This window comes from Chamaea fasciata, unplaced genomic scaffold (genome assembly GCF_029207755.1).
Source record: "Chamaea fasciata isolate MVZ Bird 193981 ecotype frontalis unplaced genomic scaffold, bChaFas1.0.hap1 SCAF_4, whole genome shotgun sequence".
NCBI lineage: Eukaryota > Metazoa > Chordata > Aves > Passeriformes > Sylviidae > Chamaea > Chamaea fasciata.
The window spans coordinates 56,321,178-56,592,563 of NW_027094089.1; the positions used below are offsets into that span (position 1 = coordinate 56,321,178).

A 271,386-nucleotide genomic window follows, 5' to 3' on the forward strand; every position below is an offset into this window, starting at 1 on the left:
CTGACTTGCCTCAGCTTTCCTCTTCAAACCTCTCTCTAAGGTCTTCCCTGAGGTGTCTGGTCTTTGCTCTAACATTTCAAGGTAAACGCAAAGACCTCTTGTCTTGGTTTGGGAAGACAGGTATCTGCCAGGTAAAAGCTGGAGTTTCCTTTGGAATGGAGAGTGTAAACCACTCCCATCCCCTTTTTTCCCCATTTATAAATTTACAATCAGAGGCTCTTAGGCAAAGATTTGGGAAATAGGAATAGCAGTTCTTTACTAGTATGTATTACAAAGCAAACAAACACAAAAAAAACACCAAACAACTACAGCATTAATAACAAACGAAAACAGTACCAAGAACCTTGAGGGCTTTGTTTCACAAAACCCAGGGCAGTCTGGTTTCAGTGTCCCTGCAGGATCCTCAGAGCACCAAGCTGAAACAGTGGAAAAGTCCTGGGCTGGTAGGTGGGATGGCAGAGTGTCCCAGAAGGCAGGGGCAGGGTGTCCCGGCAGGGCAGGGGGTGCAGGGTCACGCTGTAGCAAGAGGAGCAATGCCGAAGAAGCCGAAGGCGAGGCAGGGCCGGCCCAGCTCCCGCGGGTGGCAGAGAAAACTCAGGATTCAGGCTGAACCGGTGATAGTAGATCTCCCAGGACCAGATCCCCCTGGCCACAGTGAAACTCTTCCAGCCAGCAACAGCCCAGCCGTTCTCTCTCCCCAAACGCTGAAAAATGAACAGCCCGCAGCTGCCTCAAGCTTTGTCTTTTACCTGCATTACCTCCCCCTTCCAACTTTGTCCACCTCTTTGTTTTGGTTAAGTACTCTCAAGTATCCAACACTTGGTCTCCTAGGTAACTTATGGGGAAAAAAATCTTTAGAGAAAGAAGGAACAAACCTAACCCCCAACACCTCTCCAATGCTCTTCTGTTAAGCCTGTCACTCAGACCCTTCTTCCTATCTACATCATTGGCCCCTCTGTACACTCTTGATTTCCACATCCTCCATACTCCACTCCATGGAAGAAGACAGATACTGTGGTCATTTGTCTTACCCACCACATAACATCATGCTCTTCTCCTATTTTATAAAGCTCCTATTATCCATCCATGACCTCCACTCTTCTACTAATAAAAGTCTAATTCTGTGGTTTTTTCCTGGCAGCTGAGGCTATCCCTGTCCCTTCTCCATCTCTGGCTGTGAACCCTCTTGTGGGAACAGTACCCGTCACCATCCACACACTAGTTTTGAGTTCACTGCAGGAAAGGAAGGCTCAGGAACACTAAACAATAGGAGGGAGATGTCTGTAATGTCAAGATGATTATTTGCCTTTTCTTTTATATACATTTTATACAACTTTTATGTATCTTCAGTATTCTTAGCATGCATACTTGCAATTCCCTAAGTCTGATAAGTTCGCACAGTCCTAGTATTTTGTTAGGCCAGGAAACCTAACCATAGTAGGGGGCCGGAAAACCCTGTGCTATCTTGGGAAACGAAGAAATCTCTCTAGAACATATCCTGTAAACTAGAGATTTGGCCCATCCAGGGGGGAATTCCACAGAGGCGGGGATATCACACCATTCATCCAGGCCTCCCATTGGGACACCCTTGTTAGGTATGCTAATTTGTAAGGTCTATAAATTGCATATGTGACCTATTGTGTGTGTGCGTTGCGCCACATTCCACCTTGGCAGCATAGTGCACCATAAGGATCCTTGTTAAAATACCAAGGTAAAACCCCTTATCCTACAACTTTTTCTGGCTCTCAGTTTTTTAGGACCAAGGAAAAGCCATCATCTACATTGTTCATATTAGACATGGAAAGGTCTTCTTGTTTGTTTATGTTCACTGCTGCTCCACTAGCACTGCATGCATTTGCTTTTCAACCAATATCTCTGCCTTTGCCACTGTCCTGACATGGGTAAGCCTACTATGTCTCACTAATACTCCTTCTTGCAGCTCCTATTCCCAAGCCTCTCTTCAGTTTTCTCTGTGGCTAAACAAGAAGTGTTTGGAAGCTGTATCTTTACACAGAACACATTCTGTTTTACAATTAGACCAAGCTTTTAGTTTCTGACTCACAGCTCTGAGCAGAAACAAATGCAACCCTGATCAGACTGCTGCCTTTTAGGTCCTGCTGCCCTCAGTCATGGCACTTGCAAAAAAGGAGGCTCAAGCACTCATGCCCCCTACACGGGGCAGATATTCACTCATCCCAGGACTCAGCCTTGGGCCAGAAAAAAATCTATGGTGTCCCAGTTTCATTGCAATTGATCCTTCCCTTCAGTGAACCAGAAGCTAAAAATTCTTTCCCCTACCTGTGGCAGGATTCAGCTCCGTTTGTCAGTAAATCTGAGCACACACAAGATCCTGTGATACCCTGACAGCAGGGATTGCACTACTTCAAGGATGACTCACACACATTGACACAGCCAGAGAGGAGCTCCAGCTACACGGGTTTGGTACAAGCATGAACCTTTACCTAGTTTCTGTCCTGTCTTCTGAAAGTGACTAAGAAAGTCCTGTCTTCTGAAAGTGACTAAGAAAAACAGTGTGCTAACAGGTCTTCTCCTACCCATCCCAGAACACGGCACTCCTATGGAAAGCATTAACACTAATCTGGAACCTCAATACAGCCTGGTGAGGATTTGTGCTTCTGGCATTGAAAGAGGACTACACCTGACCTAAAAAGCAGCACATCTTTCAGTTGTAGAAAACAAGTGGGGAGGAAAACATCAGTTTGCTGACTGCCAACAAGGAGCAGGCTTGACCCCACACCTAGTTAGAGCAGAGACCTCAGTTTCTGATGTGCACAAATTAATGAGATTTTGCTTATGACCCCAGGAACAGAAAATGCTGCGGTGTCAGAAGCTGCTGTACAAGGGCCCCAAGTTTGCTTGTCCCCACTGGATTAGACAGGGTGCGATATGCTACAAACACAGCTAATGCAACTCCTGCTGGAGAGCACCACCCAACAAACCTCTACCACTCAGAGGCCTGGGGCTCTGCAGAGCTACCTTGCTCAACTAGACAGAGCAATCGCTGAGCAGGACTTTCAAGTTCATGGAAAAGTATTTGGAGTAACTGAAGAAAGGTCATGCTGAGCTGCTGAAGGAAATGTTGGTATGACTCTAGAGAAAAAAAAGGAATTCCCAGATATGTAGAGTCATTCATTCCTAAAACAAGGATTTCTGGCATTCAGTCAAAGTTGGCTAAATTGTTTGTAATGGTAATTAATGATAAGTCATTGCTCGTGTTGTTTTAGGGCAAAATATATTTATGTGGTTGTATTCAGATAATGTGCAATTTCTGTACTTGACATTCCCTGAGCTTTACCAAACATAGGCATGCAAGCTCCCTTCCCCATCACCAGTTTTTTCATTTTTTTTTCTTCCACTTCTCCAGGGTGTATACAGCCACCACGACAGAACCTCAGAGTAGGTGTTCCCCCTCTCCTCACAACAGCTTGTGCTACCCTTCCTTCCTCCTATGCTCCAGCTATGACTGCCAGCACGGCCCCAGGGCTGCAGGCTGAAGCATTCCTGCAGAGCAGAGGTGTAAGCTACCGCACACTGGAGGCAAAGGGCATTCAGGAGAGCTCTGCTGGATTGGAGCCATGGAGGCAGTGCAGCAGCACAGGAGGATTCTTGAGGGTCAGGGGAGTGTCCATAATCACTTTCGCCTGTCTTTCTTCTTTCTGCCCAGTTGCAGGCACCACCACACTAAATGCACACACACTCTGCCTGCACACACGCAGACACACACATTAGGAACACAAAAGCCAGCATTGATAGTCACACTGCACCAGGGTGACACATGAGAAGAGGGAAGAGACAAAACTGTTCCTGGCCCACAAACTGAAATGCAGCCAACACACTTGGTCACCAGGCCTGCTGCAAACAGCAGGATGATCAGTAGCAAATCAAAACTGTCCATGCCAGAGTTTGTGTCTTTTCTTCTGCACTCATCTCCACTTTTCCTCTCCTTCACTTAACCCACAGTTCATGCAGTAGTGAACAGCTTCTCACAGTTATGCTTAAGCTTCTGCAGGGAAAAAATATGAGAAGATGTAAAAACATTGCAGCAGATTTGGGATAAAAGTTTTTTTCTGACAAAAGCCAGCAAGGAGAGAAATTTTATTCCAAGCATTGTGTAAGTTGAGAGAGTTTTTTACCCTTTTTGTTTGTTTGTTTGTTTGTTTTTGTTTTGTTTTGTTTTGTTTTGTTTTGGACGCTGGATTCTGGAGAGATGAGGCCAAAATTTCAGAAAGAAAACACTTAATTTTTATGCTTATAAAGACATTACCAATATTTCCTTTTAGAAAGTGTTGAAATTGACCTGGGACAGGGATTGAGGGAAGAGATCAGGATATGCACATGTGCATGTATTTATTAGGTCATGCACTCATGGAAAACAAAGTCAGAATATCCAGGGCAAAATCCCGGCAGTACCCAGGCAGGGGGTTGTGTCTTCCCACACGAAGTCCTTTTAGCCCATGTCAAGTGTTCAGGCTCACCCAGGGAGTCGTATTTAACTCAGGACAGAGTAAGGATTTTCAAGCAGCTATATGTGGAGCCAACTGAGTTGCCTGACACAGCACACACTGTTCACCTGAGGCCTCATCTTCTTCAACTCACAAGAGTAGGGATCTCCATACCTTTCAGAGAGTGCAGAGAATGTCAGCCACACCATTTCCCTTTCCCAGCATGAAGGAGTGATGAGAAACAGTTGTTTGGTATTTCCTAGTACATTTCATCCACCTTTGAGAGCTGGGGATTAAACACTTCTTTCCTTATCCCAACTGTAAACTTCTTTTTTTCTTGCCTGCTCGTTTCTTCTTTCCCTTATTCAAAAACTTAGCAGTGCAGCCCATTGGTGTGTCTCACATACAATGTTTTAGGTGTGTAAAAGTCAACACAAATTTTCAACAGAGACACAAATTTTCCTAAAATTTCTGGTAAATTCACCTGAGAGAAAACTTGTTATTTGAGTCACAATTAGAATTCTATCACCAAAGATAAGTTTTTTAAATCAGATCATAGAGCCACCACATTATCTTGTCGCAATCCAGTAGGCTGAGGACATGATACTGCTGTACAATAATTGCAGGATGATAGGTCTTATTTTCACAGTGCCATAAAACACATAAACTGGTTTTATGTAATCCAGAATCAGAAAATTCAGTTCTTTAGACCTTAATATTGACTACAGGGGTGTTTTTTTCTTTTTATCCCCACCAGGGCCATAGAGTAACTGTGGGGTTTCTTGCGGGGAAACTCACGGAAACCTCAATGCATGCCTCACCCGAGATGATTTATCACTTCCGCAAACAGTAGCTCTGCATATGTTATAACTGGCATCTGGTTTTTACAGGATGAGTACTGGGTTTTCTCTCTGGGGGATCTTTTCCCCTTATCCGTGACTAAATAGAGGTGGGTAGTTGTGCCTGTAGCAAGTTCAAACAGGTACCATACTCATAAAGATGCTTGTCATAGTCGCAACAGTTTGTTAGATAGTTTCCACTGAAACTGAGTCATCAGAGCTCCACCAGAGTCACTGGAAAAGTATTACAGAGAGTGGGTGTTCCAAGCACAGAATATGGGACTGCACAGTCAGAAGCACTTGAGTAAGTGTGCAGCTTACGCTGCAGCAGGTGAGCACAGAACCTGGTCTGTCCTGGGCCATCCCTTGTTCTCTGCCTTCTGCTGCCCTGGGAACCAAGTCCCAGTGAGCAGCATCGTGGCCTCCAGACTGGTTTGCTTTAGTCACAGACCAAGTTCTGGCTTTTGGACATTTAAAGAAAGAAGCTACTGGTGTGAAAATGCACAGTGACATTTGAAGTCAGATAACATATATGTTCTCAGCATCCAGTAGACTCAGCATGAGTGGAATGTGCTCACCTGGTCCCAGGGTCCCCACTCACCTTTCCACAGAAGAACAGAAGAATGCACTCTTTCATCTTGTCTGTGCTGGGAAAGGTGGCATCAGGCTAGATTTGCTGTAAGGTTGGTATTTTCTGTTCAGCAGTTTGTTTTGAGCATTCACTGCCCTCTTGTCCCAAGGACAACCACTGCTGTACAACATGCTATCCCACACGTGCATAAATCCATCTGGAAAACAGAATAATTTTCACTGCCAAAACCACACACATTTCAACTTGCTTTCCTCCTTTCTGACTTTTCATGTTATCCTCAAGCTGAAAAGAACAAAAGTAGTGTGCAAGAAGCTTCACCGATGCGGCCATTATAACTACCCACACAGTACCAGGCAAAGTCCACATGACAATGAACTCTGTCACATCATGTGACATTTATTAAGAGCAAAAAAAAAAGCTAGGGAAGACCACACATTAAGAAATTCTCACTGCCTTGGCAGCCACCACTGAAGGTTATAGTGTCTAGAGCCCTAGCCTTAACAAATGCTCGATCCATGGCTGCAAACACTTTCACGTATGAATAATGTGAAACACTGAGACATCCCTGAAAGGTCTGTACCTGGGTGTGCAACTGTTTTTCACAGCTCTCCAGAGCTTGTAGCTAAGATGTAGGCGAATTCCCTTTGGGCAATGCTTGCCCAAATTAGCAGGACAAACAAGTTCATTGCTCCTCAGCTCAGTGGGTTGTGCCTCCCAGAAGACCAGCCTGGAGACTGAGCAGATTGAGCCAGCTGATATTCACCTGCTCCCCAAACGAGACAGCAAGAGACAGCGAGAAAAACAAATGGGACCTCATCTCTGCTGAGCTGATGTTATCTGCAGGCAGCTGTGCCTTTTGTGCAAAGAGCACACAGTGCCACAATTTGCAAATGTCTCTGATTAATTGCTGCTGTCTCTGCAGCGCATTGTAAAGAACTGTCTGCTCTTAATTTCCAGGACTGCTTTTGAAGCAGTAATGCAGTAATGTCATCTACTAATGAGTTAACCTAGTCCACAGGAAAATTAACTTCATGTTAAACAAAGCCTTCTCTACATTTTTCATGTAGTAGCATATGGAGGAAATACTCCATGGTGATTGCAGTTTTTACCTCAGGCTCCTTAAATCTGAAGCTGTTATGTGTGGTGTGTGAGTATCATTAGAAGGGGGAAAGTAAAAGTACGGACATACAGTATGTTTGAACACATCAGAACAGAGGTTCTGTTGCAAATCATCTCAGTTAATGGTTAGCCCTGGGAACAAAGCAAAGAAGTGATTTGGGGACTTGAGGCTTGTACTTCAAAGAGAGCTGAGTAGTTGAAATCACTTCTGGAGACATGACACAAAACCCAGCTGTGTACAATGGATACATCAGTTCCAGTCCCCAATTTGAACACTCTCATCCAGACACAGTTCTTCTAAAAAGAACACCTAATAGTAATTCTAAAGCATTAATGAATTTGTTACCATTTTTCACTTCTCACCTTCTTTTCTGGCTGAACATGGACTGCTGGTACTGAGGGCTTAACTTGATCTGTTGTATAAAGATAGCAGTAAGCACAGTGAGACCCCTCATTCCTTTTTCAAAAACTAATTGCTCCAAAGGTTTCAGTTTTGGGCTTGCATTTTATGCCCCTTCACACTGTACAAGGTGAACAGTTTCAAGTTGTGCATTATGAATGATCCACTGTCATAAAATCCAGTAAGCAAGCAATTAAAAGATGATGCCTTATGAACTGACATTGCCACTTACTTTTGTTTAGAAACAGTTGTATTACCACTTTTTTTTCCCTATAAATGGCAAAAGGGAGTCCTCATAACTGCCAGCAATGTTTTTTGTTCTCCATATTTTTCTTAGTGAATTCTTCATTTATGTTGTTTTTGGGTTGGGTTTTTCAGGGTTATCTTTTTGAGAGGGTGTGGGCTGTGGGTGGTTATTGTAGCGACCAAATAAAAGCAATGTAACTGGTACACAAGGTGCCAGGAGTCCCTTGCTAGATCAGGACAAGACATTAGGCTAACTGCATTTTTCACATTTACTACTGGATCAGATCATTTTTGCAAGGCACCGTGTCCTAAATTCTCCGTCCTTTCTGCAGCTTGTGTTATTTAAACAGGTCTTTTTCTCTTCCTAATGTTTTGCAGAAGACTGGCTCGTGCTTTAGCTGTTGAGAAGTTGCCTGTGTGTACTTTGAGCAGGACAACACAAAAACACTGTGCAAGCTCCCAGGATGGCAGAGTACACTCTCAGCCCTTGCTAGCTAGACAGGACACTAGGACAACTAGTATTTCCCCAGGTTAACATCATAAAGATTAACCTCTTAATTCTTGAACTATTTTCTTTGCTTGTTTGAAACTATAGATCATGTCCCCTATGACAAAAATCTGACATAGCTGTGCTTCTGGCAAGCTGCCAAGGATTAGCTTGACACCTGTGTTGTGTGCCCAAGAGTGATTCAATTTTTACTACACAGTGACTATGGCCCAGACTATCATCTTACACCTGTTTTATATTGGGTTGTTTCCACTGCCATCACTGCCGTCTCACCAGCTGTAATTTTTTGGCTGAAGAGAAGCCTGTGCTATATAATTATCAAAGGACATTCTTGCATTTCTAGTTCAAACAAGATCAAAATGTATATCCTTACATTACAGTGTTTCCCTGTGCTTTCTTTTCATCCTTACCCCATTTTTTCTGTACTTTCTATTCCATTTTTTTCAGACATGGTCTGATACTGTTTTATCATCTAAAATTCTGTCCTTCTTTTCTGGGGAGAAGAGTATAATGCTTAGGTAGAATATGGTTTCTATGATATTTTAGCACCAATCCCACTTTTTTAAACTTTGAACAAGTTGAAAATCGCTCAGGGAAAAAAAAAAAAAGCATAATCCAAGTGAAAAAAATGCATGTGTTTTTATTGGGTTCATCATTTTACAGAACACTGGGAAAAGTCTAAAGTGCAACTGAAGGGCTTGAATGTATGCTATAAATAAAATAATTGCTTATACTTAATAACAAAAAGGTAATCCAATGAAACAAAAAAAAAAAATCTTTTCCTGATATATAGGTTTTGTCAACATGATACATGGAATTCTTACACTTACGCCAGTACTTTCTACACATTTCAGGGAGGACCATAATCCTGTTCTACACGGTGACTACAAAAATGTCTGCCCTGATGGTGTCACACTATATCACACCGATAACAATCCAACATCTGCTCTTAAAGGGAGCCTTTTATATCAGTGTGATCTAACCAGTTCAAACCAGTCTACATCTTTCCCAGTGTTCTCCCCTGCCCCCAAAGAAAGAAAATTAATTTTGGGGAAGAATGGGCTGTCCGGTGAGCCACACCTTTCTCTGTGTGTTTTGGTTTGGGAAGACAGGTATCTGCCAGGTAATAAAAAAAAAAAACCAACTCAAGTTTCTTTGGAATGGAGAGTGTAAACCCCCGCCACACACACACTCTTTTTTTTCTTTTTCAATTATAAATTTACAATCAGAGGCTCTTAGGCAAAGATTTGGGAAATAGGAATAGCAGTTCTTTACTAGTATGTATTACAAAGCAAACAAACACAAAAAAACACCAAACAACTACAGCATTAATAACAAACGAAAACAGTACCAAGAACCTTGAAGGCTTTGTTTCACAAAACTCAGGGCAGTTTGGTTTCGGTGTCCCTGCAGGATCCTCAGAGCACCAAGCTGGAACAGTGGAAAAGTCCCGGGCTGGTAGCTGGGATGGCAGAGTGTCCCGGCAGGCAGGGGCAGGATGTCCCGGCAGGGCAGGGGGTGCAGGGCCACGCTGTAGCAAGAGAAGCAGTGCCAAAGAAGCCGAAGGCGAGGCAATGCCTGGCCCAGCTCCCACGGGTGGCAGAGAAAACTCAGGATTCAGGCCGAACCGGTGATAGTAGATTTCCCAGGACTGGATCCCTTTGGCCACAGTGAAACTCTTCCAGCCAGCAACAGCCGTTCTCTCTCTCCCATAACGCAGATAAAAGAGCCTGCAGTTGCCTCAAGCTCTGTCTTTTACCTGCGTTATTTCTCCTTTCCAGCTTTGTCCACCTCTTTGTTTCGGTTAAGTACTCTCAAGTATCCAACACTTGGTCTCCTTGGTAACTTATGGGGAAAAAATTCTTTAGAGAAAGAAGGAACAAACCTAACCCCCAACATTATCCACCCCGAATTTTTTTCCCATACTAACCAATTACATTGAGTTTAAACTGTATATACATATATATATATATATATATATATATATATATATATATATATATATATATATATATTTATATATATACACACACACATGCAAATATGGATACAGTCATATTGTCATGGGTACTTCACCCTAAAACAAGGTCTCCTTGAGGTATGCATCGGGTCTCTCTATTCTTCTGCATCACTCACCAGGTGCAACCTGGTTCCTGAGCAAAGACAACCCCATGGATGGGATTGTCTTTGCTGGAGGCAGGATTAATCCAAACAGTTTTTCTCAGCATACCTCTCATGTGTACTGCTGGAACCTTATATTTTTCTGTCCTTTGCAAGGGTTCAGATTGGGCAGGACCTGCTCGGTTGGTGGAACCTTGAGTGTTCACCAACCATGTGGCCTTTGCTAAATTAATATTCCAGTTCTTGAAGGTTCTCCCACTCAGTGCCTTCAAGGTAGTTTTAAGCAGGCCATTGCACTGTTTAATTTTCCTGGCCGCTGGTGCATGATAAGGAATATGGTACACCCACTCAGTGCCATGTTCTCTAGCCCAGGTGCTTATAAGACCATTTTTGAAATGGGTCCCATTGTTCGACTTGATTCTCTCAGGGGTGCCATGTCTCCACAGGACTTGTTTTTCCAGGCCCAGGATGGTGTTCTGGGCAGTATCATGAGGCACAGGGTAGGTCTCCAACCATCCAGTGGTGGCTTCTACTATGGTTAGCACATAGCACTTGCCCTGGTGGGTTTGGGGAAGGGTGATGTAGTCAATCTGCCAGGCTTCTCCATATTTATATTTGGACCACCGCTTACCATACCATAAGGGCTTCACCCGCTTGGCTTGCTTGATTGCAACACACGTCTCACAGTCATGGATAACCTGAGAAATACTGTTCATGGTTAAACCTACCCTTCGGTTTCGGGCCCACTTATAGGTGGCATTTTTGCCCTGATGACCCGAGGCATCATGAGCCTATTGAGTCAGGAACAACTCTCTCTTGTGTTGCTAATCTAAATCTATCTTTGACACTTCTATCTTGGCAGCCTGATCTACCTGCTTGTTGTTTCGGTGTTCTTCATTTGCCCAGCTCTTGGGAACATGGGCATCTACATGGCGGACTTTCCCAGGTAGCTTCTCTACACGAGTGGCAACGTCTTTATATTTATCAGCAGCCCAGATTGGTTTTCTCTTACGCTGCCAGTTGGCCTTTTTCCACCTTTCCAGCCAGCCTCACCGAGCATTGGCTGCCATCCACGAATCAGTGTAGAGGTAGAGCTTTGGCCACTTCTCTCTTTCAGCAATGTCAAGGGCTAATTGAACAGCTTTGAGTTTAGCAAGTTGATTTGATTTTTCTTCTTCTTCAGTGGCTTCTGCAACTTGTTGTGTGGGGCTCCATACGGCTGCTTTCCACTTACAGTTCATTCTTACGATGCAACAGGAACCGTCAGTAAAAAGAGCGTAGTGTGTTTCTTCTGCTGGCAGCTGGTTGTACAGAGGAGCTTCTTCAGCCCATGTCACTTGTTCTTGCTCCTTTTCGTCTGTGAGACCAAAGTTTTCTCCTTCCAGCCAGTTTGTAATTACTTCCAAAATCCCAGGGCGATTTGGGTTTCCAATACGGGCACGCTGTGTGATGAGGGCAGTCCATTTGCTCCATGTGGCATCAGTGGCATGGTGGGTGGAGGGAGCTTTTTTTTTAAACATCCACCACAGCACTGGTAGTTGGGGTGCCAAGAGGAGTTGTGCTTCTGTGTCAATCACTTCTGAGGCGGCTTGAACTCCTTCATAGGTGGCCAAGATCTCCTTCTCTGCGGGAGTGTAGTTGGCTTCAGATCTTCTGTAACTTTGACTCCAGAATCCCAGTGGTCGGCCTCGGGTCTCTTCAGGCACCTTCTGCCAAAGGCTTCAGGACAAACCGTTATTTTCCACTGCGGAGTAAAGCACATTTTTCACATTTGGTCTCGTCCTGACTGGGCCAAGGGCTACTGCATGAGCAATCTCCTGCTTGATCTGGGCAAAGGCGTGTTGCTGTTCAGGGCCCCAGTGGAAATTGTTCTTGCGGGTAACCAGGTAGAGAGGCCTCACGATCTGACTGTATTCAGAAATGTGCATCCTCCAAAAACCTATGGCTCCTAGGAAAGCTTGTGTTTCCTTTTTGCTGGTCGGTGGAGACATTGCTGGGATCTTATCAATGACCTCAGTGGGGATCTGCCGCCGTCCATCTTGCCACTTTATTCCCAGGAACTGGATCTCTCTGGCAGGTCTCTTGACTTTGCTCTTCTTGATGGCAAAGCCAGCTTTCAGCAGAATCTGGATGATCCTCTCTCCTTTCTCGAACACTTCAGCTGCAATCTCCCCCACACAATGATGTTATTGATGTACAGTAGATGTTCCGGAGCCTCACCCTTCTCCAGTGCAGCCTGGATCAGCCCATGGCAGATGGTGAGGCTGTGTTTCCACCCCTGGGGCAGTCGGTTCCAGGTGTACTGCACGCCCCTCCAGGTGAAAGCAAACTGAGGCCTGCATTCTGCAGCCAGAGGAATGGAGAAAAATGCATTGGCAATGTCAATAGTGGCATACCACCTCGCTGCCTTGGACTCCAGCTCGTACTGAAGTTCCAGCATGTCCGGCACAGCAATGCTCAGCGGTGGAGTCACTTCATTCAATGCACGATAGTCCACAATCAATCTCCATTCTCCGTCAGACTTGCACACAGGCCAGATGGGGCTATTGAAAGGTGAGTAGGTTTTGCTGACCACTCTTTGGCTCTCCAGCTCACGGATCATCTTGTGGATGGGGATCACGGCGTCCCGATTTGTCTGATACTGCTGGCGGTGCACCGTTGAAGCGGCAACAGGTACTTGTTGTTCTTCTACTTTCAGGAGTCCCACTGCAGATGGGTTCTCTGATAGTCCCGGCAAGGTGTTCAATTGCTTAATGCTCTTTGCCTCTACAGCAGCTATCCAAATGCCCATCTGAGTCCCTTAGGGTCTTTATAATAGCCATTCCTGAGGAAGTCTATGCCCAGAATACACAGAGCCTCTGGGCTGGTCACAGTCAGATGTTTCTGCCATTCCTTCCCGGTCAGGCTCACCTCAGCTTCAATCAGAGTCAATTCCTGTGATCCCCCCGTCACCCGGCAATGGAAATCGGTTCTGCCCCCACATGTCCCGATGGCATTAGAGTACACTGTGATCCAGTATTTACCAAACTTCATATTTCTGTGGCTCTGATGTGCCAGGCCATCGAATCCACGCAGTCCAAAAGACCCGGTTTTCCTGTGCCTCTTCCTGGCTAGAGGCAGGGCCCCTCTAGCACTGGTTATTATTCTCGTCTTCGACACACATATTAGAGGTTCCTTCAAGGGGATCCGACATATCGTCCTCACTTCTATAATACCTGGTGGCTCGGTCATGGGAGGCTGAGGCTACCTTCATTTTAGTGTAAACCCCTCGGTGAGTGTTTCTCTCCTTGAGCTCACACACCCTTGCTGCCAGGACTGAAGTGGGCTTCCCATCCCACCTTCCCATGTCTTCCCCATGGTTGGGCAGGAAGGACCACAGTTCAGCTCATGGGGGGTACCCTCTCTCTCTAGCTGGGGGACGTTGGGCTCTGGGACCTGGCACTCGCACCGGTGCCACATGGGAATGGTTCCTCCTCATCTCCTCTCTCACCTCCTTTATCTCCTCTTTGAGTTCCTTCACCATGGCAGAGACATGAGCCTGCATTGGGCAATTCATCATACTTTCATAACTCCTGAGCTTGTTGGCTACAGAACCCACTGTCTCTTGGTTGGCATCAGGATTGATTGTGGCAATGAATACGGCATAGTCACGTGGTCCATGAGTTGCCAGCGTCCACAACATGTGCCCTGTGCATCTAACCTTGTCAGGGTCACTATCATGCTGTCCGCTCCTCCCAAAGAGTACCTCTAATACTGTCACTTCTCTCAGCCTTTGGATCCCCTCTTCAAGGGTCTTCCAGTCCGTGTTATGATGGTGCTGCGACACTTTGTCTCTGTGGACAAACCTCTCCCTTATACTCATTAAAAGCCGCCCCTAGAGGGAAAGGGGGCCTGGCTCTCTTACAAATACCTGATTTATGCCTGAGTCTTGGGTCAAGGGTCCCAAATTCCTTGCCTCGCTACCATCCAGTTCTACACCTGTACCCACAAGGTCCCAGACCCCAAGCAGCCAGGCTGTATAAGCCTCACGTCCCCGTCGTGCAATATCTTTGTGTAGGTTACGGAGACTTTCATACGACAGAGACTCGGTGATGATCTCAACCTCTGTTTCCCGGGTTGTGAGGGCCCTCCTTTCTTATCCTTATTACCTGGGGGCTCTGATTTTATCTTAGACTTCCTTGTTTCCACAGGGGCGACTGCTGCTGGCTGTGGCTGCCCCTGTGGTTCAGCTAGAACCTGGACGGTTGTAATGTCTGTGGGTTCTATTGCTGCACCATCAGACTGCCCCTTTACAGGGCAGGGGGAGGGTTTTCCACCAGCTGGGGAAGTGTATTCCTTCAGCACCTGGCCCATCTCACGTATCTCCTTCACCAGAATCCCCACCCAATCTGGGTGGTTCATTTCTGAGGTGGGCTGTGGGGCAGGGTCAGATGCCATGACAGTATTTCCAGTCTGTGGGACAGGATCAGACTGCATGGCAGTATCCCTAGTCTCTGGAGTAGGTGCCTGTGCGGTGATCCAAGTCGGCCTCACCTTATCTCTGAAAAGTATTGAATAGGCTATGACTATTAGCAACACTTGTATTAGCAACACTTGGGTAGTATCTAGAGAGAACTTAAACCCTTCAAAAGCTGGTGGGGTAGGCACAAAGAACTGATTGAAGGGCTGGGAGAAAACTTCCCCTGCTGTCATTTCCTCACAGAAAGTACCATTCTTAAAGTAACCCCAAAAGCATACACTTGGTGTGTGATAGCCATGTATCCATGTGCCTGCCTTCCAGAGGAAGTTAAAAATCCATGAATGCCTCACCTTATCCACCTATAAAACAAACTGGATCACAGCACCGTAGCCTTAGTTATGGGGCCCATGTTTAGATAAGGGCCTGCAAATGGAAGAAGCACGGCCACAACCACATGCCATCCAAACCAGGGTTAGACCACCTAACCTAGATGCTGCCTAATGAGGTTTTTATATCCAACGCACACCAAAGAAAGTACTAGGTTAGTTAAGAACTGCTATTTCTCTTCCCTTTTCTTTTCTCAGTGCCCTCAAGCCCCACACTTGGGCACCAAAATCTGTCTTGGTTTGGGAAGACAGGTATCTGCCAGGTAATAAAAAAAAAACAACTCAAGTTTCTTTGGAATGGAGAGTGTAAACCCCCCCCTCCCCACACACACACACCTTTTTCAATTATAAATTTACAATCAGAGGCTCTTAGGCAAAGATTTGGGGAATAGGAATAGCAGTTCTTTACTAGTATGTATTACAAAGCAAACAAACACAAAAAAAACACCAAACAACTACAGCATTAATAACAAACGAAAACAGTACCAAGAACCTTGAGGGCTTTGTTTCACAAAACTCAGGGCAGTTTGGTTTCGGTGTCCCTGCAGGATCCTCAGAGCACCAAGCTGAAACAGTGGAAAAGTCCTGGGCTGGTAGCTGGGATGGCAGGGCGTCCCGGCAGGCAGGGGCAGGATGTCCTGGCAGCGCAGGGGGTGCAGGGTCACACTGTAGCAAGAGAAGCAGCACCAAAGAAGCCGAAGGCGAGGCAATGCCTGGCCCAGCTCCCACGGGTGGCAGAGAAAACTCAGGATTCAGGCCGAACCGGTGATAGTAGATTTCCCAGGACTGGATCCCTTTGGTCACAGTGAAACTCTTCCAGCCAGCAGCAGCCGTTCTCTCTCTCCCGTAAAGCAGAAAAAAGAAGAGCCTGCAGTTGCCTCAAGCTCTGTCTTTTACCTGCATTATTTCTCCTTTCCAGCTTTGTCCACCTCTTTGTTTCGGTTAAGTACTCTCAAGTATCCAACACTTGGTCCCCTTGGTAACTTATGGGGAAAAAATTCTTTAGAGAAAGAAGGAACAAACCTAACCCCCAACACTGTGCAAGGAACAAAACAGAGCCAAGGAGCTGTCTCAGCAACCAGACTATGAACAATGCCCCAAATACTAGCATCCCACTCTTTCAGCCACTCTTATGCATTCAAAGCACCACAGATTTCAAGTAAATTACCTTAGCTACCTGGAGGTGCATTATTGACTAAAGGGCCATCATCAGCCAGCTGTCTTTTTTTCCTTTGGCTTTTGTCAATTGCAAAGTCACCTTTAAAGTATGAAGCACTCACAAACTCCCTACCACTTTTGTTCTTTTGCTGGCTAACCCATATTCTTCAAATTACAATTGCTAATGCATAACATAATCTCCTTCAGCTACTTCCTTCTTTGACCATAACATGATCCATCACGAAGTCAACCATATAAAAACTTGCCACTGAATTGCGCAAAGGCTGTTGACTCTGTTGCAAAAAGCTTTAGTGCCATGGCAGAGGCTGACCTTAAAAATCTGCCCCACTGTCCCCATGAGTTCAGTAAACACAGATTTCAGAGATATTCAAGAACCACACTGCCAAAAAGCAACGTGGGGAAGGAGGGAAATCGTAAACCTCACTGCACATGTTCCTGCCAACTTTACTAACTAGCTGGAACTGTCTGGAAATGGGCTACACTTATATTTATTTGTCATTTATTAAAGCTAATATCTAGCACAGAGAGCCCATATCCTGACCTTGAGCAGCAATAAGGGTGATGTTCTGAGAGACCTTTCTTGTGTGAATTAATTTCTACTCCCTGTGCAAGGGTTCGTTTCATTTTCTTCCAACACAGAATTATTAATAAAGTTATGAGTTGCCCCTTCTGGCAGGAATTTTCACGAGTAGTATCTGGGGCAGTGATCAGACAGGGAGGCAAATCGCCACCACTCTCAGTGCAGCTCTGCTGTCTTCTGATGTGAGTGGTCCTGTCATTTCTCAAGCAGGTGCAGGTCATAGTAATTTCAAACAAACTGCTCCAACTATACCAACAAACTAGATTCCAGCTCAAGGCCAGCAGCCTGGCAAAATGCCATGGTTGATATATACATAGTCATATACGTACATGGATGCTTTCCTCCATAATGCCTATTGTGGAGCATAGCTGTTGTATAAACTTTTAATAGCAGGGCAGGGATTTACTTCCCCCTCAGGTCTGCGGCACACTTTTCTGCTGTTCTGTGATGTACTTTGACTAATCATTTCTTAGTCGTCTAGATGCAGACCTTTAAAAACACTAGGAGCTCTCAGTCCCGCTTTTCAATTGCAAACGATTCATTTTTGGTGAAGTGTGGCCTCCCTATTCTTCTGCCAGCCGTTGTGTTTGTGAAAGGACCGTCTCAAATTTCTTGTGTGGGAGCAGCTGTTGCTGGACCAAGGCAGCCTTTTCAGAGCCCTGCCGCAGCCGCTTTTCACTTCTCCTCCTCCTCCTCTCCTTCCTCCCTTCTTTTGTCTCCCGCAAAGCAAGAGCCCCCTCCGACCCTTCGCCTCCCTCCTTTGTCGGCCGTTGCAGACAAGTTCCACCCTAAATCAAGCATTGTCTCCATCTCCAGAAGCCAGCACGTGCCCACATCCCCCTAATCTTTTAATTTCCCCCCAGGAAAAGGCAGCTGTTAGCGATACATGCAATGCACAGCTGTCAGCTGGGGCCTGCCGCCTGCCCGCACGGAATAAGGAGGAAGGCAGCGCCGGGGCCGAGGAGAAGTAATATCCACATATATGTGCCTTTGGCAACAGTTGGCAGCACGTGCTCTGAAATGCTGCATTGTCAGAAAACCCTCCACTGCCTCCCCCCACCGCGGCTCTGCACACGTATGAGCTTGAACTTTGGCTGATTTCAGAACAAAACACCCGGCTTCAAAGGGCAGGACTCCCCGGATAGCTGCATTATACCTTCGCTGCTGAAACAATCCCCTGCAAAATCACAGGGTATGAAAAGGACAGGCCTCCAGTAGCATGGCACGTGGTTCACCCATTCTCCTCTTTTATACACCAGTCGTTTGAGAGTTTTGTCCTGGAGAGAGAGCAGTGTAAACAATCTGGAGGGGCAAAAAAGACCTATACATCATGATTTTACCTTTTTCCTTGGGTGGTGAGGAAGGCCCATATTTCTAAGTAAAGCAGGGACGTATGTGTGTAAAGTGCGTTAAAGTGCATGTAGCTGAACTGGTGATCTCACTACCCTAGTGAGCAAGGGACAGTCACTTCATATCAAGATGAAGAAAAAGATGGTGCTTTAGTACCATAAAAAGGCAAGGCATAATTGTGTCTGCACAAACATAAGCACAGTTGCATGCCAAATTTCTGCCTGGAATGACAACAAGTACGCACACAAATGATAAACTGCACACTGCAGTCATTTGCCAGTGCAATTGCCACAAGTGAACTTGCAAGCACAGTCGTTACCAATCCCAATTGGTCCTGTAAATATGCTTGCCTCTTCCCATTTACCATGGTGCATGTAACTTTATAAAAATCGCATCTCTGTGTTTTACATTAGCTCCTGTCAAAACACAGCATTTCTTAAGGAAATTCATTTTGCAAACGTATGTGTTGTGGAGAGGATATACAAAAACCTCAAACACTTAAAACTGTTTCATTTCCTTTTCCCGTGCAGATTGCTTTAAAGTTTGCATGTATTTCTGTCACTAGCCTTCTGGCTAATCATTAAATGGGAATTTGATTGATTTCTACACGCTATTTGGGTGGCTCCCTAAGGCTAAGCGTTTATAAAGGAACTGTCTCATCTGTTGCTTTTGCAGAGATCTCTTGCACAGTTTCCTCTCTAAGCAAAGGAACAAACAAGCCTCACTTCCAAACCTTTCATCACCATAACCTTTTTGAAGTCAAGTGGACAATTCTGGGTTTACTTCACTACTCTCAGTCATTTCACATGGTAAGGAATAACTTCTGTGTTACTGGTGCGTATTCCCCAGCCTGCTCTGTACACGTGTTTTTACTTGCTTTATCTTACCTGGCCTGTAATTTAAAGAACTTAAAAGATACACTGTGCTAAGCAGGCCATATGGCATATGGTACACATGACCCACGCTTAGCACCTGCTGAGCACACTGTGAACGTCACAGGCTGTTTGATACAGCACTCCTGGCCAGAGGACAAAAACATATCCATGCATTTGCATGCTGGATGGAGGCCACGGTGATCTGACACAGTATCCTGACAGTTCTTCCAAGATCAGCAAATCTGTAGAAAGCAATGGGCTTAACCAACAAAGGAGACACCCCATCATGGAGACCAACACAAATACAGACACCTCAGGATCCTAATAGCCTTGCCCTGGTGAACAAGGATCTTCAACAAATGCAAATGTGCTTTGAGTGGGGAATGTCAGCATTAATCATTGGGATGCAGTCAGGGTTTTCCTAAAGTACTCAGAGAAAGCACAAAGAGATGTGTTTCGATATCACTTGGGCAAATGTAAGTGCCATCCTGACTTATCCCCATGTAGACCAATAAGGGCAGGAAGGAACATGCAGTCAAGAATAGATACCTCGAAATAAAAATAGTAGACAACAAGTAGAAAGAGAATGCATGAAACTTTAATACTCATAAGGGTTTAGTAAGCATAGCCTAAGGAGTGGCCTGCAAGATCCAACCTTTCATTCATTACTGATTCTGCTAGGCCATGACTCACATTCTCTATATGAAAACTCATTCATTAAGTCTGTATTTTCAGTGGAAAGTTCTGTGAGATTTATACAGCAGGAATAGCATGCAGAAGTATCAGGAGATGCTACCACTAAGTAGTTTGCATAGCAAAATCCCATAGCAGCAACAGCAGCCTTTGTCAAAGCAGTCCAGGTATTCAACAAAGGCAGAAGTCTTCTTGTTGGTCCATATGGGAGTTTTAGCAAACAAAGAATGGAGCAGCCAAAAGGATTTTTCTCTTACACTGCTCAGGGAGAAAAATTTATCATGCATGTGATCAGCAAGGGGACATTTGTGGCTGGTAGGATGGCAGAGCCCTGGCAGTATCCTCAGCAGTGGCTGGCAGGCTATGGAGGAGCTCAGTCTTGCATCAAGGACAGAACTAAACTTTGTGCAGAGTTAGTGCTAGCTGCAATGACACGGACATCAGTGGGGACATTGAAGGGTTTCTCTTTTCCAGGATTTCTCTAGGCACAGACTTTGGAATTGCCCAGTTTAGATGATTTCCACTTTACGCTGTGATACTTCTCAGCAATATGCCTTGATTAATCTATTTGAAATAAATTTGGCAGTAATCTTTCTGTCTTCACGTTAGAATGGTATCGAACAAAAAAATAGAGCTATTATCTTCTTTCATTTGTAGCTCTCTCTCCTGTCACTGGAATAAAAATTCTCTGGCTGGAAAGAGGTTGTCAGGCTGGAACTGCCTTTACGTTCAAGGCCAGAAGAATCTTATGATTGCATAGGCCTGATGCCGACGACCCTCTAATAGGGTCATGTTTTTCCTTACATATCTGCAAATCTACCCCTCACAGCAGAGGAAAACCTCACCCTCACAGGCTCTTTCTTCACTCACTGCACCACTGAGGCTCACTGTCGGGGGTTTCAAATCAGGCCACAGAGTAGATTCTGTCAGGATCTGCCCATGTGTGGGGCTGGGATACAGGTGGGCTCTCCTGCCCAGTGCAGGGAGCCCAGCTGGGAGGTGCTTCTCCTGTCTTGTTGCTCCGTAATGTAAATCTGTGGCGGATCGAGCCATGAGTGAGAGCTCAAGGTTCCAGTCTAGCCTCGAACTACCCCGGCTCCATCTGTCACCCTATCTGGGGCATCTTTGCTGCATGATTGGCACAGGGCTTGAAAAGGCAGCACAAGACAGGCCATGTGGCAACCCTGCCGATGGGGAGGGAGCAGCGGGGGAGCAGGATGAAATATTGTGACAGGACACTTCAAGCCCCAGCTAATCACAGCTGCTGAGGGCTGAAGAGTGCTATACATCCCCTCGTATCAGGCAGTGCATTCCTGGCAACATTATTAATTCAGAGGAGTCCCTTTAATTTGAAGCAAGAGATTAAGACTTTCCCCGGTTGGCCTCACTGCTGCTGTAAAGGCAACAGGCAGGGCTATTGTAAGGCCATTAGGGAAGAACAATAGGACGCTGAAAGGAGGATGCGGGTGAATAGGGGAGCGAGGGCTGGCTTGTGCCAGAGGCCGGCTCGCCTCATTACGGAAGCGGCAGATGGAGCGTGGCCGGGTTGCTGGGCAGAGTCGGGGCTGGCAGCTGGCGGCGGCTCCCCCGCACGGCAGCGCATCCCCGCCGCGCCCCGCCCCGCCCTGCGCTCAGACACGGCACAACAGGTGGATGGAGACTGCCGCCCTCACCAGCAAATCGCAAAACCTTAAAAAAAAATGAAAAGGCTTCCATTTTTCTCGTTTCTACCTCTTCCTGCTGCGTTTGCTCGGACATTCCCGAACTCTGCAGAACAGACACCAGGATGGTGTATGGAAACACACCCTCTTGTCCTATTCATGGTCATGCCAATCTGTGTAGGCATGGCTTCCTTCTCAACAGGGATAAATGACAGCAGAGACCTCGTGGCTGTACAGGCCATGGTGTTATGCATCCAGGTCATTAGACAGGGTCAGCCACCTAACTGATTCATCTAAACCCACACTGGGTTTTTAAAAGTGCTCGTTGGCTTTACTGGCTTCAGAGGAAATTCCCTACCTTATGCCAGCCAAGGTTTTTCTTTATCTTGATGTGCTTGAACTCATAGACATGTCATACCTGAGAGGAGTGGATAGGACACTGATGGAAGTCCAGCCTTGCAGTCTGCCGGGTGCTGTGGCATGTGCCAGCCCCAGCAAACCAACCTCTGCAGCTCCCTAACAGCCCCTACCACCAAACCCATGCTGCTCTCTCCAGCTGGGGAGCAGGGACAAAAGTTCTGCTAGAAAGAAGCCCTAGAAAGCATCACAGAGGCAGTGGTATATTTTTTCTATACTAAGTTCGTGAAAAAAAATCACATTTTTCTTCCAGTTTTGCCATACTTCAACCCCCAGAGCTTGTGAAGTTATGATTCTGGCAATCAGGACTCCTGACTGGGGATCTGACAATTACCAGGAGAGACAATATTTTCCCCTCTCCCCAGATTTGGCCCAGGGACAAGTGTATGGAGAAACCTGTTTTAATTTGACAGTCCCCTGACAGTCTGGGGAAGGTCATCCTAAAGATACTATTGAACATCACAACAAAAGTAATTTTACAAGCATCCATTGTTGTATGGCTGGATCTCTCATAGTTGTTTACAATGCTTTCGGGCAGTTTTAAGTTCTTCTCTCTACAGAGGAGAAACTCCCACTGATGCCTTGGATAGCTGACCTGAAGCAGAGCCTGGACAAAGCTAGACAATAAAGTAGGTATTTATTGAAAGGCCTCCAGTATCCACCCTGGGCAGGACAGGAGTCTGACCAGGGCTGCACCCAGGGTCCCCTATGAATAGTCATAAAAATGGCTGACCAGTCACAAGACCTTACATTTTTATAAGTTTTGGTCCATTTGTATATTGCAGTTTAATTGTCCAGTTACAGCTTCAGGTTGTGAGGTCACATCCTTCTTGTTCCTCCCTTCAGTCCACTGTTTATGCTTTTGGGCCTGAAAGTTGTCCTTGGTCCTCAGCAGGAAAAAGACTTGTTTTGTCTACCTACTCTGTGAAGAGAGCTTACTGGCACTTAATATGACCCTTAGAACTACACCCCTAGACAGCACAGAGCCTGCAAATATGAAAACTAAAGCTCAAGGCATCACCACAACCTGAGCTAAGCTTATGGCTGAGCAACCTGGCATGGTCCCAGGTTACTGCAGGACACATGGGCCAGGCACTCTGGCTTTAACAAACTGTTGTCCTCTGATCTTTATGGTCTATGTTCCCTTCCAGTTCGTGGCCATGCCTGTAATTTTTGATCAAAGAGCAACTGCAATTTCATCCATGGAAAAATAATTTTAGGAATCTGTGGAGAGTATTTTTAGTTACAAAGGTAGAAACAAGGAGAAGGAACCAGCACCCTGTTAGCAAGTCACTTTATGCAGGCCATCATCAGGCACACTTTGGGCCACTCACACTGCACACAATGATCTTTGACAGCAGTAAGGTTATTAAAAGTGACACCTGCAATGCAGCATACAGAAAGAGGCCACAATATTCAAAGCAATACTGTTTAGACCTTCTACAATCTTTTCCTTCTCTACGGCATAGAACACTCACCTTAGTCTCTCCTATTTTACCTGAACAGTTTACTTATTTCACACTATATGGCCTTTGGTTTATCCAGGGTGCAACTCTGTTTTCGTAAAAAAAGAATGCATCAGAAGTGATTATGAAAATTTGATTCCTTTTATTTTTTACTACTGCTGAGTTGTGGTTTTTGTCTTGATTTCCTATAGAGCCAATGAAGACTAATCCAATCCTGCAGCAAAATGTTCACTCCCATGTAGCTGCTGCTGCTGGTAGGGAGCTGCTAAGTGTGGTACAAGGTGTTCAGTGGCAAAAACAGAGGGTAGGGACTAGTGTCTGCTTACACTGATTTTGCCATTGAAGAGAACACAGTTGAATGAGGCACACTGGCAGGGTAAGTCATGAACACTGTCCTAAGTCTGAACTCAGACCCAGCCATGAAGAACATTTCTGAGTCAGATTCATTTGTACAGATATAGAGATGGTCAGCTCTAACTTTTCAATTGCAAACACGACTATTCTACACCCACAGAAACAGACAGAAGAACCTAATGCTCAGATAAAACCTTCTGAGAGCTAAGTCACCTGATCTGTATGAATTGGTTGACAGCCATGGTACCTTCTCGAAGGAAAGACAAAAAATCTTTTCTAGTCATTTAGGCAGAAGTAAACGATTATACAACTCATCCTCGGGTATCACAGTAATTAAAAAAAAATAGTAAACAATTGAACAAACAGGTAGATTTTGTTCCAGAAACAGATTCAAAGTGGGAAAGCAAAGCTTTCATATGTGCATCTGCAAAGGTTTTCTCCTGTGCCAAGATCAGCATTATTTGCCCGTCTTAGTTTTGAAACGTGATGCTTATCATTTGCAAAGCCTGTCAGAAAACTGAGAGAAAAATAGGAGGAGCTTTAAGAAGCCATGCTCTACAACCAGCTGATGCTCTGGACATGTGGACTACCATATCCTGCATAAAAAAAAAAAAGTTTGTGCAAGGGAGTTAAACCTGCTGCAGAAAGTTGGATAGTTCAACAAGTAGAGAATCAGAAACTGTTGCAGTCTTTTCACAGAAGACTTTTTAACTCCATGTTTGCAGCAGTCCATTTGCTTGGTTTCAAGCACATTTGAGACAGGTCCCTGATGGTCCTTCTACTTTTCTGTTGTGAAACCAGGATGTTTATTGCTGTTCATAACAACTCAGGGATTCAAACCATCACTGCCAGGAGCTCTAGGCTGCCATTTAGTAACAGCCTTGTACTTACATTCCCCATCTTATAATTTCATGTAAACATTAATTGCCTGAATAGAGAGATTGGAGGGCTTGAAGAGCAAACACTTTGATTGCCACTGGAAACTCATGGTATATGGGGAATAGTGAAAAATAGCCATCTGGCTCTGACACTGTGTTCCCAGCACAGGGCTCTCTGTCGGTCACTGTGGGTGAGTTCATGCCTCCAATGACAGCAGCTTTGCTCTCTGACCCTACAGCAGATTCCCAAATGCCAGAAAACACAAGAGGTAAGGCAAAGTCAACACACACACTAGCAGTGTCAATAGAGAGCATCTTTCTGAGGAGGAGGCATGGGCCGTAGGGTTTTGCTGCTCTTTTGCTGATGTCTTTTGGCCTGGGAGCTCTGACAGTAGTGGTAGCTGCCAGGGGGCAATGCTGTGACTGCGCATACACCCTGTGCAGCACCTCTCTTGAGAGCAAAGGGAAAAAATGCTGAAGACAGAGGAGATGAGCCACATCTCACAACTCTGCAGTCTCTTTAAAAGCATGGAGGAAGGCCTAGAACTGCATGTGGATGTGTTTGTTCAAAGATGTGCAGCCTACCTTAAAAATCCTGAGAAGCGTTTAGGTAATCCTGTTGTTCTCACAATCTGAAAAGCTTAAATCGAGCATTTATGGTTTGATTCACTAAAACTAAGATATACAGAGAACTTCTGACCAAAGTAGCCACAGTCCCGTGTGCCACTTAAATGTTTCTACAGACAAATCCCTGTTTGCAGCCTTCATTTGTGCACAAAAATTGTTTACACTTTTAGCTCTGGAAGCAGCGACTGCAAACCAAGGCATGCCTTTCACATGTGCTCTTGTTTATGGGACGTGGTGTTCACTTTTTTAAAATACATTCCTAGGTCAGTGGACTGAAGGAAATCGGTCACTGCCAAGGGTTTTAGAATGTGTTTTGTCAATAAAGGTTACATTGACCCAATGTGTCCTCTAACACGGCAATAAGATCAACATAACTGTCCGTCCTGTAATGCTTTTTCATGAGGCTGCTCAGGGTGAAATAAGGTGCAATTAATTTCTACTTGTGGTAAGCAGACTGTAAAGCCAGAAAAACAATCTTATTATGTAAAACCCCATTTGAGAGAGTGTTTGCCATGTTCTTGTGTTTCAGCCTAATTACGTGAGACTAAAGGAGATACATTTATTCTGGCCCTAGTTTCCAAATGTCAGACTGTGCTCCTACCATTTTTTTGGAGCAAATGTCATAAGTCCCTTCAATCCATTTCCAGTATGAGTAGACTACTCATCTTCAAGAAAAAAATTTCCTAAGAATCACAGTTTGTAGAAATAAAGCCATTTTCTGAAGGATATCTGTTTAGCAACCTGGACAAAAATGAGAAGTGGGCCCACAAGAACCTCACAAAGTTCCACAAGTCCAGGTACAAGGTGCTGCATGTGCGTGAGGATCATCTTAGACATGAGAGCAGACTGGGAGAGCAACCCATCAATAGCAGCTCTGCAGAGCAGGACTTGAGGTTTATCATGGATGAAAAGCTGGACATGAGCCAACACTGTGAGGTCACAACCCAGAAAGCCAATTGTGTCCTGGGCTGCTTCCAAAGCAGTCTGGGCAGCAGGGCAAGGGAGGGGATTCTGCCCCTCTGCTCTCTCCTGGTGGGACCCCACCTGGAACCCTGCATCCATCTCAACACAAGAAGGACTTGGACTTGTAAGGGTGGATCCAAAGGACACCATAAAGATGATCAGAGGGGTCGAGCAGCTCCCCTACTAAGACAAGCTGGGGGAAATGGGGCTGTTCAGTCTGAAGAAAGACAAGACTTCAATGAGACTAAACCATGGCCTTCCAGTACCTAAAGGGGGCTTATAAAATAGATAAAGAGGGTTTTTTTATAAGGCCAGATAGTGACAAGGCAAGGGCTAATGGTTTTAAACTAAAGAAGAGCAGGTTTAGATTAGCTGTTAGTTTTTACTCAGAGGGTAGTGTAGAACAAGAACAGGCTGCCCAGAGAAACTCTGGGTGCCCCATCCCCGGAAGTGGTTGAACGTGGTTTAAGTCCAGGTTGAATGGGGCTCTGATGAACCTGGTCTAGTGATGAGTGTCTCTGCCTGTGGCAGAGAGATTGGAACTAGATGTTTTTTAAGGTGCCTTGCAACCCAAACCATTCAGTGTTGGTTCTGTAATTCTAGGCAATCCCGGATTTTCTAGATTGTAATTCTAGCCAGTTCTAGTTCTGTAATTCTACTTGCACTTGGTCTGCAGGACAGTCTGTGGGTCTCAACAAGAAGTACTATGCATTTATTCTTCCATTCCACTCTGAGAACAGATACACCATAATGCTAGTGAAATTCGCATGTAACAGTACATTTGTAAAAAAGGTTTCCACATACAGTTTTAAAGAAATCACTGCATGCGTACTTGTGCCTCTTTACAAATTGTGCACATTCCTGCAGGTGATCTTTCAATAATCTACATCTCTAAATAAATGCATGTGTGTGTCCATAAAATCAGCTCATACACCTGTACTCTAGTGAAGGTCACGACAGAGCTAATGAAGATTCCTTGCAAAACCCATCTTGTGAAGATGAAAAATTCATACTGGAAAGGCCCTGAGAAGTTGATTGATCACCTATTGTGGTTTTTTAGAAAACACTGGCTAAATTGAGTGTGAGACTACAATTCACATCCCTATTTTTTTTGTATATTTGGTTAATTCAAGATCTGTATGAGTATACTCAAGTGGACAAGATTTTTGCCTAACCAAAGCTCCTTGAAAACAATTTTGTTTTTCCCCTGGCTGCTGTCCCCAAGCAGGGGTGAGCCATGGGTGCCTCCTCTGTCCATTTGATAAGCCTTGAGTGGGCATGAGGACCATGTCCAGACTTGTGCACTTCAACAGGAAGTTAGACAGACCTTCACAGTGGGCAGAGTGGCAGCCTTCACAGTTAATGCTGCAGAACTTCAAAGGGTGTTAGTGTAGCTAACACGAGAGAGACTGACCTCTAAATTCACATTTACAAACAGCTTCCAAACACGTGGCAATCATGCAGCTTACACAGTAGGTTCAGAACCTACTGCCCAATGCCAGGGTGCTACACTGGGAAGGCTTTAATGAAGAAAACGAGGAAAGAGTCCTTTATATTTTGGATTCCCACTCTTGCAGTGTATTTTGTGCCTGAAAAGCAGTACTGGAAACAATTATTGGGATAGGAATGATGATGGCCCCAGTGCCCCTGTACCCTGAGCAGCACACTGTCTGTGGCCAGTGCCTTCTGTAATTGCAGAGAGTTATTTTGCAGTATGTTACTAATTAAGTGACAGCTCCCTTGTGAAAGGAAGCCAAGATTTGTTTTCTTCCTTTCATGATCATCAGCAGGAGTTGTTTTCACAGAGATCTCGAGGAAAGGAACAAACAACTGTGTAAATTGTGCAATTTTCACAGTATTGCTTGTGCCGTTTCCCTCAGCTGTCTGAGACCTCTTTTGATCTAAAGAGAAAGCAATAATGCAGGACAGTTTGTACATAAACAAGGCTGTGTAGCGTTTGATGAGCAAAAGCCAAGCTGAATATAATAACTAGATCAGTTACTGTGGGAGGCAGGAAGCTGTTTTCACTCTGCAAGCATTGCTGCTGTTGAGGGTTTATTTATCAGTACTTTGTATCCAGGAATAAGAAACTGCACACAGAAAGAGATGTTACTCTTTTCTAGCTGTCAGGACACTTCCCTAACTTATTCCCACCCTCCATCCCCCTTTCTGCCCTTTTTCCCCCACTATGCCCCTCCCACCAGCACACTACCCTCATTTCTTGGACACAGCATTTTGCCTGGATAAAGTTTTGTCATTGGCCCATGGAGACTAAGACTTCATCAGAGTACAAGAGTAGAAGGGAATGGTATCGTTCTCTCACATCAATAAGGAAAGTCAGGTTCAAGTACTTTCCGAATTAGTGGAAACTAATAAATATAAATGTGATTTCTTAGGGCCTTTCACAAATGCTGAATGTACTCAGTATGATTAAATTATAAACAACAATGCTGGCAAGTTTGCATTTGGTCTGCTGTAGCAATAACATGGTGTCCTGCCAGCAACAGCACAGAATGCAATGCTGGGAGAGCAGGAAACTAGTGGGAAAGAAAAAAAAATGCAAGCCTTGCCCTTTATGCTTTGCTGATGAGGAAAAATAAATAAAGAGCACAACCTTTCACAAAGGGCTGACTCTGGGATCACTCTGAAGGGCTGGACTGTGCATGAATCAGTAGAGCAAGAGGTGAAGGCTCAACTGCTGCACAGAAAATAGTCCTTCAGCAAAATGGGCACTGGTGCTTGATCTCTTCATTACTAATCCTGCCACACAGATCTGATATCATAATCCCTTTCCTTCTTTTATGTCTTAATCTCTTCCCCATCTTCCAGTTTGTAGTAAAAGTACATTGGCCAAAAGGATGGGAAACTGGATTTGGCCTAAGGAGACCAGTAGCTAAATAAGCAGGCTCTGATTTCCTGAAGGGTATAGCAGCCTTCTCCTCTGTAAAGTTGTTTCTGCTTTAAATCAGTAAAAGCAAGAGTGGAAGCATGACAGTCAGTATTGAGCATGGGCATCTATTTTAAACAATGGCTCTCAAGAGACTGACCAGTTTGTGGCTAACTCTTTGCTCCCAGAGGTCAAGGACAAGTGAAAAATGTCACTACACATCTTGAATGAGTCTATGGGCTGCAGGACAAGGAGGAGAGGTAGAAAGTGTATGGCAGGAGAGCATCAGCACCACTGGGCTTCCAGTGTGCAAAGTGTTTCACAGTTGTACTCCTGCATGCCCTGGGCAGCCTCACAGGGAACATGAGGATCCTGGGGCGGAGAGCTGCCAGCATCAGTTTCACACTTCCCTGCAGGCCATCAGTGCAGTGGTTGAATCAGTACTTTTTAAAGCCGTGGCAGGAGGGAGGGTTCTCTCTGGGGTCATGCCAAAGTAGTGGTGCTTTTTCTCAATACAGCTCTCAAGATATTGGGAAATTCATCTTGTGAATTTTTCATAGCCATGCACTCACTGCATTTGAATAAACATTGTTCATTTCTTACTTGGATTAACTCTGCTCACTGAAACTACATCCACTTTTTATGCTGGCTGCCTGTCCTGTAAATTAACACAGAGATGTCTGAAAAAAACCTCAGGGGTCCTTTAGTGAGTAGCCTGCTAGTTACTTTCTTCTTCCCCATTCCTATACGAGTAGACAATAATATGCTGTGAGGAACTAGTACAGAGCTCTCATTTTCATTTTTGCCTTTCTTCTCTTTCTTCAGTTCACAGCATCTCTCTCTGTTTATACCTCCTACCATGTTACTGTAGCATTCAGCTATCTCCTCCCCTCAAAATAGCCATAACATCTCTTCCTTCCTTTTCTACTAACAGTATTCATGCTGCACTCTAACATCATTGCTGTAGTGTGTACCTCTTTGTGTGTGGTGAGCCATCTGAAAACACACACGCTATCACCACTTCTCCTACTTGTGGAGTTGTAACTGCTGAAGCTTGCCATGGCAACTGCACGCACAGAAGCCCTAATGCTTCCTTGCAAGCTGACAGACAGGGTCTCTGTCTCCATACTCCATGGACTGCCACTCACACTCATAAGAAGTGAGTTACACATCACAACCACACTCACTTCCTGATAAAGTCCCAGATTTGTGTCCCATAAACAACATACAAGGGAGAAGTCCAGCACTCAGAGATGGTAGATAGGTGGGAACAGTCAGTGAGACTTTGTTTCCAGAAATGCCATCAGATTTGTGGTCTTCCTTGCAAAGAAATATCAACCTAACTTTGCTATGCATCAGGGCTTACATGACCTCATAAGAAGACTTTTGTGTTAATGGCAAATATTCTTGCACCTCTTCAGATGGGCATGGCTAAGTGAGTCTTTCTTGGCCCAGAGAGCCGGTGAACTGGCCTACTATTCTGTCCCTCAAAAACACACCTCAAGTGTACAGGATGTAAGTCATAATAATGATCTCTTCATCAGCAACAATCAAAAAGGCCTGAAAAGAAAAATACTGTCAGCAGAAGTTGTCATATAGCTATTTACCAGACATACCAAAAAACAAGCTGTACACATAGCAAATGCAATACTGCGTCATAAATAGTCAACAAACAGCTATGGAGACCACAGGAATGGCTGAAAGGAGCCTTTGTCTCAAGCTGTGATGAGCAGAACTTAATAATGTCTTTTTGCATGTACCCATGGAATTCATATGCAGACAAGATGGGTAAGGCATCTGTGTAGCCGGTTATGTGGCAAAGACTTTTTTAACAAACTCTGCCCTAGGTCATTTGTAAAGGTAGATATTTGAGGTAGTAGTTAGTAACCAAGAGTAGGTGACAGGGTGTATGTTGGTATTTCTCTCTAATTAACGGGCTTTTACATACAGGTTAAAAGAAGAGTTGCTCTTGGAACCAACTCAGTAGGAAATGGAGGCTAGATTGAATGAGACAGCAGTGTGTCTTGCTGCCTACCCTGCAAATATTGCCACTCAATCTACACCAGAAAATCATACACCAGACTCCAGTGCCTTGATATTCTCCTTGCTCCAGCAGTTTTTTGTTTCCTGTGCAGTAATGGGATTTAAGAAAAATCACTACCTCCCCCAGCACTTTTAAGACCCCTTTCCAAAGGCCCCTCACTTTCTCTTCCAAGTGCTTTTACAGACTTTCACGTTGCTCAAAGCTTGCATTGTTCAAGGTGTCACAGGTAGAGTGGGAGCTTCAGGCAAAGTTTGTGAGAGAAGCCTTGCTGCTGAGCCACAAGTGCCCCCTTGCATTCTAAACTCCTGCTCAGTCCTGCTCTGGGACTGTTAGGCTCAGTCTTAACCCTAAACTTCGTCACAGTTTAAGAAACTTTGTCCAGCAGGATTTAAAGATGGCAAATCCGATGTATTTGTCTACTACAAATTATTTATGATTAGAAAAAAGATCTTCATCAGAATTATTTATTACACAATACAAGAGCTAGAACTGCTAGAAAGATAGGATAGAATAGTGAGCTATATCAATGTAGTTGTATTAAATTAATTATATTAAAGCTGACAAAAAGAAACAATCATTAAATAGAGATTGATGTAACTAACCTCTATCAACACTTTTGAGCATGTCTCTTTCTCCTTGCCTTGAAGAGCATCTTTGGTCGGCCTCTCCTTATCCAAGGGAGGAAACTTCATAAATACACTCCAAGAAGAAATACATTAGAGGAACCTAACTGTACAAAAGTGGACTGGATTTTTATAGTGTAAAGTAATATGACTCCCAGTCATATGTCTTTAAATCATCTTAGCAGATTATCTGCCAGATCTTTGTCTCACTATCAGAATGCTAATTCAGAGTCAGTTAGTCAGACTGCTTTTAGCATAATTCACCAAAATAACACATGGCAAAGACACCACATCAACAGTTTTCAATGCTCCACCTGCAACACTATGTAAAATAACCAGAAATCCTGAAGATGCAAACTGGGAAACAGACATTATTTCCACATAAAACATGGCTTCTGTCACATATATACAGAAATGTTTCAGCTTGTACATCTTCTACAAGATTTTTGGCTTGCCATGATATTTAGGGAACCTCAACAGTTGCCCCAAAACACAGTCAAATGATCTTAAAGTCAACATGGTCATTGCAGTACCATGGCCTCTTCAGGACTGACAGACTCCTGCCGAAATATGCTGTGAATTTCCAGAGATACTAGATACTAAGATAGTTGTGAGATGCTTTTTTTAGAACTTATAACTATTTAAGTTAGCCTTTGCCCCCCCCCTTTGCTTCAGAAAATAAAATTGCAAAAGCAACAATTACAGTGCTAAGAAGAAGGAAGGAAAATAAAGCTAATAAATCATACCTAGTCTGAATATTCGGACAATTGTCAGACATGCACAAATGAAACCACTCCATGTTAGATTTGGACAAGTGTTGTCACTACAAAATTAGAGCTATCACATTATTGTATTTACTTTGGTTCACAAAAGGGTGCTTATAGTGGAATACTAGTTCCATGTATTTGGGTATTCTTCTCAAATATATTTGGGCAAATGCTCTTGTATAATAGTGAACTTTATCCAATGGGATATGTGCTGCCCTGTGAATGTCCCAGAATAACCAGCCTAACTTCCATATATGTGTGATAAAGGCTGCATATTCACTGAAAGCATTGCCTTTTTCTGGGGGCTGAGATGTGAGAGGAAAGAAGGATCTGATTGTTTTAATCAAAGATATTTATAAGGAAATTAATTAATGTGCATAATCTGACTGACTTGCAGGGATCTTTCTGTGCTGGAACTAGGTGAAATTTAAAATATCTTAGTTAACTGCAAGACTGAAGGGATGGTCCAGCCTCAGGCAACAGATGATTGCCCCAACATATTCACCTATCTCTAAAGTGAACAGAAAATGTTCGGCAGCTTATGACAGGTATTGAACTAAGACCTGAGATGCACTGAGGAAATGTGTTTCACTTCAGCTGGCAGCTAAAGAAGGAGCTCAGAGTGGCTGAGATAAAACACCCTCCCTGGGTCTATCCTGTGAGCTGGAGGGTGTCAAGCTGTGGTGGGATATAGTGAGCCAAACAAACCTTGCAGCAAGGCCAGAGTGGAAAATATTTAATGATCCAGCCCTTGTTTTGTCTCTAAAAAGACTAGAAAACATGAATTGGGATGCTGATATCAGTTTGTACAGAAGCTGGGCAGCAACTCCCAAGAGTGCCCACACCACCCACTCAAGCAAGGGAATGAATTCCCTCTTCTTTGCACCTTGTTTCTCAGGACCATGCCAGCAAACTACTTGGCTGAGACATCTTGGACATTTTCAGAATCTGTGCATTTTATGAAGTACTTATTAGCAAAACACACATTGAGGGATTATAAAGACAACCATTTAGACTGAAAACCACATATTAAGTTACTGCAGCTCTCTTGATAGAAAGAGGCATTATCTCAATCAAAACCAGACAACACTGCTAGTGTTTTAAAAGAGATCAGCTCTTTATGAAATACAGAATACAACACACATCTCACTTCAAACAGTTTACAAAGAAAAGCTTTGACCTGTCAGTGAGTGGATATTTAACCTCACTCACTCTGAGCAATGAGACCTGCTAGGGTTTGTGACACTGCCTGATATAAATACGTATTGTGTTAAGACTGACGTTTAAAATCCTAGTCTGGTATGTGAAAACTTGGTGAAACCAGTGACACCCCTCATGTTCCCCGAGCTGAAGAGAAAAATAAAAAACTATGCTTTTGCTGCATTCCAGGAAAGATAAGTACTCTCTAGGTTGACCACATGTAGCTGCTGACAGACTTTTGCTGTGCTGATTGAGCTCACTTACTGAAAATTTGGGTACCTACACCTCGCATGTTTCTCAGCTTTGCAGACTGACCTGTACATTTCCAAGTGGCTGCAATAACATCAGTCTTTCAGTATACCATCTTCCTACAACCTTTCAATAATCACTGGTAGAAATGGATAACCAAAAGTACACAGCATGTGGCGACTGCTGATTTTTAACCAGCCCTATGTTGTGATCATGAAACACACTGTACCTTAGGAACTAGGGCTTTGATTTTCTAGCAAGTGAAACACACGTACGAGCTGCATGCAGGAGAAATTAAGTTTGACTGAAGAGACTGAGACAGCCTGATGAAGAGCAGTGAATAATAACACTGAATAGAGTATTCACTGGAGATATGAGAAACGTAAGTCCATGCTCTTTTGTGAATAACAGACATTCGTGCGGTCTCATTAGAAGTACTCCAGGTGGGGATGATACCCTTATCTTGTGTCAGAAATTGGTTTTTGCATGACCTAGAAGAGACAGGTCTTGGATTATAATTTCTGCAAGGAAAGTAAAATGAAACTTCACTTTGGATCAGTCTTGAATTTCTCTGAAAGTTTTATAACCAAATTAGGAAATCAAATGTTCAGACACATCCTTCTACTAGAATACTACTGGTCTCCAGCAGACAGAAGATAAGTGGTAAATATAACTGCTTTAAGAAAGTTTACTGAATGTCTACTTAGATGCCATTATGTTCCCATAAGATATGTGATTCATCTCCTTTTTATGTTCCCTCAGAATATGTAAAATTGGGATGCTTGCTGTTCCCACCAGCACAAAGTCTCAAGTCCAGGGTACAAACAGTTAAGCTTCTCCAACATAAAATCTGAATAACCACATAGGTATCATATTAACTTATGAACTCTCTCACTCGTGCTTCTTCTTCATACTCTAATGAAAGTAAGACCCATTTTATCCACTCTTTTCTTTCCCCCTGCCTCTGTTCCATTTACTTCTACCAAAATCCGACTTTCAAAGATCACCTTTCCCTACTCATGGCTGAACTGACTTTCTGTAAATGGACTGATTTGCACACTAGTGGAGTTGCACCCACTCCCTGCTCTGCCCAATAGACAAAATGCAGGAAAGGAAGCCTGGACTACTAACACACTCCTAACTCCATTGGTTAGCTAGGGTTTTGTCCCTGGTACTTGCTTTTGCAAACAGATTATTAAGGTTCTCTTCAAGCTCAAACAGATTATGAAGGTTCCCTTCAGCAGGCTTTCAGCATGGTCAAGATGTCTGGAAAAGGAGATGATTTGTAGGTATGACTCAATGCCTGCTAAGAGTCATCAGGAGCTTCAAGCATCACCAAATTGGCTTCTATGGGGATTATGCTTTAAGACTATTGTCCAGACAGTATATCCTCAGTAAGCCACAACAAGTGAATCTAGATGGGTCCACAGGCTCCAAAGCTAAGTGGTGGGCAATTTCCATTGACTTAGAAGGTGAAAACCCACAAATAGGCATCAAGCACTGCCAGGCTCCTCCTCACACCTCACCAGACCTCCTCAAGGCAATATTCCTGGAGGTTTTGCCTGTGTCCCCTGGGCCTGCTGGTGCACCAGCAGTGCAGAGATGATGGCTCTGAATTCTCCACAAGAGCAGCCAGGCAAGCAGCAGTCCTGTTGCCCCTGGAGTGTGCATGCAGCAGCAGGGTTGGCTGGTGGAAAGGACAGCCTTCCCCCCTCCTCCAGCAGTGTGCTCCAGCCACTCTGCTGTGGTTATGAAGAGCTGGAAAGAGGTCAGGTACATCATGCTCTGTGATTGCAAATAAAGTAATGTTTGGGATATGTACAAGATCTTGAATTTAGCAGAAGGCACACTTATAGTAGAACAGGAAAGTCTGTGCCCTGGCAGACAGACTCTAAAGAAAAGCAATAGTGTGCCTGTTGGTGAAGTTCTTGGTGGACATCTCGTTGGCCTCATCCTCAAGATACTTCTGTAGCACCATGACACTGTTTGCACAGTGGAGAAGTGCTGCCCTTGCATGTGCTGGGAAGGGCAATGCTGTGCATTCATGAAGGATGATGAGAGGCTTTCTAGATTACCTGTAGACAGTGACACCATGAGGAGCTGACAGTAGAAAAGAGAAATACATGAAAGGGTCTGTCTGAAGCTTGCCTGGCACTGCCTCCCACACTGTTGTGGTGTCCTGACAACCTCGTGTTGGTGCAGTCATGGCTCAGGGATGGAGCAGAGCACACTCAGGGTGCCCTGACACCAGCAGCTGCACAGGGACCTAAGACCTTGTGCACACAGAGTAGTAATCCCATCACACTGAGCCTTTGCTTGCCTTGTTTTCTGTCCTCAGTCGATATAAACCTTTTGCAACCCCTTTCCAAAATATGCTGAATAGACATTCTTAGAAACGAGCAAACTTGGGGCTCTTTAAGGAGTGTGCAGTGCCAAACCTGAGGGCCTTGAGGTGGCTGGAAGCAACCAGGGACCCTGGGTAAGCCTTGGTGGGAGGGCCAGTGGTGTGGGGCAGCCAGCTCTCTTTACTGGATTCAGCTTTGACCCCACACGGATGACCACGGCTCGGCTCCATGTCACCCACAGCCTTTGGCCCAGCTGGTATACCATCATGCCTGGGTCCCTGGGCCAGCCCATCCCCAGAATTGCCATCTGCCTGCACAATGCTTCCAAAATCTGTTTGCTCCACTGTCCTATTGAGTAATGTTTCACAGCCACAAGCTTGATTGCAATGCACATACTGACTGCTGTGCACACAGTGACACAGTGCTCTGGATAAATTTCAAATGGGGTGAGAAAAGGATTTGGGACATTAAAAAAAAAGCAACTTTCTTTTTGCAAAATAAGATGATCTCAGTGAAATCTAGGCAACAAGAGTATCCCTTCTGGAAATACCAGATTACACTCTGGTTTCTGGTGGATGCTTTTTAAAACATAAATTTTTGAAATTCAAGCTACGGGAGGTGTTGCTTACGAAGGCCAAGAAAATCACAAAAAAAGATAAAACAAATAGGACATATGGTTACCTTGCTCATGAAAACAAATTTATCAATGAGAAGAGAAAAAATTGTGTAATGACAATTCTAATACAAGCCCCAAAAGGTTGTGAAACAACTACTGCACATCTCTGACTCAAATACTACACATGTATATGTGCTTTATTGTTGATACATTTAGTCATCACATCTCAGATACTCATTTGAAGGGAAAGTTCCTTAGGAAAAGTAGCTGGGGCTGAAATAACAACATCAAGGAGGAGAAACTGGCAGCTCTCCATAAAGCTTGCTTCAGCTAACCACTTGTTTCAAGATGCTGTCCTGATGACTGATCACAGGAATGCTGAGGGCACATGATCCAAATGGAGCCACTGCAGACTCTTTGGCCAAAGGATGGAAAAATAACTGAGCTACCAGTCTGGCTTTGCTCTAATATGTATTTATGCTCAGCTTTGGGGAAGGGAGTCAGCTAAGTAATTGCAGACCTTGTTTATGCATTGTCCTGTTCACGTGACTGCCTGGATCCAGCCTTTTTACTCCTCAACCACTATGCTCTCACTGTGGTGGCGACTGCTGAGATGCATGCCTGTCTGTGAAAGACACTGCTGCTGCTGCTGCTGCTGCTGCTACTGCTCCTTCTGCTGCATGGAGAGAGGCCCTTGGCTGGGTTGCCCTTGTGGCAGCTCTCCTCGGGAAATGAAGCAGTTCTGCACTTCCCAGCAGCCTGCGTACTCAGAGAAGTCAGCCTGAATTTGGAAACGTGCACCTACTTTTCCCACAGAAAATCCCAGCAGGAAAATGGAGGGAGCCTACTCCAGAGTATCACTTTCCACACCCCACATTTTTTCACCTTTGACCCAAAGATGGGACAGGAATGACACAATAGCGAGACAGAAAAGCCAATTCAACATTACACCAGAAGTCTTTCCTTTGCCCCTCCCCTTCTTCATACTTAAAACATTCAGAGGATTAGCTTCATGTCTGTGCACCACTGTAAATGCAATTAAAAATTTTTTCAAGTGTTTGAGCAGAATATTTATCACAAATAGGTTTCTACTGTAAACCTGAACAGAGTAAATCTCACTTTTAAGATGCAATCCTTTATTAAGTTATAAACCTCCCAGCCCCAGCAGTGCAATATTACTCATATTCCTGCATAGGTTCAAGCTGTATAAGTAGAATGAAGAGAGAATAGGCCAGACCTGTAAACAGACCTGTTTTCTTGATCCTCTTACCAGCAGAGAATTTTTCACTGGTAGCATGGAAGCACTGTCACATTGTACTTCTCTGTGTGTAATTCTGACTCAGAAGTCTATGAGCAGGGACAGATAAAAAGACCCCAAACAGCACTGCAGAACTGAAGATCAAATATGCAGAGTTTCCATCATGACATGCTACTCTAGAAACCTGAAAGATTTTTTGATAACAAGGAAATGGGGTCATACTTGGAAATGTGGGAAAGATGGATTACAGGAGGGTATAACTTGAACTTCCATCACTTATTGTAGAGGAAAAGGCAAATGAATCCGTAGACACACAGTAGCAGTGAGCAAAATTCAGTGATCTGCCGCATAGGAAAAATATTAAATCCATGATTTTGCTGTGTTTTTTTTCTCCCCTACAGACATCTTCTTCACCGAGCTTGCACTTTACCCTCCGTAAAACATATTTCAAGCTTAGCAGTGTGCCCTGCTTAAGAATTGAACTTATCTTCTGGCTACACCTTAGTAATTCACGAGTATAAGGTAAATTGTTCACATGGCAAAGCCCTAGTATTTAATTGATTCACAGAGCATTTACATCAACAATTTAGCAATTGCAAACAATAGCAATTGTTTGCACCATTAAACATGTGGGCTTTGTTCTGTGATTACATGACTGCCAATTTTTAAAGAAGAGGAACACAGCCATACAGAGTGATCCAGCACCTGACCAAGAATCACTGGCTCAGGTAGAACACTGCAAGAAACTTCTGCATCTGACTGACATTTGAGAACTACAGAGGTTTTTTGAACTATGTCAAAATGCTGAATTTGTGAGTTTATTCCCAAAAACAAAATTACAAACCACTTTTTGTGATTTGTCCTGGGCATGCTTTGCTGCTGAAAAAGTCAACAACCTGAGCTAATCTGCTACCAATAAATAAGTGTAGATCAGTGCAATTTGTCTAGCATTGTAATGAGTCAAATAAAAACTGGTGTAATGGACCAGTACGGCTCAAGAAAGGCAACATGTGTTTTCCTACAGAAACAGTACACACAGCAACTCTTTGAGCACATTTTGGGAACTCCAGAACATCATTGCACTGTCTGGGACTGACAGCATCCACGGAAATGTAAAATGATTTAAGAGTAAGGCATGCAAGAGGAGAAAGAGAAAGAAGGATGGGGTAGGGGCTTTGCAAAAGCTCCATGTGTGCATTTGCAGGGGTTCTGCCGAGTGAAGTAGGTCCTGGAGTCAGACAAGCGTTGGCAGGAGCCAGCATCAGAGGACAATGTCAAGGAAGAGAGGAGCAAGCACTAATCAAAACAGAGTAGAGTGCATGTGGGTTTCATGTGAGGCCAAGAAGTCTTTAACCAGGCGGGAATGCTTAGGGCACAAAAGACTTTTAATGTTTTTTGCACATGCAGACCCACCCACTGATTGCAGCAGGAGACAAGCACAGTGTGGAATGCTCTCTGAACATCTGCAGACCAGTTACTGCTCTTCACCAGAAACACTGCTGTTGGGGGTTAGGTTTGTTCCTTCTTTCTCTAAAGAATTTTTTCCATGTAAGTTACCAAGGAGACCAAGTGTTGGATACTTGAGAGTACTTAACCGAAACAAAGAGGTAGACAAAGGTGGAAGGGGGAGATAATGCAGGTAAAAGACAGAGCTTAAAGCAGCTGCGGGCTTTTCTTTGAGCTTTTCTTTTTCCAGCGTCTGGGGAGGGAAAGAACAGCTGTTGCTGGCTAGAAAAGTTTCACTGTGGCCAAAAGGATCCAGTCCTAGGAAATCTACTATCACCGGTTCGGCCTGAATCCTGAGTTTTCTCTGCCACCCGCGGGAGCTGGGCCGACTCTGCCTCGCCTTCGGCTTCTTCGGCGCTGCTCCCCTTGCTACAGTGTGACCCTGCACCCCCTGCGCTGCCAGGACATCCTGCCCCTGCCTTCTGAGACAGCCTGCCATCCCAGCTACCAGCCTGGGACTTTCCCACTGTTTCAGCTTGGTACTCTAAAGATTCTGCAGGGACACCAAAATCAAACCGCCCTGAGTTTTGTGAAACAATGCCCTCAAGGTTCTTGGTACTGTTTTCGTTTGTTATTAATGCTGTAGTTGTTTAGTAAGAGGTTTTTTTGTGTTTGTTTGCTTTGTAATACATACTAGTAAAGAACTGCTATTCCTATTTCCCAAATCTTTGCCAAAGAGCCTCTGATTGTAATTTATAATTGAAAAAAAAAAAAAAAAAAGGGGGGGGGGGAAGTTCACACTCTCCATCCCAAAAAAACCTGCAGCTGTTTTTTTTTTTTATTACCTAGCAGATACCTGTCTTCCCAAACCAAGACAACTGCCCAGTCACCCAGTGGGTGGGAGCAACATAAGCCAAGAGAAGTGAATCCTTCATGGGTATACACCTGAAATAAATTTTAAAATGCTAGGCCAGCTCCTTCTATTAGCAAGCTCTGGTACCTGATCCTCAATGACACTGAGAGGTGATTTGTGTCTCTCTGGCCTTAAATCGGTCTTTACAAGCCATTTGGGAGCTAAGATGAAAGGGCAAATTAACTCATGGCAGCTCCAGGAGATTGGTAAAGGAGGATGTGATCTAACAAGGCTTTCTTCCTCTGTCCATTCTGAGAAGTGATCAAGCAGCTGAATTTCCCCTGTGTATCAAGGTCCAGAAACAAGTATGTCCTGAGAGCACCTGCAAAGTAGGAAGGCTAATGAGTAATTTATGGGTAAAAAGATGGGGTAAAATTTAGATTTGAAAAGTCTACTGGAAGGCATCCAGTCAACCATTCTACTCAAAGCAGGGCTAATAAACTCTGAAGTGAGACCAAGACCATTTTTTGTCTGAATATCTCCTGGCAGGGGTATGCCCAGCCTGCCCAGTGTTCAACACCCACCAGGAAAATACTGGTTTTCCTTATAGCTTCCTCCAATTTCCCTTTGCTGAAATTTGAGGCAGTTTGCTTCTCATCTTCCTGCTGTGCAGGGCCCAGCAGAGACTGGCTCCCATCTTCTCTACAGACACCCATTAGGGAGTAGAGAGCAGCAATTGATCAAGCACTTCAGTCCCTTCATTGCCTGGACTTGCTCCAAGTTATTGGTATCTTCCGTGTGCAGGATGCAGGACTAGAGCTGCAGCCTCACCAGTGCTGAGAAGAGAGGAAAAAAACACCTGCCCTGAAGCAGACCAGGGTGCAATTTGCTTGCTGGATGGCCCATTCAGTGTGCCAGCCAGCAGGACCCTCACCACCCTTTCTGCACAGGAACTACCCTGGACTATCAGCCCCCTGGTCAAAGTGTTGCATGGGGTCATAGCATCCTCACTGGCAGGTTTAATGTTTATTCCCATCGAGGGTTGCCATGAGCTCCAGCGTGGTGAGGTGACCCTGCATGGCAGTACTGACCTCCTTGCCTTGACACTGTATCCTCAGACTCAGGGTGCTCTCACCCCAGCATGCTGCACATTGCCAATTCTGGGACAAATGTCCAAAGCTTTGGATGGTGGAAATGAGATACACCACACTTCTCCCACTGACTTCATATGTCCCTTCAACACATGGTAACTGGACCAGTCCCTCCTCCAAAGGGAAAGGACAGGGAAGTTTTATGCACAATAATGCCACTTTTGTTACAAGAAATGCTTGATGGAGTCTTTTCCTAAGCAGGACAGGGGGAAGTATGGGAATGGGGGAGTAGGGACATGTCCCAGGTGAACATTTTCAGTTCCATTACTGGTAAGTTCGCAATGTTTCAACTGTCAATGTAAGTAGTTTTTTAAATTATTATTTATGCATTCTTACAAGTAAAAGATTCCTACAAAATATTTGTAGTCAGTTTTAGAAATTTACTTCATATTGCCTGAGGATTTTTGTTATACACAGAATTAAAATCATCCTTTTCAAAAATTCCTCCTTATTAAAATGCATATTAGCTGTACATAGCTCTCCTTTCATTTGAGGCACAGCATCCTTTGAGCAGAAGTTGTTTTCTGCTGGCTGATTTCCTTCAGTGTTGCAGTTAGATTAATCATTTCTCTCTTTTTTTTTTTTTTTTTTAGCAATTAGTTTCCCTTTAGCAGTCCCCTCACAGTTTCAATATATTTTTACAATTAAAATTTAAATAAAAATTATAGAAACTGTAGGCCTGTGATATTTGAGAGAAGTGTTTTGGATCTCAATTTGACTTTCTTTCTAAGGTGAAATAATACATAGGCAAAACTAATTTCTAAACAGAACCAGTAGAGATATTTTCCCCTCACAAACTTTACTTTAAAAACGTAAGATGACATGCATCTCACTGCATCAAAAGAAAGAACACAAAGAAGATACTTTCCTCATTTCTCCTTTCTTAAGATAAGATAATGAACCAGGGCCATAGTAAAAATATCTGTGGACCCACTACTCTCTTCTTTAGGTCAAGAGTTTAATTCCTGTTCATGGAATGTAGTTGCAGAAGGATGTCAGAATCTGCAAGTATGCTTTTGCTCTGAAATGCTGTCTCCAGTTTACCTGATGGGAGTCTTCAAAATCAGAGATGAAAAAATTATCACGAGCTCCAGACCTTAACCTGCAGGCATCATCCACTGAGCAGTTGATTTAAGACCTTTTAAGAAAGGTCGTTTTGTCTTTGCCTTCAGTTTACCCTAAAGACAATATGGCTGGTGGTTTTGGCTCACAGAGCTCTTTTTCTGCAGAAAGATTGTAGTCACTCACGATTTTGTTTAGGAATCTCAAAAAGTCAAAGTCAACCTGGACACAGTTCTCTTCACAGCATCCACGTTCTTAGGGCAAGCTATATACAAGTGTCATCCAATACAGTTTTCTTCCAAGGCACTAGAGAAAGATATATCCAACACTTCACAGGGAAAAAAAAAAAAAAAAAAAAAAAGTGCAGCAATATCCTTAGGAAAGCACAGTGGTGGAAACAAAATTATATATGTTTTACCAAGGCTTTGTCCCCTTGCTAGGTCCTCCAAAACTTTTGTGGAAAAATGCCATTTCATTGTGGGTAAAATATCCCTCTATACACAGCTAGTAAGTAACAAAAGGGTCAGATTCTGGGCAGGGATATAATAATAGTAATAAAAAAAAATAACCACAATAACAGCAACAACCACAACCAGCTCTGCTAAACTTTTGACCACGCTCCAGTTTAAAGAGTTCTAAACAAAGAAGCATCACTTTAGAGCCAAGTGACTTACCCTGGCTGCTAGTCTCCTCTGACCACCCATAGCACCCATTGCAATCCTAGACTAGACTAGTTCTAGATGAGTGTTCCTGTACATGTAAAATGATAAAATTATCAAAATAACATTGCCTCTTTTGTATGATTTGGGTGGGAGGAAAAAAAACCCACCACATTTATCTAGCTTTATTTCACATCATTTTGTCAGCTCTTGGCTCCTCAAGGTGGCATTCCTGACCATTCGGGGTTCCCTGCTTACTTACCAAGTTACAGCCTCTGCCCATCTTCACCCCTCAGATGTCTCATTGCATGCAGCACATGGAGCAGGTCTGATCTACACTTTTCTTTTGTGAAGGGTAAACGGTCCCTAAATTTATAAATAAATAACTTCCCAACTCCCTGTTTGGTTTTTTCTTGAAGGGGGTCATCTCTGTCAAAGACCTTGTAGGCTCTTTGAAGAAAATTGTGAATCACAATCACATGCGCAACGGCTACATTTCAGTTTTATGTTTCTTCTCTGTTTCATTTTTAATTTTGACTGCATTACTGCCATGCCAGGAAAACATGCCTTTGTCTTTTTCAGCCTGCATGACTGTGAGTGTGGGTGAGTGTGCATAGTTGGAGTGACAACCCACATGCTTACAAGATAGACTTGTTGGCTAATCATCCTGGCTGGGGGGAGAGAGAGAGAGAGAGGGAGAGCAAGAGAACAGCAGCTGAGGTAACTGTGCAGGAATGCAGATTACCCAGAGCTGATGCCATGCTGAGTTTCAGTCCCCCACGTACACTCAGAAAGCTAAAACTGCATATTAAAAACATCATTAAGGTAGAAAAGGTAGACCAAAATTCTTGGAAGAGCAGTATTCCCTTTCTTACAAAAAGACATGTTCAGGTTCAGCTGCAGAATCCAAAACCCACTTCCCTATTTCCTCTTTCACACACTGGGGAAAAATCAGTAGGTGCCTTTGAAGGCGAGTTTTCTTGTGTTGCTCTTCTTTCTGAAGGGAGCTGCATACAACTCCATAAAGGAATCTAATATTTCAACATGAAGAGCTAGGTGCTGCCTCTAATTAAAAGTACATACCAAAAGTAAACACAGAAGCATTTTCCAGAAGCTAAGCAAAGCTGAAGACTGTTAAACCATAAGGGAGATGTTGTCATCCTACCCAACAAAGAGGGATGTATCTTGGCTACACCATGCCCACACCTTCCAAAGGGTATCCAGCATACCTACTGCGTGTTTCAGATCCTTCAGCAACAGGAGCTACACTGGCATGATGCTCACAAAGTCTCGAGATCACAGTTCTCATTATCATGCAAATACCAGGGTAAGTCAAGGGTGAGATAAATCCCAAAGGACTCCAAAGCATTTGTGCAGCCTCCCATGGGAGACAGTCACAAAGTGACAAATTCAGTTCTCATCAATTGGACAGAGCTACCACCACAGCAGTTTGGTCCAATGTTTGTCCTTTCTTACTAAAGGTAAGCACAACATCACTCCTTTTCCAGCAGCAGCACAATATCTGTGAATTATGTAAGGGTGGCAGTTTGCAAAACTGCTTCAGTGGCTCTTTCTCTCCGACTTTCTACTCTGTAACAATATCCTACTACATAAACACATTCACAAACAGTTCCTTAAGCTTCTAAAAAAACTGATATTTCTCCAGTGTTATTGCATGTTCCAGATGCAATAACATGAGATGCAGAAGAGAGGTTCTCCTACCCCTGCCGGGTTTTCTGGTTCCCTCAGGGGGATGCAAAATTCAGTGGTTTCAAATATCCACACCTGTTCTGCTTATGCCTGAAAAATGACGGTCAAGCAATGAAAAGTTCCTAGAGAATGGGCAAGAGTTTTTCTGTCTGAGGGAATTTGTGACAACAGACTGATACTCCTCACAAAAGGGGCAGCTTAGAGTTAACTCTTGTGCAGTTTCATTCACGTCTCGCTTCAAGCCACGCAGCAATGAATAATATGACTAGTGCTCCTGTACTATCATATAAAGTGGTAGGACCCAAACCAACATTGCTTCTGTTGTATGATTTGAGTGGGAGGAAAAAACCCTTGAGGTTTACTCAGCTTTATTTGACAGAATTTTTTCAGCTGTTCCTAAGACTATGATTCCTGACTGCTCAGGGTTCCCTGCTTACTTAAAACACCAAGGGTCTATGAAATAATACTGTTTTACCCAAACACCAAAAGATGAAAGGGTTTCTTGAAAACTAATAGAGGTGACATTTTGCTGCAGGAAAAACCTAATTTTGGTTTCAGACAACAGCAGTCTTCCTGCATCTTTGCTCAAGTCCACAGGCTGAGTTCAGAATTCAGGAAACAAGTTGCAGTCTTTGTCTTTAAAGTCTCCTCTGACTTCTGTCCCACCACTACCAGAGAACCTAATGCCTGTCTGGATAGAGGCCTATATATTGAGACGGTTCAGTAGGCAAAGGAGGCTGAGAGCAGCTTGATCATCTTGCCAAAGTGACTTTTAGGTACTGTAAAGCCTGCATCCCTGAGGTCTCTTCAGCTTGTATGAGGTAGTATAACCATCTAGTTGGTGAAATGAGATGACACTGGAAAACACCGGGACTAGAACTGAATCTCAAGAGTTGACATTTGTATTTTTGTTAAACTCCTAGGTTGCAAGTTATTTATACCTCTTCTTTGAACACACCCACATCCTCATCTTGAATGCATCCAAGCATCCAGCTTTTCACAGAGAGAAGTCCCTGCCCAATTACAACAAAACTAACCTTTTTCTGACACACACATAGAATTTCACTTCCTATGTCGCTAAAAGATTTCTGTTTATAGTTTTTTTTTTCATTTCTCCAAATAAAGTTTGTCTCTTTTCCTGTAGTTTAAGTGTGTTTGCATTAATCAGATACCTCTTAACCTTATTACTCAAGTTCAGCATTAATAAGGTCGTCATGGTTGCTCTTTTGTCTTTCATGGCAATAGTAAGCATTTAATAATTATCAAAATACTACTATCAAAAGCATACATTGAACAGCAATAATTTTTCCTTCGTAGGCAGTATAGCCCTGCTTGAGTTCTAAAGTATAACTTAACTAGAATAAAAGGCCTTTCTTCCAGACTGAATTAATAGTGAAGGCTGCAATCCTCTTTTGGAAAAGTCATGCTCATTGACATGATTATTGGACTCTTCCAATGATACCTCTGCCTTTAAGAGCAAACAGAATATGTGTCTTCCCCTTTCTGCGCTACTGAGGAAGAAAGGATCTACAGAAGCAGATTGCAGGGAGCTGAGAAATTAATCTCCTTGTCAGACATCTTTATACACTCCACCTGGGAACTCTATTTTTCTGTATTTCTGGAATATTTTTACTATGATTTTGACCACACACTTGCTATGTACCTGTCTCCAGTACCTGAATTTTAAGCATTGAACTTCTAAATAAGTTATGTTGAAAGCATATATTGTTACTACTGTGCTAGACACAGAAGTTCCCAGGGCTACAAGTTTCTTAGGAGCTTCGCACTTGGGAAGGATCCCTGTGGGCCTGCCCTCTTCTGATACCCTTCTCTAGACATCTGCTCTTTGTCAACAACAGAAAATAAGGCAGGATAGACCTTTGTTTTGAACCTGTATGGTTATACGTTTTGCTGAACTTTGTCCAAAAATCAAGCTTTATTACTCATTGTTCAAAATGAGTGTAAATGCTGGAAAAGGTATTTATGAATGATCAAATACTGCTACCTGATTATCTGTAAGAAAGAAGACATAAACTTATCCATAAAAAAGAAAACACTGGCAACATCTAAATGAAACCAGGAAAGTCAGTAGTGACAAAAATATATTACCTCATCCATTCTGCCAATGTCCAGTATACCCTATGACTTTTTTTAGGGGTTTTTCTGGTTTACTTTTAAAACTTGTTGTAATGCAGCATAGCGGAATCCATCATTAGTACACCTCATCTAATTGGTATCTTACAAAAAGAATAAATACACCCTAAACAACTGCAAACAACTGGAAGGACAATTTGTCTTTCAGGAATAGGTCACACCTCAAAATTAACATTATCATTAATAATAATTTTTAAAAACAGTTTAGGCACCAATAACTGCATCAAAAAGGGGCATTAGATAATAAAAAACATACATTCCTAAATATTGTCTGTGCTTTCTTACTTTGTAAAGTAAATCTCTGCTACTTGGAAGCAGTAATTCAGTAAGGAGTGCAAAAAAGGAGAAGGGCTGGTATTAAGGCACTTCTAGCAGAGATGATTATTACAGGCAATTAGGCTACAAAATTGCCCCAGGAGAGGAAATCATCTGCTGCTAAGAAACAAAGAAACCTTAGTTTCTACTAAGAGCCCCTACCAGCTGATACGCTGCTGCTGTGAAAGGCTTTATCTAAGTATGTTTGGTAACCTCAATTTTGAGTTATATTCAGTTTTCATTTCAGTAAACCATATGCCTGTGACAGATTAGAATGTTACTGTGGATTAGAATGCTACAAGCTGAATCAAGTGGCTGCTTTCTTCTGCATTTATCATAAATGGAAATTTTATCTCCAGCTTGTGGAAGGAACTGCTGCTTCTGAAGTTTCCCACTGGTCTTCAGGTATTCGTCATAGCTTCAGGGAGTGATGGGGAACTTGTCCATGTTACACTTTTAGCAGACACGAAGTTGGCTCAGTGTAGATAAATCATTTGGGCAATGGGGAGCTTTGTGAGGCTGGGGAAGAGAGGAAGCCCATTCCCTTCCCTTGGGGCAGGAGAGTGGGTGGACTGGGTGGTTTGGGCACATCGGGATCCCTGGGGCTGAAACACTCCTGAGGCCACTACACCTTCAGCTTCTCAGAGAGTGACAGCAGTGACGTATTTCCTACCCCATCCTGCTTTAAATTCAGCTCCTGCCAAAGAGGCGCTGCAGAAACCTTAGAGAGGACAACCAAATCCTGCATGCAGGCCCTCAGAAAGCCTGGAGCAAACTGCTGCTGGACAGGGAACCTGCATGGATGTGTCTGAAGCTGTGGGCTCTGCAGAGGCAGCAATACAGGATATGGGCTTAAGGTGGAGAAATGCAGGTTTGGGAGGTGGGGAACGAGTTCTTGCAAAATGTCCTCAACCGGCCAAGGCTTGTGCAGTAATGTCAGCACTTCTGGGAGCAGAGCACGCTCCAGCATCTCCACAGGGTCCTCCTGGATCTGGCCTGCATGGGTTTATTATCATAATTATGCTGCAATTTTCTTCAATGACACACTACAGTAAGTTATTAGTAATTCAGGTGAAGGTACAGAAAGGCCAGTCAAATATTTACCTCGTAAGCAAAGCATCATGTTATTCCTCAGATCCATGTGGACGCTCTCATGCAACTTGCGTGATGCAGCAGGGCTATTATAACATCCACGAGCTCTGTGCCTGTTTTCTCCTGGATGCCTACCTTAAAAGCTGATTGTGCATTCTGCCAGATTCTGTTTCTGAAGCTGAATCATTCAGAAATCCTTTCTCCAAAGATGATTTTCTGGAGTATGTCATAAGTTATGAGCAGCAGCAGGCTTAGCACCAGACAGGACACTGAGCAGTTCTCATCTATCTGGACAACAGCTTCTATAGGATCTTGTATCCTGTAGGACTTGGTTATTTTCAAGAGTTCTGGTCCAGATGGTTCAAATATTCATTGTAGAGCCTCATATGAAGTACTCAGTCCTGCAATCACAAGCATAGGATGTGTCTTTTTGCCACCAAACTTCAGTGACCATTTCCATACCTGATGCCTCCCATTCAGCCATCTATCTACAGTTGTTCTTCCCTAAAAGGGAGTTTTACTGCTTCTGCATTCAAGCTAGGTAGAAACCCACTAAGCTCCTCTGGTAAGCCAGATACAGAGCAACATGTATTTCTTAGTGGTTAGATATGGAATAATTAGGATACCAAAACTTTATTTTACCATTGCTTTGAAAAGCTCCATGCCATGTTACTTTTACCTGTTTGGTAAGCTGCTCTTGCACAACTCTTTCCTTTCTTGCTCTAATAAATTCAATGCTACCTCGCTGACTCCCGCATGAGCCCTTGACACCAAGTGAACTGACAACTGTTGAAAACAAAACACAAGACAAATAGTTATTTGAAAATGCAGTCTAGAAGTATGCGTAGAGGAGGTACAAGGGTTGAGAAACCCTTTGCATAGTTTTCTGAGGGCTGCTATTGTTTTTCCACTAAGTGACCTGCCCCATGGGAACTGTGCAACACAGGCAGACCTTCATAGCACAGTATCGAGTTTGTTGGTTTGTTTCTTCTGTTGGAACAGGCAGGCTTGCTGAGAGAGGCAAACCAGGGAATTCCATTCTGCAGCAGAGTTCTAGTGGTAAATTTTCTTCTGACAAAAGATGGAGCAGAGCACACAGAGACAAAATACAAACCTATTTATATAGTGTCAGATTTGAATCATTCTGCATCTTCTTCCCATGTGTATATGAAGAAATGCTTATGGGTGAGAAGTTTTTGCATACACCCTACAAGGATATGTGTGCTATGTTTAGTTAAATGCAATGTTTCTCTTCTAGAAATATGTCTGAATTATTTTACCAGTACAACTACCATGATTCAGTGCTAGTGTTATTTATGTATTTTTTTATTTAGCCAACCAGTTTTCCAGTGCTTTTTAGGGCTTAGCTCTAAATAAGAAATTATTTTACATATTACACATATCTTGAAGAGAAGAAAAATATTATAAAATTCAATATATACCTTAGCATGGGGATAAAAACACAACGTATTTTGCAATTAAGCTATATTTTCACATGGTGTGTTACAGGCCATGGAGAATGGCTATATGCCTGAAAGCTGATTTAGATGTTATAAAAACAAACAAGCAGCACTTTTTAAAAGTTATTTTAACCAAGAAACCAGATTCAGAAATGGAAAACCTCTCTTTCCAGAGAACCATGCAATCTACCTTTGCTGTAAATTAGACTTGATAGCCAGATGGTTGGAGAGACCTGGAACAATTTCTGTCATCACATTTAATAGGCAGAAAGCATGCCTCTATTACCCGTGGCCCCATAACACAATCAAAGGCGCCTGTTTTTACACTTGTACAATACAGTCTGACTTTGTGAGGCAGTAACCTGTGCAAGGCTGAGCCTGGTATCAGTGGGAGTGAGTGATTTCAGTCCCAGACAAGATAGGTTGTGTACAGCCCTTCTATCATTCCTCTGCAGGAGGTGTAGCTTCCAGGTAAGAGAGTAATTTAGTACAAACCATGCAGTACTTGTTATTGCTTTCTTCATCCTAAATTTGCTTGAAGAAGTACAGAACATTTGTTTTTATAGCACTACAGAAACAGAGCAGAATGTGAAACAGAGAGAATCTCTGCATTGGCAAAAAATGCAACTGGTACTTCGGAAAAAGGGAAGTGCTTTACCATCCTTCCATTTTTAACCATATACAGCTTCATTACTTACATACCATAAACATGCCTTCAACAGCACAGAAGCACCTACTGACATCCTGCATTTTTTTTGTTGCATTAAGTCCTATATCTGGAAAAATAGCTTAGAGTAAGCAGGTTGCTTTAAAGATAGGCAGACATAAATCACAGAAATGTTCTACAAGAGCAAAGACAAGACCAATTGTGGCACTGGTGTCAGATCCCATATCTCTCACTTGGTAGCTACAATCTCCTACCATGCAATAAGAGGTACCACCTTGCATTTATTAAATTTTAAAAATTGTTTGTGACATTGCTACTACTTAATTCAGGGTTTCAGATCTTAATGTAAGGTTTTCTCTTGGGGTATGGTCCTATTCATCCTTATGTCTCTGGAAATCATCTGCAAGTATTTTGTACCACTGCACATTGTAGAAAGTCCAGCTGCATACTGAGGGGCAATTAGAGTGGATAGGTTCCACACAGGGGGCAGCCCCTGCTTTGGCCAGGAGAGGATTCATGCAGTGCCTGTCTGTCCTATGGGGTGGCAGAGCAGCAGGGCGGGAGCACCAGGCACAGCTCATGAAGCCACCTGCCCCTCAGGCACAAAGGCATCAGGCCAGGCAAAGCTGTCCTGACGCTGCCAGTTGGGCAGTGCTGGCCTATTACAAAAACTACCTTTGGCAACCACTTCTAGAAATAGTCCCATTCATCGTTCTTGCCTCAGAAACAATTAAATTCAGCAAGCTGCTGCCAAAGCAGATTTTTAACCCTGTTAATTCAAGAGCATGCAATTGTTTAAAACAAATTGGTATGTGTATTACACTAAAATCACTTCTTTTGTGAAAAGTAGGCCAATGTACTTCTCTTTTTTGACTGCCAAGACTTGCCTATTTACTCTTAATCAGAAAATAATTGCACTGTATGTACCTCAAGTGTGATCCCATGAACTGAATGCGCAATGGCAGCTGGAAAGCATTCGATGGTCCCTTAGAGTATGACTTCTGGCTTGGTTTCTTCCAAGAGAAATCCTGTTTGCATGGTCCAGCTCTGTTCTGCTGTGTGAACCAAAGCGGGCTAGGGGGAGAAGATCCACAGATTCATTCCAGCCACTTGACTGATCCGAGTTAAGCATTTAAAGCAGCTGTGCCCTTACAGTACACATGCTAAGCAGAGGAGCAAAGCCTCAATCTGGAGAGCAAGTTTGTGGCTATACAGCTAAATAAGTTGATTGACTAGAGAGTTTTGGCTGTGGGTTCACAGCTGAGCATATTGGTATCTAAATGCACTTAGTACATGTCTTGTTTCTGAAATACAAATTTGAAACTTTAGGCTTTAGCTCTTAATGCATTTAAATTGAAGTTACTAAGCACCATTGCTTCGTGCTGGCTTCAACAGGATGTGAACGCTAGGTTCCTACAGCTTAGATACCCCCAAAAAGAGAATAGGAAGCAAAACTCAATTTCCCCACTCTGAAAATTCTTTAATTCACAGTCTAGTGGGACAGAAATTCCTTGTGATATTAAAATTCATGTTACATGTTCTTTGTTAAATTTTATCACTATTCTGCAATGGATTATAATACATGGGACTTCCTATCAGGGTTGTAACAGCTTTTATCAAAATAATAATTTTAAAAGGTTGCCTTTGTCTTGTCAATTATAGCACAGAGGCAATATAAAACCAGAAACTAAGGTTCATATTATTTTCTATAGCTATCTCTCCAGTCCAGGGGGAAAAAAAAACAAGCAAGCAAGCAAACAACAACAACAAAAACACCAAAAAAAACCACCCCAAAATAAAACAAAACAAAAAACCAAACACAAACAAAGAAACAAAAAAACACCCCCAAAAAAACCCCCAAGAAAAATAGTTGAGTAAACTAATTTTGAATTAGGAGTGTGTGTTGATACTAACTCTGCAAAGTCATGATTTCAAAGTAAAGTCAGCTCCACAGAGAGGATTACCCACACAGAACGAAATAACTTTGTATTATTTTCAGGCATAAAAAGAAAATAAGCATGGCAAAATAATCATACACCAGTGTAGTAGAAGACTGGAGGGGATATCATAACCACTATAAGTGTGATGTATGGGATCTGATCATACTTCTAAAGATACCAATACATTCAAATCAATATTTCACATACATTCCAATGGTCAGAATGTTGTGTATAATGCTATCTTATTGCAAAACGAAGCAGAATAATACAAGTATTCACTCATTCAGTATGAAATAATTACACAAGAAATATTAACATAGCTTTTTCAATATCCTGTTGTTGCATGTTCAGACTTTACTAAGTGAGTAAATCATAGCTGTCATGATGAAAGGGATAACGAATAAGAAAGAATGCAAAGCAGTTATCATAGAAACCTATAGAAAGAAAGGCTCTGGTGCATGTCCTGTCTGTACAGCTCCATCCCTCCGCCAGCCTTGGATCCTGCCACTGCTGCTTTTGCAGTGAATGAAGTCTTGTGGATGCATAGTCATGAGCCCAGCTGTCCACAATGTGTGCCCCTACAAGGAAAACAATAGACACATATCCTTCTCCACGCATCCCTCTTGCACACACGTGATGGCATTTGCTTCCACTTGTAAGATACTGTCTGCATACTTGCCATGTTTTAACACGGGCACACAAGCTGTCATAAATAGATTTGTTGGGATGAGCCAGGTCTCCCTTATGTATCAGACAGCACTGCTATGGCAAGTTTCTGACACTAGCAATTTTGCAAAGATCTTCTCTTCACAGAACATACATTAATTTAAACAGCCTCCACCTATAACTAAAACTCCACCAGTCTGCAGAAATCTAAGCTCCTTCCCTGAGCAACCAGAGTTAAAAAGACTGTTTATATCATCCAGCATATGCACAGATTTTATGCAAACTTTATTTTGTGCAGTAGTTTGCCTTCCTCTTAATAATATTCCCTTTATTATCTTCCTTTTTTGTATTTTCTACTCCACAGGAAAAGAGGAAGCATTGTTTACAACAACTATGTGCCAGTATTCATACATATATCCTGATAAAGTAGTTCATATAGCACAAAATAAAACTGTCAAGCATCTTTAGAGATGATTATCTATAACTACAAAGAGAGAAAGGTAAAGTCATGCACAGAAGTGTAACAGGAAGAAAACACCATTAAGAGAAGGAAACCACATATGAAGGGAAATTCCTGTCAGTTGTTACCATTAGGTGGTGAAATAGACACACAAAAAAATGCAAAATTATTTCTCAAAAAAAAAAAATTATGCATCACTTCATTTAAAAATGTACCTAGAAACACAGTCGGCACAACATCAAAGCTGATCATGACAACATTGAAACACACAGTTTTTATCACCTAGTAGCACAGAAGTGAAGAGGCTAATGGAGAGCAAAGCCAGAAGCATCACCACTCTGTAACTCCACTCCATGTCCTGCACCTTGTGCCATGTCCCTCGGCTGGTCATGTCCTGAAGAGTCACCATGATTATTAACATCTATTAACTTATGTCTCCTCCCCAGAACCCCCTGATGTGGCCACCACGGCACAGTACAAGCAGCCTGTGCAGACTATGCAACACAGCCGGGGGGGGGGGGGGGGGGTGGGGGCACGTTGGCAGAGCTCCCGATGGCTCTGGAAACCCACAGTGCCTCTCTCCTGGGTGCTTCTATTTTCTGGGAAGGCAAAGTACTCAAGGCATATTGCTCACAGACACAAGAGACTAATGTCCCAACCTCCAGATCTCCCAGGTACTTGACAAAACATCCCGGACATCTGGTGAGCCAACCATCTCCCGACCAGCTGTCCCCACTACAGTCAATAATACCCGTCAACTCTCTATCTTTAACAAATGTATAGTTGCTCTTTGCAGTTATGTATCTGAGCATGTAAAGATGTAGATACCAGCTGCTGAATTTTTGCTACATTAAGTAGTGTTGATCATTACAGATACTTGCAGCAGCACATAACTTGCACGTCAGAGCTGCCTTTGGTTGCAGCACTGTATTAATAACATTTGCAGGCTAACCCAGTTTTGCACAGTTTGCATGACAGTGTATTTGCAGTGATCAAGAAGGGAATTTCAGAATTGTATAGGACAGAAAAACAAGAAATTGTGTAGCTCTCATGGGGAACAGTTTATAGTTTCTCAAGGCTGAAGGAAAAGCTCATCTTCTATGAGACTAGAGGAAACATTCTCAAGGGTATTTTGGTGTTGCCCCACTAATTTCATTGTTTGCTGAATAGTATACTCCTTTCATAAAAGCTAGAAAATTAAACTTCCCTCCAGTACCCCTACTGTCTCAGTCAACAGACCAGTTACACTTACACTCTGCTATACTTTAATGATTTATGTAATTGTATACATGCATGAAAACTTCAGCTGCTGAGTGCAGGTTAAGTAGAAAAACAGGCTGTGCAGAAACTCCTGTATCTTAAGTGCAAAACCAAATACTTAGAGAGTCTGAGGGTCCCGTAGTGTTTTCTTCGGTCTAAACTCTGGTTATGCTGCCAGCCTACAGCCTCTCATGACACAGTAACAAAGGCCAAAACAGTGCTAGATACATCCTGTACAAGGAAGGATATTCCAGGAATGCTGTAGCTGAATTTGTACTTCCCTTATCAGGAACAATGAAACTGAGAGCAACCAGCTTCCTTACTCAAGTGGAAATGACCACTTTTCAGCAAGTGCTACTGTCAATCACTGCAAGCCAGCCCAGAGGAAATGCAACTGTGATAACTGAGTGGTTTTAGTGCCTATATAGGAAGTGAGTAGTTTAACTTTCTTGCTCTGTGGAGAAGGGATTATTACTGTGCCATTTTAATGTCAGGTCCTGGAGCACATGCATAGTTTGTGCACAAAAAATGGGGTGATGTTCCCTTTTAACATAGGGCCAAATCAACCCACTCATATTAACTTTTTACGACAGGATCTCTGAAAAAGGCCACACCATCCTTAAATTGTTTTGGACTTAATTTGGTGTTGTCATGCAATTAGGTTTCACAAAATTGGCTTCTGGACTGACAGTTTCTATTGTTACAGCATATGGCAATCAGAGAGCAGCTTGTGGCAGATGTGATGTTTATTCATCATTTACTAGTTTTAGATTTAATGATGTCATTCTAATCAAAGCAAACGTTAGATGTGTTTGACATCTAAGGAGTTTTGCAGCCTCCCATCATGTTTAAGCTGCTTCTGTCAAGTGGAAACATGTCAGCTCTGAATGCATCTAAGTCATATTTAAGAATCAATGATGCAAGTTACTGGAGGTTTGTATTCCAAAAATCCATGTTTCTAACATGCATTGTGTTCCTCCACCAGACTACAAAGACCTCCTATTACAATAAGTGAGCTCATTAGGCATGCGACTCCTTAGTCTTGCAAGCTGTTGCGATAAGCAGCTGTTGCAAGAGGGTAAAAGGTTGAATTATCAGCTTGGACAGCACAGCACTTCATTCAGCCAGCCCAGGAAAGTATTTGAGCAATAACTCCATTACTGTGGAGCAGATCTTTGACTACAGCACACAATCAAAACATCAGTAGTATTTCAGTGACATGCTTCCCCGCACCCAGCAAGCAAGACACTCCCAGAAATTAATTGTCAAAAATTTATTATGAAAGCTTCAATAGCAGCAATTTCAATAAAAGTTATTGCAGTATTAAAACAGATCTGCAGAGTGACCCAAAAGGCCTGTTGAAGTCTGTCTGCTTTGGAATATCTGCATTTGTCTTAGAAACCAATCCCCAATACTCCATAAATATTGATACTTTCTCCTGCGTTTTGCAGACAGCACCAACAGTTCCTAGTTACAGTACTCTATCCAGTCCTCTGGAAAGTTTTGGCCCACTTCCCTCAAACTTTCTCTCTCCTTTCTGAAACAGCTCCACATAGCCAAACTTGCAATACTTCTTTTAGTTCCATGGTGTGTCAGCCTCTCCACGGTTGCAGCCTACTGAGGCTCACTGGTGAGATGAGCTGTTTTCCTCTTTCTCCTCTGTAACAGCCCACTGCATGCCAGTCTGAGGGACTTTAATCCAGTCTCTTGACCAGGCTAATCCATGGAATCAGCAGCTTGTTGCACATTTTGGTGAATGCACAGCACGTTGAGAATGCAACAAAGGTTTCAGCCTCCCCAGTGCCCCAGGTGAGCATCACTCAGGCAGGGTGATAGTTGGCACCCAGTCATTGACATTTCGGCTCTCTTCGCAAAACAAGTTCAGCTTCTCCAGAGCTGGGTCCTTCCAGCCTTCTTCATTCGGGTTCTGCAAGAAAGAAAGTTGCACACCATGAGTGCTGCCTGCCAGCTGAGATCATCATATTATTTACAGAAGCATTAGCTTAGCACTGGAGGCACTTCCAGACAGTTTCTGTTCTGACACAGACAAGACAGGAAGCAGAGATGTCCTTGTGGACAGCAAAGGAAATCCAGTTACGAGAAGTTCTGCCTCCTCCGTCTCCTACTACTACTACTCAGCTGATTTGCTGTGCGCCAAGCACTCTATCTGTGCCCAGCAGAGAACTCGACCACCCGCAGCGGGAGAAGGGGCCGCCCCGGGGAGGCTCTGGCACTGCGGGGAAGGGCCGGCAGCGCCAGGGGAACAGCGCCGGGGGGGACAGAGCCGGCAGCGCCGGCGGGACACCCACCGTGATGAGGATGCAGTGGAGATCCCGCGGCTCCCCGGAGTCCTCGCTGGGCCCCACGATGGCCGCCAGTTTGGCCACGTCGTTCACCCGCACGATATCGATGTCGTTCTCACAGCAAAAGGCTTGGATCAGAGTGAAGTGGATCTGCAGGGCGATGTCCCCCTCGTCCTCCTGGTCCGCGGCCAGCACGCAGAACGCGACGTTGTCGGGGTCGCTGCAAGAGGGGAGCAGCCTGATGAGTCCCGCGGTCGGCGCCGGCCGCCCCGAAGCCCCGCCGGGCTGACTTACACACTCCCCCTGCCCCCGCCGCCCTACTTACACATTCATCAGCTTGGCCGACTCGTAGACGCCGGCGGTGAGGCAGCCCCGGCGCTGCGCCGACACCAGCAGCTCGTGGAGGGCCGTGCCGGCGCCCTGGATCCTGCGGGCCGGGAGAGAGGACACAGGGTCAGCGCGGTGCCGCCACCACCACCGCCACCCCGAAACCGCCCTCGACCCGCTTTCCTCGGCTCCCCAGTGCCCACCCGCACGTACCAGTCGTTGCCCGCAGGCATGGGCTGCTGTCCGTGGATCTCCTCCAGAGTCATGGCAGTTACTCCGCACAGCCCGTCAGCGGCGGCCCCCACAGCCTTCCCTCCGCTTACCTCGTGAGCGTTCTGAAGCAACAGCCGGCACGCGCGCGCTACTTATAGCCCTCGCAGGCGGCTTCCGGCTTCCCATTGGCCGGCGGCGGAGAAAGGGGCGGCTGCGGCTTTATTATGCTAATCGGCGCGCGCCTGAGAGGAAGCTGGGCGCCGGCGCGGGGGGGGGGCGACAGGGAGCGGCTCGTGCCAGGAGGCCAAGAGGGGCGGGGGGGCTGGGGCGCAGGCACGCGCCGGCCGGAGCCGGCGGTGCCGGCGGTGGGCTTGCACGCACGACCAACTAACTCCCTGCACACCGCTGGCCGTTAGGCACTGGCAAGTAGTAGGGCGATTTGTGTCCAAAACTTGGAACGGAAAATCTGAACAGTGCAGGGGAAATAGATAGATAGATAGATAGATAGATAGATAGATAGATAGATAGATACATACATACATACATACATACATACATACATACATACATACATACATACATACATACATGGAAAAGGAAACGAAACGTTTTATCAACATGGTTACTGCAAATGTGAATGCCGCAAAGGGAGGGCCCCTGTAACCACCAGAGCTGAGGACAGCTCTACAGAGAAGGTCCTGGGGCTGTACTGGGCAGTCATCTGGTGACGTTCAGCAGCGGCCCGGCTGCAGCAAAGCCCCCCTGTGCCCTGGTGTGTATGAACAGGAGCATGGCCAGCCGGCCCAGGGAGGTGATAATCCCCCTCTGCTCAGCACTCACGGGACAACAGCAATGTAGTTTGTCCGGTTTGGGCACACCCAGCAGGGGAAACACATCGATAAACTGGAGCAAGTGCAAAGGAGGGCACCGAGGTGTCCAAAGCTGCGTCGTTGTCCTGCTCTGCAGGCTGAGGGACCAGGGCCAGTTCAGCCGGGGGAAGGCAAAGAGTTCGGGTGGCAAACTGCAGTCCCCAAAACCTGTGGAGCAATCATCGAGAAGAAAACACCAGGGTCTTCACAGCAATGCCAAGTGGCGAGGCAGAAGACAATGAGGTGGATAAAGAGGCTCAGATCGGATATAAGAAAAACCCTTTCTCCCTGAGAACGGTCAAGCAGCAGAGCAGGCTCCCTGTCCAGAGAGGCTGTCTAGATTTCATCCTTGCAGGACTGCAAGCCCCGATGCAGACCTGCTCTGAGGTCACTGATAATCTTTCTGTAGGCTGGCTGTATTGGCCTATGATCCTGGGGACGAGGGGGTGGTGTGAGTGAAGAGATTTTTTTTTCAGTCGGGCTTTATTAAAAGCAGCTGTAATTTGGACAGTGTATCCTTCATAATTAATTCAGACTGAAACGAGTGTAATTGTTGAAGTCAGATTTGAATGTGTTTGTCAGCAAACCAAGCAATAATAGAACACATTTTGCCGCTGTGAATGAGCACAGTCTAAACATTAAAAGGCAAATCACTTTTCACATCCCTTCAGCGTCTGACACGCTTAGGCTTAAGCTCACAGATAGCACTTGTCTCCACCGAGTCACCGCTTCCAAGCGGTTTCACAGAGGTTGTGGAGAGCCACCTTGAGGTAACCTGTGCTACTGCGACCTGTCCGGACCGATTCCAGAGGATTGCACAGACAGATCTCTCTAACCTGTCACCCTTGCTGTTCCCTAACCTGCAGCCGCATCGTCCGCGTTAGAATGTGTTGAAACCCGGGGATATCCTTTCCAGTACTTCACTGGGAGTCCTGGATGAAGCACATCTTATCAGTGACAGTATATGCTATAATCTGCTCAGTAGTTTCAGTCTCTTTGAGCACCAGAATTTCCAAAATGCCTCTCAAACTGAGCCACTTTAATGAGCTGTCGTGTTTCTAGTTCCAGTTGTTTCTAGTTGGTGCCCTGGTGACACTACAGGTGACAGCATTCGACCTGGCAATAAACACTTAGTGAGTCTCCATTTTAAACTAGTGACAACATAGGCATGATATCTGCCAGATACATCCAGCCCCTCCAAGAATATTTCTCTGATGTCTACAGAACTGTGAGTACTGGGGAGAAAATTCTTCATTGTAAACAAAAATTCTCAAGCCTAACAAACTTTTTTGCATGTCTACTAATACACAAAGGCATTCTTGACTTGGAAACCAAACCAGTCACCTGTCAGTCTGAATTTGCTTGAGAAGGGCATAAATTCTTAGTTTGCTTTCTTTAAAAAAGATGTGAGAAGTTTCCAGAATTTTATCTCCTGGCCTGTATTCAGGCAAGTGCAATTGTCTCCACTTGCTGGAATTAGCATTGTGTACATAGCATATACCACTCATTCTCAAAAGATAAAAACCCTTCATACATCTGCCTCTTTTCTTTTTTCCTTTTTTTTTTTTTCTCTAAGTATATAAATGGAGATGAATGCAGAAGAATAACTTGAATGGTATGACACATTAAATGGTAGGTCTCTTAGAAGTATTCAAGGGCCTAATTCTGATGAAATAGGTGGGAAATCCAGAACTGACTCACAGCTTTGAAAGATGCTGACATCAGCCATTACTTTGATGACTTTCTCATTGTAGTAGAAGTGCAAGTTACTTAAAATGGATCCAAATTAGTAAGCCAAAGTAACTCAGCTTGGAGAACAGTGCATATGTCATAGTAAAATAGATCTGTCTAGATAATAAAGTGATGTATGGAACCATATTAACATATGAATCCTTTGACATGCAAGCTTCCAGTTTCAGTTTAATGATGCAGCACTCTGGAATTAGGGCTTCTTGACATTATACTTTTCAGTTTGCCCCATTATTCCTGAGTCTCCTAGCACAGATGGTGCTGAAGGCCGTGAAGCATTCATTACTAGATACTTGATCCAGCTTATTTCAAACCGTAGTATCAACACCAGGCCTCTGACGCAGAAGAGGAGGTATAGAAATGAGGGCTGTGCAAGCCCAAGGTCCCGTCCCTGGTTTGAAGGCATCAGCCCTGCAGATGTGATACCTTTGATGCCTAATAAGCAAACTGAACTTTAGTGAAGGTCAGTGTCCACTGCTTGTTTTCTTGGTCTTTTCCTCCCATGTTTTTAATACATTTAACTGATGGGCAAAGACCTTTAGTGGATCAACTCTTGAGGGCTCGAAATCATCCTGTAGGTCAAGAGGGAGATGAGGGACGGTAGTAAATATCACATGGCAACAGCACTCAGCGTGAGTGAGCGGATTCCGCCGTCGTTGCTGCCGGACCTGGTGTAAAGTCAGCGCCACTTCCCCGTGGTCCCCACCGCGCGGCAAGGCTCGCTGCAGACCCTGCCTGTGAGGACCGGCCCCAGGTGCCGCCGCCGCCGGCGCTGCGCCCGCAGCAAAGCCTGCGCTGACCTCTCGTGGTCACCGGGCGGATGGCTGCTGCTGGCTCCCGGAGCGGCTCCCGAAGCGCCCGCGGAGGGCCCTCCTCTCCCCGGGTCCGGAACGTTTACAAAGGACACACAGAAAAACAGAAACAGAAACAAAAAACAACCACCAGCCAACCAAACAAATGAAAAAGTAGACCTTCATGAGTCCTACACAAAGAAATCCCCTGAAGTGTGTTAGTTGAACCATAGACATGCTTGAGGGTAGAAAGGTCCTACAGAGACCTGGACAGATTTAATAAGTGGACCAATGACAACTGCATGAGGCTCAGTAAGGCAAAGTGCTGAGTTCTGCATTTTAGTCTCAGCAAACCCATGCAGTGCTAAAGGCTGGGGGAGAATTGACTTAAGAGTTGCTCGACAAAAAGGGACTTGGGGGTGCACATTGAGGGCAAGCTCAGTGTCAGCCAGCATGTGCCCAGGTGGCCAGGAAGGCCAATGGCATCTTGGCCTAAACCAAGAATAGTGTGGCCAGCAGGACAAGGGGAGTGATCATCCTCCTGTACCTGGTATTGTTGAAGCTGCACCTCAAGTCCAGTTTTAACCCCCTCACCACTCCAGGACATTGAGGTGCTGGAGCTTTTCCAGTGAAAGTCAACAAGGCTCATGAAAGGACTAGAAAACATGTCTTATGGCTGAGGGAGTTGGGTTTGTTTAATCACAAGACGAGGATACTGCCTTCAGCTGAGACAGGAGAATCACATTAAATATTAGAAAAAAAAAATATCAGTGTTAGGGTGGTGAAGCATTGGAATAAGTTGCCCAGGGAGGTGGTGGAGTCACCATCCCTGGGTCCTTAGGAGACATCTGGATCTGGTGCTGGGTAATGTGGTTTAGTGATTTAGAGTTACAGTGGTAGTGCTGGGTTGGCTGTTCTACTGAATGATCTTAGAAGCCCCTTCCAGCCTTGATGGTTCTAAACAAGCCCCCTAATATAAAAAGTGAGCAACAGAGTAAGAGGGAAATAATAGTATATTCAATCCCAAAAAAAGGCAAGAAACCTGGCAGAATTTAACAAATAAAAGTGCAAAAGGATTACACACCTGTGTGGCTGATAACAAACATAAGTTTTGTCATTTCACAGAGAAAGTAACAGCATGTCTCCTGCTGATGTGCAGCAGTCACAGACATTACCTCTTGGCCCAAGTGAGAGGAGGTTCAAACCTTCCAATCAGAAAAGGCTTGCAAGCCATGGTAATAGACACCTTAGCCATGGGCCTCCTACGCTGCACACCAGCACTAGGAGCCTAGTGCCCCCCGGCTTTTGCTGCACATCCAGACTTCCCACCAGAAAGGCTCCCTTTAACAAGATAGACCAGTCCTTTCAGCTCAGATGGAGTACTTCCTCCTCAGTGTCTTTCCAAATCCATCACAGCTTCTCCCTCTCCCACTCCAGTCCTCCATCCTGTTCTCTTCTCTTGGAGACCTATTGTAATCACCCAGCAAGCTTCTTTCTCCAGGTGCAGTGTCTCACAAAATAAAAAAAAAATCAAAAACCTTTCTACGGAACAAAAGTTTTAGGAGGCTCCGCAAATCCTGTGGTTAAATTCAAGCTGATTTCATGTTTCCAGCAGATCAATAGGTCACCTACCCAGTCCTCATATAATTTCTTTCCACTGAACCTGATACAGATACTGCTGATCCCCACGCCTCATAAACCAGATAGCATCCTCTGTACATCAACTTTATTCTGTGACACTTTTGCCACAGAAGTGACACCAGCCAAGACCAAACATCCATAATCTGTAGGCAACAGGGATATTTCACTTACTGAGAAAGCAGTGAAGTAAGACTTCATCTTAAAAAGCAAAACAAAACAAAAACAGAAACAAAACAACAAATAACCCCACCAAACAAAACAAAGAAAAACAAAACAAAACCAAGACCAAACCAAACAAACAGAAAAATCCCTGCATGTCACAATTCTTGGTTTATAAAAAAGCTGTGGTAATAGAAGCAGCAGTCTTCTAGATGAAGTATTCTACTGTTTAATTAAAATTTTTTGATTATTCTAATAAATATAAGTGAAATGCTGAAGAATGGACAGCACTTAATTGTTTGTATAGGCCTGATAATTAGAGAATGTTGTGCAGATGAGAACAGAGCCCTCGTTTCTTCATCTTTTCAGGCTTTGCACCAAAAAGGGCAAAAGCACTTCTTGCACAAATTTTGAGTGTTTGAGTTTTTGTACCTCAAAACACAGTGCCATTTTCCCCAACAGGTTTGCTTTCATTGCAATACTTAAATGGAAATATTTAGCAAGCTGAAGCCTTTTTCCTCTATATAAATGATCCATTTACTGTTTAGATTCATTTACAGCATACATCTAGCTATGTGATCCCTCAGAAGTCACATATAGAACCATAGAATCATCTAGGTTGGAGAAGGCCTTTAAGATCATCAAGTTGAACTATTTTGCATGAACATAACACTGTCATGTTGATGACTAAACCATGTCCCTAAGTGCGACATCCAGACATCTTTTAAATATTTCCAGGGATGGTGACTCGACCACTTCCTTGGGCAGCCTATTCCAGTGCTTGGCAACCCTTCTGGTAAATAAATTTCTCCTAATAGCTCATCTAAACCTCCTTCGGCACAATTTGAGGCTGTTTCTTTTTGTCCTATCACTTGTTATCTGGGAGAAGAGACAGACCCCCACGTGGCTACAGCCTCCTTTTCAGCAGTCATATAGTAATAAGGTTTCACCTGAATCTCCTTTTCTCCAGGCTGAACACCCCCAGCTCCCTCATCTGCTCCTCATAGGACCTGTCCTCCAGACCTTACACCAGCTCCATTGCCCTTCCCTGGACACGCTCCAGCACCTCAATGTCATTCTTGCAGTAACACTGCATATTGGGGTTTCATATTTTAAAAAAGACCACCTCCACCAGGAGTGACTAATAGTTACAGACAGGAGATGTTTTTCTTTTCATGCTTATCTCCACTGTCACACTCCTGAGAGACCCATTCTAGTGTGCATTAAAAAGAAAAAAATAAAGACAAACAAACTGTGGTGAGCTGCAATTGTCTGGGACAGCTTCTTCCCCTGCCCTGTCCTAAAGTCTACATAATTCAATCCTACTGGAGCTGAGAAGGGCAGTCCAAAGCAGTAAAGCAGTTTGTGGGGAAGAGCTGATAACATGTCAGGGAACCTTCTGCAACACCCCAGCTCAGGAGTCTCTCAGAAACAAACACTGGGAGGCACACAATCTTTTTTTTTTTTTTTTTTTTTTTTTTTTTTTTTTTTTTTTTTTTTTTTCTTTTTTTTTTTTTTTCCATTAACAACTGCTGAAAGCCAATTTTCTTGGCAATGCTTGCTTTCTATCAGATCAGAATTCTATCATGGCAGATTTTTCAGGATTCTTTCCTAGGATTTCTGTTTCTCTGTAAGTCCAGCAACTGAAGCCTTATTGTGCATTCACAGCAGCTCTGATTGGCTGCTGTGTGACTGGTAATCCTAGACACATTCACAGCCCATATGCACTATGGCTGTGTAACACCCAGCTCAGTAAATCCTGTGTTTTCTGGCCAAATTGGACAGATTGTGCACGCATGTTCAATTGAAGCCTGTGTGCCAGGAAGTCTGCAGTGTCAGATTTACTATTCTTGAGTGCACACCTTGCCCAAGAATGCCTGGAAATCTTACTTAATAGGATGGCTTCAGATGGAAGGTTAGAAAATTACAAAAGTGACAGAAAAAATTATATTTGTTAATAATTCAAGCCAGAAGAAAGGGGGGCAAATCAAAAATCCCAGATTCTGTCTCTCCATTCACTCAGCATTGTCTTCCAGATGCTGCCAAGTCACAGTCTTCCAGATGCTGCCCAAAAAATCTCAAGTAAGGCTAAATTACAAATAAAAATGGGAATTTCTTATAATGTAGCTGTTTTTCATCCCCCCTTAATTTTTTTTCTGCCATATCTGCTAATACCTGCATATGGGCTCCTCTCCCCCTGCAGAATAAAACTGCAGAAGCACAGCCTTTTTTCGCTATCTCTCCAGTCCAAACAGATGACATTAAAGAGAGATTTGAATGATGATGTTGGTTTTCCCAGTGGACAGCTCCATACAATGCCAAAGTGAATTTTTTAACAGCTGAACATAACTTGATCAGCAATTTTTTTGTTGTGTACTGGTATTTTGTAGAGATGCCCAGAAAAGTTAAAAATCAAGTACTTAAGAAGATCACTGAAGAGCTGTCTGTTAAAAGGAAAGAAGAGCAAAATCTTCCCTTAGCCCACGTGCTGTCAGAATTATTCATTTCACTGGGTAATTCTGCAGCATGAAGAAATGTAATTCACAAAGAGGGCAGATCATAGAATCATAGAATGGTTTGGTTTGGAAGGGACCTCTGAGACCATCTAGTTCCATCCCCTCTGCCAATGGGCAGGGACATCTTCCATCAGACAAGTTTGTTGAAAGCTCCATCCAACCTGGCCTTGAGTTGGGCAACCTGTTCCAGTGCTTCACCACCCTCACAGTAAATCATTCCTTCCATATATCTAACAGAAGTTTCCAGTCTTTCAGTCTGAACCCATTACTGTCTGTCCTACCAGTACAGCTCCCAACAAAGGATCCCTTCTCCAGTGTTCCCCTTCATATACTGTGAGGTTCTAATGGGGTCTCCATACAACCTTCTCTTTTCCATGATGAACAGCCCCAACTTCCTTACCCAGTCTTCACAAGGGAGGCACTCCTGTCCTCTGATCAACTTGGTGGCCCTCCCTTGGACTCTTTCCAGCAGTTCCATGTCATTCATGTGCCAGGGACCCCAGAGTTGGATGCAGGGTTCCAGCTGGGGTCTCACCAGAGCGTAGCAGAGGGGCAGAATCCCCTCCCTCCCCTGCTGCCCACGCTGCTTTGGATGCAGCCCAGGACGTGTTTGGCTTTCTGGGCTGGGAGTGCCCATGGCTGGGTCATGTCCAGCCTCTCACCCACCAGCACCCCAAGTCCTCCCCAGGGCTGCCCTTAATCACTACTCTGCCCAACCTTTAGGGTGACTTTAGCCTGGAGAAAAGGAGTCTCATGGGAGACGTTATCACTCTCTACAACTGCCTGAAAGGAGGTGGTAGTAAGGGGGGGACCAGCTTCTTTGCAAGGCAACCATGAGAAGAAGTGACTTCAAGATGCATCAGGGAAAGTTCAGGTTGGATGTCAGGAGAAATTTCTTCACAGAATATTCTGACTTGGAAGGGACCCTCAAGGATCATCAATTCCAACTTTCAAGTGAATGGCCCATATTGGGATTGAACCCACAATCTTGGTCTTACTTGTATCATGCTTTAACCAGCTGAGCTAAACGACTCTTTCAGGGTAGAAAGCGTTGTTAAACATTGAAATTGGCTGCCCAGGGAGATGGTGGAATCACCATGGAGGTATTAAAGAAATTACTAGGTGTAGCACTTAGTGCTGTGGTCTAGTTGACAGGGTGGTGATCAGTAAAAGGTTAGATTCGATGGTCTTGGACATCTTTTCCAGTGTAATTGATTCTGTGTGATTCTGTAACTTGCAGATGTGTTGCCCAATGTCAAGAGCCTCTCATATCTCAGCAGAGATGTGCCTGTCTGAGCAAAATACTCTGATCCTTTGTTAATCCTTTGATGTCTTCTGTTGTTGCTGTAACAGGATGGGCAACTGGAGAATGAAAATTCAGATGGTCAGCCTAGACCCTTAAATGTGTAACTGAATTTTTCCACATGCTTTTTTTTGCCTTTAAAAAGAAAATCTATGAAACTGCCTTATATCTAAACAGGTAAGATATGAGATCTGATGAGGGTGGGGTTACCTCCCCTTCACCCTTTTCTTTAAAATAAATTAAATGTAAGAACATTCTGACCTCAGTTATTTGTTGAGACATCTCTTCACTGCCAATTTTCCTCACTCACAAGCAACATCAAATCAAAACATTTGCATCCAACAATCCTTGGGACGTTAAAAATAGAAAAAGCATAAAATTAGAAAATGTATAAATTTTCTTTTTCCTTTTCACCTACAAAGATGAGCAGAGGCATTTTCTACAGATAAAAAGAAACACATTAATTAAATGTAATGGTATCTAAAAGTTCAGACTTCCTCTTTGAAATCCTGTTAATCAAATGCTCCAAATATCATAGTGAGAAGTGAGCCATGAATGACCCCATAAAGAGAAATCCAGTTGCACTCTTTGATGGGTAGGGTTATAAAAAGCAGGTTGTGACAGTTGATGAATGTGCAGAAATATAACATAACATTTAGATGCAGTTTAACACTGTATAGGACAAAAGGCCAGTGGAGAGCTACTGAGTATGAAGTAACTGCAGGACGATTATTCCTCGCTATCACATTTTACTAGTTAATTGTCCATCTTGAAATTCACTGAGATAGCTCTAGCTAATTGAATTAAATTATGTGTATGCCACCTGGTTAAGCTGACACTGTTGCTCTGTTGCTTTTTACTTACTTGCCCATGTTGCTATGTTGAATTCCTTGTCATTTTCCCATATAGTCCAATACCTAATTTCCTGAGTATGGGATTTTAGTTCAAATCTAAATCACAGGTTTCCACCTAGACCTTAGTTGTTCATCTTGTGTGGGGAAAGTGTGGCAGGCAGGGGCACACATGGTGTACCTAAGAAGTGGGATGGCAGGTAGCCTACTCTTAAGGCATGTACTGCGATCAGTTACTGTCTGGGGCATGGGTATGACACTGTTTTCACAAGATGTGAACACCTAAAACTTCTCTGATTCCAGTCAGTTTGTATATGACCCTGGACATCAGGTAGACACTCTTACTAACAATTAAAAATTCAGTATCCACACCAACAGCATAAGCTCAATCAGCTGTGACTTATGCCTAGTCCCTGACATCCAACGTTGTTCATCATAGACAATCCTTAATTGAAAGATGCAGAGGTGCTCCATGTGAAACCAGAATGCAGCTTCCCCAGTCCCAGCTACCTCCCATAAGCAGTAGAAGGAGAATGTCTGTGCAGGACTCTCTCAAGTGCAACACATACTGGGGTTTGGTCAGGAGACAAGCTCCCTACTTTTAGTGGCTGAAGAGAGAGGGTGTCAAGCATGGCCTGTAGCAGTGGCATGTAGTTTCAACCAAAGATATGCCCAGAGAGAGTTTCTGACAGCCCTGGAAATGGAAACTGGGATGTAGTACAACACTGAGCAAAGTTTTTTCTGCTCGGCTGAATAAACAGGGGCAGAAGTAACAACTCTGCCCCTAGTCCAGGGTTTGCCCAGGCAGAACAGCTGCATTTGGTGCTCAGTCCAGTTTTAAAGATGCAGACTGTGCACTCTGGACTTTTAGGGCTTAGTTATGAGAAGAAGATTTGGCTGAGCTGTAGAAAAGTGGCATTGAAAGTCTGAGATTGCTCTGACACTCACACTGGCAAGAATTCAGTTTGGGGTACATGCCTAGTGGAAGCTGAGGCTTCCACATATGGACATGCTGCAGGAATAAGATCTTTGCCTTTCAGCTTGCACCCATCAAGCCCTACCCTTTTTACTCTTTCTGTAGTTGTGTACCCAAAGCCATGCACAACATCTTTGATTGGAAAGGCTTCTTCAAAGTCATGGACAAACTTATTGAATAGTGACTCCTCTCCTCACAGCTCTTAATTTGATAGTTAATTTTAGGGCACAGTGTTTCATTTCTCAGTATGGTGCTCTGTCTCTGTAATTTGTCTACTATAGATAAGAGGGACCATGAGCAAACTCCTTTGATTTGTGCCTCCAAACATTCTGAGAAAAAGATAAGGAGGCCAAAGTGGGCATTCATGACTTATCTTGCACACTGACTTCATCCTCCATATTTAGGAGTGAGAAATCAGTAAAATTACCAGCAGACACACACTAACGTATCTTCTTGTTTAGTATTCTTCAGTAATCTGCTGAATAGATGAGTGTTTAAAAGAAGAAAAAAAGATCTACCTATTACTGCAAGAAACACTACAAAAGCTAAAAATCCATGTTATCTTTTCAGGTGACATTCTCATACAAGTTGCTCAAAGCAAAACAGTTTAAATATCTGTTTAAATATTTGTTACAGCATGTGAGAGTTTAAAATTTTGATAGCAATACAGAATACTCTCTGTATTCTGAAAATTACTTGTGTGAAACGGACCTCTAGTGGTTTAAATGGGTATGTCTTCAAACCCTCAGCACTCCACGAGGTACCTTTCACCTTTCTGGGCAAATCCCCCATTCGGGATCCTGAAAGTATTTTTCAAAATCTAAGAATGACATTACTTTTTAAAAAATATAGTTTCCCTTAGCTCCAGTTTGTGTGGATACAATAGGAGGGGGATGTGAACCTCACCAGTTACTTAACTCTGTTTCTAGCCAGTGTTTATTTTAAGACACACGCATTTGGAGAAGTGGCCCACTCCCAGCTGATTAAGAAAGCCTGGGGACATTGGCAGTGACATTTATATAACAATTACAAGATTGAATTGGTTACAGAGATCATTTCCATTGTACAGCACTGTGCAACAAGCAGTTGTCATTCAGAACACAGAAGCAACTGTAATACAATAAGAAAATTATTGAAGAAAAGTCCAGAAATCAGACATATACTTTGGTGTTTGCTAGCAAGGATTAATGAGAGTGGTGGCCAAATAACCTTATATTGTGGTTTAAAATGGGGAATATGCTGTAAGAATTTAGTCATCTCTGTTTTTCAGAAGAGGAAGACTTGTTTAGTAATGTGGAAATCAGCATAGCTAACTCTGTTTAAAATTATATATAATCCTGGACAAAGTGGTAAATCTCTCTGTGCCTGGCCTAGTTCCACATGTGCAAAACAGGATTAGCAGACTGGTTGAAACCCTGCACATTTTCTGTAATTTTAAATCTCCCAGTTCTAGGATTCATGCTACTGGAGAGAAGCTTTTTGTATTTTTAATTACAGCTTTTTGACCCTCACAGTTTGAGAGATAAGCTGGAAATGAATGAAATATATAGACTGACAGTAAAAATTTCAAATAAATAAATAAATAAATAATCTCTAAATCAAACTTCTTTGTGTGTGTGTCTGTGTGTGTGTGTCTGTGTGTGTGTCTGTGTGTCTTTGGGCCTTGGTGTTCGGTGAAACAGCACAGAGCTGTCGTTGCCTACTGGCAGTTTTCAGCCTTGTAGGTGAAAACTTCCTTGAAGGGAGGGTGACGAGCGTCGTCACCGACTGGGCAAGACCACCCTGAAAAAAACCTGCCCTAACCCTAAACTGCCAGGCAACTCATCGGAAAAGCTGAGGATGACTGTAAGCAAAGACAGGCTCTTGGGTTTTCATCAGTGGGTACCACGGCCAGGCGGAGCGGTGCCGCAGGCTCTCCCTGCCGCTGTGTCCCACTGGGTGTCCCGTCAGCGTGTTCTTTCCGTCCGAGCGCCCACGGCACAGAGTCGGAGTGCACACGCCTTCATTTTCGCCAGTGCTGCTCTCCCCACACTCGTGGCGTGGTGGCAGATAAGAACAAGAGGCAGTCCTGCTCCCGCAAGGTTTGCTCCGCGCACCTGCAGTCCTGCTTGAGTAAGAAATATCGCAGCAGCGACTTCACCAGCTTTGCTCACAAGGTGTCACCCACGGGTTACACTCGTGCAGACTTGCTGAAAGCAGCTCCTCAAGTTACTTTTACAAAGCTGTGGAAAGACTTCCATTAGCGCTGGGTTTTCTCTTACAGCCATCGATGGGCAGGTCATCCGTGTCTCATGATGAAACCAGATTGAACATGTGCTTAATGGTAATTGCTACACTAAGCACACCTAAAAAGTTTCCACTGACATCACTTTTCGGAATTAATTGCAGAGCTTTCTCTTTTACTCATTAATTTATCCTCTGCATAAAAAGTGGTCAAAATGGGATAGATTTTGCATACCTGAGCCTAAACAATGCTTCGCAGAACCAGTAGGAAATAAGGAAACAGGTTTCTCCACTTCACCTATAAAGCTCCTGACTTTCAAAGAGCAAAGCCTGTACTGAGGATTACTCTGGCAGGCACCGACAGAAAGTACTACCATTGAAAGCTGAAAGTAGCCAGGACACTGGAAGAATGAAAGTGACCATGACTGGGAATGAAAGAACAAACAACTGTTATGGAAGCAAATCAGTCACCAAACAATGTCAGTCTGACTGACACAGTATCCTACTGTCACAATTTAGAATCAAATATAGTAGTATTTCAGTACCTGAAGCCTTCCATATATTGTCGTGAGGTGTATTAAGGTAATTGTTATTTTTCAGGATACTGCTCCTTCAACCATTTCTGTGCCTGGGTTAAGTTACACGCGAAAGGGTCTTGAAAGCACTGTTGCAACAGGGCTGTTGGCAAATGCATCGGCCTAAGTGTGGATTGAATTCTTGCTCGGTCAGGACCTAAGGGTTTGCTACATCACACAGATTTGGAATGTCTTTACACTGTCCTGACAATATTCTGACACATCCATAACAGACAGAAAGAGGTTAACAGCATCCCATCTGCAGTCAGACAGTCTCAGATCCCTGCAATTAGATGCTATCATTGCATTTGTGCTTGTAAAATGTCTGACGGATCCTATGATTTCACTAATTTGCAAACCCACAAGTCTGGTTAAAATTATACTAGAGTAAAAGCTGAATAAATATTTGCATTTTTTCACAACAGTTAGATGATTATGATGGTAATAATAATAGCAATAATTAATAAAGCTGAAGGTTTTACACATTGCTCTTTTTCTCAGCATCTAATCCCAGGAAAGGAACATTTGCAACACTTGAAGTGAAGGCAGAAAAAACAAGTTTCACACTTGTACACCCTCCCCCCTGCAAGACACTCACTTCCTTGGGTCACCCACTCTTCCTTCCGCCTCTGCTCGCACCAATTCTCCTGGCACGCACAGAGGCACCAGCCTCTTCCAGGGGTCATTACGTTCTCACTGGGGTCTCTCCACTCCCCAGGGAAACACTCTAATATCCTTCCCCCATGGCAATTTCCGTGGTAAACTCATCAGCTGCATGTCCCTATTCCTGCCTGCACAGCTGGCTGACACACTGTAAATGCACCATTTGCAAAGCACAGCATTCAGGAAATTGAGAATGAAGTTTGTGGCTTGATCAAAAGAAAAAAGGGGGGTGGGGGTGGAAATCACACTTGAAGTGAATAAGTAAATACTTCTGCTTTTTCATTCAGGGCTCTCAAGCGGCAAAATAGAAACAAAATATTTTAGGCTCTCTTTTTGCAAATTTGAGGCCATGCTTTGACAGCATGTTCATCTTGACAGAATATGGTCTGGGTCCCGTCATATATTTTAATGTTCAGTGTATCCCAGAGTCCACACAGCCCTGCTGGCTGCATGGCTGGTCCTATGGAAGATCTCTGGCACATGGCTTATGACCAAAAAATAATACCATTAACACACTAATATGCTTCAAAATGTCACACCATTGTTTCACAAAAAAACCTTCAGAAAGCTGTGAGAAATCTGCATTGATTCTTCAGATCAAGTTTGATGCCATGCCAAAAATTGTACTGTTTTTACACCCCATTTCTGGTGCAAAAGGAATAAACCCTCACAATTACTTGGGTGCTTTTCAAGAATATTTGTGACCTCAAAATGCCCAATGCATTGCCAAACTGCAAGAAGGAGTTAATCTGAATTCATTCCTCTTGCCACAGTCCCAGTCAATGCTGGCCACAAGAAAGACATTGGGGGAGAAGGCCAGGGCTGGCCATGCCCTAATCTATGTCCCTGTGACACATGGGCCCCACAGACCCTGCTCTGCAAGTACTGCAGAGTACACTGCTGGCAAACAAAGAGGGAGAGCCAACTCCTCAGTCACCCATCTAACATGAGGTCTGCTGCTGTATTGCACAAAATGGACACTGCATGCAAACAGACTGACTTTGTCTAGGGACAGAGGTGGGGGGTGCATTAGATGCTCACGCAGGGAATGTATGAGATGTTGAGTTTATTTTAGGAAACCTGAGCCTGGAAGTCAAGTCCCTTGTGTTACTTAACAAGGTGCACTGCTCTCTCAGATGTACAGCCTTCACAGAACATTAGAACCCATCTTCTTGTAATGAATTCAGATAATTTTGTTAAACTAGAATTGCAGACAGCCCAAGGACATACACTAAATAATTTGCAAGAGTCTGACTTCACCATTTTGTAGCTGTTTGGACCAGCTCAAACAAAGAAAGAGAGCTCATTGAGGAAGACATGTAACCAAACCACCTAGAACCCAAAGTCAGCACTATCCCTTGAAAGGAGTGTTCATCTTTTTATGCAATAGCAAAAGGCAAATAAAAAGCAAGTCACTAACAGCCTCAGTTGTACTCTGTCCGAGGCATAACAGGAAGGGCTGTTCAGCTTTGATTTTTAATTTGCCATAGGTCTTGAATTACAGCAGGAATAGCATGCATAATGGGAATAAACAAATTACTGTCTTAACCCAATTTAAAACAGTTTTGGCTGATTCATGCCATCTACAGAGTAGTGTTTAACACATAGTAACAGCTATCTTTTTCTAAAAATACATGACACACACTTTCATATGGAGCAGTGGGAGGCAGAACTCAACTGCACTAGTTTTCTACATTATGAGTGAGATCAGACAGATCCGTAAATTTAAGTATATTGCATTCTAACTCTGAGAAACATATTTGGTATCCCAAGCAGAGCACGACACAGGGAACCCGTGTTCAGTTGGGCATATTCATGGAGCACTCCTGCTCTCCACAGCACTCCATAATGATCAGCCTCCCTGTTGGCCTATATTTTTTATTTCAAGATCTGCCAGTTGGTGGCTTTGAAATATACATTTCAGTGACAGAAAAACAGCCTAGCTCAACATATTTAGCTAACCTGTTCATACCACTGCTTACTGTTACACCAAGTAGCAAAGTCAGTCCCACACTTGACTTGTGATAATTTCAGGGTTTTCTTTCAGAGAAACACTGTGTTGAAGGGTGCCATGTGTACAGATTTTTTAAGGATCAGCTGCAAATGGACAACAGTTTTCTACGTATGGTTGTCTTTGCACTCCACAGTTCCCTAGTTCTTAATTCATTCAGTAGGGGGCTGCAGTCATTTCGTATAGTACCAATTACTATTGGTTTATGATCAACCTGTGATGGAGGCTAGGACCCTTCACTTTGTCGATTGCATGCTGTATCAGCCACTCCATTCCCTCCTGTGATGGATGTCAGGTTCAGGAGCATTTACTGCCCCACTCATTCCATTTACTCTTTTAAGAGATTGGGGTTTTTTCCAGCCCTTTTCAATGTCTTCACTGTTCCATTTTTTATTTTTCATTGTGCCGACACTAATGGTTCAGAAAGCTCTTTGGCCAATTCCTGGAAGTTATCCAATCCTGCAGACATTTAAATGTTTAAGCTTAATATCTGCCATTTAATATCCTCCCTAATCACTCACTAATGGAACAGAAAGTAATCATCACTGTATCCTCATACCTTTCACACATCCATCAAAGACTAAAATGCCTCTTCCACAGAGAAGCCATTTCAAATCTCTTGCATTTGCTGGTGGCCCTCCCCATCACAGCCAGGTGCCTGAGGCAGCATAAAGGCAGGGCTGGGGCCATGCCAAACTGACACCTTGAAGTCCTGTAGGAGGGGAGCCCTTAAGCTCCAAACTGACTTATTTCATGGTTTCTTGTACTATTCCCTGGATCCCCTATCTTGCTCCAGGCCTTCCTTGTTATCTGAGGAGAGATGCATGCATCCCTCTATACAGCAGCACAGAAAGAAGCCCTGCCTGTGCTGTTACCACCAGGGAGCAAGCCAGTGCCCTCACAGATTTTCGCCCTTGCCTGGGATTTCCCCAATTTCCTTGCCATCTCCTCCAGTAGTCCACTTATAGATCCAGGAAGCATTGCACTAAGCCCTGGATTAGGAGGGGCATATGGACCCAGCCCCAGGGGAGAGCGGCAGATCCCGGCTGAGTCTAATTGAGCAGCGCCATTAACACGGTCCTCCACAGACAAGAGGAGCAATCCCAAGGAACTCCTCTAATCTCACCTTGCTGAAGGTACCTCAGATCTGAGAGCAGCAAAGTACAACACCAGGATGCTGCCAGAAAGGGGATGGTCAAAATCACATAGCACACAGGCAAGTGGTCTTTATAGACATTCTGAAGGTGTATTCAATACTTCCTCCTTTTATGCCTGTCTGAGGTCTCTTCTTCTTCTAAATGACCAATGCCCCAAACCAATGTTTTTTATAAAAAGTGAACTTGGATTAGACACTGGATTAAACTAGCTATGGCCTCAAATACATCCTGGCTTCTGTCAACAAGATGTAGACACATTTTGAAAAACAGTGTCATAAATAAGGGGATTTCTGCTTGAAAGCAATTCCCTAAATCTTCAAATATTCTGATTCTCCAAAGCTATGAAGAAATACGATTGCTTTCAGACAATAAGAATCAATTATCTCTAACTTTGGATACTGTTTTTCATCACTGGATCTAAAAGGCCTTTTACAAAGGAGACTATTATTATTATTATTATTATTATTGTTGTTGTTGTTGTTATCATTATCATTATTATCATCATCATCATTATCATCATCATCATCATCATTATTATTCCTATGTTACGAAGGGATGAACTACCCTACAGAAAGGTCAAGAGGCTATTGGTCACTCATTTGTTCACTGATGGAGGTAGATAGTCATTTGATTTCCACTCAGATCTTGTGGCCAGTAACCTGCCTACAGAAGTAGGCTATTTACAGAAACTTGTTCCTGTGTGACAGGTCACAACCACACGAATGGGTAACCAACAGACAGTGGAAATTACTACTTTATTTTTAAATGCAGTCTATTTCTGCCCTTCTCTCTCTGCAGAGTTCTGTGAGATCCATGTTTCTGAACTCAGACAGTCCAACAGAGAGGATTCAAGCAGCCATCAAAGAACCCCACAGAGATCTACGGATTTTCCAATAGTGCCTGACTATCCATTTAATTCAGCTTCCTTGTGAAAGAGAGATAAGCTTTTACTGATAGTTACACTAATTTCAGGCCTGCTGACACACATTTTCAATGCCGTAGCAGGCTGGTTCTGTTAAGAGAACAGAAGATTTTTAACATGCAGTATGAGGCAATGATGGTGGTAAAATGCATTGATTTCCACAGGGCAGCTTGAAGACTGCACATTGTCATTTGGGCACAAGAGCTGGTTAGGAAAGGGTGCTTGTTGCTGACTCTCCTGATGGTGGGACTTCCATCAGCATTGCACTATGCTTCTTCTCACAAAGCAGATGGAGTACTCCAGCTCTGCTTGCTATATATCTCTGCAGTCCCTAAGAATGGTAGTAGTGAACAGAACTAACCCTCCAGGTATGAAACTGTTAGTGAGTTGAACAGAAATCGGTCTCCTTGTTCCACAAACCTGGATTAAAGAAACCTTTCAATTCTACACAGAGCCCAGACTTTGCTAGAAAACACCTGAAATTAGGTAATGGAAAATAAGTTTCCTCCAAGTGCCGGAGACATTTAAGCAGGACACAGAATTACAAACACTTTAGGCGATGAGTATGTTGCTTTGAGGGCAAGTTCTCCATTTGATGTAAAATGAAAATTATATTCTAGGTATCAGTTCATGCTTCAGTGATGTAACTATAAGCAAACTTAGTCAACTATTAAGAATTGCACATCAGAATCTATAAACACAGGTTTTGGTTGAAAACATCTGAATAGACCATGTTCTTTTCCCTGTGGCATGTATGCAGAGCCCTGCACCCCAACAGAGCTGAAGGGCCCGTAACACACCTAAACTATGTGCTTTGTAGTTACCACATCTTATGAAAACTAGAAAACTGGCACCTATAGAAACATGAGAATTTTCCCAAGTGCATTTCAATTCAGGGTTGTTTACCCAATGACTGTAACTGTAGAAATCATTAATTGTTTTATTTAATAATTTACATAGCAGACAAAATCATTCTGTGAAGACTGTAAGTTTGCAAAGACAAGACTGTGGGCTAGATGCAGCAAAGACATGCAGAACTGAAGTGCTTCAATGATTTTTAAATACTCAATCCTTGAAAAAAGATCAGTAGCTTTATGTTATGTCCTTTGGCTGCTGAAACAGCACACTGGAAGTCCTCGGTGCCTCAGACTGGCAATGCAAAACACCCATTTCACAGAGGCACAAAAGCAAGCACTGAGCATTGAAATGTCACTCCACTGCAGAGGCTAAATCTGGGTCAGGTCAGGTCTGCCAGAATCCACCATCCTCAATCGTATTCTGAAAAACAGTTCAATTTAGTGCCTCTTGGTGCAATATTGAGACTAGTTACAGTACAGAAAGAAATGCAAGACTAAGCTTAGTAATAAAATCTGGGAGACCTGAGCTGCAGACCTCACTCTAGAAGATGTTTCTGTGTACGCTACAAGAGACATTAATCATAAGACCAGGATATGGAGCTGCGTGGTTCCCTTACAGGTAGGCCTGTATTTTGTCCCCTCCTGAATTCTCTACTTCTCATTTTTGCTCTGGATTAGATATTAATGTCAAAGGACTTTTAGTGAAGAAAATCGCTTTTTTATCCCAGACAAGTCAATTCCTTCCAAGAGCCAAAACTCAAGCAGAATGTGGAGGAAAACCACTCCCTGTAGAGAAACAACAGACCTGTGGCTGACCTGGACATGCTTATGGGAGGAGCTGCAGCCTGCTCTTGGCTCTGAAGCTGAAGACTCTGTTTCAGGTGTATGCAACTGCTGCTGTGCAGACACAAGGGATGCCTCAGAGAGCCAGGTAGCCTTGTCTGCCAACATATCCCCTGAAACACCCAGGATGGCAGCTGAACACAGAACTGTAATCAGAGGAGCTGATTTCACAGAAGCAGAGCATTCAGTAATTACAAATAATACAGAATTAGCCATGTATGTTTGCTTCAGAACATGTAAAAGACATCGTCTGGAGGTAAGAAGGAGAGGATAAATGAGATTTGACTAACAGACCCTGCATTTTACAAAGCAGCAAACAGCCCATTCATGGGACTCACCGTATTTAATGGGTAAAATCAGAAAGACCTGTTTAGCGAGACTTTTTACAGCACTCTCAAATAATTATGATGTGCTCCTGACAGCCAGAAAGATGTGTTTTAACACGTACTTTGGCCTCTCTCACATGGCATATTGCTGCACATTTGTCTTGACAAGCTCATTTGCTTCACCGTGTTGTAGCCAAACCAATGTGTAGTGCAAGCAGGTTCAATCCCAGATCAGCTATTGCAGTGAGGGATTTGGCATTCAACACCTGTAATTGTTCTTTTCTCAGGCCTGCTCTTGCACAGCCTTGAGCACTGACTTCTTTTAATGCAAACTGAAAATTCTCAGCCTTTTTTAGGATTGAACTTAGAATAATTAAGACAATCTTGAAACCACCAACATAAATTGATGGGTAGATTTCCTCCTGATTTCAGGCTTGGGTATGAACCTTTTGCTGATCAGATTATTGACTATGTTAGTAGGACTTTGCACAATACTGGGTATATAAATCAGTTACGCTTTTGGAGGATATAATTTAAGGTTGTCACAGCTGCTAAAAATCTTTCCATTTTAGACATAAATCAAATAAGTATATAATTTTTTTTTCTTATAGGTAATGTTATAGAAAAGGTTTAATTGTAGGAAAGTGATCCTGTAATAATGCAATTCTGAGTACAAACAACTTCTAGCTGTATTGTTTGTATTGATTCTCTAGTCTAAAATGTTTGAAACATGTGAACCTACTTACAGAATAAAAAATATCTGTAAGATTGTAGTAATGTCAAGCTGTCTTTCCCAATGTATTTGCTTTTTCCACTTTGGCTGCATGGAAGTGGTGGAATAATAATGTACCTGTGACAGAAACCAATATGCTTTGGCACATTTTGAGGATAACAACTTCCCTGAGAGGACTTCAGCTAACACAAAGCCAGGGAAAAAGCAAGTCTACTGATAAGTGCTTAGCTTTGGTGTAAAGACAATGTAATGGGGAGTAATAGAAATATTAAATGTATAATATTTTGTATTATGTAACATGATTTTCATGCAATGGTTTGGTGGTAACAACATAACTGAACAAATAGTTGGCCAATTACCTTTCTCTCTACTTGTCTGACAGTCTGAAGTTTCTGGGAGTAAACAGTACATCAAGCAAGCTGCAGCTGATGCCAACAGGACATTACTATAGGTATCAAGAGTAACAGAGGGTGGGAAAACGTGGCTGGGGTTCTTTTTTTATCCATATGAGGAATCTGAATAAATCAAAGTGAGATTTGCTGCAGGTTAATATACAGACAAATATGAAAAAAAAAAACCAAAACCAAACACAAATCAAAACTATTGCCCCCAATACTCCCCTCAAAAAAATCAACCAAAAAACCAAACGATCCACCCTTAACTGCAAAACAAACAGGAAAAAGGATGACTTTGCATTAGTCTCATGGTACTGGTAGCTTGGAAGGCTGCCATACAAGAAGCAGTGGGGAATTTCTGGGGAGTGTATGACTGGTACAACACTCTGTGCTACTCGCCTCTCTGGACTTTCTTCTGCTAGGGGGCACAGTAGAATAGGGAGGAGATTAGAGGAGGTATTTCCAGATTCCCAGGTGCATTTCATTATAGGCAGTTGACTTCTGTGAGAACTGAGTATTTCAAAGCACTGAAAGGAAGTGCCGGAGCATGATTATTTTACAGCATCCGCCGGGTTACCTCTAAACCAGAAAGCCCATTGGAGCAAACTGGAACCCACCATGCTGGAAGACTCCGGGTGGTTAGGACTGGCTTCCCTGCATTTACGGGTCAGACCTACACTGCCACAGTTCAGTTAAAGCTCACCCTAATGCAGGGGCTCACTTGCCTCATTACTCACACACTTAAATGTCAAGAGCACAAGTGGGCCACAACAGCAGGGCATTGCCTTACCCTGCAGGTGAAAGACCATAAAAAAGATGTAGCTGAGCACATCCAGACACTGGAGGCCCCAGTGAGGGGACAGAAAACGCTGGTGAAAGCATCAAGACGTGGAAAGCAGTACAGGATGGAAGACTGCCAGTGTGCAGGTGCCTGTAACCCAGGCTGGAGGCAGGCTGCCCTCCCAGGCTCTCACTGCCAGGCTGGCTGGGAGGTGCTGACTCAGACCACCAAGCCCCAACCTGCTGCAGCTGCCGTGCTGCCTGGCAGCCTCACCACCCTGTGCCCTGCAAAAGCAGGAACGCCACACAGGCCACAAAAAGCCCCAGTGACACAGAAGGGGAAGGACCTGCTGTCCCACCACACCGTTTTTGCCCATCTGCAGCAGGAACCAGATCCAGAGAGCAGCAATAACCACTGCATCAGCTTTAGCAGAGCAAATCCCACTCCTGCAAGACCACCAGGACAGAAAGAGCTGGAAAAACCACAGTGCAAAAGATGTCTGAAGGTTGTGTGAGCCCTGCACCCTTGGCACACTCTTCCCACAGGGAAAAAAGCAGGTTTTCTGTGGTGGTTAACCAAGCTGTAGATACCATGTATGTCTTTCAAAGTCATCATGATATTCCATTGCTTTAATCTCGATATTAACATGCGGGAGAACCATTGCATGTGAACAAAATCACACCCTTTCCCTGGCAGCTAAATACTCAAATACGTACTGTGCTCATATATAAATCTGCATGTCACTGTATGCCTAATGAGATGTCAAAAACTGGTTGGAATGTATGAGATCTTCCAGGGGTTTTTTCCTCTTTATAAGCTTTTAATGAAAGTTAATTCAGCACTGAAATCAAAATAAAGCTCACTTTTTTATTCATCAGTTACAAAATGAGAATACAGAAGGGTACAGACAGCAGTGTCTTGGTTTGGGAAGACAGATATCTGCCAGGTAATAAAAAAAAACAACTCAAGTTTCTTTGGAATGGAGAGTGTAACCCACACACCCCCCCCCCCCCCCCCCTTATTTTTCAATTATAAATTTACAATCAAGAGGCTCTTAGGCAAAGATTTGGGAAATAGGAATAGCAGTTCTTTACTAGTATGTATGACAAAGCAAACAAACACACAAAAAAAACACCAAACAACTACAGCATTAATAACAAACGAAAACAGTACCAAGAACCTTGAGGGCTTTGTTTCACAAAACCCAGGGCAGTTTGGTTTCAGTGTCTCTGCAGGATCCTCAGAGCACCAAGCTGTAACAGTGGAAAAGTCCCGGGCTGGTAGGTGGAATGGCAGAGTGTCCCGGCAGGCAGGGGCAGGATGTCCTGGCAGCGCAGGGGGTGCAGGGCCACGCTGTAGCAAGAGGAGCAGCGCCGAAGGAGCCGAAGGCAAGGCAGAGTCGGCCCAGCTCCCGCGGGTGGCAGAGAAAACTCAGGATTCAGGCCGAACCGGTGATAGTAGATTTCCCAGGACTGGATCCCTTTGGCCACAGTGAAACTCTTCCAGCCAGCAGCAGCCGTTCTCTCTCTCCCGTAAAGCAGAAAAAAGAAGAGCCTGCAGTTGCCTCAAGTTCTGTCTTTTACCTGCATTATTTCTCCTTTCCAGCTTTGTCCACCTCTTTGTTTTGGTTAAGTACTCTCAAGTATCCAACACTTGGTCCCCTTGGTAACTTATGGGGAAAAAATTCTTTAGAGAAAGAAGGAACAAACCTAACCCCCAACATTATCCACCCCGAATTTTTTTCCCATACTAACATATTACATTGAGTTTAAACTGTTTAATATATATATAAATATATATATATATATATACATGCAAATACGGATACAGCCACATTGTCATGGGTAGTTCACCCCAAAACAAGGTCCCCTCGAGGTATGCATCGGGTCTCTCCATCCTTTAGCATCACCCACCAGGTGCAACCTCGTCCCTGAGCGAAGACAGCCCAAGGATGGGATTGTCTTTGCTGGAGGCAGGATTAATCCAAACAGTTTTTCTCAGCACACCTCTCATGTGTACCACTGGAACCTTATCTCCCTCTGTCGTTTGCAAGGGCTCAGATTGGGCAGGACCTGCTCGGTTGGTGGAACGTTGAGTGTTCACCAACCAGGTGGCCTTTGATAAATTAATATCCCAATTCTTGAAGGTTCCCCCACCCAGTGCCTTCAAGGTAGTTTTAAGCAGGCCATTGCACCATTCAACTTTCCCGGCCGCTGGTGCATGATAAGGAATATGGTACACCCACTCAATGCCATGTTCTCTAGCCCAGGTGCTTATAAGATTACTCTTGAAATGGGTCCCATTGTCCGACTCAATTCTCTTAGGGGTGCCATGTCTCCACAGGACTGTTTTTCCAGGCTCAGGATGGTGTTCCGGGCAGTAGCATGAGGCACAGGGTAGGTCTCCAACTATCCAGTGGTGGCTTCCACTATGGTTAGCACATAGCACTTGCCCTGGTGGGTTTGGGGAAGGGTGATGTAGTCAATCTGCCAGGCTTCTCCATATTTATATTTGGACCACCGCCCACCATACCATAAGGGCTTCACCCACTTGGCTTGCTTGATTGCAGCACACGTCTCACAGTCATGGATAACCTGAGAAATACTGTCCATGGTTAAATCCACCCCTCGGTCTCGGGCCCACTTATAGGTGGCATCTCTGCCCTGATGACCCGAGGCATCATGGGCCCATTGAGCTAGGAACAACTCTCCCTTGTGTTGCCAATCTAAATCTATCTTTGACACTTCTATCTTGGCAGCCTGATCCACCTGCTTGTTGTTTCGGTGTTTTTCATTAGCCTGACTCTTGGGAACATGGGCATCTACATGGCGGACTTTCACAGGTAGCTTCTCTACACGAGTGGCAACGTCCTTCCATTCATCAGCAGCCCAGACTGGTTTTCCCCTACGCTGCCAGTTGGCCTTTTTCCACCTTTCCAGCCAGCCCCACAGAGCATTGGCTACCATCCACAAATCAGTGTAGAGGTAGAGCTTTGGCCACTTCTCTCTTTCAGCAATGTCAAGGGCTAATTGAACAGCTTTGAGTTCAGCAAGTTGACTTGATCCCCCTTCTCCTTCAGTGGCTTCTGCAATCGGTTGTGTGGGGCTCCATACGGCTGCTTTCCACTTACGGTTCATTCCCATGATGCGACAGGAACCGTCAGTGAAAAGAGCGTAGTGTGTTTCTCCTGCTGGCAGTTGGTTGTACAGAGGAGCTTCCTCAGCCCATGTCAGTTGTTCCTGCTCCTCTTCGTCCATGAGACCAAAGTTTTCTCCTTCTGGCCAGTTTGTAATTACTTCCAAAATCCCAGGGCGATTTGGGTTTCCAATACAGGCGCGCTGTGTGATGAGGGCAGTCCATTTGCTCCATGTGGCATCAGTGGCATGGTGGGTGGAGGGAGCCTTTCCTTTAAACATCCACCCCAGCACTGGTAGTCGGGGTGCCAAGAGGAGTTGTGCTTCTGTGTCAATCACTTCTGAGGCGGCTTGAACTCCTTCATAGGCGGCCAAGATCTCCTTCTCTGTGGGAGTGTAGTTGGCTTCAGATCCTCTGTAACTTTGACTCCAGAAACCCAGTGGTCGGTCTCGGGTCTCTCCAGGCACCTTCTGCCAAAGGCTCCAGGACAAACCGTTGTTCCTGGCTGCGGAGTAAAGCACATTCTTCATATCTGGTCCTGTCCTGACTGGGCCAAGGGCTACTGCATGAGCAATCTCCTGCTTGATCTGGGCAAAGGCGTGTTGCTGTTCAGGGCCCCAGTGGAAATTGTTCTTCTTGCGGGTAACCAGGTAGAGAGGCCTCACGATTTGACTGTACACAGGAATGTGCATCCTCCAAAAACTTATGGCACTTAGGAAAGCTTGTGTTTCCTTTTTGCTGGTCGGTGGAGACATTGCTGTGATCCTGTTGATGACCTCAGTGGGGATCTGCCGCCGTCCATCTTGCCACTTTATTCCCAGGAACTGGATCTCTCTGGCAGGTCCCTTGACTTTGCTCTTCTTGATGGCAAAGCTGGCTTTCAGCAGAATCTGGATGATCCTCTCTCCTTTCTCGAACACTTCAGCTGCAATCTCCCCCACACAATGATGTTATTGATGTACAGTAGATGTTCCGGAGCCTCACCCTTCTCCAGTGCAGCCTGGATCAGCCCATGGCAGATGGTGAGGCTGTGTTTCCACCCCTGGGGCAGTCGGTTCCAGGTGTACTGCACGCCCCTCCAGGTGAAAGCAAACTGAGGCCTGCATTCTGCAGCCAGAGGAATGGAGAAAAATGCATTGGCAATGTCAATAGTGGCATACCACCTTGCTGCCTTGGACTCCAGCTCGTACTGGAGCTCTAGCATGTCCGGCACAGCAATGCTCAGTGGTGGAGTCACGTCATTCAATACACAATAGTCCACAGTCAGGCTCCATTCTCCGTCAGACTTGCGCACAGGCCAGATGGGGCTGTTGAAGGGTGAGTGGGTTTTGCTGACCACCCCTTGGCTCTCCAGCTCACGGATCATCTTGTGGATGGGGATCACAGCGTCCCGATTTGTCCGATACTGCCGGCGGTGCACTGTTGAAGTGGCAACAGGTACTCGTTGTTGTTCTACCTTCAGGAGTCCCACTGCAGATGGGTTCTCTGATAGTCCCGGCAAGGTGTTCAATTGCTTAATGCCCTCTGCCTCCACAGCAGCTATCCAAATGCCCATCTGAGTCCCTTAGGGTCTTTGTAATAGCCATTCCTGAGGAAGTCTATGCCCAGAATACACAGAGCCTCTGGGCTGGTTTCAGTCAGATGTTTCTGCCATTCCTTCCCGGTCAGGCTCACCTCAGCTTCAATCAAGAGTCAATTCCTGTGATCCCCCCGTCACCCGGCAATGGAAATCGGTTCTGCCCCCACATGTCCCGATGGCATTAGAGTACACTGTGATCCAGTATTTACCAAACTTCATATTTCTGTGGCTCTGATGTGCCAGGCCATCGAATCCACGCAGTCCAAAAGACCCGGTTTTCCTGTGCCTCTTCCTGGCTAGAGGCAGGGCCCCTCTAGCACTGGTTATTATTCTCGTCTTCGACACACATATTAGAGGTTCCTTCAAGGGGATCCGACATATCGTCCTCACTTCTATAATACCTGGTGGCTCGGTCATGGGAGGCTGAGGCTACCTTCATTTTAGTGTAAACCCCTCGGTGAGTGTTTCTCTCCTTGAGCTCACACACCCTTGCTGCCAGGACTGAAATGGGCTTCCCAACCCACCTTCCCATGTCTTCCCCATGGTTGTGCAGGAAGGACAACAGTTCAGCTCGTGGGGGGTACCCTCTCTCTCTAGCTGGGGGACGTTGGGCTCTGGGACCTGGGACTCGCACTGGTGCCACATGGGAATGGTTCCTCCTCATCTCCTCTCTCACCTCCCTTATCTCCTCTTTGAGTCCCTTCACCATGGCAGAGACATGAGCCTGCATTGGGCAATTCATCATACTTTCATAACTCCTGAGCCTGTTGGCTACAGAACCCACTGTCTCTCGGTTGGCATCAGGATTGATTGTGGCAATGAATACGGCATAGTCACGTGGTCCATGAGTTGCCAGCGTCCACAACATGTGCCCTGTGCATCTAACCTTGTCAGGGTCACTATCATGCTGTCCGCTCCTCCCAAAGAGTACCTCTAATACTGTCACTTCTCTCAGCCTTTGGATCCCCTCTTCAAGGGTTTTCCAGTCCGTGTTATGATGGTGCTGCGGCACTTTGTCTCTGTGGACAAACCTCTCCCTTATATTCATTAAAAGCCGCCCCCAGAGGGAAAGGGGGCCTGGCTTTCTTACAAATACCTGATTTATGCCTGAGTCTTGGGTCAAGGGTCCCAAATTCCTTGCCTCGCTACCATCCAGTTCTACACCTGTACCCACAAGGTCCCAGACCCCAAGCAGCCAGGCTGTATAAGCCTCACGTCCCTGTCGTGCAATATCTTTGTGTAGGTTACGGAGACTTTCATACGACAGAGACTCGGTGATGATCTCAACCTCTGTTTCCCGGGTTGTGAGGGCCCTCCTTTCTTATCCTTATTACCTGGGGGCTCTGATTTTATCTTAGACTTCCTTGTTTCCACAGGGGTGACTGGTGTTGGCTGTGGCTACCCCTGTGGTTCAGCTGGAACCTGGACGGTTGTAACATCTGTGGGTTCTATTGCTGCACCATCAGACTGCCCCTTTACAGGGCAGGGGGAGGGTTTTCCACCAGCTGGGGAAATGTATTCCTTCAGCACCTGGCCCATCTCACGTATCTCCTTCACCAGAATCCCCACCCCATCTGGGTGGTTCATTTCTGAGGTGGGCTGTGGGGCAGGGTCAGATGCCATGACAGTATTTCCAGTCTGTGGGACAGGATCAGACTGCATGGCAGTATCCCTAGTCTCTGGAGTAGGTGCCTGTGCGGTGATCCAAGTCAGCCTCACCTTATCTCTGAAAACTATTGAATAGGCTATGACTATTAGCAACACTTGTATTAGCAACACTTGGGTAGTATCTAGAGAGAACTTAAACCCTTCAAAAGCTGGTGGGGTAGGCACAAAGAACTGATTGAAGGGCTGGGAGAAAACTTCCCCTGCTGTCATTTCCTCACAGAAAGTACCATTCTTAAAGTAACCCCAAAAGCATACACTTAGTGTGTGATAGCCATGTATCCATGTGCCTGCCTTCCAGAGGAAGTTAAAAATCCATGAATGCCTCACCTTATCCACCCATAAAACAAACTGGATCACAGCCACCGTAGCCTTAGTTATAGGCCCCATGTTTAGATAAGGGCCTGCAAATGGGAGGAGTACAGCCACAACCACGTGCCATCCAAACCAGGGTAAGTTAGACCACCTGATGCTGCCTAATGAGGTTTTTATATCCAACGCACACCAAAGAAAGTACTAGGTTAGTTAAGAACCGCTATTTCTCTTCCCCTTTCTTTTCTCATGCCCTTAAGCCCCGCACTTGGGCGCCAAAATCTGTCTTGGTTTGGGAAGACAGGTATCTGCCAGGTAATAAAAAAAAACCAAACTTGAGTTTCCTTTGGAATGGAGAGTGTAAAACCCCCCCCCCCCCACCCCTTTTTTTTCTTTTTCAATTATAAATTTACAATCAGAGGCTCTTAGGCAAAGATTTGGGAAATAGGAATAGCAGTTCTTTACTAGTATGTATGACAAAGCAAACAAACACAAAAAACCCACCAAACAACTACAGCAGTAATAACAAACGAAAACAGTACCAAGAACCTTGAGGGCTTTGTTTCACAAAACTCAGCGCAGTTTGGTTTCGGTGTCCCTGCAGGATCCTCAGAGCACCAAGCTGAAACAGTGGAAAAGTCTCGGGCTGGTAGCTGGGGTGGCAGGGTGTCCCGGCAGGCAGGGGCAGGATGTCCTGGCAGCGCAGGGGGTGCAGGGCCACGCTGTAGCAAGAGGAGCAGCGCCGAAGAAGCCGAAGGCAAGGCAGAGTTGGCCCAGTTCCCACGGGTGGCAGAGAAAATTCAGGATTCAGGCCGAACTCGTGATAGTAGATTTCCCAGGACTGGATCCCTTTGGCCACAGTGAAACTCTTCCAGCCAGCAGCAGCCGTTCTCTCTCTCCCCGAATGCCGAAAAAAGAAGAGCAGAAGAGCGCAGCTGCCTCAAGCTCTGTCTTTTACCTGCATTATTCCTCCTTTCCAGCTTTGTCCACCTCTTTGTTTCGGTTAAGTACTCTCAAGTATCCAACACTTGGTCTCCTTGGTAACTTATGGGGAAAAATTCTTTAGAGAAAGAAGGAACAAACTTAACCCCCAACAAGCAGGTAGACTTCTAGTTCTGAATTCCACTTATATTAACGCATATAACCATAGGAGAGAAAGCACAGGGTAATTCTTGCTCCTGTAACAGTCTCCTCTGGGATGCTGAATCATAGGCAGACATATACTCCTTTTAGGAAGCAAACCACTCATGACAGAGCTTCTTCTGTGTGGGTGAAGATGATAGATATCCCTTTAATTAGCCTCCTCAAGAAAGACAGATGTGCATCAGGCCTAGCTAAAACTGAGAGCATATTTTGTCCTGACAGACACCCCTCTGGCTGGGCCAGTCATCTCTGAAGTTACAAGAAGGACTGGGGACTGACTGGGGCTCCTGGTCTGGACCCTTTGATAGCAATGGCTCCATCACCATGAATGATCTAGGTCTCTGAGAGTTTTCAACACTTTCTTTAGCTGCTGGCATGAAGGCACAGTGGGTGGTCTACCCCTTGCCTTCTCCTTACCCTTCTGCTGCTCTTCCTGGGTATCTCAGGAGTGAGGATGCAGCTGGGCACTGTCCATCCGAGAACCAGGAAGAACTATCCTTCAAGAACCAAAATTCATCTTTGGGGTGGCAGCATCTGCCACCTTCCTGGATGCATTCTGGGAAGTGATCTGGCTGGCAGATCAGCACCACTGGTGCTTTGCAAACTCTTTTTATGCTCCTTATCTTTACACTTCTTCTATCTTCATAGACTGCCCTCTGCATGAGCAATCTTTTCAACTAGTGTTTCTGTCCTCTACAGGCACTTCTCAGGGGACCCTAGAGTCTTGACAGCCAGAGCTGAGCTGAAGCTCTACCCTGAAAGGAGGACAGCAGCAGGGAGAAGGGGAGAAAGAGAGAATGAGTGCAGTGGGCAATGGTGCCAGGAAGGAAGGATCAGAGGCAATGACCTGTGAAGGAGTGGGCAGCTAGCAAAAAAGCTGCTCTCTTGAGTGGGCAGCTACCAAAAAAGTCCTCATGTCCTTCCAATCAATGCCCTGAGCCTGCTCTGGGTCCTCTGACCCACTGCTCTGGGTTCCCTGTGCCTGCTCCTCAACTCTGCTTCTGGTCCTTCATCTGCAGCAGAATGGGTCCCACTGGCAAACACTGCTGTCAACTGATTTTTGGAGGCTGCGGCCCCTTTTACAGTGATTATGCAGCGCTGCAGCTAAGACTGCTGAACTTTTCACCCTTTTGGTCACTCATTTTTACAAATCATGACACCACCACACTTTTTTATATTGCACAACCAGAGTCCTGACCAAGGGGCTTGCTTGCAGCACCAGGGAAAATAAAAGGAGAAATCAATATTCTAGAGGTTGAAACAGTCCTCAAAGGCCAGACACCTAGCAGCTATAAATCAGTGTAGCAGGATGCACTATAGAAAAGCTTATATTCCTTTAGTATCTGACCTGAAAAGAATTCAAGTAATAAAACTGCAGCAACAAGATGGACAAGAATGATTAGATCATCTCCTCCATCCCTCAGGGCTGGGACATCAGGCTACACTGAGCACTTTGTGCTGTGGTCAGTAAAGCTGTAGTTGGTTCAGGCTCTGCTAAGGCTTTCCATTCCTGTTTTCCTTGTGCTTATTCTTTGACAAATGTATTTTGAGTGAATCATTAATGCTTGGGATATTTAAAGAACAGAAACCTAAATCCTCGGTTCGCTGAAGAGAAGCAGTGCTGGCCTAGAAGGAAACAGCTGCAATGCCTCATTTCCCACTGCCTCTTCTCTGCTGACCTGCTCAGGACCTTCAACCCAGCCCAGGAAAAGCATCCTCTCCAGAGGAAGCAGTTATTAGAAGAGCAGCCAAAAAAATTAATAAATGACCACGCTAAAAATGGTTTACTTAACATGCTACAATATGTTTTGGTTCCTTGCATATTCTATAACAAAGACGAAAGACATACCATGTCCACAAAAAAAAAAAAATCAGAACTGTTCCTGATAATTTCACATTAGCAATTCCTGCAGCTCTAGCCTTCCGTCTCTTTTGAGCACAGAATCCAAATTATGTTGTCTGATGCCATCTGGTGAATCCACAGGGGATGAGTAAACAATACCAAACCGATTTCCCTGTACCAAGGGAACTTGGCTTGCACTCACATTCCCTTGGAGATAAATCATTATTATTCTGATTGCTAAGGCAGATTCCACTAAGAGCAGAAGGAAAGGAAGGGAAGTGATAAAGAGACCTCCTTTTGCAGCAAGAATGCAATGGAGATCATGGAGACAAGCTGCAATAAGAAAAGCAACTGAAGTGATAGGGGCTGCTCTTTTGACGTTCTGGTGAATTGCAAGCCGTGATTTAAGCAAGTAGGCCTGCATCTGCTCTGCAGATAAGTAAGGGAAGAAAAGTGTGGGTGAAAAATCTACTGATTTTTAATAAGGGTAGGCAGTCTGAAGTACATTGTGTTCTCAGTCAAATTGTCACATAATAAAAAAATTAAAAAGAAATAAACCAGAGAAACTTATAAACTGGGTGCAGTAGATTTAGAAATGTATAATATAGAGGAGGGGGATTTCATTCAACACATATTAAAATTATTTCCTTTTGTAATTAGATCTCATTAGGTTGATGGTTTTCCATCTACCAAAACTGTGCAATAACTTTATGGTAAGAAAGTGATAGAGAGAATTTTGGCCCTGCAAAGACCTAGAAGTGCATGAAAACAGGCATGTCTATAGGTGTCCCATCATGTAATTGGGCAGCTGCAGAGTTTTCAGAAAGAAACACAGAGCACAGATTTTGAAGCAGAGTCTTACTAGAGGCAACAGATCAAAAATGAGTTCTTTGTACCTTACAAAGAATTTTTCAGGTGAGGTCACATCTGATTTTTACTCACACCTAGTTTAAGCCATTGGTGCAGTGCTCAGGAGTGAGGTTCCTTCCCAGTGCCTGTTGCAGACTTCCCAGCACTACTTGACTCATGAGCTTATTCCTGTCCTTACCAATTGCATCTCCCTGATAGATGCAACCTATGCTGGCCAAGTCTGAGGGCAGCCCAGTATGCCCCACGCCTGAACAGTTGCATCTCCCCAGCAAGGCCAGCACATCCCAGAGTGCTCAGAAACATGGGAATGCAGAAGAGCTCTCCACAGGACAAGCCCCATGTAGGATACATCCCAACAGTTGCACATCATTGTCCTTCCTCCCAGCATGTGCAAGAGCACTTCTTCAGGATAGCTGCCCGAAGCAGCAGATGACAGATTGCTGCTTAGCACAGTGATCTGCTGTCAGAAGGAGAAGTGTTGTCAGGAATGTCCTACTTAGGGGATGAAAAATGCACCTTTTATACTCAGGAGCTATATGAGTCATTATGGCAGCTGTAGAAGGAAAAAAAAATAGTGTCCCTTAAACTTATTACCCTATCATGGGGACAACCAGGAAAAAAAAAAAAAGGTAAGTCACAATGCCCTTTAGGGACAACGCAAGCATCTACAGGATGATTCTGGGGAGAAAGGACAGCTAAAATCCACAAGAGCAAACTCCAGTCAGTTTTGGGGGTAGCAACTAAACTGCTGGGAAAGGAATATTTCCTCAGGGTACAAAGAAAAAACAGGTTTTTTTATCTAACTCAGTGGATAATCATAATAACATGAAGAAGGAAAAAAAACATTTGCAAGTAGGAATGGAGAATATCCTATAGAGAACAGCAGGGTTAACATCCACTAGGGACCAAAAAAAGTGGATGTACTAAAACACCTAGGCAGCAGATACTAGGGAAAGAAAAAGGACCCCCAATCTTCCCTCTGGCACTCACTTGCATCTCAGGTGGTGGCAGAGAGGGAATCTTTGAAGACAGGCAGGGTGTCTGAGCTCCCACCTTGGAGAGGGATGGGGGAAAGAGCTGGGATCAGACTCCCATGGAGAGCTGCTGCAGGCAGGGATTTGGCAGCCTGTCCAGACAGGTCCTGTGAAGGAAGAGGAGAGTTTTTCTGTTTCACTCTGGTTTTTGTTTGTTTTTAAACACCAACAGTATTTCCCAGTGTTTATACTCATGTTTGCACTCATTAGCAGCAGCTAATACACCATCTTTGCCATGATATTTGTGGATTCACAAAGCATCGGTATAGCAGAAACTTCCTCAGCCGCAGGGTGTTTGGTTTGTGCAGTTCGTTTTAGGAAATCTCTCTGCCTTTTCCCAGGTTTTGTATAGAGTTAGTTTTATTGATGGTTGTGTCTGCAGTTCAAACCCCTCTTTGCTTTTGATACGTTCTCATGGCACTGCTCCATAACACTCAAAGGCCAGCTGGGAAACAAAAGGAACCTCTGAGATCAAAAAGCTTCCAGCTAGTATGTGACCTACACCTGTGACAGGCTTACCTTGAGAAAAAGTCCACTTCTGAAATTTTTTTTTAAGGATAATGTAGTGTTAAGGATGTATTATGTGTACATATATGTATATATGTATATATATATACAGATGTAGATGTATACATATAATTTTTTCCCTCACACATTGACAGCCTTATTCTTATTACAGCTCTTCCAAATAGAAGAACTCATGTGTTAGCTAGGTGCGATTAACTTTGGGCTTTGGGTCTCACGATGACCTGTTAACATCTTTTTAAGCATAACTATCTTTGGTAATTCTTGTGGATTCACGTCTGATTATCTTTTTCATATTTTCTTTTTAATTTTAGTCAAAACATAATTGATTTTGAGTCGATAGTTCCTGTAATACCGTGTTTCACCACCCCTCTCCCCCAACATGGCGTTCATATACTCAGGGATGTTTTTCAGTTAATTCTTCCAAAACGAGAATGAGCAAGGTCCACGCTTCTGCCAAGGTTTTGTCGGTGCGGTGTATCTGGCTGCACAACAGAGGCAGGCTGCAAGCTACTCTACAGAAATAAATTAGAGGCGAGCACGGCCCAAGCAGAGAAACGGCCCCCGGCCGCCCTCCCGGGTCCCGGCGGGCCGGGGCGGGCCGGGCACCGAGCGGCGGCGGCGGCGGGGACAGACGGGAGCCTCCCCCGGGGCCGCAGGCATGGGTGGGCATATCCGTCCCTGCTCTGCAACGGGTTCTGGGAATTCAGGCTGTAGCTGAGAATTCCTAATCTCAAAGGAAAGAATTCCGCGCAGAATATGCATAACCATTAACCTAAAGCGCCAGGGCAAACTGCCTGTTCTCATGCAAGCGGGCAGGTGACACAAGCTCCAGGGACATGCCAATGCCCTCCTAAAACGAGGACAATGTCACTGTTATCAGCCTCTCCTATTCTTTTTCATAGCTGAAGGCTAAGCCCTGGTGCTCACAAAAACGCTAGCCATAGTGGAAGATTATTTTTCCACCGGATCCCTCATAGCACTGTTGTCTAGTCTGAAAGCCTCATTAAAATTCAGACTTCCACTCCTACCTGATTATTCAAGCAGCGATCCGCAGGAAGTCTGACAAGACCCGAGCAGGTGGCAATCCCTGTCATATGCGATAGTTTCCACGCCGCCTTTTTGGAAAGTGGCCAAGACCAGCACTAGAAGCCCCAAAATTCAGAAATTAACAAAAGATATTTGGGGCGGGGCGGGAAGAGAATGTGGGGCAGAAGGGCCGACATTCAGACAACTCAGAAAGCGGTTCCGAGGGACCTTCTGGGCAATCCACAAACTGGAGGCGCCTCGGACCTCATTTATCCCTGCAGCTTGACCTCTTACACAGATTAAGTTCTTGAAAAGGAAAAAAGAAATCTTCCTACCTTTCTCCAGAGACTACGTACACCTCTGCAGGGCAGCCAGCCAACAACAGCACAACGTAGTGCACATCTGCCTTGGAGATCTTTCTCATTTTGGCTCCCAAAGAAACATGATTCACAAATGAAAGGACACTTTACCAGGTTTACAGCACATCTCGGAGGAAGTTCAAAGTTTTTATGTCAAACCAGTGCTTCAAAGAGAAGGGTTCCAAAACCAAAATGTTATACTATTTAAATGATAGCAAAAGCTACTTTTTGCCACATCCTTCCTTCATGAATTTGGCAAAGCCAAGAGCAGTATTTTCTGCATGCTGCAGTGCCTCCTTTTTTAATAGTCCAAGTTTCATGTAAAAAAGGTTTTCTCCTTCTGTAACTAACTCTGGACAAACTAAGCATGCAATACATTAAAATTACATTTATTAATGAATGATCATCTTCATTCACAAGAAACGCAGTTATGGACTGAAAGGGTTAAAGTGCTTTTTGGCTGCTTACCACTTACTATCAATTTGCGTAGTTAACCCACTGGGGACTGAGGAGTCAGGCTGGGAATAGCTGTGTTTCCAGTCTACATCAAGGGTGGAAGCCTGACCTTATGTAAACAAAGATGGAGTAGTTCAGAATACTTATTTTAAGTAAGGATTTCATCCCATTTGAGCAAAAAGGATCAAGAATATTTATAAATAAACCATTGAGTGCAAATACTTTAGACTCCACCTAACAGGATAGCAATAAACAAGAGGTTTCTGTAATATTCATTCTGGTTTGAGCAATAACTGTATGAATGCTGAGCAAAATTAAATTACACCAAATTACTTTGTGTGGGGACAAGTAATTTTTACCATTGTATGGTGCTGCAAAAATGGTAAATAATATAATAATGTAACAGCTTTCTACAAAACCTGATCACATGTAATTTCTCCCAATTTATCATGCTGGTTCATACCAATGAGTTCCCAAAGGAGCAGCTTTGTTAGGAGCAGGTATTGATTTCTTAGTTCAGACTGCATCTTCCTACTATTACATTTCACCTGAGAATTTAAAATGTTTCTGAAAACTGGCAGTGGGGCAACACACCACCTTCCTGGCAAGGGAACATTATAAGGCATTTACTGCTGTCAGCACCAATTCCATCTGCATGGTTGTAGTGCATTGGAAGCTTTTCTGCATTACTAATGAATAACAACTTCTGAAAGATGGGAAATTAATTTGATAAGAAGCCACCCAAACCCTTGCAGAGCAGGTTAAAGGCATCCAGGAGGAATTCATAAACAGGATGGCTGAGTCCTCAGGGTAAGGCAGGAGGGCTGTCAGAGCAACACTTTGACTTTCCTAGGAGATGCTCCTCAAGCAACAGCTTCCCCTGAATGCCACAGCAGCAGGGCACTGATTTCACACCCATTTTCACCTTCTGGCCTTCTCTGTATGGCCCTCTTCACTTCTCTACAGCAGTAGTAAGTCTGGCAAGAGCCAGGAAGGTACTGAGAGCTTCAGACCTCCCTAATTAACTCCTTAGTCATCGCAGCCCTTGATCTTTCTAGTATGGCCTGTCTTCCTTGTACTAATCCATGAAATCAAGAGAAGTGCTGACAAAAGTATAATTACTTGGGCTGCTGTTTTATGGTATGGAGCATTTGGTGGCAAGACTGCTGGAAGGTGTTCCTGTTCCCCTTGCCTGCCTACTGCTTGCTTCTGGTGGGGAGACCACTCCAGAAGCCTTGCTGCAAGCTGCTGGAGGAAATGCCCCAGCTTAAAAAAAAATGAAATATACAAACAAACAGACACCACACCTGAGACAGATCCATGCGTGTGCAGAGGAGAGATTAGGAATGAAAGCTGATTTCAGGGGAGAGACCCAGAAGCAGGGCTGCCTCAAGCTTGGATCATCACCAAACACTTGGTAGCCTTATACACATGAACGTTCAGGGAGATTTCTGATCCCAGAGGAACTCGCTGTATTTTGTATGCCAGGAGACAGCCATGGCCAGCAATAAAATTGCTACCAAATGTGATAATATTTCCATTAGGGAAGATGTGTTTGCATCTCTGTTCAGCTAGGATAGCTTTATGCCCAGAGAGTTATCAATCAGAGCTTCTTCCTTTTTATTCTGCACTCTCAAGTCTGATTGGTATTTTTGTCTCTTAGGTTAGAGACAAATTTATTGTTTCTCTTTCTAATACCATTAAAGCTTTGTCATTTTGGCGTTGTGAGATACTTTATTTAATAAAAAAGGAAAATAAGGGATTCTATTTCTACAAAGACTAGCAGGAGGCAAGAGCTGGTACGACCAAGCTTTGAGAACAGTTGCTATCAGGAAAATTATTCTCCAAATGGAGGCTGAGGGCACTGACCATGGTGAACTGAACTGCGACATGTAATTTCATTACTTTGGCTGGGCTAAGCCTGCCTAAGCTTATTGCTGCCTTCAGCCAGGGAGCAGGTTGGCTTGCAACCACAGTGAGGGATGTAAAAGGCTGAAGTGTTGCTACAATTTTCTGAAGTGCCTAAAAAGTGTCCAAGTGGTCATTAGCTGATCATCTCTTGGTTTAAACAGATCACACACTGCTTGATCTGAAAACACACTGGTTAGGCAGTGTTGTTGTTACATACTTGCTCTTGAAGAATCACAACGCTCACAGGAAATCTGTTTGATTCCCACATGTTTGGTTTTCAGACTTATAGGCTCCATGGTGGGGTAGGGGGAAAACCAACAACCAAACCATCATTAATTCCCTTGAGATCTGCACTGCATTATTTTACTATATGCAATCCTTTGTTCTTCATGAGGCTATATATACCAGTACAGCATTTCTTCTCCTTCGTGACTCTTTGAAAGTGAGCGAGTAGGATGAATAACAATCTTGCGTGGTGGGTATGCATATCTGTCTGTAAACATTTATATGTGACTTTCATGTCTGTGAATTGCGCTGGGCAGATAATCATGAAAACTTGACAGTCTCTCCTTCAAAGCAGAACTGTAAGAAGCAATTACATATGCTTTGAATACCAGCTGGACAAGCTTCCCACAGCATAAAACACCGTATTTAAATTTGAACCTGGAGGAGTTGCATCCTTCCATCTTTATTCTGTCTTCAAATAAGATTACTGCACTGTGCTCCAGGAAAAAACCATGATGCTTATCGTTTGCACTAGCTGCAGAAAACCCTGGCTGAATTCACTGACCTCTGTGATACACAGGGTAGGACTGAACAATCAATCATCTTTAATCCTTGAAATCTACCAAAAGAAAGAGGGAAGTGCACAGCTCCCTCCGATACGAGCTGTTCTGTTATCTGTGGCAGAATCCCTAGCACGTAAGGATCTGAGCTTTATAAACTGCCTCATAAAATCCTACATTTATCACGGGTGTCAGTACTGGGTGAAACTAAACCAGCATGGAGAGTGGTTTAACAACATGTATAAACATGACCAAGCAATGCAAATCACAGTTCCTGCAACTCATTTTGAGCTGTTCTTAGAACAGGAAGGAGCAATACACAATAAAGGGTGAAAATCATCGGTTTTCCCCTTTTTGAACTTTTACTTCTTGCTAATTAATTCATACTGTGAATTAGTTCTGGTTGGTGAATACAGTTAGGTGTTTTGTGAATCTGAGAGCATGTCCTACCTCCATTCACATTATGAAACAAGCACAACAAACATGCCTATTGACTGGGTGTCTCTACTGCATTTGGTCATTTGAGAAATGTGTCACCATTAAGGTCACTTGGATGCCTGAGGACAGGAGGAAGGAAGGTGTAAGTGTAGAGGTCCATACATTGCACAAGGGCTGTCAAGTGACAGGAACTGTGGACAGGCTCTTTTGCACCCCCATAAAACCTGCTACTCCACACACTACTGACAGCAATGTGTTTACTTTTTTTTTTTTAACTCAAGGCATATACATACCTGCACTCAGCCAGTTTCAAATTATCATTAATCAGCACTTCAAAACTACCCTGAAGTCTTCATGCACTCGTTGTTGAAAGCCAGTCAGCCAGACTCACTGCAGAACACAGGAAAAAAAACCTTGTGTGATTTAATTTCCTTGGTCTGAAACATCAAAAGGAGTGTTTACTATGTGGACAAAAGTCCTATTCTGATTTATCAGGACTTAAATACATGTTTTTAAATCACAATTTGCCTTTTTCCCCAAGTATATTTCCAGCTACCACTAGAAGAACAATTCCTGCTTGACTGCTGGCTACACCTGTTTATGATAAAGCGACTGGCCAAGAATTACCAGAAGAGCCCAGAATATGATAGAGGCAGAATTGGCAAAATTAAGGAAAACACTGTGAATATTCTAAATAATGGCATTTTCTTGTGTTATTTCCTTCTATGGGAAAGCTCCATGAAGAGGGCTGTGTCTGCAGTGATTTTCACAAATCCTGCTGAGAAGGGAGGTGTTACCTGGGAGAAACATGTTGTCCTCCACATTTGTACTTTTTGCTAGAGATGAAGCAATTTGCCCTGAAACTTTGTTCCAGTCTATCAGGTCAGGATTTTCCTCAACTTGCTCTGGTGCCTAGCTGAGCTGACAGCACACTGCTGACACTTGGGAAAAGGGGAGAGGGCCTGTGGTGCTATAAAACCCTGGGAGAAGGGGAGGGAGGTGATGACATAGAGGAGCAGCGACTCTCCCTTGCACCCACAACGTACAGCATGGCAGGGACAAGTTGTCTTGCCTCACCCCCTGATCAAATTCAGAGATGGTCAGAGAGCTGGGAACAGCTGAGACCATCCCACAGAAATTTTTGCCCAGGCTAAGGTTTGACAACTATGAAGAGGATGGTCTTTCACTTTTGAAGAGTGAAGAGATAAGCAAGGGCCATTAAAAGACCCAGAAAAAGACCTTGTGTAAATTCTACTATTTGCCTTCTCCATTTAATTGAAAACAAAGTAATTGGCAAGATTCAACAAGGCAATAATGCCTCACTACTAGGACATGGTATTAATAGACTTAAAATCCCTCAGAACTGTAGTTGCTTTTCCCATTTTTAAATGTGTGAAATAAGTACATTGCATGAAACTTTAATGATACATAGTACAAGTGCATGTTATGCCACCAGTCCATTGCATTGAGATTGGAGATAATGTGGCTTCTCAACTTGGCCTACTGTACCACTGGCACTGTTTTCCTCAGCTCCTACCACTGGTAATTTCCTGCACAAATGGGCAATCCCAGCCTGCATTTTGAATCTGTATTTAGACTTTGGAAGATCTATCACTTAGCATTTGTGAAAGTATCTGTTATTTTTGCAAAAATAGCAGGCAGCTTAACATGTTTGGATTTGGGCTTGGCTTACTTCTTTCTTTGCTTCACACAGAGACTCAAGAGCGGCTCTTTTGATGCCATTGGCTTTTTCGACATTACATACTATCTATTAATTTCGTACTACCAGACTTCCTTGGCTGTTTTGTATAAAGTGATTTCCAAGTGACTAACTGGCAGACAAACAAATGAGGTTGGGCTCTGGACCAGGTAAGGGAGGACCAGCCAGGGAGTCTGGTGCTCTGTTTGTCTTTGCCTTAAAATAATGGGACTTCATGCGGGAAGAAGGCAACAAGATCTGTATGAACTGTGACAGTGAGCAGAAGGTGCTGCTATGATTCTGATCCCTGAAATCTATTCAGTCAGTCTTTGACTGAGCTATTTGTGCAGCTGCAAGGTCAAAGAAAAAGTGGGCACAGAAAGAAGTAAATACCATTTCCTTATCCTTTGTTACAGGGTCATTTTTTGTTGTAGGGTATTTTTTTTTCCAATGAAGGTGTGTACACAATATATAGACTGAATACACAACGCAAGCAGACTTCCAGTGACTCTCAAAAGCATTGCTTTAAAATGTCTGCCCCTAGGCATACCACTCAATGAATCCCAGAAGCTGGAAACTCCAGACCTGCCCTAACACTGGAGACATATAACAACCAGAAACAACAGGCCTTGAAAGCAACTTCAAAACCCTAGGAATTCTGGGAGTGAACTTTCTTTGTTGCTCCTAATTACAGAATATTTCTTATCTTTCTTCTTATCTCAGTGGAAAAACATATTTTAAATGTAAGAAACATATAAATAACAGGACCAGCTGAGTCATTAAATTTTTCTGATATTTTTCTCTGATCTTTTTTTCTTTACCTCCTGTTTTTTTCTTTATCTTGGCTATTTCTTACTAAAGATGCTTCCTTTCTACTTGACTTTCCTTTCTCTGTTTTCAGCCGTAAAACCAAAACAAAGAACAGTGGCTGTCAGCTAAGGTCCTTCATAATTCCTTTACTGACACTTTTCTTACCCGCCTTCTTACCTCTCTTAACCTAAAATAGAAATTTTAAGCCTTAATCAAAGAAAAACGAAGGGTAAACATTATGTTCTCCCAGTTCTTCTAGTTTACTCCTAAGGTTAGTAGCTGTATCAGCTATACCTGATTGAATGTAGCAGAGTCGGGGTTCCTCAACAACATGGTATAAGGAAGAGGTTCCATTTTTACTGTACATAAGCCCAAATGTGCAGTACAGCCCTCCCATGCTCCTCCCTGCCGCCCCTATATGCCAGTGACCACACTGTGGCAGAGGGAAGAGAGACAGCTGTTTCGGTAACAAATCACGTTAATGTCACATAAAAGAATGCAGAACCAAAATCTGAGCTAATAGGTTTTACTTAGCAGTTCTGCCAAGCTCAGTACAGGTAAATTAGTTACCAGGGCCCAGCTTCAGGACGGCAGTGTGCACAGGTGACTGTAGCCTGCATCTCTGAGGTCATGAGATGTAAACCTGAGTGACCAACAGACCTCTCTGTCATTATCTCCCATCATCCCTATACCCTGAGGACTACCAAGAATTTTGGGCACCTTCTTTCTTGCCTTAGAATTTTCCATTATATTAAAGCATTGCAAATTTACACCAGAAAATCAATAGAGAAATTGTTCCCAGAGAAATGGTTAATCAAATTGTTTCATCTGTAATTGAATACATATATCTTTTAGTGTTAATCAACGAACATTGATTTTCAAAATGGGAAGACATTCAGGATAAAAACTTTTGGCTAATAGATAAAACTTTTGATCATCTAGATAATTTTAGTTATAAAATCAGTGTTTAATTACAGGAATTGAATCTCTTTCCTTGTAAGTAGTTTTTGTTAAATAATGGAGAATTTTCAGGATTATATAAAAATAATCCCAACTTTCTCTACTATAAAACTTTTGCTTCCACTTCTTCCCAAATTTCTTTACTTTTTTTTTTTTTTTAAATTTTCCTGTATAGTTGGGCAGTTTGGCAGAAACACAAATAAAGAATGTCTAAAGAAGGGACTTTTTTAGACAGATAAAAGACTACTTTTCATGATAGCTGAACCACGTGATGCATACTGAAGGCAGTAATCATCAGTCTTTGCATTTTTCTTTCCCTTTCAGGGAGGACAGCAAGACAGAGATGTGAATTCTGATTTTGTTTATATCTACTCACTTATATTGTTACACAAGTCTTAGAGAAGCTATAAAATGTTCCAGATTTCTGCATGCTTAAAATGACCTTTTAAAATTATCTCTGTGAGTGTCTTGTCAAAGACTAACCTTGGTCCCTTCCAACCTATCTTTTTTTTTTTCCTTTTGTTACTTGCTGAAACAGAGCTCTGTGTTCCCAAGAGGGTTTTGATAGTAGCAAATTGCTCATATTAGTTTAGAAAAACCCATCCTCTCCTGTACTATATGTCCTTTTTGTTTAATTTATAATAGTGAGGCAATTGGATCCTTTGCTTTGTTCTCCACATAAAGTAACAGAAACCTAATAGGAGCAACCGGTGGATAGGAAAACCTTACTCTAGGGCTGGAAAAAAATGTCAGTGACACACACCACACTGGAAAATCATGCCCTGGTTTATCTTCAGCCAAAGAGGTGGATATTAGGGCAACTTAGTTCAAGAAGCAAGTTACATCAGGTTTTTGCATTCTTTGGGAGTGAGAAGGACAAGGAATGCCAGCACTAAAAAGGAAAAAAAAAAAAAAAAAGGTTACACAAGGAGAGGAAGGCAGTCTACTTTCACCTTTTATTCACAGTATATTTCCACTGCTGACTTCTCATTTTACGGATTCATGGTTGTCTGTGTGTTGACAGGAATCAATTGGCTTGTCATTACTTCATCACTTAAGACAGATGCCCCATACAAGAACAGGAGCAACTATGAGATACATGGTTTACATTAATATTGCTTTTCTATCAAGGTTCAAAGTTGGGAGTCTACAGGTTTTAGCTGGGTAATTCAGCAGAAGTTACAGTCAAAGGCAGTTACAGACATTGGCACAAGTCAAAGAATCCCACTAATCTTGTGATCCTCTCCAAGTAAACTATGTGTATGGAAAGTAACGGAATTAAAATGCTATGCTGAATGATAAAAAGGCAGGCTCTTCACTCACTAGTGTGGTGATGGCAGTCCCCCATTCTCAGGCCACACTATGATCTGAGACATGCATACATAAAGGAGACAGGCCTGTGGTTACTATTTCTTACAATCAAGTTTGTCACCAGAAAAATCTCCTATAATTCCACTTTAATTTTTCGTAAAGCATCATTTAAAGTTATTAGTCTATAGAAAGAAGTAAGAAAAATAAGAAAATATCATAAAATATTGTAATAGTGCAGGCAATAAAAACATAGGCTTCATATAGGAATAATGCAAGCTTAGTATAAAGTTTATAAATGTCTCAATCCACTACTGTCAAACCCTACATATGCTTCTCCTGTATTAACAACAGAATACCCTTTTTACCTCTCTGGTTTCATGACTAGCACATTACCGCACACCAATAGTTTGATCTTGATATTATAGATTTGAAAAACATGTAAACAGAAATAGTTCCTGTGATTGGTGATGACTCCATTAAACAATTTTCATTACTTTGATCTTTTTGGAAATGTAATTACATTTTCAAAAAACATAGAAACAATATATTGAGTTCTAGTTTCTTCGTTATTCTCAATGTACTGCATTATTGATGTTGCCTCATTGACCTTGTCTCCTGAGGTAAGGACTGCTGACACCTTTTTTATTATTTTTCTCATTAATAAACATGTGCCTCCTTCACTAGCCCATGTACTTCTTCCACCATGTAGAGTGGATAAAGTGTCTTTTATCATTAATTTATTATTCATTGGCTGTTGATTCTAAGTATATCTATGCCATCTTCCTATGAAAAGACCACTGGAGTGGTTACTTTCTTAATTTTGTACCCATGCACATAACTTAGGTGTTTGTGTAAGATTTACAGGTTCTGTATTTGGACACTGCTAAGTGTGAACACAAAACATTTGTTGTTGCTGTTTTGCCCAGGAGCAAAGTATGTTATTAATGTAATTTGCTGGCAATATCTCATTTTAAAATACAAATGCTGACACAGCACCAGAATGAGGGGACTCCCAACCACTTTTGCCTACCACTTTCCTTCCCTAAATTCACTGTGTCCCTCATGCCTTTAGCCAACTTTCTAACAGGCTGTGCTGTGAGATTCAACAGAGACTAGATTACAGGTAACTCCATGGTTAGACACTAGCCTACAGTGTAGCTCCACTATTATTCCAGATTAGGAAATGAAAATATTGTCTGTGACCCTTCCAGTGTTAGCCACACAGATCCACCAAAGGCAGAGAAAAAGACCTTCTCCTGCCACATCATCTAAACATGCACTTCCCCTACACTACATCACCTAAATGCAGACGTCTGTGTAGCATTTACTTAGCTCCCTCTTCTTCTGTCTCAGGCATACAAACATGGTAAATACAGGGATGGTTTTAAAGTCTCTGAGTGTATCCTCTACATAATTGCCATGTTTATCCATAATGATATAGGAAGTGTTCAGTCCAAAAAAACCAAAAACCCCAAGGTTAGGAGATAAAACCCCTTGACTATTATAATTTAGTTTCACTGCCTCTGTAATTGCAAAAGTGAAGTCAATGCATTTTCTCTTCCTGATGGGGAAGATACAAAAGTAAAAGGTCAAGGCTTTATCCATCTGTGGTTCTGCCACTAACTTAGTGTATAATCTTGCACAAATCACTTTGAGCTGTTGTGTATCAAGTCCTAATTAGGATAGTTAAAGGCATCTTCCTGCTCTGCAAATAATTTTAGGTCTATGTCAATTCTAGTAGCTTAATAACATTAGTCAAGATTAATTTATTGGGCAATGCTTTTAAATGCCTTTTGTGTGCTTATTTTTCTGTATTGTTTCCAAAACTGTCATGACTGTAAAATATATTTAAAATCCTTATTTTTATTATGTTATTTTCCCACAACTGGTAGTGATAAGGGATTTCTTTTTCAGCAATGTGTGCTGTATTCCTTCAATGCTGGATTAAGTCAGTGACAAGTGATCTGAAAAGTCATGCCATCACAGCATTATAAAGGTACACCTTGCAACTTTGACTTTATTCAGAACTGTTCACAGCTGCATTCACTCAACCCAACTATTTATTCTTTTATTCTCTCATCCATTCACTCTCTCATGCACTCTGCTACTGACCTATTCCCTGCATTATATATTGGTTTGCAAACCTCTGGGCATGTTCACTGCCCTTTTCACTGACTTAGTAAAAACCTACCACCTGTTCACTCACTCACTCTTGGACAGATCTGTCTTCGGTCTCAGACCTGGCTTCTGAGACAGTTTTGATCTCCTCTCATTCTATCCCTACTCTGCTCCTGTATCTTCTAACCTGTAGCTTGTTTGTGAATTTAATTAAGGACTGCAGGTTTAAGAGCACTGTCAGTTGTTACAGCTTTCTTTACCCCTTTTTCTTGATTAATTGCTTATCTTTTTTCCTGACACAGATTTGATGCAGCTTGCCCAGACTTAAAATACTCGTGTGTATATTCAACCTCAACACATTATCTGAAGTAAATGTATTAGGACTGAGGCAGTCTTTACATATTATTACTTTGCAGAAAGCATTATGTCCTTTTGAAGATTAGACTTTATTATGCTTATAGTAGAAGCTTTTAAAAGCATGTTTCCTCCACGTCCTTGGGACACCCACTATGGAATTGATGTGGACGTGTACTAATAATTGTTCATTATATGATCTCATTGCCACAGCATGCAGTATTTGGAAGATTATTATCTTTTTTAGGAAAACAAAATCAGTTGTAATTACTGTGAGGACCAGTATCTTTAGCCGTACACCACTAGCTCCCATACAACCCAGATTAATATTACAGGCCTCTGAAAAACCTCTTAAATTTGCATCGGAGGCCATTTGCTTTTTAGTCCTGTGAAAGACATGACTTATAATTGGAACCAAAAGGAATTTTCAGTGGTGCAATTTATGGTACTAGCTGTATGATCCCAACACTGTTACTACTAGTGTTTTCTTTTTCTCATCAAATTCCATTTGGTAATATATTTTAGTTGAAAGAAGGTTCTAAATGTGACTGAGAATCTGCCATTTGACAGGGTACAAGTATCAATTCCTTGTTTGCCCTACAACCTTTAAGTCCGCAAGACTCTCCAGGTTTTGCTGACAACAGAGATTGAAAACTACATTATACAAATTAACAATATAATTCTTAAGAGGTCATGACATCTAATCTGCAAAGTCAGAAATAATGGAAATTTTATCTTGGTGCTAGCCTTTGCTCCAGTTCCCTTGAACCACTCTGGGTTTTTGGAAATTCGTGCAGACTGCAGGCTCCCTGGGGAAACCTGACAAAATCCCTGTGATTTTCCTACTCAGAGCTCAGAACTGCCCAAACCTAGATTTTGTAAAATGAGAGATTAAAAAAGCATCTTTGTTTCTTTCCTTGGAGTATCATTTCATAGTTGTATCCCTTAGGAGATGCTTAGTCTTGTCTACCCTAGAGGGTTTTGCTAGCATATTAATACCAGCAGTCAGTCCCAGTGGAGATGCAGGTAATCTTCTGGTGGTATAAATTACATCAATTGCCCAAATAAAATGTGATAAGGCTTTTCTATCATGCTACTGTATTTGCAGCAAGGATTTTCTGGCGTGGTTCATTTGACCCTTCTTTATGGCCCTGTAAGACTTAGGTTAATCATCAGAACTGGCTCTCCCTGTTCCTGGCAGACCATGGCCTCTCAGCCCCTCCTGCTCCCTGCTGCTGTTGTCCCCCAGAGCTGGGTATGACTACTTTCTTCTCTATGCTTCATATCCAGTGTTTTGATGGCATTATGACCCTACTTGATGTCAATCGCGTGATGAACACTAATTACCCAGTGTTAAGCTGGACTAAGTTAAATCACCATTTTGAAAACGTAATGCAGGAAAACTGATTCTCCACTGTTATCCACTGTTTGCTGGCTATGCTAATACCCTCTTTCAGACTCTACCATTTCCTAGACCCTGAAATATCAAGGTTGCTTTGTATCTAAACTTCCTTCATCTGAGGTTATCATGTCTCCATGCCTTTAAGAGGCTAGATTTCCTCAATTTCTTCTTGACAATATTTCTTACCTACAGCTAATGTGAATTACTAGAGATTGGCTAGCATGTTATCGCAAAAATATAATGTTGTGTAATGCTGGAATTTAAAGGTCAGCCAGTAAAGCAAGTGCCAATATCTGAAACTAAGTTTTTTGTTCAGTCTTGCTTCAATGGCTGTTGCTAAGCTATGGCAATCTCATGACACTGGTATCACCTGTTCCACAGCAATAAAAAACCCCAAACCAAACCCCAGTCCAAAACCAGACACCTATACGTTGGTCCATGTCACTCATCTGAACAGTCACACCAAGCGCGCACGGACACGATGGTAATCAATAACTCAGCAGTGACTCAGCAGAAGGATCGCGGGTGAGATCTCTGCATTTACTGACCTATTTTCTGTCCTCCTTTTACATACTGCCAAGCAGTCACCTAAGCGAACCTACGCCTTAAGGTGCAATAATTCCAGTAACATTTGCTTTCGATACGAGTTATTCCATTCCCATGGTGCCCAGAGGACGGATCCCAGGTGCGGTCTGCGGCGAGCGGATCCATCCTGCCCGAGACGTGGAGGAGGAGCAGCGGAATACAAGTGGCACTAGGTGAGACGAGCTACGGCGGCTCTTGCACGGCCCGGCTGACCTGCGGGACACCCCACCTGCTTTCGGCAGAGCCGCCTCGGTGCCTTGCCAAGCCCCGCAGCCTCGGGTGGCACAGGCGGAGCCGCTCCGCGGGCGCCGTGACCGGGCTCATGTCACGCGGCGCCGCTGCCGCTCCGGCCGCCCCGCCGGGCGCGGGGAAAGAGACGAGCAGCACCGAGGAGAGGTCGGCTCGCCCCCCCCCCCCGCCGGACCCCCGGGACCGAGGGCCGGGTCCGCCCCCAGCGCCGCTCGGCCGCCATACTGCGGGGCAACCCAAACTTCTTACACACGGGCACCAACTCCTCCTCCCGCTCCTACTCTTCTCGGCGCCTCCGCCCTGCCTCCGCCCTGCCTCCGCCGACGCGGGGAGGAGGGGGCTACGTAGGCCCAACCCCAGCCGCGGGGAAGGCGCCGAGGCGGGCGGGGGCCGTGCGAGGCGAGCGCCGCAGCCCCCCGCAGGTAGGAGCGCGCGGCGGGGCGGGCTCTGCGCCGGCCGGAGGAGGAGGAGACGGCGGCGAGGGGAGGGCGGAGGGGTCAGGAGGCGGCGGTGAGGGGGTGGTCGGCACTGGAGCAGCGACTGTTCGTGCCCGCCACGCCTTCTCCCGCTGAGGTGGGTGCGGGGGTGGGGGACTCGGCGTGGGGGGGAGGGGGGGCGGGCGGCGCGGCCGCTCTAAGGAGCGCAGTCGGTCCTGCCGCCTGACGGGGTCCGGGCCGCCGCCGGGTTCGGGCGGGGGGCGAGGGCGCTGGCAGCTGCCGCCTGCGACGCGGCCGTAGAGAGACGGAGAGGAGGAGCCTTCAGCAGCAGCAAATGAGCGAGGGCTGCCAGGTTTATAAATCTGCTTTTCCTCCCACCGTCCCCGAGCCCCGCTGAGTCCGGCGGGAGTAACCGCTCGACCGCCGGCTGCGGCTTCGCCAGGTGCGTGCCCGGGGCGGCGGTCAGGCCTCCGCCACCAGTGCTGGCCGCACCTGCCGCCGAGACGGGGCCGGGGGTTGCGCCCGAGGGTGGTGAGGACGGATGCGAGGCGTTTTCGCCCGGCTGAGAAGCGGTCGGTTTCCAAGGGCCAGCCGCCCAGGTTGCCAGGAGTGTCCGGACGTTTCGGGGAGGCCGCTGTCTGCTCGGAGCCGCCGTCCCTCATTCAGCGAAGAGCGGGACGCGGTACTGGGAGCTTGCTCTCGGGTAACCGGCTGCATGTGTTCTGAAGAGCTGATACGTGCTGTTTTATTTTTCAGCTGTCAGGAGAGTTTCGGTGAGATCTCCACAGAGGTGCCGAATTTGCAAGGTACTGGTGAAGAGAGTTTTCTGTCCTCAGTTGCCCCTCAGCTAATTCTGAGGGGATGCCTTCACTGCTTCCTGGAGGTGTGGGTTGGTGAGTGGTATTTTCCGCGTATACAGAACTACGCATCATGGGCGTTTAGTGGGGAAGGGTTGAGTGGATAAGTGCAGCCGTGATAACTTCATTGTTGCAGCTCTTTTCTATTACGTGACTGCCTTTAGCAGGGAGGGGAACAGTAGCTTGATCCTTCCCTGGTGTGGGAGGGAACCTGATGGATCTGTAGGTTGACGGGATTTTTCAAGTCTGCTTTTTGGTTTAATGCTGAAGCATTAAGCATTAATGTATCTAAGTTCATGTCTTTATTATCATGTGCCTTTTGTGGGGCGTTACTTCGGCTGAAAAATGTGAAACATCACCTCTAAGTTTATAGCACCCGGATATTTCTAGTAGCTCTGGAAATTAGTAATAAAGCCTGATTTTTAAAGAAAATTAAAATTCCTACAGTAATTAGCGCACGGCTGTTGACTGCTTTGTGCCCATCAGGCTCAGAAATAGCTACTGATCTCATACTCCCGTTTAGATACCTGTATGGAGGTTTTGTTAGTGAACTGTTTAATGGCTTCTTTTATTAGGAGTGTGAGCTCAGGCAGTTACGCAAGTGCGCCTAAAGGAAGCTATGCTGGCTGCATGGATGGTGAATGTGGAGGCCGAGGCGGAGTGGGAGTATCATTTACAAACTGAGTTTGAAAGGGGCATTGTCAGAGAGAACTGAGTGGCTGGCGTCAGGTGAAACACTGTATGTACCATGTTCCTTGCTGTGCAGAGAAGGGAGAGCGTTAGTACCGTCTGCTGCCTGGGTTGAGCAGGCTGTGTATGGATGGCCACTCATCATTCTTTCCGGTAGCAGAGATGAGGTATAGGTGACTTTCTTCCTGCTGAAAGCGAATGAGTGGCATGAGAATGTGTTACTGCATGTATATTCTTAAAGGAAAAAAAAAAAAAAGGCAAAAAAAAAAGCTTTGTAAATGGGGAGCTGGATTGACAGATGAAGTCTATCTTTACTATGATCTCTTAGATTGTAGAGGAAGTATTTCACCATCTCTCCCCCCTCCCCTGAAGTAGTTACTTTATATACCTTTTTCGGTGGTCAAGGATTGCTGTAGCATCTGCTGACAAAAGCTGCTTGCATTCATACCTGCAAAAATAGGTCTACAGCTGTTTTTGAAATGTCTCTCTCTCTTTTTTTTTTTTTTTTTTTAAGAAACAAAACCTATTGTAGCTAATGGGTAGGGCGGTAGCTACTTCCACAACGCATGGAGTGTTTGGTGTGAATGGTTCTATTTCAAAATTGTAACACTGATTCATAGGTTTTTCTGGACACTCTAAGTACAGGTGTGCCCACAAACTTAATTTAGTGTGCTGTGTTACTATCTCTTTGCTGGTATTTTGTTTCAGTCCCCTTTCCTCCCCCCACCTCCACTCCTGCATGAACAGCTATTACACTGAACACTCGATAACCTTTTTTGTTAAGCTTGCATGAATACAGCAAGGTTATCCCTGCCAAAATATCTGGATTTATACCACTAAGAGGTCCTACAAGAAGGAGAGAGGTTCTGGATGCCCTGGCGTATCCCATATTGGCCTGCCTCGTGAACGGCTAAGCTTGAGAGTTCCCTGCTTCGTGCAGCCTTCTGCTGGGGAGGAGCTGGAGAACTCGGGAGGAGCTGTCGTCTTCTGAAGGCCACTTGGGTAGAGTTGAAATCTGTGCTGTGCTTGCTCTGCTGTGCACTCTTGCCCTCTCACCCAACTGTCTTAGGGGGTGTGTGCCAAATGAATATTCTCGTTTTCAAATATATTTTCTTAGTTGTTTTTTTGCAGTGAAGCAAGTGGGAGGTCTCTTTCAGTCATGTCAAAATTAATTCTTGTTCTGGACTGCTGGTATAGATGTAATACTTGCATATGCCACCTAGTTTGTGAAAGAAGTTGGCTAAGTTGATAGGCGGTTGTGCCATAATGTGATTTTTAAGGATGACTTTTCAAAATGAGACTCTAGATCAGTAGAAATAAAATCTTGGAGCATTTCTATCATAGTTATGTTATCTTTGAACTCCACCAATTGTTTTGTTTTAGTTCTGGTTTTCTTCAGGAAAAAGGGAATCTCAAGCCAGTTGTTGCAGGGATTTTGTAGATAACAAGAATATAAAGTATTTCCCCTGAATGTTCAGAGGTGAAGTTTCTTATCCCAGGTTTTGCTGTGCAAAGGTAATGAAATAATTCCCAAAGTTGACTAACATGTCTTGTAAGCCTCCAGTGCTTCAAAGTGTTGGATCTTCTTGGATTCATATTCTGTGATTTAAATGAGTTGAAAAGTAGTTTGGAAGGTATATGACCATGAAAGCATTATTCATGAATGGGTGGTGATTTACTATGCTTCTTATTAAACTAAAAATCAAGTACTTGTAGACATGCCTGAGACAATATTTCATAGTGTTTTAAATTCTGGGTAGCATGTGAGAATAAGATTGGAGATTTAAAGATGACAACAAAAACAAGCGAAACAGATAGTAAACTTTCACTGCGGTAATATTAAACAATTTGGTGGGTAGTGTTCTCTTTTGTGCCCTATACTCTTTTGCTGTATACTGTGTTAATTAATTGAAGGAAGGTGTGCTCAGTTGGGAACCTGCATAATAAACGAGGAGTTGGGAACTGTTTTTGACTTTTTGTTTGGTTGCTCTTTCTCTGAAGTATTCAGCCTCCTTTTTTCTAACTAGTCATTTCTCTGATGGTAAAGCAGTGTTTTATAACGGTTTCTTCATCTGGCTTTGCATAGTAGTCCTGTGCTTGAGTGTCTAGGTAGATAGGAAAAAGAAGTGTACTGAAGAGAATGAGAAAAGTCCCACTTAACTTTGTGTCTTGATCTTGGAAGCTGAAGTTACTGGAGCATTGCTTTTCAGTGGAGCATACAACTGGTTGAATACGAAAAGGAGCTTGGGAATGCCAAAAGGCCCTGCTACAACTTCCATTTGCAGTTAACTTGTCTGTGTTGATACAGCTGTGCAGGCTAGATGTGGAAGCTGTTTTAATTGTTTCCCTTCTGATATGAAGGTTTTGTCCTCCTTTCTTGGATTAATTAATGAAAGGAACCAAAAATTACTTTTTCTGTTCCCACAGCTCTTCAGCTACAAAGAAAAAAGTAGAACCTCCTATTTCAGACTAATGTGTGCTGTCGTCCTGGATTGGGAAGTTACAGATCTTGCTGTTCAGAACTGGATTAATGACATCTTACATTTAATTGTATTCTGGAAAAAAAGCTTTTATATTATTTTATCTGCCTGTAAAGTTCCAGGAATGCAAAGGCCTATTTAGCTTCTGGAGGGGCTGCTGCAGCCTATCTTCACCATGAAGGAGAATATTGCCTTCAGTAAGAGGTTTGTTGAGCTCCACTTCCAGCCAAGGGTGTATGAGAGCTGTTCTGCTTCCTCCTGCTTCCTCCTGCTCCCTGTAACACGAAGTTGTGGGGTAGCAATCTTCTGGATATGTCAGCATTTCTGAAAATGAAATGAATAAATATGCCAGAACTTACTTTTAGTCCATGTAGTGCTTTCTCTTTTTTTATGGTGTGATGGAGGAGGAAAAAAAGGCTTATATTGAGTGAAGGGGCATGAATGTTGTTTTCAGAACTGTGACTCTGAGGCTTTTGACACATCAAGTCTTTTAAAGCACCAAACAACAGCCTTTACTTCAAGAGTATGTTGTGCACCGAGGGGGGCAGTTCTTGTGGCCTGGGGGGGAACAAAGCAGATGACAAAATAATAAAAAACTGTGAACAGGTGAAAAAAAATAATAAAAATCTGTAGATGTAAGCGGGTAAGGAACTTAAGAACTTTTGTAAAGACTATACATATAGTTAATTGAAGACCATATATGGAGTTTAGAACCAGGTTTGTTGGTACAAGAAGTAGTGGATGCACTTTTTTGTCTTTCTCTGCTCTTCCACCTATTTTTTTTTTTTGTCTCTGTTCATGTACAGCAGTGAACTCATAATCCACTAGGCATTTTCTGCATTGATCCTCTTAAAAAATTAGTATTAGCCTATATATGAGGCAGGCTAAAGAGGCTTGAACACTGCTGCAAAATTAGTACCTGTTGGCTGCATTGCAAGGACAGGCAGGTTGCCTGTTTCTTTCACAGAGCCTGTTTGTGTGCTCCTCTGCAATGTTGTGCAGGCTGAGCAGATGTGTAGATAACAGAGCACTGTAATGGAAGTGACTTGGAAATATATGGAATTAGCAGACTGGGAAATTGTGACGAGATTAGTGCATCTGATTACTTCTCTGGGAGACAGAAAGGAATATGCAAAGCAGGGGAAGGCTTATGGAGGTGACCAGTTCTACTGGGAAAGCTGGGAGGATAGGAAAAACTTTTACAGACTTGGTTAGCTCTTTGCTGGTGTGCAACAGAGAGACCAAAGGTTGTCTGGAAGCTAAAGCAGGTCTGACAGAACTACAGCAAGGCGAGACAGTGGTGAGGCTGGTGCTCCCCGTGCCTGAGTAAAACCTCCAGGTCCACACAGATTCACTTGTATTGCAAATGGCAGAGCCAAGGAGTAGGGGGAAAAAATGCATGAAACATGATTAGAGTTCTTGCTTTGTTGAAGAGTAGTTTTCACGGCCAGGCTTTAGCAGTATTTCTGAGTTTTCTTCCTTCTCACAATGTAAAGCAGGCATTCTTCTTGCCCCAAATAATTGATTTATAAGGATATGCTCAGTTGTGTGGGTTTTTTTTTTGATAAACAAATGATACTGTATGAACTTCGTCATTAAGTACACAAGGAGATGCACAGAAATGTGGAGGCTTTTTGTTTTTTACAGAATGTCTTTGTTCTCATTTCCAGAGAAAGAGGTAATGTGTTATGATTGTGTGTTACTAGAAAAACAATGCAGGATGTGGGGAAGAGACCTAGAGATGTGGAGGCTCTTGGTTTTGTGTTTGAATTCTCTCTCTGTAAATTTTATATGTTCTGGGGAGAATGGATCAATGAATACTTTTTAAAAAACAAAGTGCACATTAAACTTACATCTTAAATTGAGTCATTGAAGTTGTGCTTGTTGTTGGTTAGGTTTGTTTTAATTAAACTCATAACTCTGAAATACTTCAAAAGGAGCTGTTGTTTGTTTTGCTGAGTCAAAGTTTGTGTGAAGACATAGTTAATTCTGTAGTTATCTCCATAAAATGCATTACTTTTCTGGTTTGCAGATAATTTCTTGTGACAGTAGAAAAGACTAAACTAACAATTCCGTGTGGTGTTTGGGACTGTCATATGCACATGGATAACACTGGTTTGTTTGCTAGAATTACAGTAATTTGTAAGAATGTATGTTAATACAGTATTTTACAGATACTCTTCTCTGTGCTTTCACCTCATCTAGTAATGCTCGACTTTATTCAGAAGACATTCATTAAGTCACCTTTAAGAAATAAAATCCCAGCTGTTAATGCAAGCAGAACATTTGACTGTTCAGTAAAATCAGACGAGACTCCTTTTGTTTGTCTGAAGATGTAAGGAAGACAGTTTGTGGAAGGAGGAATCATTGGACCAACTGATACAATGACAGGCTTTGGGACAATCAATATTCTCTCAGCTTAATCTTATAAAATATTTATTGCCCTTCTTTCTGAGCCCCATCTTGGCTGTTCTCAGTAGACTGTAATTCATGCCAGGCGTTGCAGTGTAGGCCATGAGATATTGATGTGTCTAAATTTGTACTTGATTTGTATATGGTAAGAATTGTTTGCAAAGCATTTAAGAAGAGAAGAGTGGTCAGCGCACAGAAGTTAATAATCAGGGCCCTGGTCTTGCCATCAGGTTTGTGTGGGTGGAAGCTAGCTGAGGCTGGGCAAATGCCTGCAGAGGTTGCCATCTAATACAGGGACCTGCACAAGTATACTCTCCTGACCTGTCAAAAAAAAAATTATGACAAAAATCCAAACCAAACACCGCCCCCCCCCCCCCCCCCCCGACGGCAACAACAACAACAGAACTATCTAAACCAGCCAAAACCACTCGCACACAGCCCCCAGAAAACAAAAACCCCCAGAAACTAGCTTTAGTTGTCTGCAGACTTTAGGAGTCTGCTGGATGAATGCTATGCTCAGAGCTTTTCTTTTTTCATCATGTAAATCTGTCGTTTCTTTTCACAAAAAGTTCGTAAAATGGCCAGAGGCAAGAAATTCAGGCATTCCTGTTTCCACTCAGCAATTGCATGTAATTACTAAGGGTTTGCTAGAGGTGCGTATGTGCGTGCACACAGATCCCCATCTGTGTATGGTTGTAGATGTACCCCACCTGAAGTGTCCATTCCTCAGAAAGTTATTCATTGATCAGAGCTGTAAGTTTAAAGAAAGTAAGTACCTTTGATGGAATTAATACCCCTACCAAGAAAGCAAAAGAACAAAAACCCCTTGCAAAACCATTAAAAAGTGTCAGTATTTTGCTCAGTGGTAGGAATTTTGCTTTCCTGTTAAAATCTAGTCGTATTTAGATGAGAGAATGACTGCCTTTCTCTTCTCTTCTTTAAATTATTTGGATCATTGAAAATCTGCAATTATATGTTTAGATATGTTTAGAAATGTTTGGATGGAAATAGATTTACTGTTTAGTTGAATCTGACTTAGCTTTTACTTGGCATCAGTGAAATTGATAAACTGCTTTGAAAGGTCACTCTGATTATCTTCTAGGTGAGTGAGACTTAAAATGTCATTTAGCTTCTTTTGTATTGGAATTAATTGTGAAGGATTGTATGATGAATATGTGAGGCCTTTCCATAGACTTAAGAGCTTTTATCTCTACAATCTTCTCTCTCTAAAGAATTAAAAAGTAAAAGAACCATCCCATAGGTATACATTCACAGTATATTAGCTGTTTAAAATATTTGACTGGCTATTTTTAATGAGGGTGGATACTACTGAAAGCGTTTCTTTTTTCAAATATGTAGATAAATTTGTTCTAAATGTATGTTGAATCTTATCTTTTATGTGTCTAAGGGATTTATTACTGCAGTGTCAGAGGGTATGTGACACAAATCTCTAATACAAACACGTGACTGTGTAAATTAAATGTCTATATTGGCTCATGTGTGTATTAAGATGTTGATAAGAACACATTCTCAGATGGTTGAATTTGCGTCTTTGGAATTGATTTAAAATAGTAGTAATAAAGGCAAGTGTTTGCATTTGCCTTGAAGTGAGCCTCCTAAGTGCCTAAATTGATTGTGCATCAAATGGTACATGCCGATGTCCAGGAATTCCACTGAGGTTTTTAAGAACTTCTTTTTGTCTGTTTAGCACTGACGACCACCAGAGGTAAAAGTAACCATTTTTCAGAAGCTGTCTTCTGTTCTCTGATTTAGTTGTTGGCTTTTATTAGAGTTCTGTTCCTGTCGCTGCATGTCTCCCTCTGTTTTTCTTCACAGCTCTGCTTTCCATCTTCTGGAATAGGATGCTGATTTATTATGTGTCAGTTGCTTTGGAAAAAGAAATTTCTCAGCAGATTATGAAATGATGCTCTTGATCAGGTGAATCTGATGGCCTGTGCAACCTCTGTTTTCTGCTTAGTGTTTGCTGAGAAGGCAGTATACTTCGAAGATATATTTGCTGTAATGTGAGGAATGGTGCTGAAACAGGTTTGGGAGCATGTCCTGGGAGAATGGGCGAGTGCAGCAGAAAGTCAGTTGAGCCGGAGTAGGTGCTGTTTGTCTGTGGACGGTAAATGGAGTCAGCTGTGCTAATTTCTATGCAATAAATGGGCTTTAAGAGTCAAAGGTGCTAATGTGGCCCTGTCATTACAAGGTGGCCTACAGTGAAGGGAGCTTTGAGGTTCCCACAGAGAGATGTTGGCCTGCATATTTCCACGGCAACAGCCATCCCTTACACATTTTTAACCTTTGATTAAAGATACAGAAAGGAGGAGGAAACCTTTTAAAAATTACAAATGTATAGCTTTAACTAGATCTTTCCTTTTAACAATATCCCTTATTTACATTCCTTGGAGTGTGGAGATGTTATAAGAAATATAGCTGCCTGTCTTGGTTTGGGAAGACAGGTATTTGCCAGGTAAAATTACAATCAGAGGCTCTTTGGCAAAGATTTGGGAAATAGGAATAGCAGTTCTTTACTAGTATGTAATATAAAGTAAACAAACACAAAAAAACCTCCCCCCCCCACCAAACAACTACAGCATTAATGACAAACGACAACAGTACCAAGAACCTTGAGGGCTTTGTTTCACAAAACCCAGGGCAGTTTGGTTTCGGTGTCCCTGCAGGATTCTCGGAGCACCAAGCTGAAACAGTGGAAAAGTCCCGGGCTGGTAGCTGGGATGGCAGGGTGTCCCGGCAGGCAGGGGCAGGATGTCCTGGCAGCGCAGGGGGTGCAGGGTCACGCTGTAGCAAGAGGAGCAGCGCCGAAGAAAACCGAAGGAGAGGCAGGGCTTGGACTAGCTCCCCGCGGGTGGCCGGGAAAACTCCGGATTGAGGCCGAACCGGTGATAGTAGATTTCCCAGGACTGGATCTCTTTGGCCACAGTGAAACTCCTCCAGCCAGCAACAGCCGTTCTCCGCTCGGCGTGCTTTGCGGCGGCTGAGATCTTCGAGGAGCAGCAGACACGCGTCTCCCCGAACGCCGGAAAAAAAAAAAAAAAGCATGCAGCTGCCTCAAGCTTTGTCTTTTACCTGCGTTATCTCCCCCTTCCACCTTTGTCCACCTCTTTGTTTCAGTTAAGTACTCTCAAGTATCCAACACTTGGTTTCCTTGGTAACTTGTGGGGAAAAAATTCTTTAGAGAAAGAAGGAACAAACCTAACCCCCAACACTGCCCTTTCACCATTTGGTAGACCTCGAGATGACATTTGGGGGCATATGTGATGTTCTGGAGATGGCTGTTTAACTTTGATCATGGCTGTACTAACATTACTCCATCAATTTAGTTGTTATTTATTTACATTAGTGTATTTTGTATCAAAGTCACACTCAAAGTTTATTATGTAAGGGGATTTGTTACTCTGATAAAAGTGTTTGTGGAAAAAACACCTGATTCGCTGTTGAATAAGACTTATTTTCAAAGGGGAGGAACATGAGATAGCCTAAATTGTAGTTTCTTAAGCAGTTAGTTCTTAAGTTATAGTGGCTGTTGCACAAAAACCTTATGCTGGAGGGGAGAGCAAAGTATTCCTGCAGAAACTTCGGCTTGCTCTTGGCTTGAAAGCTATGTGGAAGGGCATATTTATGCTTGCTGCATCTTCACGTCTCTCCCTCCTTTACCCACCTCTGTGTTCTTGACAGTATTTTTCTTCATGCAGTGTTGGCCAGGTGTCAGGATTGTGAAAGGAGTATTTTCTGCCCAGGTTAGCTATTCTCACATATAATGCATCATGTTGCACTTCCTGGGAGTTTTTGTTACTGAAAAGCAGGAGAATTTTGCCACCCATCACTTTTCTTGGATCATCCTTGTGAGGAAATAGTGAATTACTTTCGTATTTCATGTTTATACTAGAAGAAGTTGAGCTGTAATACCAGAACTAATGCAGTGAGACTTTCAGAGAGGGATGAAACAAAACTCTTTCTTCTATGCCTTTACTTTGAGCAACTAGGCTTTCTCTTTGCTTTGGACTAATCAGTGCTGACTAGGTGAGGCCATTGCTGTCTTGGTGATGGAAAATGACAGGTGTTTTGTTGGGACTGCATGTAGAGTCTCTCCAGCATTTTGCCATCTTTTCTTTCAGAAGGAAGAGGTGTATAGATGCTACTAAACTTAGTGGTTGGTGATTGATAATTTAAATGGACAGAGTTGCCTAGGGTTGCCAAAACAGGGAGTTTCAGTGCTGCAGATGTATTGTTCCATCTGACTTGCTAAGGCTGAACAGACTCTGTGGTTACCAAGAGCCTCATGTACTGCTTCTGCCTTGATTGTGAAGCAAAGCACCCTTCATGCTGCTCTTGTACAGATCCCTAACGTTCCTTGAGAGAGCTTTTGGTACTGAAAGACCCTGTTGCTTACTGTGGAAAGTTCATAATGCTGGGATATTTAGAAGGATAGTTTCCATAAAAGAGATACGAAAAAGAAAACTTGAAGGAAAAGTTAGAAGGTATTGCAAACTACTTTTTTTCATTTTAGGCTGCAAAAAATATTGATACTGTTACTAATCCATGTAATTTTTTTATTAATTCTTGTGTATTGGGAATGATTTACAGTGACTATTGTGATATGTATAAGTATTTCTAATCACTCTGAAATAAGAGATAAGTGTTGTCTGCTTGGGATCTAAGTAAAAACAGAGAACAAGGGGTCTGTGTGACATCAGGACTGCATGTCACATGGACATAGTGGCATAGTTACAGCATTTCCATCCATTTCATGAATTAGAAAGGTGAGGTTTAGCACCTAGGTTTAGTCAGTGTGGATTTTTTTTTTAAGGAGACAGAGGATGAGGCATTGTTTTGGCAATTTTTGCTTTTAACCGGAGTTAAACAGATGCATTTTAAGGCCAAAGTAACATTTGGGTCAAGTTGCTTTACCACCTGAATGTAAGATGTTGTGCAAGTGAATATAGTTACATCCGTGCAAAGCTTGATGAATTGTCTTCTGAGAGAAGAGTGCTATCAGTAAAACACCAAAGTCACAACCCCCCCTCTCTGAAGATTTGTTCTGCCAGTTACCACCAGAGAAGAAAACTCTGCTGTTTTTGTCATCTTCTGCAGTGTGGCAGGAGAACATTCCTATAGCAGTTTTACAGTGCTGGTTAATTGGGGTAATGCTTGAGAGTAGAAAACATTATTTGTTAGCTAGCTTATCTGTCAATTACAGCTAAGATTCTAACCACTGTTTTAGGGTCCTGAAAACTTGTGTGCAAGCTTTGTAAGGGTTTGTGTCCTGTGTCACTAACAGAGTGTAAAACCGAGTAAGATCCAGACAAGTAACATTAGTTGTAACTGCCTAAAAGGAAGATAGAGATGCGTAGAGGTGGGAATCAAGTGGTCTAAAGGATACTGAAAGCATGTGTTGGAGTTTGAAGATGGGTACATAAAATGCAGAACAGACTCTGATGATCTGAACATGTGCTTCTGGTTGGAGAGGTGCTGTGGCAGCTCTGAGCCTGAGTGCTCAGACTGTGATGTTTGGGCAGTCTTTGGACAGTTCACCCTGATCCTGAAATGTCTGCCTGGAAAAGCTCAGCTGGAATAGATATGCATCTAAAAGATAATGCTGTAGCCTTTGTTCAGGATTTGCAGGTTTTTATGTTTGCTTCTGAAAAATGTTTAAATGATCTCACTAAGAAGAGCAGTGTGGATTTTTAATGTAGTACTTAGATTTCAGCCAGTAGTGCCATGAAAATGTTTGGTTAGATGTCCTTGCGGGATTGCTGCCGAGACTTCAAAATGTCTTTAGATGTCATCAAATGACTTCAGCAAGCTCTTTTGAGACCCTTCCTGAGGTGTTGAAAATCCTTTGTGGTTGCATGAGTTCAAGGTGTTCAAGCCTTGAGATTTAAGACTTTATAGAGTTGAAAATTGTAAATGTAGCTGAGATTCTGTATTTGGTTACTTAGGCAACATGCTATTAGTTCTTTTCTTTATACATTGCCACCTCTGTGAGTGCCCTTTGTTCAGACAGACGAACCTTTAGTTAGGGTCAAAATTAATCAAATATTAACAGTAAAGCCAAAAGCGTTTTTTTATAGGCCATACTATTTGAAGGTGGCTTATATTACGATTCTTGTGGGAAGCAAGAAAAAAATGAAGTTTTATTGCTGAGATATTAACAATAATAATGCAAATCAATTTTAGCATTCAAAGAGGGAAAGTAAAGTTTTGAGCCACTGTGTTTGTTTACGCAAGTCATTTTTTTTAAAATGCATTGATGGAACTGTTTGTACTGTCATGAGCCAGAACAATGTCAGGTGGGTACTGCATGTACTGGAACAAGCAACTTTAGTGTTTCCTGAATCGTTCTGAGTAGAGGAATGTGAAGGACAAAACTGTAATAAAAACAGATGATTATTGCTTTTCACTGAAAGAGAAAAGCTGTAGCTCAAATTCAGTTTAGTTTAACTTCTTGATGTTTCATTTCCTTTTTTCTCCAAAGGAGTTCATAAAAACATAGTTGATACATTGCTTTTGAAGACAAATATATTCCTTGGGACTTCAAAGTCAGGCTTCATTAAAATTAAAATCACTTTCATCTAAATTTTAATATCAGGCTGCTTAGAAATAGTTTTAATCTAAATCTTAGAGTGAAGCTGTGTAGATAGTTACAGTTGATTCAGTGTGTTTTTAGTGACTGGTGAATGTATCTTGTTATATAAATCAGGTTATTTATGTAGGTATTTCTAGTACCTAGGAAAAAGAAGTATTGCCTGTAAAGCTTGCTTTTCAGTTGCCTTAAATTCCTAATACTGTCATGTACAACAAATTACATGCATAGCTGTTTGTTCTTTTTGCATATTGGCACGGATTTTCCAGACTCATCGTGCCGAACCGGTAGTGGGATTCGTGCCAAAGGGTTAAGCGTATGGAGTAAGAGGCAAGGCATGCAATGTCCAGGACAGCAGCAGTAGTGTGATGATGGTCTTTTCTGGGGCTCTGTTATGATTTGTACAGTCTGTGTAGTAATTGTTTAAAACTTTGTATTAGTACTTTGAGTGCATGTGTTTGTGGCAGAGGCAGGAAGTGGGAAGATGGAAGCTGTTAACTTTTCATAAAATGCACAGCAAGCTGCAGAATTCATCAGAGGCTCTGTCGTGGCCCAGCTGTCAGCCAGTGAGTTACCCATAGGAGTAAAGTACTTGTGCTTGTTTTGGGGTTGAACTTTGTGGCAGGTGGAAATTGGAATTCACTAAAATAGCTGAGTGTTTACTGTGGTAATTGTGGTATGTGTCTGGACTTTGGCTGTAACCCCCTGCTCAGCTCTTTGGCAGGAGGACAGTGTGATCTGGTCCAAAGCCTGAGGTCAGCTGTTTAGGCTTTTACATCTCTGAGAGGCATGTGGAACAGCCTAGCTCTGAAACTGCTAAAGAAGAAACTGTGATAGCAGGAAGGATCAGTAATGAAGCTTCATGATTCTTCTTATGGCCATCTGCAGAGTTGAAAATATGTTGGTGAGATTCACTGTTCACTGAGTAATGGCTTTGTGGGGTCGTATAGACATCCATCATAGAGGAATACATTGATTTTTCAGGAAAGTGTTTCTAGTGTGAACAGGAAACACTTAAAAACCTGAGCTTTTCATTGGCACTTTGCTTCCAAGTCTAGCTCCTGTATGATGAAATACAGGAGTTTATTTACTTCTGAACTTGAATGTCTTAAACATTTGGCAAAACTTTCTTGTACTCAAGGTTTCTTTATCTGGTTACATTGCCACCATGTTTCTTCAAGTTTCTCAGGATGCCTTGATCATTTTCAGTATATAAAGCACTTAAGCTCTTCTTACTTTTGGATCTCCCAAAGCTAAGATTTCTTTCTCCATTTTCAGAACCTTTCTTTAATTCCTAATTGTATTTGTTTTTCAGAGTCTGTGTGAAAAGGTTGAAAGGTTTCTGTGTTACTGTGATGTGACATGAAGCAAGGTCAGTTTAATCTTTTGTAGTTGAGGAAAATGTGAACTTTAAAAAACATTCAGGAAACAGAGAAGAAATAAAGGTGATTTTTTGAGAGGTTGAGGAAGTGATTATGAAGGCTTCAGAAACTTTTCCAACAGTCAAACTGAGCCTGATAAAGTCAAATTAGGTAGTTCCCTTTATGTGGGAAAGAGGGACTTAGAGGTTGTGAAAGGATGGTGTTTGTTGCTTTCACAGTTAATGAGTTCCATTTTCTGCAAAAATCTAATGACTTTAGGCTCGAGTGTGATTGATGGCTTTATGGTAGTACTAGGGCTGTCATATTCCGGAGGCATTCGAGCACGTGTGTTAAGGGCTTATGGTATCTAAACACCAGTGGGAAACATGGTCAGTGTCAAATGAAGTTGACAGCATGGTTTGAAAGAAGAAAGTGAGCCTCATGGAAGGAGGAGAAGCAGTATTTTGAAAGGTAATTTGAGTTGTCTTGCTCCTTTGAGTCATTCAACTTTGCCTGTGGCTGTTTTATCCAAACGTACTTTCCAGGTAAGTCTTTCTGCAGAAGTGAATCCCAAGTGCTTGGCGGAGGGAAAGGTGGCAGTAGCAGTTAGTTTATTGAATATACAGCAAAATTAAAGGAGTGTGGGACAGGGGATATGAGCATCAGCCACATATCTGAGCTGTGTGGCACAGACATCAAGAGTGGATGGGTGGGAAGGGTGTGGAGTTGGGAAGGATGGAAAACTGGATAAAAAGAAAGAAGTATAGAATTTATGTGTTCTTACAGAAGGGGTGAATTTGGTGTCTCTTTGAGAAGGAGGATGAGAAGGATCATGTCCACATTTTCAAGCGGATGAGTCATGTGGAAGGAGAAGGCGACTTGCTCTGAAGAAATGCATCCATGCAATTTCTAGATGTTAATGTTTCATTGTGGAGTGTAACTGTAGTGTGTATTACTGACCTGATGAAAGTTGAAATATGTATTATTCTGATTCACATATTACCTTATTGGTATACCCACTGCAAGTATATTAACAAAGCCCATGGTCACATTTTTCTTCTCTATCCCTTCAATTTGCTGAGAAACAGGTAACTAGTTTAATTTTCTAAGGTATTTATGCAGAGAAGTAAATTCATCACGTTTTGTAAATCCAGTAGAGTTTTACTGGTATCCTCCCTGTGGCAGAGCATTAGAACTTGCAAACCTGCTGCTGCTAATTACCATGTTCACACTACGATAAAAATTTAGAGATAATGCAGTTGATTATTGCTTATGTTTTTGTATTTAGGTATACCAAACATTTTGGGAGTTCATTTCTACAGATGGATTTTCCCTGAGGTTTGTATTCAGGCTGCACGGATTGATCCTTGGCATAGCTGTATCAATAAGCTATGTCCTAATAGGCAGCTGATAACAGAACTGGGTTTTTAGAGGGCAGCCTTTCTGGCATATGGCTCTCATTATGGGAGAGTACCACATCCAAAGTCATTTTAGTTCTTGATGTTGCAGTAGTGCCTTGTAGAGATGGTGTGATTGCTCCAGGGAGAAGATGGAAATGCCTCACATCACTCAGCTGTCCTCCTGCTGATTAAGGAGTGACACTGTCCAAGATGCCTTTAGGAGGCAGGCAATTATTTTCAGACTGAGAGATGTTAACCAAGAACTGATGCCTCCTGGGAGCAAAGGATGAGCAGGGCTGGAGAGGGAGAGGCTATTCCAAAAACATTCATTTTACTGCTTCTTAGTACTAGTGTCTCTTTAAAATGGTTTTCTATTTACATGGTGAAGCATTTAGCGCTGTGAGCTGACTATGTGAAGAGCTAAGTGTTCTCTGTTTCATATTCTTTATCTTTGCACCTGCTCAGATGTAGAACAACATAGTGCTAATTTGCATCCTGTTAGTGAGACCAGCACTGATGCTCTTTTTTCTTTCTGCTCATTTCAGATGGTATTAGGAGACTTGTTTTTTTAATATTGATCCAAAGTCTGGTTTTAAGCAGCAAAGGGATTTATATCCAGCAGGCTGCTGCCATGTGGTCATTATTTTTGTGGCAGATTCATTACTTGATGACAAAATTCAGGGCGTCGCCTGCTGCTTAAGGCAACCTTTTGCTATGGTCCTTGTAATAGAGGACTGAGAACAACCATGCAGCTTCAATTGCAGGTAAGAAATTAATTTTTTAGCTATTTTTTTAGGCAGAGCAAATTGAAAGCTCATTTAAAGATTCTTCTAGTAAATGAGTGTCACAATAGGGAAAAATTGAATGGCAGTGGAAAAGAATTTTTTAACTTACAAAATTTTGTAATCTAGGCTCCAAATGGAAGAGGTTTATGTAGTGTTATCACTATGGACTCATCAATTTCCATTACATCATAACTAATAATGGTGCTGTTTGAATTGTGTAGCTGATTAAAGTTTCCTAAACTGACTCTGAGTCATGTTGCCCATGTGGAGATCAGTTGTAATTGTTCTTACGTTTATGTGTACATTGGGATCTCTTTTTGTTACTAATTCTCATCATTCCTGTAATAGCCTTGGTTCAGCTGGGGCCACATGTAGGTATATTTCCAAAGAACAGCAACTCCTGAGTAGGGCCTCAGTGTTGTCTAGTAGGACCTACTTGGAACCTGTTTTTTCTTTTTTTGTTCTTGTTCATATATACTGTGTGTTTTCTATTGCCATGCAGCTTGAATGTGAAGAAATCATTAAAAACACTGATGCCTACTTTGTGTAAATTGTAGCTGAACAATTGGCTGCTTTGTTTACACTATAAGTGTGGAAAACTGTAACTTGAATCTTGAGATTTGTTTTGAAGACATCAGGCTTTGATGTGAGTTGTAGAAATGTATACAGAATAATCTGTGTTTACAAAAGTGAATGGCAGTTGCATATCAGTATTTTTTGCCCAAAGACATGCTGAAGTTAGATGAATAAGTGGGGCTGGGATGACAGGCACAGACCTCAGTTGTGCTGGTACTCTAGAATGCATTATTGCTTTTTCTGGTTATTGCTTGTGAATCGTGCCAGTGCTTTTGGTTTTTTATTAAAACCTGTGGTATGTATTGCATAACTAGCATTTGCTTTTTCCGGTTTCGTGATCTTAAAAATTTAACTGTACCTTGATTATCTGCATCAGTGAAGCTCACTTGAGTAGATGAACAGAACACACACCACACAAATGCAAAATCAGTAGGGTGTTGTTTGGAAGTATGTGCAAAACAGAAGGCAAAGCAATAATAAAACCTACCTTTTAGAAGACATCAGAATAATCTTTTATGCTTCTAAAAGATCTCTTTTATTTAATATTAAGAATATATTAAATACTGAAAGGATGCTGTTACATTTTAATGACATTGATGCTTTAATAAAATAAAAATGTAGAGGTGAATCTGTGTGCACTTGAAGAAGCTAAGAATTCAGGAAGAAACCTACTTGGTGCTCACTTAACATGTATATTTTATTCAATATTTTTAATATGTTAATTTTTGCTTTAATATGTTTTAATACGACCTTTAGTCAAGGTCTCACTCAACCTATGAATCCCCATTTTTTTTTTAATTTGGTCAGAGAAAGAAGACCAAAATTGTAAAAATGACAGGAAAGGAGATTCAGAGAAATTAATGTCGCTAAGTTGTTTTGTGTTGGTTGGGTGTGCAGTGCTATCTGAAGTTTAATATCTTGAAATTTCTTTTTCTCTCTTACTATGACAAAAAAGGTGTGTGTATATATTATATATATATATATATATATATATATATATATATATATATATATATATGTTTATTTGTGGGGAGATCAGCAGATAGCAGACTAAGTAGAGATGACGAGGTAGTGGGCAAAATGGGGGAAGATTTTACAACAGGTGAGACGATTACACATGCAGAAAATTGGATACTTCTCCTAAGGAAGCCTGTCTTTGTTGGGAGGGGAGACTTTCCTGAAGAATGTGGCTGAGTAGATGGTATGCATAGATCGCTGGATGGCTGCAGGCGGGGGAGCAGAGATTGGTCTCGTGATGGTAGGTCCTTCAGGAAGAGTTTGCCACAGCAGGCTTTTCTTGGTTTTGGTTTGGTTTTGGAGGCTGCTGGGAGATGAGGATTGTTTTTGTGGGGGCAGATGGTTTTTCTTTGCAGTCGGAGTGAATTGAGAGGGTGGCCCCAATCTATCAGTGGCCATACAGATGTGTGCCATACAGACCTGTGTTACTCCTGGATGGCTGAAACCTGGCACAACTTTCTTTGGGGAATGGTAAGCTGATACTTCTGGTCTTCAGTACCTTATCATTGGTGTTTTGCTCTTGCCATTTTCTGTCTGGGTGTCTACTTTTTCCTATTTCTTTCCCTTTTAAAATTTTTTAAGCTAATGCCACATGACTGCTGTCTTGCATAAATCTCTACAGCTTTGTTTATTGACGTGCTTCAGTAGAGACTATTTTTGTGTCCTTTTGTTCATTTCACTTACATGGTAATTAGTTTTCCCCTGAGCTCTGCAGGTGCTGGCAGACGGGGCAGAGGTGCCAGTGGTGTGGGGCAGCTCGGAAAGTCCTCTGCTGACCTGGCAGCAGTGGCTGCTGCTCTGGGAGCCTCACTGGGGCTCCAGTGTGCCTGTTTGCCGTGGCCTCCCCTCCAGCCTTGCCACGGTCTGCCCTCTCCAGCAATAAAAGCGCTAGAACAGGCTGTTATGGAACTTCCACAGAGGGAGCCTTTGGGCTGCTCAAGGTGTCAGGGCATAAACCCCAGCCGGGGGTAGCAAGTGGAACTCAGAGTGTTCCTCTTGAAAGTTGTGTCCTTCTACACTGATTGTCTCATTTTACACAAATCATATTCTACTGTTGTTTCTTTGCTTTTTTTAACCCACAAAACCGTGAATTTGCCAATTAATTTTCATAGTGCTGTTTTTATTTTTGTGCTGAGAGTTACTGCGTCTTAGTTGCAGAATTGTGCTGTAAACATCAGCTGAAAAAGTAGTTGCAGATTAGAAGTGGAGCAATGTTCAGGTTTTCTTGCTCGTTATTTTTTCAAGAATGAAATGGTTAAAACAATGAGTGGTTTCCAGTTACCGTGTTTGTATCAACTGACTACATGTTTTTCTTATTAATGAAATGTAGCTGAGTAGTTGGCATCTGCTGTTAGGGAGGGTGAATAGGAGAAGGAAATTATCAACCATCAGTTTTGTGACTTTGCTTTGTAGACCAGCTATTTAGCATAGTGCAGTAAAATTTAGCAATTTTGGCAATTCAGAATGATGCTGGCAGTTTCATGTTGTATTCTGTGTGAGCGAAGTAGCTGTGGCTGTTCTGGTTGTTACTGTTCGTCTTCATCAGTGTAAAAAGAGGTGCTCAAAAACTGTGAAACTAATTCTTGAAAAAATTGCAAATGTTTGGGATTAATGCGGCTGCTTCAGCAGCGTGACCAAGGACCAGGCTGGGGGTATGTAGCGTAGCATGCCACAGCAGAAGCCGGTGGTGCATGCTGGCTTTTGCAGTTAAAATGGTTTGCAGAAATAGCGCTAACAAGGTCACCCCATTGCATGAGATACCAGAGATGCAAAAAATTGTTTGGGAAGGTTTGGGAAGAGCTGCAGTGACTGAGTTGCCATGCTTTGTTTGGCCTCTGGGAAAGTAACTGTATGAAATGTAACTGAACAAAGAAGTTTGTTTTAAAAAGTAGCTCATTCTAAAAAGTTTTAAGTGACTTTGGTGATAGCCTCATAATCTTGAAATTAGTTTTTGTGGGCAATATAAATTTTCTGTTTGAACTTTACAACTGGGAGTATTTCAAAAAGCTCAGTAAAGTAAGGTTTTTAAATTTGCTTGAAAGGCCAAAGTAAAATGAGTGTGTAGCCCAGTTTTCATGACTTTTTTTCTTAATATTAAATGTTTCTTTAAACTTTAAAGGCATCTGTCAATGAAAGAAGCCTGTACTTTTCAAAATTTTTCTAATAAAAATAAGTAATTATGTCACTGTGTTAATAGGTATTGTAGTACCTAACATATATATTATAAGTAATTATAGTAATTACATTATTAATCATGTAAATACAAATTTTCTTGTCTGGAAATCTAGTGCACATCAGGGTTCTGAAGGGCCCTGTTTATTTGAAGTTGAGTGTTATTCTGAGGATGGATGAGGAACTTCGGGAAGAAAAAAACAAGTTATACCTGTTTCTTTGATTTGAGAAGCTACTAGTTACAAGCTCAGGAGCGTTTACTGCTCTTATTATAGGATCCGCCTTCTTGATTGGGTTTATGGGTGACAGAAGCAGATGAAATAAATCAGGAGGTAGTCAGGAATGGAGAAGGGAGGCTGCTTGGGCTAGGTGTCAACTGGCTATGTTTTGTCTGTCTTTCTGGGTCATAGGGGGTTCATTACCTCCTGAAAGGACCACCCCTGCTTTCAGAGGCTCTGGATATACAGGGCTTCTGGGAAAGGGAGTATGTTTAACTCTGTGTCAAGAGTAGCACTTCAACACCAGGCTCTAAATCAGTGGTCTTCCTCTGCTTGAGAATTTGTAGTCTTGTGAGGGGAAAGACTGGTGTAGGAGGGAGGATCCTCAGTTGTGCTGGCACTTCGTATGGACTTCAGTTTGGCAGATGATATGCAGAGTAAGATGTTCTGCTAAAAACACTTTGGGCCATATGCCTTCTTCAGGGTAGTAACAGTACAAGCACAAATGCTTTGGTCAAATGATAATTTGGACAAGATGTCTGATACCGAGAGGGGTGATGGAGTTTCTCCAAACAGTGTTACTACCATAGGCAAAACATGACGTGATGCTGCTTTTCTTTTGCTCCAGATTGTCCCAGGCAGCTTCAGATCCCATGTCAGGTTTTCAGAGAGAGTTTCTTGGGGTCTGGCATGTATGCAGAATGTGCAATGTCTTGAGGCTGAAATTACTTTACCATTTTTTTGATTTTGCAGTCTATCACTTTCCAGTTGTACAATAAATTTTTTCTTCACATGGGATTTCTCGTGAAGGCTCTTAATTATCGTGTGCAATTTGGGGAGTTCTGTTTGCATTTTTGTATTTTATCTTGTGTTATAACTGCAGTTTATGAACTACACTGTGCTAGTTTATCTAGAAATGGAGAAATAAATGATGTAGCACTGTGTAAGCATAACATGTGAAATACTTGTGTACTGGGATATTTCCTTTGCATGGCATGAAATCTCTCAGTTAAATATGTAAAAATATGCAGAGAGAGCACTTTGCATGCTATGCAAAGTTGAAGGAGTTAATATGGGGAACTTGTATTGCAGTGATTCATGGCAAATGAGAACAGACTTTAAGAAGTGTGGCTTTGTGACAGAAATTTTTTAAAAATCTAGGTGGGATTTTTCAAAGCTATGTATACAGCCAAAGAGAAACGAGGAAGGCTTTTTCACAACAATTTTCAGATAGGTCTCTGAGTAGAACTTTGCTCTGTAATGACTAGACATTGTTTCCAAAGCACATATGTACTGATGCTAGGGTTTTGCTTCCAGCTTGACAATGGGTTGTGCAGATTCATAACGGAAAAAATCTGTGCTGAAATGACAAATTACTGTTTTTTGGTGTGTGGGTTTTTTGATTTTATGTTTTGTTTTTGTTTTGGGTGAAAGAATACAGAAATGTATTTAAAACAGCCGTAAGACTGATTGCTGCCTTGGTCTTCGTTGTCTCTCTTAGAGGTACACATATGAAGTCTTTCAGACCACTGCATGGGATGGTGAGGCAGCTTGCATGTATAGCAGCAGACTGCTGACTGGGTTTTGCCCTGAGAAGGGGCTGTGCTACAGAGCTGTGCATACAACTGCTGCAGCTGTGCTCCCTCCTTCACTGCTTCTGCAGCTTTGTGGCACAGCTGCCTTGTAGAACTAGGTAAAAAATGTGGAAAATAGTAAAATTCTTGATAGAGCCGCAAAATCAGTTTTCTTGTAGCACCCCAGAATTACAGCATTTGGTGTTCTTTCTATGCCTACCCTTTCAGTGCCCTATTGCCTGCGACAGGGTGGGGGCGTATAGGGTGGCGAGCTTCAGCTAAAAGTGGAAAGATTACTTGATGAAAAAATTGAGCCAGTTCTTCCCTGAAAAAAAGCAAATTAAAGGTGTTATCTTAGCCCCTGAGTAACACAGACGTTTGGAATGACTGAGTGAAATTTTGTAGCGAGCCTTGTCCACTACTCTCATGTTCCCCATGCAGAAAATGGATCTCTCCTCATTTTGATTCTAATGATTGCAAATCCCCCATGTCATCTTATTTTCAAGCATTAATTACTCTCCTCTGTGAGAGCCTGTGCATTTTGTTGTTGATCATCAGTTTCTGGCTGCTGGATCTTTTCATACCTCATTAAATGAAGGACCATGCTATTCAGTATCACCTTCTCCTATCACCATGATAAACTCTTAAATTGTTTGCACCTTGCTTAGACTGGTGTTTCATAGGCAAATGGGTTACTGGTGGAAGTGTTGATGTTTGTGGACACACAGTCTTTTCATTTGTAGTGTTAAAGTGCAGAATTCCAGAATACAGTTTTGCAAAAGTGGAAGCCTTCAAAAACTGTAAAATGAGGTCATAGAAAAGAAGTTACTGAGCAAAATCAGTACTGAATCTTGTTGGTTTTTTTTCCCCCATTGATTTACTAAATATTTTAAATACAGTGCTGAATAGTTCACCATCTAAAAGCACAGTCCTGGAACAATCAATCTGATAATTCAGTTTTAAGTAAATAAATAATTTGGCTGCTTTTGCTTTTCTGTGTCAGGGTGGAAGAGAAGGATGAGTGATGATGTTATTGAATGTTCTGGTTAAATATCCTAGGCTGTTTACACTGCAACTAATAAGGCTGATTAACTCTGGGAGTGAATTTGTTTTTACGTGGAGGAGACAGCTACAATAGTTGCGTGCTGTATTAAAGTGCAAACAGAATTAAATACAGGTGGAGTAGGAATTTTTGGACCAGCAAATGCAGTAAAACTTGAACTGAGGTTCTTGTTCAATTAGCTGTATGTTAGTCTGTTAACCTGAGTGGCATGGTCTTCTGCCTGTCTTCTCTGTAAAAATAAAAGCAGTATCTGCATTCAGCATATGTAGGCTATGTTTGCCTTAAACTCTACTTTTGCGAACAAGTGGAAGGGGGGTGTGTTTTAAAGAAAAAACAACCCTGAGGGGAGCAGCAGAGGCTTGGGGAACACTGCAGCAGACAGTGTACATGGTGGTTAGAGTCGCAGTTTGAGTCCTTGGAGGTGTGAGATGGGGCAAAAGCTGCTTTGTACATTGCCTATAGATATGTTTTGCCAATGAAATAGACTCAGCAGCCTGAGTCACAATCCTGGAGAAATAACTTTTTATTCCGTTTTCCTGTAATAGTTACTTTGGTATAGGGAACAGTTGCTCAGTTCCTGGTTGCTGCTTTTTTTTTTTTTTTTTTTTTTTTTTTTTTTTTTTTTTTTTTCTCTCAATCTTGGTGCATCTTTCTGAAGCTGGACGCAAATTTGGTAAATTCTTGAAAAGCTTTGTAGAGAAGTATGTACAAAATCAGTTTAGGAGGAGGAAACTGTTGCTAGCAATTACATTAAATTGTTCATGCAGATGATGCTGACTTGGACTGAAAATGTGCCCTCCGGAATTTGTGCCCTTAATTTCATGCTGCTGATGTGCTTCAGTGGTGATTCCCATGAGGTGTAAATATTCAGTCTCAAGTGTGCCCCTTTACAGTAGCCTTTTGTGTCGTAGTCTGTTTTTAAGCACAGTTTACTTTGACATTTACTTGAGTATGTTTTTCTGTTGAAAAGGGTATTTCAGATATCATATGGTAAGGTTTACAAAAGAGTTGCATCTAATTACGCAGACTGAAGTTCTCAACCCTCCCAGCTTGCACACAGGCTGCCCATGAAACATGTTAATCCCCTCCTGCCCTCCCCCCATTGAAGAAGACTGATACATTTCCTTTTGCATTAGTAGGGCCTTCTGGGAAATACATGCAGAAATAAAAGACTTTTCTATAGCCCTTTCTCCCTCAGGAATGCATAGAAACTACCTCCTTGGATCTGGTCCACAAACTTGAAACTTGATTGGGAGGTGGGGTGAGGGAAGGAAATCTATAATCCCATGCACATGTTACTCAGAGAGTCCTAATTACAAACTGAGGTAAAGGTATAGAAGCTCAGATGATCTCACGGTACTTTGCAAATAAGAGTATGTTTGATTGCATATTTTTTTTAAACCTGTGTTTTGCTGAGGTTTGCCTCCAAAGCAGGTATTTAAAACTCTCTTAGCTTTGTGACCTTTGTTTGTCCTTCATCTTCATTAGCAGTGTCTACCCAGACAGTCTGCATTGAAGAGGCTTGTTTTGTTTGCAAAGATTGGTCAGGTAGGGTAGTAGTTTCTCAACCAGTGGTGGTACTCAGATGTTTAACCTTAACTACAGCAAGAATTGGGCCCCTTAAATTGCTTGCATAAATAGTTATAGGATAATTATTTGTGTGTATTGGTTGCACATGTATGAAAACCCACAAGAAAGGTGACTGCAGGTTTTTACATGTTGATAGCTGTAGTGTAATTGATAGCTCTAGTGCACTACAGGCAGAAAGGCCATGCTGGGATTGGTGGAGTATTTTGTTGGATGGGAATGCCTGCAGCTTGGGATGAGCTGGCTGTCATGTTGCAAAGGACCCTGAGTTTTGAGCTGCCTGTGTTTGGCAGATTGGGGCATGTAGGTGCTGCGCCTTTACAAGAAAGTCCTTGTGAGGGGCTGACCTGGGGTTGCTTAGTTGTGGAGATACGGTGGTGCTGCCCGGGCATAGAGTATGGAGTGGTGTGGTTACCTATGTCCTTGGGCATGTGACAGTGTCCGTGCTGCCCTCTGCCTGCATGAAGGAGGAGTCAGTGTGATTTGAGATATGTGAAGCATGAATGCAAGCCCTTACGAGATGGACAGTGTGGTTGTTCCCAACATAGGCTTGCCTGTGGGTTCATCTTTACTAAGGGCAAGCCAAAGTTGCCTCTCCTCCATGATTATATTTATTGTTTTAATGTAGCCTGAAAGTTGCACAATAAAACTCTTTATTATGAATACATATGCAAATACCCAATATCTCCATTTGCTCATTAAGATCAACTGAAATATAGCAGCATTAATGGTGCTTCATGGATTTCTCATGGTCATGGCATTCATGGAGGCTTGTGCCTCTCTCTGTTGGTGCACCACTGTCATTACATATGCCAGAAAAGCCAGTCAGAGCTACTTTTGCCAGTTCCCGCTCTCTTCTCCTTGCTCCTATGCAGCTTCCTCAGAAGTGGTAGTGCCGCTGCTTAGAGGCCTGATGTAGCACCACATTAATGCTGCTTGCTGATGGTGTGTCCCCACCAGTGACAAAACAGCACCACTGTGGGGCCAGGACCTGCCTCAGCTGGTTTTGCCGGCAAGAGGAGTGTTAGTGAAACTGTGGTGTGAGCTGTGCTGTGGTGAGCTGGAGCATGAAAATGGGCATCAAAAAATTAAGAGTGAATTTGACTTGACTGAAGTGACAGTGTCTTTCAGCTGGCAAAAGTATTTCATAAGTTTTGGCTTTCTTTCACTTATTATTCAGTGTGGAATTGTAGGTCATGTTTGTTGGCAGCCACCAAAGGAGGGAATTCTTTCATTTCCACGTCTCTCCCTGATGCAAGAGATTATGATCTCTGTGATGATGGGTTGTCAGGCTGTCTCTTCTCCCCCCAGGTTTTAGGATGGAATTGCAGAGGATGGACCTGTTGCACAGTGTCCTCCTCTTTTGATGCTGATGTCTTTGCCTCATGTTTCAGTGCTCTCTACAACTTGACTGCTGCTATGGTTCAGTTTAATAAGAGCATCTGGCATTCTAATGTTGCCAGCTGACAGTTTCTTAGAGCAGGCTGCATTTTTTTTTTCACTTTTTTGTTTCAGGTTAGTAGTTGATCTTTGGGCAGGCACAGATTTTCACCATGTCGTTCACTCTCAGTAGGTGACATCTTGTTCTTTGGACTTAGTTTAAGCCCAGACCTTCAGTGTAGAGGGGGAGCTCTCCTTCAAGTATGTAAGGGTGGTGTAATTTGGCATTGTAGACTTTTGCAGACACTTTCTAACACTGACCAGCTCACTATGATTAATTACTTGGCTACTAGTGAATTGGGGGATGTTTTCTGCATTTTTGTTATTGTCAGTAGTTGGTGCTTTTTCACAGCTTGCATTCTATTTAAGTAGTTTCCCTAAGATTTAATATGCTGCTTTCAATCTGTATTTTTTAATTATGTTGAGCAAGTTGCTGATTTTAATGTGGAATTTTCATTTAGTAATGACTTCTCAGGCTGTAGGCGATGTTTTGCTACAAAACTGGTTCACTTGAGCTCACCCATAAGTGGCAGTTGACATGAAGTTTGCTGGTTTAGTTTTCTTAACAGCATACTACTTACTAGGTAAGAAGGCTGAAACCAGAAGTTTTCCCTTAATTTAGAAACTGGTAACTTTCTGTAGCTTGATACACTTTGCAGAGAATCACACAGTACATAAATACAACTTGTGGTTAATCTTTTATGGGAGTATTGTTTGCTTTTGAATGGTGGAAAGGTTCTGAGGAAAGTGTGTTGGAAAACACAGCTGTTTGATGGCAGGTCTTAATTCTTGATTTGATGTTTAAATTTTTAAGTATGCAGAAATCTTTCTGTATTAAAACTTGCATCATAGGGACAGTATGGTGTGCAGCTTCTTTTTAATTATCTTCCTGGAAGAATGGTTGCTAAAGACATGATGAATCTATTTGCTGAGGGGTGCCTGGAGAAAAAAGCGTACTTAGTCATGCTGTGTATGTTTATCTAGCACTTTAAACTCCTGATTTTCCATACTGTTTCAACTGCATTTATTTCAGATATCACATTTGACTCTGGAGTAGGGTTTAGGTGTAGGGAAGGTATTTGCTCCTTTTACAAGGGTGGTATGGTGGTGTTTTTTGCTCATGGGTTAGAAGACTATATGTCAGCAGAGTTTCTTCAAAGCAAGAACTAGGTAGAAGTTTAGTGGAGTTTAGTGTTGGGGATTTTTTAAAATGTCTAGTTAAAATACAGATCATTTGACAATCAGGTTCAAGTGAAAAACTTGGGCGAGAGTTTCAAGGTATAAAATGTGAACTGATGGGAGCTGTCTTTGTATGCCTTGGGAAAAGATGGTTGACTTGTAATGTGAAACAAACTGATCAGTTGATGTTTTTCAGCATGGATAAGATGCCTGTTAAGGGTCTGGTTAATCAGTTGTGTGGTTTAACACTGAATAAAGGCCTTTTTAAAAATAATAAAACTTATACTGTGTCTTAGGTTATTAGTGTTTGATGATTGCTGTAGACATCTTTCCTTCTTCTGCAAGGTATTTCATTGTCTGTTGTGTAGGGGCCCTCTGACTGTTGCAGCAGTGTTGGCCAGAAGCTGCTGCTGGCTTGGTGTGACCAGACTCTTTTGGGGCAGCCGAAGGCTGATTGGGAATGTGAGATGTGGTAGGGATCCAGGGAGGCTCTGACCCAAACTCTTCACCAAACAGAAACACCACTGGGCATCCATTAAGGAGGGATAGTTACTGCTGGGGTGGCAGGCTGTTCAAGTTTGTGTCATCTGAAGATGGTTATGAGTGCAGAGTTAATTTTCTTTCTATATTAGGTGTGGAGTTTACCTTTCTTGTGTTGAACAGTGACTCTTATTTTGAATGTCTTGATGTTAACTTTTTTGTTCCTCCTTTGTTGTAAGTATGTGGAGTCTTACATAGCAAGATCAGCCCTGGTATGAGCAGGGCTGTCCTCCGAGGCCTTTATGCCCTTCATGAAAGTATGGGGCAAGGATAGGGCGCAATGAGGAACAGCTGCCAAGCCCTTCCTTGCTTTCAGGCAGTGTGACAGGAGAGCCATCCCTGTCCAGCAGCAGACTCTGGGAAGGGCTGCTGGAGCTGAACAGGGCCAGGAGGAACCCGCTCTGAAGGATGGGAGGGAAGCACATTGTTTTGCTTTGCTCTCAGTTAATGACTGAGAAAATTGCAGTGCCACAGCTCCTTTCTGCAGCACTACAAAAATCGCCTGTGTCTAGTAATTTATGCCTATTACCAGGTTTTTACACTCACTGTTTTCTGTGGTGGTCGCTGCCTCTGTCAGCTTGCTGCTTAGCTATATCCCCATCTGCCTTCCAGTGCCTGCCAGAGAGAGGAAGCCCTGAGCCTCTGGGAAGTATATCCTCCATCTTTTACGTTCCCTGTGGTATTTGGGGAACAGTGCTGTGTGTCATGGTTTGGCTTACATTGCAGACAGTTGAAATGGTGGTTTGTGAGCATACAGGTCCAGACTGGCTTCTGATCTACCACCAGAGATGGAGAGCAAACCAAAACCATCTGGCACAGGCCATGCTTTGCTGGGAGGTTGAACTGGGTGTGCCACACCAGCTCCATGTTCCATTTAATGTTGGTAAAGAACTGTGAATCGCCTCTTTCAGCAAAAATGGCAGGTTTAACAAGATGTCTTTCTAGGGTATTTGTATTTGATGATGACAACAGGGCCTATTGTGAGGGTCAGCCTCTTTCTTTTCTGAGTAGTGATGCTGTTAATAAAGTTTTCTAATGTGTAGTCTGGGGGTATTCTTTGTCCAAACTGATCTGTTTTGTCTGAATGCTAGCTCATGCCATCTGGGTCACCAGGTTTCTATGAATTTCAGGACTCACTTAAAACACAGTATTGGATTGTATTTTTTTTCTTCTTTTCCTGTTTTGGTGTTACTTAACCTGTAATCTCTGTAATCTTCTCAGTTCCGTAGGCATCAATTTTTAAGTTGATGAATTTGTTTGTTTGTTGAGGAGCTTTCTACTGCAGACATGATAGCCACCACCTTAAATTCCCATGGCCACTGCTGTCCTGGTGCCCTAGAGTACTGATCCAAGGTGACATCAGTTGCTTCCCATGTAAGTCGAATTCTAAATTCTAAACAAAAATGGGCCCCTACACCAGAGAGTCAGCTGGTGGAAAACACAGGACCCTTTTTCTGGCCTTGCTTTTTTTTCCCCATTGTTTTCCTCCCTGTGGTTGAGCAGGGCATTCAAGTCTGGGAGGACAGGAGCCAGATGCAGCAGTGGTCAGACTGACTGCAGAACACGGGGACGCAAAGCTGCCTGATGGGGCATGTGCAGCACTGGGCATTATAGTACGAGGGAACCCTTGTCTTCTCTGGTGTTGCATATGGGCTGGCCCTCCCCTCGCTGCTTCTTTGTACCCACCCTGAAACTGCTTTTCTGTTGTCCTTGTAAGGTTTAAGCTCAGTTGAGAGGAAGACTTTGAGATTCTCACTGCCTAAAGAAGGTAAGTTCAGATGGTGATTAAGCTGAGTGATTTCTGCTAAAAGATGAAGGCAAGAGGTTTGTTGGCTTGTAGCGAATGGAAAGGGAGGAACGACATAAGTCAAAAGGTTTAATTTTGTTTTTATAATCTCCTTTGTTTCCTTTGCTCTTGCAAATTTATATGTAGGTTTTAGTTGATGGGAATAAGAGGATGAAGGGGATTTTGTGTCATCTAGCAAGTTAAGAATTGGTGTCAGATTGAAGAGAAGTACATGTATTTATGACATGGCCAAAGCTACGCCATGACACAAATCTGCTGTAGTAGCTTATCTCTGTTCTTTGGTTAGAGCTGACACACCTCCTTTACCCCCGTGAAGTGATGTAGCTATAGTGGAAAAGGAATGCAGAAGTGCACTTAGGCTTAACTTTTTGCTTCTTAACCTTAGGAGCTGTGCTGAACTGACTGAAGTGTGACTTAATGAAGGACCTTGGTGTTCTGAAAAGTAATTGTTTTAAAAAGAAAAAAAAAAACAAAACAAAAACAAACCCCAAGAAATGTTTTTACCTGTGCTTTTGATGTTGTAAAGACTATCTGTGTCTTACAGATTCGGGAAAGTAAGTGCTTGCTGTAGGTTTCTCTTTCCAGTAGCTAGTGCTTCCTAAATTGACGTCTGAGGACTCCAGTGCTGACAGCCCCCAGAGGCTGCTGGTCTCAGTCATGACTTTTGGCTCTGAACCTGATTGCTTTGAAAACACAGGGTTTTGGACAGGCATTGTCTGAATGTCTCAAAAAACAGTTTTGGAAGACACTTGCAAGGATTCATTTGAAAGTTTGGAGCTTTATTGTAACCTCTTAGCAATGGTGAACAGATTCCATGTTTGTTTTTAATCTATGATGCTTGTAATGCATATCAGTTTAGTGAAGTTCTCAGAAGCTTGGTTTAGTCTTCTTCCATTATCTTGTTGACCTCTGAGGGGGTGCAGGATATTACCTGAGTCATGGAGGGTTAATAAATACTAGAAAATGTTTATAGTGGGATAAATTCAAGAAGCACTACTGGTGTGACTTTCAAAGAAAAGGTAATGGGCACAAATGGATAAATACAAATGATGAGGAAGAAAAATTTAGCTGATTCTTTAGGGTAATGTATGTAAGACCCCAGTGTTTGGAAATTGAAGGCAGCTATTTCAGAGCAGTAATAAAGTACACTTGTATAAAAAAAAAGTGGCAATGCATTCTGCCGCAGTAAGAGGCTGTATGTTGGGAACTGCTTTTCTACGAGCAGATTTCCACTTCACCTGAGTTAATGGAGGGGTTTAGCAGCCTCTGTTACAGGGTAGGGCAGACCAGTTTTCAGTGGCAGCTTTGTTAGCTGTGTGTTTTTTACTCATCCATATCTTCCCTTCTGTAAATGCTTGTCATGTAATAATTGTTCTTTGTGAGTTTGTTTCATATTTTACAGGCTTCACCTGATCTAATTCACAGCACTGTGTTACTGACTTTTGTGTTTTGACCTAATGCATTGTTTCATCTGTATCCTAGTGGAGAAGCAGAGATATTTGAAAACAAGAGAAATGTTGGTAGTTGGAGAGAATTTTTAAGGCATGTCTTCATAAACTTAAGGTCATAAAAATTAATTAATTTTAAGACTATGTTTAAAGTGTTCATCTGTCATTTTCACAAGATTATCACTTACGGGCACTTGACATCAGCCAACTCAGATCTATATTGCTAATTGAAAAGCATTTTCTCCCTTCGTGAATTCCTAAATCTTGTGGGTTCATTACATAACTTGACACTAACAGGCTGTGATAGACTAAATCACTATCGTTAGAGGTCCTTTACTTGACTCAACCTTCTATTTCATTTTATTCTGGGATTTCTTTCTTTACTTGTTTCTGAAGATTTTTATGCTCTTTCATAATTTTTCTTTTCTCATGTAAACTGGGATGAAAGTATTTGTTCTGCTCTTTTCACTTGGTCCTCACATTCTGCCACCTGTGATTGCTGCTTATGGTTGGTGTGGTTGATCAAACAACACAATTTAGAAACAGCATTGATATGATTGATTTTTAAGTGCATTGTATATATATTAATGGAACACCACCAGAAACTCAAAATCCTCCTTACCTTCTTTTATGAAAGAAATTTTCTCCTTACCCTTTCTTTATGCAATTTCATGGCATATTTTTGCTGAAGAATAACTATCATATCACAAATGTTTTGGAAGAAGTGAATATCTGATTTTTTTTAGGTGTTTGTTGTATACTCAAGTGTCAAAATGTTGTATTTTTTTCACAGGTTTGAAAAGTTTCAAAAAAGCACTAAATACGGTGATTGAGGAGGATGGAACAAAGATAAATGGTCCCAGGGAGGAGGGGTTTTATAATACCTTTTCTAGCTAATGGCAGTAGTTAAGTGGTATGATGTTGAACTTAAAGTCTGATGGCTGTTATGAAAAGGTACTGTTTAGTGAAAAACTATAAGGGGAAACTTCAGGGAAACTTTTTTGTTTTATTTTTACTATGAGTTTTCACCTCTTCTTTCAGTGCAAAATCTTTTTTAGTTGTTGTGTTTGTTGAGAGAGGTGGAGCTACCTGCGGAATTTCAAGTCCTTGTTGACTGTACAACAGTCGCCTTTTGTTCTCCAGTTGAATATGCAAAAGACTGACTAACAATGGTTTCGTTATGTGATGGCTCCTGAATGCTGTTGCCTGATGGGCAAGGAAGCTTCAGCTTTAATTAATGGACAGTCTGTTAGTACAGTTTGTTTGTTTGAACTGTGCTAGGAGGCCCATTGCTCAGTGATACTCTAACCTACAGGAATATTTAATTGTCTGCCTTGGAAACCTTTCAGACTGGTGTATGAGTTGCAGCATCTAAAATTCATTGATTGGCAGAAAAATTAGACTTGTGCCAGTAGCTGTGGATTATTATTTATCTGTTTTGAAGCTCTACTTCTGAGTGTGACAGGCTTAGTATCCAGTTCTTCTGACAGGGAAGCAACTGGATGCCATCATGCTTAGGCAGGGCTGTAATCACAGACCTGGTTCTGTTTCTCAAGGTACCCACGTAAACTCATCTAAACTGTTTTGGTAACTGCAGTGCTTTCTCTTTGGGACGCCTTACATTTACTGTAAGGTAGGCAAACCTTTTAAAACAAAGTTTTGCATACCTGTTACTCAAGGACGCATAGCATGAAAAGCAAAGGTTAATGAAGTGTCTGTGTGTGTGAAAGTCTTAGATGTACGTTAACTTTTTCTTTGGCATCTCTGAACTATCCTGATTATAGCTTTTGTACAAAGCCTTTTCTGTCAGCTGCAGCTGTCCTGACTGTACTGTGTGTCATGATCAGTCTGTCACTGCTCATTGATCTGGAGGGGGGTAGCCATCAGTTACTCACTCCACTACCTGCTTCTCTAGCTGTGTTGCTTTTAGAGTCTTCTGATGAGAATACCACTCTAACTTTGATAGAATGAGAGGGCAGAATTTGGTTAAACATCAGTGTATTTCAAATCAGTTTACTTCATATTGTTTCTACACAGAGCTATGTCTTTCAGATTGTTTTTTTGCTCTTGCAGCCTTTCTTTGCTGCCTGAAGTTGCATCAGGATGAGGATTGTGAAAATTTGTTTTAAAACTGTAAATGCAGTTAGTTTGTGTTTGCCATACCCATTGCCTTGGTTTTGTAAGTGATCCTTTATGGTACGTTTTCAGTCTTCAGCATATGGCAAGTAAATTTTAAACATGCTAACAGTGCTTGTTCATACTTTCTTTCTGCTATCCAAGTAGTGAAAGCAGCTTGTGTACAAATTATACTTGCTAAACTTGTCATCAGGCATTTATCTGCTTTATCTCACAGTACTCAAAATGGCTTTTGGTGTTCTGCAGTCAGTGAAATTGGAAGACAAATAAGAGTAAATAAACAAGGCTTCAGCATAGGTGACTTGTCCCTTTCTGTTCTTCCTCAGTGTTCATTTTTATGTCCTGCTGCTGACCATTTGTGATGCATCGTTATAGTCTCATAATGCTAAATCATTATGTCCCTGCCACAGTCTGCTAGTTTTCATCAGCATTGGAACAGAAGAGGACTGTGGGACTGCTGTCATTCAGTGACTTATTTATTTATTTATTAATCTTCTGGAAGCAACTCACATTTTGGCTGGGAGTGAGAACAGAGTAGTGTGGGCTTGGCATCCCCCATACACTGCTGTAGAGAGAGGCTTTGAGGCAGCTGAAACCCACATTATCTGTCTGCTTAAGGGACTTAAGGTCTAGGATAGAAGAGAGCAAATGCAGTGGGATCTGCATTGAGTCCTGCGATTCTGAACTCGTGATCTTCCACTTTCTAGTGCACCTGTATTACAAGTTTTGACACGTTGTTCATACTGTTTCAGTTCTGAATCCTGTCTGTGGCTTTGTTTCAGTGATGCTCAGGTTGGTGTTTCTGAAGTGCTCTCCTGTGTGTGTGTGACAGAAGCACAGCTTGAGCACTTTCACTTAGGCTTATTCAGTCCTCCGGTGTCTGCACAGGGTTTTCAGAGATCCAGCCTCTCTGTATGCTTCTCACCTTCACTGTACCTCAAGCACAAGTTAACACAAACTTAAAATAGGTTGATGTTGTGCAGTGTTTTCTCACTTGGTTAGGAAGACCATTAACCCTGTATGTGCTGTGACCTGAAGAGGCATGCATCACAGTTTGTCAAGTCTCTGGTGGAGCTGCCAGAAAGAAAATTACATAAAAGAGATTCAAAAGATGCGCATGTGCCGTTAGAAATTGAAGGGACAGGTGGATCTATGGAAACCTGTACTTGTGAGGAGCACATTCAAGATGCTTTCTTCCATGGCAGCAACTGGTCTGGTAGCTTCCAGTGTGTTTTCTCTGGTTGGCAGAATTTCAGTCAAAAACTTAACACTTTCCAAAACTGTAATTCTGCACTGTGAAAGAGAGCATATTCTTCCTGAAAATCTGCAGTTAAATGAGCTTTTACTTGTTTCCTTGCATTAGTAATAAAGCTTGTCTGGCTCTATATTGAACTGCATTTAGAAACTGATCTGGCTGATAAGTGGTGTCACACCTCCATTTCTCCCATAGAAGCAAATGGCCTAGTTTTTCTGCTGGGTAAGTTTTATGAAATTTCAAATTTAGTGTTTTCATTTGTCTGTAAGAACAAGTGGAAGAAAATTATGCATGTGTAGTTTTCTGCATCTCTCATAATAATACATATATTACATATATACTGCTGTTAAAGTGTCATTTCAAGCACAGTCAGTCCGGTGGTTGTATAAAGTCTCAATTTTTCTGCTTGTGTGTCTGGTCCTGTTCTTCTTGTCCCTTGGGTGGTGACATTCTGTTCCTGGTTGGTGGAGGTGGAGAAAAGACTGTGTTGTTGGCAAATATCTATATCTCCATTAATGCTCTGCTAATATTTTTTCAAATTATCTTCCATCTTGTGCCTGATACTCTTCAAACATGTAAATTTGTGGGCTTTTCTGATGAAGCAAATTTCAAGCACTTTATAGATTACACTCTTTTTAATCCTTGGTAAGTGACACTGATGAGACAAGGGGGAGAAAAAAGGCACATGTGTAGATGTGACTCTAGCAATAACCTAGAAAATTCATTTGTGCTTAACTTTTTTTTTGTATATCCCAGAAGTATATTATCCAGAACATGTCAGGTCTGAAGACAGGTGAGAAGTGCTGAAGCAAGCAGCAGTATGGATCCCTGCCTTAATTCAGCTAGGATCCCTGGTTGAGAAAGTAGTGTTTGGGGTACACTGTTTCTCTTTTGGCAGTGTTGGTAGGGAATGCCAGTCTTCCCTCCATATGGCCTAGGCTGGCTCAGTTTGCAGTGGGGGATGATGCTGGGAATTTTCATTGAGTGTAAGTAGGTGCTGTTTGAGCAGTAATTTCCAAAGCAGCCACTGACAGCCAAGTGCAGACTCCCAAGCTGCCTTTCATGAGAAGATCTTTTGCTTGCCTTTGGCACAGTGATTAGATGTGTTGTTGGGTTGCCTGACTTCTGGCCTGACACGAGGGTTGTGTAGGGATGGAGGGCACAGCCTTCTGGGTCTGTTCACAAAAAGGCCCATCTTGCTATCCCTCTGCACACGTGCCTTCTTTTATGGCACAGATGGTGATGTTGATGCAGTTCAGTTAGTAAAGATTTTGTTGTCATGGCACGAATTCTCAGGCCAGAGCAGAGAAGCAGAGGTATATTTGTGTGTTTTATATCCATGAATGTAGCAAACATCCTACTTACACCATTTCCCTTTGAATTGTGGACTGGTTTTGCTTCTTGTATCGGGATGCAGTGTGTTTTCAACACTTTCAGCACTGTCTTGGTGCTTTCTGATTTGATTTTCATGAGTCTTATGCTTCAGTCACAACACGGGCAGAATGAGGAATTGACACCATTTGCAGCAGGGGAACTGGCTTCAATGAGAAGTTTAATTTTGGCCTTATGGAGGGCCTTTGATAGCTTTGGCCTAATTTGGAAGCTGTCTCTGTCAGCCACATGTTATTTCAGATGAGTTACCTATGGCTGTGACAGTAGGCATGTGATTGCTTTTGAAGAATCCCAGCGCTGGGGAAAAAAATACTGCTTAATTATGACAGCACATTGCAGTTCCACTTATTTTTCTCCATATATAAAACCCCAAAATGACAGCCTTGTTTTCCTTGCTCTTCTGATCATGGGAAGGTCAGTTTTGGAAGGTGCAATTCTGGTTTTATTACAGAGAAATCAGGGAGAAAAAACTGTAAATGGAGAATTTTTTTTCTCTCTCTTTATGCTACAACAAGCTTGGCTCTCTGAAGAAGCAGTGCTTTGACAATATTTTCTGAACTTGTGAGCATGGAATTTTGACACTCAGTTCTGTGGGAACACAGCAAATGTTCACACCCAGGTTTTGGTGTGGAATTTTGCTGATTTTGATATTTAATTTTTTTCTAAAGCAGCAGTTTTGGTCTGTTTTTTGCCTGTCCTGTGCTACTGCTGTAACTCTCCTGGCACCAGATGATTACTGAAATTTTGGACATGCAGTCTTAGTATGTTAAATGTGAGTCCCACAGAAAAGCATGCTTTTTGGAAACTCATAAAAAAAAATTGAAACAGACTCTTCTTCCCTTTCTTGTCCCCAGCCTTCCAGGAAGTCTCACTGTGGAAACAGTGAAACCCAAAACATGCATGTTGTATATTCAGGCTATTGCTCTTGGTGTCTGAAGGCTCTGTTTCCCTGCAAAAAAGTAAGGTGGTTTTATTGTGCCATTTACATGTGGAGGTTTTTTTGTTGTTGTTTTGGGGGTTATTTGTTTGGTTGTTTTTCCCATGGTGTTTTGTTTGTAATTTAGCATAACCATTAATTGTGTTTGAAAGTGATCTAGAAGAGCCAGGCAAAACTGGAGGTTCTATTGTGCTTGGTACTGTGTTTCCTGATTGGTTTACAGCACTATTGATTTCAGAGTTGTGTTGGATGCACAGTGAAACGGGTTTTGAACTTGTGGGTAAATGGAGTATTTTTCAATTGGAAAACCATGCTTATTCTTATTTGTACTGCTAGTTGCAACAGAAGTTAATCCTTTGCTGCAATATATCTCCTTGAAAAATCATGTTTTAAGCTGCTGCCAGAGAGGTGCTAACAGATGGGAAATTGGAGAAATGTGCCTCTAAGTTTGTAATGTTAAAAGTCAATATATGTTCCTGTCTGTACTATGTGTAAAAGCAGTAACTTCATGTAGGAGACCGACCTCAGGTTCATTCTTGTCTAGTTGAGCCATTTACAGTACTATTGCCTTGTTCATCCCACATGGATAGGTCCCGAGCTGACAGCTGAAACCAGCTGTCGCAGGTGTGGGCAGTTAAACATGGCACTTTCCTGCAGCCCCTGCAGCAGTTGCTTTTTAATCTGTAGTTCCTGATAGCTATTTTACAGAAGTGTTGGATAGAGTTTAAATTAGCATAGGGTCTTAATTTCTTGGCTGTGCTTATATGAGGCTGTAACCCTGAGGTTTTTTAAAATTGTCAATCAGTTGGCTTCCTCGATTGGACATTGTTTACATTAGCAAATAATCTGTTCAAATATTTAAAAACAAGCATTCCAAGATTCAATTTGCATTGCAATTTACTAGCCTTTCTTCAAAACACAAATATTGCCAAAAATGTTTCAGTAATGTGCTATCTGCATATGATGTAGGCAGATACTGAAGTATTTTAATGTAAATATGAACCAAATATTTTCAGGATTTTTTAAATGCTTTTTGCTTTGCTTTTTTGCAAAGGTTGTAGCCTTGGGATGCTATCCAGACTTTGAAATGTAAAAGAGAGCATAAAGAACGCAGGATGTTTTTAGAGTAGACTGAACTGTGAGCAGATGACTTCATTAAATTCTTTTTAGGCAAGGCAAGTAGTTGCTGCTTTTGGAGCAAAATTGGCTAGAGCAACTGCTTGTACCTTGCTGTCTTAAGTATGTAGCAGATAGAATATTTGTACAATTCTGTGTAAAACAATGGGTCCATGTACTTTCAAATTATAGATGCAGGAGAGTGGTGCCTCTGTTCTGAGAAATGATGGGTATGGATTAGAACAAAAGCCTGAATGTTTCATCAGTAAACTTTCTGTGAATGTTTAAAATATTGGTCAGGGGGGATCTCTCCCAGTTGATTTTTTGCTCCTTGACCCCAGAATTCAGTTCTTTGCCACAAAATCCTGTTTCTCTTTTGTTTTGCTTCCTTACTGGAGAACACAGTGGAAAATTACATTTATAACTAAATGTAACAAAATGGAATTACGAATGGCTTTTGAAGGAAAGTGATAACTGAAAAGTAATTTTCTTCTTTTAGAATGTAAAGACTTCTGGCTGAAATGTATCAAGAGCATGGTTGCTCTAGGTTTCAGTGTTCTTGTGTTGATCAAAGGTTTTTGTGAACTGTGTGAGCCAATTTTTGCACCTGAGCTGTAATTAGGTACTTGATGCTCAATTTTCTCCCAATCCTTCTAGCCCTAGTGTTAAAAAAGAACTTCTAAAGTTTGGGTTAAAGCATAATATCTGAATACCCTCTTACAAGCAGAATGTCTGTTCAGCTTCAGAGATGGGGATAGCTTTGAGGAGAATTTGAAGGGCTGTCAGGCCCTTTCAGAGCTGAGTGTTTCCTTTAATTATTGTCTTTAAAATTAAATTTGAAGGCAATAAACCTGGTATCTGGGAAGACACTGTCCCGCTATAATGCTAACTTTATTGGTATTGTTTGCAGCATATCTGTTCTTTTGCCTGTGAAATGCCTCTTAATTACAAATTAAATATTAGCTTGTTTTAAGTGGTGGTGGAGGACTGGTGCATCTGCTGCTGGTAGGTCTGAACTCGTGTGTTAAGGCTTGTCTGTTGGTATATGGTGTATTCTGGGGAAGATGGGTTCTAAACAAACTTCTTTGTTGGTTTCAGCGCTGTTAAAATGCCACTAGCAGATAATCTGGGATGATAGTGTTGGGATTAATTTGTTGTGATTGAGTGAGAGGAATGCCTTTATTTATGAAGGTGCTTGTGCACTGGTTTGTTTCACCATACTGAACCAAATACCTCAGTGTAGTAGTTGTGTAGAAGCTTGTTGTGAATGTTTACCCATATTTGCATAATAGATCAGGTCCATGGTTTTTACCCAGGTTGCTTTTTAAGGGTAAATTTGTAATGTAGACATGCATCGCGGAAACTGGCTGAGCCAGACATCATATTGCTGGAGGAAATTTTGTGCTTAATTAGAATCAATACATTCCACAATGAGAGTAGAAAATGACCTTGAATTTGGGAGGATGAATTACTGGCATTGAAGTTATTCCCAGTGTTATTTGCACCCTGGAGTCTCTTGTTAAGATTTGTACGTCTGTGATGCTTTCTTATAAAATGCTATCTTTTATGTGTGTATTTTCTAGAAGTGTATGTGGTACTAAGCTGGATGCTGTCACTGTTGTGATAGAAGTATCTGAGCAGATCCAGTGTTAATGCAGTTCTGGCCCTAGCTATCTCATGCTTGCCACTGTCTGTAAGACAATGTTTTTTGACTTTCCCTGGTACATGTTTATGAAAACAGTCATGGCTGTAAGTGGGGCACTTCACCCCACCCCATGGTGGATCAGGTATTTGCCAAGATTGGCAGTGTTTTTCTTAACCTCTTTTTTCTTCTCTGCCTCTGTTGCTGTCAGGTGTAGCACTGCTTCATACGGTTGTGGGGACCCTAATGGGCAGGTGTTCTATATTCTAGATTGTACCTATTTTCACCTTTCATTTGAGCAAGAACTGAATGTTGTATAACCATAGTTCTGGTACATCACTGAGTGTTAGCAATATGTGCTATGAAAAGTAGTCTTGTTAAATGCCAGGCCTTGCATGTCCTCTGGACTGGAACTCAGTCCTATATTTGTGTCTGTCATCCTTTATTGATGTTTTGCAAACAAAGGCTGCTAAGCCATTCAGACATCTGGGCTGAATCACATTTAACCAGCTTATATGAGCAAATGTTTCTACCCATTCACATAGTGAAATGTTAGCTGCAAAGCCTGGGATATTCTGTGCAGAGATGAATGGCTTAATGTGGTTACGATTTAACTAAATTCACTCAGCTTGTTCTAACTATGGCCTTTTCTTTATAAAGGCAGAAATGATTGTCACTTTGCAATCTAGGTTTAATCTTTTGACCCGTGGAAATTTTCTGCTTTTGCTCTTGCTCTCTTTAGCGTCTTTCAACCACGGACCTTTTATAAGCAGAAGCAATGGAACGGGTGTCTGCAGACATATTGCAGAACAGATGCCTCTTGTGTCTGGTCAGCCTAGGTTTGGACCAAATAATACACAGCATCTGAAAACATTTTTTGCTAGTTTGGTAGTGTTTTTCTCTGCTGGTGGAGTAGATTTTCAGCTTCCTTGAAACTGGAGATGTAATAATGATCTGTATGTTAAGGAGATAAAACGTCTGCTTAAACTGGAGTGCATATAATTCTTAGTTGGAGTCTGCTTTGTTTCCAGACTTTTCCTAGTATGCAACATAGGAAGATGGATCTCCTGTTCCCATATTCACTCCAGTTGACAGTGCTGCAGCTCATAGGTGCAAACTGCCTCACACTACGCTGCAGAAAGTGGCCCAGGAGCAGGGTGGGAGGAAGGCCAGTACTCCAAGGATGCAGCCTTAAGTCACGGCTTCAGGTTGCACTTAATGGAGTAACTGCAATTGCCTCTTCCTTGTCCTTTTGCACCCTTCCCTGACCTCTTGTGCTGCTGTTGCTGCTTCTCTTGAGTGATGATGATGGGACAGTAGTGTCCTGGTTAAAAGTTTATTCTTTGTGTTACTCCCCTGAGATTAGCTTTCTTCTGGAACAGGCATCTGGTTTTTAAATTTGATTTTATTTTTACTTTTTATCTCCACTCTACTGTGTTACTTGCCCAAACAAGCTGTGCTTGTTCTGTTCTTGTATTGTTCTCTTCAGTGCTTAATGCAAATCCTGCTCATCAGTGGTGGTTTTTTCTGTTTCAGGTACAAAAAACGGAGTCATTGCTATACTAGCTTTGTCAAGTCCTGGTTGATGGGCAGCATCCACTGTGTAGATTAAGAGTCTGAATGTTGTGTAAACGGTGGCCTGACTGTAGTATTGTCTGCAGAGTGGACTAGTAACTTGACTTTCAGGTCTGTAGACTTGCTTTATCCTCCCTCTGCTGGTCATCAAGCTTCTGCATTCTCATGGATATAATTGTCACAGATAGGCTTCTAAAAGTGACGTGTCATCCCTTCTAATCCAATAGAGTTTGGACTTTTGGACTACAAACAATTGACATTATTGAAATAGGGTTTGACAATATTTTATCATCACTAAACATTTTTATTTGCCATTTTCTGATGAAAATTGGCAAGCTAACAACAGAAACAACTCCTTGTTCTTCCATAGCTTTGGTGCTATGAAGATCTCTTCCTCTGAGAAACGATTTTTATATTTTGGTGAAGTCTTCAGATGTGCTGGAGTGTTTGCTTTATCTGCTTTTAAAGCAAACACTGAAGTGTTTGCTTTATCTGCTTTAATAGATCACTTTAAGATCTTGTAATCTTATTTGTCTCAATTTCAAGCCGGGAGGGTGTCCTGGGGTGACTTTATAGTGCTTGTATCCCCAATTGTCTGGTCTGGTTCTGCTGTATGTTGACTTCTGTGCCTCTAAAACTGTTTCTTAAGAGTGAAGCAGGGAAAGAAGAAGCACACAGTTTGTTTTCAGAAAACAGCGCTCACTCCTCTCCATTCCTTCTCCGGTGTGTGTCCGGCTGAGGCATGGACAGCAGGGGGACAAAGATCTTTTTTGCTTTTAGTTAGTTTAGCTAGCTGAGGCAAAGAAGCTTCCTGGACTGTTTTTTTTTTCCTTTTTCTTGGGACTGTTTAAACCTGTCCTGGACTGAAAAACCCTGAAGGGCACTGGGAGCTTGCACCTGTGACCCTCCGGGGCCTGGTTCTCCGGTGGGATGAATAAGGGACTGACTGAGCTGATCTTCACCCACAGCAGGGACTTTCTCAATTTGCCGTCTCACTCCAGAACGAAAGGGTTTATTGGTTCTTACTATTCATTCTTAATGCTTGTGGGCACTTTGTGGGCACTTTTCTCCAAGGAAGTTCTTTTCCCGGCCCAGATGGGGAGAGGGGCCGTTTGGGTTTGCTCTGCAGAGGAACACTCTCTCAGCCGTCGTCTCCCAAATTCACCCTAAACCAGGACGGAGGGCAAGGATTGGAGGACTACAGACTTTGTATTGGATGAGCATTTCACCTGAAAAATACCATTTGCTCTAGGTTGTTTAGTCTCAGTGAGGCAATCCAAATGATGGCACATTTATTCCTTCAAATCATGCATCTTTGCTACTGATATCCCAAGAACAGGCTACGTGCTTTGCTGTCTGAGAGAGTGCTTCTTGATGCGTGTTGGTCTGAAAATTTATCAATCATCCTGGAGTCAAAACTATGAAACAGGATCCTGCATAGCAATGGGAGAGAGAGGTCTACCCAACCCTTGCCTCTTCTGGCAGCACAGAAGAGAGTAGAGTGTCTGGCATGGGGGTCTTTGTTTGCTTGTACTTGCATCTCTCCAACTCTCGCTTATCAGCAGCTCATGGAGATGGGTTTGTTTAGGGCACGGAGTATGTGGTGCTAGAAGACCAGACAGAGTGCTGCTGAGAGAATAGGCACTTCTTCAAATCTGCCTGCATTCATATGTATGAGATTGTCTCTGCTTTCGTTTAAGTACTGAAAGTGTGGTTGTTCTACCCCCATGGCAGTGACAGGCATAGGTCGTTCGGTGCAGTGGCAGTGGCAGTGGCAGGAGTCCTGTAGTGGCTGGCAGGAGTCCTGTAGTGGCAAAGATGTGGCTGCTAGAACGAGGTAGCTCTGGTAGGTGTCATGGTAGCTGTGAAGGAGTGTGGTGAGTGGCTGGAAAGTGGTGGGAGGTGCTCACAAGCTATACTACCTACTCCTCAGACTCTTAAAGGGAGAGTTTAATGTTTATTAAAGTAGTTTTCCCCCTGAAACCTTATGAAGTGGTTTAGTAGGAGAGAATTTCTTGGCAAGTGACATGAGCATTAAGATATGTAAGCTGAAAGTAGTGAAAATTTTCACTGAATTGTTGAAATTGTAACTTTCAAAAGCCTCATGAAAATCCTCCCTAGGTAGGCTTCTCACCTTTTTTCTTCTGGAGTTGCTGAAGTTTTCCAAGTCTTCCTGATTAGTAAAATTTTGCTTTTTTGAAATGTTGTTCAAGTGTCCTACCAAGATGAGGCTTTCATTGAGTCTACTGTGACATTTTGGTAGGCTTCCCAAGCCAGGCTTTCACCAGCAGTTTTTGTGCACCACGGGAGCTGGTGGAGTGCTTTGCTCAATACCTGTGTTCCGAGGCGTGGTCACCTTCTGTTTTTGCAGTTACCGTGTCCTTCAGAAGTGAAGCAGTTGATTCCAGGCTCTTGTACTCTTTCTCAGACATGGAACTGGCAACTGCACTATCATATATCAGAGAAACGTGAACATAATGCATGTCTCTGAGAGCTGGAAAATGTACCAGAGCACTGGAGAGAGGATAAGTGCTATTTACAAGTTCTGGGCCTCGGATGAAAAATGACCAATCAGCCAAGGACTGGTCTGAGCGATTGCTAGTCAGCAGCTCATTTTTGTCAGGACCTGACCAGATTGTTTTCAGGACATGTTTTCTCAGGAAGTGTCCTATGAAATCTCTCTCTTGTTAGACAGGAAGGACTCCTGTAGGAAATCTTGCAAAAAATCCTGTAGTAGGTAGAGTGAAGCAACCAGTTTTAGTACTCTTGAGAAGCAACAGGGGAGGAATCTTTGGTTCCTGTGCATCCTGAGCAATTTGGAGAACTTAGGTGAATGTCAGCAAGATGAAAATTCTATATCATTGCTGAAACATATATGAAATAAACCTGATTCTTTAGCTTGCCATAGTCGTGTCATTGTCTTGAAGAAGGTTCATTTTGAGCAGTACTTTCAAATGTTAACATTTTAAATTTTTTCTTTCATTGTAACACAAAGGTAAGTAAGAAACCACTTTTTTTCCTGCTCAGGGGTGATGGCGTTTAACATCATCTAAGGCGACACAGCATGACAAGTGTTTTGCTAGCAGTCTTGAGGGAGGGGTCAGCTGTTGTGAAATTGCATCATTATTTTTTGTCACTTAAACGTTGGATATGCCACCAGCCTTTCAGAGCATGTTAGAATTAAAAAAACTTTAACCTGTTCAGATACTTTGAAAGTGCCGTATCTCAAAAGAGCTAATGGTAAAGTGCATAATGCCCACTGTGTTAGAAAGATAGAGAAGCTGTTTGAGCATAGATACTCCAGTACCTATATTTTTTTCTGCAGAGTGACTACTAGTGTTAGGCTTTCTCAGAGAGCAGTCAGGGAAGTTTTGTGATCAATAATGAACAGCTTGTGTTGTGCCTCAAGGTGTGCAGTTGGCTGACCTTGCTGGTGAGCAACTTAGACCATTGTATGCAAACTGTAGCACACATATGTCATTGAACAACAAATCTGTTGTTAAAGACAGTGTTTTGTCAAACAGAAATATGTCTGCAGCCTGTAAGAATAAGGAAACTTAAATGAAGCTTGCTAGTAAACAGTCCAGCAGGAGACAGGATTCTTTGCAACAAAAATAATGAGATCTGTCATTCTGTCCTAAATTGTAGAGGAGCAGTAGCAAAGCAGCTAATTCATGGATGTTGATCTGGAGTACTGATTTTAGTTTGTAGTGTGTATACTTGTGGTTACCTTGGATGACTTCTTATAGATCTGCAAAAGCTACTTAAGAAAAGCAAGCTGATTGTTAGTAGATTTAAATTCTCAGTGCAAGTCTGCACATTCTATAGGAAACTTGAAGATTAGTGGTTTTCAATTTCTAAAAAGAAAAATAATCTGGATTCAAAGAAGTCTAGATAATTTACTGGGAAGAAAACTTTATCAGAAGTTACTCCACAAATAAATAAGATTGTCTAGCTGGGTTCACATTTTAATGATGGTACATTGTTTTGTGGTGTTTTTATGTTGTAAATTCTTGCAATAATTTAAAGCTAATATTCTAATTAGAGAAAATTGGGGAAAGTGTCAAGGGAGAGTGAGAAGGAGACCAGTGCTTAGTAAGAGTCATTCATTTAGTGTACTGTTCATTTGTCTGCCCTTTTCAAGTGAAAATAAAAACCAAAACCAGCAGACCCAAAACAAATGACCAGACTTTTAGCAAATGGGCTGCATAGCAGTTAAAATTTGAATTTAGAAAATTAATACATCCACAAAGAACTTTACGATTAAAAGTTTAATTGATTTGAATTAATGTAGAAGGATGATTTTTTTACTTTGTAGAAAGACCCCATTTATTTTATAGGCTGTATGTGGGCTTTTGTTTGTTTCTTGCTTTATTAAGTGCACATTAGAAGAGAAGCGTATTTTGCAGTGTAGAATGACACTTAGAATATAGACAACAAAGGTATCTTCTTAAGTCTTGTCTCTACTTGTTCTGGGTTGTGCAGCAATGATGGTTTTGTCTCAAGGATGTCCGTTTTTGCATTTTTTCTGGTAATGTGTTTACCAGTATCTGATGACCTCAAAGTTATAAAAGGATACAGGGAAGCAGCTAATGGCTTGAACATCTCTGCAGAATCTGGTTCACAAGTAACATTAATTGCTACTGAATTATCTGACGTATCTCTCTTGTTTGGGATTAACTTTTGCATTTGCTTCAGCTTAACCTAATTTTTCCATTCTGACATTTGAAATGTGAAAGCTGCAAGTGTTCTAGGGTGGGATTCTCTGGTTTGAGATAAGACATGAATGGTGGTTGCTGTGGCATTTGGAGGTCAGCATTGCCAAGGAAAGCTTTGTTTCTCTGTTGAGCCCTAAACCTTGGAGGAAGCACATAAATCTCATCTTGCCTCTAATGCCTCCGTGTAATTTTCCAGTTCTGCTTTTCTGTAATACTAAAAATCCTCAAATTTAGCTTTCAACAGCTAGAAACTAGTAGTAATTATCTGTTTTGTCACCAAAGTTTGAGGCAGAACCTCTGTGGTGTGCATATCTCCTATCTTTCCTGTTAAAATATCTATAATGATAGTGCAAACAAGGTTTTCAAAGTTAATCGAGTGTTATAATGACTCTCTCTGTAGCATTTCATTTGGCATAAGAAAAAGCTCATTTTAGGCTTTGCAGGAGTTAAAATCCCAGTAATGCTCATGAGAATGTTTTGCGAGCAAATCTTCTATTAATCCTGTTCCTGACATGCTCACACATAATTTGAAGTGAAACCTGAGGCACTTGTACTGAAAGATCTGCACCTGTGTTTTTGGATGTACAGAAAACAATAATATGGGCACAAACTGACACCCAGTTACCAGGTAAAGGTCAAAATTGCCTTTACATTATTAATATCAACACAAAGGTTGTATTGTGGCAGGAACATTCATAATCAATGCTCTGTAGCCCCATAGAATAGATGTAACAGCATTTAACAGCATGATGAACTGCTGCATTTGTGGAAGATAACCCAGAGTCAGAGGGTTTTGGTTTGTTGGTTTGTTTTTTTTTTTCCCAAACACCAGAGTCAGTCATTGCTGCATTGTTGCTGACTAAATTCTGCTTTTGTTTAACAAGTTCTGTTCTGTGCAAACATTTTTGTATTTGCTGGTATCTATAATTTTTTTGTGTATCTTCGAGAAGAGTGCAGGCTCCCTGGCTGTACATAGTTTAAAAAACAGCAAAGGTTTTAAATGAGCAATGGAAAAATAATCTAAGTATGATTTGTAAAATCCATGTCTGTGCTGTCTCTGAAAAGCACGAGCAGCTTATTTCAGAACTATAGTTCTGTTACTTTTCAGCATAAAAAATGCGAGGGTTGTTGTGAAAGTTTTAACACAGTAAAAATGATAATTCATTTCCAACCTAGCAGAATCTTAAACACAGCAAAATCCTGAACCTTTTAAAATGCTTGCCACTGAAGCTGTCTGCATTAGCTATATCTGTTAGAGTGAAATGATGATTTCTTAAATTTCAAGGCTATTTTACTGTATTTCTGTGATGCTTGGCAGGAAAACATGAGTTGTGTTTTGCTGTTGGAGATAATCTCTTGTTGAGATCTCAGCTATTTAAAATTACTTCTGCAGTGTGTGGTGTATTCTGAATTTTGACCCTAGACCTCACATGTCCTGTTTTGAGTGAGATTAGCTGGGACGTGCAGTTGTGACATGGTATGTGATCTTTGTCAGTCCTTGGAGGCAGTGGAATTTCTTGAATATGAAGGGAAATGTAACAGTATCACAGTTGTGTCCAGGGTTTAAGCTGATGAGAAGGAATTGTAGTTGAAAACAAGTAAGTTGTTTTCATAATGTTGCAGCAGAAGAGCAGTGTTTACTCTTGGGACAGTGGTGTTACCCTTGGCTAGACTCTCGACTTTTCAACATCTTTTTCAGCCGGCAGTCTTGCAGAAAGCTCCGTACCTGGTGGGTTCTATGCAACATCAGAGGGGAGAGCTGAGTTATGTCTGTCACAGGCCTAGTCATATACATCCCTCAGACCTTCAGGGTTTTCTTTCATGGGCCAGGATGTCTCTTATCTCTTCCTCAGTTTTTCTTACTTTGGCCCTGAGATGAGGCAAGAAGGACTTGGAGTGAGTCTAACACTTACTTGCCACTCCAATTTTTTTTCCCCTGCCCAAGGAAGGCCCAGACTTAATAGTCTCCCACAGTGTCCCACCTAATTTCAATCTGCCACAAGCTAGTATGGCTGCTGAAAGGGACACTGTGTGGATTTCAACTCTCTTGAATCCAGCACCTCTCCAAAGCAGATTTTTAGCCTGTGGAAAGTTGCTCCGTTGACCTCTCTGATCGGTTACATGATGTTGTATGTCTGGGAAAGAAGTTATGGTTGGAGACCTGAGGACAGAAACAGCCAAGGCATAGCCTGGGGCAATGGATGGCTTAAGTAAGCAGGCTGGATGCTTTGCAGCTGTGAGGAAGAAGAGCAGGTATCTTGCTTGTTTTTCCCAGCCCCATTTTGGGAACCCAGGGGATGATTGTTTTAAGCCATTCACCCTGGCACATTGCTAAATTTATGATGAGTGTCTTAAAACTGAGATGTTCATGTAATTTATAAGCTAGTGTCTAGGACCTATAGAGCCTGAATGTGCTGTTTTAACAAGAGTGAGTTACCTCATCATGCAAGTGCAATACTTGCAGGATGAGGAGAAAGAGGAAAAAGATTGTTACCTGGTAGTAAGTAGACCAGGTGTGAGAGCTAAGAATGTCAGACTCTAACTGTGTCAGTGCAATGAAACTTGAAAAAATGCATTGCTTCTTTATGCTGTTGTAGTATCTGAAAATAGAACTTGACATTTGTTGTCTAAAAGTCTGGTATATATAGGTTGTGGCTGACTTCAGACAGAGGTAGCAAATACAGCTCTAGTTGTGATCATCAAAGTATTTATCTGGAAATAGTATTTCAGTAAGGTTGGTATATACTGCTGTAACACTAGAAATGTTCCTAAACTCAAAATTTACCTCCAGGGGCTCCCAAAGAGACTTCCAAGTAAAGAAAATTTGTTTATAAGCTACTTTTCTTGAATTTCCTTTCTTCTCTTCATTTAGAATCACTAGGACCTGGTTACAGCAGGCATGTGCTTGCGTAGAAAATGAAAGAAACGCTCTTGATCTGGATGGTAATTGATGTGCCGATGGAAAGTAGTACATGTTAGCTGTTCTTTGGATTTTTTATAATTTTTTTTAAATGCAAGTAGGATGTGACAGTCAGAAGTACCTTGTAATACATTAATGTGGTTTGGAATTTGACAAATTAGAAGGTCTTCAAATAAATAAAGTGTATGCAAACACACATATATGAAGGATTGTGGATCTTCTATGAAAAAATTCGTTAAGGCAAAATTTTGACTATCCTTTTATTGTACATAATGTATTCCAGGCTGTCTTTCATTTATAATCCTGTAGGTGTTTTCTTTAACCTTTGAAGACTTAGTCACAGTTGTCAAAATAATGAGCTGTTCGTGGTGTAATTTTTCTCCCCAAGCTTAAGTCATTGTTGCCAGAAGAAACAGTTGAGAGGGGTTATTTTTTTCCCTGTAAGTTTACACTTAAGTACTTTTAAAACCTGACAGGGTGTAAGGTTTGTTAAGGAGCTCTTGCAGTGCCTGCTGTAAAGGATCACCTGTGAGGTTTGAGTCAAACAAGAGCACCTGAAGGATATCTGCCAACCAGCAGTGCTTACATGGATGTTTAATTTCATACTCAAGTCCTAGCTGGATTAAAGGGCTTAATCATGTCATAGCTTCTGACAAGATGGGAGTAGTTACTCATGTGTGTAGCATGAATACAGGTGGTGTCTTGACAGGCAGCCAGTGGCAGTGTGACCAAAGGAGAAGAATGAGCAAACCACCCTTCACCTTAGCCCAGCCACCCTCACTCCATGTCTGTGGGCTTCTCTGCCAGAAGCACTGATGGTTAGTGGCCCCTTCCCGAGCACTACACTGAGGAGGGATGGACTCCTCTTAGAAGCAGAGTTCCTGAGCTGAGGTGCCACAGCTTGGAAGTCCTAGCAGCTAGCTCATCTACCTCTTACCATCTCAATGGAGATCCAGAGGCTGGCTGAGAGGTTGCCTGACCTCCAGCCATCTGCCACCTGTCTTTCAGTCCCCAATGACCTCAGATCATAGTTCAGAAACCTGAAGCTATTTGTGGAGACTTGAAAACCCCCATGTCAGGCTGATTAAAGCAAGCCAGGAAACTATACAGGTCAGCTGAATTGCTGCTAGCTTTCCAGAGGAGTTTAACACCTACTGTAGCTATTCATTTAGATGCAAGTGCTTTGTTAGAGTGAAAGTGCTTGTTCAAGCTATAGGCTGCTGGAAGCTCTTTCTCAAGAGGGGTGAAAAGAGTTTTCTTTTTTCCCTTAAGGTACCTGCAACTAAAATAGTTTATTATAGTTTGCTCTGGGAGCAGTAAGCTACAAGGAGGCGAAGTGGATCTAAAAACTCCAGTAACTATAGTGGCTATGTTGATTGGTGGCCTCTTGTGGCAAGCAGGAAATTTTTGTAAATTTTATCTGTTCACTTAAATACTGAGTAGCTACAGCCATAGTGATGATCTGGTGTAGGTTGGTTTGTGGAGAGTTTCATGACTGGTCAGTTGATTTACAGTTTGCTTGCTTTAGTTTGTTTTCAATAGAATGAAACGTGGAAGGAGGTTTTTTTACACAAAATTAGGCCAGTTACATTCTGCTGCCGTTTGTGCAAAGTAGCCAGTTGGTAATAACATAGCTGGGTAATGGATTTTCATGGGATATCTTGTTGAAAAACGATTGTGGGAAGAATCAGACTACTTTGCCCTCTTCATATAGCCCAAAAGATACTGAAAACACTGTTTTGTAAGCAAAAGTGGATTTGATGTAGCTGTTTGATGCCTTTTGCCATACTTGTAGCCACAAAATGTGCACTGTTGAAGATTTCTGGAAAAGACTCTGTATAGGCTCTCCCTTAGAGAAATGCAGTATAGAGCTGCTGTTTGTAATTTTCTCTAGCCTGTTTCTTTTGTGGCCTCTGTCTTCTGAGTCGTTATAATCTTCTGGGACAAGAATGAAGCCTTCAGAAGTGCAAAGGAGATTTTTTTGTCAGGTGCATCATCTCACCATGTGCATCTTTGGGAACTCCCTTACTACTGACTCCAGTGAAATCTACTTCAGACGCTCAGTGACTTCCATTTAAAAAACACTATTCCTTCACATGGCTAAGACCCTTATAAAAGTGCTTTGATGAATATTAAGAAATACATATGCTAAATACAATCTGATTAAACAGTGTTATGAGTCTGCATATTGGAAGCATGTTACGTAGAACAGTCTTGGGATAAATGCTTTGTTGTGCCCAGCTGTGATTGCTTCAGAGTGGTGCACTCTTCTCCTGTGATTACAGCGAAATAAATACGAGCATGCCAGGTTTCATTGCCAATATCCAGATCCTTTTTCCTGGGCTTGTCCATAATGCAGTTCTTTAATAATGCAAGAAAGTGTTGGAACTGCTTTGTATTAATTTAGTAAAGGGCTGGCTGGTGTCTAACCTCTCTCTAGTACATCCCATACCAGCATGTGAGGGGTCCCAGACTCTTACCAGTATCAGTAATTGCTACTGCAATATAAGTGCTGAATAATTTTGTTCTGGGTAAGTATCAGCCAGTTTGGGATAGGAGAAACAAATTGAGTTTTGAACGGGCTGATGTGTCTGCTTTTTATCAGGTCTGCTTAATACTTTTTTTTGTGTTAAGTGCAACGTCAGGATCATGGCTCATTGGATGAAAATGTAGCAGTTCTGGTTTTTGTCAGGAATGCTCTGCCCTGGTAATCTGGAAAATAAAAGCCAAACTTTTGGGGGAGGATTTATTATAATTCCCATATCAGAACTTGCCTTTCAGGATTATGTGGTGCTGATTTCAAAGCCGGTTTATTACCCCTTTTCAGAAAAGATGTGTTTCTGACGGCTTCCCAGCTCTGGGGTGTGCAGGAGGCTCCGAAAGGTGGCAGGTACGTACATTGAAACCAGAGGTACATCCCCACACCAAGGGGAGCTCAGTTGGATTCGTCGTGACTCTGTTACAGGTGTCCTTGTTAGCAGAACAAATAAATGTACTGCAGAACACGAGGGACTTAGTGCGTACTGGAAAATGTAAATCAGGATTGATAAATAAGTTTGATTTATTATATTCTTTTGCTTCAAGACCAAAATACTCAGGAAACTTAGCAGGAAAGGGCTTTTTTCACTCAGGAACATACTCTGTATTTATCTGTTCTTTAGTTACTGCTAAAAGGTCATGTTCAGGGGTTGCATCTTCCCTCTCTTACGTGGTTTACGTATATGAAGGGGTACTGGGCTTTCTTTTGGGGATGTTTGACTCTGGAAGTGTTGCTGGACACCTGTAGTAGTTTGAAGGCAAAACAAATGAGAGGCTCCAAGTCAGAGATACAATTTAATAGGAAAAAAGGAAAGAAAGTAAAATAAAATAGATGCAGTAATACAAAAGACCACTGACAGAGTCAGAATACAACCTGAGCGTAGTGATGGAAGCAGTCCAGATAAGGTGGTCTTCCTGAAGCAGTGATCCTGTAGAAAGGTCTGGTAGCTCGGGTCCTCTGGGAATCCAGTGGGTAAGCGCCCCTCTGGTGTTCAGAGTCTCAGCTTATATCCAGGCTGGAATGCTTGGTTCCTCCCTCTGGGCGGAGCATCTCACAATGGGATGGTGAGTCATGTGATAAGGCCTGATGGGCCCATTAACAGGAGATAGTCCAGGAGGGGGTTATCTGTGAGCTGTGTAGCAAAGGTGCTGATGGGCCCATTAACAGAAGATAAGCCAGAGTGGAGGAGGCAGGGAGCCCTGCCTCACCTGGTTTCAACAGTTCTTGAAGATGGTGATAGAATATACTTCAACCCAGGACAACACCTAGGATAGTTTTTTTTAAAACACTCATACGTGTTAATTTAGACATGCAGGTACTTTCACATGTGCCATCAGCTGCCAAGAGGCATCTTTAAATAACTTCAAATTACTCACTCAGTCCTATGACCCCAAGAAGAAATGAGAAAGAAACTGAGTAGTATTTTTGATTGTGACAATATGTTTAACTGGTAGGAGAAGACAAGCTTCAGGGACTTTCTTTCTTGCTTGGTTTTAACTGCTGCACTGTCGCAACTCAGGTTTAACATCTGGGAGTACCCAGTCAGGCACGGAAGGGTTTTAGAACATACCCAGGGCAGCTCTTGGATTCTCTGTTTGGTTTAGCCCAGCATCCAAGTTAGCTCTTTCTGGTTGCTCTTTGAAGTTGAATCTTATTTGTAGTGATCTACCCACAATAATCTTAAAAATAAGGATTTTAATCTGTTTTGTAATTGTTTTTTTTTTTAACATAACTCGTTATCTTTGCGTAATCTTTGCCCACAGAAAAAGAACATAATAATTAAAGAACAAGAATGTGAGATTAAAAAAATAAAAGATCTCTAGCAGTATCCCTCTGAAGATAAAATTTCTTCTTTGAGCACAAGCATTAGTTTCCTGAAGACTGCTTGGTGGCATATTTATCATGCAGAAACAGAAAATACTGATTTGGGACTTAAAACTTGGAATTTGTTTCCTCAGCTTTTATATCCTCTTTTAGCAGTAGTGCACATCCTTCAGCAGGCTTTGTGGTAGAGATAAAGACCACATCAGATTGTCTCAAGAATCTTCATCCAATTTATAATCATCTAGCAGCTACAAAGTATTTTGGTTACAGTTTAAAATGCAAATAATCCCATGCTCTTTAACATGTATGTTAATAATAAAAGGCTACTGGTCTCTTACTTTGAGGCTTACCTCAATAGAAGATAAATTCATATGTATTTTATAATAAAAAGATTGTAAATAATGATGTTTTTCCTAAGACTGTATAAAAATGGCACTGTGCTTGAAGTTTTTAAAAGGGTGAGAAATAAGGCAAAGGATATAACCAGCCTGTCTTTACTGATCTGAAATCCGCAACCTATGTAAATATAACTCAACTATCAAAGGTAATTTGTACACTTCTCACTGTGTAATTTTGATTACTTAAAATGCAAATACTACTAACTTTTCCGTTTTGGAAACAAACTTGAAAAATATAAAAGATTTAACCAAATCTCACAGTTGGATTTCTCTGGTTTGTTTTTCATGTACGGAGCCTTAGAACCTGTTATAAAATATGCATCAATAAATATTAAGGCAAGTTTGTATTCTTTCAAAGCTTTAAAAGCCAGTTATTTAGGGAGAACTTGGAATTTATGCCCTCTGACTGTTGAATCCTTTAACTCACCCTTCCCTGCTGGCAGAAGCAATTCGCTCATAAATTTGCCTGTCTTGAGCTCCATATCTCTCATTATAGTTACTCCTTGCAAGTTTTGCAAATATTTTGGGGTTTTTTTTGTTGGTGTGGGTTTTTTTGTTTTTTTTGTTGTTGTTGTTTTTATCATCGAAATATAGCAGAGTAGGCTGCCTGGTAAACCTAACAGGGTTGTTTTGCTTCTGGCAGTGGGAAGGAATGGTGTCTTTCGGTTAGTTGTTCCTTACTGTGAGGTCCTCATTTTGCTGTCCCTCAACAATAACTGATTTGACAGAGAGGTAGGGAAGTATGTATTTTAAAGAGCCTTTCTTTAAGCCTAGAGGAAGGGTGGTCTTTTGTCTGGCAACCTCACTGTGAGGCTGGTGCATGGCTTGTGTTGGGAAGAAAAGTGGGTGATAGCATGGGTGGGAGAATGAGTACAGAGTAGATGAGGGATTTCAAGGAAAGATTAACCCTGTGGAGGAGAATAAAGTGCAATATGCAATGGAGGAAAATTATGGGGGCACTTAGTATGGCTGGGGAATCGTGAAAAGAGTGACAGAATTAGGCCAGGATGGCCAGCGCTTCTTTGGCTTTTTTCGAGGAGATCTTCTGTCATGGTAATGATAATTTCTTAGAAATCTACAAGAGTCCCAGCTATGATGCTTACTGTTTCTGGTGTGTTAGTAAATTCTCCTGGTTTTAACCTTCATATACAAAATAACACTAGCTCCACTTAGCAGTTTATGTAATAGTGAGCCAAACTGAGAAGCTGCACAATGAAATTAAGTGTTTCTCAGAAGAAAAAAATACTTCATAACCAGTGTTGCAAAATTGGCTATTTCCTAGTTTGAAATTCCAGAATTTGACTATCTTGTGTGGTGTTTGCTCAAATGAGATACACACTTGGATCCAGCTGTACCATGCTGACTGGGGAAGAAGACACTTGCCTCTGGGTTGCATTACTTATAAAAAAAACCTGGGTACTGGCAAGGGTGGTGGAATTGACATCTCTGAAAGACAAAATTTTGTGTTCTCAAGTACTTTGTGCATATTTTGCCTCTGTGTCGTGGAGGATGAGAAAGATGACAGTGTCCTTCCTGTTGTTGGTTTTCCAGTTTCTCACACTGCATGACTAGGATTTTGCATTTTTCCAGAAGGTGGACTAAAGCACTGCTTCTCCGATGCCCAGTGACACAGGTGGTGTGGGAGACAGATGGTTTCTGATCTTGGTAACAGTATATGCTATTGCATCTCCATGGTTTCAAAACTTGTGCTCGTATTCCTTACTAGCAGTTATGCAGCCTGAAATTTTTCTAACAGCTTTAAATTTCTATTCTTCAAGAGGGCAGAAAATTTTTACTACCTCTCTGTCTATAATGCCTTACAATTATACATATCAAGGGGAATTTTCACAGCTTTGAACTTCCAGCTGTGCTCTGCAAAACTGACAGGAGCTGCATTGATTGCTTCTACAGTTGCCCTGTTTTTAGTCACCATAAATACAAGCATTATGGAAAACTCATTTTGCTCCCTTTTGTCATTATACATTGATGTAAAATTATTGTCAGAGTCCCTAAATTTCAGATTTAGTGATTATTTACCTCAGAAAATTTTTAACAGTTTTACAGAGAAGTAGACCTATGGTCACTTGAATCAGAATTTGTTTATGTAACCAAATATTTCAGGTTTCTTTCTGCCTTCTTCCGTGTACTTGTTTCCAAGCAAATTGTGGCTTAGTTTTTGGGACTAATGCTCCAAGTATTAAGAGACCTAACTTTCCAGAAATTCAGAGCACTCAGATCTAATCAAAGCTAGTGAACACTGATGGAACTAAGTTAATCTGGAAATCAGGTCATTGTCTGGGCCTTTTTAATTTATTTTTTTTTTTTACTTTTCCTTCTTATGCCCTTTGTGTTATGCAAAAAGAAGTTCGTATTAAATTATGAATGACCTCCCAGTGGATGTCAGTGAAGGACTTACTCCAGATAATTTTCAGCGCAGGGAAGGGAGGAGCAGGGGAGGGTAATTAAATTGAAGGCTAAATTAAAGGACAAGGTTCTGAGTACACTTTCATCTCTATTTAAAGTTACAGAACAAAGTGGATCTTGCACAATTGGGCATGTGATGTTCACTGTAGTCTGTTTCATTCCTTTTTGTAACTTGCTGAATTTTGCCCTAGATCATCAAGTAATGTCCCACAAGTCAAACTTATTAATGTGTAAAAGGACCTTTCTTGCAGTCCTGTACAATAGAAATTAAATCACACGTTTCCATTTTGTATAACCAGAGCAATTTTCAATCCACACAGCAAAGCAGGCACTAAAGGATCTAGCCAGACCCTTTGTTTCATCAAAAGATATGTAATTTGTTTCAAATTTCATTGTCACTTTGCATTTACTGGGGTAGGTGAGCTACACTAGGAGTGTAGTGTGACTGTAGGAGAACTCCGGATTTTCCTTTACTAGGGCTTATAGTTGCTAATCCTATTTGAAAGTCCAAAAAATTTACAGGACCTCAAAAGTCTCCTCTGGGGTAGTCTCTGCTATATGGTATTGTGCATAACTGATAGCTTAAGAGTGTCCTGGCTGTCTCTTTAAAAAATAAAGAAAGAAATTTAAAAAAGAATTGGGAATTGATTTTAATGTGCAGTCTTATCAGTAACAGGAGGTAGCATTAAGAAAAGGATTAGCTGTGTGTATGAACAGTGGCTCAAGGATGTTTCTTTACACTGCTGTTTTTCTCCTTACATTTCTCTTTTAATAAAACAGCTAAACTGCCTGGAACTTTAATAATTGAACCATTGTTCCCTTTTTAAACACTTAACTTGCAAAGTTGTTTGCTTGCCTCAGAATATGTTCTACCTTATAACTTGAATGAATGATACATTTTAATGCATTGGAAAGCAAAACCTGGAATTGCTTGTATATGATGATAAACGGGAAGGATGAAAGACAGAAAAGCCTAGTAAACTTAACTGAAAACATGATGCCTTATAAACCAAAAAAATTTATATGATCTGCTACAAACATTTGGATTTGATCCAAAGTACTTACCAAGACAAAAAAAAAGTAAGGAAAAATATCTAACTTCGAGGTTCAGCTTGTGTGGATTTTGTAGCTTGTAACAGAAGTTGCAGTCTTGTGTGGACTTTTTTCATAGATAAAAGATTTATAGAAATAAGTGAGATTTCTATATCTTTTAATCTTGCCTGTGAGCATTTAGTAAAGCAGGTGTAAACACTTAGAATGTAGTTGCCCATCTTCTACTCAGCCACCTTAAGATCCACTGGCAGTGCTTACTAGAGATTCCTTGTCTTTTCCTGCTTAAACCCAGGTCCTCCCAGAGGCATTTTAGTTGTGCTTAGAGATGTTCTTGCTTCAGCTTCCCCTTAGTCTTTTTACCTCAGTGTGTTTCAGGTAGTGGCTGTTTCCTTTTTAATGTTACTAATGATTTTGTAACCTTTTGTCATGAGTTGACACCAGCTGGATCCCAGGCACCCACCAAAGCTGCTCACTCACTTTCCTGTGCAGCTGGACAGGGAGAGAAAATTAAACAAGTAGTTCATGGCTAGAGATAAGGACTGGGAGAGATCACTCATCAGGTATCATCATAGGTGAAGCATGCTCTAGTTAGAGATACGAATTGAAAACATTACTAACAGAATCAGAGCAGGATAATGAGAAGTAAAAAAAGCCCTTAGAAACAACTTCCACCCCACCACTCCCTCCTTCCCAAGATCTGCCTCCTACCGCAGTGGTGCGGGTCAACAGGGAATGGGGATTATGGTCAGTTCATCAGCCGTGGTTTATCCCACTGCTCAGGGAGAGGAGTCATTCCCCAGCTGCACTCCGGGGTCCCTCCCATGGGAGACAGTTCTCCGTGAACTTCTCCAGTGTGAGTCCCTCTCATGAGCAACAGCTCTCAGTGACCTGGTACAGTGTGAGTCCATCCTGTGGGCAGTCCTCCCAAAGCTGCTGCAGCCTGGGTCACTCTCCCACGGGGTGCAGTCCTTCAAGGAGAGGCTGCTGCAGAATGGGAGCACAGCCCCTCTTTCTAGAATTTCTCACGTGGTCACAGCTTCCTGTAGCATCCACCTGCTGTGGCATGGGGCTCCTCCACAGAGTGTGGATGGATCAGCGCATCCTCATGGAACTCCATGGGCTGCAGGGGAACAGCTGCTTCATCATGTTTTGCACCAGGGGCTGCAGGGGAATCTCATCTCTGCCTGAAGCAGCTCCTCCCTCTCCTTCTGCTCTGACCCCAGTGTTTGCAGAGTCGTTCCTCTCGCATGTTCTCACTCTGCTCTTTCCAGCTCACTTAACTATGTCACCACCTGTGTTTTGATTTCGTCTTAAATATGTTGTCACAGGAGCATTACCACCATTTGTAATCAGGCCAGCCTTGGCCTAGGGCATGTCTGTCTTGGGAACTGCCAGGGGTCCAGCTTTGCTGGACGTGGTGGAAGCTTCTAGCAGCTTCTTCCACGAGCCACCCCTATAGCTCACCTGCTACCAAAACTAGGCCATGCAAAATCAATACACCTTGACTTGCCCTGCTGCTGGATAACCTCCAGGTATTATAGTTGTCTTGTACTGTGGTGTGTCTCTTACTAGTCATGTCAGTGTCTCAGGCAGTGGTGGTGTGTGAAAGGCCGCAGTGAAAATCTGGTATCTTGTACCCTGCTGCAAGGGACAACATGTATTTTTTCATCACCACCCTAAGTGTGCAGACCTCAAAACCTATTTACAATCTAGTAATTGATGAATGCACTTTTTTGTGTAACCATGCTTACTATTAATGCTGCCTTTCTCATGTTCTTTGCTCTGTGATCTTAGTCATAGCAATTTCTTGTTATCTTTGTTTATTGTTTGTTAAAAAGGGATTTTCTTTGCCACGCTGTTGAAAGAATAGACTAGAGTCAAGTTTTGTGCATTAAGCATAATTGGCAGTTCAAAGTATTTACACTTGGAATTCTAGATTGAAATGATTGCTTTCAGTTATTGCCCATTTGCCATGTGATATATGTCTTGGTTTTAAGATTATGATTTTTGCCAGTTAATATATTTTGTATCCAAATTAAGATATGCAGACAGCTGTAGATATACTGTGAGATCAGTGCTATTTTTTGCAGTATTTGGTTTGCTTTCTCTTCTACTTCTTACTTCCCTCCTCTCTCCACAGTATCATTTATTTCTCTGGCGAAACAAAAGAATGCACTCCGTCACTTCTCAGCAGCTCTGCAGCCTGTGGAGCGTGTGGGCAGTCTCTGTATGCAGCATCCTGGAAAATGTGCATTCTCTTGAAGTGATCTGCTGAAAAGCACGTACTTGTACACTTGTTCCAGCCTCCCCTGTTGCACTGCTCTCAAGGGCAGAAATGCCCGGTCTCTAATACTCCCTGGGGTCTCCATTTCATCTGCCGAGGAAACGCTACCTGCTGCAGTTAACCAGTGAACCCTGAAGAGCAGGGACACTGAAGATGGCTCTGTGTGCTTTTTATGCAGTTTGGGGTTTGTTGCTAGAAGTGGCGATAGCATTTGGCCCAGTACCAAGGATCACTTGGGAACACAAAGGTAAGAACAGAAATTTAAGTGTTGTAATATGGGACATTGCCTCATCCTCAGGGTTTCTGTGGGATTTGAAGTTCACTGAGGTTTTAGGTTCTTTCAGCCAATTTGCTGTGAATTCAGTCAGGTGTTGCTACTTTGCTCACCCTGTGAAATGCTTAGGACCAGAATATTCAAAAGTCGTTCATGCACTGGGTTGATTGATTTTGGTTCCTTCAAGCAGCTTTGTAAACAGAACTGTTTTGAAAACGGAAGAGGAATTCCAAATTTGGCTTTCTCAGCTGAAGGATACTGCAACTGAAACTTGATTCAAGAGAAAACCCCAATAGGTGTATTTCATTTTAAATAAATTGTTGTTACCTGGAGTTCAAATACATTAGCAAAATGCACCTCTCCAGCTAATAATCTGTTTTGACACCGAGCCACCCTGAGCCTTAAATAAATCAATGGGCAAAGGAAAAATAAGCATTTGGCCTTCTTCCAGCAGCATTTTATGGTGTCTAGATACGAAAGTCTTTTACAAAGCAATGCTTTTCTTGCATTTGAAATTGCACCATGTATTCATAATCTCCCAATACAATAATCAGGAGCCTGCAAATATAAGTGCAAAGGCAAGTAATAGAAATCAGAGGATGCTTTAGCTTTTTCTTGAATAATTTAGCCTGGGTCTGAAAAGAACTTCAGAGCATAGTCTATAGAGTAGTTATTTGTGAGTACATGGATTGTTTTTCCTGTTTTCTGCTCCCCCCCCACCAATTACCCATGGATGCTTTAAGAAATTTTGTCTTAGGGTCCTTCTTTAACATTAGTAAGCAGCAGCTGATTACTTACTCAAGTGTGGAATAAGTGAACAAATCCAAACAAATACATTGGCTGCATAATGAAACAGACTTAAATAAAGATGTTAAATTCTGAGCAGACGTCCTGTAGGAAAAGATAGATGGAGATTAAGAATGTAGTAGGAATAAGCAGATTATGAGATGACTGCAGGAAGTGTTTTTCCTGATTATTGGTCAAGCAGTTAGTTAGCTGATACAGCCTTTCAGAAAGGCTGGCCTAGACAAGGCTTGTAGTTCCTGCTTAGAGTCCTTGATGCTTCTATCTTGTCGTTAAAATTTGGCAAGGTGCTATCTAATGGTATAGTAAGGTACTGCCAACTTACATCCAAATCAGTCAAAATAAATGGGGCTTATTTTCATTCCTGCTACTTCTCTCTCTCTGCTCAAGATTATTGCATTTAAATGTTGGAAATCTACTTTTGAATAGGAGAGGGAATTTAGTTCAGCAGAGTTGTATGAACCAGTTCATCCATTTTGGGAAAAATTTCCTGCCAAGTAGAAGATTGCAAAATTACATTCTTGAGAATCTAGTTTAAAATCAATGTTTTTGGAGTGTTGTAGTTGAAAATGTGCAATTACTAATGATAGAATTGGAAGTAATAGTACATTTTTTAATCTGTATTGTAAAAAGCCATGCTTAATTAATCTTATTTCTTCACGAACAAAAGCCTTCAGTTATTTGTGCATTAGAGTTGTACATTCAGAAAAAATACTCTTTTGCATTAGTCAGTTTGTGTCATCTTTCATCAAGCCATTTTGGTCCATTCTATACGCTTCCTCATTCCACTGCCTTTTCTCTCATATCTCCCTCTTTTTCTAATCTTACTTGTGTTCATCTTGATTTTTTCCCTCATATTGTTATTTTCTGTGTATGTTGTGTATTTCGTTTCTGGTTTTCGCTTCAGAATCAGCTGCAGATGGTTTATATGCTTCTGTGTCTTTATTCTGTTACGTCAATATGCTGAAGAGTTGTTTTAAAGTGCAGGATATTTTGTTAGATTTGTTCAGGGTAGTTGGAAGGGATGTGATGACTGGTCTGATTTTCCACAGTAGACTGGAATATGGAATGGAAAAAGTGAGGAGCAATCTGACAGTGGATGTGGAAAATAGAAGTTTAGAAGAAGCAAGTAGAGAAAAATGAAGAAGTGAGTTACAGGGATCACCATAAAAGGGAATACTCAAGCATTTGAAGTTGAATGAGAAAATTGGGACAAGTGATTTTGATACTGTTGGTGGAAGCTGCTGTTTCTGCTGAATCAAGCTTCTAAGGGGTCCCTTGTCTTTTACATGGGTCTTAACTAACTTTTGTTGTTTTCAAGTTTTCCAGCAGTTGTTAGACTACCTAGAAAAGATTACTCATGAGCTTGACCCAAAGTGATTGTGTTTCTTCATGAGGTACTTTTTTTTTTTTCATTTCAACAGAGGTCCAGCTAATACATTTTAATGAATCAAAAGTGTCAAACTATTCAACCTTGCTGTTAAGTGAAGACAAAAATGTTCTATATGTAGGAGCCAGGGAAGTGATCTTTGCCTTAAATGCAGTGAATATTGCTGAGAAGCAGCACGAGGTATGCCTTTTAATACATTATCCTCCATGTAAAAATTGTACTCCAAATTAGACTGAATTTCCTGTTATCAGTAGCATTGCATTTTAGACAAATAGGTACCTAAAATAGAAATGGATCTGTATGGTCTACTCCAGTATTATTTCTGGAAGATTTTACAGAGTAAAAGAGAGGAAGAAAGGAGAAGCTGAATATGAACAAGTAATTAGAGATCTCCTTGGGTGTTTTCTTCTTGGGGGCAGGATGCTGGATGAGAGGGACTGTGGGTATCATCTTTAGCGGTAGTTCTTAGAGATATTTTCTTAATATCAGGAGTGGGCCATTTTCTGTTAATCTGAGTCAAAAAGTAATCTGTAACAGAGACGAGGCTTGGGCTTGCTTGGAGCAGGCTTGTAGGTGTGCTGCAAATGAAGGCCCTGTCCTTTCAGTCTCCTGTTTTGTGTCTAGGTGTATCTGCACAGCAAGTGATGGTGCAGACGAGTCTGATCAGCTTGCTCAGAGAAGTACTTTGAATATGTTTGTGCTGGTTTCTCAAAGTAGGTTAGCTCAGGCAGAAGTCTGTTAATGTTAGATTGCTTCCAGGTCCTTCCCAGGCTCCTGCTTTTCTTTCCATCAGCAACACAGGCTGACATGTAGTCATGCAGCATGGACTACCACCTAGGGTGCTTTAGAAGATGCTTATATGATTTTTAATCTGAAAAACATGTTGATGGGTGGTGGTGGGCACTTTCACCAGCATATAAAACACAGTTGTAAAGTTGTACTCAGCATAAATTAGTGCAGTAAATTTTCTTCGATTCTTTTCTCCCAAGTATTTTTCATTCAAGTGTTAATGAAATAGACAAGTACTTCCCTAATGGGTATGGTAATGAAAAGTTCATTAGCCTTTTGTGGGGAATCATCATAATGAACCCAGAAGATGGTAGTTTAGTTCTGCGTAAAGGCACATGGATTTGAAAATGTCACCTCCTTGGGAAAACATGGCTTTGAACCTTTGAATGCTACTTGCAGAATGTCTTGCATTTGCTCTAGATAGGATATTTTTTGTGTGTTACTGCAAGATTTTCAGACTTTGCATTGAATTAAAGTACTTTGAATTGCTTTTTTGTTGCGTTTTTTTTCACTTAGTTACACTGGAAGGTCACAGAAGATAAAAGGACTAAATGTGCAGTCAAGGGCAAATCAGAACAGGTATGTACTTTATCGAACTTTGAGAAAGGTCTTGCACATTTTACTTCAAGACGAGTGGCATTAAAAAGAAAGTCTTCAACTGTTTGAAATTAAAATTAAAAAACAATCACCTATTTTTTTTATTAACTTGAGCATTAGAAACTACAGCATGCTTAGTCTTTTTTTTTTAGTTCATTATTTTTGTTGTTGAATATTATTTGAATGTTTGAAAATCTGAACACACGCTTAATGCTAATGGGTGCTTAATGCTAATGGTTTTCCATTGAGATGATAAACCAGTATTGCTTTCCCTGAAGTAACTGATAGCAATTGTTGTGTTTTGTTATTGCAATAATTCCTTCACAACATTTGATTTTAAAGAGTGAATGATTAATTTTGTGTGCTTTGCTTTAGGGCGTAGGGGTTTTTTTGTTAGGCCAGTGTATTTTTTCACTAACTCTGTGTGTGTGGTGAGTTGCTCTGCGGGTGTGCCCCTTGCGGTGCACTCAGCTCAGACAGCACCCGAACAGCCAGACCTCCTGTCAGTTTGGGCAGGGGCACAGGCTGGCCTGCTTGTCTTGCGTCTCTGGGGAGATTGTTTACTTGAGGTAGGTGACTGTATGTAGATGTACCTTTCTGTTCGTGTAACATTACTTCGTTTTATGATGCAGTAAAGCAAGAATTTGCTGGGCAAGACTGATGGTCAGACCATTAGCACAAGTTTAAAAGTAGAAGTCTGCAAGTCCTCTGAATACAAAAGGCAGATTTACTCTGCACTTGAAGGGATTTGATCCTTGAATGTGCAGCCTGTTTAGTTCTCACTGTTAAAAAAAGCCCCAAATGCTGAATCCAGGGCTGATAGTTACCCTGCATTCCTGTGGTTCATCGGGATGGGAGTGGGCTGTCTCCCTTTGACTAGCTACTTCTTTTCCTTGACTGACCACTGATGACCATCATTACATTATTCAAGCATGAGGTGTGACAGGTATTTAAAGTGTGTTTCCTCCTTGTCTACCTCTGCAGGATAGGATCAGAGAATACTGGTTTTGTTTTACAGTTCAGTTGCAGCTAATACTGATAAACAGCCATGATGAATATGGGATATACATTTCTCTTGTGTATGAGCGTATGATTAGCAGACTTGCGTGTGAATCTCCACAAGTCCTCTCAAGAATTTTTGATGGGGTATAATTGACCCCATAAATACATACTTCGATAGAGCACTGAATTTATTTTCTTATATTTTCTCCTGCTTGCAGTTTAGCTACTCATACTTACTGCCAGCCATGCTTTTGCCTCACTTTACTTGTAACCTTCTACTAGTCACATTTATGTTGTAGCGATGATGTTTTGGATGGTACAATAATTTCAAAAGGGTCAAGGAATTAAGCCATTACTGCTATTTCTTACACTTAAATGGGCAGTTCTCTCCCCCACCCATCAGCACTACACTGTATAATGCCTGCAGAAAGCATTCATACAGCTGTTCAAGGGCCTTATCTGGCAGAAAACTGGTTTTACACTCTTCCCCGCTGCTTTTTGCTCCCACACAGTCACAGAAATACTTAATTTGTCGCATAAGAAGAAATAGGAGGGTCAGTGCTTGAACTTGCTTAAGAAGTTAATGGAGCAGCAGTTGAGTGGAAGGATCTGGCAGTGTACCAGCAAGAATTAAGGGGTGTTGTTGATCCTGGTTTTTTCCCTCTGAGTTGTTCCCTCTTAGAGTTGTTTTACTTCATTATTCTGAATTTTTATTGTATCTTTTTTTGAGGATTTTGTGCAAACTCCTTGTTCTGTTTTAGAGCTAAAGATACTACAGACCTTGAACAGTATCAAGGACTGGAAAAAAAGAAAAAAGATGGCTATAGACAACAAAGCTTTGTAGCTTACTGAAGGTTATTAGCAGTTTTACACTTAACAAGCAACCCTGGCTGTCATTGTTTCATCTAGATATACAAAGGATGACAAAGTCTGAAACTCATTTCATGTTTAACTAGTTGTTCCCATGGACTGCAGGTGTGTTTGGAGCTTGTCCTTCAAAAAAACAGCTTGGGATGGACCCTGCTGACCATGCTGTCCTGCTGGGACACTAAGGCAGCTGCATGCTACTGACTGTAGGAAAACAGCTGCTGCAGGATTAGAGCTCCTGGAGATTGTAGGGAGATGGTGTCCCAGTGTAATGCATGTGTCACCTGGGCTTGCCAGCATGATGTGGCATAAGTACTGGCAATGGATAATGTTGTTTGTTTATGGAATGTGGAAGCTATGGTTTATGGGACTAGTCCTTTCCTCATCCTCTATTACAGACAGAATGTCGTAATTATGTGCGTGTCTTGCAACAGCTGAATGCTACTTTCCTCTACGTGTGTGGAACTAATGCATTTCAGCCGACATGTGATTACCTGGTAAGAAATGTACATGTTTTGATCCAGCAACAGCTGTAACCTAAAAGCAGCTCAGGTAAACAATGAGTTACTCTTCTTTCCCAGTACAGTTGCATCCTCACTGCTGGCTTTAAGGTTAGCGGCATTTGTTGCACTGTCCCATCATAATGGCAGAGTATACTGCTACTTTTTCAGTGCACTGAATGAATTATTGATTCATCTTGTCTAACCGCATATTTACTTCTTCTTAGCTTTTATACTTCTTCACGTGTTTTGTGTTAGCGTGAAACCAGTTACCAAAACTGAAATTACATTCTTTGCCACTTTCACTCACTACTGAATCTTCCTGAAATTTCTCAGATTCCTGTCTCTGCTCCTGGCTGTGCCAAAGATGTGTAGTGCTGAATTCTTCAAAGTCTTGGCACAAAATTGAAACTCCCTTTTCTCTCCACTGACCCTTGTATCATTTTCCTTAGTGCAGCTCTTCGCAATTTGAAAATTGAGAAATCGTGTAATTCTTTGTGTCTTTAGCCTCCAGTGCTTTCATTACACAATATAACTTGATTACTTCCCCAGTACTGTGGCTACATTTCAGCTTTCTGATCCTTTTTCTCTTTGTCTTTAAGAGATTTATAAAGTAGCAGCCAAAATACTCTGTTGCTTTTTAAAGCCTAGTTGGATCATGCCCTATCTCACAAATTTACCATCATCTCAAAAATTGTTTAATCTACCTCAGAAAGCTTTCTTGATTTCTAAGACTTCTCTTTTTTCAAGGTAATTGAATAATTGCCAGATCTTTCTATGTATCAGTTAACTTCTCTGTCTTTCTCACTGTCTAGCTTTTTTTGGGTGCTCTTTCTTGAGGTTTGTCTGTATTTAACTTCTCATCTTTTACTTTCTTCTGCTTCCACCCTTACAAACTACAGGATCACATATTTTCTCTGTTTTTGGGACTTGATAAGATTTTCTGAAAACACATATGCCTTCTATAATTTTACACAATATGCCTTTGATGCTAGAAGTTGATTATATAGCCCATTATTTAGTGTATAGTTTTTAGCTAACTTTGTACAAGTTGAGTGGCTGAAAGGAAAAAGTGCTAATAGTTGTTTTATGGTTGTCAACAGAATTTAATTTCATTTGAACTTGGAGGTAAAAATGAAGATGGTAAGGGCAGATGTCCATTTGATCCTGCACAAAGCTACACATCTGTTATGGTTGGTAAGTTCAGACTTCACATTCCTTGTTCTTATGTTTAAAAATGTTCTATCTTTTCTACTGTCACCCTCCAGTCTGTCATTATCAAAATGGTGGCCTGCATCCATTTTTTTTGTCTGTGCTGTGTATCTGTATAGATGTTAAAGTACGTATGTAGTCAACCTAAGCACGTTTCTTAAATGGAGAACTTCAAACTCTAGGTTGTTCTGAAAGCAATTTCCAAAATACTAATTTTCAAACTGTATTTCTAGATGTTAAACATATTTAGTCTGGATAGTCTAAATAAATGTACTAGACTGCCCTTGTAGTATCAGTTACTGTAATTTCAGAAATACAACCAGCACTATCGTTAATGTCCTGAAGACGTGCTACAGAATAGGGAAGTGAAATATTTATTGCAGGTGTACTAACTGTATGGAAATACACCACTGAATCTTAATTTGAGGAAGCCAGAATTTGTGACTTTTACCTGCATGTCTCAAGATCATAAAAGAGAAGCTGAACATCGCGTGAAACAGGAAATGAGAAAAAAAATAACATGCTCCCTTTGTTGTGCCTAAATCTGTACAAATCAAGTTTGAATGATGGCATAGAAGGAGAGGAAAATAATTCTGGACTTCTGGTGCATTTAAGTAATTTGGATGTTTTAAGATAAAGTACATTTTCATGTTAAATGTCAAAATGCCACAAAAACATTGTTGACTTTTTTCAGTTCTCCTGTTAGCACAATAATAATAATAACCCCAAGTGTGGAAGTGTTAGCTTGAGAATGATCGACGGAAATGTAAACGTAAAAGACATGTCTAGGGCAATTCAGAGGAAATCTGTGTTTACCTTTTCTTGTGGGAAGTTTAAGCTTACATAGACTCACAAAATATTTATGTACACTTTTGGTATCCAGTCCATAAATTCTAATATATGTGATTTTGTGTTGAAGATGAGGAGCTTTATTCTGGGACTTCCTACAATTTCTTGGGAAGTGAACCTATTATTTCACGGCACTCTCATCAGAGCCCTCTGAGAACAGAGTATGCAATACCTTGGCTTAATGGTAAGTGAGCATGAAAGTGGCCCAAACAAGTTACACTTTCTTCTTCAACATGACACCTACAGAGTTTGAGTGTCTTACCTGGGTAAGGAGCAATTGTCTGATGTCTGAAAGAGATGGATTTGGTTATACTGGCATACACTGTGAGTGTGTGCTCTCATGCATGCCATCAAGAGATTGTATTTGGAAATTTCAGGATTTTTATCAGCACTGATGATGAAAACTGCTTCCGAATATGCATATTTCAACTTGACATTAATGGTTTGTTTCTTACCTACTTGTTCATCCTTGCAGTAGTGCGGCTGAATTATGATATGGTAAGGGACAGAATGGTTTTGGTCTTGAATTTGTTCTTAAATTGAGCTGATCCTGATTCTTGACACTTTAAGTTCCCAAATTTCAAAATTCACTGAATTAGTTTTGAGGTTTTGTGCCAAAAAGGACCAAAATTATGACCATTGTCCAAAAAGTATAGGATTATGTAATACACGTTATTATGTCATTTTCGTGCTTCAGCTTATAGCTGAAATAGAAGAGAGGCAGGCACGGGAAGGATTACCACGCCATGCCCCTTAGAATACCACATTTGAGTGTGGACTGAAGAATGCTGGAGTAATGAGCTGTCAGATCATAGAGATCTCTCAGGTATCTTAGTGCTTTCATGTAGGTTTTGTGGGGTTCTCGGGTTTGTTTCTGGTTATTTTTTTCGTGTTTTTTTTTTTAAGAAATCATATTATGAACATCAAACTGTAGAAGTAGGTCACCGAGTAGAGAGGAGGTAAATGCAGTGTGGAGGTTGGGTGAAAGATAACTTCTGAGGGTCTTTGAGGGAATCTTTGAGTCAGTCACATATGTAATAGAAAATTCTTCTATCTGTAGAGCCCAACTTTGTTTTTGCTGATGTGATAAGAGCAGATCCAAACAGCACAGATGGAGAAGACGACAAGATATACTTCTTTTTCACTGAAGTGTCCGTGGAGTATGAATTTGTTGGAAAATTGATGATTCCAAGAATAGCTAGAGTATGCAAGGTGGGAGATAGTTCAGTTTACTTTTACTGTATCTCGTAGGATCTTCTGTGTGTGTGTGCATGTTAAAAAGCATTAATTATTTTGACTTACTGCCAGGCAAATGGAGGTGTTTGAGTTTATTAAACCTCAATGAACGAGCTGTTCCAGTCAGTTTATCAGAACTGAGAAGGCTTAATGATTCCATTGTAAATAAATAGTTGATATAATTTTGCACAGTTGTGAAATTTCAGACATCTGGGGGTTCTGCTCTTCTCTGGGAGAAAACAAAGCAACCATGACAAAACCCTGCAACAGAAAAAGCGTTGCAACAGTTTTCATTGTTAATTTTTTTAAACAAGTACAACTCCCTGCGAAGAAGTGACTTTGGTTGGAGCTGAGCAGATAGGATGTGTGTCAAGTGACTTTGAAGTAGCTGTGCGCAAACACAACTGTACCTGTGTGCACAGAAAAATAATTTTTGGCTGTGGTGTAGCAGATAGGACTTCTATGAAACTGCTAGAGCTGCCAGAGCCTGAGGAGAAATGGTCACCAGCAGCCTGATTCTGTCACACCTGCTGTGCTTAAGCCTCAATGTGTTAAGCTGATTCAAGTCTCAGGAATGCTGGTTAAAAGTCTTGCTGATGGAAGTGTTTTCAGTAGAAAATGTTTATTTAACAAAAACTTTTTCACTGGAATGTATCAATTTCCTTTTTTTTCCAACAGGAAATTTACCTGGCTGTTTCATTTTTATGAGGTTGAAAGTTTTATTTTGTCTTTACTTTTTTGTATTTAAACAGGGAAGTCAAAACAGCAATAACAAGTTAGTGCCCTTGAGATTTCCATTAAACAAGGAGCTGGAGGCAGGTTTAGATGGGGCTTACTGTTGTGGCACTCTGCCCACTGACAGCTTGTGCACACTTTAAAATGGAAGTATTGTGAAATATGAGAGCTTCATTTATTATATTATTATATATTTCAGACTGTTGTTTGAAATAGAAATCAGTGGCAGATTGCAAATTTATAAGCACTTACACTTAATTGTTTTAATAAATTTTGCAATTTCCTTTAATACATTGCATACACCATTGGATAATGAATGGAAATATTAAACTGAAATATTAATACTGTTTCAATATGCCCTTTTATAAGAGAAGTATCAGAGCTACAGCTCAATTATCAAATATTTTGAAATACATTTTTAGTCAATATATCTTAACTTAAATCTTGATACCTGCAAGTCCTTAATAAAGGTGGTAACTGCTAGAAAGATTGTACCATTGCTGGATTTCTTCTAATGAAATTATCAGTGTCAGGCAAGTCTTAAGGAATATTGCAGCATTTGAATTTAAATCAGCTTTGATGTCACAGGACAAATACAGTATTACGTATTTCTCTTAAGGGACAGTATAATACTTCCATGCTTGCTTTACTTTTTTCCTAATGAACACTGCCCATCTCAGTTTTTCTGAGTGATGCTGAAGTGTGGTTCTTCATTAACTCTGATAATTCATTTTGCCTATATGTGTGATAGAAATAATTTTGCATTATTTTTTTATTGAATCAGTTTTCCTGTGGCTTTTATACTGTTTTGTTTGTGAATGTTAACATTTTTCGATGTTGCTAAAGATGAAATATTATAAAACACCAAGACTTAGTAATTGCATGCTATATAGCAGTGATTCTTAAATGCAAAAATGCTGCTAGTTTTTTTTACAAACAACTTTTTATTTTTTTAATACCATAAGAGGGACCAAGGAGGATTAAGGACCTTGCAGAAAAAATGGACTTCGTTTCTCAAGGCCAGACTGATTTGTACCATCCCTGATAAGAATTTAATTTTCAATGTTATCAATGATGTTTTTATTCTCAAATCTCCGACTTTGAAGGAACCAGTGATATATGGAGTCTTCACCCCACAACTGTAAGTGTGGCATAGCCTTTTACTGGATAAGTACCTTTAATCTCAATTGGCTACAAGAAAATGATAATTACTCATATGTTTTGTTGGGGTTTTTTTTCCCCTAATTTCTTCCTGAATTAATAGGAATAATGTGGGATTGTCAGCAGTGTGTGCATACAATCTGTCTACTGTAGAAGAGGTTTTCTCAAAAGGAAAATACATGCAGAGTGCTACAGTGGAACAGTCTCATACAAAATGGGTACGATACAATGGGGAAATTCCGAATCCTCGACCTGGTGCGGTAAGTTTCTGTAGTCTTGGATCTGATTACTTTTTTAATGCTCAGGAGGAAACAGACTGGGAATACTAGTAACCTACTAATGATTCATTTGTTTGCCCTCACCTGGTTACTTCTTGTAGAAGCTTCATAGAGAAACACTCAAGTGATATGTTCTGGACTTTTTATCTGGGAATCAAAGTCTTGTGAAGGGGTTTGGGAGTTTTTAAATTTAGAATTAAGTTATTTTCTGGTTTTATATTTCATTATTTTGTTAATTAAAAATTATTTCGTTGTGAAATAGAACTCAGTTTACACTAGCGACATCATACACTTTTTAGTTCAGATGAAAAGAAGTACAGCAACTGTTACATTGTCTCAGTAGAGTCCACATGTTTATCTAATGTAGTGCACTGCTCTGCAAACTCAAGATTTCCTAGTGCTGGGTCTCTTTCAGACTTTTTTACTTCCTTATGTTCCTTACAGTCATACTGTTGCTAGCACTGAAAGAGGTGATGGTTAAAATTACTGAAGGTGGGTGAGAGCACAGAAGGAATATTTTCCTAGAATGTATTTTGGACCCAAACAAATTGTAGTCCAGAGCTCAAGGATTAGTACATCACTGAGGCCAAAGTCCTGTGAGACCTGAGGACCTTCCTTGGTACAATGAGTATAGTGTACAGGTGTGGTTACTGGCCAGAATCACATGGAGAAGAAAATGAATGCAGTTGCTGTTAATTGTCTTCATTTTGTGTAAGTAAGTGATGCAATTTGGTTGTCTTTTTTCTTTTTCCCCCTCTCCCTGTCCCCACTTTTAGTGTATAAACAATGAAGCCAGAGCATCAAACTACATGAGTTCTCTGAATTTACCAGACAAAACATTGCAGTTTGTTAAAGATCATCCTCTGATGGATGACTCAGTGACCCCAATGGGAGACAGACCTCGGCTGCTAAAGCAAGATGTGAAGTATACACAGATTGTAGTTGACAGAGTCAGAACACTCAATGGCACCATATATGATGTTATGTTCATCGGTACTGGTGAGTTCTGCAAAACACCTGTTTTTGGTGATGCACTGATTCTTTAGTTTTCTGAGAGAAACTCCTGAGATTTCTTTGTTTAAAGAAGTAAGGTACCACAGTAAGTGGACAATCTTAGGTGCTTTGAAAAAAGTATTGGAGGAAAAGAACTGCAAAGCTTCAGTGAGTTCAGCAAAACCAAACAATATAATCCCCAGCCACTCATTCTGCATACCAGAACATTATTTCTTGCTCAGAGGTCCTAATAATGGCAAGTTTAATGATTACCTTTGACATGGAGTTGTTTTCTTGAACAGCAGGCAGATTATTGAGACAACTTACAGCAATTGTGAAGGCTTTTTTCCTGCCTTTTTATTTCAAGGATCTTACTTAAACATATTCCTCCATTGTTTCAGATCGAGGAGCTCTGCACAAAGCTATCAGCTATGAAAATGGAATGCATATTATTGAAGAAACACAACTTTTCCCAAATCTTGAACCAGTCCAAACTCTCTTGCTTTCATCCAAAACAGTAAGTGGTATAAGCATCACAGCATTCATCTCCTTTTGTTCTTTCACAAAACCTTCTTTGTGCCATTTTGTGACCTTGTGACAAGGAGACCATGGCTGTGAATAGAGCCAAAAGCTGCATTTATAACTCACCATGCTGCAGCAATCACATATTGCCTGCTGTGTTTCAGTATGTTTGGTAGGTGGCAAGCTTCTGAAGGTATTTAGACCTTCATCGGGAATGGCTCGGGGAGCACAGGTGTGCAAGTCTTCACTTGGTTTCCGTGTGCAGAAGCAGGAAACTGTAAGATGTTTTACAAAACCAATTTCAGGTTTTAGGTGATGTAAAAAACCTGACCCCTTGTGGCCACTGCAGATTTGTGAGGAAAAGTCCCCGGGGTTGAGGTTAGCAGAGGAATGGTGTGTGGTTCTGAGGAAATAGACTTAAGAAGAGAGAACAGTCTTCTAGCATAGAGACTCATAATTGTGTAGTTAATTGATTTCTGCTGTCCTAAATCTTGCAGACTCCTGCATGCTGGTTGTGTCATGAGTGCAGTCACGTTGCTGCAGCTGTGGGTGAGGGGCTCTGGTGAGGTCCTGTCTGCCCAATGGGGTGCCAGATGCAGCTCCAGCTGGATGGCACAAGAGCTGGTGCACGCTCCAAACCTGGCAGCTGTCCTGCACTGTTTATCATTTGTTTGATTTAATCCTAGAGTGCTTTTGTGACCGTGGGAGGATGGTCACTGTGTGTAGTTTGTACATGAGTTAGGTTCTTGCTCCTAGTTCCTCAGACCTTCTCATCCATGAATGTATCTGTCTATGCCTAAAGTCACTTGTGGCATCAGTGAGATTTTCTGGGTTTCATAGAGAATGAATGCCTCTTTTGAAGTATCTAGTAGTAATACCAGCATTCAGTAGCTACCTAGTGATCCCTAAGTGCTCAGCAGCTTAGGGACTTAGGAATACTTTGAAACAGCTTTTATTTTTGTGTGATATTTAATAAAATTTTGCATGTCAACATGATCAGCTCAGTGAAACAGAGCTTTATGCCATAAATTTTACAAGCTCATCTGCCACGCTTATTTATCCTTTCATGTTTATAATAGAAAGGAAGGACAGACAGAGTATGTTTTTGCTAGACAAACAAAAATCAGGATTAAAAATGTCTGTGCTTACTTTTTGATAAACATGTTTGTATTGCTTTTGCATGATGCATCACACTGACAGCTCTTATATATCTGTGCAGATATGTGTTTTGTGTGTGTGTGTGTATATACATACACAGACACACAAAGTATTTGTTTAATCTGCAAAAAAAGTTTCAAATTTCTTGCTTTGACAGGAAGTTTTGGAATTTGCTCTGTCATAGAAAATAATGATAGCTAGCTCTTCTAATATATATGCTAATACCCGTTCTTCTAATTGTGGGATCATTCCTCCGCTGGCTTATTATGATTTGCCTATTTTAGGGCAGTGCAAAGAAAGAGATGAGCATTAAGCCTGATACGAAATACACATCATGTAGCAATTTCAGCACACACTTGGAAGGCTGCTGTAGAAGTAATGGCATTGAATTATTCCCTCTGTGTCCAGATGCCACATACTCACTGAAGTAATGCTGCCCAGTACATTCCGATAAAACCAGAGGTCCTTTTCAGTGATGGGGAATGGGAGGTTGGGTCAGCTGCCAGAGTCATGGTAACTGACCTGGTCATAATACTACCCATAGTCACAGTGCCATCCAAGCAGAGATTCCTGCTTCTTCTGAGCCTGAAAACACAAGTTTCTGCCTCCATGGTCAGTGGCTACTGAAGTTCATCACAGCTGCTATTGTGTTACATGTCATGGCATCCCACATTAGTAGACTAACCACAGAAGGGTAATAATTACCCTGATGGTGGGCTTTTGACCTCTCTGCAATCAGAGTCCTTTCTGAGTGCATTTTTCAGTAGTCTCCATGTTTTTCCCATAGTGTGTGGAGGGTGGTGGGAAGTCAGATGAGCCTACAGTAGGTCATCTTAACTCCTGCTTGACTGGAAGGTGCGTCTGGATTCTTTTTTAAATGATTTTCTCAACTCACTGCATATTCTCTGAACTCTTGGATGTATGAGTTGGGAAACATGCCAAGATGCTACAACCCACGCGCAGTGTTGCACTGTTGCAGTGTTATCCAGCAGAGCACTAGAGAGATGAGCAGTGCTTGGTGCACTGTGGAAATCTTTGAGCAGAATAGGAAGCTTTTCCTAGGAAGTTGTATGTCTCCAGCACTGTAAACTTCCTTCTGTGAGCACTGCAGCGTAATCCACCACTAATCTGTGTTAAATTTCAGGATGAAAGAATTCATTTGAATGTTTGTTTCACTGTCGTTCGAACTGTGCCTTCCAGCAGTGCCAGCAGATTCTTTTTTGATTGTGTTTTATCTTACATTTTCCAGCGTCAAGCGTTTCCCTGAAAGCTGTTTGCACACTTCATATACAAGAAGGATCCAAAATAATTTGTGCTTGGTCTTGCAACTTCCTGTAGAGACTTCCTTATGATCGTTGCATTATAGAGACTGGCCTGTTGGGAGCTCTTGTGGCAGAACCTCCTTACGTCCTTAGTTGAAGGATCAGGACATCAGTGAGCTCCAAAACCTAAATGCATCTTAAAGAGACTCTGTCAGTTCTTTTCTTAAGGGTGTTTATGATAGCAAGACCAAATGTGTGCACCTGAACATGACTTTCTTGAAGAATGTTTCTTTCCTTGGATGTCTGCTCATCACTTTGTGATCATACTCATCCTGTTCAAGTCAAGCAGTCTTACTGCAGACATGACTGAGTACATTTCTGTGTGCTGAGATCTGTACAGCTGCAGTACAGGAAAAGCAATTCCATATTTGTATCCAGCTCATTTGCCTGACAACTGCAGCAGGGTGCTGATAAACCTGCTCAGTATTCTGCTCAGGATGAAGCCAGCCCACTGCTGAGGTGGGTTGTGCCATTCAGCTTTCTATGCAGAGACTCTCAAAAGCAGTAGTGGGTCAGTCATGGTGGATTTGGGCTGCAGCACAGGCCCCTTTCTGGAGGTTTTGCCTCATAATATGTAAAGTCACAGTGTACCTTTAGCCATCGTTTTCCCCGAACTCCAAAGTAGATGGGTGAAATAAAACAGCTGCCTGCCCTTTACGATAAGGATGAGTGTGGTCTTTTCCTGCTGTGCTTAGAGTCAGACTGCTTTGGGATCTCCAACAGCAATGGTTCAACAGCCATTGCGAATGTGATTATTTTCACTTTCTTCTTGGTGTCTTGCCAGTGCTGTTTCCTTTGAATACTGCCAGGGCTGCTTTGGGTTAACAGGAGCAACCCTACTGCCTGCTCAGTCTTATGTGTGCCAACTGCAGCCTTGTCACCAGTGCAGCCTTGCCTTGCCTTGCCTCAGAGAAAAGAATTACTACATTCATGTTTCTGAAAAAACTGATAAAGCCATAGTTAGACATGGTTCCTGTTCCAGGTTTTTGTTGTCTTTTTACACTTTCAGCATTGCTGCAATATTTCCAAGATAACTTTCTAGAAATAAAAGCTAATCAAATGCTTACTCTCCTGAGGCACCACTTTTTACAAAAGAGGCTGTATATATGCAGCTCTTTAATAACATTTATATCATTCCATGAATTGGTTGTTTGGGTTGGAGAAAGTGATTGACTGTGATTTTTTTGTTGTGTTTTGTTTTCTTTAGGGCAGAAGATACCTCTTTGCTGGTTCAAATTCTGGTGTGGTGCAGTCTCCAGTGGCATTCTGTGACAAGTACACCACTTGTGTTGACTGTGTTTTAGCAAGGGATCCTTACTGTGCTTGGAAACCTCTTGAAGCTTCCTGCATTGATATTTTTAAAGAAGGTGAAATGGACAGGTAATAGTATCTTGATTACCTTACAGTTACAATTAATATTTAATCAATCTTGTCCCTTACTGATAATTGGAATGAAAAAGAGCTAATGTTTTCAAATACAGAGTTTTTCAGAGTCTTTCCCTATTCATTTATGTCTGCTAGTGCTGTTTAGGTGACTCTTACTAGTCCAAGGGGATAGGCAGACTTTAGGAGACAAGATCTGAAGTTGTAATGGTTGTCCTCTTTTTACAGAAACTGGATTCAAAACATGGGTGGGGATGCATCTTCCTGTTCTGGTGAGTTAGTCTTCAAAGAGCTCCTTCATATGTCTAGGTGGAGTGGTGAAAGAGTTCTATTTAGTTCAGCTTTACTTTTGTGATTATCTGGACATTTGTTTATATTTTAATACGTACGGGATTCTGCTTTGAATATTTGAGCATCTGTACAATCTGCATGTTGTCTTAAAAGCTGTCTGTGTTTGTATGCATTTCAGTGTGCAGTGCACAACCCCCTGAAATGAATGGGGGCACCTCAACAGTGACTTGTGAATGAAAGCAATACCAGAAGTACTTCTATTGCAGAGGCCTCTGTCTCTTTGATGCAGCATTTGACATTCTACTGTGAGCTTTGACAAGTGCTTGGTTATTGCTGCTAGATCAGATTAAATTATTCTGAAAAAAAAGAGCTGGTTTTATGGTGAGAGGGGAGGGGGAACTCAAAACACGATACAGAGCAGCTGAAGTACCTTCCATAGTGCTTTAAAACAAGTAACCACAGGTCCTTTCTTTATTGTGTGTGCTGCTGCCACCAGATCAAGGAGATCATAAAGTGTAGTAGAGTTACAGACGATTTTAGCTGCAGTAAAAAAAGCTCTTAATAGTTAGATGTAATCACTTTTTATTTCTAATTCAAGCAAAGCGTGAACCGCCATGAGAACTTTGCTTGTTATTTTTTTGTTAACTTACAGTGTGCCGTAAGTTGTGGGTGTGCTATAAGTGCAAATACCCATTTTTTCAGAAGAGAGTTAGTAGTTCAGTTTCCTCTTGTATACTTTGTAGATGCCGCTTTATTTAAAATGCACTGATTGGATATAAAGTGAGACCAAGTACAGTATTTTTCGAAACAGTGACTTCCCAGGTGCACACTCAGTTGTGGATTAGTGGGGTCTCACCTTTATCTAGAAGTGGAGGCCATCTTAAAGTTGAGGTGTCCTGTCTCTTAGTTTGTCTTGATGTTCCACGTGCAGCTTGGTATACCACTCAGATTCTTGCATGCTGTCCATCTGGTCTTGTGAGGCGAATGCCATAATCTTCATGCTTCCAGTAAGACTGTAGCACAGTCTGGTGAAGCTGTACAGATTAGAGCAAACTGGAATCATTGCTGATACTTTGCACATTTATTTTGATGTTCCAGATAAAGTAAGAGAGAATCCCCTACAGCATACATTCAAGCATGGGAGCACAGCAGAACTCAAGTGTTCTCAAAAGTCCAATCTGGCACAGGTAGTTTGGAAGTTCAAAGATGATGTGCTGAAAGTGGAGAGTCCCAAGTACCGTCTGCTGGAGAAAGCACTGCTCATCTTCAATTTATCAGAAGGAGACAGTGGTGTTTACCAATGTTTGTCAGAAGAAAAAGTCAAAAATAAAAAATTTTCTCAAGTGCTGGCTAAGCATGTTTTGGAACTGAAAAACATGCAGCAGACCATGGTGGGCCCCACTGTGACAGCTGCACCAACAGAAGGTAATAGTGATGTGCAGAAAGTATCAGCTGCATCAACCGAGGGGTCCACTGCTCACATCTCGACCACTCACATGGTACCAGTAACGACAACAAGGATATTAACAAAGCCCATTTGCCCTGTTGTAACAAGTGTAGCCTCCAACACAGAGCTCTTCAATTCAATTCCTGATGCAGTCCCAGAAAAGACAATGTTCCTCAAGTCAAATGATAACTTCCTGTTGATGTTCCTCTTCCTCTTCTTTTTCATTCTCTTTCTGTGCCTGCTCTCCTACAACTGTTACAAAGGCTACTTGCCGGGGCAGTGCTTGAAATTTCGCTCTGTGATGCTGCTTGGTAAGAAGAAAACAAAGTCAGATTTTTCTGATTGTGAGCAAAGTGTGAAAGAGACGCTGGTGGAGCAGGGCAGTGTCAGCCACCAGAGCGGGGAGCAGCCCAAGCCTGCGCATGACACCGGCTATGAGACGGAGCCTGACTACGGGAACAGCCAGCTGCAGGCTGGGGATTCCCAGGCGTCCCGTGAGGCCAAGGACAAGCCCTTTGACGTCAAGTGTGAGCTTAAGTACGCCGACTCGGACGTGGAGGGGGACTGAGGGACCCTGCTGTCCCTCTCAGCGGCGCAAGTGAGCTGTGGTCCTGCGGCTGGCTATTTGAGCACGGAGAGCCTGGGTGTGACAGCTAAGCCATAGCAGGAGTTACATGCTTAAGCTGTACAGCAAGCCAATTTCGTTCAGATCTCAACAAATTAAAAGAAGTGTACTTGTCTGGAGACCATGGCATCTTGTGTTGTACTGTCTTTTTTTTTTTTTTTTTTTTCCAAATGGCCAGTTTCAGATCACTTGTTTATTCCCAATTCCCCCCCCTCCCACTGAGCACTTTGCTCTAGTGAAGGTACTTGCTTGTTCTTTGGCCATATTCTTCGATAGAATAAAAGTAACTTTATAATTCAGTTGGCTTTAAAAAGTACTTCAGTCTTCACATATTTTTAGTTGCCATTAAAAAAAGATCTAGTTTCATTTTAATTCCAAATTGGAAATTGAGTTTAGTTTATCAGATTGGTAAATTATAGACTTTTGTCCAGATTGGGACATTTTTTTTCTTTGCTTCTAGTGATTGTTTTTAGTTTTATGCTTTGTGTTTTGGCACACTAGATCTCTTTAGTTGGTTAAAGTTAATTTTTTAACTGCTCTATAAGTATCTTAGATTTTAAGGTATAATGGGGATAGCATTGCCTTGATTTGTGTAAGACTCAGGGATAATCTTGTTTAAAGACTCTTTTCTTTGCTGCTTTCTAGAAATGTAGGTACAACAATATCAGTACAAAACATGGAGTTAGTGGGGAATGGGGATGGAGGAGACAAATGCTTTTCTTTTTTTTTTTGTTTTTCCCTCCCCCCACCAGCCAGCCAGCTGGACATAGTCACGTTTTATTTTCTATACAAAACTGGATTCATTATTTTTTCTTTAGTTTATAGAACAGTACAGGCAAGCAACTGTCAGTTAGCAGTGACACGGAAAGAGATTTCTTGCCTTGTGGAAGCAAAACAGGAATCAAGAAGAATTAACTCCAACAATTCAGCTAGTGACTCGCTGGAATGGACTGTTAGGACACAGCCTGATGAGAAGACGTTGCTGATTTTTTTCTTCTTTTCAGATTCAGAAATAACTCAGCTTCTTTTTGTGACAAATACTTGCAGCGTGACCCTTTCTGGATGGTACCTTCACTCTCCTATGCAACTGGAGGCTGAAACTGGAGCTGCTTAAACAATCAGTCCTTTGAACTGTTTATGTGAATCATGCCTGCTAACGTGAAAGTGTGCGTTTGTTCTCAGCCTGGTTCACAGCAGCACTGTTTGTCTGTAAAAGCATTTTATGTGTGCAGTACAGTCCTGAAGAATTGTTCCTCTCACTGCTTATTTCTGTAAATATTGCTAGAAGTAGAATACATTTTAACAGTAAATAGCAGTATGCCTGGGCTGCTTTTCTGTGTTGAACCTTCATGCAAACATAATTTAGACCATCTTAGTGTAAACGGTTTATATTTTATAAGATTCAGTTTGGTTTTATTTTTCTATTTTTAATTATGTACATATAACAGAATAAATATTAAAATAAATTATATTACATCTTGGCTTTTCTTAAACATGACACGACAGTGCTTACCTTTTGGCAAGCACTAATGTTCCTTGTGATTTCCTTGGGGGGGGAATGTAAAAACTTTGTAATTAATTTGAAGCAGCCTCTCAGCTTCAATTGAATGGGTTATAGCCCAGGCTGGGGAGATGGGAAGGATGGGAGAAAAACAGCGTGGGTGAAGTAGGAAAGTGGTCTTCTCTAGGGGCCTAGGGGCACTTTGTCTTACTACCTTTCTAAAACTCATTTGTCTTTTTGCCTTATTTCTTCATTGTGTGATGTATTTCTTGCAACTTCTTTCCTTAGTACCCTTTTACCTTCTTTTCTGTCCTCTTCTGTCACAGCCTCATCTCCTATACCTTTCCCTCCTACTGGTACCTCCTTTTTGTCCTGTGTGGGAAGTGATTCACCTCCTTCACCCACCAGTACCCAGCCTGATGTTTGGTCTAGCACAGACCCTGTAAAGGTCATGTTGTTGCCACCTTTCCTAAGTGACCAGGCACAGCATGTTAGTGTCCGGGGACCCTTCCACCTCTTCTGTCAAGCCACAGGTAAGTTGGGGGACCCCTGTATGAGCCAGCACTTTCTGCACTAAAGGTTTAGCTATGTCACTATGTACTGTATAAATTTTACTTTTGTGATTTTGAGGGGAGGGGGGGCCTGAAACAAGATCGAAGACAGACAGTATCAGGATGCCAACATACTCTTACCAAGAATAAGTCACTGTGAGTACTATACTGTGTAATGGAGGTTCTGATTCAGCAATCCACTTTAGTATGTTAATAGTTGAGTTTGTTATGCTTGCTTGCAAGCTGAAGTAATTCAGTGGATCAGAATTGCATATGGATATTTAGCAGGTAGATATTGTCAGTGTGTATTGCAGTTTAAAAAATACACTTTTTATTGGATTTGAAATTAACCTATTTTCTGGACCAGGTTAGTCATTCATTTTTTCATCTTATTTCAAATGGTGAAGTACATACAGTAATAACAACTTCCATTTTATTACAGATAATTTATCTGAGGTGTGCAGGAGGACAAAGCCATTTTTTCCATAGCACTTCAGGTTTTCTCCCAGTTTTTGTTGGATTGTTACAAATTACAATTTGTAATTGCTGGTTTAAACTAAGTGTGATTTAATGGATTGAAACAGATCTTCGTATGTAACCTTGTTTTTTAAAAGAAGAAATAATATAGATGGGATAGTTTTAAAAAGTAGTGTTGTTCCATGTTGGCATCTCTGTTAGTATTACGTGGAATCAGATCAAAATGCTTAAGTCTTTATTAGCATAAATCTTAACAAATGCACTATTTGCATTTCCATGGCTAAAAGGAACAACAGTGAAAGGAAAGTTCTTTCATAGAATAGAAACATTTAGATTGGAAAGCACTTTCAGCAGTAATTTGTCACTTTTGTTATAGGCAATTCAGAAACTTAGTTGTCCACCATGAAAAAAAAAAGTGCAGTGGCACAAAATACGTAAACAGATTGATAATTGTGCTACAGACCTAGACTTTATTTTAGAATTTTTTTTCATTCAGCTACAGACCTAGACTTTATTTTAGAAATTTTTTTTCATCCAGCAGTGCCCATCTTAACATGATGCTGATGCTGCTCTTAAAAATTGTCAGTAATTGTTTTTGCCTTGGTAGTGAACTTAAGCAGGAAGGCACAGTGTGCTAAAGTCAGCATGTAGACTCCATTCCCCAGGAAGTGTAGAGTTGAATAGTGGAAGAAACTCTAATAACCACCTGACATCCAAGGGATGCAGTAATGGCACAGGTGGGGATGAGGTGACCCAGCTATGGAAGCGCTTCTAATGCCTTTCAAAGCAGGGAAGGACTGGACTTTGTATTATGAATAGAGTTTTTGCTCCCCTTGGGAAGCAAGGCAGTTGGCTCACACATCACATTCTTCTCTTACCCAGAATTATAATTTCAGTCTCTTGATTTAAAAAACAAAGCAAGCAGCAAAAGTAAACCAGCACACTGAACTGGTGCAGATAGGTACATCTTTCTGGGCCCTGCAGTTGAGGATATATTCATCCTGGGTTGGGGGTTGGCTAAACAATTGCTTTTGCAAGGAGAATCTCTGTTTGGACTTGTTCAAATTTGTTCAGCATCTGTTGATATTTCTTTATATTAACATAGCTTTAATAGAACTTGATTTCTGTCAGCTATGACTGTAAGGTAAAATGGGTTTGCAAGAAGCAAAAGGGTTAAATGAGGCTGCAGAGAGTTAAATATTGTGCCTGGTTGTCTGCAAAAAAAGATATGGCATCAGTAAATGTATGATGCAAATACATAGATGGCCACACCATCCAGTAAAAACCTCAGAGCTTATTTTTAATTAAATTTCTAGCTTGTTATTTTATCAGAATTGCTGAATTGTTTTTTTTTTGGTTTTTTTTAATTGTAACTATCTGTTTCAAGCTGTCTGGAAACTCAGCAGGAGTTGGTGAGTTCTTTGCTCATCTCTTACTCATCCCAAATGTTTTAACCTGAAAGGTCGCCTAAGGATAAGACTTTACAACCTTCTAACTGGCTGATTTCCATAAGGTAACGTTAAGTGGATACAGCACAAACAGCACTTGTGGCAAACTGCTACATTTTTTCTGAAAAACAAGTTTTTTCAGTCGTGGAATAGTCCTGCCCGTCTGGAAAAGGGAGGAATAAATCTCCCTTCACAAATTTTCTCCCAGTTTGTCTCTCTACTCCCCCAAAGAGTTTCACATTTCTCCGGAGATATGTCTGCCGTATGTGCATGGGCAAACATTAGGTCTCCTGTGTACCTTCTCTAATAGAAATTTTCTCTCCCATTACAGAATTTTTAAAACTTCTAGAGGCAGTTCAGGCAAGCTTCAAATAAATTGAACAAAATACTACATCATCTGGTTCAGGCGAAAGAAAGTGAGTTGGTCATGTACACACCTGCTGTATAATTTCTCTGGTGTGCTGTGTCGAAATTAGGTGTAGTAGGAAGTTTTTTTCTAGGGTTTTGGTTCTGCTCAAAGACGTTTTATTGGCACGTCCTCCCCCAGCTTTAGAGTAGTATCTCCATGTCCATAACTTCACAGAGAAAACTAAAATGTGGTGAGTGTGCTGTGCAACAATTCAAATGCTTTTATATCAGAAACGCTGCAGAACACTGTGCTTAACCTGCAGATCGAGCCTCTCTGTGTCCATGGTGTCAAGATGACTCTGTCCCTTAGTTCATCTGCAGCTGGAGATTTGACATATTAGATTGTTTTCAGTCTTGGTAAAAAAAATCCTAGTAGTGAGAACATAAAAGTTCTGCGAACTTGGAAATACACTTTCAAGGAGTTGTTATTTCATGGAGATACTGAGATGGGTATCTGGTAACAACCATGTACAAGGCCTGTTCCCTGTGGTTATGCTATTTCAGGAGTGCAAGAAAGTTTCCCACATTTGTGAAAGAAAAGGTCCGTAACTTGCAAGAATTAGAACTACAAGTGGTTCACTAGAGATTCCTCTTTAGCAGAGCCTGAAGTTGCCCTGAAGGACATGCAGAAGGATGGGAAAGTACAAAATACCACACAGCGAAAATACAAAACGCAGTGCACTGCGCTTCAGTAGGACTTCTGCAGACCGAGTAAGACTTGACAAAGCACCTGCAGAGCAAGTCTGAAAGAGACCAGCCCCAGGCTTGTCCAGGTGGCTGAGGGCTGCCTGTGCTGTGTCAGCAGGTGCTGGTGCATTGCAGGTCTCAGCAGAAGGGCTCAAAAGCCTATATATATCTAGATGGTGCCTGATTTTTTTCCCCCAGGAGGAGGAAGTTGCCTGTCAGAGACTGACTGACCCATGGAAATGATTAATTCATTCTTGAGTGAGGGTTTTTTTGCATTTGCATGATTGCATCAGTCATGGTGCCCTGGGGTGCTCTTGTCTAGTGTGGAGCTCAGTCAGGAGAGGCATGAAGGTGTGCTGCTTCCAGAGCAGAATGAACCTGCCTAGGAACTTCTTTGTGCAGGACAAAATGTTGGTCCAGAATGACAAATGACAGCATACAGCATATCAATATCTTATAATGGACTTTACTTGGGTTGTTACTTTTCTGTTCTTACAAGAACACAAATGTCAAATAGCATTTTTCATACCCTTGTGTTTTATAACTAGTTGAAGTTGGAAAGTGGCTCTTAATTATGGTTATGAACAGATACAGTGTTAGTTTTTGAAACATGGTAATGATTTAATTGGTAGCCTTGAAAGGAAAAATTCTGCATCTTCCAGGACAAATCAATCCATTGTGCAAATATTTCAAAACCTTATCAAATTTTCAATTTTTTATGCAGTGTATTTTGAGATTTACACAGTGGTGCTTTCCAGAAGCTATACCCATTACTTTAATTTGTATGCTTAATAAATGGTGGTTTTACTTTCCTGTGGGAATGGTAAGTTTGCACCTTGTTAAACAGTTTCATATCTCACTTTATGAATTGTCTTCTATACAGACTTTTGCTGTTTTGTCCCTTGTGCTTTGACTTAATTTCACTGTCTTTGGATACAGTTATCTTGTAGCTTTTAATGCGTAATTTTGTGGTTTTGTACCATTTTTTTTCAATTACTTCTGCACTGACTGAACATTTTTTAACAGCATGATGGCACTACAAAACCTTTCCTGTGTGCAGATCTCTGACATGCTACCTGTTTATTTGGGATGCATCTAGAAGACAAGTTGAAAAATAAGATTGTTCCTTTAATATATAATAGAAAAGGTCTTGGAAATTTTACCAAATTGGGTAAATATCGCAGATCTATTTTACTTAAAACTCAGAGACATTAAAGATAGACTTATTACTTTAGATTGTGATATCTTAGGAGTGTAATTTCTTACTACAATGCTGGCATTTCTTTATTCAGACATGGGCCCTGCTGAGACCCTCAATGATAAGTCAGCATGCAAAACCAACAGCATTAAAACACCCTTGTAAGTGCTGCTGTTACCTGAGCTCTGATGGCTTCCTTCTGCAATAAAATTGAAAATTAATTTTATTAAGACTGTGAGTTGGATGATGCATTCTTAAATTCTGGCATCAGCAGCAGATTTTGAAACATTTCTGGAGAAATTTCCGTTGCTGTGCAGTTTTATGTGAAAAGACTGTGGTCAAGCTAAAAAATATGTGGAAAGATATGCAACAAGAATGCCTTTTCTGGGTTTTGTTGTGGGGTGGTTTTTTTTGTTGTTGTTGTTTTGTTGTTGTTTTTTGTTTTGTTTTGTTGGTTTTTTGTTTCATTGGTTTTGTTTTGTTTTAATTTTATGTTCGTTTTCCAGTAAAGACTAGAATAAATTCAGTGTAAAAATATTTCAAGTGTAAGGCAAATTAAGAAGCATCAGGCATAAAATTAAAAAGGGGAGAGCAGGGAAAAAAAGTAGAACCAAAAGCATCTTGTTATTTTTTTCCTCAGAAGATTTTGTTGATCTATTGTTTTCCTGCATTTCACAGTGAGCAGCTGACTGCACTTCTACAGGTTTTTCCTGTGGAATGAATAATAAGGTGCAGTTGGGAAACACCTTGTGTGGCTTTTGGTTGTTTATAAATGATTGAAGGATAAAGACCCTAAAATACCTTGGGAGCTTTGGTCCACTTAGGACTAGCAGCTGTAAGCCTGCAGCAGTTACTGCTGTTGTAATGTGCATAGAACCCTTGAGGCTGCACATGTGCTGCAGTGTGTCCCATGCACGCCAGTCAGTATTTTGTACACTCACCAATAAGTCTTACAGGCTGCAGCTGATGTCAGCACAAGGCTTGGGGAAATGAAGCCATTGCATGGTGTTCAGTTTTCTACTGGTGTCCTTACACAGTTTGAATAAGCCACCCTTCTGAGAGAGCAATTTGTCAACAATTCTATTGAGGCCAAGGAAAACCTCTTGAGACCTCTGTGCAGGAGTACCTCTCGGAAGCAGCAGCTTTCCTGTTTAGTTGTCTACCTCAGCTCTTCAGCAGGCTTGGGGATTGGGTGCTGCATGGGCTCTCAGCAGAGATGAACTGCCTGGGTCACAAAACGGGCAGCATTCTCCAGTTGAATTTAATGTACTCGATTTTGGGAAACTACAAGGGAGCAGAATTCACATCAGCTTTTGTAGTGTGACTAGGTACGTTTAAAAGGAGAAGCTTGCTTCACATTGGGGTCTTTGAGATCCAAATGCCTTTTGGGATGCCTTCTCTCAGGAGGGAGAGGAATTCACTTAAGGTGTGTATTTTCTTCTCTACACATTTACTCACAAGAGTTTACTTGATATCCTAGTGTCTTCTTTCCTTTTTTTGCAATTCAGCAAAAATATTTCAACTTTTTCTCCTTGCTAATGTGGAACTTTTGATTCAGTAATGCCTCAGTAACTCAGTAATTTGGTAACTGCCTTGACACAGTATGCTGGTAATAACTGCTACACCCTGGCCATGTTTGAGCAGCTGTATTTCCCAGCTCTGCTTTGTGAGATGTGATGGGTTTGCACTGGTATTGGAATCTGGACCATAACTGCTATTTTACACTGTTTTCCTCAGAACACCCTTCCAGCCAGCATTGCAACCTGACTACCTATACACTTGGTTTTAGTTCCCTATGAGAGCTACAGCCTGTAGACTTGTAATTAATAATCTGTTGGTGTGGTGGCTGATAAGCTGAGTACTAATTTAGACCAAAGCTGTCATCTTTTTTTAAGTATTTCAGCAGAAACTGCTACCAGAATTGTCTCAGTATATTGTGTGCGTTGTGTCCGCAGTGGAGATGAAAATCTCATTTCCATCTCTTCATTCATCTTCCTGCTAGGTCCACCCAGCAAACAAAGCAAAAGCGAAGTTTGTGTTCTCTGGAGAACAGGAGTGAGTTTTGGAGAGTGTGTTACTCCTAAAAATATGTTCTCCAATTTTCTTCACTTTCTTTTAAAACTTAACATAGTAGCCTTGTTAGCTGATAGGATGGCTAAAAATAATTAGGCAAACATGAAGTGCCAGGGGAAGTTTAACCTGGACATCAGGAAAAAGTTCTTCATAGAAGGAGTGATTGGGCGCTTAAGTGGGCTGCCCAGGGAGGTGGTGGAGTCACCATCCCTGGAAGTGCTTAAGGAAAGACGGTCTGGCACTTAAAGCTGTGCTGTATTGATAAAGTGATGTTAGATTTTAGGTTGGACTTGAGGGTCCCAAAGGTCTCTCCCAATGTAGTTAATTCCACGATAAAGTAGAACCTAATTTTTTTCGTGACAGTCCCTGGTTCTAGCTTACTAGTGCTTAATCAGATTGTTTTTTTTCCTCAGACAATTGTCTAGGTTCCAATTGCAAAACCTTTTTCTGGACACCCTCAGAGACCATCTGAATAAATATATGAACAGTTACCAGTTGCATTTTTATTTAATGGGCCAGTCAACCATTTTCCCAACCTGCTGTTAAATTCCACTCCTAGAAGATGGTTGCCATGTCCTGCTTGCACCTACATGTGCTGTGCATCCACTCTAGTGACTGGTTGCTGCTTCCAGCTCTTAACATGGTTCATGTTTCACAGGAAGCACTTCCAGCTTTTCATCTGCCACAATAAGGCTGCATCAGCTTGTGCTGTTGATGTTACACAAAGGGATGGGTTATTTATTGAAGCACCAGGTGTCCAAAGGACATCATGCATTCTTCAGTGTGAAATACTTGGTATTGGAAATAATAATCTTTGGCATTTCAGAGAGGTCTCTTTTCTTGTCTTTTTAAAGGGGTTTTTTTTCCACTGCTGTCAAGCTTGTCTTCTAGAATGAATTGCCCTACTTAACAATCAAACGCCAACCAACAAAACTACAAAAAATACGCACCCGAGTTATAGGGGGTACAGGCTATGGTATAACTTGCACGCTATTTTCAGAAGATTGCGAAGATGCTTATCTCAATTTAAAGATTTTTTTCCCCCTCACTTTTCCAATCAACAACCCTCTGATGGCTTAATTTCATACTAATTTCTTATTTTGGTATCAGCAGCAATGACTCAGACTCCTACAACTCAAGAAACTCTGACCAACCCTAGATCTTTCATTCACATACTGAGTAGTGCTGGTGGTAATGTTACATATTAATGATTGACTTACCTCTTCCTGGGCTAACTTTGATGTCTGATTTAAAAAAAAAAGCCTTCTGCATCCAGATTATAGTGCCTTTTCAGAACTTAATCCCTGCTCCAGATGAGAGCTTCCTGTACAATATTGGTTTTCAGAAATCTGGGATGTTTGCTTCAGTAGCCTTCAGCAAAGCCGCAAGCTTGATAACAAGCACTAAATCCAGATGCCGTTCTTAATCTGAGGCACATGGTGAGATTTGAAAGAGGTTTTGGTGTGTGTCGGGTTATACTAGAGAGGTTTTTTTTTTGTAAACCTGAACTTCCCATCCATGTGGATAGCCTCTGGTAGCAGTTCCTCGTCTAGATGATAGGAACATTTTTAAAATACTTTTTGTTACCCTGGGGGAATTTCTCTCTGGGATACCTGTCCTTTATCTTCACTGGATTTTAATTTTCTATCAACTTGCAGAAGTTACTAGCTGGGGTGTAGGTTTTCTGATGGCTCCTGGTTTTGTACCAACTCCCCTGTCTTGGAAGTGTTTCTGTGAATATAGGGAAGCCTTATTCAAATGCTAGCCTTCAAGAACTGGGTTAGAAATGGGGGAGACCCTGTGCTGAACATTGTAGCATTGTAGCACTGCTCAGGTTTTACAATGCAGCTTCACTGGGCTGCTTTTGAAATGTCTCCACAGCTCTCTGCAGACGGCAGCACTTGGTGCAAAGAGCCAGCTTGGCCAGTGCTCCCTCTTGCTCCCCCTGCCTTATGTCACTGACCTCTACTTAATCCGTAATCTGCTCCTTTTAGTGTGTCCAAGCTGTCTTGAAAATCATGTGTCTATTAGGATGTGATGCATATATGGTAATTGCTTGAACTGGTCCAGCTTAGCAGGGTGCATCCCAATGCTACTCTGAATGTGTAGCTATATACTTTGGTTGTTGAAGTCTGGTTTTATTTACTTACTTCTTTTAACCGTAGGTCAAATTTACACCAATAACCCAGTGAGTGCAGTCAGACTGTGGGGAGAAGATTGCAAGCAGTTGCAGTGGTTTGAGTTTCTATGCTGACAGTGGTGGCTGAACTTTTTGTCTCATGGAAAACAATGAAGAAAAAGTCACCTGGGTATTAAATAGGTGGGTTTTTGTAGTCTGATTTGACATAGGTCAGAGAACCCATTCAGCTGGAGAAACTCTGGCCATTACTGCCTGGGCATTATCATTTCATTCAAATAACTGAAAGCAGAGAAAATCAAATCTATGTGGAAAAGAAGCAAACAATTCCACAGACACTGGAAATTTTGAAGGGTTTATGCAGGGAACAGGGTAATTCAGATAATGCCGCAAAGTTTCGTGTATTTTTATTTGAAAACTCTTAATTCCCCTTCTAAAATCATGAAGGTGATGAAGTTGATTTTATGTAATCACATGTAATTAGTGCAGTTTATTGAAGCAATGCTTTTGAAGTTAGTTGTTTGAAATATATTTTATGGCTGCTTAGACATAGTTACTTATGTACCTAGCCTGGTGTGCTACTTTCATGCTTTGCTTGATTATTATGCTCTGCTTGATTATTATGTTTTAATAAAATCAATTTTTTAAAAATTTTTTAAAAATCTTTCAAGCATCCCTAAAATGGATGGCAAAGTAAGTAGATCAGGTCAGAAACTTGTACTTTAAAGGTTGCAGTAGACATGTAATAGATTTGTATTATAGTGACAGTAAAAAAAAGGGAGAGCATATGTTTCTATTATTTTCCTTTATCTTCAGAAAGTATTTCTCTAACCACTATATCTGAGTCTGAATTTCTCACCATAGAGTTGTAGAGAATTTGCTTCTAACAAATGTGATTCAAAATTTTTGCAGATTAAACTGTTTCACAGTGTATTTTTTTTCTATTGATCCATCCTGAAAATGAAATCAAAGTACAGAAGGTAATTGCCTGAAAATTGGAAACAAACCACACTGAAACAGGATCAGGAAAGCTCTGAGTACTGCTTGCTCCTAGATTTTGCTGTCTGCCGGTGTAAGTGTGGATGAGTGTTTATCTCTGGGGATTTCCAGTGCTTCTGACTGCACAGGAAAACAACAGAAGGGTAAAATTGCCTGGTTGCACTTCATAAGGGGCCAGTTGGAACAAACAGAGCTTGCAATATTTCATGTATAAGGAAATTGCTGCATTTTAGTCTCTTGGTAAAGTGTGGATGTAAGCTGAAATTTTGGCTGATTTCCAGTGCAATTGGGATCTTCAGTACTGGAAAACAGAGCAGGTTCTCTGGTGTGAATAGTACATCTGAAGTAAGTTAAGGGAAGTGTCCTGCACTAAACCTGCCACTTCCTTGCATGGCTCTAAAATGGCACTTAGGGATTTTGATTTTTTTGCTCTGCTTGGACTTACTATTCCTCCCATTTGTCTAAATTCCAACTTCAGCTTTAGGTTACTGAAGTATTGTCCCTTGTTCCAGACTTCACATGTAACATGTGACATGTAACCTATCTGCTGTGAATTGTAGAATGAGTAAAATCATCCATAAAACACCTTAAAAAAAAAAAAAAAAAAAAAAAAAGTATGTGCTAGACCAACTGTTTTCAGTCCAGTGTATGCTTTCCCTTTCCGCTTTGTTGGAGCTGCATTCCCCCCTTCAGGAAAACTCTACAATGCTTTAACTCATGTCCTCTATCATTTATCCTTATCCTTACTTCTAATTTGTGTGTCCATATTGGTGGGAGATTTGGAAATAAAACTTAGGAGTTAAGAATTTAATACAATACACAACATAAAAAGTCTACTATGTACAAATATGTAATATATACACAAATTTAAAAGCTAGTTGGTTTTTTTTCTGCATGATTACCTAAAACTTAATTGATAGAATTGTCTTTTTCTAGGGAAAAAATGCCACACCAACTTGCAATATGAAGTGCTTACAGTAAAAGCTGTTGTAGGTTCTGTGAAGACATATTTGCAATAATAGTTCATTTTACCCCAAATTTCTCTTCACATCTTCTCTTGCTAAGGCTAATCTGGATCCTAGGCCCAGAGGGAGAAAAAAAAAGAAATCATGTTTTAAACATCAGAATTATAGAGTTCTTAGCTTGGCCCAGATGTCTGTATTTTAAATGAAAACGTTCTGATGCTGCCAAGTGCACTTCAGCCAACCTTGCTAGCTAGTTTTTTGGGAACAGCTGTTCTGACCTTCAGGCTACTGTCAATCTCTGATTTATTCAAATGTTGCCCTTCCAGGTTAAGACAAATAATAGCAACAAGGCTAAAAAATTAGATTGCTCTTTGTTGTTGATCTAAGCTTCTTTCAAGTTCTGTCTTGCTTAAGTGCCTGCTGTGACTACTGGTTCTGTGCTTCTTCCAATTCTACTTCTTTCATTACTAGTTCCAGCATATTTGACGAGCTGAGTTCTTGAACGTTTCCCCTCTTGGCCTTTTTTTCAGATTCTGCAAGGCATGTCTCAGGTGGTTTCAGCTTGTACCAGGACCCAGGTTGGGCAGCAGTAGGCAATGTGTCCTCGTGCTACAGGAATTTGCAGTGGCAGATAGTGCTGGTGTTCATCACTGGCTCTTATCGCGTGTGCTAAAGTTCCCCATTGTGAAAATCCACACAGAACTCCTCAGTACAAACCTACAACTTCGGCTTGAACCTAAATTTCCAGTGCTAGCTACTCTTTATCCCAGGTTTTTGGTACCCAGAATTTCAGCTTAAGAAACCCAAGAAACATTTCAATCAACCATTTACGTTTTTAAGCCTAATCTTGACATGATGGGGTTTGTTTTCTTTTCAAAGAGTCATCTATTTTCTTACAGAATAATCTGACATTCTTACAGGTCCAGATAACTCCTACTTTGTCTGGAAGAAGAACAGACAAAATATGAAGGCATGCATCACAGAGCAATCTCACATGCTACTTGATGGCAGAGTGCATGTTCTCAGCTGGGTGAAAGATTCAGTATCAGTAAACACAGAATACAGATGTTCATTCATCTCAAAAGTTGGGAACACAACATCAGAAGTGCTGATCACAGTGGAAGATAAAGGTAGGCTTCTTTCAAGTGTTTGCTGTGTTTGCCCTGACCCTGATATGAGTAAAGCTCTGTAATATTCACCCATAAAATGTGCATATCTAAAAATGGTAACTTGCCTACTGTATTAGTCTGCACTTTGTTTATGAAAAGGTTTTAGAGCCATAAAACCCCCTTCCTCTCCCCCCTCCCTCAAAGGATTCATGTAAATTAGCAGTTATGATCTAGAAGTTGAACCAAAACCTGATAATTCAAAAAAACTGAAAATCAGATGAGTAATACAGAGCTACAAATAAGTACTGTGATGGAATTCTACAGGGTAATGTAGAAAAAAAATCTTTAATTCATAAGGACATAAGGAAGTCAGATGGGAAAGAGAAACCCCCCACTATGCTGGATTTTTAAAATTGCATGATTTGTAAACCACATATGTTTGGGCACGATAGTTCCCCCTGCTCCATTTGGACACTAACTAGGCAGGAGGGGAGTTAGATAACTTCAGCTGCTGCAGGATTGTGCAGTATCCAGATTGCCTGCTGCAACTAGCTGTTGAGACCTTACCCAAGTGTGGACCAAGTCTGAATAGTCTTTTAAAAGCCAGCAGGACCAATGAATATGATACAGCAGGGATTTTCTTGGCGAGAGGAAAGAAAAATTAAGAAACTGGTTAATACCAAATGTGAGTCTGTCAAGGAAGGCTCAATGCTGCTTTTTTCAATGACAGAGAAAAGCCATGGGAGTTATGCCATCACTCCAGTTACTTTGAAATCTGTCTCAGAAGCAAAACTGAGAGCATCTCAACCAAACCAATGTAATGTAAATGCTCTAAAAATATAAGACTGTTGCTAGTGTCGCAAAAGATAAATAGAAAATATGTCACCACCAGTCTTACATTCTGCAAAAAACGCAAATAGACCAAGATGCAGTAATGTAGTACATTCTGCAAAAAACGCAAATAGACCAAGATGCAGTAATGTAGCCCTCCTTAAATTATCAGTGTAAGGAAGTATAAGGAACTCGAGTGAAATTATGTGGCATCTACATATGCCTGAAGGATTAGACCCAGCCAGCATGGGTTTTGGAGGGGTACATCCTGTTTGACCAACCTGGTTTCCTTTTATGACCAGGTTACCCGCCTGGTGGATGCAGGAAAGGCTGTGGGTGTTGTGTACCTGGACTTCAGCAAGGCTTTTGACACTGTCTCCCACAGCACTCTCCTGGATAAACTGGCAGCCCACAGCTTGGACAGGAGCACTCTTTGCTGGGTTAAGACCTGGCTGGATGGCTGGGCCCAGAGAGTGATGGGGAACAGTGCTGCATCCAGCTGGTGGCCTGTCACCAGTGGTGTCCCTCAGGGGTCTGTGCTGGGGCCAGTACTCTTCAATTAAAATCTTCACTGATTTTCTGAATGAAGGAATTGAGTCCAGCATCAGCAAAATTGCAAATGATACCAAGTTGGTGGGAAGGCTCTGCAGAGGGACCTGGACAGGCTGGATTGATGGGCCAAATCCAGAAATATGAGGTTCAAGAAGACCAGGTGCGGGGTCTTGGACCAAGTACAAGCATTGTGGCTGCACTTTGGCCACAACAACCCCTTGCAGTGCTGCAGGCTGGGGACAGAGTGGCTGGACAGTACCCAGACAGAAGGGACCTGGGGGTACTGGTGACAGCAGGTGAACATGAGCCAAGATGTGCCCAGGTGGCCAAGAAGGCCAGTGGCATCCTGGCCTGGATCAGGAATGGTGGGGCCCGCAGGAGCAAGGCAGTGATTGTCACCCTGTACTCAGCACTGGTGAAGCCACACCTTGAGTTATTTGCCCAGTTCTGGCCCCTCAGTTTAGGACGATGATGGAGTGTGAGGTTGAGATGCTGGAGCATGTCCAGAGGAGGGCAACAAGGCTGGTGAAGGGCCTGGAGCACAAGTCCTGTAAGTAATGGCTGAGTGAGCTGGGAGTGTTCAGCTTGGAAGGAGGCTCAGGGGGTGACCTTATCCCTCTCTACAACTGCCTGGCAGGAGGGTGCAGCCAGGTGGGGGGTCAGTCTCTTCTCCCAAGACAAGAGGACACAAGCTTAAGCTGTGCCAGAGGAGGTTTAGGTTCTTTTCTTCCCAGAAAGAATAAATACTGGAATGGGCTGCCCAGGGAAGTGGTGGAGTCAATGTCCATGGAGGTGTTTAAGGAAAGACTGGATGTGGTGCTGGGTGCCATGGTGTGTTTTACAAGGTAGTGTTTGATCATAGGTTACATTCGACGATCTCAGAGGTCTTTTCCTGATTGATTCTGTGATCCTATGATTACTGAAAAATGAGAACTACTAACTGGACATGTCCGTCATGTCACTGGTCCATCTGTTAATTGGTCCTCTCCAACATGTCACTCCCCAGGCTTCTGATCTACCTGGAGCATTCCTGTGCTTGTTAGATGGGTTGAACTAGTAATTTGTAGGTCTTACCTTCTAGATCTGAAATCACAGATGATGGCACTAAACCTGTTTACTCTGGAGGCTATTGAGTTTGCTGCAGTGTTAAGACACACAACCATTTCAACAGAACTTACTGCCAAGTAACATGATAGGATGTAGAGCAAAATGAAGGACAGGATGGGGGTTCCTTCCAGCCCCTTTCCTGCAGGACTGGCAGTCCTGAATCTGATCAGGTACTGACTTCTATCATTATATGGTTATGTAATCATTCCATTTCCATTCTCAGATAGTGCTGGTCAGGATGCATGGATCGAAGAATTTGATACCTGGAGAAGTGCCATCAGTGAACACGACAAGATGATGCAAAACTGGAGGAAAACATGGGTAAGGCTTATAAACTGCCTCTTGCACTTCTGCAACTGCATGTATTTATCTAACAAAATGATCAGTGTTCCTGTACATGTCATCATTCTTGACCTCTCAGCAGTCTATGTATGACATTCATTCCAGTTATATCAGCTTCTTCCTTCTGTCCCCTAACAGAGTGTTCATCAGTCACTAGTTCTCTTCCTGCCCTAAACAGCAAGTCTGTGTATAGTGAATAGAGTAGATCAATTTCATTACATCTGTAGACTAACTGGATTGCAGAGACTACTGGACTTCATAAATGGTACTGTCCATAAAATGTGACCCTTTTTTTAAAAAAAAGTCCATACCCATCTATTAACATTTTTTCCAACAGTTAGAACAAAGATCACTTTTGAAAACCTTAGATACTGTGTGTTTGCTGCTTGTGGAACAGTTTGTATAGGCAACCTTAAGCCCCATTTTCATTTTTAGAGTGGTATTAATACATAATTCCGAAATTCTTCTTCAGGAGACCTGCAACAAGAGAAACAACCTCTAATGGACAAAGAAATGAACAAGCTAGAAGGAGAAATGTATGCAAGTTAAGAGTACCCGTTACTCTTAATGTAGCATTTGGAGATGTCTTTGCAAGCATTAGTGCTGACATTAAAACTGATATTCAGGAGAATCACCTGAAGCAAGAAGTGGAAGGGGATATTCTTACTGCACCAAAGAATAACTAAGCTAAGTTACATGGTATGAGAGAGGCCACCCATCCCATGCTGCAATTATCTCTGCTCTTCTGATGTCAGCTATTTCAGCTTAATAAAGAACAAAAGTAGTCTCAGCAAGACTTGTGCTGTTCAAAGAATAAAATATGGTGCTTTCTGTTTTGAGTTCATTAAGCTAACTAGATAATTTTGGGCTTGAGGATCTTGGCATATGATTTGGAAATTAGGATATGGATCACATTTATTTAAAGGCATTTCAACTTGTACACTTACTTGTATTTTACTATGTTTACCCTTATGTTGCCAGTATTTTGAAGAGCATTCCTTTCTAGTGTCAACAAGCTCATTTGTTCAAACATATTTCCTTTGGTAACTGTGCTGGGTTTATATTCTTAACAGTAGCTGGTATGGGGCTATTTTGGATTTGTGCTGAACACAGGGTGGTAATGGAGAGATGGTTTTGTTACTGCTGAGCAGGGCTCACACGGAGCCAAGGCCTTTTCTGCCTTTTGCACTGCCACAATGGCAAGGAATTTGGGGGTGCCTGGGAGGTTGGGGGGGGACACAGCCAGGACAGGTGACCCCAACTAACCAGAGGGATGTTCTAGACCATGTGACATCATGCTCAGGATATAAAGGCAGGGGGGCCATGTATGGAGTGATGTCATTTGTGCTCCCAAGTAACTGTTACATGTGATGGGGCCCTACTCTCCTGGACATGGCTGAACACCTGCCTGCCCATGGGAAGCACTAAATGAATTCCTTGTTTTGCTTTGCTTGTGTGCATTGCTTTTCCTTTTCCTATTCAAGGGTCATCTCAACTCACAGGTGTTCTGGCTTTACCCTTCCGATTTGCTCCCACTGTGAGAAGCTGGGTGGCCTCATTGCTGGCTGGGCTTAAACCATGACAGTAATAAAGTTTCTATAACAAATAAAGAAGTTCTGACTAATGCTTAAAATACAATTAGATGACAAAGTATGCAAGAAGACCCTTTAGTTTTTGCAAATTCTTCTTCTGTATTTGAGATAATGTAGCTCAAAAATTCTATGCTGAATGAATTCCAAGACCCTTCTTTATGATGATCAAGTGCAGACTGAAAATGTGAGGACCAACACTGTTCACAGTAAAAGTGTTCTACTGCATCACTGCTCAAAATTTTGTCCTTCTGCACATAAGAAACAAAAGTCTGAGGTATCAATTAAATTTTCTGTATTATCTGCTCAATGGATTTCAACAATCTGGAAGCAAGTAAGATGCTTCGTAATAATCAGCCCAGGTGGAGAACTGCTTTGAACAATATCAGAAGCTTCATACTCATCCCTAAGTTCTCTCCTAACTGGTAAGATTTAAATTGAGTGTTTCCCACATTAAAGAAGGCAGTCTTCTCATGCTAAGACATGAATGATCCTTTTTTTTTCAGTATCTGACCACCTTGTCACACATGCAGGGTGAAAACTCATTTTTTCCCTACTTTTCTTAACCATTTGTCCTGTTTTTCACATAAGCATTTCATTAATGCTGATGCAGACTTCTGGTACCACCAGAGATAATTTTTTTCTCATTCATTCTCAGGACAACTATTTGTTCTCAGGACTTTCCCTGAATTGTCTCTCCTCCATTTGTTCAACCGACTTGGAGCACATTTAAGTTCAGTTCTGTGGAGCTGAGTGGGAATATAAAGTAAGATGAATAAGACATATAAAGTTGCCAAATTTTCTGTTCAGTTTTTTTTTGGGGGGCGGGGGGGGTGTAAAAAAAAAAATCTATCTACCAGCATTAGTAACCATGGCTGTGACACATTATAGTAATTTTTTTATACTCTCTAAGAACTGGAAGTAAATCCCGAAGACTGTGAACAACCTGTTTCTGAAGTTTTATGCTCTTCCAGAGTAAGACAAAATAGAAAACAAGGTTAAAAACCATACTTCTTTACCAACTGGTCCTTATTGCATGCAATGACTGAGTTTAGGAGTTCCAGAATTTTAGATGTGTATCCAAGTGGCATAGGTACAAATGAATAAATCACAACTTACGTTTGCATCAAGGGGATATGCTAGCCAAAAGCGTCATTTGTCACTGGGACCTTTCATCCCCAATTTCCATTTAAGTTTAGAAGGAACAAATACAAAAAAGATCACCATCATAACTAGTGCATTTCTGCATATGGCCGGCTGCCCTTGTCAATGTTCTTTCCCAAAAGTGACATTTCAACTATCACGGAATTCCCACAAGACAAGCTTACTTAAGTAACATGCATTCTTTATAGAATCAATACATTGTAACAGATTTTATACAATTTATATTCTGCAAAATTGTTTGCATTTCAAAATTATTTGAAGTTTTTTATATCACTTCTATCAATCACAAGGCAGCTACTTTTCAGAGTATTGCACTACAAATGTTCAGTATGGTGAAGCGCTTGCAGACACACAGCACATGGCATATGTATCACCTTTCAGAAAAGCTGACACAAGTTATACGTGCATCCCTCCAATTACTTTCTTCAGGCTTGTCCTCAAAAAACAGTGTTTATATAGGCCATTCCCACTAAGGTGCTCCACCACTACTATAAGCACATTTTGTTTTAAAAATTTTATTTCCTCTAGGATACAAACTTCATTTCTTGTAAGACAAAGATTTTTTCTATTTAGATACAAACAGAGGTTGCTCAAAAACTCACAGGTGTATATACCAACACAACCCCAAACTGAAGAATTGAGGTGTCTCAGCAAGGAGCAGGTATAGATAAGCAGCCTAGCACATTTGCTATCCCGCAACATCCTCCAACTTCAAAGCAGGATCTATGACAAACTACTCTCAGTAACAACAGAAGCATCAAATTTATAAAACGTCTAAACAGAGCACATTCACTTCAGGAATTTCAGACCCCAGTAGTCTGTGCTACCTCCTTCACACCTGATGTATGATCCCCAAAGAACACAGAAGAGCTAACTAGGAAGTCATCATGGCCTTCCTTAATTAGTTTAAATCAAGCTACCTGTCCCAAATTAATTTGTTGCTGACTAGAATAATGATAGCATTATTTAGAAGAAAAACTAAGAACAAACCCACAATCAAACAATGGCTGAAGGTTTTAACACAGGAGTTAAAAATTAAGGGCAACACTCCTTTAGCCCCTTCTGGCCCAAGGAACCTCTTCCAGAAAAAAACTGTTTTTCTATTGGATTCTTTTGGTATATTCTATGCCAAGAATCAATGCTAGTCCATAAAAGTATTAAAGTATGCCAAGCCAGTTCAAGTGGTTTGGGGTTACAACAATTTGGTGGTGTCATCTGCCATAATAATCAGAGAAACACACGGAACACAAAAACATTAACCAGTGCCTCATGTGCTACAGTGTAGGGATTCAGAACAATCTGCTTAGCTAACTTCAGGCATTTTTTTAGATTATGTTATTTTGCTGCCTTCTTCCTAGGGGTCTAACAGGAGGAAAAAAAAAAAAAAAAATTAAAACCCCAATAGAGCTGGGTATGGATTTACTGATGGTCTTCCAAATTCAGTATCGCCATGTCAGCAGTTGCACTCTTTTCCAATTCCAGAGCATATGGCTTATATTCTTCTTCAAGTTTTCTCTTCCAGACTTTAACTAGGGAATATTGGGAGAAAAGAAAGAAAAGAAAAAAGAAAAGAAGAAAAGGAGAAGGAGAAGGAGAAGGAAAGGGAAAAAGAAAAAGAAAAAGAAAAAGAAAAAGAAAAAGAAAAAGAAAAAGAAAAAGAAAAAGAGAAAAAGAAAAAGAGAAAAAGAAAAAGAAGACCAAGATGTTACCATACAATACTTGACGAAAAATTCAAAACGAACAATCAAACCTGATTCTTTATTTCCCCTTCAAAGCAAGTGCTAAGGTAAGCTGACACACAGGCATGCTGGCATTTACATTATGCAACATCAGATGACATGCAGAAGAATAGCCTGCAAGTGATGGGTCCACTGAGCTCCTTGTGTCCAACACCCTACTCAAGAAAGGCTAACCCTGAAGGTGGTTCCAACTTGAAAAAAAAACTTTTTCAAAACTTTCTATCTGCAATACACTGCATTGTCCGTTGACTCAAGAACAGAGCTGGAGGAAAATGTTTCTACGAACAAATGCTTGTGGACAGACGTATCTCAGATAACCTTCAATACAAAAGTTAACTCTAGCATAGCCATAGAGTATGGACATCTACAATTAATCTTAAAAGGATTTTTTAAACAAATAGAAATATAATTAGGAGCTCTGCTAAACCTCCTTGAGCAAAGCAATGAGTACTGCCTGCCGTTTGTGGATTTAGGAGAGGAACTTTCTTTAATACTTTTCCAGCAAAAACTGACTTCAGATTCATAAAAACCTCAAGAATTTGCCCCCTCCTCCCCTCCTTTCTAATGACTAGAGCAGATGTCATTTGTTTCAGTGAAAATCACAGAATCGATGAGCACTATGAATGAAAGTGGAATAAAAACCAAGTCAGTAAATACTTACTGTAATTTGGTACATCCTCATCTGAGTCTTTGGAAGATGTTTTACAAGTTTCTAACAAGCCATTTTTTTCAGATTCAGGAGTTAAGATGCTGGGTTGGGTTTCTCTGAGTCCTGCTTTAGCTTCTTCTTCTAAAGCTGCTACCATATCTTTGTAGGCCTTCCTAGCCTCTGCTGTCAGTTGTACCATTCTATGAAAATGGTCCTATGGCAATATAAAATACTAGAGGGTAAATTGTACAGTAGGTTTTAACATCTCCCTGAAAATCTAATGAATATTCTTTATTCAGAATTTGTAGGTTCATATATAAAAATTGAGCAGCTTAGTATGTGTGAAGACATGAAAAACACAGCGTTTATCAGCATTTACCAAAACAGCAGTTCTCTTGAAAAAAAAAATCAAGGGAGATAAAGATGATGTCAGAAACAAACAAAAGTAATTTTTTAAACAGTGCTGACTGCCTGTACTTCTAGAATCCATTTTTCATATAAGCTACGTATATGACCTGTGATGGAGAGTCTAAGTCTGCAAACACAAACAAAAGAACCCCTTAAATCACAGTATTTTCATCTCCTCTTCCAAGGAAAAAGTAAAGCTGAACAGAAACATGAAGTGACTTATTTCAGCTTACCTGAGCCCCGTCATAACTGAAAATTCCCACCACGCTCACAGGCACTGCTTTGTTCACACAGCGGCCCAGGGCCTTGCGATTGAGGGCAAAAACAAACGGGATATTCTGCTCACAGGCACAGTCAATAATGTTGTGTAGAGTCTCATCCAGTCCACCTGGGGCAGACAATACGGTCAGGCTGACGAGCTAAAGAACCATACTGTTAACACATGGCAAAAAATATCCCAACATTATGAGTGCATTCTGAAACTACACCTTATAGGAAAAAAACAACAGAGATCACAACCATAGTGTTGCATATCCATTTTTAAAGGACAGCTTGACATTTTTTCTTAATTCTTAGTTAGCATTACTTTTAAGACTGCTACTATTCCATATTTTACTATATTTGTAGTACAGTCTAATCTAGTATCAAAAAAGGCCCAGCAGCTATGGAATTATTTATATGACAATAATTACAACAATTACAATAAATTATTACTAATAATGATAACTTTTAGGAAACTATCACTAGTGATTCATTGTCACTCTGTGTCCTAAAAGAAATTGTTACAGCGGGACTCCTTGTTTTGGCAGAGCTTGCATCAGAAGCCTTTGATTGTCTCAGCTGTGCAGTGCAACTTTTTGTGAGCAGCACAGCAAATCAGTAACTTAAAAGATCTAATCTCAGGTAACTTCCTCTACCCCAGATAGTCTTGACTTAGCTCACAGTTCAGCTGCATAGCAATAAACAATCTGAGCAAGGAAGGCAACTTTACATGGTTGATTTCAAAGGATACTCAAATAAATTCCTCCAATAATAATACTGCTGTCAATATACTGAACCTTCTCTTCTGCGTTTCTTTTAATAAACAGACTTTTTTGTTTTGTTAAGAACTTATTTACCCTTTGACTGAATCTTTTCACAGTTAGGAGAGATGATGACACACTTCAGTTTTTTCAGCTTCAGGTGTTTCAGAACTTCTCTAAGACCCATTACAAGCCTGCGTTTTATCTTGGCCTTTACTGGGTCTTTCTGATACAAGCGATCTTGGAAACGAACCAGGTCTTTTAAGAGATCTGTCACACAACTGTCAACTTCTTTACTAAGGACCTGGCTGCAGTAACTGAAAGAAAGGAGTAATCAAATAGTTAAATTCACTGAAATTACAAATATGTAACATTTAAATATGAAATACATTAAATATACATTTTAAATTCTATTCTATGTCTTTGTATTTTTTTCTTTCCACTCCAAACACACTTGCTATATACACGAAAACAAAAATTTACTTAGAATTTCTTTTCTGTGTCTGAGAACTTTAGAGGAAGAAGTTTTGTTCCTTTTGTTACCTGGCTTCTTAATCAAACTATATTAAAAATACCTATATACATGTACAATAAACCTATATAGCTATATCTATAGATATACAGGTATGTGTATTTTACCCCAAGAAATAGGTATGTGCGTATCTTTTTCTACTGAAGCATTTTTCTGAGGGCATTTATTTTGACATATATATAGATCAAAGTACAGCAACCAAAGTACAAAATTCTGACTGATTTATGTAAGGTCAAGGCTATGTGTAACGAACAGGGAAAACTGGATCACATTCCTCCTCCCTACATTCATGTCTGTCATCCTTTTTCACTTACGTGACTATGGCTTTGTGTTGTTCCTAAGGAACGGTTACAAACCAATGTAATTCACCCTTCTAGGATACTCTGGGGAAGATCAGAGTTGAATATTATTTCAGCCCAGCCCAGTTTTACACAAGGAACTTCCCAGTGAAAAAGGGTATCAAAGAGAAAAACTAAAGATGTATCATTAGTTATTCTGCACTGTCAACAGAAAGATTCGCCAGTGGCAAATTCACGAAAGATAATGAGAAGAGATCACAACATCCATCCTGAATCTTAGAGATACAATTATTTCCAAATTTTATTCAGGTTACAAGAATTTTTACTTTCTATTTCGTATTGGTTTCACTAAGTCTTGAAGACATCTACTGGAACACTAAAAAACCTAATCTAAAGAAAATAATCTAAGTTGGCTGACTGCTCTACACATCCTGTAAACTGAGTTGTCCTTCACATATTCAACCCAAACTCAGGAAACACTGTGCTCTCAGGGAAACACTGTTGCATAGACACAAATTAAACAAGTTTTATTGCAATTACAAGTTGAATTAAGAGTTAACACAGCAGGAATGGTTGTATCATTATTAACCATTACTATGACATGAACAGCAAAAAAACTGCCAGTGGTGGATTTGCTTTATGGGAGGAGAACTAAAAGTTAAAACACTGCTTTCCTTAAGAAACTGGTTTAAGCTCTCATGACTGTATCTCTGACCTCTTCACATATAGTAATGACTGTTTCTTTTTTATAAAGAAATGTGTATACACATCATCTTAAACATTTAGTTGAAACTGTTTGCACACAATAACTCGTAAGTATTACCTTTATTTCTCTGACCAGCCACAACATGAAAATATCATCTGGTTTCTTTACATTTTTGCCATTTGGTCTGGCAGTAGAAAACCAAACTACAACTAAAAATATTATTTAAGAAACAAAGTAGCACACCTTATTTAAGCTGTTACCCCCATTATTTCAAATAAAGTACTTAACAGCAGCTTCTTTTCTTCCCTTAGCCTCTAGTGAATTTGGGGTTTTTTTCCTTCACAGAACATGCATTTTCAAGTGAGAATCACAAAACACACTAAGTTTGTAACTTCTCTGTGTGTCAGCTTACAGAAACACTGAAAGAAAAAAATTTGGAACCTTCACTCTAAACTCCAGTTACCTTGAATTACCTAGTTTAAAAAATGCCATATTGGTGGTGCTGTGCAAAATAAGCCATCAATAAAATCAATACTTACTCTCTAAAATTCCTGCTGTGGATTTTCGGAAGAGTGGCAGTTAGCTGCTTTGAAGTCACAGAACTTTCTTTAGATTCCTTGATCTCCTTGTGCTCAGAAAACCCTTCAGCAACTCGCATTACCGGGACAGCTATCACATAAATCAAGGTATTTCAAAGAAAAGACAGCACAAAAAGCATTGTGAAGAGATTAATCTGTTAAGCACATATGGAAGAGTCACTACTTAAGTATTAGAACAGTCTATGGTAGTAGGGAAACAAGTTTTTTGGTTTTTTTTTTTTAATCTCATAATTTTTTTTTCTAATTTCAAACCTCAATAATTTCCAGAGGTAGGTGGGAATTCTCCTTACAACATATCATAAAACCAACAGGCACAGACGTGTGGAACAGTAATCAGAATCCCTATTACTGACTTTCAGCTTTGTCCCATTTTACAGTCAAGCCTGAGGTGAAACTCAGAAAACTGAGGTTGCAGCCTTCATTTGGCAGTATTTAGTACTTTTTACTTAGTATTTTTTTAAGTACTAAATGTGCTCAAATTTCCAGCTACATACTTTATTACAGGTTCTCTCAAAAGATACCTGCTTGACTATCCTGTAGAAGTGCTGCATTTTCAGTAACATTTCCTCCTGTCTGACAAATGTTACCTTCATCTTTTGGTGCTGCTTTCTGTTCTAACAGGTGCCGCTGTTTTCTTTGTTCTCTTTCTTTCAGAATAATCTAAAAATATATATCAAAACCAAACCAATTTGATTTCAAGCAGATAACAAAGCATTACTCTTACCACATATTTACACAAAAACCATTTATAAAGAGGACCATTTATAAGGTTTATAAAACATTTATAAACTTCAGCATTAGCATCTGAAGTTTACAACTTTTCTTTCTATTTGTCCGTTAAAAGAAGGAAAGCTAATTCCTAAATTTATACAGAAAACGACTTTTACTGTGATTACCAGTGTATGAGTGGAGAAAGTATTTACTAGGGATAAACTACAAGGGCAGAACTAAAGTTAAAAAAATCCTGTGTATAGAGGACATGACAGGAAGCAATGTGAATGGGCAAAGAGCGAAGATACAACAGAAATCACCAGTTGGACCTAACACACGTTGCTGCAAAATCAGCTGGAGTTCTGGCTTGGAAGGGCACAGAAACATTAAATACAACCTCTGTTTGATCCATTCTGCCCAGTCCTGCAAGTAAGGTCATCTTTGCCAAATCAAGTGATATTTCTTTGTGTGTCCCCCTGTACCAGTGATGTGTGGACACTTTTGTAGTGGCACTTTTTCAGCTATCAATTCATTTAAGGGTGGAAGTGTATTTTTTGGGAATTTGTATATGCCATTTAGCAAGACTACCCCCTTCTACCCCTCCCCTCTTTGAAACCAAGCAAAGGTAAAAGTGAATTCAGACAAGTGGACACTGAGATGCGGATCTCCATATGAGAGGCTTAACAGACTCCCACAGTAATATATAACCCTATAGTTTTACTGTTTAAGGTAAAGAAAAACAACCTTTTTAAGAGGTGTCGGTCTCTTTGCTTTAGGTACTTCTCTCTGTTTCCCTTTCTTCACCAAAGGAGCACTGGAATCCAAGGGATTATGAGGCATCTTTCCTTGGTTTAAACGATGACTTCTCATGGCTGCAGCAGGGTCCTTAGATAGCAATGGTATGGCACCACCAACTGCGATTTAAGAAGAAATCTGCATCAGACAACTAAAATGAATACCTGAACTAGAATCCAATTTCAAGTTTAAGACTGGTATACACATACTAATATTGTGTTGTGTTGTTACAAAGAATATTTACAGGCAATCCTGTATCTTTGAACAATGTTACTTTTAAAAGATACTCCTCACAAAAGACTGCTGTGTCCTCTACTTCTATTGTATCCCTGGAATCACAATCTGTCTCAAAAGCAGAATTTGTCCAAACACTGCAGTCCAAGCTACCTTTAACACCATGCCTTGTCGGCCTGGTAAACCTTCAGGAATTTCTGTGTTTCATGGTGGTGGCATTTCCTCCTCCACAGATTCCATACTAGATTATGATGAATACTGAGGAGCAATATTACAGATTTTAGATTTACTTGCTGTAAATAAACTTAAGCACTTGTGCCTACCTTTTGTTACACCTTAATGAAGCTGGATGAAATTCACTTGCAAATGGGTCATGAGCAATTCAAAGCTACAGCTAAGTCTCTTTTGCTTAACCAACAAAGCTCACCAAAGATGTCCACTTTACTTGCATTTTTTCACAGTGTTTAGACCACAGAAAATTTAAATGACTGGATGAATGACTAAACCTGGATCTTCCACACCATGACCTCATATCAAACAAACTACTCCCCCTCACTATCAGTAGGAACTGCTGAATTCCGTAGAGCACTTTGTCAAACTTCAGTTACCTGCAATATAAAGCAGTTACATGAGCAAATCAATGGAGAGGATGACTAAGTATCAGTGGAACCAGCCTGACCTCTCCCTCTGTGACTCAGGCAACCTCTCTCCACTAAGTACAGCTTGTCTTAAGCCATCTTCCTTTACTGTTTCCACAGTATTTATACGAAGATCCTCCCACATCACATGCAGTACTCTCTTAGCATGAACAGTTTATATCATACAACTGCTACACTCGATGTTTCTTTTTTGGCACTGTGTATCAACGCCAAACTGAGAACACTGCCAAGAATGCGCAGCATAGGTGGCTATAAAAATTGAAGCTGGATTTGTAGCAATAAATAAGCATGCACCCTGGAGATACATACTTCCTTCATGTGTACATCACCATATCAAGTTCACAGTTTTCATGTTTCTAAACTCGACGACTTTACCAGTATTATCTATCATGTGAAGTAGTAAGTGGATTAAAAACAACTGTCTGTGGTCACACTCCTTTCCAATCTTGTTCACTGTTGTTTTTGGTAACAGAGGTCAGCAGGATGCTACTTTGCAAACTAAAGTCATACTTTGGTACACACCAAAGCTATGGTCTACTGAACATTAAAAAGTATAAAGCTAAGGTAACATCTGCCTTATGCTTCCAGGCTACAAATATGACACATCAATTTCTCTTCTGCACCAGATACAGGCACAAGTAAAAAACAGTTAGAAAACAGGTATTTTGACCCATACCTTTGTGGCCCACTATCTACTAATCAATCCATGCACTGTATAACTTTATAGAAACAAAACTGGTTATTAGCACCTCTGCAGCATTAAGTCTGATTGACCCAAATGAAAATAAAAGGAGATCAACTGGAAAAAAAATTTAAAAAGCATCTTACAAGTCCTCTCAGCTTAGTGAAGGAAAACCTCATAGATGCTTAGCATCTTGAGCTTCGTATTTAAAATCTCAGCTATTACATTAAGTATTGTGAGATGAAATCTCTTGTGATTGGATCTCCTTCTGAAATAAGTTCTAAAAAAAAATCTTTGCTGAAATAAGAGAAATTTTACTGTCATCATTACTGTTGAATGTTAGCAAATATTGTGGTTTCTTTTGCAAAATATACTACACGAGCATAATGAAGATTCAATTTTAACCTATAATGAGAAAGGCAATGAGCTATTTTCTTTCTGCTTCCTGGTTATACATCATAAAGAACTGAAAGATCCTCTCCATTAACAAAACCTAGCATTTTGTTAACATCAATTATTTCACAATTAAGAGGTATGCCAGAGCTCATCCTTTGGCTTGGGCTGCCTGAGTCTCGCATAATCTCTGTGCTTGAAAAGAAGGTTTTGCAATCAAGCCACAACTCCATGATTACTAGCATCAGAGGAGATTAAAAAAGCCTTTGTTACTGTGTAGCCCCTTCCTGCCCCTTCAGATCAGAACAAGAACACACATACTTAAGGAAAAGCAAAAACCACCACAAACATTGGTATTTCTGTCAAAGCAACATTTCAATTACATCTTGTATCCATACAAGGCACTCTTTCACAAATCAGTGTCCTTAAGATATTTCTTTCCATAAGTCTACCATCAAACAATTCAGACTGCCATGCTTTTAAATTTCTTTTTAAAGAACCTTCATTTTCTCTTCTATCTGGTGAACTTGCCTGCACAGAGATCACCACAGGATCAGAAATCAGACTATATTTAATGTCTGAATACTTTAAACCAGCCTAAGGTGAAAAAAAGGAATTTCATAGTAACCAATACCTGAAAATACCACAGGTTTTGGAGACTGCTTTGACTTCTCTGTTTGCTGCTTCTGCTCCAAGACTGCAAGCATGCCACCCAAATCCAACTGCACTGGAATTTGACTCTTCTTACCACTGCTCCTGGATGTCTCCTGAACAAGTTCAGCACCAGTTAGTAATGACCTCCACTTCAGAATGTAAAGACGGTTATTTTTTATGGTGTAATACACTCTTTTAACATCTTTATCCATAATATTTCTGTTTTTTAATGTCACTCAATGATCTTCAAATAAACATCAATTTTAATGTAAAAAATATTAAAAAATCAGAAACAGTTCAGGTAACTTTTAAAAAGGCTACTGCAATAATGCATTAAAGTATAAAGTCTTCAATAAGGGAAGGCTTTTATGTCAGGGTCCCACTTTGGTCAGACTGTCATTTATCCTTGAAAGAGATAAAAGGGTCATCAGAATTTAAAGTTTTCTTGAAAGTATAGAAAAACTATTGTGATTCTTCCAGGGTATGTGATTGCCACACACATAAATCATTATCTCTAATGTCTCACTATAAAGAGAGGTCATCATCTTTGCACCACCTCTTCATAAGCACTCATCTTTTGCTTCGAAGAGAAGGCAAAAGCTGTGACCCATATTTAATGATGCAGAAAATAAAAAGACTACAAATGAATAGTGTGGTAAAGACTATGAATGAACAAACTACCACACCAAAACATGTGAAGGAAATGACTTCCACACTTGGCACTTTTGGAAGTCTTATCTGGGAGAATCAATTCACTGTAATTTCTGTTACAACAGGGTAACAGAACATGACATCCTCAGCCTTCAACTGGGATCTCACCTAGCATCAGAGGTGTGCTAGTCCTACTCACCAACATGAAACTACTTCCTGACCTCACCTGTTGCTCCGTATTCCTCCTTCTTGCCCCAAGATAAGGGAATCTCCTTGCCTCCTGTTCTGTCAGAACCACTTCTAGGAGCTTCCCAGTTCTTTATGACAATCAGTTTGGACTGCATTTATGCCATGATCAAGTGAAATAGGTGAAAGAAAAATCCTGACATCTGAAACCCACAGATATTTATGAAAAGTTTGTATTTTTCCCTGATCACTGTATCAAACCCTGGAGGCTGGCAATTACTCCCACTGATTGCTTCCAATCAAGAGGACCATGTCACTTCTCTCAAAGTACGAATGCAGAACACCAGATGAGAATGTACTTAGTCTTATACTTAAATAGGCTCATTTTCTTTGACCGTTTTGGGTTGTGAACTTCTCTTCAAACGTGAATTCACTTACCTGAGTTTTCTTTCTTTCTAATACAGAAGACGAAGCTTGTTTCCCTGACAGTTCATCCAGCTTGGGAGTTTCATCCAGAGAGGGAGACAGACTAACACAAGGCTGTTCCGAGAGATGGATCTTAGAAATTTAAAGACAAAAGGTGGCAGGTAGGAAGAAAAAATACTTAAAAACAAGACACACAGAAAAGGGTGAAGACGATATTAAATTCAAACCAAGTGCACCTTCAGCATGTCTGTGAATGACACCAAGCCAAATAGTTCACTTCAGGGAAGGGATGCCATCCAGAATGATGGATGGCATTCTTGACAGGCTTGAGGGGTGTAAAACTCATGAAAGTTCAGCAAGGCCAAGTGCAAGGCGCTGCACGTGCACTGAGGCATCCCCCACTACCAGCATAGGCTGGGGCTGCACAGATGGAGAGCAGCCCTGGGGAGAAGGACTTGGGGGTGCTGGTGGGTGAGAGGCTGGACATGATCCAGCCATGGGCACTCCCAGCCCAGAAAGCCAAACATGTCCTGGGCTGTGGATAAAGAAGTGTGGCTGATGAATTGAGAGGAGTGATTCTCTCCTTCTGCTCTGCTCTTGTGTGCCCCTACCTGGAGTACTGTGTCCAGTTTTGGGATCCCCAGCAAAACAAAGACATGGACGAGCTACAGCAGGTCCAGAGAAGGGCCACAGAAGTGGTCAGAGGGCTGAACACCTCTCTTATGATAAAAGGTGGAGAGAGTTGAAGTTGTTCAGCCTGGAAAAGAGAAGGCTCTGGGAAGACCATACATGGCCTTCTAGAAGGGTGACCATTTATTGGCTGCCATACTACCTAATCATATTCATGAGGGTTTTTTTATCAGATTTGGAAGAAAAAACTAGCAAGGCAGCTTAATTTTCAATTATTTGTTACAGGCATATGAATGGCCTAATGATCACATCTCTACAGTGTATGTAAGCTTTGAGGGGTTATATCCCACTTATGTCTTCAAAGCTAAGGGGTTGCCTTCATCTGAGTTCATGTGTGTACCTTTTTTGGTAATAAATTTTTTTTAAGAAATTGCTGTGCCCTTTGCTACTCACTCCTTGTCAAAGCTATTTACTGCCTCAAACAAAGCAAACAATGGCTTTATTTTCTTGTGTTTTGGATTTTTTTAAACCGCTAAAATTCATTGGGAAATTACACCAAGGACTATAATTTTTAGTAGCAAAACTAACTTCAAAGCAACTAAAACCTGGAATTTTACCTTTATTATTCACATTACTTACTTTGACAGAACAATCATATTTTCAATCCTTGTGACTTATGCTTATGATTCATTTGCATATTGAAAGCATTTCCAAATTAATTCTTGAGATTTATTTCACTCATGTAAAAAAAAAAAAAAAAAACCAAAACCCCAAATAACTTCGACTCATAATTGACATTTGACTTACACAGTGTCACAAGATTACTTACTTCAGGCTGCTTTCTGACTGCAGAAGTAAAAGATGGTTTCTGAGGTCCTACCCTGTTTCTCCTATCAGAAGCAGCTGCCAGATGAGGAAACTCCTCAACATCCTAAACAAATAAACCAGATGATGATTTCATTAGAACAATCAAGTCTGTATTTCCAAAACTTTTTCCTACACTCCAACAATTTTCTTCCTGCTTATCAAACATTCATCATAATTTGTTTCACTGTACAAGAATTCAGAAGCCAGGGGTAGTGCCATCAGCTATGACAAGTGTAACAATGGTTGAATCTTCCATGCAGCAGCTAATTCAGGGCTGAAACAGCTTGCAACAGAAATGCTTCCAAAAGCAGCTTGTTATGGTTGTCAGCTGATAGAAATCATTAGAGGTAAACAGCTCCTAAAGGAGTGTTTTTCAAATAATTTAAAAGCCTTGCAAACAACTTCCCTCTTCTTCCAGTACAGCCTCCAGCTGTGCAATTCTGCCTTAAACATGTGAGTGGTGAAGAACAAAACAGGAAGTATGTACTAAAGCACAGAAATAAACACAGAAATTACACAAATGATTATGGCTTACACACAAGAGTAAGTGTTATTAGCAGTCTGTGCAGACAGGCCTATACTCATCACCCTATACCCACTGTCTCCATCATAATGATCCCAATCCACCAGCTGGGTTTTTGCTTCTCCTCCCACTTTCTAAGAGACCTTTTAAGCTGTGACCCAGTACCACTGAACACACCAAGATGTTTTCCAGCCTGAAAGGCTTCATTTCAACACCCCAAGCTAGGAAGCACTAGCACAAGGACTGACACACTTCAACCACTGAAACAATTTTAAAGAAGCTTGCAAGTAAACCAAAAAGCAACTGCAAGAAAGTGAAAAAATATTTCACAAATACACTCTTTTCAGCTTAGAAGATTTAGGTAAGTCTGTCCAATTGCTTCTGAAATGCAAATAGATTTCTGACATTTGCAACATGCTGTAGCAAACTGAATAATTAAAATGTAGCATTCAGTGTGAGGTTACACCTCCCTGTATTTGTTCTTACCATCTGTAAGAACATCAAACATTAGGAGAAAAGTCAAGTAATTTCCTTTTTATTTTCTTGCCACTGCTATATTCCCATTTAGCCATGTCTTTTACATACTGAGAAGTCCTAATTTTGTTCAGTCTTACCTCCCAGAGGAATTGCTTCATACCTTTGATTATTTTTGGAGCCTTTTGTCTATCTTTTTTAGTTCAAATATGTGTATTTTTTAAGGAATGGGGGGAATGTAAGAAAAAAAAATCCACACTATATTTAGATCAGATGTGCCCTGAAATTCTGTACCGTCATAACGTGTATGAAAAGATGGGATTGGTTTTCTCCAGATGTATCCATTTACACTTATTAGCAGTGTCTAAAAATGACTGACCTTTATAAAACTAGAGGGCAATCCAATATATTGCTCTGTTGAGCTGCTGCACATAAACAGAACCTTTTCAAACCCCCGGGTGCCCAGAAGCTCCATGTATGTCACCTTTTCATGGTTTATCATTTCAAGAGCATCACACAAGCATCTCACCCATTTTTCAAACTGATGAGGACATAAGCATTCCCAGGAAACCAGGAGGGTCAGAAAGCCTTCTCCCACTGCCACAATGGATGCTGCATCCACATCACAGATTTCAGTGCAACATGTATGTCTTGTTCCATGGTTCTATGCAATTTTTTTCAAATTTAGACTTTAATAGTCCCATTACCATTTTGCTGTTTTCCATGACTTCTGCCATTCTCTTTCAGTTTAGACAATGTCCATTCATAGCATATAGCGTTTACGGTAGTATACAGCAAAAATGGGGATATTCTCCTGAAGAAAAGAACTAGCAGATGTTTGATTTGACCCATAGTTCTCTAACAACAAGATCTGTTAATACTCATTTCTTGTGCCAGATAACAATGGGGAACAAAGCGACATGGACCCCCTTATGCCTCCAAAGGAGATCAGTTCACTGTAGAAATCACACCCTTTATATACCTTTCTTCTCTACCTGACATAACTGAAACCAAACCGAGACCTAATAGAACTCAACAGAAAGAAGACACCCATTGGCTGGCCCAGCTGCAGCGCTGCTGTCTACGTGTTCTACCATCCAGTCACCTTTCTGCTCATAAGCAGTCCACAGGTCCCTCCAGCTAATCACCTTTCTGCTCATACACTGTCCATGCATCCCTCCAGCCAATCACCTTTCTGCTCATAAGGTGCCCACGGGTCCCACCAGCATAACTCCCAATTGATTCTCTCCTCGCTCCTGATATTTTTCACCCCTCAGCCAACTTCCACCCACCCTGCCAGCAGCTGTGCCTTTCCCATAGGGCCTTCTGGTGAGAATAAACCTTAAACATTTCTACAGTTATAAACCAAACCCTACAGTGCCGCTCCTGGACAAGGAACCACACAATAAAATCATGTAGGCACAGTTCTGCTCCATGTTCCACATTAAAACGTACAGAACAGAAGCCAGCCAGGAAGGCTTTTTCCTGCTGTCATTTCAGAGACTGAGTATTACGTGTACTAAATCAAACATGTAAATCAACATACGCACAGGCGGTACAATATTAGGCCTTCAATGAAGCACTGTTCAACCACATACCAGACAACTCTCCTCTAACATGGGAGAGGCTCATGCCTTTGCAATACTGATACACAGAAGTATCAAAATACTAATGTGCCTATTACAGTTACATGAATTTGGAAGGAAACCAAAATTAAAAATTAGAAATGTAAGCACTGTCAACTGTGTTACACAGGAATTGCTTCCAGCTGTGAGACAACTAGAATTGTAATACTGTACCACAATCTTTAAAACTGTGGCAATACTGCAACACCCAGTACCCCCAAGCAACAGTTTCTACAAAAGATTTTTAATTTAGGAAACTCTGCTCACCAAACATGTGATAATTTAAAAACTACAACAGTTTCCTACCAGTAACCTCTGACAAACATCTCAATTGAAAAAAAAAACAAACAAACAACTGTACCAACATCCTCTACAAATAGGATTTGAACTTAAATTTGTACAAAGCTGTGTTAACATTTAGTCTTCTAGTACACTTATAACACTTAAAAGAACAGCAACAAAAACTTCTTCAGTTTACCTCAATCTTGGGTGGTTCCTGTATTATGTTAGATTCACTTTGAGGTCTTTCTACATCACTGGGTGACTTTAGTTTTTTCTTCTTTTTCTTCTTTTTTTTCTTCTTTTCTGGCCCTTCTTCAGGTTCAGTTTCACTCGCAATATCTTTTGCTCCTGACTGTTACAAAAGACCATGAGACATGATTTTTAAAAACTAATCTTTTTCAGTATCACCTACCAAAATATATGCAAGTGACTAGCCTTACACTACTAACGGATACCTTAATCAATCCAGGCTGGGACATTCAGTATCTCTTAGAAATTCATAGCTACAACAAGAATTCATCAGTTGCAGCATACCGCATTACTATCAGAATGTATTGGGACTAGTGGGATTTAATTAGGAAATATTAAGCCAAATAAGGCAAGAGCTCCATGTCTCATTCTGAGGGTCAGGAATTTGAAAAAAATCCAGCCTCAAAGCTGAAAGTTCTTATTCCTGGACTAGCACTGTCTTTTGATATCCTGTGATTCTTTTCCCCGACAAGAAAAATTCTAGTAAGAACAAGCTGACTTCCTATCATCTCTTAAAAGAAGGGGATACTGTACAGAGCCCAGGGAAGAAAATGGCAATAAAGAGACACAGATATAGTGACAGGTAGTAGTTGAGAGCAGAGAATTCTCAGGTACCTTTGGTTCACTCTCCTGCTTCCTTCTGCCTCTGAAAAGACCTTCAGATCCCACTGATGAAACGATTTTCTTTGGGGGCTGCGAAAGTACCACAGCCCAAGACACATGCGGCTGAGCAGAGCCATCTGCAGATGCTTCAGGAAATGACACTGGGAAAAGAGTAAACACAAAGATGTCTCAAAAATGGTGCTCAAATACTCAAAAGAAAAAGGCCTAGCAAATAAAGCAGAGCCATATTCTTTCCAAGGACGGACTGGAATAAAACACACACTTTATTTCTCCAGCAAGTTTCCCTGAATTTTAACTACTCCACATACTGCCTAATGCTACACATATCTAAACACAATTAACTGGTATTTGGAAATCTGTACTGCATCACATTAACTCCATACTCCCATGCTCACCTTCAAAATACTGAAAATTCTGGTATGTTTATATATAAAATTCCTTTAATATTTCTCCTAGCAGTCATGCAGCTTTTATGCACAAGGCCACCTTGGTACTTTTTAATTTCTGAAAACCTCCTGGTGTTACAGGCATATGTAGCAGCTGAAATACTTCCCAGTGTGTCTCAGTGTACAAGCATGTCACTCACTACCACTGAGGTGCATCAGTGTTTTGAAAAGTATTTTGAAAGCCACAATTAATTTTGTAAATATTCCTAACATGAAGCAAATAAAGAACACAACCTAGAATTTCCTGAGAATGACAAAAAATTCCCTTGAACAATAAACAGCATAATGGGTTTAGATGACTACTGGTAGCAGGGAGATTTTGTAGTAGCTGCCGTGAAGAGATGGACATGGTCAGCCCCACACAGCTCCAACACAGACCCACTGCCAGCCTCAGCCAGGCCCATCAGCCACGCTGATGGTGCCTATGTTAAGGAAGAGTGAAAAACACATGCAGGAGTAGGAAGGGGGAATGGTAAGAAAAACTGTGAATGCAGCAGCCCAGCAGACACCAAGTGCAGAAGGAGGGAGAAGGTGCTCAGGCACCGGAAAAGAGGTTTCCCTACAGCCCCTGGTGCAGACCATGGTGAGGCAGCTGTGCCCCGCTACCCCGCAGAGAAAGAAGTGGCAGAGTGGCTCCTGTTCCTCTGTGTCGCTCAGGGTAGGAAGGAGGTTATTAGGAAGAAGAGAGGGTTGGAGGAAAGCGGCTTTAGTTTTGTTTTCGCTTCTCACCATGTGACCCTATTTTAATTGTCCATAGTCAATCTTCATCAAGTTGAGTCTGTTTTGCCTGGCAATCAAGCACTTTCCCTCTCCTTATTTTGGTTTACAAGCTTTTTAATCTTATTTTCTTCTCCTGTCCCACTGAGAAGGGAGAGCCAGAGAACAGCTGTGTGGTGCCTGCCATGGTCAACCCACCAGCCACTGCTAGTTTTTTCTCAGGAATACGAATTGACAACAGTATTAAACTAAAACTCCCCATTACCAGATGACTTTAAAAGTTCTGGAATAACATCATCTTCAGAAGGCCCCTCAAGGCATTTCAGCAGATTAACCTGCCCTTTCTGAATCCTTACTGAAGTCACTGGGAAGATAAGGACCAAACTGTTCAGACTGGTGCATGTCTGTGTACGCAGAGAAATCCAGTGAGAGGCACTCGGACAATTTAATCTTCACGTACATGATGCCTCCAAGACAGAGTCCTGATGAAGAGAACTCTTTTCATATAACATCTGTATCTCATTTATTCTTGAAAAAAATCTTCATATGACTCAACAGACCTCCAATAACTAATACATGCTCCTTTTCTCACCTGAAGCAATTTGAGAGGCAACTAGAGAAATATTTTCTCTTGAGCATCAATGACACAACAAAATAGGACTCAATACTGGAGCCAGCTTTCTTTACTTTTCCGTGTTCAGTATTGGGGCCAGTCCTGTGTAATGTATCAATGACCAGGATCGAATCAACAAGTTCACAGATGACACCAAACCAGGCAGGAGTGTTATCTGTTGGAAGGCAGGAAGGTTCTGCAGAGGGATCTGGACAGGCTGGATTGATGGGCTGAGACCAATTAGATGAGGTTCAGCAAGCTGAAATAATAGGTTCTGTCCTTCAGATTGTCACAACAATCTCATGCAGTGCTACAGGGAAGAGCTATCAGGGAAGAGCAGCAGGAAAGCTGCCCAAAGGAAAAGAACCTGGGGATGCAGCTGACCATGAGCCAGAGTGCACCCAGGTGCTCGAGAAGGCCAAGGGCATCCTGGCCTGTTACAACAATCGTGTGGCCAGCAGGAGCAGGGCAGGGACTGTCCCCCTGCACACAGCACTGGTGAGGCCACACTTCTATTGTGTCCAATTCTCGGCCCCTCACTAAAAGAAGAACATTGGGGTGCTGGAGCAAGTCCAGAGAAGGGCAACAGAGCTGGTGAAGGGTCTGGAGCACAAATTCTGTGAGGAGCAGCTGAGGAAGCTGGGGCTGTTTAGCCTGGAGAAAAGGAGGCTCAGGGGAGGCCTTATCACTCTCTACAACCACCTGAAAGGAGCGTGCAGCCAGGTGGGGGCTGACCTCTTCTCTCAGGTAACAAGAGATAGGACAAGAGGAAATAGCCTCAAGTTGTACCAAGGCAGTTTTAGATTGGACATTAGGAAAAATTTCTTCACCAAAAGCATTATCAAGCACTGGGTGGGCAGTCCAGTGTAGTAGTTGATTCACTGCTCCTGAAGGTATTGAAAACATGAGGAGACTTGGCACCTAAGGACGTGGTTTAGTGGTGGGCTAGGCAGTGTTAGGGTTATGACTTCTTCCAAATGAAGTAATTCCTCAGTTCTAAAATCCTAGATGATGAAATATATGAGCAAGAATGAGCAGTAAGTGGTCATCTCATTTGAAAGGAAGTGATATAGCATTATTTTTCAGGGTTTTTTTTAGGTTTATAATGAGGTTGCTCCGAAATTCTTTTTTTACTTTACACATCAACAGCTCCACAGAACACTTTAGTTTTCCAAACTGCTGAGATGCAAGCAGTTACAAATGCAGGCAAATAATTTTTGTTTGGAGAACTTACCCCTACCATCAAGTGAAGAGGCAATTAAATTGTCTCTTGCTTCATCTAAAGCTTTTGGTGAAGTTTTGCTTTTTGCAGAAGTCTCTTCCTGCAAAATAGATGGTCAGGTATCATAAAATTATTAAAATCACTGACCTAAACATGGCCAAACACAATAAACCATGATAAACTAAAAAATCCTCAACCCATCTACAGATAAGGGCATAGAGACCTTTTCAGCCTTTTTGTCGCTTGTCTTAGAGGAACCATCACTTCAGCCCTATTACAAAATTTGAGCAGGTGTCTCTTCACTGGTGTACAAGCAAGATTATGCCTTCTTATATTTTACAAAAGCATCAAAAGAATGATCTAAACAAGAAAATATTTTTATGTTTCATACATGCTAAAAACAAATTCTATCATCAAACCCAAACAAATAACGAAAAATGGCATCCAAGGGTTAGCAGAAAGGTCTTTTTTCATTACAGTTTTCCACTGAGAAGCATCAGAAATATTATTCTGTTTGAATCCTTCAGAATTATTAATCATTAATCACTACTGAAAACTTTGATTCAATATATGTGATATACTGCTGAATATTTCAGTATTTTATTTACTAACAAACAGGGAGCCAAAGAAATAAAGAATAATGTTCAACAATATTTTTTCCTTCTAGAGTTCAGTTTGTTATTTACAACCTTTAGCAGAAAGCAATTAAGTACAACAATACAGACTTTTTTTTTTTTTAATGTGTTGAAACTACAGGATAAGTGACTGCTTACTTATTATTTCCAGGTGAAAAAGAAAACAGTAAGCTGCGAAGTACAGAAACATATGTGGTCCCTACAGGCAATCTAGACCATACCAGCACATATTTACGTTCTGGTGGTGCCTGGCTTTCCTCTATCTATGGGCAGCACAGACAAGGAAAGAACAGTAAGAGAAGGAGACAGCAAGCACTGACATCACCACCAAGAAAAAGAACCCTAAAACCTCTATCTCCACCTCTATCTCCAAACCTCCTTGCTCTCATGGTACTTAAACAGGTCTTAAACAGCCATACTGAAGGCAAAATACTTGCATTAAAAATGCTTGTACTTTTGACAAGGTTTTTTTTAGGCATTCTGCAACATGGGTTGCAGATAGCATGGGCTATGCTCGGTGTTCAGCAGAAGAGACATGTGAGGCCGACTAAGGACACAGAGTTACTTTCCACCAAACTTACCTGTGTACTGTTATGGTGTATGTTCAGTATCTCGCTGCTTCCCAAACTATGCGACTTGCGGAAATCCAGAACGTTAGCTTCAAATTTGGGTACAGGACAAGACTCTGGTTTTGGAGTTTCAGTTGACTTCTTGTTTGTAGCTTTATTGAACCTGTCTAAATAAAGCATGCAAAGTCTAAGTAATTAAACTTGTTTGTGATCATTTCTAGGTACATTTTATAGTACACTAGTTAACTACAAGGATTGTCAGGAGGACTGTTGTTATGCACAGGTCACATTAAATTAAATAAAAAAACCTAGCAATTATAATCAACATGCAAACACAACACTGACTGAACAAGGAACTATAAATTCAGATGCTTGGTTTAGAATTTTTTTTACCAGTTTACATTAATTTGTCCAATCAGGTCACCATTCTTCCTCAACAGAGTCACACAGAAAAGGTATCCTTTTCCTTAACGATTCTAGATTTCGAAACATTGGCACAAATTGCAGCATATTGCAGACAGCCATTCTACATCTATTCCGCGTACTTATAACCAGCAATATGTTTGTACCTGGCTTCACAGAATCTCTGCTGCATGTAGAAGCCTGGAATGAAGTCCTGTTCACAATTCTGACAGAGGCTTCACCTCCATCATGCTTTTTCTTGTCCACTTTTTTCTCACCTTCTTTTGATCTCCTCTGCTGCAAGTATTTGTGACATATTTAGTAGGTTTTACCAAAACATTGTAAAGCTAGCAAGTGCACCATGAGTTACAGTTAACCACCTCCGTATCAGGAGTTCGACCATCAAGATAACACAAAACAGTTAGTGTATCATAACCACAAGCAATCAATAAAAATAGGAACAGCCATTCAGAGATACGCTATTTAATTTCATCTACCTTGCTCCCTGTGCCAATTTTGGCATGTATTATAGGCCAAGTAAGATGAATATACACATATGCTTCTAGCAACTGCATTTTTGCAGTCTCATTAATCAGAGCATTTCCAAAAGTTTAAAATTGTTTGGTACTATATCATCCAGTCTGATTTTCTAAAAGAAAGTTTCTTCTAGAACAGGGCTAAAACCTTAAAAGCGTGCAATCTTTTGACTAAATTACATATCATGGGCAAACCGTGTAAGACTGATGTCACAACATCCAAAAAACTTGGAATAAAGTAGTTAGAGAAGACACACCTACACGATCCTTGTAAAGAACACACATCCACCCCTACTGAGCAGTTGTGAAAATCTTACGATTTTTCCATGAAACACAGTTTGGCAGAGCTGAGCTTAGGAATCAGCAAGCAAGGAACAAGCACCACGTTTGCATCTATGCAAACTATACTATATGAGCCTAGATGAATGGCTAAACTCTTATTACAGGATGCTGGACTAAATTCAAAGTATATCTGGCAGCAAAATTGTTTTCTTAGGTGGGAAGGCAAGGCATTTCTTGATCTCCAAAGGCAAATTGTTAAAGTGTTAGGATGCATGATCTAATTAATGCAAAGCTGCAAAGATCTCTGAAGTTCACAAAAAAAGTATGACAGGGGAAAAATGACAAAAATATTATAAAACAGTACAAGGCCCGTACAAAGATCACAGAACTCCTCCCAGAACCTTAACTGAGTTTCTTTATATTACATCACTTGAGCTAATGCTGAGGTCATCCTCTCCCCATTCAGCTTCAGCACTTAATCCTCCTCTTAGCAAGCAAACAAATAATTTTAGGTGTCTAGACTTTGTACCTTATGCCTAGTAATGCATGCTTAAGACCTAGTCTTACAACTCCTCTACACAGGCTTGACCACAATGAAGTTACCAGGTCTTTGCCTAGGGAGTAAGGTCTACCAGAAGGATGTAACTGCAGAACAAATCAGATGAAACTGCTGGAAACAAAAGTAGCCAAACAAATCGAAGAAACACAATGCCTAACCACAGAGGAAAATGAGTCTATATTACGTTAGGGTTTTTCCCTTTTATATTTTGAGAGGTTTGTCTATTCTTTGTTTGAAAATATTTTGCAAGTTTCAGGAAATGTATCCCCAAACAGACACACACAAAAATGACTGAACATGTTTACACAACATCAGTTTTTCTTCTGAGTGAAAAAGAGTACATTTCTAACATGAAGCTGTCTTCCCTCTCCCTAGCAGACCAAGTTCCTCCTTTCTTGTGGATTGTCTTCAACCTGAAGCAAGGCATGGAAATCCTTTAACAACAGGAAGTGGTTTTATCACTTATCAGTCAAACTGATAATTACAGACACCAGGTCTGTCTTAAGTCAGGAAGCTGCCACCGGACTTAAAAAAAAAAAAAAAGGCCTTCTCCCTGTCCCCCAAGCCCAAAGAGTGAAAAAAGAAAGCACAGCTCACAAATTAACAGACTTCCCAACCCCTCCCCACTTCAGATGTTCCAAAAATTCTGCTTGAAAAATTGTGTTAATTTGAAGTGTAAAATTTAATGAACTTTTTGGTTTTCTGAAGCTGGGCACACTACACTATTATCCTCTTTAAATGCCATTCATGATCACTACAAGCAGGAAGAATGACGATTCACTTAAAAAGTATGAACCCAACATTTTTAAAGATTGATTTTAAGTAAGAATTTAGTATTAAGTTTTAAAAAACCAAATTTGCTCACCTTTGCAAGACTCTTACTTTCTTGTCTGACTGGATATGTTTGCTCAGCAGATTCACTGCCTATTCTTGAACCATTATTGTGTGTTGAGTTGTTAGACTGATACTGTGAGCCAAGTACTGGATACACATTTGCAACATCAGGTGAGTAAGAGCAGCTGGAGTATTCACGGAAGGCAGGATCTCCCAGAACACTATGTGATGGGTATTGAGAAAGAAATGAAAGTCATCCTGGGGCAAGTCTTCAGTCCCTACTTGTTGCCTAGACAAACATATTCCTTGCCTAAAGAATCTAACAAGAAAGCTCTATTTCAGAAGAAAACTATTCCATGTTATTTAAATTAAATATTTACTCACTGCTACAGACTTCTTTAAAACAATTAATTTTGTTTTGGGAAAAGATGTAGTTAAGCAAATACCTTAAAACACACATTATGCATTTCCAAGTTTGAAAGCTAGCCTGCTTTGCAGTTAAAGTTCTCATGCCTGTTTAAGATTACTGAGATTCTTCATGCTCATTTTCAGTAAGTTTCTTGTGAAACAAACCAAAAGCACAGCGTAAGGACATGACATGCATAACATACTTGACTGCAAAAAACAAACATTATAACCTGTCTTAAAATGACAATAACGAAATGGAAGTATAATACTTTATGGAGTATAAAACACGTATGAAATACAACGCAGAATTATAAAATAATAAACAGACCTGCATGCAACCATCACAATGTATGAAAACACAACATATCTAGGGCATGCCGCTTTCCTTCAAATGTATGCTCGAAAACTCCCTTTCAATTTTCTTCTACACTTTGTCGAGAAAATATATGAAGTCCAGATTTGATTAGGGTAAATTGAAATTTCTCAGCTTCAGAAAGTTGCACTCAGTTTTTAAAGTTGTTCTGCATGAAGCTGCCAACCTCAGAATTTTGTGTAGGTAATGAAAGAGAAACCTTCCCATCAGTACAAGAGACTTCAAATACCACAATTCATACTACCTGTAGCAACTCTGACAGAATGTAGCCAAAACAATGGTTATATTCAGTTTACACACAAAGAAGTAGTATACCACATGAGACTCAAATATAACTATGTCTCAGTCCCAATAAGGCAAAACACTCATTAGAAGATTACTGTTGTCTGGGTTGGGTTTTTTTGGTACAGTAATTGATTTATTGCTAATGCTGTGGGCTTTCTCTAAAGCACAGAACAGGCCATACTCACCTCAATGTTAAATTTCTAGTAGAAATGAAAATAGGTGGAAAATACTAAGATTTCCTGTAGGATAAAATAATGGCCAACAATGATCGTGTTCACTAATGCTCTGAATTTTTAAGGAAACATCAATAACCTTGCAGTAATTGTGTAATCAATCCAATGCTTAGGGTTCTGAGAAGCATAGAGAAAACAATGTAACATCATCAGATTCTTCCAAGACTCAATTATTTCCCATCCTACTACATAGGCTTTATTATAGTTTGCGCTAGTTTAAAAAATACTTTTGTAAGTCTACCACAAATACCATTCCTGGGTTGTACTAGAAAAACCCCAAAACTTTCAGAAACCTGTAGTATTTTCAGTAAAACTGCCTTTCTGGAGATGCACAGGTTGAGGAAAGAAGATCCAGGAGAGGCCCCATATACTAAATATTTTACAGGATGAGAAACCTTCTTGAAGAATCTTTTTCCTTGTCTACAACTACATCTACCTCAGCCTGGTTGCAACACAACCATTCTTTCATCCAAGGACTGCATTCAGCTCCCTCCAAAACACATGAAAAGCATGCCCATCATTACAGACCACCAAATCCTCCTTAATGCTCTGTAACAATACAGGCCCTTGTGAGCAAAAGACAAAGTACCTGGTATATGCCCAGAGAACATAAATGTAAAACACTAAATCATGAAGATAATGCAGAAGCATTTCTACAGTTGGAACCTTGACTTTGTAAGAGTACTCAATGTCCAAAACCAGAAGGTTAAAATCCCCCAAGAAATAAGATTCAGAAAATATACATACTTATCCAAAGATGGTTCCTGAACAAATGGGTAGCATGTAGTTAAGTACCTAGGAAAGACACATGCTTCTGAGGGTTCTGACCATGCCACAGTTACCGCCGCATGCTTTGGAACAAATGGTTTGACCTCTGCTGACAACTTGATGCCCTGAGAAACAAAACGGTTTTTGGCTACATGCATTTGGAGATTAATGTTATTAAGTGAAAAACACAGTCTTGTGAGCTTAACTGTCATTGGAAAGTGTTAGTTTGCTCTCTTCTAACAAAACATGCAAAACAACAAAGCTCACCAAAAGCAAATGGAGAAATAAAGTGAAAACAAACCCAAGGAATTTGAAGAAACATCTGACTGCTCTGTAGTCACTAAACACCCTCATTTATCATGAAACACTCACAAAGGTCAGTTATGTAAAGGACAGAAGCCTGCTTAAAACAAGACGCAGTAAATGCAAATATATGAATTCTTACTTCATATTTGGACAGTACAAACTAAAATGCATAAATATACTAGCACTACTGTTAATCAAACTCTGAAAATATGTAACAATGACTTTGTGCACGTCTGTATTTTAAGGCAGTCTGTCTGAAATGATTTTATAGCCTTCTTGTTTCTAGCACATCACAAATTCATTAAGACAAGTTTTCCATTTGTTCTGAATTACCATCGACTTAAACTGTATATGTATATATGGAAGGAAAATGAAATGAGACTCGAAGTATTTACTGCCATGTCATCAAAACATGCAGGAAGCAACGGTGACTGCAGCCTGATCACTAAGAACCTGACCAGGTGATAGGTCCGTGTCCATAACACTAGTACTATTGGTTAGAATCTGGGCACCTAGGCTTAAAATGTCTGGGATGTCCACCTGTTCTTGCAGCAGACCCTCCTCTCTGGATGAGAAAAGGTTTCCACACCTGAGCTCACTGGAAGTTAATGTCTGGAGTTCCCCATCCCAAGCGGCGGGAAGCGACCCGCTGTGCTACAACCTGACCGACCCCACCCCCCCGATTTTGACCTTCCAGGACTCTTCCCCCAGTCCTGAACCAAAGGCTGCTCCAAGGCGCGGTGGGAGTTACCCTGCCCAGCGAAGTGTATGGGCAGCCGGCCGGGCGCGCGGCCCGGGCTGCTCAGCGGCCCCCGGGGCGGGGAGCGGCACCGCGGCGCGGCCCGAGGCGATCCGCCGGTAGCTCCGGCCCCCGGCAGACCCTGGAGAGGGGCTCCGCGCCGGGAAGGGGGCAGGGGCCCGCAGGTGCTGCCGCCGCGCTTACCTCGCCGCCGCGGCCCGAGCGCAGCCGCCTCTCGGCCGACATGGCGCGGGGGGCGCGGCCCCGTTCCCGCCGTCCGGCCCGGCGCAGGGCGCGCTGACGCCGACGCTCCGCCCGGCCGCTCCCGGAACGCGGGGGTGCGGTGCCGGCTGCCTCCGGGCCTCGGCCCATTAGGAGAAGGGACGGCACGGAATAAAAGCAAGCATGCACCGGTGAGAACCACCCAGGACTCCGAGGGTGGTCACGTTCTGGAGAAAAGCATGACTTAAGCAGAGCTCAGCAAGACTCTTAGTGAAGGTGCTTGCTTCAGACTTGGGACAGTCCTGCTCTTAAGCAGCCCTGGTACAGACCAGCACTTGCTCTAAGCAGACCTCGTACAGACAGCTCTGGCAGCTTTTGGAGGAAAGACTACAAGGGTTTATTTCCTTACCAAACTTTACAGGTTACTTACTTCATCTGTCTCCATGAGAGCACACATTTTACAGGCAGAGCACATACTTCAACCCTGCTTTTGTTGGCCTTCCAAATTGTGCACAACTATCATGTAAATCACCTTTAAAATGAAGAGTTACTCAATATATGGAAGGACCTTCTCAAAAAAAAATCTATGTGGCTACTACGAGAACCCCAAGAAGCCACAGTGACAATTTGGATGCAAGACAGGAAGAGCAGGCTAAAACCCCAGAGTAAAAATTAACTAAGTATTGGCAAAGTTACACAAAGGAGCCTAAAAAGCTCTTTAAATATTGAGTAGTACTCAACCCTAAGTTTATACCAAGTAATACCAGGTTCACCAAATTATTCTTGTTTTTTTTTTTGAAGTAGGTACTCTTAAAAAATGTTAGGCAATGAATATTTGTTTTGTCCAGTAAATTACAACCCCAGACACTTAAGTTAAAAAGTTTATTTCTTAAGCCTTCTCACTACTAAACAGTTGGAGTATTGGATTTGAATATACTGCAGTACAGCAGAAAATATGAGCACAAGTTACAAAACACTAACAAGTGATGAGCTAAACAGAACATGCAACACAAACATCAACACAATTTAAGTCAGAGAGGCACTTACATTAACAGTAAAAGATAAAGTCATCACTCTTTGAACATCATAGCAGCCTGCTTGAAATTGCATTTGACTGAGCTTTGTTGCTGTGAATAATACAGCTCATGCACAGGTTTGGATGTATGTTTTGTAAATTTAAAGTATTCACTGAATACTACCAACATATATACACTCATATACATAGTTCCAGAAGATTCAACAGACGATGGCTTATTTCTGCTCATCCTTTGGAAGAGGTCTTCTGAAGAGCAGAATATGTGGTTCTGTAGAAAGGAAATTAAACAACGTGTCAGTTTGTCCAAATCTTGCTTAAAGGGATTTTTTTAATCTTGAATGATAGGCTTCCTAATTATTTGAAACTAAACTCAACTAATTATGACCCCACATGTAATATCAACACACCAAGATTGTAGTACTCTTACAACAGTCAAGTTTTTATTTTTATACTCAATGCTGGCAGTGTCATAAACTTAAGATCCTTACAGGAGGGAAGTATTGGGAAAATACAGAGTATTTTAATGTCTCTTTTCATTAGGCTATTTGATAAAAGCTGTTACTGTAACTTAGACTAAAACTGCTGATACTGTCTGTTAGGCACATATCAAACACCAATAAATCCAATAAAATTTGGTTAATACAGCCAGCTTACATTATGTAAAAATACCCCCTGCCCACCTCCGGGGGCTTGAGATTACTCAGTTATTAGGAGGCTTTGGAGGGAATTTTACCAAGGACGAGATAAAGATATCAGAAGAGGCCCTTTCCCCAGGACCTTTGTCCCAGGTGTTTATTCTTCGAAATTCCAGGGGGGAAAGAGAACGAACAAGAAAAGGCATTATATAGCCCCTCGCTCAGGGAAAAGGTAGTTGGACAGTAGCCAATAGGGTCAGAGAAGGAAGGACGGGTCATTCTATGTGGTAAGGAAACTCCAGGGGGTCAGAAGGGAGAAACCATTCCCCTAGAGAATGACAACAAAATTATTATCAATCTTACTAATTCTAAATGCCTCCAGGAAAGTCTAAATTATCAAAGGTACCCAAATAAGGGAAACACTGGAAGGGAATGGTAATTTTTTTCACCTGGTTCTTCAGAAACTTGGAATTTCATGCTGCTGCAATTTATCAGTCACCTCTTACTTTTTAGTAAGGCTTGTAAGTTACCTGGAATGGCTGCTCCCACAATACCAACCTTCTAGTTAGTAAGGGCTTTAGGGCTTCGCACTCCATTAACTGAAATATTAATTTTTCAGGAGGCTCTACACCTAGAGTTGAAACTATCCTCTAGAATTTTCAGAGGATTAATGCAGGACCTTGTTTACATGAGCATCTATTAACTTGTTGTACAAAAAAGTCGGTGTGTCAGATTTACGATTTAAAGATATGTTGCTACAGGAACTTTAGTTCAGTCACTGCATACTCCTGTTATTCAAGAACTCACAAAAAGCCAGTTTCCATGGGCAGAAGCAGAAACATTTTCAGTCTGGTATTTTTTCGTCTACAGATAAACCATACACATCTAAGATAAGACTCGCATTTTGCAGGATGTGAAGGTTGAAAATAAAGATTACCTCACCTTTGTTGGCAAAGGACTAAAGTAGCAAGAAGAGAGTAACATTCAGTAGCGAATTCCAAATGGATTCCACAGTAAGAGTTACACATCACATACTTCAGCAGCTGAGCACCAGGCAGTTGATATTTGACTTTGTTTGTCTAATTTTGTTCAGATATGCTCACCTGGCTCATGGATCATATAGTGAACCCAGCCAAGACTCTGTTGAACACCAAGTCGTCTCCACTCTTCTTCAGACATCAGATGAGATTTTGGCACTTGTTTTGAAAGTTCTCGTGGCAGCATCACGTGTCTGTAGAGATTTAATTATTAAATACACACAAAATACTGCATGCTAGAAAACTGGAACAGATCTGCACTGAAAGACAGTACACAGGTTATGAATACTCACTTTTCTTATGAAGAAAACAAGAGTACTGACTCTTGGCATGTATTTGAAGATGAAACCCGTCCCACAGAATACCGTTTAAAATCACTTACTACTATGAAACGTTACATCTGTAAAGCAACTGCATACTGGGAGCCAAACTGTCTTCTAGAAGAGATTTACACCCCTTCAGACTCCAGTGACGGTGCATTCACAGAAACATGTGCTCCTGGCAACAGGCTGCTGTATCAGCTACTTGAAAAATAAGAACTTTGGACTTCTAAAGTATTTATAGTACCGCTTTCAAGAAAGCCTAGAAGAGTACACTTTAACAGTCCCCCGTCGGCAGGGACCGACGCTGTCCCATCCCAGGCTCTGCCACAACCCCCTCCCTGGAGTTAGCGCAGCGGATACCGCCCCTCCGCCATCACCCTGTGACCAGGGTTTGTGTTGGCCGCTCACCGAACAATCTGGGCTAACCGATAACAGCATTCGGTCACTCGTTCCCTCCATCCCACCAGTCCAAAGCTACGCGGAAACCCCCCTTGGGGAGGCTCAGCATAGCCCCTCCCCGGCTCCATTCCCCTAGCGGAGCCTCCTCATTCCCTGAGAGCAGTCCGCACACCTCGGCCAAGGCGCCTGGCCCGAGCTACCCTCCTACAGAACGGCTCTTCCTAATCCCTCCAGCTGGACATCCCGCACTCTCCAACAGCTTCTTACCGGTACTCGTACTGCTCATCAAAGTACTTATCGGAATAGTAGATCTGCTTGTGGGCCATGGCGGGCGGCAGCACAGGCTGGAACGGTGGCACGGGCAGCAGCCTCTGGATTTCCCCCCTCACGGACGCCTCGCGCACTAACTGCCCCCTTCCGCGCCCCGCAACGTTTGAATCCAGCGGCTCGGCTCCCATTGGCTCTCGCCGGGGCCGGCCAATCGCCTGCTACGCCGCCGCGCACCACCCGAGTCCCCCGTCGCGTAACTCGCGCGCTCGCCGCTCCCAACCAATCCCCGGCAGCCGCGGCGGGCGGGGGAGCGTTACGTAACGGGCGGCGGCGGTTCGGCAGAGCGGCGGCGCCGGCACGAGGCGGAGAGGCGGGGCTGCGGGGGGAAGGAGCGCGGGCGCGCCTGATTGGCCAGCGGCGGCTAGGGCGGGCGCGGGCGCTTTCTGCGCATGGCGGTGCTGCCGGTGCGGGGGGGGCGGGGGGGGGGGGGGTAGGCCCAATCCGCACATGCGCAGCTCAGCGCGGCGCTCTCGCCGCTGCTTTGCGCTGCTTTGCGCTGCTCGGCTCGGCTCGGCTCGGCTCGGCTCGGCTCGGCTCGGCTCGGCCCGGCTCGGCTCGGCTCGGCTCGGCCCGGCCCGGCCCGGCCCGGCCCGGCCCGGCCCGGCTCGGTCCCTGGTGTCCGGGGGCCTGCTTCTTTTAGGGCAGCGAGAGAGTGATGCCTTCGTCCTTTTAACTGAGCGTCGTATTCACTTTAAAATTGTGCTGTCCCCTTGGTGCCGGGTAGCTGCTGTTAGCCCGTGGTGTCATGATCTGCAGCTGTTGGGAAGAGTGCACCGTTTCACTGTTTCAGGGTGAAAACAGATAAAACGCGGGGTACAGGTCTGCCCAGAGCAGAGTGGGAACTGTGGACAGGATTTCAGTTTACAAACATCCTTACCCAACGAAACAAACCATCAAATGCTTCCCGGGAATATGTGCCTAGCAGGCCGCCACGGTTTGCTAAGAGGCATTGCAGCTCCCCAGATACGCGTGCTATTTCTGCCCTGTGGGATGAGATAAGCGCGGTGGGAACGTGGCCAGTAAGAGTGCTCTCACGGTTGATTTCATAGAATTCATGGAGTTATAGAGTGGCTGAAAGGGGCCTGAAAGATTATGTAGTTTCAGCTCCCCATGGACAGAGGCACTTTTCGCCAGACCAGGTTGCTCAGCCTCATCCTTTGCTGGCGCTGAACACGCCTCGAGATGGGGCAGCCACGGGGAGCCTGTTAGTGCTTCACACCCTTGCAGTAAAGAGTTTCTTCATGTCAACCCTAGATTTCCCCTCATGCGCAATGCCCCTGCCTGTGGTGTGTTCCTCTCTCCTCGCCGAGCCTCGGCAGAAAAAAGGAAATAAGTCTCTAAACAAGTTTCTGCTTCCTTGGTGCTGCCAGAAACGTGGGTACTGCCCGTGGTTATGTAATGCATCTGTCTGAAAACAGTTCTGATGGAGAAAAACACAACCAAAGACATGTGATGCATGACTGCTGATACACATGCGTGGGTAATAGGTGATTTTTTTAGCTGTATTATTTCTACTGGCACTGCAGCTTGTCTTAAACAATAAAGTTTAAGCCAGTCTCACACCATGCAACCGTTAAAAGGAGTGTTTATCATAATCTAGTAGGAATATTTTTTCTTAATTTGACTGAATATTGGAGCTTGTTTGGAGCAGGTCATTTACAGGCAAAATGAAGTCCTTTTGAACTGGTGTAGCTAAATGTGTGAAAGTCATGTAACAAAGGGATATATATTACAGTATAATTGTAAAAGTACAAACCACCTGCAAGTTTTCTAAAGTTTCGCTTGGATTATTTGAAATTGAGAGGTTTGGAGATTTTTTGCTTAATTTCAGGTGGCACAACTGTTATTTTTTAAATACTTGAGGCAGAACATAAACAATGATTTCTGTTAGGAATGTCATTGTGTAACAATGGGGAAAAAGATTAAACCACCATGATGGGTTCTACTGGATGAAAGACATTTCCTCTTCATGTTGTTATGAATAAAATTAATGTTCCTACCCCAGTTCAAACCTCTTGGTTTATGTACTTGCCGGTTCTGGTTCCAACCCCAGTTCAAGTCCCAGTTGATGTACTTACCCCTTTTCCCTCAAAAATTCATTGTTAAAGAGTTCTCACCTGTTTTATATGCTTATTCTCCTACCTTTAGTCTTCTGTACCCCTTTGCCCCCTTCCAACCCGTGGAGTAATCCAGCCGCTGCTCCCTAGGACCAACTTCCGGACCCCCATTAGGCCTTGCACAAATCTGCATATTGAAAATCATACCACGGCCCAGGAAAAAACGGCCCTTAGACAACCAGCCATGCCAAGAAGAACAAAAGACCCTTGCACTATGAGAAAAACTAAGACCCCAGGAGTCAGATTGAGCTTAAAGAGGGCGTTGCCATAACTTAAACAACACTCGAGCGAAAGGAACCCCCTAGACTACTGAGCCAACAGTAGGTCTCTGGACCATTGTTGTGGGGATACGTGCTCCAGCTCTGCCGGTGACGACAGGCCCGCGTGATCCTCCTCCTGGGCGTTGATCATTGGGAGCAGCAGCAATAGTGGCGGCGCGCACCCCAAGCCGAGCCCCAACCTCTAGGCCCTGCTCTAATAAAGGCATAAAAAGGGAGCAGAAGGTCTCCTGGCTCTTTTAATTACAACAATGTCTTCTTTCATAAGCTTTCAGCTTATCTCATGCATACTGAACATGAGAGAACTTTTGTCTTTATGTAAGGCTGTGTGTAAGCCTTTCTCCTTTGAGTTCGGTCAGAAGCGAAAGGGAGCGTGATGCACTTGACCAGCCAGTTAAAGAGCCAGGGAGAGAGCAGTCATTCTTTTCATGGACTATAGCAAGGCTTTTGGCTCCGGGTAATACCGTAAAAGAGAAGCAGTTGATGTATGGACTGGGTGTGCAGACAATGACCTCAGGTGAATGGCCAGGCCCAGAGGATGGTGACATGTGACACAAGTCTAGTTGGAGACCAGTAAGTAGAGGTGTGTCCCAGGGGTCAAAACTGGGCCTGAGCCTTTTTAACATCTTCATTAATGACCTGCACAGTGGGGCAGAGTGTACTCCCGGCAAGTTTGCAGATGAAACTTAGCTGGGAGGAGTAGCTGAGAAACTGCAGGGTCGTGCTCCCTGGTCAAGGAACTGCAGAAATAGGCAGAGATGACCTTTGTGAAGTAGAGGGGAACAAGTGGAAGAAGGTGAAGAGCAAAGTCCTGCACCTGTGAAGGAACAACCACAGGCACCAGTACGTCCTGGGTAGTCCCCAGCTGGAGATGTGTTTTTCAGAAGAGGACTTGGGAATGCAGATAAACACTGAGCTAAATGTGACCCAGCACTGTGTCCTTGCAGAAAGGATGGCTAGCAGTGCCCTGGGCTGCAGTAGGACGAATGTTACCAGCAGACTGAGGGAGGTGTTCCTGCCAGTCCATACAGCACAAGTGGGGCCTCTGCTGGAGCCCAGCTTTGGGCTCCTGAGTGCAAGAGAAAGGTGGAACTGCTAGGGAGAGTTCAATGAAGGGCTACAAAGATGAAAACCTGTGTGTGAAACCTGAAGACAGGATGCAAAGAAGACCAGAACCAGGCTCATAGCAGTGATCCCCAGTGACAGGACCAGATGCAGAGGGCACAAACTGAAGCATGGGATGTTCCTTATGAACATCTGGAAGCCTTTTTTAGTTAGGCAGATGGGGCACTGGCAGAGAGCTGCTGGAGTCTCCAAGTTTGGAGACCTTCCAAAGCCATCTGGACAGGATTCTGGGGTGTAGGTGACCCTGCTTGAGCAAGGATGTCAGTCCACATGACCTCTAGAGGTCCAGCCTCAGCCACACTGTGTGGTACTGTGTGAAACAGGGCTCTTCATCACTGTCTTCAGGATACTGTTACTCACAAAGCTGTGTCAGTCACATTGCAAAGAAGGAAATAAACTGTTCTGTACAGTGTGAAGAGAACAAATATGCTTGAACTTTGTCAAGGCAGGTTTGTGCTAGACCTTAGGAAACATTGCCTACCAGTACGTAATGTAAATGTCTTAGATCATTTCAGGAAAAAAAAAAAAAAAAAGAAGTTTTCTGCCGTAATGTGTTAGGTCAAGCTGATCCTGTCTCTCATCAGTGGTTTCTTTGAGACCTGCTTTCTATGGTTGTGCCAGTTAGGCTTTCCCACTTAAACTTTTGCAAATACAGAGTGTAGAACAAAAGTAATTTTTTTCTCTCCAGTGCTCTAGAATGACTTTTTAATTGTAATTGTTACATGTTTTTATATTCAAAGAAGTTAATTTCTGGAATTAAGATTATCACGTGTTGAATTGAATCCTCACTCCAAAGCTTCTGAATCAGGTCAGAAGTCAGTGAGACCACAAATACACATATCTATTAAAGAGAAAAGCTGCTGAGAAGTTTTATCATACACTTTTGCCTCAGCATGTTGAAGGCATGTATTAAAGCATTCATCAAAGAAGCACAGACTAAGAAGTATTCCACATAGCCTTAGGGGGGGTATAGGTTTCTTAGGAGAAATGTGAGCAAGCTGCACAACTGGAATGTAAGCTCTGATTAGGGCAGCAGCTGTGATTAGGTTGCTGTTGAAACACAAGATAAAATGGCAGAACACAAAGAGAATATTCTTGAGCTTCCCTCTCTGCCTCCTGTAGCTGTAACACAAGCACATATAAAATTAAGCCCTGGTATTCTGCACTCTGTATGTGAACAGCATGGCTGTAGTGAGCATAGAGGCTCTTCAGAACTAAAGATGGACTATGAACATTATTGTGAAGGATGATTTTGTGTATCTAGATAGAACCAGATTTAAGTTCTCTGTTTACTTGTGACTAAGGCCGTCCACAGAGATATGTGGGCTATGATCAAACTGTTACAATGAAGGGCCCATGTGCACCTTAACTATTCTGTATACATAGTTTGGGATGTAAGCTATGGTACATGAAAATATTTTCTGTGCTTGTTGTCAGAAGGGGGAGAGAAAAATTTCCCATCTGTGTTGTGCATAGCAGGCTTTGATTAAAAGTCTCTGCAGCTTTTCCTGTTTAGTTCTGTGAGACATTTTAAAAGAAAAATAAGTTATATGTGCTTTTACTGTGCTTCAGTTTTCAAATATGTCCTTATAAAACACTAATGTCAGATGCTTGAATATCTTTTTCTGAATAGAACAGCAAGATCAGAGTCAAGGAACCTTTTGTACTGTCTTCATGAGTCATAATCATATACACAGTTAGTAACTTTTAAGTAATTTGAATGTGAATCACATTCATAGCACATATTGATGAACTGTTATCTGTGGTTTTCTATTTTCAATGTTTCTTATGGAAGCAAGGTGTACACAATTGTTCTTCTGATCGGTTTTGGTCCTCAACTAGCTTTTAAACCTATTGGCTCAAACTTAAGACAAAGGCTTATAAATTATTGCAGGTTTCATGATAACAGGCAGACAAATAGAGCAGAACAACTCTGATGGGAGATGATATTGCAGTTAAACTTGCACCTGCATAGAGAATCTACATGGAGAAAAGAAAAGCTTTGCATAAATGTTTTAGGGGTGAATATCTTTCAGCATGCGGGGTACATGCCTTCTGAGACTGTAGAGCCACAAACCATGAGTCAGTAGAAAACCAGTCTCACTTAATTCTTATATTCAGTAAGGTAATTTTTTTATTTGCTGATTTTATTTTCTGGCTTTATATGGTGTTTGCCTAGTATTCCACAACCTTAGTAGTCCCCAAAGCAATCTCAGGCTGTTTGTCTGTGTAATACTAACAGTATTTGTCTCTGAAGGTTTGATCTTCAGAATTTACCTCAATTTAGATAGTTAAAATTGGATTTACTACCTTACTTAATTTGAAGGACTTCATAAAAGTGTTGAGTTGTTGTGTGCTAATTAACATCCCCTTAGTAAATGCAGAAGATGGATTATTTTTGTTTGTTTTGGTTCACACCAAATTGTGGAGACACTAAAGAATGATGCTATGTTTTGATGGTCTAGGTGACTATGAATAAAACAGTGTAAGTGTTAAGAATAATCCAGTTGAATTGCTGGGGATTGCCCTCTGAGAGAGGATAAACTCACTTGAAAAATGGAGCCAATTTTGTTGCATGCTCCATGCAGTACCTGTGGTGGCTCAGGAATTGCATTTTGAAGGTGTTCTTGGATAGATTATTGAATAAATTATTCCCAAGTCATAGAAGTGCCCAGCTCGCAGGATGAGTATAGAAATATGGAATGTCTGTGATCCATTCCAGATGACTGGAAGCTGGCCAATGTGACACCCATTCACAAAAAGGGTGGGAAGGAAGATCCTGGTAATTATAGACCCGTCAGCCTGACCTCAGTACCCAGTAAGGTAATGGAGCCATCACTGAGTGCCGTCACACAGAACTTACAGGATGGCCAGGGAGTCAGACCCAGCCAGCACAAGTTTAGGAAGGGTATGTTGTGTTTGACCAATCTGGTCTCCTTTTATGACCAGGAGACCTGCCTGGTGGATGCAGGAAGGGCTGTGGATGTTATCTATTTGTACTTCAGCAAGGCCTTTGACACTGTCTCCCACAGCACACTCCTGAAAAAGTTGGCAGCCCGGGGCTTGGACAGGAGCACTCTTTGCTGGGTTAAGAACTGGCTGGATGGCTGGGCCCAGAGAGTGGTGGTGAACGGTGCTGCATCCAGCTGGCAGCCAGGCACCAGTGGTGTCCCTCAGGGGTCTGTGCCGGGGCCAGGTCTGTTCAATATTTTTATTGACTACATGGATGAGGATATTGAGTCTTTCATTAGTACATTTGCAGACAACACTAAGCTGGGAGCCTATGCTGATCTGTTGGAAGGTAGGAGGGCTCTGCAGAGAGACCTGGAATTGTTGGATGGATGGGCAGAGTCCAGTAAGATGAAGTTAAATAAGTCCAAGTGCCAAGTCCTTCATTTTGACCACAATAACCCCCAATGCTATAGGCTGGGGACAGAGTGGCTGGACAGTACCCAGGCAGAAAGGGACCTGGGGGTACTGGTGACAGCAGCTGAACATGAGCCAGCAGTGTTTCCAGGTGGCCAAGAAGGCCAATGGCATCCTGGCCTGGATCAGGAATGGTGGGGCCAGCAGGAGCAGGGCAGTGATTGTCACCCTGTACTCAGCACTGGTGAGGCCACACCCTGAGTTCTTTGCCCAGTTCTGGGCCCCTCAGTTTAGGAAGGACATTGAAACACTTCAGTGGGTCCAGAGGAGGCAACAAGGCTGGTGAGGGGCTTGGAACACAAACCCTGTGAGGAATAGCTGAGGGAGCTGGGGTTGTTTAGCCTGGAGAAAAGGAGACGCAGAGGTGACCTTTTCACTCTGTACAACTCCCTGAAAGGTGGCTGTAGTCAGGTGGGGGTTGGTCTCTCTCTCCAGGCAGCAACAGATAGAATGAGAGGACACAGTCTCAAGCTGAGTCAATGGAAATGCAGGTTGGATATTAGGAAAAAGTTTTGTATGGAAAGAGCGATAAAGTACTGAAATGGTCTGCCTGGGGAGGTGGTGCAGTCACCATCCCTGGATGTGTTTAAAAAAGACTGGATGTAGCACTTGGTGCCATGGTTTAGTTGAGGTGTTAGGGCATGGGTTGGACTCAATGGTCTTGTAGGTCTCTTCCAACCTGATCATTCTGTGATTCTGTGATTCTTTGAATCTGTGATTCTGTGATTCAGATCATTGCAGAGCTTTGAGGCTAATGTTGATCTGTGTCATTTCACTGAGATTTGATTCTCTCATTCTGCTTTTATGGATCTTCTTGTGGAAGTAGTGATCAGAACCTACTCAAAAGACTACAGCTTAGATCTAAAAAGTGACACTTATGAGCCTGGGGGTGACATGCCAGTGTGAGGGTGGCATGGACAGCCCAACTGAGCTGCCTCTGCACCATTGCACCCAGCAAGGATAACAAACAATGGAAGCCATTGGCAGCAGGAGGCTGTGATGTAGTTATCACCATGGAAGTGTGGTGGGATGACCAGAGTGCTGCAGTGGATGGCTACAAGCACTTCTTAAGGGACAGGTGAGGAAGGAGATGCAGTGGGGTGGCTCTGTACTCTGGGGAGGGTTTTGGCTGTACAGAGCTCAGGGACAGCGGGGACCAGGCTGAGTGCCTGTGGTTGGCTGTCAGAGGGGTAGCCAACAGGGCAGAGATCCTGCTGGGAGTTTGGTACAGACCACCCAGCCAGGATGAAGTGAAATATTCTGTCAGTGGATGTTTCACGATCACTAGCCCTTGTTCTTGTGGGAGACTTCAATATTCCAAATGTCTGCTGGAAACTCAACACAGTGGAGAGGAGACAGTCTGGGAGGTTCCTGCAGTATGTGGAAGGTAACTTCCAGACGCAGCTGGTAGGGGAGCCTACCAGGGCATGCCCTGCCAGACCTGCTATTCACAAACAGAGAAGGGCTGTGGGAGATGTGGTGACCATCTTGGGCACACTGACCATGGAATGATAGAGTTTCTCTGTTCTTGGTGAAGTAAGGAAGGGGATCAACAGAACCTCTGCCTTGGACTTGTAGAGGGCAGACTTTGGCCTGTTCAGGACATTGGTTCAGAGAGTCCCTCAGGAAACTGCCCTTAAAAACAAAGGGGTTCAGGAAGGCTGGACAGGCTTTAAGAAGGAAATCTTAAAGGTGCAGGAGCAGGCCATCCCTATTTGCTAAAAGGCAAGCTGGCAGAGAAGAAAGACCAGTCTGACAAGAAACTTTCACTGGAACTCATGGAATAAAAGAGATTTTATGACCTTTGGAAGATGGGGCATGCAACTCAGATAGAGTACAGTGGTGTTGTTAGGTAATGTAGAGAGAAAATTAGAAAGGCAAAAGCTCAGCTAAAACTCATTCTGGTCAGTGCTGTGAAAGAGAATAAAAATAATTTTATATATACAATAAAAACTAAGAGACCCAAGGAAAATCTTCATCATTTGTTGTATGTGGGGGAAAAAATTATCACCAAGGATGAGAAAAGGGCTGGGTTGCTTGATTCCATCTTTGCCTCAGTTATTAATAGTAAGACCTGTCATCCTCAGGGCAGCCAGCCCTGGTAGACAGGGATGGGGAGCAGAATGGACACCATGCAGTCCAGGCGGGAGTGGTTAATGACCTGCTGTGCCACTTGGACAATCACAAGTGTATGGGACTGGATGAGATTCTCCCAAGTGTACTGAGAGAGTGGAGGAAGAGCTCACCAAGCCGCACTCCATCATTTATCATCAGTCCTGGTTAACAAGGGAGGCCCCGACCACTGGAGACTGGCCAGTGGGATGTCCATCTACAGGAATGTTTGGAGGGAGGATCTGGGGAATACAGGCCTGGGAACGTTATGACACAGATTATCTTGAGTGTCATCACACAGCACATAGAGGACAACTGGGGATTGGGCCCATCCAGTGTGGGTTTAGGAAAGGAAGGTTCTGCTTGGCCATCTTTTATGACCAGGTGACCCGCCCTGTGGATGAGGGGAAGACTGTGGATGCTGTCTACCTGGACTTCACCAAAGCCTTTGACACTGTCTCCCAGAGCATTCTCCTGGAGAAACTGGCAGCCCATGGCTTGGACGAGGGCTCTGTTTGCTGATTTAAAGCAAAGACAGAACCCAGAGAGTGGTGGTGAATGGAGTTACACCCAGTTGGTGGCCTGTCACTCATTTGGGTTCCCCAGATCTCAGTATTGGTGCCTCTCCTATTTAACATCTTCATCAATGATCTGGGTGAGGGGATTGAATGCACCCTTGGTAGATTTGTAGATGACACCAAAGTGGGGAGGAGAGTTGATCTTCTGGAGGGCAGGAAGGCTCTGCAGAGAAATCTGAATAGGCTGGATTGATAGGCAGAGGCCAATTCCATGAAATCCAGTGAGGTGAAGTGATGGGTTCTTGTGTCACAACTGCAGGCAGTGATACTGGCTGGGGTCAGAGTGGCTGGAAAGCAGGTCAGTGGAAAGGAACCTGGGGGTGCTGGTCAACAGTGACTGAACATGAGCCAGCTGTGCCCAGGTGGTCAAGAAGGCCAATGGCATCCTGGTCTGTATCAGCAACAGTGTGGCCAAGAGGACTAGGGCAGTGATTGACCCTCTGAACTTGGCACTGATGAGGCCACACCTTGAGTTGTGCATTCAGTTCTGGGCCCCTCATGGCAAGAAAGACATTGAGGTGCTGGAGCATGTCCAGAGAAGGGCAGTGCAGCTAATGAAGGGTCTGGAGCACAAGTCCTGTGAGGAGCAGCTGAGGGAGCTGGGATTGCTTAGCCTGGAGGCTCAGAGGAAGCCTTGTCCTTCTCTAGAACTGGCTGACAGGAGGGTGTAGCCAGCTCAGGGTCAGCCTCTTCTCCCAGGCAATCAGTGACAGGACCAGAGGGGACATAAGCTCAAAGTATGCCAGGTGAGGTTCAGGTTGGACATCAGTAAGAATTCCTTCATGGAAAGGGTTATTGAGCCATTAGAATGGGTTCCACAGGGAGGTGGGGAAGTCACCAACCCTGGAGCTGTTCGAGAAACAACTGGACATGGCACTTAGTTCCATGGTTTAGTTGACAACATCAACTTCTGTTGAAGGTCAGACTCAATGGTCTTGAAGGTCTTTTCTAAGCTTAATGGCTCTATGATTCAATTCCCGCGTTAAACAAAATCAATATTGCAGAATTTAGTGGATGATTTCCATAGCAACCACTGCTCATATAACACATTCAGGATGATACTGTGTAATAACTGGAGAATCAAGCAGAAGCAGATTCTGTCAAAAGAGGCACAGTCCTCAGATTTTCTCCTGGAGACTGTGTAACATTGCAGTGTCTTAGAGTGCATCAAGGGCAAAAAAATCTGTAGTGGAGAGTCCTTCAGTTACTTGATATTTTTTATACAGTGTTTAAATACTTTAAGTAAGGTTTTATTTAAACCTTAATATGCCAGTGCTAGACCTGAGAAAAGATCCTTTTAGGCAAACTTATCTTTTCAGCTTTTTCTAGTGGTTGCCTTCAGTAATGGAAGTGTAAGAGTTGGAAAAGTATTGTGATGACACATTCCCAGTTTAGTCTAGATTCTGATGAGGGATATCTTTGCCCATATGGATTTTCAGGTTGTCTTTGGGCCAGATGTCTTCTCTCCACAGTATCTTGTTGCAAGGAGTTCCATGGCAGAACAAGTTCCTTAATGAGAAGAGGTATTTTTAAAATTTATGTTAAATCTGCCACATGCTGGGTTTTGCATTGAAAAAGCCTGTGAATGTTAATTCATTGTCCCAGAAATGTTTGTAGTTTCAAGAGATAGTGTATATATCATACAGGATTATAGGCTAAGATTTTGATTTTGAGCCCAATGCATTGATATCTCCCCACCCCCTTACATAAATATTGTTCATTGACTTCTGAAGTCAAATGTTTAAAATGTATCACTTATAAATTTTGTACATACACAGTAGTGAAAAAAAGTGTTTATGAGCTGAAAATGCATCCATTTGCAAGGATTATAAAAGTTGCCTTAAATGTTGTTTGGTTAAAGTGGTAAAAGATGGCAGAATACAAATGAAATCAAATGTAATCTGAGTAAATCACATATATACAAATATTTTTTCTTATGGTTATTGTAACAGTTTAAGGTTTAAAATAGCCACTGGAGGGCTCACTGATCTTGTGGTAAATGACAAGCTTAGCTTTCAAAGACAGTACTTGTGGATTTTGGTTAAGGCAGTATTAATTGGTGTGCTCCCATTTGAAGAAGACTGTGCGATAACAGAATTTTTGAAGATAATGCTCTGCGAACACCTACATTTTCATCTCAAGGAATAACAGTTCTTGGGCTCATTACCTGTGTCACATTGTGGGAACATTTACAAAGGTTTGGAAGGCAGGAGAATCTAAATCTCATAAAATGAACATAAAGGACCAGAGTTCGCTCTCCCTTACCATAAAAATTTAACATGTCTTCCTGTCAGACAGCAGGGTTTCCCCACTTTGAGGAGCCACCTACCCACGTGATAGAATTTCCCTTCTTCATTGTGTGTGGCACCACAACTTCAGTGGTGAGTCAGGCCTCGGGCTGTGGTCATTTTTAGACTACTGGTAGTAGAACTGGGATCAAATGCAATATGGTGGGAGAATGTATTGTAAAAGAATAGAGATAGTGCTGCAGGCAGTCTCACCCCTGATAAGTTGCAGCTGTGTAAGATGGTGAACAGCATTGAAGGAAAAAGAAGTATGGAATGTTGGTGTGTGTTGACCAATCCCAAAAGGGTAAAAGGGCACACAGGTGTTACACATGTGAAAAGGGTATAAAAGGTTGTACTGTGGAATAATAAAGTGCTGATGCTCGAAACCATGCATGTTGTCAGTTGTGAGTTCTCCACCATGGCATGTTTAATTAGTGTCAGTTTCTCCTGGCACTTTGAATCAAGACTTTATTTAATTGAAGTTAAACAGAATTTAGTTTTCAGAAACATTGGGAACAATTAATTCTGCTTACATACACTAATATTTTTGTATTTTCCCCAGGCTGAATCTTTCCTTTGTCTTTGTCTTGGTTTAGGAAGACAGGTATCTGCTAGGTAAAATTACAATCAGAGGCTCTTTGGCAAAGATTTGGGAAATAGGAATAGCAGTTCTTTACTAGTATGTAATACAAAGCAAACAAACACAAAAAAAACTCCCCCCCCCACCAAACAACTACAGCATTAATGACAAAACGACAACAGTACCAAGAACCTTGAGGGCTTTGTTTCACAAAACCCAGGGCAGTTTGGTTTCGGTGTCCCTGCAGGATCCTCGGAGCACCAAGCTGAAACAGTGGAAAAGTCCCGGGCTGGTAGCTGGGATGGCAGGGCGTCCCGGCAGGCAGGGGCAGGATGTCCCGGCAGCGCAGGGGGTGCAGGGTCACGCTGCAGCAAGAGGAGCAGCGCCGAAGAAGCTCGAAGGCGAGGCAGAAAAGCGGCCCAGCCTCCGCAAGTGGCAGAGAAAAACTCAGGATTCAGGTCGAACCGGTGATAGTAGATTTCCCAGGACTGGATCCCTTTGGCCACAGTGAAACTCCTCCAGCCAGCAACAGCCGTTCTCCGCTCGGCATGCCTTGCGGCGGCTGAGCTCCTCGAGGAGCGGCAGACACGCGTCTCCCCGAACGCCGGAAACCGAAAAGCACGCAGCTGCCTCAAGCTTTGTCTTTTACCTGCGTTATCTCCCCCTTCCACCTTTTGTCCACCTCTTTGTTTCGGTTAAGTACTCTCAAGTATCCAACACTTGGTCTCAACTTGTGGGGAAAAAAAATTCTTTAGAGAAAAAAAAGGAACAAACCTAATCCCCAACAGTCTTTTTGGGTTTTAAGTATCTTTATTGGATATGTACTGTGTTGTCCTATCACTGATACAATAAATGGAGCTAAATGATTTATATTCATTATGAGCAGCTTCCATAAGTTCACAGCAGTTCCACTGTTCCACTGTTCTGTGGGATATACATGTGCTCTATGAAATACACTTCCTGAAGTTATTTTGCCAGTCATTTGTGGTTAGCTTATTCTTTCTGTTCCTGTGAGAATATATTATACCAGAACTTCACTCAGTCTGTTGCTTTACTGTAAGGAAACTCATCTAATTTGTTCTCCAGTGGTTATTTTCAGGTCAGCCTATTTCAAAGTATTTGCCTTCCACTGAGTAGCTGACGTGTTTCCCTCTTGAATCTCCAAGGCCCCGGCTAGGTTTAGATCTCCGTGCTAGGAGTGGGGAACTACCAAGGCCTGGAATATGCCCAGGGCAGGACCTTCGGGGTTAACAACCCCAGGCCAATGGAGTGAGTCCTGTCCGGGATCAGGTGAAGGAGAAGGAGGAGGCTCTCAGTGTGAGGTTTCAACCACAGGTTTATTGTAGCTGAAGGGTCCAGGGAGAGAGAGCAATGTACCTAGGGAAACAGGGTCTTTTAAGCAGGGGTGGAACAAGGGGTGGGTACAATACAGCAACCAGTAACTGTCCAGCAGGGGAAGATCTCAGGGAATGGCTTACAAGCTTATGACCAACGAGGGAATACAGAGGGAGGGTACAAAGCCAAGGAGTCAACAGGGTGTCGAGGAGAGTAGAACTTTTCTGGAACAGGGGGATGGAATCACTGATCGACAGATGAAGGAGGGAACAAGTAGCTATTTGAATTCTTTCCCATAATTTTGGATCCTGCATTTTGCAAGCTAATCCTGTAATTTTTTTTTATTCCCTGCTTATATATGTCCACTTTGAGTCTTTCTTGTGACTCCCCTCTTCCTTTATTTTAGGTACTGAAAAGTCATCTGTTGCAGGGGATACACAAAATTTTGATTTTTGTCTTGGCAGGTAAACCTCTTTTATAATTCACAACGAAGCATACATATTTTTGGTTTCTTAGTTCTTGACACATCTTCCTTCCACCTTCCATCAGCTTTTAAATCGTTAATGTAAAGAAAAATATCCATCAGTTAAATTCTTCCATTATACATTATCATGCAATATCTATGCAGAAAATAATTTAACAGTAATAACAGTTACAGATGGAAAGAAGATTCTACCTGGAAATACATTTTGTCCAAATCTGTCTTTCTTCCTCCTCAGACTAAAAACATTCATCAAATTCTCCTCTTCATTCCATTCAGGACATGTATTCATGGGGCCATCTTACAAATTTGATACAGAACAAGCCTTTTTCAGATAACCTCTAAAAATGGCGTATATTGGAAATATGCTTAGTTTGAAATGTTTTGTTTTTACAGCCATATCCCTTTATGTAATGAACAGATTGCCTCTGCCTTAAGTTATTAGTTTTCCAAAGAATATCCTTGACTAAAGTCTTCCTTGGCTGTACTTGAATATTAGGTCATTACAGGCATGCACTTGCAGGCTTACCTAAAAAAAAAAAAAAAAAAGAAAAAAAAAAAAAAAGAAAAAAAAAAAAGAAAAAAAATCAGCCAAGTCACAGAAGAGAAACAGGCAAACTGATTCATCTTGCTTTACAGGTATTAAAACTTAATGCCTTTTTGTGTTTTTAGCAGAATATTAGTGGTGTTGTCATGGATATCCTGTTTTGCCATCTTGCAGGTGTGCTAAAAATGGGATTTTTCCTTCCCACCTCTTAACTGTTCATATTAATGTGATTGAAATCAGTGAAAAGTCTTTAGCCGTCTCAGCAGATGTTGGACTAAGATGTAAGTGAACAACAGAATGTCAGCACATTCTTTATTTCATAATATTTTTCTCATATTTCTACATCTTATTCCACTGTTGAAAATTAGATGCATGTTGTGATGTTTCTCTCATGCTGGAGCACACCAAACTCCAAGCTTCTGCTGGCTTAGTCTGGTAGTGCAGCTCCTGCACCTTGGAGTTCCTCCCAGGAAGCAATCACCACTGTAAGAGCGGCATGCAGGTTCAAAATATGCGGCCTCAGGGCTAATGTTTTTTGAAAATAATGTTTGAAAATTTTTGTTTTGGGGCATAATCTTTTTATCAGAGGTTCAAGGTTTGGACTGAGTGCAGATCTGGAAGCCATTCTTGTATACAGGGTTGTTTTCATCATGGTCTGTGAGTCGTGGGAGTATGCCTCCTTTTGGGTGGACTTGGTTGTGGTGGCTGAGTCAGTGCAGCTTCTGGTGTCTCCTTCCCACTGGATGCAGTGGTGGAAAAGGCTCACAGGCAGAACCATAGGGGAAATGTCCTGGGGTCAAGCCTAGCCTGCAGGATCTGCTTTAAGCTTGGTCTGGCCTGAGCTGCAGTTCCTGCTGTGTCACAGGCATGGCCCAGGATCCTAAACCTGCTGTCTGTGTCATCACATGGGACTCCCAGCACTCCTTCTCTTAGGAACCTATTGATGTAAATAAAGGGCCAGGAGACCTTCTGCTCCCTTTTTAAGCCTTTATTAGAGGAGGGCCTAGAGGTGGGGGCTCGGGGTGCGCACCGCCGCCGCTGCTCCCAATGGTTGACGACCAGGAGGAGGATCACGCAGGCCTGTCGTCGCTGGCAGGGCTGGAGCCTCTATCCTCGCAGGGATAGAGGCTCAGTAGTCTCTAGTCTCAGTCTCAGTCGTCTCAGTGCCCCCTAGACTACTGACCAAATATTGCCTCAGTAGTCTAGGGGGTTCCTCTTGCTCGGGTGCTGTTCAAGTCATGGTGTCTCACTCTTTGGGTTGAATCTGGCACATTTGGTCTCCTTGGGTCTTGTTTGTCTTCATAGTGTGGGGGTCTTTTGTTCTTTTTGGTGTGGCTCGTTGTTTAGGGTTGTTTCTTTCTGGGCCGTAGTATGATTTTCAATATGCAAATTTGCACAAGGCCTCATGGGGGTCCAGAAGTTGGTTCTGGGGAGTAGCGGCTGGATTACTCGACGGGTTGGAAGGGGGCAAAGAGGTACAGAAGACTAAAGGTAGGAGGATAAAACATATAAAACAGGTGAGAACATTTCAACAATGAACTTCGGCAGCAAAAAAGGGCAAGTACATCAACGAACTGGGTTTGGAACAAGAACTGGCAAGTACATAAACCAAGGGGTCTGAACTGGGGTTGGAGCATTAATTTTTATTCATAACACTATTGGTCCTTGTTTTTCCCTGACACTCAACTTTTTCAGCTGTATCTTAGAACTGTCATGTCTGTAGTATCTCCTTTTTTGTCTTTTACTGTAAATTCAAACCCTGCCAGGACTTTATACCAGCTTACAGAGCGAATGTCCTGGGTAGAAGTATATTCTTTCACCATCTTCATGAACTGTTGAAACCGGGTGAGGCAGTGCTCCCTGCGTCCCCCACCCTGGACTATCTCCTGTTAATGGGCCCATCAGGCCTTATCACATGACTCACCATCCCATTGTGAGATGCTCCGCCCAGAGGGAGGAACCAAGCATTCCAGCCTGGATGTAAGCTGAGACTCTGAACACCAGAGCAGCGCTTACCTACTGGACTCCCAGAGGACAAGAGCTACTGCTGGATCTTCAGACCCATTATTTCTACAGGATCACCGCTTCAACAGAACCACTCTGCTTGGACTGCTACCACCATAGGGTGTCAGGTTGTATTCTGTCTTTGTCAATGTTCTTGTACTACTGCATTTATTTATTTCTTTTAATTTTTTCCCTATAAAATTATAATTCTGACTTACGATCTCCCACTGGTTTGATTTCAAATTAGTACAGTGAACTATCGGGATTTCAGTTTCCCTTCTCCCCCAACCATTTTTTCAAACAAACCTCCCTTTTGTGATGCTGGAATCACCTGTATTTCTGGCACCGCAATGCTGCTTTTGAACAATTGATGCCACTCATTCTACCAGCTGTACAGCACAGAGCTAGAAGCCTCATGACTCTCACTTCAGGCTAAGGACAGAGTTTATATGATGCACTGGTTCTTAAAATACTGCTGGTAGTTCAGATTTCATGAATTGTTTATCTTCAAAAAAACCCAAAAACCCTTTTGTTGTTGGCCATGTTGATTTTAATTTTAGATGAAACATTGAAGGTTGTGGGAAACAATAGCTTGATTCTTGGTGAAGACACAAAAAAATACTGTTTGTCTCTTTACATGCCTTCTGGAATGAAGTGCTTGGTAACATAACCACTGCAGGGTAAGTGTTTGACAGGTGGAGGGGTGGGGATGTGTAAACTTGATTCACATTTTTAACTGAATCTGCACTGTGGAACTGTGTGTACACCTATGTGGGATGTGCCTGCCAGAATGCATTCTGGGCTCTCCATTCCTATATGGTGCAGAACAAGGACTAGCCAAAATGTGTCATAATTTTATCTTATGTGAAAATGACAGTGGGTGTGGAAATGGCAGACACATTTTTACTGAACTGCAATTTGCAGTAGTTGCCATACTCATAAAAACCTGGTCAGAGCTTCCCCTTTCAGGCTCCTCATAAATTACTGTGTTTATTTACCTCACATAAAGTAAATAAATTACCTTATAAATTTATATATTAATATAATTGTTAATGTATTAACAATGCTCTTGGTTTGCACCTGCATTATGGTAAGGCTATAAATCTGGAACAGTACTTTTTAAAGAAGTTACAAAATATATATAGTTTTTAGAATGTACTTTGGTTTTGGATTTAAAAATCTGTTTTGGGAAGATGCAAGAAATAAAGATGGGAGTAAGGGGGGTGTGGTTAAGACACTGAGTTAACTAATTGTTGCTTGAGATGAAGTCACTTTATTTTTTTTCTTCAGTCTTACACAGCTTGCTTACAAAGATTTGGGTAGACAGTGTCATGCTTGAAGTTTTAGTCTTGAAAGATAGGAAACATTTATTTTCATTTAAGAAGTGGATTTCAGAGACCTTGTGTTGTTAGGTGGTGTACCATATGCATAATGCAAAACAAATCTGAAATGAGCCCCACTGGAAAAATGCAGAAGACATTGCTGTGTTATTGCTATTATATATTACTATCATATGTGGGATATGTTTGCATTTGAAAGAAAATTAAATAATAAGTGTGAACTCAGACTCATTATCCAGCCTGAACGCAGGAGATGGAGTTCTTTCTCCGTGGGTTCCACTTGGCAGAAATGTGCAAGCTTAGTATGGATTTAGATATGTGCTTTTTCTTGTGAGATGAAAGGCTGCATATGGGATTAGTGCTCTGGCATGATCATGTGGTTTTTCTCCTGCTTAATATCAGCTACTAATCTGTGCTGCTGCAAGGGAGCCCCCAGTGAAGATAAAGGTTAGTTTGATTTTCAAGGGAACAAGAGAAGTCTAAACAGTGTAGCTGGTCATTTAGGTCTTTGATGACAGAGGTGGACTTTCTTAAAGACAAAACCAGTATGTGCTTTTGAATTTTCAACCCCTTGTCCCTCAAAATTATTCCTTATGTGTATCATTTGTTTTTTGATGGCATCGATCATTGACATCAGTAGTGGGATGCTACACAGTGAAGTTTAGATTTCAAAATTGCCAGTTCATACTTTGAGAGCACTTGAACTGTATTTTAAACTGCAAAATATGTTGCATCTGTGAAACAACAAATTTCTTTTCATTAGGGACACTTTTCCCACTCTCTGTTAATTATAATTTCTTAATGTAATATATATATATATATATATATATATATATATATATATATATATATATATATATATATATATAAAATTAACAAGTCTATGAAATCTCAAAATAGTATCTCCAGATACTAGCACTGTATCTCTGGAGTATTTTTCTGACAATATTGTGCATTTTTTAATGTCTTAGTTATGCCTGAGGAGTCTGAAAACTTTCTTTAGTATGTCTTATAGCATAGCAAGCGTTACCATGGTACCTTTTAAACATTTTTTCAATCAGCATATGGAGCCACAAAGGGAGAAAAAATGACTTGAGAGAATTTTGGAATGGCATAATGCTAAAATAAGCCTGTTATAAAAAATGCTCCATATGATTGATGATAAATTAAAGGAAACAGTCCTGTAATGTATCATCTGTTAGTTAAACATGTGCTCTCATTTATCTAATCAGTACATAACCAACGCCAATTACTATAAATTAGCAACAACAAATGACAGCCTTTAATTAACTTGAAGCTATATCCTCTTATTTAAGCCCTCAACCCAATATCTGGACAAATGGAAAAAGTTAACCATCAGGCTGTTCAATATTGCACTTTCTCAAAAGGTAAAATTAAAATGGAGCCACTGGACTGAATGTAGGAATCAGGAATATGGCAGTTTAACATTGTCATAGAACTGTTTTGCCGATGCAGTCAGCTCCTTCCTGAAGATGTGGTGAGATGCAAGAGGGCGAAGGTCTACCTGGACGCTGTATAATGGTAGCAAGGCTCCTCACAAAGCAGCTTAAGACTGATAGAGGTGTTTAAGAATCCATAGTTTACCCATGTTTTCCAAAACACATTTTCCTTATGACTGCCAAAATACTGCACTTTGCCCTCTTTCAGAGTACCTTACAAAATGTGAGTTTTGTGAAGCTTCCAGGAGATAAGTTAGATAGTAAGGCTTTAAATATGTTTAAATATGTTGCTTTTTTTTTTTTTTTTTTTTTTTAAATACAGTCAATCTTGTGATTGAGCTTTTATAAATGCAACACGGTAGTTGAAGACATATGGTTTCATCAGTAGGGAATGTTTTGTATATTCCAATTTCTACTTGTTACAGGATAAGGATGTTTTGCTCCAACTGTTGTTCAAGATGAAGTTTTTTAAGAGACAATAAATTGCAGTATGGATTGTACAATCCTGCAACTAAATGTTGAACTTACAATTCAAAACACAAGAGAATTTAGACAGTAAGAAGATCAAATTATTTTTGCCCTTGTATTTGGCTCACTTTTATGGTGGCCAAAATAAAGACAGACAGGAAGAGCCTGAAGCTTAATCTAAACTGAGCACTTCTTCTACATGAATTTTGGTTCTGTCAGAGTTCTTCCTGCTGCATGAAGCAGATGAAAAGGAAGAAGCTGGGTATTTTGCAACAATGCAAATGTAAACGTGTATGTACCTCAGATTTTAAAATGCAAAAATGTTTGCTTGAACCTTACTTTCCTTGGTGATTTGTTTTACATTAAAGTCCGTTGGCTATTAATGCTGTATATCTTCTGTGAATGAACAGAAAATGTCAGTATTTAGGGTGACATCTTTGGAAGCCGTAAATGCACATGCAGGCACTTTAAAATGGCAGAATATAATTAGAGCTGTGAGTTTGGCAGTAATTACTACAAAATTACAATATTTTTCACTGTGCAGAAGGCGAAACTAAATTAAATGGATGTGTTAGATCTGGTAAGTGTGAGCACAGTTTCTTTGAGATGGTTGAATGTCATATTTGTGGCACTCTGAGTGAGATCTATGGCTGATTGTTCCTTACCATTCAATTGTTGCATCTCAATCTGCCCTGTTTGCAATTGGAGGATGCCTCTTTCTACAGCTTGAAAATATAAGTGGGGAGGAGGTCAAGTTCTCCTTAGTCATTCAATCAGGAGTGCTCCAGTGCAATCACACATGCAACCATATTCTCAGGACCTATTAGTAGGGAAGGAAACTGCCTAGTATTTTCCCAGTGCAAATAATTGCCAGGGACAGAAGAGGCTTTTTAAATGAAATTCTCCTCCTCCTTTTAAAATCTGGAAAAACACAGCTTTAACTCTGTTCCTCGAGATACTCTGTCTCCTCCTATTATACACAGTATTGAGTAGAGTATTAAGTCCTGGCTTTGGTTCATGTATGAAATATTGGCATATATTTCCTAGTGTTGAAAGAGGATTCATTATTTGAGATGGGTTATATGCATAAATTCCATACATTCTTAGATGTCTGTGAATTTCTCTCAGTGGCATGCTAAAGAGTATGTATATATCATAAGGGTGAATATATTAATTTTCTAGCCTATGGGTCAAAACGTGCATTTACTTCCACACTACTTTCCATATGTTCCAGGTATCCTTTCAAGAGGGTTTAGCTGCATGGGATTTTCTTTGAGTGCAAAGTTTCTTTGGTGCTTTTGTTTGTTTGGTTTGATTTTTTTTGGTTTGGTTTGGTTTTTTTTTTGGTTTTGTGTATGTGTGTTTCCTTTTTTTCTTTCTGTTTTCATGCAGCACCTTTTATACTGTTATTATGGTGCATGGCATATGTCACTGAATATGAATAGTGAAGATGATGAGAATTAGAAGGAAGATAATGGTAGCAAGATTTCAGTTTGATTTTAAATTAATCTAGATGTTTTGCTTTGCTGAGTTTAAAACAAGCCTTATAAAGCAGGTGAGAAAATGTCCTGTAATCTTGCTCAATTTCCATATTATTAAATAATGGGTTTCACCGAACTTAACTGACTTCTTGGAAACATTGCAAATGAGAGAAGCATGTATTTACTTGGTTGTGATCTTTGTCTTAGATAATTCTACAAAGCATATCCTATCCTAAGGAATAGTGAGCAGTAAAAGTTTCGTAAGAGAACTGAAATGTCATTCCATTTTATGATTGCGTGAAATGTATTTTTATTAATTAATTTATTCATTTATGTATTACTTCATGTCCAAAAGTTTTGCATTCTTCTCACAAAGAAAGTAAGAAAATACAGTATCTCTTCTGAAGTGTTTATGATAATGTTTATAGTATCTGTATACATCCACAGTTAGTTCTGGTAAATGTGGTGGGGCCCTGCACAAGTTAATAAAAAGATCTGCTGCATGACTGATTGTGGAGTTCCTTCTCAGATTCTCATAGGATGTAATAAAGACAAAGAAGTTTCATGATTTCTTTCTTTTTCCCCAAATGAAAGCAGGATATTGCATGTATGACAAATACTTTAATATGCAAGGCAAATACCTGGAGGATCTTATATATGGACTTCCTAGAATACCAAAACTGGTAACAAGGAAGGCTCTACAAATAGATTTCTGAGTGTCTATGATGGCAAATAGAACTGAAACTGTAGGAATATTTTTTTTTAATCTCAGGATATATGTCCTTTTGTGTTTTTTAAAAATTTTTCTGAAACAAGTGTTTTAATATGTATTGCAACTTAGTAATCAGAAGATAATTATATATAAAGATATTTAAAGTTCAAGTAGGTTTGAGTTTGTTGGGGTTTTTTTCCCCCACATTTCCTTTTTTCTATTTTTGCAGTTGCAGCCCATGTTTCTGCCTTGATTTAGTCAACTATATTTGGCTTGGAAAATGTATCGTTACATTATGTACACTGACTGTATGGTTTCCCGTGTTCGTATTTTTAAGTTGTTGAAATGCAAAAGGCAATAAATGCCTTTATTTTTCCTATTACCATTTTCCAATAGTTACTGTTTCATCCTGTAAAATTGTTTAACTGTGACTGTCAACACAATTCTTTGTCAGAGATCTTGCTTTTTGGAGTAAAATTGATAAATAATGATACCTTACCAGGCTTCCAGCAGGGGTTTGAGCTGTGAGAATAGAAAATTATTGAACACTAATCAAAATATTTGGGATCTATGGGTAATTTTAAAGTAATCTAAGCCATTAGGTGGACAAATTGCTCATTCACCTGTAGCTATAAAAATAACCCAACTCTGTTGTGCCACTGTCTTAGTGAGTAGATTTAACTTACTTGCTACCTAAGGAAACAAGAAGAGAAAGGAGGAAGAATTATCTGTTTAGAAAGATGATAAACAGAGAAAGAATGATGATTAAAAGGCCGGCAAGTTGCTGTTCACTGAAGTAGCTATTGAGATTGAATAAGGGGAGAATATATACAGCTCATTTAATGATTAGATGGAATTTGTTTTTTCTGAACAGTATTCAAACATTTGATCTGCTAATAAGCAAATAGCTTCAGTCTGAATACTGAATAGGTATTCACTAGATGTAATTCATCTGCAGTAAAATCTTTCCAGCGCTTTATCACTATCTTTCCATAGCCTGTAGAGAGAGAGCTTAGGATGACTTGGTTTCTAACTTTAGTCCCTCCACTAAGTGCCTAAAATTAGGTGGGTTGAAAATGAATTTTGGGAACATGCCACTCAGTGGAAAAATTAGCTTTGAACCTGGAAACTCCCACCTGCAATCTGCATATTAACGTGTCAGAAACATGTGCTATATATGGGCGGGATAAAAACAGTTGTACTGTTTATGGACACGTTGCATTTCAGCTGAGATTCTATAATCATACTTGAGATAGCTTTCTGTGGCTATTTTAAACACATTGAATTCTCATTGGCATATCTGAACTTGGCAAGCAAACATTCATAGATTTCATTCATCACCTTTGTTTGTTTCTCAGACTTATGTTGGTCTTCCTCTTGATATCTAGGAACTGATCTTTTGCAAATACCACAAACGACAATAGTGAATGATAAAAGCCATATGATCTTAGCCAGTTTTTAGAATTTGAAAATCTTTATCTTTCTTTTTTTTAAATCTATGCTGTGAACATTTAGAGAATACTGTCTTTTCCCCATAAAATATACAGTCAAAAAAATCTGGCTAACAACAATACCAGCAGTGCCCTTTTTCCGAGTTACTAACCTTTTTTGAGCTAAGCCCTGAAATGAACCTATCAAGGATATGACCAGCATTTTATGACCTGGCCATGATAAATGGAGAATTAGTCCTGTGTTACTCTTCTATTCAGTTAATCATTTTTCAATTTTGAAACAGCAGAGGGAGATTATATTACATTCTTTATTGACATTAGGAAAGCTATTTTCTCCTGAGTAATGTCACACAGTTCTTAACATCACACAAATGTGACGTTACCTAGGAGCTCAGTAATCTTGTTTCCCAGCATTAATGTTTAATTATATAATAAAATTTATCACAATGTTGATTAATTTCCTTCAAAATGTAAGGCAAATGTTTTACAACAATGGTAACCATTAGTACTACATTACTGGGACACAGGACAATTTTATGTTTTTTTGATTAATTACGTCTCATGTTTTCCTGTCCTAGCAATATATTTTTGTACTGGAGTTTCAGTGAAGAGGGTGACCAATGAAGAGCACAAAGGACAATCTTTGCCATTTTCAATTTCCTACTTCATGTGCTCTGAAATGCTCTCCTTAGCTTAAATGCAGGTGGAGGAGAGGAGGAGTGACCTGTTATCCAAACTTCCATGTTGATTCCTGAGTGTCTGATAGCAGTGCTTTTGAAAAGACTGTTCTCAACTCTAAGAGCTTATCTGAACTCTCAAAGTCTGGCAGTAGGATAAAACACTGGGTTTTTCCAACAAAGAACTTAATGTGTTTTCTTGAAGACTTTGCTATTTTCAAATTTTCAAATTTACCTATTATTTCTAAATTAAATTTTTGCTATTGCAACCATTAATTTATCTACAAATTTCTGTTTTCATTTTCTTCTTCTTCTTCTTCTTCTTCTTCTTCTTCTTCTTCTTCTTCTTCTTCTTCTTCTTCTTCTTCTTCTTCTTCTTCTTCTTCTTCTTCTTCTTCTTCTTGACTGCCTAGATATGATTTTCTCCTTTCCTGCTGTGGGGACTTTAATTCTTTTCCTCCCATGCATCCATTTTTTTTCTGTAGATGTAGCATTTTATATATATAATGTATTTTTTTAAAAAATACATTATTTATACATTTAAATAACAGGGGTCTTAGTTTTAAAATCCCCTTTGGTTCTTTTTCAGTTTCTTTTTAGGTTTGTGATAGAAACATAATTAATTTCCTTCATGCTTGAAATCTGTGGAGAGTTCTGTTTTTATGTAAAAATAAAATGAGGTTTTTCTTCTGATAACAGTTCAAACACCCAAATTTGTCATTAGGGAATTCTGCAGCTTTTAAGCCTTTCTAGAAGACCATTATTTTTCATTATAAATGAGAGTTAAAATCTTTTGTGCCTGTGCTTGGATATAAGATATGTAGCTGTTACATCTGCTACTAAGAATGATGTAACTGATTTGGTATTTAAAAATGCCAGAGTGAGTAGGTAGTTGTGGGAGATGATATGAACACTTTTAGCAGGAGCCTTGCTTTCCAGTAACCATGGACCTTAATGTACGGTTATAGATACCTGAATTTTTAGCATTTATGAGTTGAGTTTTTCACCAGAGTCTTGTTTGAATTTCCCCTTTGTATGTGGTATACAAATATTCAAGCAAACAATCAATTACATGTAAAAGTAGTTAGTTAACAAGCATATGAGGCATCAAGGCAAAGATAGAATTTGTAGTGAGTTAACATGGGACAGGAATAGCAATGTGAAGGTGGAGGAATCTATTTTGAAACAGGGAGTTGTTCTTGTGCTTTAAAAACCTTCAGGAACTTATGACTTGCTTTTTTTGAGCTTTACAGCTAAAACTGCTTTGTAGATTTTCCACCTTTCAATATTCACTTTATTGAAATACTTTGTTTCAAAAGTTTTGTACCACAGATGCTAAAAGGCATTGCATTTGTTTTGCTTCACCAATTAATGAATTCTTTTCTTTTTTGTTTTCTGTGAGTTTGGATTTTTAATCTGATAGTTGTCATTGACATGTGGGAGATACATGCTGAAAAGAAAGTGAAAAGGTACTTCTACCTTAAGGCTAATATTTGCTATTTTTACTGCACCCAAAGAAAAATATTCAATGAGAAAAAGTATTTTTGTGTCACTCTAGTATTAGTCATAAGAGCTAAAGCATTAACCAAAGGCTGCATGCTACACCTACAGTGTAGCATTTTGCTCTTCTGTGCTGGTACTGTTGGACTCCTTTCCTCATTGCTTTGAATGCCTTGAATTCAGCACTGGATGCTGCAGTCTTCTATTGTGGTGCAGGTCACGTAGCAGTGAATGAACAAGGTTGCATGAATAATGTGCTTTTTATTCAGTGATTGGGTAAAAATTAATGCCCTCAACACCTACGTACATCCAATCTCCACTGCTTCCTGTGTGCTTATTCTTCCAGAAGCTTTAATTATTTATCCTTGGAGAGAATTTGGCAGTTACAAGTAGTCACGACTCAGCAGATTAACCATACGAACACCAGAACCCAATCTCCATGTCAAGTACACTTGAATGTCTCAGGAATCAAATGTTGATTTTGAAGTGATGTGACTCCAAATTAAGAGGAAAAAAATTGCATCCCTAACTGCTGCATATTTTTTAATCTAACACTGTCTTTAATTAAATTTAAGTTGGTTTAATATTGCTAATTTCAGGAGGTAGTCTGAAGTGTGTGATATGCTCTAAATACTAACACAGGCATTCTGCAATGGAAATACATTTTCAGGAGAGAATTAGGGAAAGCAACATTAATTAATAAGCCAAAATATGTGCATGGTTTCCCATCATGCAGTATTGCATAGTGATGAGGAAAAAAATGAATTACATAAGACACCTGCAGTATTTGCTACTTGATCTTTACAAAGTATGTTCAAATTAAAGCAAAACTGCAGGTATAGTAGGAGTCAATATAGCTATATACACCAAGAGGAGAAACAGCCTTGGGAATAAACTGCAACTTCTTTATATTGGCTAGAGACAGAGAGAGGGAGAAAAGCATGTGTGTGCATGTGTATATATATAAATAAATCTGTAAACATATTTTGTTCACTTGCTCTGAGTGCAAAAATATCACCAAAGAAACAGTAAGACAGTTTTTCATGTGATTTTTTTTATACTAAGAATATTTATTGTGTGGCTGTATTTTAGAAGACAATGCCTGAAAAGCCAATATTAGACTACCTTGCTGCAGCTTGTTGAATAATGCTACTGTATTATTTGACTGGACTGCATGAATCACAGCAGGTGGGAGCATATGTCTGCATCATCAGACTGCATAATGTAGGAGTATGCCCAGCACTGGTTGCTACTAAAGATTGATTTAAGCCTTAAGAATTACCCAGTAAAGCTATACCTATTACTGACCTTATCCACCCATGCTAAGAACAGACTCAAAAGTGTAATGTGCAGTGGTTTTGTTTTGTGCATTTGTTTACAAACAGTAAACAATTGGGTGACTGATTACAGCAGCAATTCACCCAGAGTTGTGACAGCCTCTCTGAAGTTTTAATAAACAGCAGTTACTTTCCTTGAAAGTAACTGTCTGGTCTAATGAGGAATTCACTCACAGAAGACATGTTCCCTGTGTTAAACAAAATAATAGAGAAAATACCTACAGCAGCTCCTTTTTACTTTTTGTTCTAGGAATTATTAACTGTTAAGCTTACTTCAAGCCAGTTGATAAACTGCAAATTGCACAGTATCATATTTAGTTCTATTGAAATGAATGTGCAGCTTAACATCTGGACCGGTGGCTGAGGTTTGCCTAACTGGCAAGAAATCATGAGATGTATGTTCTATCAAGGGACGATAATCACAATCATGGTGAGATGAGGAGTGAACTGAACTGGTTCTAGTTGCTTTTGTATGTGGAACTTGGCAAACTCAGATTTAAAATTTTTGAGTGTTAGCCTGAGAGATAGTAGATGAGATAACCATAATAAAAAAAAAGTGTGCTGAAGTATGGTAATGTCCTGCGGTACTGTCAAGTGTCTCTTTTAAACGTTAAAATTTGTAACGGGTTTATCGCAGATTTGGGTGACAGGCAGGTTTGCATACTTTGTGAGAGAGATTAAGGGCATTATGAGTGGTCTTAGGATTTCAGAGAAAGGAAAATGTGATTCAACTTTTATTAGAAAATCATTAATGAGCCTATGATTCTTAATCACAAATGTAAACACTGCTCTGTGGCATACACAAAATCTTTTTTGCTCCAATTAAATGACAGCAAAACAACTCCTGCTAACCATCTGGGTTATACTGCCAGTGTCTTGACATTTGTCTGTGAAGTTTTGTGATGCAGGTAATACGTAAAGCATGTTTATTAAAAATGGTAGACTTTAAGAAATGCAGGCTAATACTATGATGCCTCCCTCTCTGGAGACATTGGTATAATTTCACCTTTTCCTCTTCCTACTTTTTCCATGAGTGTGTTGTTACTTAACGTCTTCCAAATCTCCCCTTTTTTATAGTTTTTGACTGAATTTGGTCAGTGGTTTCATTAGCTGTTGATCTAACAATGATAAGCAGTTAGAGGATACTGAGAAGCTGCAGAGGTAACCAAGGAGTGGAAAACAGGCTAAAGGATCATGAATCTCATAGTCATGATGTATATGTAAAGGATGCTTTTATGGTGGATGCCTTTTATGGTAGGAACTCATTCTGATTTTTTTGGCCAAAGTTCTGTTCAAAATGAACAAATTAATGATGGTTTAGAAAATCAGTATCTTTTCCCAAAAAGGCACTTAACAGCCATTAAAAAGTATTTTCATCTGGTGAAGTTCAATTACATCTCTAGTAATTCATGCCAAATGAATACTCTGCTGGTTTAACCAGTGCTTATTTATTAATGGGATTATGGGCATCTGCTGTACTGAGAAGTTGCATTTTTCTTTTTATCTTGAAGTAAAAATATAATGATAAAATGGAAAACTTGGAACAGCCTCTTTATTTTTGATTATCTATGTTATAGTAATTTAACTGGGGGTTTCTTCAGTCATCCTTTTGATCTATTTGCAGTTTCATAAGTACAAGGTGTTTTTAGGCATAATTACAGAAAGACCAGCCATATGATCCTCCCTACTCTGCTCATATGTCATGTGCATCACCTTTCCTGGCAGTATACATCCCTTCTTTTCCTTAAGTGATGGAGAGGTAATTTCTGCTGCAAAGGACCACTCTAAGGGCTGAGCAAGATGGTTTATCTACTGATGACATTTTATAGACTGCTTTCTTTCATGAGCACCAAAAGCCGAAGCAGCAATAGAAATTGGGTTGCTGGTCATTACTGTGTGCTTCTGAAGAGATGAGACACTTGGGCAGGACATTTCTGCCCTCTTAAACTGTGGACTTATTTTTTGGTGAGATACCACACTTCTTGCTGCTGTAACATGGTGGTGTGGTTTAACCCCAGCCAGCAACCAAGCTGCTTGCTCACACTCCCCAAAATGGGATCAGGTAGAATTGGAAGGGCAAAAGGTAGGAAACTTGTGGATTGGGATACAGACAGTTTAATAGGGAAAGCAAAAACTGCATGCAAGCAAAGCAAAACAAGGAATTAATTCAGTGCTTCCCAAAGGCAGGCATGTGTTCAGCCATCTCCAGCACAGCAGGACCCCATTACATTTAATGGTTACTTGGGAAGAGAAACACCATCACTCCAAGTATCCCCCCCTTTTCACTTCCAAGCATCCCTGCCTTTTCTCTTCTCTCCCACTTTGTATCCTGAGCATGGTGCCCTATGATCTGGAATATCCCCTTGATCAGTTGGGGTCACCTGTCCTGGCTGTGTCTCCTCTCAACCTCCCATGCACTCCCACCTTCCTCACCAGTATGGCCATAGGAAAAACAGAAAAGCTCTTGGCTCTGTGTAAATGTTGCTCAGCAATAACAAAATCATCTCTGTGTTATCAACCCTGTGTTCAACACAAATCCAAAACACAGCCCCGTACTAGGCACTGTGGTGAAAATTAACTCTACCCCAGCCAAAACCAACACGTGTGGCCTTGCAGGAACTTATAAGTTTTTCATTCTCCTTATTGCATTTGTGAGTGTGATTTTCTTGGAGGTTGTGTAGCTGTTTGTAGATGCTAATGCTCTAGAGAGAATTAATGTGCTCTGTAGAAAGGAAGAGTTCCTTCCAGCTTTACTTGCATCTTGGACAGCAGAGGGCAGGTGTTAGTTTTGTGTGACTGAAAGCTTGTGTGGAAAGCTTGTGTGTACACATGTCCATCTGCATACTAGAAAGGGTTAGGAAGATGTAGGGTAGAGCAATTAAATATAGATTATGCTTTTTTTGTGTGTATGTAGGAATTTTTTTCTAGCAGAATATTCATTTGCTTATCCTTAAAAAAAAAACAACTATTGTTTTGGCAAATAAAATGTAAACACAAAATAAAAATGGTATTGGCAAGGTAAGAAAGAGTATCACTTCAGACACATTACCATCTACCTATGCATAACTATACCCAAACCTCCCAATATCCTCCTGTTCTCTCATTTGACTTTCATCATGGTGGTCAGTAAATGTATTCCATTACAGACATGTATTTGTATTCTGATACAAAATTTTATGTAGTAGACTTACTTTTGCCTTAACTGTTGAGTTTTCAATTTAATTGCATGTAAGGATTTTGTTGCTACATGCAGTCCTCATGCTTGTAGCTAAAGAACAGATTTCTTCTGGTGTAGATATTCCAGTCAAGCATATGTTGGTAAGGTGCTGTTCAAAAGCAGGCTTTGTATTTGCACACTGTTCAGAGCAAAGTTGTGTGTATTTACTGGTAAAGTTTCTTGCACTTGGTTAGAGGAATAGCTTTAGTAGGACAAAGAATTGCTGTGACACTGTCTTGGTAGTCCTAGACAGATATAGTGCTGTTAGTCGTTAAAATAAAATCTTCATTTAAGGATAATTGCAGTTCATGGTGGTCCGTAATAACTGTTAAAACAACACGTAACAGGTTGCTTCAGTGGCACATGATAATTTTGTAACATTATGGATCCTTACTCTTTCATATCCTAGTCAAAGTGAGTAATAACAGCAGACAATCAATATCTATGCAGTGCTAACATGTTGACTGTAATGATAGCATTCAGTCAGTCTCAGATGTGCTGTCGCTTAAACTTGAACAAACTGGAGACAGCAGCATTAGTGTTGCCACTGGGTTGCAAGGCTGATTGTTTCCAGTGCACTTAGTAGGATTTTTCCTTCTGCTTTACTTATTGCCGTAGCAGACCTTCTCAGGCTGTACGGTGGCTTCAGCATTCCCTTTTCCTCTCTGTTCATGAGCTGTGTCTGTGTGTCTGCCAGTGGCATTTCTCCTCTACCTCTTCATCCTGGCAACAGTGCTTCCTTGAAACCCAATTCAAAGTGAGTACTGGGCAGTTGTGAGATTGGGCTGTTGATGTATAATTTCTCCACAGACTGTCACAGCTGACCATTTTTCCCCATTCATCCCCTGTATACCCATCAATTACCTGTGCTCATCCAGTGGGCTTTGGTTTCTGCTTGTCTGTTCAAGCACTTGCCGTGTTTTTGCTCCAGCCTTTCTGCAATCTGTCCTTGCTGCATCTTTTTGCTGTTACTGAGATCTGGTCAAAAGCATATGCCCAAAGTCCTTTGGAGAATTGCTGACCCTCAGAATACCAACTGTTTTCATGCTAACTCAGCCTTAATTGTACTGAAGCTTCTCAAGGGCTTGCCCTGTTTGCGCAAACAAAGCACATTTTTTGAGGGTACCTGGAGAAAGGTACTGTATACTTTTGCTACAACAAAAAAATATACAGGTTGCTGTGTATGACAGTAGGGTGGTAAAGATATTTTTATCTCCATTTGTCGGCCATTCTAAGCATTTTTTACTCTTGGAATCCTATTTAGAGTTAAGGGTGCTTGCCTCCCTTCTGCTCTGATTCAGTTCATGGATCTTCAAACAGAATTTCTCAGTCTTCACACCTGCAGCCATTTCACTTAGTGCCTTTCCTTACATTACTAGCAATGTAATTTGTAAACTTCAATCCAGTTAAGTGAAATTTAAACAGATGTTTAAATCCCTCCCTCCAGCCCTGCCTCATTATCATGTCTTACACAGATTTGCCATCATGTTTTCCATATGTATTGTTGTGTCTAAGGTAGGCCAACTCAAATGCAAGGAAGAAAATCAACCCAGCTAAGAAAAGGGTGCATCCTTAACACATGCAGGCATGCGGGTACATCTGCACATATACACTTATCTGCAATGCCTCTTTCATTTGACTGTACCAGAAAGAAGTGAGCCATTGCCTCAGGTCAGATAACAAAGTAGCATAAGCATAAACAGGTATGGTGATTCATGTCAGCTAAATGTATGGATAATGCAGAAGTAGTCCTTATTTTTAATTCACTGGGAATGAGTGCTGTGCGTGCTGCTGTTAATAACCCTCCACTGGTACTATTATCCACTACTGCAGAACTGCCGGAATTTTTTAGTACTGAAGCTGATCAATAATGGCTTTGCGTGTAGCTCCATATTTGCCAGGAGGATCTGTAACGTTTGGAGGCACAAGTTAATGGGTTCTGGTTCAGGGTGAAGTGGATGCAAGTGGGTCTTAGACACTTGTCCTGGCCTATGCAATTCCTTTCCCTCTTCACCATTCATGACTGAAGTGATTTGGAGTCTAGAGCTGATCTAGCTGAAAGTAACCCCCAAAACCCCACAACAGTTTTTTGTGTGTTATTCTTCAGCCAGGTGCCACATACAGCATGCACTTTATGCCAACATGGCAAATGTGATACAGTCTGAAAAGGTCTGCTGTCCCCAGACCTCTACACATACTGCCAGAATTTTGGTCTGATGTGCAACAGACAAAGAGTAATTTATACTCTCTGTTGGTGTTTGGTTCTTACAGTTTCGATGATAGCCTTTTAATTAGGGGAAGAGAAACGAATGGATTTGGGAAAGTCTGGGTTAATGGACTGTTGTCTGCTCAGACAAGGTATAGTTAGTCCTTCCTGATGCCAAGAATTACAACAAGGTGCACTATGTATTTTTTCACATAATCTTTTCATTGCTACTCTTCTTGCCAGCATTTAGCTATCCTAACAAATGAATAGATACTAGAGCATAAATATTCTTATGGTGGAAAACAACTTATTTGTATCTGTACTGTATAAGTAATAAATAATTTTTTCATGGTTTTTAAAAGCAAAATACAAATAAAGTCATTTACATTTTCATTAAAATAAACATACAACCTAAGAAATCTTGTACAAAAAGTCAGACGCAATTAAAATTCCCAGACTTCCATTTGGATTTGGAAATGGAGAATGAAATTTGACTCCTAATGGAATCAATAGGAATTTGTGAAGTCAGATTTCATATACAGGGGAAGGGTTTAAAATCAACTTTGCAAAACTTTCCTAGGAAAATTAGCTATGAACAAAATAAAAATAAAATACTCAAAAATGTATGAAAGCCAAAAAATAGGCACCTTATCACAATATAGAAAGGAAAACTATTGAATTATTAAATGCACTTCATGAATGAGAACTAAAAAGATGCCAGTTTGAAAAATAAATAAATGACTGACTTTCAATCTGAAGAAAACAGCAAAAAAAGTTGTTGCATAATTTGTCAGTGAACTAGGTTGCTATTTGCTTTATCCTCCATATCACAGGTTTCTGTTTGTTTAAAATAGAAACAGTTGGAGACACATGGACATTAATGCATATATGCCCAGAAGAAGCATCCTTTCCATCAGTATGAATGAATCATGGGACCATGTTATGGACTTCTCATTACATTATTCACAGTGCAGTATATTTTGTACACCATGCCACGGTTTGTGGACACAAAAGAAAATGTGACTGCATTTCTTAGGGCAGAGTCCTTCTCTAGGGTGAGGCTCCAGCTAGGGTGTGACTCCTGGGGCAGAGGGTGGAAGCTTGGGACAGAGAGAAAGAGTAAAAACCATAGAAACACAGGATCATTTAGGTTGGAAGGGACCTATATACCAAGGTCTGCACTGGGTGCAGACAGCCAAACAGACATGACCGAGCTTTAGATTGTCTGTTTTTTAGGATATACAGTTCTGTTACACTGCTGCTAATTCTCTAGTTTCAGTGTCTGGCTGAAAGAAAGAAATAATTAAAATTTGGAGGCTTGTAAGGATTGAATTAGTGTTGGTTTTTAGATTTTAATGCACTTCACTGTCTGATCCTTCTTTACAAAAGCACAGTGCCGTGTTCAGATTTGGGTATTATCTCAGATATGTCTTCCCTGTGAACTTTTGTAGTGTGTTGACTTACAGCAGTTGTCTCCTTGGGAACTCCTAATGGAGCAGAAGGAATTACAGGTTTCGTTTTCTTCCAAGTATTTCATGTTATATTTCAATGGGTGAACATGTCTTAAGACAAAATTGTTTCAGTATTTCCTACTAACAGAAAAAACAGCCTCATGAACATTGTTTAGGGTCAGCTTCTGGTTCAAAATAAAAGCATCTGCAAAAAAATTTGTAGGCATATTTGAGACCTTAATTTTAAACTCCATTGATGTAATTTAAGTTGGAAGTTGATCATTAATGATTAATAATCACTGATCTTGAATAGTAATACTTTCAACAGTATGGTTTTCCAGAGAATAATTTGCAAAACCACAGATAATGTTCCCATTTCCTTGTGCAGCCCACCCTTAGCAATAATGTTGCCACGGAAACAGCAAAACTCTGATCCAGTGAAAGAAAAGGGGTAAGGGTGAGGATGAAAGGGAGATGGGGGCAATTTATAGCTCTTTTTTTTTTTTTTTTTTTTAAATAAATAAATTAACTAGGATTTGTTAGAATAGTTTTGGTTTCAGGTTGGGGTTTTTGGGGAAAAAAGCTGTTCCTTGGATTTTGGTTGGTTGGTTTTTCTGCTACAGGAAAACAGCACCCGTTACCTACATGCCTTCACGCCTTTTTTTGCATAGGACAGTAAGCTGAGGTCAGAGTCAAACACTCATTAGGGAAAAAAAATCTAAGTGATGTGAGCCCTGTCTATGCTTTGATTCCTGAAAAATGTTTTGAAGTAGAAGTATATAGTGCTGGCATTGACAGGAAGTTCAGTGTCTTTCAATAATTTTTGCTGCTATGGGATGAGCCCCCCTTGAAATCACAGTAGGATGTAACTGAGCATTGTGGGCACGTAGATTAGAGAAAAAGAGGAACACAGAATATGATGTATAAAGAATGTGTGAACAGAACATATAGAATTGTTTGGAATTTTTTAAAATTAAAAAAGCTACATACTTCTTAAGAAGGTTAGATCATAATGCCTTTTAGCTTATCCTGATGTTATTTTGCTTTTCTGTTAACTACATCATCTGAGGCCGTCTCACATAAGGAATGCTGGATTAGGCTGATTAATAAATACAGGGGTAAGAGATTTCTAATATATGTCTATCTCGTGTTGTGCAAAGAATGCTGATATTTTTCCTTCTTAATTATCAAAAGAAGACGTGTCCCCACAGGATATTAGTAAATCTAATATCTTTGTACTATAGAAATACTACCTTTTTATTTGAGGAATTGACCACTCGTTAATATTGAAGATTCAGCAAAAATATTTACTAAAGCAGATCATTAACACTTGTGTCCATCATATTAAAATATGAGGAACAGCACCCTATTTGCTGATGGCTTAATGGTACATCACAGTAACCATAATTGTTTAGGACTTGTCATAAAGAGG

General features: G+C 41.6%; 4 protein-coding genes and 1 long non-coding RNA gene across 18 annotated transcripts; 1 reads left to right on the forward strand and 4 right to left on the reverse strand.

Annotated features, from left to right (window-relative positions):
- Positions 1-3,147: 3,147 nt before the first annotated feature.
- On the reverse strand, positions 3,148-6,604 carry LOC136288931 (uncharacterized). Its single transcript, XR_010720652.1, has 3 exons — positions 6,475-6,604; positions 5,904-6,090; positions 3,148-4,024 (listed from the first exon to the last, which is right to left on the reverse strand). It is a non-coding gene; the product is annotated as an uncharacterized lncRNA (long non-coding RNA).
- A 49,714-nt stretch (positions 6,605-56,318) lies between these two features.
- Positions 56,319-58,070, reverse strand: GADD45G (growth arrest and DNA damage inducible gamma). The gene is made up of 4 exons (XM_066182412.1): positions 57,904-58,070; positions 57,689-57,790; positions 57,370-57,583; positions 56,319-56,987 (listed from the first exon to the last, which is right to left on the reverse strand). The coding sequence occupies exons 1-4, from the start codon at positions 57,954-57,956 to the stop codon at positions 56,877-56,879; spliced, it is 480 nt and encodes a 159-aa protein (XP_066038509.1). The 5' UTR covers positions 57,957-58,070; the 3' UTR covers positions 56,319-56,876.
- Positions 58,071-107,181: 49,111 nt separating this feature from the next.
- On the forward strand, positions 107,182-204,278 carry SEMA4D (semaphorin 4D). Of its 11 annotated transcripts, XM_066181654.1 has the most exons (20): positions 107,353-107,389; positions 108,010-108,059; positions 158,988-159,050; positions 166,539-166,929; positions 169,185-169,330; positions 170,456-170,518; positions 172,804-172,902; positions 174,009-174,102; positions 175,037-175,150; positions 176,027-176,178; positions 177,903-178,078; positions 178,202-178,358; positions 179,153-179,375; positions 179,771-179,886; positions 183,579-183,751; positions 183,983-184,026; positions 187,945-188,151; positions 199,482-199,691; positions 202,384-202,481; positions 202,975-204,278. In XM_066181654.1, exons 4-20 carry the CDS (start codon positions 166,836-166,838, stop codon positions 203,002-203,004), a joined length of 2,196 nt encoding a protein of 731 aa, XP_066037751.1. In that variant the 5' UTR covers positions 107,353-107,389; positions 108,010-108,059; positions 158,988-159,050; positions 166,539-166,835; the 3' UTR covers positions 203,005-204,278. The 11 variants fall into 11 exon arrangements, with proteins under 11 accessions (XP_066037742.1, XP_066037744.1, XP_066037751.1 ...); XM_066181655.1 differs by lacking the exon at positions 187,945-188,151 and having other exon boundaries at positions 202,975-204,277; XM_066181645.1 differs by lacking the exons at positions 107,353-107,389; positions 187,945-188,151; positions 199,482-199,691; positions 202,384-202,481; positions 202,975-204,278 and adding exons at positions 107,182-107,238; positions 185,144-187,588.
- Positions 204,279-204,937: 659 nt separating this feature from the next.
- On the reverse strand, positions 204,938-232,069 carry SECISBP2 (SECIS binding protein 2). Of its 4 annotated transcripts, none has more exons than XM_066181657.1 (18): positions 232,006-232,069; positions 230,736-230,881; positions 228,721-228,910; positions 226,646-226,772; positions 226,089-226,243; positions 224,885-224,972; positions 221,866-222,014; positions 221,198-221,353; positions 218,060-218,161; positions 216,613-216,732; positions 215,318-215,450; positions 212,665-212,834; positions 211,731-211,869; positions 211,150-211,279; positions 209,170-209,390; positions 208,285-208,439; positions 207,656-207,857; positions 204,938-206,784 (listed from the first exon to the last, which is right to left on the reverse strand). In XM_066181657.1, exons 1-18 carry the CDS (start codon positions 232,045-232,047, stop codon positions 206,675-206,677), a joined length of 2,535 nt encoding a protein of 844 aa, XP_066037754.1. In that variant the 5' UTR covers positions 232,048-232,069; the 3' UTR covers positions 204,938-206,674. The 4 variants fall into 4 exon arrangements, with proteins under 4 accessions (XP_066037754.1, XP_066037755.1, XP_066037757.1 ...); XM_066181658.1 differs by having other exon boundaries at positions 216,613-216,714; positions 226,646-226,775; XM_066181660.1 differs by having other exon boundaries at positions 204,939-206,784; positions 211,797-211,869; positions 226,646-226,775.
- Positions 232,070-232,891: 822 nt separating this feature from the next.
- On the reverse strand, positions 232,892-235,982 carry CKS2 (CDC28 protein kinase regulatory subunit 2). The gene is made up of 3 exons (XM_066182414.1): positions 235,721-235,982; positions 234,798-234,925; positions 232,892-233,327 (listed from the first exon to the last, which is right to left on the reverse strand). Exons 1-3 carry the CDS (start codon positions 235,909-235,911, stop codon positions 233,275-233,277), a joined length of 372 nt encoding a protein of 123 aa, XP_066038511.1. The 5' UTR covers positions 235,912-235,982; the 3' UTR covers positions 232,892-233,274.
- Between the last annotated feature and the right edge of the window lie 35,404 nt (positions 235,983-271,386).

Excerpts from the sequence above, each read along its gene's own strand:
- CKS2 (XM_066182414.1), bottom strand. The coding sequence starts at position 235,911 with ATGGGAGCCGAGCCGCTGGATTCAAACGTTGCGGGGCGCGGAAGGGGG. Across the intron at positions 234,926-235,720 it reads GATGAGCAGTACGAGTACCG|ACACGTGATGCTGCCACGAG; the intron begins GTAAGAAGCTGT and ends AAATCTCTACAG. Across the intron at positions 233,328-234,797 it reads CTATATGATCCATGAGCCAG|AACCACATATTCTGCTCTTC; the intron begins GTGAGCATATCT and ends TCCTTTCTACAG.
- SECISBP2 (XM_066181656.1), bottom strand. The coding sequence starts at position 232,047 with ATGTCGGCCGAGAGGCGGCTGCGCTCGGGCCGCGGCGGCGAG. Across the intron at positions 211,870-212,664 it reads GACCGACACCTCTTAAAAAG|ATTATTCTGAAAGAAAGAGA; the intron begins GTTGTTTTTCTT and ends ATATATTTTTAG. Across the intron at positions 208,440-209,169 it reads TGAAAAGATTCAGTCAAAGG|GTGGACTGGATGAGACTCTA; the intron begins GTAAATAAGTTC and ends TGTCTGCCCCAG.
- GADD45G (XM_066182412.1), bottom strand. The coding sequence starts at position 57,956 with ATGACTCTGGAGGAGATCCACGGACAGCAGCCCATGCCTGCGGGCAAC. Across the intron at positions 57,791-57,903 it reads ATGCCTGCGGGCAACGACTG|GATCCAGGGCGCCGGCACGG; the intron begins GTACGTGCGGGT and ends CCCGGCCCGCAG. Across the intron at positions 57,584-57,688 it reads TCGGCCAAGCTGATGAATGT|CGACCCCGACAACGTCGCGT; the intron begins GTAAGTAGGGCG and ends CCCCTCTTGCAG.
- SEMA4D (XM_066181645.1), top strand. The coding sequence starts at position 166,836 with ATGGCTCTGTGTGCTTTTTATGCAGTTTGGGGTTTGTTGCTAGAAGTG. Across the intron at positions 175,151-176,026 it reads TGCAATACCTTGGCTTAATG|AGCCCAACTTTGTTTTTGCT; the intron begins GTAAGTGAGCAT and ends TTCTATCTGTAG. Across the intron at positions 176,179-177,902 it reads GAATAGCTAGAGTATGCAAG|AGGGACCAAGGAGGATTAAG; the intron begins GTGGGAGATAGT and ends TAATACCATAAG.